This window comes from Eretmochelys imbricata, chromosome 3, assembly GCF_965152235.1.
Source record: "Eretmochelys imbricata isolate rEreImb1 chromosome 3, rEreImb1.hap1, whole genome shotgun sequence".
Classification (NCBI taxonomy): domain Eukaryota; kingdom Metazoa; phylum Chordata; order Testudines; family Cheloniidae; genus Eretmochelys; species Eretmochelys imbricata.
In genome coordinates this window covers 91,391,779-91,676,258 of record NC_135574.1, presented here as the reverse complement: position 1 = coordinate 91,676,258, position 284,480 = coordinate 91,391,779, and the positions used below count along the sequence as shown (strand labels likewise).

At 42.0% G+C, this 284,480-nt stretch overlaps 1 protein-coding gene across 7 annotated transcripts; it reads left to right on the top strand.

Moving 5' to 3' along the window:
• The first annotated feature begins 104,365 nt into the window (after nucleotides 1–104,365).
• FAM184A (family with sequence similarity 184 member A) lies at nucleotides 104,366–274,666 on the top strand. 7 transcript variants are annotated; one of them, XR_013345622.1, is made up of 19 exons: nucleotides 104,368–104,938; nucleotides 162,223–163,077; nucleotides 174,850–174,985; nucleotides 183,650–183,831; nucleotides 184,877–185,074; nucleotides 191,912–192,034; nucleotides 201,277–201,438; nucleotides 203,585–203,706; nucleotides 203,907–204,057; nucleotides 233,992–234,204; nucleotides 236,510–236,663; nucleotides 243,118–243,245; nucleotides 244,557–244,741; nucleotides 245,209–245,355; nucleotides 258,049–258,166; nucleotides 262,330–262,434; nucleotides 270,743–270,942; nucleotides 271,887–271,980; nucleotides 272,667–274,666. XR_013345622.1 is itself a non-coding variant. In XM_077813001.1 (18 exons), exons 1-18 carry the CDS (start codon nucleotides 104,771–104,773, stop codon nucleotides 272,734–272,736), a joined length of 3,417 nt encoding a protein of 1,138 aa, XP_077669127.1. In that variant the 5' UTR covers nucleotides 104,368–104,770; the 3' UTR covers nucleotides 272,737–274,666. The 7 variants fall into 7 exon arrangements, 3 of the variants coding, with proteins under 3 accessions (XP_077669130.1, XP_077669127.1, XP_077669129.1); XR_013345624.1 differs by lacking the exons at nucleotides 271,887–271,980; nucleotides 272,667–274,666 and adding an exon at nucleotides 258,965–259,043 and having other exon boundaries at nucleotides 104,366–104,938; nucleotides 258,054–258,166; nucleotides 270,743–270,773; XR_013345623.1 differs by lacking the exons at nucleotides 271,887–271,980; nucleotides 272,667–274,666 and adding an exon at nucleotides 258,965–259,043 and having other exon boundaries at nucleotides 104,367–104,938; nucleotides 270,743–270,773.
• Nucleotides 274,667–284,480: the final 9,814 nt, after the last annotated feature.

Sequence of the window (284,480 nt, the reverse complement as noted above, 5' to 3'; positions counted from 1 at the left end):
AGCTACTGAGATTGTAACTGAATGCTCTTTTTCCAGGCTCATTGAGGTCAGGGTACATTTCGTGAGCCCAGGCAGGAGCAGGTATGCAGGGGTCCCACAAAATAACAGTCGGCACAGACACATCATACAGAAAACCCTCATTTCTGGGGAATAATGTTCCTTCTTCCCCCTTCAAGTATAATCCTGATCTCCTCAGCGTCCTGGTGTCATGAACCGTTCCAGTGTTTCCAATGTTTGTGTTCATGAATCTGCCTTTGTGGACCACTAAGCTTTTGAGAACAAGTGAATAGTACCCTTTTCCATTCATGTATTCACTTGCCCCTGGTGGTGGGGAAAGTACTGGAATGAGGGTGCCATTGACAGTCCCTGCACAGTTCAAAAGCCCTGTCTTCTGAAATTGTTTCCAGTGGCAACCACCAGGGGATAGATCAGAGTGTTAATTGCCTCACAAACCTGCACAACCATGACCCCAACAGTGGACTTTCCAATCCCAGTTTGCAATTGACCTATAGCTGTTTGGTGTAGCCAGCTTCTACAAGGCAAGAGCAACTCCCTTCTGGACCAGTATGGCTTACCCAGATCAAGTGTTCTGGTTCTGAAGCTTTGGTGCACACTCCTCCCACAGCTCCATGAAGGTCTGTTTTTCCTTTTGGATGTTCTGAAGCCCTTGCTGGCCATCCCAGGTTTCCAAAATGATGTGATCCCACCCTACCATACCAGAGAATCAGCCCATTGTCCCATCTCTTCCACCCATTTGTCCAGGCATAACAGGGGAATGGTGATGTGATCACTGTAATCAGCAAATGTGTGAAGGCTGGAGACAGTACCAATGACACACTGCAAAGCAGTTCATAGAGTGACGCACAGAATCGTGGGTTACTGCTCTGAGAAGGTAGCATTAATGTTGTGTAACAGTGGCTGCAGTATGGATGCAGGTATGTGCATGTACCCTGTGTTATACCCATGTCCAGCACAACGCATGTGGACACTCAGCATAGGATGGGGAGCATGCATGAGCGTGTTGTGACAGGTTGGATCACAAAACCCCCTTTGGGACTACCACCTGATGTGCTGGGACTACCTCTGAGCCCGTTTTCCCTGCCAGCTTGGGACTTCAGTCCCCTGTCTGGTTGTGCCAGACACACTAGCCTGCTACAAACACAGACCCAGGTCTGAACCACGTCCCCCACAAGCTGCAGGCTTAACTGAAAACAGCTTAAGAAGTGCTCCTGTCTCCAACACTCAGGTACCGAGCTCCCAATGGGCTCCAAACCCCAAATAAATCCATTTTACCCTGTATAAAACATTTACAGGGTAAACTCATAAATTGTCTGCCCTCTATAGCACTGATAGAGAGAGATGCACAGCTGTTTGCTCCCCCACCCCACCCCCCAGGTTTTAATACATACTCTGGGTTAATTAATAAGTAAAAAGTTATTTTATTAAATACAAAAAGTAGGGTTTAAGTGGTTCCAAGTAATAACAGACAGAACAAAGTGAACTACCAAGCAAAATAAAATAGAACACGCAAGTCTAAGCCTACTACAGTAAGAAAACTGAATACAGACAAAATCTCACCCTCAGAGACGTTTCAATAAGCTTCTATTACACACTGGACGTCTTCCTAGTCTGGGCATAATCCTTTCCCCTGGTACAGCCCTTGTTCCAGCTCAGGTGGTAGCTAGGGGATTTATTATGACTGCAGCCCCCTTTGTTCTGTTCCACCCCCTTATATATCTTGCACAAGGCAGGAATCCTTTGTCCCTCTCTGGGTTTACACCCCTCCTTCTAAATGGAAAAGCACCCAGTTAAAGATGAATTCCAGTTCAGGTGACATGATCACATGTCACTGTAAGACTTCATTACCCACTTGCCAGCACACATGTATGCAGGAAGACTTACAAGCAAACAGAGCCACCTACAGTCAATTGTCCTGGTTAATGGGAGCCATCAAAATTCCAAACCACCATTAATGGCCCACACTTTGCATAATTACAATAGGCCCTCAGAGTTATAGTTCATATTTCTAGTTTTAGATACAAGAATGATACATTCATACAAATAGGATGAAGACACTCAGTAGATTATAAGCTTTGTAATGATACCTTACAGGAGACCTTTTGCATGAAGCGCATTCCAGTTACATTATATTCACACTCATTAGCATATTTTCATAAAATCATATAGAGTACAACATCACACATGTACAATCCAATACTTGAGTATGCAGACCAGCATAGACATAACCTAAATCTAAACATGTTTTGTAAGTCGAGGCGTGTCAAGGTTCCTTCCCCACTCTGAACGCTAGGGTACAGATGTGGGGACCTGCATGAAAAACCTCCTAAGCTTATCTTTACCAGCTTAGGTCAAAACTTCACCAAGGTACAAAATATTCCACCCTTTGTCCTTGGATTGGCCGCTACCGCCACCAAACAAATACTGGTTACTGGGGAAGAGCTATTTGGAAACGTCTTTCCCCCCAAAATACTTCCCAAAACCTTGCACCCCACTTCCTGGACAAGGTTTGGTAAAAAGCCTCACCAATTTGCCTAGGTGACTACAGACCCAGACCCTTGGATCTTAAGAACAATGAACAATCCTCCCAACACTTGCACACCCCCCTTTCCTGGGGAATGTTGGATAAAAAGCCTCACCAAATTGCATAGGTGACCACAGACCCAAACCCTTGGATTTGAGAACAATGAAAAAGCATTCAGTTTTCTTACAAGAAGACTTTTAATAGAGATAGAAGTAAAGAAATCCCCCCTGTAACATCAGGATGGTAGATACCTTACAGGGTGATTAGATTCAAAACATAGAGAACCCCTCTAGGCAAAACCTTAAGTTATAAAAAGATAGACAGAAATAGTTATTCTATTCAGCACAATTCTTTTCTCAGCCATTTAAAGAAATCATAATCTAACGCATACCTAGCTAGATTACTTACTAAAAGTTCTAAGACTCCATTCCTGGTCTATCCCCGGCAAAGCAGCATATAGACAGACACACAGACCCTTTGTTTCTCTCCCTCCTCCCAGCTTTTGAAAGTATCTTGTCTCCTCATTGGTCATTTTGGTCAGGTGCCAGCGAGGTTACCTTTAGCTTCTTAACCCTTTACAGGTGAGAGGAGCTTTCCCCTGGCCAGGAGGGATTTCAAAGGGGTTTACCCTTCCCTTTATATTTATGACAAGGCGGTATAGAACAGCCCATGATGTAAAATGCTTGATAGATTTAGTACCCTGCCTACCGTGATCAATGTGCATTTCAGTAACTCCCATTTTCAAATGGATGTTTACAGAAACATATCAAACTGGTGTTTACAGACATTACACACTCTCTTCCCTAAATGATGTTTGTAACATGATGAACTGATTAATAATACAAAAGCAGCATGCCACATCAACCTCTTCGGAGTAATGTAGAGGAGTATTTTAAAGAGGCATGAGCATATTCTAATGCTCGCAGTTTCCAGCAGTGATCGGTAAGTAACCCATTAAGGAAAGGCAGCCTGCACAGCAACTGTACCCACAGAATCAACAATCCCACCAAAGTGAAAAGTGAAACAGAATCATCATTATACTAATTAGTAATAATAAAAAACAATTAAACTTTGCCGGTTTGATGAATGCAACAGACTTCAGCAGCACCAGTTTAGACCATAACACCCTGACAGCGCCAAGAAGACTGATTGTAAAGACCTTTTATTAACTGAACTGCCAATAAGATAAATCAGTCTTGTTTCATGTCCTACTTATAAGAGCATAAAAGAGCTGGAAGATAACTGGTTAGGCAGAAGACGGACGTTTCTGATATAAAATCCCTTCACATCATTAAATAAAAATAGTTACTGCACTATGGAAACAGGATTTTTCTGATCATCCCGAAGAATTATTATGCTGCTTCACCCACAACCTTCCAAAGTGAGGACTACCCATTTACCCCGCCGCTAACCGAGCTGAATGCTCCTTTTTCCTTTAGCCTCTGGTTAAAGAGGTTGACTTGCTTACATGTTTTCAAGGAACCCTAAGAAATCCTTGCACATTGATTATGTGATCCACTTTATCTTCGGCCCTTCTCTCTCCCCCCTCTGCCCCACCTCCAGAACAAACACACACACACTTTTGAGTTCATTTTGCATCTCTCCTTCACACTGGAGAACAAACTGCCTGCAGAACAGATTTACACAAAAGCTTGTACCTGCCTTCTTACATATCCTCCCATTTCCCATACCCACCTCCAAACCTCAGGCAAGTCGTCCTAGTGACTCAGGCAGTCTCTGCTGTCGCAGAAGAGAGGGAGTTTTTGGACAGCAGCACCCGGCCATTTCAGACTGTGATTCTGAGATTTTGTTCAACTGAGACAATGGAACAGCCCTGACAGAGCCATTAGCTTAGAGCAGAGGTTCTTGAACTGTGGTCCATGGGCACCATTCAAGTGGTCACAGATAGCTCCTTCTAAGGTGCATGCCTAGGCAGCCGCACACGAGAGAATGAAGAGCCACCCACCTGATTAGTGGAGTCACAGAGGGGGGAGTAGGAGGTAGGTGGGAGGGGGCAGTGGGGTGAGAAGAGGGGGTGGGGGGAATTTGGGATGTGCAGGGCTGCGGCAGCCAGAGAAAGAGGAGCCTTTCCCCAGCTCCAGGGCTGCAGCGGCCAGAGGGAGACCTCCCCTCCTTCCCAGCCCCAGCTTGGGCTGCCGTGGTGGGGGAGAGAGGGCACACCCATTGCGTTAGAAAGGTAAGACTATGGATATTAAAATATGAGTTGTGTGCTTTTATTTGTAGAACAGAAAAAAGTTGTTTATTATTAAGGGGTTTTTTTTATATAGCGCTTTTATCCAAAGCGCTTTACAATAGTTAGCTAACGGTACAAACGACATTTGGAAAGATCATTAAGTGGTCAACCGAGACCCTCAGCAATTTTTTAGTGGTCTGCGGAAAAAAAAGTTTGAGACCCACTGGTCTAGAGCATTTCAAATGCTCCACTGACAATGGGGGAAAGGCACAATTTCCTATTGGGGTATGTCTACACGGCCTATTTGTTTTGGCGGCATGCAGTGTATGTACCTGCATAGCGCCCCCAGCATGGGTATAAATAGCAGTGCAGCTGGTGAGGCATGGCTTAGTCGAGCAGTGTGTGGGGTAGCTGTCGCCTTACAGTAACGCACACACTCTCCTCCCTACGTATTTGGGAATGTTAAGGGGATGGAAAACCGTGAGCGTTTGGGGCATATTTCATTTTGTAGCTTTGTGAATACATCAGTCCAGTTTATCATCCAAAGTATTACATTATAGGATCCCATCAGTAACATTAGTCTGGTAATGCCCCACCGTGTAGACCTTGATCTGTGTATCAGTTGTATTTTTAAACCCCTGGGATGTTTTCCTGTGTTTGGGATTTGGCATTTTAATCTTTTTTTTACTCTCTGACTTGGGCAGAGTTGAAGACTGAAATGTACCCATGGAACAAACACTATGTTGGATCTGGGAGCCAGAGCTAACCAGAAGATTCTGATTCAGTCATTAAAATAACACTTTATAGTCTATGGTGCTTTTCATCTGGAGATCAAAGCAATTTACAAAGGTGGCCAAGTATGAGTCCCATTTTTACAGATGAGGGACACTACAGGATCAAGGGGAAATGATTTGCTCAAGGTCACACAGCGAGCCCATGGCATCGTTGGCACAGAGCCCAGATCACTTGACTCCATCCTGTGCTCCAGTTACTAGACAATGTTGTTTTCTTATTGTAAAAGCTCCTACGTTTTTAAAGTTTTTTCATAAATGACATGAGCCTAAGTGATTTCTATTGATTTCCTGTCACATTAAGTGGGAGACTAGTAGACACACCATTTCTAAACATGTTATTAGTGTAAGGATTTGATATTTATACTTACATTTTATCTATAATGTAAAGAAATATATGTTGCTTACATCAGGGTCCAATGATAATTTCCTTTGTATTCATGCATGTCAGCTATGAAAATACATAAAACTTGAAGCTGTGACATAAGCTCTCAAGTTCCAGGAAGTGGTGTTGAGGATGACGCTGTCATTTACCGAGATGGGGGCAAATGATGAAAATGTAGGGACTGGGGCTGATATTTCTTAAATAAGTAGAATTTGGGATATTTTCAATTGTATGGGAGCTTTTCAGGGGAATTCAGGTGTAGTGGCAGCCCTGGGTACAGGTACTTCCCGCAGCACAGTACATGCAGGACAAGAGTCACGCTCTATCTACTCTCTGTTCCCTTTCTCCTACATGCACAGCAACTTGCTAGGAGACTCAGCACTCTCCTGAGCTGCCAAAACTCACAAGTTTTTTGAGCTACACAGAGCTCTTCTTCAGGTAAGTGCTGGGATGGTTATCATAAGGGTCCTTTTGATAGTTGTTTTAGGTTTCCTGCATGACCTGTAGGTAGGGTTCCTACTTTTTTTTTCTTCCATTTTGTGGTGGCATGTGATGATTTTTCGTTTGAGATGGTACCTTCTGGAGTATGTAAGGTGCAGGGGATGGTTCTTCAGGTTTTCTGAGGTCTTTCTGCAGAGCTGTTCAGCATATTTGGAGTTGTATGTAGTGGCCAGAGGGTTATAGAGAAGTCTTCGGAGGATGTTTTGTTTGTTGCATACATTCAGGAAGTACGTGTCACATTTAGTCTTGCTTCTTTCTTCAGATTGTAAAGTTTCCATTTTAAATGACAAAATTCTATATCTTCCGTCGTCGTTTGCAGTGTTGTATATTTTATTGAACCAATTTCTGTTGGTGGAAGGTACGAGCTTTTGAGCTACGCAGAACTCTTCTTCGGGTCCTGAAATTGGGCCAATACAAGATATTAGCTCACCTACCTTGTCTCTCTCATGTCCTGGGACCCACATGGCTACGGAAACACTGCAAACAGTGGAAGATATGGAGTCTTTTTAAATCTAGTCCAGTGCATCAAGATGGATCAGCCAGGAGATGGGGAAGGGATGATTCAGACTGATATATTGAGGTGGTGAACTGAGTTCATAGCCCAGATATATGTTGTTTAAATCTTTTACTATGTTTGTAGAACATACATACAAATCACACAGCAGTTTGGACAGTGTCTGTCAGAGAAACTAACATCTGTTGGTTTGGACACAGCTGCTTTCTGGAGATCTGTAACTTGTGGACTCTGCTGATGCTTTCTCTGTTTGATGGTCATCCCTGACCAAAGACAAGTTGGAACTATGGCAATAATGTGACTGACTGTAAACTTGGAGGGAGTCTCTTGAATCTGTGTCCACAAAGCCTTATTAGTATTTATATTGCAGTAGTGCCCAAGATGTGTTAAGTGCTTTCCAGATACAAAGGAAGACACAGGTACTGCCTTGAAGAGCTCACAGTTTAAAAAGACAACAACAACAAAACTGGGAATTTTAAAAATAATCAAATAAAACTCTTTGATTTATGTTCAGTAGATTGTTTCCCTGGCATATGCACCCTCTCAGAGTTCAACTTTTTCCTGGCCATTCAGAAACTATGACCATGTTTTCATAATAATATTATCTTGTAATAGCCCAAATCAACAAGCACTGTTTGAGGAGCGTATAAAGCAGGTGAATCAGTAATAACTACTTTGCCCGCGCTAAACAGAAACATCACAGGCTTTATTTTATTTATTTATTTACTAATGCTCAATGGACTTTGATTCTCCATGTTTATAACCTTCTGTGACCCGAAATAATGATGAAGGACATTGTCCCTTTCAGCTGCTGACTAGAAAGCCTGGGTTTAATAGAGAACCTGCCGCAGCCCAGATGCTTTTCAAAAGCATATCACTCAGAGGTCCCCCAGGGGATGAGACAAGTACTGTACAGCCCTACTCAACCAGCTGGGCCATGAAGTGGCTTTTATTTCCCTGTGTGATGGAGCAGCAAAGGCATTGGGAGGACAGATGCTGAAGGACTAGAATGGACAAAGGGGTGGAGGGAAGGGGTTTCATAAAAAATAATTGAATTACTTCTAAATTAAACAAAATAGAAGAACAGATGTGAAGGGAGTTGAAGCTCCTCCTTGGATTGTATCCCCTAAATTTTCCTGTACTCCCATTCAGTTTGAATGTCACCTTACTTATTCATATTATCAAAACCACACTAATTAAGAAACAAAATACTCCAGGCATTTTATTGCTGGCAATTATTTGCATAACGTGTATGTTATTGGGGGGAGGGGAAAGGGGAGGAACTTGTGACTTCAACCACCAAAGAGGTGACTAAAAGCTGAGGAAACTACAGTTTGGATTTCTATAGTATCTTGAATAACTGCTGCACTTCTATAGCACTTTCCATTGCAGGATCTCAAAGAATGCTCCAAACACCAAGAAATGTATCCATATGAGCAAACTTCAATATGAAGAAAGGTAAATGTTGTTATCCCCACCTCGCAGATAGGGAAACTGAAAAACAGAGAGAGATCAAGTGACTTGCCCATGGTCATGCAGCAAGTGATGTCAGAGCTAGGAAGAGCACTGAGCTCTGCTAACTTCCAGTTCTGTCCTTTAACAACAAGATGATGATTGTTGCTGTGGAATACGAATGCAAGGCGGGTTGAAGCTCAAAAGGAGGTTGTGCCTGGAGAGGTTGTATAGTCAAGTGCCTCAGGCACTAGGCTGGGACTCAGGAGATCTGGGGGCAGATCCTCAGGTGGTATAAATTGTCACAATTCCATTGACTTATATCAGCTGACGATCTGCCTCAGGGTTTTATTCCCTGTTTTGCTACTGACAGCCTGGGCAAGTGACTCTCAGAGCCTCTGTTTGCCCATTTGTGAAATGAAGGGCAAATACTATATTTGCCTGTCTTGTCTAATTAGATTGCAAGCTTTTGGGGGCATGAACTCTCTCTGACTATGGCCTGGTTTACACTAGGAAATTAGGTCAGTATAACTATGTTGCTCAAAGGTGTGAAAAATCCACACCCGTGAGCGACGCAGTTAAACCTATCTAGTCCCCCGAAGTAGAAAGTGCTAGAGCCATGGGAGAATTCTCCTGTCAGCCTAGTTACAACCTCTCAGGGAGGTGGAGTACCTACACCAACAGGAGAAGCTCTCCCATCGGCTTAAGTAGTGCCTTCACTGAAGCGCTATAGCGGCACAGCTGCGACATTTTAAGTGTAGACAAGCCCTTGGTGTTTGTGCTGCACAGTGCCTGGTACAATGGGCCGCTAATCTTGCCTGAGACATCTAGTGTTACCATAATACCAATTTTTAAAAAGGTTCAGCATTTGGATGCTTATCTGAGTGTTTGGGTTGGACAAGTCACTCCCACCTTCTTCATACAATCCCCTTGCCTCCAGGCTCTCCACGTACATACATTGTCATCTAGGCTGGGGGACAATAGCCGGAATTTCTGGCAAGGCCTGTTGTGGCCCCTGCTCTCACTTTAGAATTGACTTCAGTGTTGAGGAAGGTCACAAGAGAAATGTTTAAAAATTGCTAAGAGGTGTGTTAGTCAGGACATCTTCATCATCCATGTGCATTTACTAATGAGACAGCTCTATTAATGTGGCAAACCTATTCCTTAACCATTTTCCTGCTAACAGGAAGACCCTTCTACCTCTGGAGCTTTGCCTACACGCTGCTGTCAGCCAGACATTTCCTGTCAAGCAGGGGTGACAACGCTGGCCTAACCCCTGCTCCTACAAGAATACACACAGGAATGATGAATACTGCACAGAGAGGAAAGTTGGGCTCTTACTGTAATGCTTTTCATGAAGTGAACTCTCCACTCACTAATAAATGTTAACATGACAGGAAATCAAGATGCTCAACCTTTTCCTAAATATTATTTGCTTAACACAGATCAGCCTGCATTTTAATCAGTAGCTCCACAGACAGTGTCTGATTCTACATGTATTTTAGATGGGGTACTAAAGAGAAAAATCTGCATTTATAAACTCAGCCACACATTTTAAATACTTTGCCCCATTTGCAGTATTCATTGTTCTAATAAAACTTGCCTTTCAGTTGGGACTGGAGGTGGTGTAATATTGCTATCTCCCCTTGCCTGTCTTATCTATTTAGAGTGTAAGCTCTTTAGGTGAGGGACTAACTTTTATTGTGTGCATATAGTGTACCTAGCCCCAAACATGGCCAAGGCTTGTAAAAGCTATTGCAACATAATTAATATAAAGAACAATTACTGTCTCTATTTTTTCTCTTGTGGGAGAGAACTATTTTATTGGTCTGTCCCAAAGACTAATAGAACCAATAAGGTTTCAGAGAGTTGCTAGGAAAAATGCTGTTCATCCAACAGACCATTACTGATGATATGGTAGGACACTGCTATTATTTTGTCTTTGATACAATGGTTCCTAAAAGCCTGCTCCCCTTGACTCATTCTCACAAGTATTCCGTTTTCCTTCCTTCTTTTTAAATCAATTTTTTATTGAAACCTGATTTAAAAGCTGCACAAGTATACACAGAATGATGCCGTACAGACAGCAGTATAATTACAGAGGAAGCCTGGTCTTGTGGCTAAGGCACTGGATTGGAACACAGGAAATCTGAATGTAATTGGTTATAAAAGAGCATGATATTCCAGGGATGAAGAACCTCTGTCAAAGCAGTTTTTGCAGCAGTTGGAGGAAATATTATTCTAATTACCTGGGAGGGGTAAATCTCAAATGCTATTTTAAGTTGTGTCACTAGACACAAAAAGGAATTAGAACAATTCAGCATGTATAACCTAACCTTGTTACAGTCTTTATTAGGAAAAAATTATTTGCAGGTCTCTTCTCTACCTTTCTGAGAATCCTTATATCTGGCTGAGCAGTGTTCAGTGCAGATCCCACTTCTGCTATAGATGCTGTGTTGGCCCCTGGAACAAATTAGAGCCACCCTCAGGACTGCTGTGACTTTCATGAGATGGTAATGGTCCCCAACAGGGCAGTATGCCTCCTGAGGATTGCCAGAGCACAGCACCAATCTGACCAAACCTCTGCCATTCTTCTACATCACCTAGTGATTTCCACCTGTGGAGAAATCTCAGCTTTCAAGTTAGGATAGCATTATTGCCCCTTTAAGCCACCAGGTTGGTGAAAGGGGCTGTGTCAGAAGCCCGTCTTGCCCCGTGTTCCTTCCATTCATAGGAGGTTTTTCAGAGTTTTTCAGAATTTTATATATTCTTGATATAAACCCTTTCGCAGGACTTTTCACCAAAAACAGTATTTTCAATCTCCTTTGGTGACCTGCAAATTTATTCAGAGCTTGATTTATATGTGGCATAATATTCCATCTGCAGATATTGGAAAACTGGACATATTTCTCCTTGACACATTTTTTTTTGTGGAGCTCTGAATATGCTGTTAATAAAGAGTTGTGATAAGATAGATGGCCACTGCTATGTAAAATTCTGAAAAGGCAGTGAGCACAACTGTTTGAGTTTATAGCATTGCTGTCAGTGGGGATGCAGGCAGACTTCTCTTGTGATATTTCAGGATCTTGTCCCAAGTATAGAGTGTAACCCTCCTGAAAAAGTGTGCCTGTAATTTTCATGGGTCAGGTTTTGACTTGTCCATTACATTTTTACAACTAGGAAAAGTTTAAATCCATCTGTTTAAGACTGATCCACTGCCCCTCAAAGGGCTTTTTTACCAGTTAGACTAGGCCCAGAAAGCTGTCAAAGCTGTCAACCAAAAGTGGACAATACTAATAACACTCTTTATGGCAGAGAGAATGCAACACCTCTCCTGTTGTTTAAAGAATTAGCATAGACCATCAGCTGCCTTTGAATCCGCTGACCACAAGGTTTTGTTGACATGCCTGAAGGTCCTAGCATAGATAGAGCTCCTTTGTCTCTTAAAAGATCCAGAAGGTAGTACTGGGAGATTGCTCTTCTGCCCTTAGTGGGTTTTTCCTGCAAGGTAATACAGAGTTCTGTTTCATTATAGGTTCTGTATGTGAGTATGTCAGCGGCTATAAAAAGTGGTGTGGGCTGTGTTACCTTGCAGATAACATCCAGTTCTATGTCTCTATCTCATTGGACCTGCACATTACAAAGATTATGCCAGTTGTACAGGGAGGGAAACTGAAGGCACAGAAATTCTATTCTCTGTAGGTTCTCATTCTGTGTTTATCAACATACTATTTGAGCACCTGCCAGTACATTAAGCATCTGTTACATGTTTGTTTTCTCATCCTTTTTCCATGGGGAGAAATGCATAAGGTGGAACGTTTTATTTTGGAATTTTCTGTAAGGCACTTGGCCAAGGTCATAGAGTAAGACCTCTGCCACACTTTTTCCACACAGTGAGACCTGAAATACCAGAGATTTTTTTCCTATACTTAAAACTGGTGATAGCTTTGGTATCTCATATATCACTTATGGTAGCTACATACATGCTCATCATTATTATAAAAATATGTAATAATTACATAAGATGTAATGTATTAAAGACCCAGGACTGTCTTCTAGGATACAACGTTCACCTGTGTATAAGTGGAGTACCTATGCAGCTAATTGGTTAATATGGCTTTGGTGTCACTAAATATGTCACAAAGTAAAGAGATTAAAAAGCAATTACGGGGTGGGGGGGGGGGAATCACCAAAATTATACTAGCAAAGGGTAGTTATTTTTCACCCTTTTGTGAAACAGAACCAAAAATATCTACATTTAACTAGAATCAATTGTAGGTAAAATGTACACCAAACACAACGCTACTGAAGTCTGTAGTGTTTGCTAAGCTAGTGAAAAGACTAATAACTCTATACTTCCACCCTCTGGTCACTCTAAGGTCTGCAAAGCCTCAGCAATTAATATTTCTGAAGAGTGACATTTGCCTTTTCCTCGCTCTTGAATGTCTTTTAGGATTGAAATCTGTGCGGTACAAACAACTAATGAGATCCATGTTTTCATACTTAATAGCAAGTGGCTTCTTCTCTTCAAGAGTTCACTAACCCTTGCTGAGTCTTCCTGTGTAGAAGTTACTTTGTTACTTTTAACATGGATATTTGGGAAGCTGTTATGTAAGAGGCAACGCTCATCCAGGGAACCATTCCCATTGAAATAAGCTTGTGTAATTCTTGGTGCATATAAAGTCCAGCAAGCTTCTGCACAAGAAAACTTCAAGCTGTCTCATCAAAAATAGCCAGATTTCAGTTTTTAAATATAACCCTTCTGCCAGGTGGAATCGGCAGCAACAAGGCCATGCTCAATATCTAGGAGTTCCTCTTAATAATACAAAACATAACCAGCTCGAGCCCTTACCCAGTAATCTAAAAAAAAATTAACCACCACCCTTGGGTGCCTCTAAGAGGCAATACTTCCCCACTCTCAAGAATTGAGTCGGTATAACAAAAGAGAACTTTTATTAAAAGGGAAAAAGCATTAGTCTGGGAAAACACTACAACCACATTCAAAAGCTTGCCACCATAAAGAAACCTGACACCACAGTGCATTGGGCAGTGTCCTTTACCTCAGTTTCCCACCTTTCAGGTAGAAAGTCCAATGAATGAATGTCCCTTTAACACATCACTCCCCTCTCCCTCCACTGCACCCCATTCACTGTTGGCTGTCCTTCATTAGCGAGGACCCAGAGTTCAGATGTCTGTTCACAGGGGTTTGCCCCCCCCCCCGAAAGGGAGAGGGGGTGTCCAGCAAGGTCTCTGTGGTCACTGGGCACCTCTGCAACTGGCGGGTTTGCTGCTGCCTCTGGTGCTTTTCTCTCCGGCCACTGGTCATTTGCTGTGACTGATTTTCTCTGCTGCCACTGGTCACTATGATGACATTATTGGATGCTCACTGTCACTTCTGTAGTCCCCTGTTCTAAGGTTCCACCACTTAACGCAGGTCTTTAGTGATTTCAGCTCTTAGGACTTCACCGAGTAGCAGGAAACCTCACTGCCGGTACAGTCTATGCATTGTCTTTCATTTCACTGCTGTCCCTACACCAGGTCTAATGGATAGCCTCTAGACCTGCTTAACATTGACTGAGCTCTAGTAAAAAGAAAAGGAGTACTTGTGGCACCTTAGAGACTAACCAATTTATTTGAGCATAAGCTTTCGTGAGCTACAGCTCACTTCATCGGAGTAATCACTGAACAGAAACAATGACTCTCACTTGAGTCTAAGCAGCTCTGTCTTTAAACCCTGTAGAGGGGAAGGTTAAATGTATACCAGCACAACTTTACTGAAGTCTGCAGTGTTTGCTAAGCTAGTGAAAAGACTAATAACTCTATACTTCCACCCTCTGGTCACTCTAAGGTCTGCAAAGCCTCAACAATTAATATTTCTGAAGAGTGACATTAACCTTTTCCTTGCTCTTGAATGTCTTTTAGGATTGAAATCTGTGCGATACAAACAACTAATGAGATCCATGTTTTCATACTTAATAGCAAGTGGCTTCTTCTCTTCAAGAGTTCACTAACCCTTGCTGAGTCTTCCTGTGTAGACTCTTCAGGACTCTTCAGGTGGAGTTCTGACCCCTAAGTAGGAACACCTGTCCCCACCTTCATCTCCACTGGGATTTGGCATCTCTACACCCTGCTTAGCGAGTGAGGTTAAGTTTAGGGTGACACCCTCAATTATGACAGGCTAATTACAGTTCTGCTGCCCTTTACTTATACAATAAGGATAGCATTTCATTACCCCTGTAGATTCATAGATACTAAGATCAGAAAGGACCATTATGATCATCTAGTCCGACCTCCTGCACAATGCAGGCCACAGAATCTCACCCAGCCACTCCTGTGAAAAACCTCTCACCTATGTCTGAGCTATTGAAGTCCTCAAATCGTGGTTTAAAGACTTCAAGGAGCAAAGAATCCTCCAGCAAGTGACCCGTGCCCCATGCTACAGAGGAAGGCGAAAAACCTCCAGGGCCTCTTCCAATCTGCCCTGGAGGAATATTCTTTCCTGACCCCAAATATGGCGATCAGCTAAACCCTGAGCATATGGGCAAGATTCACCAGCTACATACTACATAAAATTCTTTCCCGGGTAACTCAGATCCCACCCCATCTAACATCCCATCATAGGCCATTAGGCCTATTTACCATGAATATTTAAAGATCAATTAATTACCAAAATCATGTTATCCCATCATACCATCTCCTCCATAAACTTATCGAGTTTAATCTTAATCTTTAGGGTGACACCCTCAATCATGACAGGCTAATTACAGTTTTGCTGCCCTTTACTTATACAATAAGGATAGCATTTCATTACCCCTGTACTCAGTACTAAAGTGATTTGTAACCCAACATCAGCCCAAAGTGATCATTTTGGCAAAGGAGCTCCATCAGGCTGTGCACCTAGGCACTGTGGGAGTGTCTCTACAAACATGGTCTGTCCTGAAGTCTTTTCCTCCAGCTCCTCACTAGATGTCAGGGGGAGAGCTCATTTAGCCCCAGTTTACATACACTAAAGAAACTTACACAGATCTGGACAATTTTAGCATTGGCCATTGCTTTGAAATCATAGGTTTTCAAAGCAATGGCCAATGGCATTGGGCTTGGGCTCTTTTGCCACCATATGGGACTCAAATGAGCACTTAATCTAGCAGGAGAGCCAAAAAATATCAGAGTTTAGGGCCATATGCTCCTGGCATCTGAAAAGGCAGAGAAGAAATATCACAGCAATCCAGTGGAAAGTGTGTCTTGGGGAAAAGGCAGTTACCTGGTATCTTGAGCCCCTTCACCCACTCTGCATGTGGCTCTCGTCCCTTCAGCCAAAGGCCAGGGAGTTGAACAGTCACTTTGTTCAGCATGCTCCCCTCTCAAGAAGGCAAAAGTTAGGACACAATAGTCAGCATAAATTATTACTGCTCCAAGCATGGTAACTTATATACACCCTGGTTAGGCCATAGAGTGGCAGAGACAACAGCCATGCTGCTGGTAGGATAGGGGACCTGGATGGAGCACAAACAACCTGAGATTTGTAGGAAAATGTTCTTGGGTCTCCTAATCTCAGACCTCCATGAGAACTGCCTGCATTGTCCTTTGACTGCTTCCTCTGCTGTGGCTTTTTCTCTGGCAGGAGAGCATAAGGCAGAATGCTGAGTTGGAAATAAGAATCAATCTTTGTCAGTAACATCTTCCCTTCCATGTGATTTTCCATGGGAAAGGGATAATCTGGACTTTAATCTGCTAAAATGAGTTAGAGTCCAGAATAAGAGCTGAGTATTTCTCAAGAGATTTCCAAGCATTAAAAATATTCCTCTGTATAGCAGTGAACTTATTTTGAAAGGATTTTACACTGGGCTAGCCAATGTAACAGAGTGTCTTGTTAAACCTAGTGCTGGGAACACTGGAAATACCTAGATCCAAATCTATAAACTACAAAGAAAAATTAAATGTTTAGGGTAAGATAATCTATTTTAAGGCATTTGGATGCTTTTAGAAGCTAGCCTTGCACCATCTGCCCCTCCCTTTGGGTGCTACTAATTCTGTTCATTTTTAGCTTGGCTCCCACACAGCACTTATTTTGCCTTATGATGTTTGTAAGTCTTAAGTGCCCTTTTGCACTCATTAAGCTCTCAGCAGAAAATCACTGTAAGTATAAAATGAGTTAGAGTGCCAAAGGGTTTGGCAAGGAAAGAAAGTATAGTGTGAGTGCAAGGAAAACAGGAGGACATGTGTCAGCCCTTTCTTCAGAGGGCAGAGGGAGTATTAATAAATGGGCCAGGGGTCACTGCACAATGCTAATGCAAAACGGCCTTGCCAACTGGTAGGCTCTTGTGGGGGGGTACGAGGGGGAGAAACACTGTTTGTGGGGGGTGAAACACTGTTGTCTTAATTTATAAGGGTCACTTATGCTGGTGCTCGTGCCTTTATTTTTCACAATCCAGGGCCACAGTGGAGCAATGGACGGCTGCACACACATGCACAAAACAGGGAAGGGTGAAGAAGGGGAAAGGCACAGCAGCTATGCAGACATTTTTGAAAGGCAGGGGAAAAACAGCACAGAATATAACAAGAAAAATGACACCGTTTGGAAAACTTGATGCTATGGCCCTCCGAGAAGCTTTGCACAGAACACAGGCTCTGCACAAAGTGAGCATTAGCATGGACTCCTTTTGGCCTGGAGGATCTCTTGAGGATAAATATCTTCAGTTTCCCATGCCCCAAAGTCAGATTTTTTCTCTATTGGCATAACCCCCTTCTGCCCTCGTGAAAGGCTGGACATGCTGACGGATGGGCTGCACACACTGACCCTCAATTAGGAACATTAATGTTGCTTTTCTCCTGCTACTACTCACCAGCCCCTTCACAATAATTCTACACAATGCAACTGCCCCAGCAGACACATCCAGGCTCCCCTTTGGCCCCCCAAACTCTCCCCATCCTTTGTTTTCCTCTTTACAAATGTGTTCATTTTATAAATGAAAATGGAAAATAGACCAGTAATATTGAATATGTTAGTAACGCCTCTCCCTCTGCCTTAACCTCAGTTTCTTCCCTCGTTGCTTTCTCTTACAATACAAGCATATTCTGCTCTTCACTGTCCTCTGAAAGCTCTCCCTGTAGCCCACTAAGTCCTCCAATACAACCTCATGTCTCTTCTGCCCTTCGCCTCTGAACTCGGTGAATGTGTTGTGTACAATCACTGCCTCAGCTTTCTCTCCAATTCAACATTCAGTCCCCTCCAGTCCAGCTTTCAGCCTCTCCACTTTGCTGAAACTCCTCTTGCTAAAGTCTTGAATGGCATCTTCCTGCTTGACTCTGAGACTCTGCTCTAGCCTCATTTTCTTTCATCTTGTGCTTTAGCTTTTGACAGTTATCACATCTTTGTCCTCCAAATCCGGTCCTCCTTTGGCTTTCATGACTCCTATCCTCTTTTAGCCCTTTGACATGTCTGGTTGTTCCTTCAGTGTATCATTGGTGGGTTCTTTACTCTGCCCACTTTCCTTGGGGTTCCCGCAAAGCTCCATCCTTGGCCCCCTTCTTTTTTCCTCTGTCACTATACCCTTTCCTTCGGTGATCTTATCTGTTCACCAAACTCCGCTACCACCTGACTAGTAAATCTATTTATCCATTCCTGACATGTAATCATCCATCCAGTCCTACATCTCACACTTCCTCTTGGATGTCCCACCAACAGTTTCAACTCAGCATGGATAAAACTGAGCTCCTGAATTTATCTCCGAGGCCTTGTCCACATCCTCCTTTCTATTTGGCTATTGACCCCACCATTGTTCTCCCTGACACTTAAGCCCAAATATCATCTTTGACTCCGCCCTCTCCTACAAATCTAGACTGTGTCCAAATTCAGTTGCTTCTTCCTCCATAATGCTGCTAATTTTTTCTTTCCCTACGCCCATCTCTAGCCTCCAAGAGATCCACATGCCATCAGCCAAGCTCTTTTCAGCCATACACAATGCAGTTGTGAAGACCATTTTCCTGGCCTAAGATTGAGACCCTGTCTCACCCCTTTGAAGTTCTTCACTGGCTCCTTCTTTTCTACCACATTAAACTCAACCTCAAGACCCATCAAACTTCACCCTTCACTACTTATCTGCTCTTGTCTCTGATTGCATCATTCCCTCCTTTACTCCAGTGACAACACCCCTGAATGCCAATTTGTCCATTTCTCCCGCCAACTAATGTTGTCTAGGTTGCTGAAAGTCAGCGATAGCTAATATTCAGTTACAAATTAAAAAACTCCTCACAATTCGGTATAATCAAGTTGTACTATTTCTAATCCATTTCATTTTATTGCTGTTAGCCTTGTCCTCCTTCCCCATCTATTTCTTGTTGCAGCCACTTTTTGTGTCTTGTTGAAATTAAATTACATGCACTTCAGGGCAGGTGTAGTGTCTTTCTTTGTGTTTGTGTAGTGCCTCACATGACAGGAAGACCAAGTAAGACAGACGATCCTTCTGGGTGATTCTATACCAAGAAGAATGGAAAGAATGCTTTGCAAGGGACACGTGGACACCGGGATGGTTAAAGACTGGATACATTCTGAAGTTGGTGGATAAGGATCCACTGGTGATGATGCATGTCGGCACTAATGATACTGCGTCATAAGATATCTCATAGATAAGGCCCTAATTGAATCGCTGGATGACTGTCAAATAATTGTGGCTGAGTTGCAGACAAGACATGGAAAATCATGGAAAAGTAATAATGAGCTTTTATTAATTGAGGTAATTTGGAAAAGGCAGAGAAGACCTATTTGTTTAAGAAAAATTTGCTGGAATAATACAACATATATTATGTTATGCCTGCTAACTTTTTTGACAACCAGACATTTTTTGCAACTATATTACAGGTTTCAGAGTAACAGCCGTGTTAGTCTGTATTCGCAAAAAGAAAAGGAGTACTTGTGGCACCTTAGAGACTAACCAATTTATTTGAGCATAAGCTTTCGTGAGCTACAGTATCATCGGATGCATGAAGTGAGCTGTAGCTCACGAAAGCTTATGCTCAAATAAATTGGTTAGTCTCTAAGGTGCCACAACTATATTACAGTCATTAATGCATGGGGCTCACAGTGGGAGCCCCGGCCACCAGCTGCCGGGAACTGACAGCAGGAGCCCCAGCTGACAGCCAGGGCTCCTGTTTCAACCCCAGGCAGATGGTAGCCAGGGCTCTCACTATCAGCCCTAAGTGGCTGACAAAATTGCGGTGGAAGCCTAATATTGCGAGCTCTGCAATTTCCACAATATCACAAATTAAGTAGGGCCTTACTCATAGATTATTAATTACTTCAGGGAGTTTGCAAAGGTGCAGAAGGAAAAGAATGTCTAAGTGAGCTTCTCAGAGATCTTTCCTGTCCCACAAGTGAAGGAATATGGAAGATTCTGGAAGTGAACTGCTGGCTAGGTAAGTGATGTAAGGTAGAGGGATTTTGGTTTCGTGGCACATTGCTCCATCTTCTGTGGGGAGAGGGGGCTGCATAGTTTGAATGGCTTCCACCTCAGGGGGAGGAGAACTAACCTTTTCAGGGGCAGGCAGGCTGGACTACTCATGAGGGTATTAAACAAATAACGTGAAATGTAAAAAGAGGGAATAAATGATCACTCATTTAGCACAAAATCATGATGTTGAGAACAAAATTAATCAAGAAACTAAAAGATGGTAAGAGAAGTAATTCATTAATTGCCTATACACCAGTGTTAGGAGTCGGAGTAACAAACAAAAGGAAATTAAATTCCTCACTTATTACCATAAATTCAATCTGGTTGGTATTACTGAAACCAGGTGGCATGAATCATCTGACTTGAATGTTAAAATCAATGGTTATAACTTCTTTAGGAAGAATTGAGTGGGCAAAAGGCATGGGAGAGTGGCATTTTATGTAAAAAATGACATTATCTGTTTCTGACTCACTGACAATTTGGAAGCAAATGATCTTGAATGCTCATGAATCAATGTCTTAATAGAGAAAGCACAAGATGGGATAATATTTGGTGTCTGCTGCACACCACCAAATCACATTAGGGAACAGGATGACTGGCTCCTTAAGCACCTATCTATAATGTGTAGGGGAAAAAACAGCATGATCATAGGGCACTTTAGTCTGAGTGATGTATGCTGGAGATCCCATGCTGCCAGTACTAAAACACCTTTGGAATTTCTAACCATAACAGATGAAAATTTCCTAACTCAAAAAGTGTTGCACCCAACATGAGGAAACTCTATATTAGACCACACCTTGACAGAAAGAGAGAAATTCATTACAGAACTAAAAATAAGTGGTAGCTTAGGTACAAGTTGTGACCCAGGGCGCCTAGGGTAGCCCTCACTGGAAATGCAAAGGTCAGGGCAGGCTGCAAAAGGGAGAGCAGACACCCACCAGTCTTAGGTGTAACACTGAAGTTAAACTCCCCAACCAGTCACAAACTGTGCTTCTAATCCCTACACTGCTTATCAAGAAGCAAAAACAGAAAATCACACAGCCCCCTTATTGTATTCCAGTTCTCTGGCTCCCACTCAGCACCTAAGTCCAGTACAGAGAGAAGTTATTTTAAAACTCTGCTCACATATACAAAATGTTCTTCTGACCCCAAAAGGTCAGCCACCTTACCAGGTCAATATGAGTTTGGATCTTACCCAAAATACCAAGCTGCCAGCCAATCCTTTAGTATCTAAAACTAAAGGTTTATTATAAGGAAAAAAGAAAGAACAAGAAGAGAATTGTTAAATGGTAAAGCAGTTATATACATACAAAGACTTCAAAGTCCGTATCCCAGGTTCTTAACAGTATTGGTGAGTTTGCTGGCTTGAAAGTCCCTCTGAAATACATCCATGGTTTGGATGGGTCATTCAATCCTTTGTTCAGAGCTTCAGTTTGTAGCAAAGTTCCTCCAGAGGTAAGAAGCAGGATGGAAGACAAGATGGAGATGATGCAGCTGCCCTTTATAGCCCCTTTGCCATGCGTCTGGTACTTCCTTTGTTTCAAACATAAATTTCCCAGCACATGACACTGAAAGGCCTTAGAGTTCTCTCCATAGGCATGCTGACTCATAGTCCTTGGCTTCTTCCAATGGGTTCACCGTGCAGCTGATGTCCCTTGATGGGCCATCAAGCAGGCCTAGTGCTGATGCCATTCTCTCTGGGGGTGTCACCCAGAAACACAGCACAGGTTTGGAAATACAGATATACCCTATTATATCCATAACTCATAATACAAAGGTGATACAAACATAAAAACAAGAGTATGATACTTTGCAAATCATAACATTTTCACTGACACCTTACAAGGTTCATCAGGAATTGCAAATTCCTTGCAATTTTACAATAATGGTATCAATGATAACATAAAGTGTCCAACATAATCCATACAGTGTCACACAAGTGATCATGTTGACTTGATCACATTTGTTATGGGCACAGAATAAAGTCCAAACCAATACTGTATATACTTGGTGTTTTAAAAGGGCAATTTGATAAAGCTGAAAACAATTATTTACCAAATCTGTTAGAAGAAAGCAATTAATCAGAAAAATTTAAACGATAATTGGAAATTGTTTAAGAACATCCTATTTTTGACCAAAAAGCCACAGCCTTGAGAAAGAAGATTGCATCAGCTAAAAAAACAACCTGGCTTAAAGAAAAGTAATCTAATTAATGCCAATAAACCTGGGTTTATAAAACTGGATCCTGTCAAATTAAGTTGATATCTTTTTTGGATAAGTTTATAAGTTTGGTTGATAAAGCTAATAGTGTTGACTTAATATATTTGGACTTCTGTAAAATATTTGACTTGGTACTGCATGACATTTTGATTTAAAAAAAATAGAATGATACAAAACGAACTTGGCACACATTACATGGATTAAAAACCAGCTACTTGATAGGTCTCAAAATGTAATTGTAAAACCATAATTGAGCAGGTGTGTTTTTAGGGTGGTCCCTGCAGTTCTTGGTCCCATGCTATTTAACATTTTTATTAAGGACTTTGAAGAAAACATAAAATCATCATTAATAAAGCTTGCAGATGACATTAAAATTGGAGGAGTGACAAATAATGAAGAGGACAAGACACTTACACAGAGCAACCTGAATTGATCAGTAAACTGAGCACAAGCAAACAGTATGTGTTTAAATACAGCCAAAGGTAAAGCCATACATCTAGGAACAAAGACTGCAGTCTACACTTATAGGATGGGGGACTACCCTGGGAAGCAGTGACACTGAAAAAGACAGAGATTATGGTGGATAATAAGCTGAATATGAGCTCTCAGTGCAAGACTGTGGCCAAAAGGGCTAATCTAAGATTTGGATGTATAAACAGGGGACTCTCCAGTATGAGTAGGGAGGTTATTTTATATCCATATTTGGTACTCGTCCAATCATTATTGGAATCCTGTTGTCTACAATTCATGAAAGATGTTTGTAAATTGGAGGGGGTTCAGAGAAGAGCCACAAGGATAATAAAAGGATTAAAAAAAACAAGCTTTAAGATCATCTGATGAGAAAAACTAGATAAAAGCTAGGGGGTATTTAATGGGGCATCTGCCCAACACTGGCCAATGAGGGGTTAATAGAGCCTTAGGGAGCTGTGCAGGAGGCAACCAATTAGAGAGAGGCTGCAAGGAGCAGCCAATCAGGGCTGGGCTGGCCCATATAAGAAGAGTTGCAGAGCAGCCTCCGTCACTCCCTGGAGCTCAAGGAGGGAGGAGGACTGGTTGCCTTGCAGGTTGAAGGCAGCAAGCACCCTGGCCAGAGCAGTGCTGCAGGAAGTAACCCAGGGAGCTAAAGGAAGCTCCTGGTGGGCTGTGGGGATTTGCAGGCTGAGGCCCTGAGGCAAGGTCAAAGAGGGTAGTGGGTCCGTGGGGAAGTGGCACAGGGAAATCTACTAAGGAGTTGGAGGGGGCACCGCAAGCAGCGGTCTTCTACAGGGTCCCTGGTCTGGGACCCAGAGTAGTAGGCAAGTCTGGGTTCCCTCCATCCCCACACACCACTGAGGAAGTAGGTGGATCGAGGGACTGTAATATTGTCCCCTGAAAAGAGGGAGTACAGAATGCAGCACAGCCAGAGGGCTGTGTCTGCCGCAGTCAGATGGATTTGCGAATACAGACTAACACGGCTGTTACTCTGAAACCAGTCCTTGGAGTGACATGGGTCCTGGAGCAGAAGTGACAGTGTTGAGACATCACCAGAAGTAGGTGCACTGGTGAGCAGACCTAATCCCCAGGACAGCCAGCAGGAGGTGCTGCAGTGATGAGTCACACCCCATCACAGGGTATTATTATTTTTGTTATTATTATAGTATTAAAGGAGCTCAGTCTATTTAGCTTAACAAAGAGAAGGTTAAGGGGTGACTCCATCATAGCTTAAGTACGAACATGGGGATCAAATATTTGATAATGTGCTCTTCTGGCCATCAGAGAAAGGTGTCACAAGATCCAATGGCTGGAAGTTGATGCTAGACAAATTCAGACTGGAAATAATGTGCAAATTTTTAACTGTGAGGGTAATTTGAACAATTTATCAAAGGTTATGATGTATTCTCCATCACTGGCAATTTTAAAATCAAGAATGGATGTTTTTCTAAAAGATCTGCTCAGTTCAAATTGGAATTAATTCAGGTAAATCCAATGCCCAGTGTTCTACAGGAGGTGAGACTAGATGATCACAGTGGTCCCTCCTAGTACAATAATCTAGGAATCAAATCTATGAACCGAGCCCCTGATCCTGATTGCAATCCTTTGGTGTTACTTATGAGTGGTGCGTATAAGAGGATGGGGAGACTAAGCTGCCCCGCTCCCGCAAAAGGTCATCCAAGCAGAGGGGAAATGCTGCAGATGTAGTGTGGGTCACCCCTCCAGAGGTGTGCTGGCCTGCAACTGCTGTTGGAGTGCTGGAAGGGAAGCTCCATAGAAGTGGGGGAGGCCACCAGCACCATGACTGTGGCCCCTTCCATGCTGTGCCATGGCCATGCTCTGCCTCTTCCCTTTAGGCCTGGCCCTTGAGGCCTTGCCCTCGCTCCCCCTCTTCCCATGAGGCCTCCCCACACCTGCCTGTGCTCCACCCTGCCCTACTCAACCTTTTCCCCTGAGGCCCTGCCCTCATTCCACCTCGTCCCCTGAGGCCCCACCGCTTGCCTGGGGCAGGAAAAAGTGATGGGGCCGTGGCCCTGTGATGGCAACCCCTGTTCCAGGAAGAGGGTGGAGAGGAGCAAGCAGCAGGCGGGGGGGGCCCTCAGGGGAGGGGGTGGAGCAGAGTGAGTGGCGGGGGGGTCCTCAGAAGAAGAGGCAGACGGGAGCATGAGGTGGGAGGGCGGGACCTCAGCAGGGGGCAGAGGGGAGTGGGTGGGAGGGGCCTTCTGGGAAAGGGGCCCTCGAGGGGAGTGGGCAGGAGAGGCCAGTGGCCCCCCCTCCACACCCCTAGGGAGCTTCCAGCACTCGCATGTGAGCCTCATGGGCCACTATGGCATTACTGCAATACTAATAAGAGTAATAAAGAATGCCTTTCAGATTCATTGCTTAGGAAGCTTATTATAGATTATCAACTTCTCATACATGATATAAATGACTTTTTGCTGTTAAGTGAATTTATTTTTCCTGCTCAGGTGCATAAACTGCTCTCTCATTTCACATGCCAGTGCACAAGTAGTACTGCACTCATTATTCATGGACTCAGGCCCTAGATGCCAATTAGATTAATGTTCTCACTACACCACAAATTTCAGTTTTGAATGACTGGAAAGGAGGAAAGTGCCTCTGATTTCCAAAAAGTTTTCTTGTAGGGGATAAGTCTTTCCTGAAGGATACAGTAATTATGAACAGTTTAAACGCACGCTTGCAGCACTGTGGTAGGTAGCAGCAGCAGTCATTACCTTCTGTTCCACCACCCACAACCTTCTTTGGGCACAGACCATGAGAAGTCCTGCCTCAAGGGGTCTGACAGGCAGCAGCCTCATGGCACCTGATTGGCTCCTCACTCTATGGGTATGTCTACACTACGAAATTAGGTCGAATTTATAGAATTCGGTTTTTAGAAATCGGTTTTATATATTTGAGTGTGTGCGTCCCCACAGAAAATGCTCTAACTGCATTAACTCGGCGGAGTGCTTCCACAGTACTGAGGCTAGAGTCGACTTCCGGAGCGTTGCACTGTGGGTAGCTATCCCGCAGTCTCCGCTGCCCATTGGAATTCTGGGTTGAGATCCCAATGCCTGATGGGGCTAAAACATTGTTGTAGGTGGTTCTGGGTACATATCGTCAGGCCCCCGTTCCCGCCCTCCCTCTGTTTGCCCCTGCTTTCACGATCGTTTCGCGCCTTTTTTCCTGAGTTACCTGTGCAGACGCCATACCACTGCAAGCATGGAGCCCACTCAGCTCACTGTCACCGTATGTCTCTTGGGTGCTGGTAGACGCAGTACTGCATTGCTATACAGCAGCAGCAACCCATTGCCTTGTGGCAGCAGACGGTGCAATAGGACTGGTAGCCATCCTTGTCATGTCCGAGGTGCTCCTGGTCGCCTGTGTGAGGTCGATCAGGAGCGCCTGGGCAGACATGGGCGCAGGGACTAAATTTGGAGTGACTTGATCAAGTCATTCTCTTTAGTCCTGCAGTCAGTCCTATTGAACCATCTTATGGTGAGCAGGCAGGTGATACGGATTGCTAGCAGTCCTACTGCATCATCTTCTGCCGGGCAGGCAAGAGATGAGGATGGCTAGCAGTCCTATTGTACCATCTTCTGCCGAGCAGCCATGAGATGTGGATGGCATGCAGTCCTTCTGCACCGTCTGCTGCCAGCCAAAGATGTAAAAGGTAGATGGAGTGGATCAAAACAAGAAATAGACCAGATTTGTTTTGTACTCATTTGCAAACCCCCCCACTCCCCCCATCTAGGGGACTCATTCCTCTAGGTCAGACTGCAGTCACTCACAGAGAAGGTGCAGCGAGGTAAATGTAGCCATGTATCAATCAGAGGCCAGACTAACCTCCTTGTTCCAATAAGAGCAATAACTTAGGTGCACCATTTCTTATTGGAACCCTCCGTGAAGTCCTGCCTGAAATACTCCTTGATGTAAAGCCACCTCCTTTGTTGATTTTAGCTCCCTGTAAGCCGTGTTGTCAGTCGCCCCTCCCTGTGTCAGAGCAACGGCAAACAATCGTGCATCTGAGTTGAGAGTGCTGTCCAGAGCAGTCACAATGGAGCACTCTGGGATAGCTCCCGGAGGCCAATACCAGCGAATTATGTCCACAGTACCCCACATTCGACCAGGCAAGGCCGATTTAAGCACTAATCCACTTGTCAGGGGTGGAGTAAGGAAATCAATTTTAAGAGCCCTTTAAGTCGAAATAAAGGGCTTCATCGTGTGGACAGGTGCAGGTTTACATCGATGTAACGCTGCTAAATTTGATCTAAAGTCCTAGTGTAGACCAGGGCTATATAAACCTAAGGGGCATTCCAGGAAGTGTCGAAGCAATAGTGTGGATTTCCTATAGCTGCTATGACCACTCCTGCTCTTGATTTGGATTTTGCCTCCTGACCTGGAGCCTGACACCTGACCTGGAATCTCACCCTTGGTGTTAAACTAGCTAGTAACCTAACTATGAGCTCCTCTACAACTCCCAGTCTCCGGTTTGACCCTGCTCTGACCTTGGTCCTGACTGCCCTTGTTAGGATTCTTTGTGTATATAAATGCAGGATTGTGGGCATTGGAGACTGAAAAGACCTCTATTGGGTTGTCTTCTCCATGCCCCTGTAACAATACAGGACTGTTCCCCAGATTCTTAAAGGCTCAGTCTAGATTATGGATCACTTTCCTCAATGTGGAAGGCAGAATTATCCATTGGATTCTCTTCTTTTCTTCACCCTCTCCCCCATGGTTAACATTACATTTAAAGTTGTATATACAACCAATGATAGATGAGACTGTATCAAAAGCTTTGCTAAAGTCAAGATATAGCATGTCCACCACTTTCCCCATATTCACAGAGCCAGTTATCATAGAAGTTGTAAGAATGCTTGATAGAGATCTTGTAGGTGTTTGTCTCTGTCTGAGGGGTTGGAGCAAATGTGGTTGTATCATAGAGCTTGGCTGTAGACAATGGATCGTGTGGTGTGGTCTGGATGAAAGCTGGAGACATGTAGGTAAGTATAGTGGTCAGTAGGTTTCCAGTATAGGGTGGTGTTTGTGACTATCTCTTATTAGCACCGTAGTGTCCAGGAAGCGGATCTCTTGTGTGGACTGGTCCAGGCTGAGGTTGATGGTGGGATGGAAATTGTTGAAATCATGGTGGAATTCCTCAAGGGCTTCTTTTCCATGGGTCCAAATGATGAAGGTGTCATCAATATAGCGCAAGCGTTCTTACAACTACAACAGCCACCTGCTGAAGTGAAAAAACAGATTGACAGAGCCAGAAGAGTACCCAGAAGTCACCTACTACAGGACAGGCCCAACAAAGAAAATAACAGAACGCCACTAGCCATCACCTTCAGCCCCCAACTAAAACCTCTCCAATGCATCATCAAGGATCTACAACCTATCCTGAAGGACAACTCATCACTCTCACAGATCTTGGGAGACAGGCCAGTCCTTGCTTACAGACAGCCCCCCAGCCTGAAGCAAATACTCACCAGCAACCACACAACAAGAACACTAACCCAGGAACCTACCCTTGCAACAAAGCCCGTTGCCAACTGTGCCCACATATCTATTCGGGGGACACCATCTTAGGACCTAATCACATCAGCCACACTATCAGAGGCTCGTTCACCTGCACATCTACCAATGTGATATGTGCCAGCAATGCCCCTCTGCCATGTACATTGGCCAAACTGGACAGTATCTACGTAAAAGAATAAATGGACACAAATCAGATGTCAAGAATTATAACATTCAAAAACCAGTCGGAGAACACTTCAATCTCTTTGGTCACTCGATTACAGACCTAAAAGTGGCAATTCTTCAACAAAAAGACTTCAAAAACAGACTCCAACGAGAGACTGCTGAATTGGAATTAATTTGCAAACTGGATACAATTAACTTAGGCTTGAATAGAGACTGGGAGTGGATGTGTCATTACACAAAGTAAAACTATTTCTCCTTGTTTATTTTCCCTCCTACTGTCCTTGTAAACTGCTGGAAATGGCCCACCTTGATTATCACTACAAAAGGTCCCCCCCTACCCACCCCCGCTCTCCTGCTGGTAATAGCTCACCTTTCCTGATCACTCTCCTTACAGTCTGTATGGTAACACCCATTGTTTCATGATCTCTATGTATATAAATCTCCCCACTATATTTTCTACTGTATGCATCTGTCAAGGTTCCTTCCCCACTCTGAACTCTAGGGTACAGATGTGGGGACATGCATGAAAACCGCCTAAGCTTACTTTTACCAGCTTAGGTTAAAACTTCCCCAAGGTACAAATTATTTTACCCTTTGCCCTTGGATTTCCACTGCCACCACCAAACTTTATCTGGGTTCCTGAAAAAATGGAGTTTGGACATGTCTTTCCCCCCAAAATCCTCCCAACCCTTACACCCCACTTCCTGGGGAAGGTTTGGTAAAAATCCTCTCCAATTTGCATAGGTGACCACAGACCCAAACCCTTGGATCTTAGAACAATGAAAAAGCATTCAGTTTCCTTACAAGAAGACTTTTAATAGAAGTAAAGGAATCACCTCTGTAAAATCAGGATGGTATATACCTTACAGGGTAATTAGATTCAAACATAGAGAATCCCTCTAGGCAAAACCTTAAGTTACAAAAAAGACACACAGACAGGAATAGTCATTCTATTCAGCACAGCTATTTTCTCAGCCATTTAAAGAAATCATAATCTAATACATACCTAGCTAGATTACTTACTAAGTTCTAAGACTTCATTCCTGTTCTGTCCCCGGCAAAAGCATCACACAGACAGACACAGACCCTTTGTTTTTCTCCCTCCTCCCAGCTTTTGAAAGTATCTTGTCTCCTCATTGGTCATTTTGGTCAGGTGCCAGCGAGGTTACCTTTAGCTTCTTAACCCTTTACAGGTGAGGATTTTTCCTCTGGCCAGGAGGGATTTTAAAGGGGTTTACCCTTCCCTTTATATTTATGAGCTGTATCTCACGAAAGCTTATGCTCTAATAAATTTGTTAGTCTAAGGTGCCACAAGTACTCCTTTTCTTTTTACATTGTTTCCAGCACTCCTATTATATAATGGAATCCCCTTAAGTACAAGCAGGCTGATTGCCATGACAAGTTTATGGACAGTAAATCCTGCAATCACTATTTAGCAATAATGCCAATTAAGCATCCAGGCTTATTTAACATGAAGTGACATTGCTGTTAGGCTAGAAGTCTCCCTATGTCTCAAAGCCACTCTCATTTCTTTTGCCATTGTTTAGCGGGATCTGCTAGCACCTATAGTTATTCTAGGTACACTTTAATTTCTCCTAGCAGTCATTAGTACCTGACAGCCTGGCAGAGGAGGCAGCAGCCTGACAGCTCTCTGTCAATACTAAGCATTGCCTAATGCACCCAATATTGGAGGCAATTTTATGGAGAAGCCTGACATAATTTTCAATTTGCTGTCTACTGAATCAATTGCAACTTAGTAATCAGACAACAGCAGTAGAATGCAGTGCAGAGTGCATAAATGGGGTGGTGGTTTTGTGCTGTGAATCTGAATCCGAGAAAAGTAACAATTTTTTTTCCTTAAAGCTATGGAAACACAGAAGAGGTGGAAGCCAGTTTTAGTTTAATTTACACCTGCTGATGCTCTTGAAATGCTTAGCCTCTGATGAAACTGGCAGGGAACTAGCGTGGGGCAAGGTTGCAGCAATACTATTGTGACATTGAAAGGCATGACTGAGATTATGCACTTATATAAGCACCGAAAGTCAATATAGAACTGTGGGGTCTGTAGCTATGGAACTGAAAGGAGAAGTCGTACTGAGTTCTTGTTACTGCACTTCAGAGATGAGATAAGAGAAGCTCCGGCTACAGAGGCTGTTGAGGCAGCTTCCATTTTAAGTTTGCATTCAGATGAAGAATGTTACACAATAAGTCAGTATCCTCTTTGTAATGGAGGCTGCATGTTTGGTCTTTTTGTTTACCTTACTCTTAATTATATCCTCTAGATGGAGAAACACACATACTTTTAAATGGGAAAACGTGACAGAGGCATGAAAGGGACAAACTGGGTAAGAACTGCCCTTTTGAACTTAATATTGATTACCCCATTATTCCTAAAATGTGCATTTCTCTAACGATGGTCTCCTTAGAGAGAAGAATTCAAACTCTTCCAGAGGAAGCCCAGATCTGTTAAGGAAATAGCTTTCCCTTTTTACTCAGGACTCAACCAAACCAACTTTCCACTGAAGTGGAAATGACATAGCAAAAAATAAAATTCAATAGGCTGTGCCTTGGCCATATACTCCCAACAAGGTTTAATGGAGCCTCAGCTCCCTGGCAGGTTGCAAATACGCAGAAGAAAGAGAAGCAACAGTCACTGACTGGTTCATAGTAGTGTCTCAATGCCCTGTTGTGCTTTGTATAAATATTGGAAGGGCCAGTCCCTGTCCCAAGGAATTTATAATCTAAATAATCAAGACAGACAGGAAATATTAGTAGCCTGGGAACTGAGGGATAAAGGCCCAAGTTCAGAAAGCTACACACATTTTTAAGCACCTTGCTGAATTATGGGCTATGACCCAGATCCTCAAAGTACTTAGGTGCCTAACTTCTACTGAAATCCTTGCATTTCCTTGAAATCAACAGAAATGAGGTACCTAACCTGGTCTAAGGCAGCGGTTCTCAAACTGTGGGTCAGGGACCCCATTTAATGGGGTCACCAGAGCTGAAGCCAAAGCCTGAGGGCTTCAGCCCTGGCAGAAGGGCTCAGGTTACAGGCCCTCTACCTGGGGCTGAAGCCCTTGGGCTTTGGCTTTGGCCCCCTGTCCAGGATGTTTGGGCTCAGGCTTTGCCCCTGCCCCATCTAAAGCAACAAGGCTCAGGCGGGCTCAGGCCTCGGTCCCCCCTCCTGGGGTTGTGTAATTTTGTTGTCAGTAGTGGGCTGCAGTAGAATGAAGTTTGAGAATCCCTGTTCTAAGGTCACATATGAAAGCTATGGCAGAGTTTGGAACTGAACCCAAAATTCCTGAGTCCTTAGGCTTGTGCCTTAACCACAAGATGATCCTTCCTTCCTCTGATCTCCTTAAGCTAGTGAAATAGCGAATGTTTCAGGAGAGTAAGTGGGAAAGGGGGCAAAAAAAATCTATATATTATTGTGTAATTTCACAATCAATGAACATCAACAGATTTGTGAAATACTGCAGTTATTCATGTCTTATGGTCCCAGTGAACTATTTTGCAAAAGGAAACTAGATTTCACACACCTTTTGGACAGGTGTACCATTTTTTTAGAGGCAATTCACATGTACAGGCAATTAATAAAATTTACCCTGCAAGCTGTTGATGACAGCGTAGGTAATGATCTTATACGCGACAGGCAACTTTCTTCCCAGGCAGATACATTACAGGTGCAAGTATGCTTATTCTGACAGGGAATTTAGATTATTGCCGCTAAAAAATGGTACACCTGTCCAAACGTATCTGAAATCTAGTTTCCTCTACACTACAGTAGAGGAAACTGTGCACTGCATTACAATGCATAGTACATGAAAAGATGACATCACCAGCAGGAAATGATTCGTGTAGAGAAATTTTATTCTGGATTTATGATGTCTAAAATGTTGCTCTACAAATTGACCATTTTTGATCCTGGCAACTGGATTAACACAGTGGATCTGAGACCACAGCCAAAGTTGGCCACCTATTGTATTTTCATTGGTCTACGAGATCTGTCTTGACAGTAGATATAAAATACTTTATTGTACCCCGATTAAAATATTTCACATGGGCAGATAGGACTAAACAATGCTTTTCAATTATCTTTTTTTCCTGTTCCAACTCAAACTTACGTTAGGTTTTCTTACCTGTTTGTAAAAATACATTTTTCTCAGGCAACTTTCCTTAAGGCCTTTCAATATACATATCAATCAAAGGCAATTCCCATGGTAACAGTTCAACATTTTCAGGTAACAGTACCAGTTAACTAGATTAAGACATTGGCTGTACCAGGCAGTACCCACTGCTTCTCATTTAGGATATATCTGTCTGAACTGCAATCAGTGGGTGCGATTGCATTGTCAGTCAACATACACAAGCGAACTTTAATCTAGCTGGGGTCCCAGAGCATCATGGTCAACTCAATCTCTAGTCTAGTGTTCTCTGACTTTGGCCCCTCTTTACTTGGTTTCTTATATCTTTTCATATTATTTATTCCTTAGCTTTCCTCCAGTCAGTGCTGTTTAATACTACACATACCCAGTTATACATTTATCCAAGCTTTCATAAAGTGTTTCATTCTCCATTCTATGTTATAAATCATTAACATTACATCAACATCAAACTAACACATAACACTTATTTTTACTATCAGCAATTCTTCATCTTTGAATATCATAATTCAATACATATGTATCATCCTAAATTACTTATTAAGATAACTTTTAATTTTGTATTTGCATAGGAAAGTTATGGGGAACAATGTGACCTTAATGTCAGCTTTTTCTCATCTCTTCCAAACACAGGTTTTCAGCCGACTTCTTGTTCAAAGACCATCATCATGCTTGTATATCATTAAAATGCCTTGTTAGTAATTTTGACTGTTGCATTTTGAGGTGCTTTATTCAGTTTAAGGCCTGGGTATCTTTAATTGTTCCCCAACGGGGGAAGTTAAAATGTATTCATCTATACTAATAGGTCAGTACGTACACGTGTATTTTAAATAGCTCTGCAAGGTTTATTTGCACTTTAAAACAGTAATTCAGTTTGTTTACTACTTTGCTAGACCAAAATCAGAACCTCTAATGGTATACTAATGTGCACAGATACTAAAGAGACATTCACACTGCAAGTTAAGGGCCTTCGTCTTGAAGTTCTATAGTCCTAGTGTCCTTGTCTGCTGAGATCTCTTTAGGGAAATAAAATAGGCTTTAAAAGTCTGTGATGCCTCATGGAAATGTCTCCACAGCAACGAACTGTGATGTCACAAAGTGATTGTCTTCACTTGAAGACAGACTTGTTCCAGCTTTTCTAACTCCATAAGACCCCCCCCCCCCAGTTCCCCCCCAATCCTGTTTTAATGCAATCCACCTCACTGATAAAAATATTTTTAAAAGATCAGGAAATATAAGAAATGTCAGCATCACCTGTCTCTGGTTTTCTGTGCTTTGCACATTTGTCATTCCTTCAAAATCCTTTGCAGTACCACTTTCTGCTCTTCAATTCCCACCTCACTGTTAAGAAGGAAAGAAAGTGAGGCAGGATCTCTTCTGCTTCCCCCTTCAGGAAATCTGTCTTTTTGTCTGTGCTGAATGGGAAATAATGAGACCCACCTGGTCTGGATGACTGGACTAAGTCAGCATAGTCACTCTCCTTCTCCACAGCTGTTGATCCTTTGTCCAGCTGAAGGAGTCGCCAACAAGAGGAAAGCATCTACAGGATTTTACTGAGGCAAAAAGTGAGGCAAAACACTGCTTTTCATAAAACCAACTGGGATGGCAGGACAGGCTCCGAAAACTGGGATACCCACAAGTACTGAAAAATACGTTCGGTGAAAGGATCAACAGAGCTTGTCAGCTGCACAGACTTACTCATGAGGCAACCTCCCAATCCAGATAAACCTCATCACCTCATTTGGTTCCCTGTATCTTATTCTCCATATCATGAGGACAGTGTTACATGGGTGGGCATGTAGAATGGATTTATTTGTGAAACATACTTTAGACTGCTATGTGGGCTGTTCCTTCCTCTAACTTTCTCCCACTCTTTTATCTGCAGACTAGTTCCCATACAACTATGCCCCCTCCTATTTCCCCCAGATTAGAATTTAGAGCCACCCCCATTTAGTTTCCTGTATGCTGCTTCCACATCAATGCCAGGAGCTTATGAACTCTGCAGCAGCAACATGGAAAATATTTTAATAATGCAATAATTCTACCAACAGGTACTCTAAATCTAGCTAAAGGCATTAATTCTTACCAAGATTAATGGATGAGAATACATTTGGAGTTTCTAGATGAGGTTGTTTAAAAGTTAATGAGCCAAAATATTTAGGCAAATATTCAAGAAATGAGCTCATCTCATTCATTTTTAATCGTCCTATTTCCAAATACCATGCCTGATTGTCTCAACTTGCCCTCCCACCCCCTGCAAAAAAAAAAAAAAAACTGTCATAAGATTATACCTGTGAAATTCCAGAAGGACTGGTTGAATTTTGATGAAGTTTAGGGCAGTCAAAATGAAGAGACAGGCAAAATGGCGGAAGACAAGCTTCTGCCTTAACTAATGATGCATTAGTCTTGTCATAAAACAAAGGTTATGAAAACATGGTCTTCTGTAGCCACTTGGTCATTCCCTCATTCTTGCAGCAGGCCCTATCTGCATAGTGTCAGCTGGTTGCAGTCACTTACCCATCAATCTGTCTGCCAGATTTCTGGAAAGGTCAAGTATGATGAGGGATGTCTCTAGTGCTCTTTCAAAACACTTCATTCCCACACAGAAAGGGGGATAGCTCTCTCATGTGACAGACTAATTAATTCAGTCTTTTCAGCTGTGCTGAACTGTGACATTTAAAATGTATTCTGAAAAGAAAAGAATAATAATTTCATCCTTTTAAACACATTACCACTTCCCCTACCAAAATCATGTATTACACTGCTCTAGTCAGATGACACTTCAAATTTCAATGTCATGTTAGCATTTGATACATATTTGTATTCTGTGTTTGCTTCGCTGAAAGATGGTCCCAGTGCTAGTGAGAAAAGAGCCTATATACACTTTTATTTTATTTTAAAAAGCATTACAACAATGGCCACAAACATTCCAGCAACACTATTGTAAGCTAGTATGTTTTGGACAATTACTATAGCATTTCTTGCAAGTTAGGAATTTTAAAGCTTTTTTAAGCTGGGAATGTAGCCTGCATGTCAAGACTTAAAGACTGGATCCCAAGAAAGCCAGGCAGAGGGATCCACCTGATGTGAGAGATCTCTGTTCTTGGAGTCCTTCAAGGAGCAGGTAAGAGCGCTGCAGCAGGAGGTGGCTTGTCACCAGGGCCAGTGCAAGGATATTTTGCGGTCTAGGTGAAACTTCCACCTTGCGCCCCCCCCCCCCCTTCTATCCCCCCCAACAATCTCTGAAAACTAGTAAACTTAGCATTATAAACAGTCTGTCAGAATGGGTAACGGCTGTTCTAATGTTTCTTTTTTAACTTTAAGGCGTTTCAGTTGTTTGCCATTGCCTCTGATGGTGTCCCATTCAAAGTCGTACTATTGTGCAAAGCTAAACAACTGAGACTTGCATTGCATCACCAGCCAGGTTAGGCAGGGTGCTAAATCCCCCTTACCCCAGAGGGCCATTATCCCCTGGTGACTAATTTCTACTCCAAGTCTGTAAAGCAGACTTTTAAGGTAAATACATTATTCCTTCAATATTACCCATGCACATATCTCACAAAGATTCTCACTTTTGACAAGTTACCAGCCTTCTGTAGATCCCTTCCACATTCCTCTTCATGGGTAAGTGCCCTGTAAGACACAGGTGGGGTGCAGTGAGTTTGTCAGGCCTGTGATGACAGCTGTTTCTGAAGATCAGGGGGCCCTTTGCCAAGGTGTGCTGGTGTCACAGTGAGCTTGGGGTGGCTGACAGTATGGGGCAGGGCACTGAGGCTGGTGGGGCAGGTAACACTCACTGGGCTGGGGGGCAGGCGGTGCCAGGATGGGGCAGGAGCAGGTACCTGTCAGTCTCCAAGGCTCGGGCCGCGCCAGGGTCAGCAGCCTCTTCGTCTCCCCTGCTTGTCCAGGGGCCATACCTCCTCTCAGGCTCCCCGGCCACTGCCGCCCGGGAGGACATGGGTGGGGGGGGCCACTGCGGAGGAGACACAAGGGGCCAGGCTCAGCTGGGACCCCACACCTGCCGGCCAAGAGCAGCAGGAGCCAGGCGCCGCATGGGGGAGAGCCGGGTAGCACGAGCCCAGGGTGTCTATGCTCCCCATCTGCTCCTGCTGCTGCGGAGGATGCCGCCACTCTGGGCTTGGGCCACCCCGCTCCCCCCAGGCAGCGCCCAGTTCCTGCTGCTCTCAGCTGGAGGTGTGGGGCCCCAGCTGAGCCCGATCCCTTGCCTCTCCTCCGCAGTGGCGCCCCCCACCCACGTCTTCCCAGGTGGCCATGGCGGCAGCGGCCGGGGAGCCTAAGAGGAGAAGTGACCCCTGGGTAAGCGGGGGAGGCTCCGAGGTGAAGAGGTTGCTGGCCCTGGAGCGGCCCGAATGCTGGAGACTGACAGGTACCTGCCCCTAAGCAATGGTGTAAAAAAATTGGGGGGCACCGTTTTTTGGAGCCCCTAAATCTTGGCACCCTAGGTGGGCACCTAGTTCGCCTAGTGGTTGCACCGGCCCTGCTTGTCACTGTAGCAACTTGGAGCATGAGGACACCATAGACAGGATGCACATGGAGACATCTGGAATGGGGGATGCTAGCCAACTAGAGAAGAGTACAGAAGCGTCAGAGGAGGAAGGAAAACTGGCTGCGCTATGGGGAGAAGACTAGGGGCTGGCTACCTCAGGCAGTAGACAGTGCTCCGCCCCCACCCAGGTCCCCTATCCATCACAGTCAAGAACCGGTATGCAGTACTGGCAACATGAGAAGAGGAGCAGACCGCAATGGCTGAGGAAGAGAAGCCACTTTCACCCAAGGATGGGAAGCCATTGGGCACCATACCCAGTAGGTGGAGGCATAGGGTGGTGGGGATCAGGAGTTCCCTTCTAAGGGGGATGGAGACATCCATCCACCAACCTGACACAGTGTCCTGAGAGATGTGCTGCCTGATTTGACCCCACATCCAAGACATTATGGAAACACTGCTGAGGGTCATTCCCCCTACTCTGTGCTGACCTTACCCTATTCTGATCATCTTCATGGTCACTAATGACACTGCCAGGTATGACCTTGAGCAGATCAGCAGTGGGAGGAGATTAGTAGGGCTCTGTCATAAATATAAAGGGAAGGGTAAACCCCTTTAAAATCCCTCCTGGCCAGAGGAAAAATCTTCTCACCTGTAAAGGGTTAAGAAGCTAGGATGACCTTGCTGGCATCTGACCAAAGTGACTAATGAGGAGACAAGATACTTTCAAGAGCTGGGGGGAGGGAAAAACAAAAGGGTCTGTCTGTGTGATGCTTTTGCCGGAGACAGAACAGGAATGGAGTCTTAGAACTTAGTAAGTAATCTAGCTAGATATGCGTTAGACTATGATTTCTTTAAATGGCTGAGAAATTAAGCTGTGCTGAATAGAATGGATATTCCTGTCTGTGTGCCTTTTTGTAACTTAAGGTTTTGCCTAGAGGGATTCTCTATGTTTTGAATCTAATTACCCTGTAAGGTATTTACCATCCTGATTTTACAGAGGTGATTCTTTTTATTGTTACTTCTTTTTTACTGTTATTTCTATTAATTCTTCTTTTCAAGAACTGAATGCTTTTTTCATTGTTCTTAAGATCCAAGGGTTTGGGTCTGTGGTCCCCTATGCAAATTGGTGAGGATTTTTATCAAACCTTCCCCAGGAAGTGGGGTGCAAGGGTTGGGAGGATTTGGGGGGGGAAGTTGTTTCCAAACAATGCTTTCCTAATAAAAATAAACCCTGATAAACGTTTGGTGATGGCAGTGGAAGTCCAAGGGCAAGGGTAAAATAACTTGTACGTTGGGGAAGTTTTAACCTAAGCTGGTAAAAGTAAGCTTAGGAGGTTTTCATGCAGGTCCCCACATCTGTACCCTGGAGTTCAGAGTGGGGAAGGAACCTTGACATGGTGGCAGAGCAGTGGGATTAACTTGAAATCATTTTGAGATCAATTTGAGATTTTTTTTTTGAACCAGAAAAACAGATTTTAAAAGGAATTTTTTTTTAAATCCTTTGGGCTGCTAGAAAGAAGGTCTCCAACTGGAAACAGCTGGAAGTTTTTTTTGCTTTGCTTTTGGGCCAGAGCAGAGACAAAAGGGAATTATCTTTTGTGAACTGCAGTTATCTCTACCTAAAGGCAGAGTAGTTAACCTCCTGCAGAGAAATTCACAAGTCTTCACAGACCTGAAGTTTTTTTTTTTTTACCTAAAAGTAACTAGAGGAGTTTTCTGCCTATTTGCCTGGAGACAAAGGTGTTAGGGTTTGGGGGGGAGAGGGGTTTGAATTTTTTTTATTGTTGTTGGGGGTTTTGGTGGGGTTTTTTTTTTTTTGGATTTTTCTGTAGGATGACAATCACTATCAGAAAAATATAGGTATCCTATTACAGCACAGCAAAATTTACAAGCCAAGTTTTGTTTGTTTTATTTCTAACCCTCAAGTGTAAAGTTAGTTAAAAACAGAGAGGTAAAGACGACAGACACCAAGGCACTACACAAATTGGAGTTAGCCAAACTGGAGGCAGTGAAAGAAGCCAAAAAAGCCCTAGAAGCTGCTCACAGGAGAGAAATGGAGGCAAAGGACAAAGAAAGGGAGGCAGCGAAAGAGGCAGAACACCACCAAGCGGCTGCTCACAGGAGAGCTATGGAGGCAAAGGAAAAAGAACTGGAGGCAAGGGCCAAAGAACTGGAGGAGAAGGAAAAAGAGGAAGCATGAACTGGAGATGGAGAAGGCAAGGGCTCAGCAGAATATACCAACAAATCCTAGCAATCCTTTTCCAGGTACCACTTCCCATCCCAGAAAGTTCCCCACCTACAAGGCAGGTGATGATACCGAGGCCGCCTTAGAAAACTTCAAAAGGGCCTGCCTTGGGTACAGCATCTCTACAGACCAATACATGGTAGAGCTGAGGCCGCAGCTCAGTGGACCCTTCGCTGATCTGGCGGCTGAAATGCCTAAAGAACACATGAACAAGTATGAACTGTTTAAATCCAAGGCGAGAGTCAGAATGGGGATAACACCCGAGCAGTCTCATCGGCGGTTCAGAGCCCTAAGGTGGAAACCAGACGTGTCATTTACCCGACATGCCTACCACATTGTGAAATATTGGGATGCCTGGATATCAGGAGCAAGTGTTAAATCTCCAACAGATTTGCCCTTCCTAATGCAAATGGAACAGTTCTTAGAGGGTGTCCCTGAGGAAATAGAAAGATACATCCTAGATGGGAAGCCCAAAACTGTAACCGAGGCGGGGGAGATTGGAGTCAAATGGGTGGAGGTGGCAGAGAGAAAAAAAAATTGGTCGCAGTTGGAGCAGACATCAGAAGGGACAACCTCAGACCACACCCTATTACCGGAGGCCACCCAAGGCCCCACCTACCCCCCAAGGAACCCTCCAGCCACCTTATCGTCCTGCCACACCGTTCTCCAGCAACCCACCTCGCCCCAGTGACCCGTCAGCTGGACGATGTTTTAAATGTAACGAGCCGGGGCATGTAAAGGCCAACTGCCCCAAGAACCCCAACAGATTACAGTTCATCACACTGGAATCACCCCAGAGGTCCTCAAGCCCAGATACCTCCCAGATACCCTTGGAGCGGAGGGAAAATGTGAGTGTGGGTGGAAAGAAGGTCACCGCGTGGAGGGACACCGGAGCACAAGTGTCAGCTATCCATGCTTCCTTAGTGGACCCCAATTTAATCAACCCAGAGATCCAAGTGACTATTCAACCCTTCAAGTCCAACTCTTTCAATTTGCCGACAACCAAGTTGCCTGTCTAGTACAAGGGCTGGTCAGGAACGTGGACTTTTGCAGTCTATGATGATTATCCCATCCCCATGCTGTTGGGGGAAGACTTGGCCAATCATGTGAAGCTAGCCAAGAGGGTGGGAATGGTCACCTGCAGCCAGGATAAACAAGCCATGACGCCTAGCTCTGTTCCGGAAACTTCTACCAGGACCCGGTCAGAGGTGATGGACCCGGACCCCAGACCAATGTCTGCAACAGCAGTAGTGGATCGAGTCCCAGAGACCCGGATGGAACCAGTCCCAGAATTGGAACTGGCGGAACAACCAGCACCAGACCCATTGCCAGCACTGAATCCAGTACTTGCAACCACAACACCAGAGGGCCCCACCGAACCTGAACCAACAGCAGCCCATAACCCTACACAAGAGGCTCAGCTGGAGCCTGAACCCCAACATAGTGCCCCAGCGGAGAGCAGTTCACAGTCAATGGAAACAGCCCCATCCCCTACATCGCTTCCAGAGGGACCAAGCATAGGTCCACAATCCAATGAAGAACTGATGTCTCCAGCATCAAGGGAACAGTTCCAGACCGAACAGGAAGCAGATGAAAGCCTTCAGAGAGCTTGGACGGCAGCATGGAGCAATCCACCGCCCCTCAGCTCTTCTAATCAATCTAGGTTAGTTGTGGAAAGAGGACTTTTATACAAGGAAACTCTTTCTGGTGGACACCAGGAAGACTGGCATCCTCAGAGACAGTTGGTAGTTCCAACTAAGTACTGGGTCAAGCTCTTGAGCTGAGCCCACAGTCATCCTAGTGGCCATGCTGGGGTGAACAGAACCAAAGACCATTTGGGGGGTCATTCCACTGGGAGGGAATGGGCAAGGATGTTTCTACCTATGTCCGGTCTTGTGAAGTATGCCAAAGAGTGGGAAAACCCCAAGACCAGGTCAAAGCCCCTCTCCAGCCACTCCCCATCATTGAAGTTCCATTTCAGTGAGTAGCTGTGGATATTCTGGGTCCTTCTCCGAAAAAGACACCCAGAGGAAAGCAGTATATACTGACTTTCATGGATTTTGCCACCCGATGGCCGGAAGCAGTACCTCTAAGCAACACCAGGGCTAAAAGTGTGTGCCAGGCACTAGCAGACATTTTTGCTAGGGTAGGTTGGCCCTCTGACATCCTCGCAGATGCAGGGACTAATTTCCTGGCAGGAACTATGGAAAACCTTTGGGAAGCTAATGGGGTAAATCACTTGGTTGCCACTCCTTACCACCATCAAACAAATGGCATGGTGGAGAAGTTTAATGGAACTTTGGGGGCCATGATACATAAATTAGTAAATGAGCACTCCAATGATTGGGACCCAGTGTTGCAGCAGTTGCTCTTTGCCTACAGAGCTGTACCACATCCCAGTTTAGGGTTTTCACCATCTGAACTTGTATATGGCCGCGAGGTTAAGAGGCCATTACAGTTGGTGAAGCAGCAATGGGAGGGATTTTCACCTTCTCCAGGAACTAACATTCTGGACTTGGTAACCAACCTACAAAACACCCTCCGAACCTCTTTAGCCTTTACTAAAGAAAACCTAAAGGATGCTCAAAAAAAGCAAAAAGCCTGCTATGATAAACATGCCAGAGAGCGTTCCTTCAAAGTAGGAGACCAGGTCATGGCCTTAAAGGCACTCCAGGCCCATTAAATGGAAGCATCATGGGAAGGGCCATTCCCGGTCCAGGAGCGCCTGGGAACTGTTAATGATCTCATAGCATTCCCCACCTCCAACCGAAAGCCTAAGGTGTACCATATTAATTCTCTAAAGCCCTTTTATTCCAGAGAATTAAAGGTTTGTCAGTTTACAGCCCAGGGAGGAGACGACGCTGAGTGGCCTGAAGGTGTCTACTACGAAGGGAAAAGTGCTGGTGGTGTAGAAGAGGTGAACCTCTCCATGACCCTTGGGCATATGCAGCGACAGCAGATGAAGGAGCTGTGCACTAGCTACGCGCCGACGTTCTCAGCCACCCCAGGACTAACTGAACGGGCATACCACTCCATTGACACAGGTAATGCTCACCCAATTAAAGTGCAACCTTACCGGGTGTCTCCTCAAGCTAAAACTGCTATAGAATGGGAGATCCAGGATATGTTACAGATGGGTGTAATCCACCCCTTTGGAAGTGCATGGGCATCTCCAGTGGTTCTAGTTCCCAAACCAGATGGGGAGATACGTTTTTGCGTGGACTACCGTAAGCTAAATGCTGTAACTCGCCCAGACAACTATCCAATGCCACGAACAGATGAACCACTAGAGAAACTGGGACGGGCCCAGTTAATCTCTACCTTGGACTTAACCAAGGGGTACTGGAAGGTACCGCTAGATGAATCTGCCAAGGAAAGGTCACGACACATGTCGGGCTGTATGAATTTAATGTACTCCCTTTTGGGCTGCAAAATGCACCCACCACCTTCCAAAGACTTGTAGATGGTCTCCTAGCGGGATTAGGTGACTATGCAGTCACCTACCTTGACGATGTGGCCATATTTTCAGATTCCTGGGCAGAACACCTGGAACATCTACAAAGTCTTCGAGCGCATAAGGGAGGCAGGACTAACTGTTAAGGCTAAGAAGTGTCAAATAGGCCTAATCAGAGTGACTTACCTTGGACACCAGGTGGGTCAAGGAACTATCAACCCCCTACAGGCCAAAGTGGATGCTATCCAAAAGTGGCCTGTCCCAAGGTCAAAGAAACAGGTTCAATCCTTCTTAGGCGTGACCGGTTATTACAGGCGATTTGTACCACAATACAGCCAAATTGCTGCCCCACTGACAGACCTAACCAAAAAGAAACAGCCAAATGCTGTTCAGTGGTCCGAAGAGTGTCAGAAGGCCTTTAACCAGCTTAAAGCGACACTCATGTCTGACCCTGTACTAAAGGCCCCAGACTTTGACAAACCGTTCCTAGTAACCACAGATGCGTCCGAGCGTGGTGTGGGAGCAGTTTTAATGCAGGAAGGACCGGATCAAGAATTCCACCCTGTAGTGTTTCTCAGCAAAAAACTGTCTGAGAGGGAAAGCAACTGGTCAGTCAGTGAAAAAGAATGTTATGCCATTGCCTACGCTCTGGAAAAGCTATGCCCATATGTTTGTGGACGGCATTTCCACCTGCAAACCGACCATGCTGTGCTACAGTGGCTTCATACCGCCACGGGAAATAACAAAAAACTTATTCAGTGGAGTTTAGCTCTCCAAGATTTTGATTTCGACATCCAACACATCTCAGGAGCTTCTAACAAAGTGGCTGATGCACTCTCCCGTGAAAGTTTCCCAAAATCAACTGGTTAAAATTGTCCTTGAGATGTGGAAAATATTGTTAGTCTTTATGTACTTGGTAGTATATTTAGAGGTGCATGTGTCTTATTAACCCTGTTTTCCCTGAAGCTCCAGGAAGAAATCCCAGCCAGCGTTTCACCCTAGCTGAGATTTGGGGGGCGTGTCATAAATATAAAGGGAAGGGTAAACCCCTTTAAAATCCCTCCTGGCCAGAGGAAAAATCCTCTCACCTGTAAAGGGTTAAGAAGCTAGGATGACCTCGCTGGCACCTGACAAACTCAGAGAACTGGTAGGTTAGGTCCCATAAGAAGAAAATCTAGAGGAAAAAGATGTCCAGGAGAGCTGTTTCTCAAGGAAAGAAAATTAAAGAAACAACTGCAAAATATCATGATGTAAAGGGACAGATGGGAGGAATAGAAAGTGGCCAATATGACTCTATCAGGAGTCCTTTAATGACCTGAAAATCAAAAAGGAATCCCACAAATAGTGGAAACCTGGGTAAATAGCTAAAGATGAATAGCACAAGCATGGAGGGACAAAATCAGAAAGACTAGGGGACAAAATAAGTTAAACCTAGCCAGGGACGTGAAACGCAATGTGAAGAGTTTCTTTAAATACATTAGGAGCAAGTAAAAGACAAAGGGAAGTATAGGCCCATTGATTTGTGGGGAAGGAGATGACATCAAGCAGGCAAAGGTTTTTAATGTCTATTTTGCGTCAGGCTTCATTAGAAAGGGTAGTTGTGACCAAGGGTGTGTCTTCTCCAGCAACGTTAAAGCGCTGTTGCAGCAGCGCCTTAACGTGGCTGTCCTCGTGGCACCAGCACCGGGAGAGAGCTCTCCTGGCACTGTAAAAAAACCACCCCCATGAGGGGAGTAGCTACCAGTGCTGGGCACATGGCTACCAGAAGTGGTACTCTGTCTACGCTGCCACTTTACAGCCACTGAAACATGCAATGCTCAGGGGGGTGTTTTTTCACACTCCTGAGTGAGAAAGTTGCAGCGCTGTAAAGTGGCAGTGTAGACCAGACAAAAGTGCTTAACACAAAATGGAAAGGACCACAAGCCATAATAGGGAAAGAACAGGTTAAAGAATATTTAGATAAGTTAGATGTATTTAACTGACAAAATTAACACTAAGCTTCCTTAAGGAACTAGCTGAAAGTCTCAGAACCATTAGTAATTATCTCCAAAAACTCATGGAGGATTGGTGAGGTCCCTGAAGACTGGAGAAAGGCCAATGTACTTATCTTTAAAAAGGGGAATAAAGAAGATCTGGGGAATTATAAACCAATCAACCTAACTTTGACACCTGGAAAGATACTGGGACAAATTATTACTTTCACTTTGTAAGCACATAGAGGTTAATAGAGTAATAAGTAATAGACACAATGGATTTGTCAAGAACAAATCATGTAAAACAAACCTAATTTCCTTCTCTGACAGATTTATTGGCCTAATGGATAAGGGGATCCAGTAGTCATGATACATCCAGGTGCTCTTGATTTTTTTGGACACCGTACCACATAGCATTCTCATAAGCAAACTAGGGACATGTGGTCTAGACAATATTACTAAAAGGTAAATTTTTGCATAACTTTTAGTATGTATCACTCTTTTGCTGTCAAACTGGGAGGACATATCTAGTGGGAGTTCACAGGGGTCTTTCCTGGACCGGGTACTATTTAACATTTTCATTAATGGCTTGAGTAACAGACTGGAGAGTATGCTTATAAAATCTGCAGATGACACCAAACTGGGCATGGTTGCAAACACTTTGTAGGACAGGATTCAAATTTAAAAGGACCTTGATAAAGTGGAAAATTGGTCTAAAATCAACAAGATGAAATTCAATAATGACAAGTGCAAGGTATAACACCTAAGAAGCAAAAATCAAATGCACAAATACAAAATGGGGAATAACTGGCTGGGGATCTGGGGGGTTATAGTGGATCACCTATTATTTATGAATCAACAATGTGAGTGATGCCTGTATGAAAAAAGGCTAATATCATTCTGGGGGTTATTAACAGAAGTGTCATATGTAAGACATGGGAGGTAATTGTCCTGCTCTACTTTGCACTGTTGAGGCCTTAGCTGGAGTATTCGGTCCAGCTTTGAGTGCCTCACCTTAAGAAAGATGTGGACAAATTGGGAACAGTCCAGAGGAGAGCAACAAAAATGATAAAAGTTTGAGAGAACCTGACCAATGAGGAAATGTTTAAAAAGGGCATGTTAAGTCTTGAGAAAAGAATACTGGAGGAGAATCTGAGACTAGTCTTCAAATATGTTGAGGGCTGTCATAAAGAGGACAATGATCAATTGTTCTCCATTTCCCCTGAAGGAAAAAGTAATTGGCTCAATCGGCCTGCAGCAAGGGACATTTAGATTAGATATTAGGAAAAACTTTCAAACTATAAGGATAATTATGTACTGGAATATACTCCCAAGGGAAGTTATGGAGTGCCTGTCATTGGAATTTTTAAGAACAGGATGGACAAATGCATATCAAGGATGGTCTGGGTATACGTGGTCCTAGCTCAACGCAGGAAGTTGGACTACAGAATCTCTCGATGTCCCTTCCAGCCCTACATTTTTATGATTCTGTGACTGCAGAAGTGGAGGTCAGCTGCCTGTCCCTTTTAACCCTACTATTTATTTATTTCAGTTTCTACCAGTGTATGTTTTCAAGGCTATCTTCACAGGGGAAAAGGGCTAAAAATTACATTTAAAAAATAAGAAAACTGAGATATTCCTTCATGGAACCTGAAAGTCATCTCAACAATCAAGTCAATGAGTGTTGTAGAGCATATTGTAGAGAAAGGTATGGTCAAACATAGAGAAACTCTCAACATATAAAATACCCAGAATTAAGTGCAGATTCTTTGCTTACTGAAACCATGCTTAAACACAGACTAAATGATTGGGTCCATTAAAGAAGGCAGCTTACCAGGATTTCAGGTTTTACAGTAACATGCTCAAAAGAGATTTGATTTTCAGCTTTGGCTGAAAGAGTCAAGGCATGTTTTGGTTTTACTTTCTCATTTAGATTCAGGAAAACACACCCCAGGCCTTAATAGCTCATTAGCAGGCTGGTACGCTTATAGAGGTGTGGACTGCACAGAGGGGACTGGACTGTTAAGTGATTTTTCTACTTCAGATTCCATCTGCCCCTCAGATGAAGGGATCTCTGCAGACAGCCCTATCTGCCTCCTGACAAAAACAACCACCAGAGTAATTCTTTATCTGAAGATTAATCCAGATTAATGGCAACAGATGCCTTTCCCTGAGGCTGAATGAGGATATACCTTTCACCCATTCACTATGTGACTTCTCATGTCAGGAGGCCATGACAGCTGTAGGGGCTGTGGAAAGATCATGGCTCCAAATCGTTCTGTTGATAAAACACATTTCTTTTTTCAGTGAGTCAGAACATCAAACATCCTTGAGGGAATTCACAATCTTTAATATTAATGACCTTTCTTAATCTCCTTGGAGAGTCTGGGCACATCTGAGAATAGAGGTGATTTGCTGCAGCTTCTCAGCTAACTGCTCTGTAATTCACAGTCCTGTTTTGAAAGATAGTAAAATCTAATTTTCCCTTCGATATAAGGCGCATTGGCCTTACCATCCAGCATGAGATTGTGCTCCAGGTCCTGGAGAGAAGTGCCACATCCATTGGGATGCCCTCTTGCAACAGCTGGTTTGTGAGGCAGCACCTCTAAGTCGTCACCCATGTAACAGGTTCTTGGGTTGGCTGCCAGGGCACAGGGCAGTTGTTGTTAGCACTCAGTACAGAAGAGGGCCCCTTCCTGATCTGCGATGTCCTCCACCTGTCTGGATGGTTATAGGTGGAATGTAATAATGAATTTGCCATTTGTTTGGTTTGCATGTTGTGTTTTGGTTTCACAGGACATTGTGTTTACAGTTGGAGACTTCCATAGGTATCCTAAGGACTCTGAGGACTTTTGCAGTTTGTTGACACAGGTAACTTAAGGACTTACATGGTCTGTTTGTGTGGCACAATTTGCACAGGTTTTGTTTGTTTTATTGATATATTGTTTATTTCACATGATCACAACTTTGGGTAGTAGATCCTGGCAGCAGAGTTTGACTTTACTCTCATCAATTTTTAGGGGTGTAGACATTGGTTTGGTGATTGGTTCTCCCAAAAACTGTAAAAGTCAGATGGTTTGGGATAGCCATTTCCCTGTGAATTTGGCCTCAACACACCTTTCTAGGGAGAAAGGATTGGATTTGTGGGTAAGCCTACGCCGTTCTGAGTATTGCCAAACTGAGAAGCTCAAAAATCATGAGTCAGACCCCAAAAGATGTTTTTTAAAAGATTATATTATGGTTTTGGTCTGTCTCTTGGATTTTTGAACTCCCTGGTCATCCCGTGTGTGTGTGTATATGGATAACTCTCCCACATTTATTGAATAAAGTGATTTTGGCCCTCTTCCAGGGTTCTTGCTGGCTGCCTGATGGTGCAAAGCTTTAAGCTTCAATCCAAACCCCAAAATTCTAATTCATAGAATCACAGAATATGAGGGTTGGAAGGGGGTCAGGAGGTCATCTACTCCAACCCCCTGCTCAAAGCAGGACCAATCCCCAACTAAATCATCCCAGCCAGGGCTTTGTCAAGCTTGACCTTAAAAACTTCTAAGGAAGGAGATTCCACCACCTCCCTGGGTAACCCATTCCAGTGTTTCACCACGATCCTAGTGAAAAAGTGATTCCTAATATCCAACCTAAACCTCCCCACCTGCAACTTGATACCATTACTCCTTGTCCTGTCCTCTTCCACCACTGAGAATAGTCTAGATCCATCCATCCTCTTTGGAACCCCCTTTCAGGTAGTTGAAAGCAGCTGTCAAATCCCCCCTTCATTCTTCTCTTCCACAGACTAGATAATCCCAGTTCCCTCAGCCTCTCTTCACAAGTCATGTGATCCAGCCCCCTAATCATTTTTGTTGCCCTCCGCTGGACTCTTTCCAATTTTTCCACATCCTTCTTGTAATGTGGGGCCCAAAACTGGACACAGTACTCCAGATGAGGCCTCACCAATGCCGAATAGAGGGGAATGATCACGTCCCTCTATCTGCTGCCAATGCTCCTACTTATACAGCCCAAAATGCCTTTAGCCTTCTTGGCAACAAGGGCACAATTGTTGACTCATATCCAGCTTCTCGTCCACTGTAATCCCTAGGTCCTTTTCTGCAAAACTGCTGCTTAGCCAGTCAGTCCCCAGCCTGTAGCGGTGCATGGGATTCTTCCGTCCTAAGAGCAGGACTCTGCACTTGTCCTTGTTGAACCTCATCAGATTTCTTAGGTCCCTCTGTATCCTATTCCTACCCTCCAGCGTATCTACCATTCCTCCCAGTTTAGTGTCATCTGCAAACTTGCTGAGAGTGCAATCCACGCCATCCTCCAGATCATTAATGAAGATATTGAACAAAACCAGCTATAGGACCGACCCTTGGGGCACTCCGCTTGATACTGGCTGCCAACTAGACATGGAGCCATTGATCACCAGCCGTTGAGCCCGATGATCTAAGCAGCTTTCCATCCACCTTATATTCCACTGTGTGTTTCGCCCATCCCTCATTCCAGGAATTAATTATGCACCTCCCCAGCCTCTATATCAGTTCTGCCAACCCTAAATGCCCACAATCTGCCTATCCCCACCCTCCCCACCTGATCTTTCCTTCTCCTGCTATTAACGGGTTCTTCATTCCCTATCCCAGGCTTGAGGGACTGCAACAGGGTCCCCTCTCCCCATTTCAGGCTCTGGGGCAGCTCCAGGTGTTCTTCATACCTCTCCTCCTTCCCAGTCCTGGTGTTGCAAGGATGGACAGGGAGGGAGGAGGAGCAGACAGCAGAATGACCCATTGCTCATAGGAGGGAAAGGTGGAGCCACCCTGAGCTGCTGGGGTGCTCCCTCCTTTTCCCATCATCTGCCCTTCTCTGTGAATGGTGTCAGCTGCTCCCTCTCCCAATAAAAAGTCCTTTGGGTTCTTGAGGGGAGAGAGGAGAGCTGTGCATTCTTCCTGCAGCAGCTCTTGTTGTCTGCTCTTCCCCGGAAAGTGGAAGTAGGAAGGAGCAGTCAATCCGAGGGAGATTTCCCCAGGGTGGGGCTGAAATTCTCTTAAGGGCTGGAGCTATTTCCATCATCATGAGACTGGCTCCAGCCCTAGCCAAACTCCTGTGACTCACTAAGGAATTTTCAGAGTTGATACCACTGCATCCTATGAGGCCAGAGGGGTTCCCTGGAAGTAAGTTGTTCTGGGTTGCAGGCCACCATAGTCCTTAGGAGTAATGGAGGTTCAGATAGGGCCTAAGTTTTGAGCAGCTGCTAAATCCTGAGTCTGTGATGCTCAGGATTTAACTATCAAAAATGGGGAAGGCAGGTGACAGAGAGCATTGATAGCCTTCCCCTTTTCACTGTTGCCCTGAGAAGTTATCCTGTTAAGGAATTAATAAAGTTGCTGCCACTTGCCTCAAAATTCCAGATGTCAGTATCTGTTGGCCCCTGCCATTCACAGTACTCTTTGAGTGCTATAAACCCTTTGGATACACCTACGCTGTAATAAGACCCGTGGCACAGCCATGGCTGGTCCAGGTCAACTGACTCAGGCTGGAGGGCTAAATGTTGCAGTGTAGATGTTCGGGCTCAGGCTGGATCCAGGCTTTGAGACCCAGTGAATGGGGAGGGTCTCAGAGCCCAGGCTCCAGCCCGAGCTTGAACATTTATATTGCGATTTTTAGACCCGCAGCCCAAGTCCCACAAGTCTGAAGCTCTGAGACTCAGTGTTGCAGGTTTTTTATTGTAGTGGAGACATGAGCTGTGAGACCAAAGAAGAGGCTCTCATGCTCTGTTTTCCAAACATCCCAGTTTCCCAAGCAAAGGGATGAAACATTTGCCTGTTAGATTAAAGGATTCAAATACCCTATTCACTATTTATTGAAAGAAGGATATTGAGGGAAATAGTTTGTACTGAATGTCTTGACTATTAAAAATAGTCTACTCAAATTTCACAGTAAGTTTTTCGTGTAGTTTTACAGAAAGGGCTGTCTTGGTAGCAGAAATTCTTGTGTATTATTGAATGTACTTGTCATTAGTGATGGGATCACATAATAAACAATAACACTTTGCTTTTTTGCTTTTAAAGAACACTGAAGACTATTTCCCATTATGTAAACTTTTAGATTGCTTTGCTAAGCCTTCTTTGAAAAAGATGAGTTGATAAAATAAAATCACTCTTGTTTTATCTCTGCAACATCTGAATAAGTAACATTTTTCATTTGTCACAAATTATGACATTGCTTTTGTAACATTGCAAAAACAAGCTAGCAATTTACATAGTGATTAAACTAAAGTAAATTGGTACACTTCATGCTGGTAATTGTGATGTTGTTCTTTTATTACACTTGATACTTTAGGTACTCCTAATTGGGCAAAAGAGCATAAACAGTAATAAGAAGAAAACAAACTGTTATTGGAAGGAACATATATGTGGCTGGTATATTTCTAAATGAGTGAAGTGTGTAAGAAATATATTTTTAAAAAAGGGGGCCAGGTACTCCACTTTTGTAAATCAGCTGAAGACCAGGCCCTTAGTACTTTATACATTCAGTCAAGGCTTCCAGGGAAAAAATAGGGCCACAAAAAAGTTTGTTATATTAATAAGTCTTTAAATCCACAAATTAACTTGTGAATGTGTTGTGTTAGATGAGTTGATGCTCCCAGCCAACACTGAGAAATGGGTTTTAACTCCCCTTCTAGAGTTCAAAAGGGGCATTTTAAGATTATGAAAACAGATGTTTCTCTCCCGTGCAGACTGTCTTAAAGAGCTCATTATCATGACACTGGTAGAGAAATTAACATTAATTAACAGGAACTACTTAAAAAGGTGCAACAATGTTTGGCCACTAAAAGACCTTTATACCATTGTAATTTAATTAAATGTACTCGCATCCCTTACATTCTCTGTTTTATCTTTTTTTCCATGAAGGGGTTGCCTTATAGAACCTCATAACATATTAAGGTATTTTAATGCAAGACTGAAGTCTACATTTATTTCCAAGATTTTTGAATTCTGTGCACTATGAAGTCTGTCCTGCTGTATTGTCCTTCGCATATAGTGATAGGTTGAAAATAATAAAAAAGGTTAAGCTGTGATTGTGGTTGATCTGGTTTGAGTGTCCTATCTACCTCTTTCTGGTACTAAAGTGCCCGGAAGTTATTCAATATTGTAGGTGTAGTCTCATTACAATTATCTATGCGAGGATGATTATTGCAAAAATCTGTCATCCTTGCACAGACAGCTATTAATGTCTCCCAGTTGTATACTAGGATGCATTCAGATTGTATACTTCAATGGGAAAACCCCTGGGAGGGATCCTGAGGTGAAGAAAATGACATCACAGCCTCAGTGCCAGGAAATACTACATATGTGGCTGCCTCTGACTCCCAAACACACTCAAGATGAATAAGGTTCCACAGCGGGCTTATGAATAAATGATAATGCAGTAAAGGGCTATACTAGCTTTTAAGTGGATTCCCTGAAGAGCTTGGAGGGTGTGCCATTACATGCATTTCCCCATACAGATTCCTGTGGTCATAGGGACTCCTTTATGGATGCAGGGAGGGAGAAGGGCTATGCTGTAAGATGTCTGGTTCCACTTCCATGAAGGAAGGGAAGGGCTGTAGATAGGAGGTCCCCTCTATACATGGACCCTGTTGAAATGACCCCTGCTGAGACTGCAAACAAGGGTGCCAAATGGATGGTGGTTTTTGTTGTGTTGACACTTATCCACTAGAAACTGGATTCAAAGCGTCAACTCATTTCATATAGATGACTGAAAAGCCATCAAATGGTGATAATTTTGGCTAATGCATATTTGGGTTAGATGTGCAGCAGTATTTTAGGATTCAGAGTAACAGCTGTGTTAGTCTATATTTGCAAAAAGAAAAGGAGTACTTGTGGCACCTTAGAGACTAACAAATTTATTTGAGCATGAGCTTTCATGAGCTACAGCTCACTTCATCGGAGGAATGGAAGAAATTGTCTCTTGTCATGCGACCAATTTGGCCTCCTCATTCTATTAGAATGAGAACACAATATGTGAGACATAATAAGATGCCTTTGGATCAACTTGCTCAATAGCTTATTTGGAATTTTCAGATACTAGGTTGTAGTATTTTAATTGGTAATGTAAACCTGGGTTAACATGAGGTTTCAACTGCAGGTGGCAGCAAACCCCTAAAGATCAATTTATATTTTGAACAAAGCAAAAGCAAGGCTAGGTTTACCATATCAAGAATAAACAGAAATATATTAAAGCTATAGATCATGGGATGATTACATAGCAAATAGAAACACGTGGAACAGATTTGTTAAAAACTAAAAGGACATCTCATCCCAGATGTGTGATAAGCAATGACAGCTCCCTTTGAGAGGGTGGCAATCATTTGCAGGAATAGTCTCCGGCAAAGCAACATTGAGCACTGTATGTAAATTTTTCTCCTGTCATGCCCTTTAGCTGACTACTGCACAGCCAGCAGCAAAAAGAAGTCTGGTAAAGCAGGGCATTTATATGTCCTTGCCTGATACGTTAATACAAGAGCTGGCTGCTCCAAAACGTCAGAGCACTCTCGTTTAGGACGTTATTAACACAGCTAGCAGAAATAATGAAGGCAAGCAGAATCCCAGTTAAGGAAGTATACTTAACCTCTAAAAACTGTCAAAAGTAAAGGATGGTTTCATGAAAAATAATGGTGTGAAGATTAAAGGCAGCAAAGTGTGCTTTGGAAGATTATCCACATCTGTTTTAAACGGATGATGTGACAGGGTGCATAAAATCCTGGGATGAATCAGGTTAAAAACCTATTGCTGAATAAGAGAGGTGCTACAAGTGGCTACACCCATTGCCAGTATTGGCAGAAAACCTAGCCAAAAAGGCAAACAGGAATGTCTGGGACACAGCTATGGCAATTTCCTGCAATGTCTTTGGCAGATTTTACTGTATTAAGTTGAGGTATCATTGTGGGCCAGGGATTGTTTGTAATTCCATGGGTAGGGGGACTACAGCTCTCCAGGAACTAAGAATAATGGAGCATGATTAGGCAAACACACTCAGGTTGTAACACCTCCAGAGAGATATCACCACTTGGAGAGGCTCATATATATTGGTTCAAACTGGACTCTCCAGAGACCAATGGACTAAGAAAGGACTTTTGGTTAAATAGCTGAATTTAAACTGAGTCACACTCTTCATTCTGATCCAGCAAATGGACAGGACCTTCAGTCCAAGAGGTGTTGGAAAGACTTTAGCCTACTGAGGCCTCAGAAGATTGATAGGTGAGCACTGGTAAGCTTTCCTCAGGCATATAAAAACTTGTAGTGTTTTTTTCTTGTCGTAACTTATGACTGCTGGCAATTACAGCTATTCTTTGGAGAGAAAGCAAAGTTCAAACACTGGCCTATTTAGACCATCCAACTTGCTGGGGATATCACAGTGTAGAAAAGGAACTCTGCAGCCTAGAAAACCCACAGTCAGGAGGGACAGAGACATCATGTTGTGATGGCTGAGGAGCTGGGTGCCTAGAATGGGTGCTGTCAAGGTTCCTTTCCCACTCTGAACTCTAGGGTACAGATGTGGGGACCTGCATGAAAACCCCCTAAGCTTATTTTTACCAGCTTAGGTTAAAACTTCCCCAAGGTACAAACTATTTTACCTTTTGCCCTTGTACTTTATCGCTGCCACCACCAAGCGTCTAACAGATACATAACCGGGAAAGAGCCTGCTTGGAAACGTCTTTCCCCCCCAAATCCCCCTCAAACTCTACACCCCCTTTCCTGGGGAAGGCTTGATAAAAATCCTCACCAATTTGCATAGGTGAACACAGACCCAAGCCTTTGGATCTTAAGAACAATGAAAAAGCAATCAGGTTCTTAAAAGAAGAATTTTAATAGAAGAAAAAGTAAAAGAATCACCTCTGTAAAATCAGGATGGTAAATACCTTACAGGGTAATCAGATTCAAACATAGAGAATCCCTCTAGGCAAAACCTTAAGTTACATAAAGACACAAAAACAGGAATATCCATTCAATTTAGCACAGCTTATTTTCTCAGGCATTTAAACAAACAGAATCTAATGCATATCTAGCTAGATTACTTACTAAGTTCTAAGACTCCATTCCTGTTCTGTTCCCGGCAAAAGCATCACACAGACAGAGAGAGACTTTGTTTCTCCTTCCCTCCAGCTTTTGAAAGTATTTTGTCTCCTCATTGGTCATTTTGGTCAGGTGCCAGCGCGGTTATCCTAGCTTCTTAACCCTTTACAGGTGAAAGGGTTTTTCCTCCGGCCAGGAGGGATTTAAAGGAGTTTACCCTTCCCTTTATATTTATGACATGTGCCCTCAAGGGACCATAGAGGGAGAATAAGGGTGCAGCTACCCTGCACTGTGACAGCCTGCACTCATCTGAGCACACCACCTGAGTGGGTAAAATCATGCTTAAATGTGAGATTGTGAACTGGTAGTCTAAAAAAGAAGAGGTTTTAGAAGAGGTCTCCCTGAGACAGGATGAAAAATGGTGCTCTTCCAGATTGTGCCTTGATGAAACCTGATAGTATTTACTGGTGCTGGACTTTGGAGAAAGCATGTCTCACTTGATAAATGTCCAGTTCTTTATTCCTTTAGTATTCTGGCAGTATTTCCAATGGTAAAAATGTCAGCTCATAATTTATCACTGGTGCAAGAGACAGCAAGGGTGCTGGAACAATTTGTGTAGTAGGGGTGCTGAGAGCCATTGAACCACTCTGTAAACCCTGTATAGAATAGAACCCACTTCAAGCCACGGGGTGCTGCCACACCCCAAGCACTACTGGTTCTAGCACCTATGAGCGACAGTGGAAGATGTAGTATAGACCAAGATCAGAGAAGGTCAGATATTTTTAACCACCTGAGAAATTAACACAGTAGAAGACAGGGCTCAAGCATTTTTATCCCATGTCACCGAACTCACCACCCGTGGTAGCAAGTGTGGAAGATGTATTGCCAACTCTCACAATTTTATCATGGGTCTCACTATATTGGTGATTTTCTTAAAGCCCCAGCTGCTGGAATCAAGAGATCCCATAAGAATCTCAGCTTTCATTTTTTTTTAAAGGAAGTTTCTGGCCTTCATGGTTGCAGAGAAAAGCTTAAAAATGTGATGCACATGGACCTGAAAAGTTCAGAAACGAGAAGGTAAATAAAAAGAACTTGTAATTATTATTTTAAAACAGTGTCATGATTTTAAGGCAGTCTCGTGAGGTTTATAGGCCTGACTCATGATTTTTGAATGCTTGAGGTTGGCAATACTGGGTGCCTGAGACATAAATAGTTGGCAGGGGTCTGAGCCAGGAGTGATGAGCCAGGCAACCGACTTTAGACCCCAGGGTAGCCTGTAAAGAGCCGGGACAGCACAATTATGTGAACTGAGCCCAGACAGGCAGTGTTTGAGGGAAGGGAGCTGGTGGCAGGTGTGCTACAGAGTAAGTCCTCCAGGATGTGTAGCGACACTATGCTTCCTGTACACTCTTGATGCAGTTTTATCTTTACAGTCTGCTCATCAGCGAAATACTACATCATACCAAGAGTGGAAGACACAGGATGCTGGAAGACCCACTGAGAAAGGTAATGTGCAATGGCTACTGCAGGGCTTGTGCTACTGCACATAACTCCCCTACTAGTTATGAGAATCTGTATCATTTGGCGAATAGAAGAACCAACAGATTTCAGGTTTCAGAGTAATAGCTGTGTTAATCTGTATTCGCAAAAAGAAAAGGAGTACTTGTGGCACCTTAGAGACTAACCAATTTATTTGAGCTTAAGCTTTCGTGAGCTACAGCTCCGATGAAGTGAGCTGTAGCTCACGAAAGCTTATGCTCAAATAAATTGATTAGTCTCTAAGGTGCCACAAGTACTCCTTTTCTTCTTTCAACAGATTTCATTCACTCCTTAATAAGTGTAGAGAAAAAAGGAGGACTATGACTGTATGTGGACCCTAAGGGGCTGAACAAAAACGTAAAAAGAGAACACTTCCACCTGCCCACAAAAAGCGAACTATCTGTCTAAGAAAGCAGACACCAAATTCTTCAGCAAATTAGATGCATTGGTGGGATTTTGGTAGATCCACCTGGACACTGAAAGCTTCAAGATATGCACTTTCAACACACCATTTGGCACATTCAACTTCTTAAGACTGCTTTTCAGAACATGTTCAGCTCCAGAACTATACCACCATACAGTTAGCCAGATGCTAGAGAGTCCAGTAGGTGCGAAAGCATTCCTTGATGACATGGTAATTTGGAGCAGCACTGCCATTGAACATAAGAAACTACTGAGGAGAGTACTAGAAATTGCAAAAGCTAATAACCTTAAATTGAATAAGGCCAAATGTCAATTTCAAACAACAGAAATAATGTACTTGGGAGAGAGACTGACTTCTAAGGAAATCCTGCCTGATGAATCAAAGATCCAAGCAATACTGAATATGCAGAGACCTGAAGATAACTAGGAAATTCAAAGGCTGCGAGGCATGTAGAATTACATCCACAAATCCATACCTAATTACACAGCTCGCACAATTCACTTAAGACATCTCCTCCACAAGATCACAAAATGGGCATGGATGTCAGAGCATGAAAGAGAGCTCAATGATTTAAAGCACATTTGGACATCAGCTCCAGTTCAGCACATTTTTGATGCAATGAAAGAGATCAAATGCTTCACAGATGCCTCATCTTTGTATCTAAAGTTATGAATATTAACTATGTTCCATTATTTCAAATGTGTTTGCTCCTGGGGTAACACCCACAAGGTAATTTACATCCAGTCTGGCCAGCACATTGTGAATGAACTATTCAAGTTGATGGCCCATTAAAGAACACAATAGGCCACAGAAGAAGTTTGTCCTCGCCCGGTGAGCCTTTCTGTGGATGCCTTAGCTAGAATTTGGGTAATGGTTACTCCTGAGTCATCAAAGCATGCAAGAGCATGTGACTGGCTCATGTGACCCTGGACTCCAATTTGTGCCTATAATTTTCCACAAACTAAGATTGAAAGCATCCCCTCCACATGGGTGAAGATATAAAAGACTCTGGAAGCATCTCCATTTTGTCTTTCTTTCCTGCTCTGATTTCTGGACTATGGGCTTACACTACAAGGAGCATTCTAACCAATAGACTGAGGACTTCCAATCTTTTGGAAGTTACCAGAGTCTCAACCACCTCAATGCCCACCCCCTGAGTTCAGAGCCCCCCCCCATTCTGCTCTGCCCCACAGCTACGCCCCAAATCAGCTCTCCCCAAGCCTCACTTCTGCTTCTCCTGGGATTCTTCACCCCCTCTCCCAGATCCTGCAGGCTGAAGTGAGGCACTCTCTCCCTGTTTCAGGCTGTGGGGGACATCTCCAGTGGCTCCTCACCTGCTCTTCCCTTTTCCATGATGTGTGCTGCAGGGTGGGAGCAGGCAGAGCTGTCCTGTCTTCCATTGTTCACAGGAGAGGAGGAGCAGGCAGAGCTGCCCTGAGCAGCCGGGCTCTTTCGCAACCTCCTCCCCTCACCCTTCCTGTGAGAATGGTTTTGGGTTGCGATGGAGAGTAGGAGGGGGAGAAAGCTCTGTCTGCAGCAGCGCTGATTGGTTATTCTGCCTCAGGAGGTGGGCAAGTGGAGCAGGCATCAAAACAGAGGGCTCAAATTCACTAGAGACCTGGATCTTCTTGTGTTATTGTGCAAGCCCCATTGAAATTCATGTCACTTTTGGAAAAATTACAAGAGCTGGCAACACTGTGTTCTCCTTGCCATTCCCTTTCCCCTCAAATTCTAATTTTGCTACTTACTTTTCCCTGATAAAGTGTTTGTTCCCTTTTAAACGTGGTTGGTGTTTGAGCCTGTTTTATTCAAAATGAACTAGAAGTCATAGGGACTGTATATGAATTTATTCACTCAGCCACTGACTGGAGGCACCATGCACTGAGAATCCAGTTTAGCTCCAGCAACCAGTAAGTCCTAAGAGCTGATGCGTGCCATCAGACCCAGGAGCACAAAGAATCTAGGGCCCACAGGTTCTAAAGTGGGTTCTGGAGCACCTGAGGAGGGACAAATAGGGGCTGTACCACAGCAGGGGATCAGATATACCCCTAGCCGTGGCTACAGGCCTCAGGACAGATTTTCCATTGCCTCCGTGCACCTTGTGTAGTCATTTTACGCTGGTGCAAAATATGTGCAAAGTGGAGGTAAGTTATTCTGTGATAGTTTTACATCCATTTTGTTTTCACTATATCTTGGTGTAATGGCTGTATGTGGTGCAGGGCAATGAAGAATCTGGCACCTCTTCTTGTCTCTTATGGTTATCTGTGAACCAACAACTGGCCAAGATAATGACACATAATAGCTAACTCGGGGCTCAAATAAATGTACCATTAAGAGAAAAATTAGAGTGTTAAGACTGTCAAGTAGCCAGGCCTGGAAATGGAATGAGGCCATTGAATGCAAAGGTATTTATTTGCATGTCCAAGAACCTCAAATTAATTTGCAATGCATCACTTTGACATTCTGAACTTGGAAGTACTTGAAATCAACAATTCTGCCTTCAGGGTAGTTTTACAATTCCTATGAGACATTCCTCCTCCCATGGCATGAAGGAGCTAGAATTGTACATTCATTAATAATGATACATCTATTTGCAGCCTTGCAGGATCTTCTTACTTTGGCATATGTGTCTTCTTACAGAGGAAGGTGGAAGGTTAAGTGCGGACGGCTTTATATTACAGTCACAGGTGAGGAACTAGAAACTGAAACATGTACATGGGATATTTGATCTATTATTCTGCCAGCTATACCCACAGAAAACTTAGTCTTTCAAGGTCGTTGTATAATACTGCAGGTACAATTAGATATAGATGTCTAGTAGTGGGTTACTGAAAAGGATGAGTGAAAAATAATGAAAATCTGCTAGTCTTCATAGGAAATGCCTCCAGGAACTTAAGAATTGTACTCTGTAGCACATGTCTGCCTGCACCCATGATTGCAACAACAAAGCGAATTGTGAAGAACAACTTTTGTGTATCCCAACTGTGATCCCTGTTTTTGCGTCCCATGGTTGTTTAGTAACTTTGTGGTGCTCTGCTAAAAAGCCTAAATAGCTAGGGTCTGTGGATTTGTGGCTGAACTGTCCTATGACAAAAGTTCAGTTGGAATAGGTGGAAGGAAGCTGCCACTGCCAGTTGTATTTCCACAAACAAATGGCACTTACAGGAACAAGAGAAGCAAGTATTTAAGTGCTCCGACTTTTGTGCTAATTCCAATGAAAGCAGGAAAACAAACTGTTTTCAGGTGGGCTCATTTGGTAGACTATTGACAAAGTCTTGGTCATTGTGGCCACTAATGACTGCCAGTGTTTCCATTACATTTACAGCATGGTGGCTGGGGAGGGGAGGTTACAGGTTAGCAAGAGTCCCAGTTTTCTGTTATCAGTGGTGTGACAAATGGGAGGGAAAGAATACATCTATTTATACACTGCAGTAGTGAGTGTGTTGTGTTATTAGGTATCAGGAAGCAGGAGGTATCAACAGAACTTGCATGCTGCTGACTTCTCCTTGGTATCTTTGTATGTAGGAGTCCAGTCTCTAGTTACCCTGACATTGTACATCCCAGAAGCAACCTGCCCTGCACCCTGAATAATGTAAAGATTAGAACGGAGTGGAAAATATTTTTCCTGTTGCATGAAAATTTCATAATACTGAAAAATTGTCCTGTCCCAAATTGAGATGAAAGTAAAAATCTCAGGAAAAAAAATAATTTCAAGTCAATTGAAACTTTTCATTTTGATTTTGACCGTTTTATATTTTAAAATTTTTGGTGCAATCATTAGCTTAAATGTTCAAATAAAAACCATTTTGAACAGGAAAACTAGAATTTTTTGTTTTGAAAATGTCAGTACAAAGTATTTCAACCGTTTCTAAACTTTTTTTTTAATTCTTTTGAAGCCGAAAAATGTATCCAACCCTTTCCTACTAAAAGGTTTGGCTTGGACGAATTGGCATTATCTGAAGAAAAAAAGCTTGTATTCAAAAATTGTTGACCAGCTGCCTTAAAGATTACTTAAGGGGGGAAAGAGCTGGGACATAGCATTTGAAGTGGATTGGGGAGTGATGGAGTGCTCTGTCCCCCCCACACCTAGTAGTCCTTCTCATATAACCTATATCCACTCAATTTCTGTGCTAACATTGCAGAGATTCAAAAGCTCTCTTTACCCACAAGTGGAGTAAAGACATTGCTACTCAAATATTTGTATTTAGGCTCTATTGCTGTTCATTACTTCATATTTGTTTGTTGTCCACTGTGATTCCTTGATCAGTAAAGGGGGATTTCCTTTTTAATTTAAATTATTTGATTAAAATAATCTATTGCTGAGCATAGTATAAGTGAAGGTAACTCATAGACACACAGGTCCTAGCAGGCAGTGAAATAAATCTTTTCAAATTACTATGCATACACAATCCTCCCTGCTGTCATTCAGATATTTTTTTCTCTATTTGGACACCCGTGCCTAAGAGTCCTTGAAAGGAAAGGAAAGGGGTGATAGTTGCAATGCATCCCTTCATTCGTGTGGGAGGGCTGTATATGTCTGTGGTACTTTACATACCACAAATCTCAGAACTTCAGGAATGACAATTTTATGAATGTGTGTCCATTTTAGCTGAACTGTGGAGTAAAGAGCTATGATTCTGCCACAGAGTCATAGAGGTCATGGATTCCGTGACTGTCCAGGACCTCTCTGACTTCTGGGGTAGAGCTAGAGCAGTTGTCAGCCCTGGGGCTGTCTGTGGCCTCTGGAGCAGCACCTGGGGCTGGTTCAGTCCCTCTTGGGCTGGGGCAGCGGTAGTCAGCCCCTGCCATAGGAGCACTGGCAGGGCTGGAGCTGCTGCAAGCGCTGGCAGCGCTGTCTTTGTGTCCTGTCCCCACCAAGGTATTTTTAGTAAAAGTCAGCGGCAGGTCGCAGGGTTCCATGCATTTTTGTTTATTGTCCACGAACTGTCCCTTACTTTTACTAAAAATACCCGTGACAGAATCTTAACCTTAGCTATGACTAGGTTTGTTTCACTCATTGTGCAGCACAAGAAGACTGCTTTAAGACATGTTTTTAGTCATTTAGCTTATGCTTTCATCACTGCTCTGGACTCATCTGATGTCCTATTTTACAGTTTTCAAGATGCTGCTGGTTACGGATCTCAGGTTACCTCAGGCGACTGAGTACATATTCTACCTGTTGTCAAACCTTCATAGTGAGTGCTGATGAAAGTTCAGACATGATTTTTTTTTTTTACAGCCTATCGTGGTCACAAATCTTTTGTCTTTCCTCTTCTTCCCATGTTCTGTGCTATAGCAGCAATGACCTTTTCCATGCATGTCTAAATATTGCCTTCAAAGTGCTAGGGGCCAGAGCGCAGAGCAGTGTGGCTCCTTGGATGTAATACTCCTCCAGAGGGTATTCACTGGGTTGATGTGCTTAGCATTTTTAAAAATAACTTAAGAATGTATTTGGTTTAGCAAGGCTTTCTCTAAGCTGGGTTGGACCCCAACTGCACATACAAATATTCCCAGACAAAAACTAGGTTAAAATGGAGTTAAGATTGAGAGTACACACCAGTAATTTAGGGTAAACTACATTACATGGATGTTATTGTTATTCTAAAAGCAAGTATTAAAAACTCAGGAATTTCACACAACTTTAAATTTAAAGAAATCCAGTAAAATGTTGCATGTGGCCCAGAACCCTAAATTAATGACTGATGAGTCACATCACCCCTAGAAACGATAAAGAACTACATCTAACAGTCTGAGAAAAGCTAAAGTGTAAAAAAAAGAGAGAGAGAGAGAGAGAGAGGTGTTTCAGAATATGTGCAAATAAATCTGTAAAGGAAAACCAGATGTTTCTAAAACTAAATATTAACTAAAAAGACAACAGCATGTTTTCCCCAGGCATAATAGAATAGAAAGTTGTCAAATATTTCTGTATTTATAAGATACTTTACAATAATCTGTGATATAAATTATATATTTTTATTACATGTTGTTGTCGGAGAGCAAAATATTGGGGCTTTTAATATAAAGATAAACGGATTTGTTGGTAATCTTATATAAGTATTAAAAGGGCGGGCACAAACATAAAAGGTAAAGCAATAGAGAAGAACTGAGACATTATAGGATTTGAATCCCAGTAGGTATTCATACTGTTTTGGTAAAAGTTCTGTGCATCCCACCTGGCCCATCTTTCCTCACTTGTTAATCTAATTCAGAACATAAGTCACTCAATTCCTGTTAATTGTTTTATTTAGGTTCTGTAGAGGATGGATCTATGTTTTTAAAACTAAAGTGATGCTAAACCTAATTCTAATCACTATATGTATTCGTTAATTTAAACAAATCAGAAACCAGCAAAGCCTCCTTGTGGAGACGCAGCATATACCAGCAAAAGGAGGTGTTTTGCCAGTATAGTTAAACTGCATCCCCTAACAACATAAGCTCCACCAGCAAAAGGACTAGAGGAACGGGGAGAGGAGATGGGAGAGGAAATGAGGGAGGATTAGGGGATGTGGCTGTCAACCTCATATTCTCTCCTTCTGTATGTATGCCAGGATCTGGGGGAACCCTTCCCCTCTGAGAGGGCTTGAGCTCCTCTTCCTCTCACCACCATATGAATCAGGAGCTGAAAGGGTCCTGTCCTTCTGGGGGAGAATGGAGTCCTCCCTTTATACTGGGCTTCTGCCCCTCCCTCAGTGGCTTGCGGCAACTGGATGCTTTAGCTTGCGTATATCCATTGGCTAGATCAGCAGCTTTTTGCATAGCATCCAGGGGTTTATCTGAGATTGCTTGTCTGATTTCCTCAGAATGTGTGCTCAGGATCTGTTCCTGGGCAAAGAGATCAAACAACTGGTCAAAATTCTCTGTCCCTTGGCCCATTTTCTCATCAAATCATACAATTTATACACATATTCCATATGACTTGTCATTCATTCTAAGAATGAATTTTATTCTATAAACTTCAGAGGTATACACAATACATTTTATTCTATACACTTCAGGGGTAATTTGAAACCTTTGTAATACAGCTCTTTTATATTAAGGATATTTTAAAGCCTCTCCAATTGGCATTTCATTAAATACATGTAAAGCTTTACCAGAGAGTTTTGCAGTCATTATGGGGACTTCCTTGTCCTCTGAAACTTCATATAGCCTTTCAAAAGTGGTAAGGTATTCAATACAGTCTGCTTCTTTATATGCAGGGCACAATTTATCCCAGCTGTGGAGCAGGGCCCTTGGGTAGGATTGATTATTGCTTGGGGATTGTTCATCTGTAGTTCCCACATCTTGATTTCATATTGATGTTTCTTTTTGTTCTCTTTCCATTTTCAGGGACCGTGAGTCTCAAATCCTAGTCCACAAGCTCTTAAGAGGTAGGCAGTCCCAGCCTACCACCTGCTGCTGGAATAGCTGCTGAACTCTCGCAGAGGACTCCAGTCCTGGGATCTGCTTGTTGGAACCCTGGGGGTCCTCATTGGTCCCCAGCCTCTATTTAACTCAAGCACAGGAAGAGGAAGTTACCCATGATAATGGGATCTTCCTGCATGGCACTGCTTCCTCTATTATACCTGCTCCTACTGATGATTTCCTGGTTGGGTTGCCAACCCTCTAGGCTTGTCCTGGAGTCTCCAGGAATAAAAGATTAATCTTTAATTAAAGAGCATGCCATGTGATGAAATCTCCAGGAATTTGTCCAACCAAAGTTGGCAACCATAACTCCTGGTAACCTGATCCTGCTTGCCTCCTGACATCTGACTTTCAGTTTTCCCTCTCATCTGTCTTGGACTCTGACCTTCTGGTATCAGACCTGGCCTGACTCCTGTTCTGACCATGAGGTCAGACTGCCCATATACTATCTGTGATACCCATTCATGTTGGATATGAAAGGTTTCCAGCTGGAGTTTCTCTCTGTAGCTACATCTATTCTGGGCCCACTTTTAAGCTAGATGATCTGTTTCCTCCTGATGCTGTAGACCAAGGATTGGCAACCTTTGGCACATGGCCCATCAGGGAAATCCTCTGGCAAGCCGGGACAATTTGTTTACCTGCAGCATCCAGAGGTTTGGCCGATCACAGCTTGTAGGATTCATACAAGGTTCATGCGCTTGGCAACATTCAGGGCACACCCAGAGTGTTGTATAGGAGCTGTGCACACACAGCTCTTCTCAAGGGCATGAACCTTGGAATCTGGCCCAGATGACATGAACCGTGGGAAGCCTCCCAGGACTGGGCTCAAGGCCCGAGAGCAAGGAATGCAGTAGATAGAAACTGGTAAATAAGAATGTTAAACAAAGCCAGTGTATTCCTTTTATCTGTTGGAGAATGTAATGCGTGGGGGGAGAGAAAAAATAAAGGGGAAGGTGGAATGCTGACAGGCAGAAGTCGGTTGGCAGACCAGCTCGCTTGCTTGCTAAAAGCTCTGTGCTGTCTTGTATTTGAACCACAACAACAGCTCCCACTGGCCGCGGTTCGCCACCCCAGGCCAATGGGGGGCTGTGGGAAGCAGTGAAGGCCGAGGGATGTGCTGGCTGCCGCTTCCCACAGACTCCATTGGCCTGGAACGGCGAACCGCAGCCAGTGAATGCTGCGATTGGCCAAAGCAGCGGACACTGCAGGTAAACAAACCATCCTGGACCACCAGCAGATTTCCCTGACGGGCCGTGTGCCAAAGGTTGCTGATTCCTGCTGTAGACTCTGGGACCTCAGATGGGTCCTAATACACTGCCTGCCCTCCACGTGTTTTGCCATAATCCATGAGGCAGTTTTTTTTTACTCATTTCGCTTTTTGGCAGCATAAAATATGCAGCAATCTGAACACAATTAATCTGTTTTCCAGTGCATTTGTCATATGTTTCTTTGCTTCTTTTGCCCCGGCTTCTGTCTCTCACCCTAAATAAGCAAACAGAAAACAACAAACCTTTCTTTTGACTGTTTGCAGCCTTCATATGTAAGAATCACTTAAACTGTTACACCAGTGCTTAAAGTATAATCTCAGATAAAATGACAAGCTTTATATAAATCCTGCTTTGACTATACCACTGTCATATTTTGAGGTGCAATTCAGATTAGTGAGGGGTTGTGTTACTGAGTGCCCCATAACCTTGGGCTCCCCACAATGCTTTGCTGATGTAGCTCCCAACCTGCGCTGCTCACAACCAGGCTACCAGTCATACCATGAGTGTCTGTGTGCTAGATGGCCCTGGTTCAGTAGCTCTCACCTCAGCAGCCTGTCTACAGCCTCACTCTGACTTTTACCAGTCTGGGTTACTATTTGTAGGGTGACCCCAACAGACCCCCAGTCTTGGATTTTCCCAAAAACTCGTGTACTGCAATGTCCAGCCCTCTCCTGGACAGTTCAGAGATTGAGGTTCATTGCCTCTTTAAGGAGTCAATATTCAACAGTTTGTTACTTTATGTGGAGTTACCAAACAGTGCAGTTTAAACACAGCACTGGATTGATTTAGATTAAAAATAAAACAAGATTTTAAGTGAATTGAAGCATATGAGATAGGTAGAAATGGTTACCAGAAAATAAAAGTGAAAACATGCATCTAAAACTTAATCTAGCAAGTGCTGATTCAACGCTTTGTTTAAGATGGCCGTTCACACCCACAGTTTTCCAGCAGGACGGTGAGTGACCCTCTCCTCGGTCAGACTTCTCCCAGAGGCCCAAAGGTTCTGGTGCTTTTGTCTTGTTAGGTGGAAGAGAGAACTGAGGGTTTTCTGGTCCTTTCTTTTATAGTCCAGTGAGCCGCTGAAGTGGATTCTTCTGAAGGTTAACCCTCAAAGTAAAGTTTATCCAAACAGTGAGGAAGGTGGCATGGAATCTGGGGAAGGAGGTTCCATATTCTATCTTCTACCTCTTGTGTTTGGTAAAATGCAAATTATTCTGTTTCCTGCCATTCATTCTCTTGCTATCTTGAGGATCCTGTTTACTACTTATATGTAAATTGATATAAACTTGTATTCCTTTGTTTACGATAGACCTGTTTAACAAGAAGGCCTGTCTGGTTACATGTTCTAATAACATCATACAGGGGAATTTGTAACTTTGCATATAACATTGCTACATACATTTTACCATGATATTATTGACCAGTAAATCATTAGTTTTCAAATGATCCCTCACAAGGCATATTTCATACAAAGATTATTACAATAAGATATAGGATGTGAATACAGCAGTGCTTTTGGTCCCAGTGATCTACCCCTGTCTCTGAGTCTAGTAAACTATCTCTCTGTGAAGTCTCTTCCATTGTACTCTAGTATCTACTATCTTTGTTTGTTGGCAATCTTCTCTCAGCAGTGTCTCCATCCTTCTGGCTGCAACAGGTCTCCCCTCACTGGTAGCAGGGTTTTGGCCCTTTGTCCCATCAGTGCCTGTGCTAGAGTGTTTTGGCACTGCTGTGATGATCCCATGTGCCCCATATTGCTGTGTGCCAAAAATGCTAGCAAGGGGTCTGAATGAGAAGAAACACCTTGTGTAACAGTTGCTTAGCAGTTTTCACAGCTGATTCCACTTTACTATTGCTCTCTGGGTATGCTTGGGAAAAGGGATGGTGGTCAAACTCTCATTTGCATAAACATTCCTTGAAACTTCCATTGTTATGCTGTATATGTGAAAAAAGATTGATAACCAGTGTTTGCTTGTAGTCTTGCGAATTGTTCTGATATAGAAAAACACATGAGATTGACATGTAACAAAGTACATTTTTAAAAAATGCTATAGGAATAGTTTCCATAGGAAAGAGGTGGAAGCTCTATGGTTTTAATGGTTTGCAAGAAAACTGGACACAGAAATTACACAAACTGTACAGCACAATCTTCTGCATTTGCAAGGAATAATCTAGATTATATTAAAAGATCTCTGTCTCCATTTTCTATAATTTATCTAAACAAAAAAGCACCCCTTTATGTCCTTGCCCTACAGAATACATCTTTAAACATATGAACACATACCATTTCACAAATAATACAACACAATTATACTTTTTCTGTAATCTTAAATACATGTTTAGCATTTTGTATTTCATTTTTCTACACTTACACTAATTTCATTTTCTTAATGGTCCAATATATCTTAGGCTTTTTATCTAAATTCTATTGTTTCAAAGTATGTATTTAAATAAAGTTGTCAAAATCCATGTATGACAGGGTATATATCCCCCACAGTGGTGACAAAAAGATTAAAGTGGTGTAAGAGGCCAATTAACCTATCAGGCTGCTTTTGAAGGGTGTTGGGCCTAACTGGAGATCAAACCCAGCAAGGGAGGGGCTGGGTCTTCATAAAGGAAGGAGCAAAGGAGATGGCCAGAGAAGAGACCTGGATGAGAGGTAGCTTTCTCTTTGGGGCTGAGAGACGTCTGGGAGACTCACCTGTGAGCTGGAACCCTGACTGGACACAAGAGCTGAGCAGGGAGTGCAGTTTTCCTTAGGTGCAATTCAGGGTATGAGGTAGTGAACCATGAAACTAAGTTGCATATTTGCATATCTATATTTGAGAGCAAATTTTTGCTGGTATTCTTTCTCTATCCTTCCTCTCTAATATGTTGTGAGCTTTTGATGTAAATGACTTTCATGAACTCTGTCTTGTACAAAAAGTAGTACATAATACTGAAAGATGTTACATGTGTGTATCTAAGGTTTTGGAAGAAGTTGTATTATTTAAATAGTATGTTAATATGTGTCAAGGTTCCTTCCCCACTCTGAACTCTAGGGTACAAATGTGGGGACCTGCATGAAAGACCCCCTAAGCTTATTCTTACCAGCTTAAGTTAAAAACTTCCCCAAGGTACAAACTTTGCCTTGTTCTTGAACCGTATGCTGTCACCACCAAGTGTTTTAAACAAAGAACAGTGAAAGAGCCAACTTGGAAACGTCTTCCCCCAAAATATCCCCCCAAGCCCTACACCCTCTTTCCTGGGGAAGGTTTGATAAGAATCCTCACCAATTTGTACAGGTGAACACAGACCCAAACCCTTGGATCTTAAGAACAATGAAAAAGCAATCAGGTTCTTAAAAGAAGAATTTTAATTAAAGAAAAGGTAAAAGAATCACCTCTGTAAAATCAAGGATGGTAAATACCTTACAGGGTAATCAGATTCAAAACATAGAGAATCCCTCTAGGCAAAACCTTAAGTTACAAAAAGACACACAAACAGGAATATCCATTCCATCCAGCACAGCTTATTTTACCAGCCATTAAACAAAAGGAAATCTAACGCATTTCTAGCTAGATTACTTACTAACTTAACAGGAGTTATAAGGCTGCATTCCTGATCTGTTCCCAGCAAAAGCATCACACAGACAGACAAACCCTTTGTTCTCCCCCCGCCCCCCCCAGATTTGAAAGTATCTTGTCCCCTCACTGATCATTTTGGGTCAGGTGCCAGCGAGGTTATCATAGCTTCTTAACCCTTTACAGGTGAAAGGGTTTTGCCTCTGGCCAGGAGGGATTTTATAGCACTGTATACAGAAAGGTGGTTACCCTTCCCTTTATATTTATGACAATGTGAAATGATAATGTAGACTCTCAAAAAGGGTATGTATTTCCTGACTTCTGAGAACTTCACCATGCATCCTTAAATCTCTTAACTAAAAGGTTTTTCTTCTTAAATATCCCCCCTTTTTTTAAAGAAAAAGACTCAACAGAATTATTTCACTTAGTTTTTAGTCTCTAAAGAAAAAGATGTTTGGATCTAACCGCTGGTTTTGGTTTCCATTTAAAAATATTCTCCAGCCACCACTACTTGTTAGATTTGGAAATAACCCTAAACTATTTGGCAGCACTGGAACTTTGAAGAGGGGTAATATGGAAATGGAAGAGGTTACCTAGAGAGCATTTACACTAGATTTGGCTCAGAAACAGTGCTGAGTGCTGCTTTTCACTCCTTTTCTAGGGAGGAATGAAATGTTGGCTAGCTTGTGTCCCCAGGTTTTTGGATTGTATCTGGTGAAGTTGGCTGCAGCCATGGTGCTTGCTGGGGGTGTACAAAGGACTGACACTGCTGGTACTTAAGTGAGAAGCTTGTGTTTTTGTTCTTCTTTGAGTAATTGCACATGTGCATTCCACTCTAGGTGTGTGCACACCCTGAGTGCAGTCACCAGAAATGTTTCCCTCAGTGGTACCTGTCGGGGTGGCTCGAGGACCCTCTGGTGCTGTGTGCTCTTAGCGCCTCAGGTAGCATCCAATGTCCAACTCGTCCCTAGGCCTTCCTCCTACAGGGGCATTTCCAGTCAGTCACATCCCTGATAATACACCTTAAATGTCATCCCATCACAACAGCCCGAAATTGCATCAGACTTTAAGGGCACATGGCCTCATGCACTTACGTGGTACAACTTGCAAAACTGCACCTCAGGTCCCTCCAGACATGGCTGGCCTCAGTGTACTCACTAAGCCGCCACCATCTGGGCACTGTACTTACAGTACCTCCTCACATCCTCATCTCCTTCAATTGGTGGTTGGATACACGCACTGTCTGTGTGGTCATTCCTTTTATACTCCCTTAATTGACAATGACCCCTAGTCTCAGATGCATCAATGGGGAGCTTACCTGGGGCCCTTCAGAACTCAAGGACTTTAGTCTCAGGCAGAACTTTCACTTCACATCAGTGTCAGGGAACTGAGAGCAGTTTGCCTGGCCTGTCAAGCCTTCTTGCCCCACATTACAGGCAAGAACTTGTTTGTTCTCACAGACAACACTGCAGCCATGTTCTATCTCAACAGGCAAGAAGGAGTTCATTCTTCCCTCCTTTGTCAAGAAGCAATGCAGCTATGGGAGTTTTGCATAGCCTACTAGATCAACTTTGAGGCCTTTTACCTCCCAGGAGCACAATACGAGCTGACAGATCACCTCAGCAGCACAAGTGGTCCCTTCACCCGAATGTGGTGAGGAGCATTTTCCAGCAGTGAGGGACTCCCCAGATAGACCTATTTGCAATCCAGTAAAACAGAAAGTGACATCAGTTCTGCTCCCTGTGAGGCCACAGTCCAGAGTCTATCATGGATGCCTTTCTGCTACCGTGAATGGAACACCTTTACTACGCTTTCCCCCCTATTCCACTCATGCACAGAGTGCTGCTAAAGATCAAAGTGGACAGGGACCATTTTGTTCTAATAGCCCCAGCATGGCCCCATCAACACTGGTTTGTCACTCTGCTAGTAGGCCTCTCACTTGCAACTCCAATCTTGCTTTCATTACACTTGGACCTGATCTCTCAGGACCATGGTTGGCTGTTCCACCCAGACCTGAACTGTCTTCAGCTAACAGCCTGGAAGCTCCATGGCTAAATCCCAGATAGCAGGCTTTCTCGGAACAGGTTTGTCAGGTCCTACTAGGTAGTAGGAAGCCCTCTACAGGGCTACTTACCTTTCAAAGTGGAAGAGGTTTTCTGTCTGGGCATCCCAACACAGGGTCTCAACCACACAGTCATCCTTACAAAAAAATCTTGACTATCTGTTACACCTGAAGCAGTAAGGCTTAGCTATCTGCTCTATAAAGGTTCACCTTGTAGCAATCTCAGACTTCCACCCCGGGTGATAACCACCCCATGTCTTCAATGACATGTCTGTCCGATTGCTGAAGGGTCTAGAAAAAATATATCCTCAAGTAAGAGAGCCTCTTCCTCCCTAGGACCTGAACTTGGTCTTATCAAAGCTCATGGAACCTCCATTTGAACTATTGGCAACATGCTCCTTGTACCTCTCCTGGAAAGTGATTGTCTTAGTGGCCATCTCTTTGGTCAGAAGGGTCTCGGAGCTCCATGCCATCACATCAGAGCCTCCGTACACAGTCTTTCTTAAAGATAAGGTTCATTCATATAGTCACCCCAGTTTCCTCCTGACAGTAGTTTTGCAATTTCATAGCAATCAGGCAATCTTCCTTCCTGTCTTTTACCCAAAGCTGCATGAAAATAGGGAGGAACAGTGCCTTCTCTCATTGGACATTAGATGAGCTCTAGCTTTCTACATAGAAAGGACTAAATCATTCTGAAAGTCCACCCAACTGTTCATAGCAGTAGCTGACAGGATGAAGGGTCTCCCAATCTCTTCACAGACAATTTAATCCTGGATCACTTCTTGCATTTGTATTTATTACAGAGAAGCAGGTGTACCACCTCCAGCTATCCTGACTGCTCATTCCACAAGGTGCAAGCATCCTCAGCAGTATTCCTAGTCCAGATCTCTTTTCAGAGGTGTCCTGCAGCCAGTGTGTCCACAAATTCCGATCCCTCTATCTATTCAAGTGCTTTGGAGTCATCCAGAGTGGAATGCACATGTGCAATCAGCCAAAGAAGAAAAAATGGTTACTAGCTTCCATAACTGTTGTTCCTGAAGACGTGTTACACAGGTCATTCCATGACCTGCTCTCCTGCCCCTCAACAACAGAGTTTCCAGAAAAAGGAGCTGAGGGGATGCAGGGTTGACTGGGCACTTTATAGCAGTGCTATGAATGCACAGCACCAGAGTGCACTCAAGTCACCCCAACTATGCTCTGGATGCGCGCACACCTAGAGTAGAATGGACATGTGCAACACATCTCGAAGAACAAGAGTTACGGAAGGTTAGTAACCATTTATTTCTAATAGCATCAAGTCCTTTTCTAACCTTCTCATATTTGGTCCTCTCCCAACTACCCCTCCCCAAACATTCAAATTAAAACTGAGAGAAATAATGAAAATGTTGTTTAATCAGTATTTGAATTTCCTTTTTTAATTTTTTATTTTGTTAAAATAACTTGAGAGGTGAAAACATCTTTTCAATGTCCCATTACATAAAAATAATTTTTAGATAAAACAAAGGCAAACATAAAATAACTTTATAAATGGCATTTTACAATGACTTGGTAGTTGCACATCCCTCGTGGTATTTGACATCAGAGTGGAATATTAATATTTCCTTAGTATGGACTTGTATCATATGTTGAACAGAAAAAGTAAGATCAATTTTACTTCCTAAAGCCAGATTTTTCAATCTGTGAGTCAGCATATGTCTCATAGACCTGTTACCATAAAATTGCCTGCCTGCTGATTCTCCTTCTGTTGTTGGTAGATGACAAATATATCATGTGCCTGATGGGATGCAGGTCATAGTAATGCTAAAATAACGTGTGTGCGTATACAACTAAGATGTGCATGTGTGCATACATTAAATGCTACAACAGCCAAATACTCACACATAAACCTCATTATTAAAAGAGATGTCATCTTAACACAAATCACTTTAAAACTCTCTAAGATATTGGTAGCCAAAACAGTTACTTTTGTAAATCATTTGTGTTTGACAAAAAGAAAAGGAGGACTTGTGGCACCTTAGAGACTAACCAATTTATTTGAGCATGAGCTTTCGTGAGCTACAGCTCACTTCATCAGATGCATACCGTGGAAACTGCAGCAGACACTTCAATCTCTCTGGTCACGCAATCACAGACATGAAGGTCGCTATCTTAAAACAAAAAAACTTCAAATCCAGACTCCAGCAAAAAACTGCTGAATTGGAATTCATTTGCAAATTGGATACTATTAATTTAGGCTTAAATAGAGACTGGGAGTGGCTAAGTCATTATGCAAGGTAGCCTATTTCCCCTTGTTTTTTCCTACCCCACCCCCCCAGACGTTCTGGTTAAACTTGGATTTAAACTTGGAGAGTGGTCAGTTTGGATGAGCTATTGCCAGCAGGAGAGTGAGTTTGTGTGTGTGTGTGTGTCCCTGGGGAAAAAAGCGGGGGGGTGAGAGAGCCTGGATTTGTGCTGGACATGTCCCACCTTGATTACCATGCACATTGTAGGGAGAATGGTCACTTTGGATGGGCTTTTACCAGCAGGAGAGTGAGTTTGTGTGTGGGGGGGTGGAGGGTGAGAAAACCTGGATTTGTGCTGGAAATGGCCCAACTTGATGATCACTTTAGATAAGCTATTACCAGCAGGACAGTGGGGTGGGAGGAGGTATTGTTTCATGATCTCTGTGCGTATATAATGTCTGCTGCAATTTCCACGGTATGCATCCGATGAAGTGAGCTGTAGCTCACGAAAGCTCATGCTCAAATAAATTGGTTAGTCTCTAAGGTGCCACAACTACTCCTTTTCTTTTTGCGAATACAGACTAACACGCCTGTTACTCTGAAACTTGTGTTTGACAATTGCTGAACTGTGTGGCTGTTGGAGATGTACCAAAATATTTGCCATTATTGACTAATAAGAATAAAAACTACTGATTTCATAGCTTATTTGTGCAATAATTAAAGTAGTTAAATATTAGGATTGCAACGAAGGCTGTCAAGCAATTAAAACTATATATTGTGCAATTTAAAAAATTAATCGCGCGATTAATCTCACTGTTAAACCATAATAGAATACCATTTATTTAAAATATTTTGGATGTTTTCTACATTTTCAAATATATTAATTTCAATTACAACACAGAATACAAAGTGTACAATGCTCACTTTATATTTATTTTTGATTACAAGTATTTGCACTGTAAAAAACAAAAGAAATAATATTTTGCAATTCACCTAATACAAGTACTATAGTGCAATCCCTTTATCATGAAAGTTGAATTCACAAAAATGTAGAATTATGTATAAAAAAACCTGCATTCAAAAATAAAAAAATGTAAAATTTTAGAGCCTGCAACTCCATTAAGTCCTACTTCTTGTTCAGCCAATCTCTCAGACAAGTTTGTTTACATTTGCAGGAAATGCTGCTGCCCACTTCTTGTTTACAATGTCATCTGAAAGTGAGAACAGGTGTTCTCATGGAACTGTTGTAATCAACGTCCAAAGATATTTACGTGCCAGACATAGGCGCCAACTTCTCCTGGCGTCGGTGGGTGCTCGCATCCCCCCGCCCCTGGCCCCGCCTGACTCCACCCCTGCCCCACCCCCATTCCAACCCCTTCCCCAAAGTCCCTGCCCCAACTCCACCCCTTCCCTGTCCCTATTCGACTCCTTCCCCAAATCCCCGCCCCGGCCCCGCCTCTTCCCCACCTCCTCCCCTGAGCGTACTGCATTTCCGCTCCTCCCCCTTCCTCCCACAGCTTGTTATGCTACGAAACAGCTGTTTCATGGCTGTAAACACTGGGAGGAGAATCGGGGACAATGTCCTCAGGGGAGGAGGCGGAGGTGAGCTAGGGTGGGGGGCTTGGCTTTGGAGCACCAGCCCCGGAGCACCCACGGAGTCGGCGCCTATGGTGCCAGATGCTCTAAAGATTCATAAGACCCTTCATGCTTCAACCACCATTCCAGAGGACATGTGTCCATGCTGATGACGGGTTCTGCTGAATAACAATCCAAAGCAGTGCAGACTGATGCATGTTCATTTTCATTATCTGAGTCAGATGCCACCAGCAGAAGGTTGATTTTCTATTTTGGTGGTTTGGGTTCCGTAGTTTCCGCATTGGCATGTTGCTCTTTTAAGATTTCTGAAAGCATGCTCCATATCTCATCCCTCTCAGATTTTGGAAGCTACTTCAGATTCCTAACCCTGGGGCAAGTGCTGCAGCTATCTTTAGAAACCTCACAATGGTACCTTCTTTGCATTTTGTGAAATCTGCAATGAAAGTGTTCTTAAAATGAACAACATGTGCTGGGTCATCATCCGACACTGCTAGAACATGAAATATATGGCAGAATGTGGGTAAAATAGAGGAGAGGACATAAAATTCTCCCCCAAGGAGTTCAGTCACAAATTTAATTAACACATTTTTTTAACGAGCATCATCACCATGGAAGCATGTCCTCTGGAATGGTGGCCAAAGCATGAAGTGGCATGCGAATGTTTAGCATATTGGCATGTAAACACCTTGCAATGCCAGCTAAAAAGTGCCATGCAAATGCCTGTTCTGACTTTCTGGTGACGTAAATAAGAGGCAATAGTGAATCTCCTGTGTATCTCCTGTGAATCTAAACAAACTAGTTTGTTTTAGCAATTGGTTGAACAAGAAGTAGGACTGAGTAGACTTGTGGACTCTGAAGTTTTACATTGTTTTGTTATTGAGTGCAGTTATGTAAAAAAAATCTACATTTGTAAGTTACACTTTCACAATAAAGAGATTGCACTACAGTACTAATCTGAGGTGAATTGAAAAAATACTATTTCTTTTGTTTATCAGTTTTACAGTGTAAATATTTGTAATCAAAAATAATATACACTGATTTCAATTACAACACAGAATACAATATATTTGAAAATGAAGAAAAACATCCAACATATTTAATAAATTTCAATTGGTATTCTATTGTTTTTAACAGTGTGATTAAAACTGAGATTAATCACGATTAATTTTTTTGTGTTAATTGCGTGAGTTAACTGCAATTAATCAACAGCCTAATTGCAACTAAACAGTGATACAGATTTATTTTATTACTCAAGGCTGGAGTGAAATGTACTATAATGCAGCAGTTCTCAACTGGGGGTCCACGGACCCTTGTGGGTGCGTGAGCCCTTTCAGGGGGGCTGTGGAGCTCCGCCACTGACACCCGGTGCCCCAAATCCCAGCACTCCCCACCCCATGGCTTCCATGGGCAGAGTTGAGGGGGTACAAGGGTGTTGCCCTTCCAAACTGCAGTGCTTTACCCAGAGTCGGATAGTCCTGGGGGCAGTTCTACCCCTCCCACACACACCTCCTCCTCTCCCTTAGCCCCCCTCAGGCCCCACCCTCTGGTCAGATCCTAGGCAGGAAGATAGAGCCAGGCAGTGCGGTGCTGGTGGTGCCATGGAGTGGGTAGCTGTGGCATTCCCCCATCTGCGGATGGTGCCTAGGGTTGCATCTGTTTCTCAGCTCCCAGCCTCCTTTGACTGCTTACACAGCCAGCAGAGCCCTTGGGAAGTAGCTAACAGCACACAGCCCCAGACAGGTGGGTGGCCTGATGAGGTGAGTCAGGGGACGGAGGTGGCACTCCTTCCCTGGACCCCGCTGTGCAGAGCTGGCCCAAGCCCTGCCGGCCTTTGCCGACCCTCCCTCCCCCAAAGAAGTCAAACTATGCTGATGCCCCAGGGTCCCACCCCTGGCCCGGAGCCCCACTCCCCCCACCCCCAGCATTGGGCCCCGGAGTTTTTCTAGCATGTTGAGGGAGGCCTCAGAAAGAAAAAGGTGAGAACCCTTGTGTTAGGGGATGCTCCTACTGATTTGCGTGTGTATGTGTCTCAGCTTTGATAAATCTCCAGAATTCACACTGTATGACTCTGACATGGAGTAGGATTATTTCCTTTTTCCAGAACAGATACTCCTCTTTTCTCTCCCTCTGCACGTTTTAGGTGGACAGCAGGTTGAGAATCTTCTCCCTTTCATGAGCCATTGCTTTGTGGTGGGGCTTCTCTGGCTCATAAAGTTGCCTTCAGTATGCCCCAGATGGTATCAAATGGTTGGTGTTGTTAAGAACTCTTCCTGAGGGACAGTACAGATCCCCCTCCTTCCTGAAAATTATCAGGCTATGGATGTCAGTGTCTGCAGTTACTCCCTTGGAGGAGAGAGAAGGGATGCAGAAGCTGTAGGAAGGCATCCAGGGAAAGAGCAACAGGGTTTGAAGGAAAGTAGGCCACAGAGGCGAGAAATAAGGTCCCTGGACTGGAACCCACAGTTGTGAGAGGGCCTGGGTTCCCTAATCAGCCACTGGGAAGGCAGCACTGGACCTGGCCTTGGATGTGGAAGGCTGACTGGAACAGCAAGTGCGCCGCTGATCCAGTGGGATTTTAATACCCTGGAGGGGGAAAACACACAGTGACCTGGCTAGAGGGTCATGCCACAAAGACAGAGCACCCTGAATCATAGAGAGTGAGTGGCAGGGTGCACAGTGAGCACAGGGTTTTGTACCTGGAAAGAGCTAATCCCCAGAGCAGCAAGAAGGAGCTGGCCAACCAGTGAGGAGACCCTGTGACATCCTGGTGGTGAGATGCTTAAGCATACTCCATGAAGATGGAATCTTCTGAGATTTTAGCTGTTAAACTCTAGCAGGTGTCTTCTGAGCAGGTATAAACTGCAGGTTTTTTCCCCCAAGGTTTATAACTTGGCCAAATTTGGAGGGATTTTCATGGTGATGGCAAATGCACATCTGTGACGCAAACGACACACGTGAAATTTCATGTCCCTGTTCCAAAGCCTGGAGGCACTAGATCTTTCCAAGTAAAAGGTTGCCAGAACTGTCTTAACATTAAAAACTTATTTTCCCCTAGCTTTGTTCTCAAAGAGCTGAACTGCTTAGCCTGAAATTTTCCCAAAAAATTCAGCCTGAGACAGACACATGGCAAGGAAAATTTTTGTCCAAACAGTCTGATAAAATTTATAAGCAAACGAAAACAGGGTCTTATAACGGGAAGTGTCAGGCAGCCTTAATAATAGGCAATGCTACCAATCCCACCTATATTATACTAGGAATTAGTATGTTGTTTAGAAGCAAAGCACTAAAAATTTCAGCTCATGTATTTAATAGAAATGTGTTGCTCTTCTTCTTTTTCTATTCTTGGGAAACAGCAAAGAGTGAAGTGAGAAGTTTGAACTGTAAACCTGTAAGTGTGTGCAGAAATACACACATTAGAAATTAGAGGTTCTTAGTACTAATTAATAGACTAATCTGAATTTATTTTTAAATTCCTCACAGTGTTAACATTTAAGAGGGAGATTTTTAAAGGCACAAGTCACAGTTAGGAACCCAACTAATTTAGGTTTTTCAGTGTGAGTCGTGCACTTAACTGCCTTATGCCTTTGAAAATCTCCACTTATATTTCTTATTTGAAAATACTGAAGATGTTTAAAATTTAGTTTAGATGCACACCAAGGAAAAACACACAGTAATTTGTTTAAAATTTATTCATTTTGCGGCCTCTTTCTGCACCTAAGTGGAAGTTTGTCTTTATTTTTAATTACATGGTGTTGATCAATCTTACAAATGCTCTGAAAAGACAGAAATTCTTACTACTTAGGGCACCTGCACCTTAGTGCATAATGCAAGAGGCTGAGAGAAAATACTCCATTTTTTCCTTAAAGCTGAACTGTGAATTGTCATCGAATTTACCCTCCTTTAAAGGATACGTTTTGCAGCCTGAACATGTTCAGTGTCTAAGGTTTCTATAATTAATACTGAGCTACATTTTTACCAAATTGATTACAAATGGCATCAAGTAGAAGTTTTCATAATATTTTCCCACTTTTGTCTTGACTAATACAAATAAGGCAAATGAGAAGATTTGAGAGAACTGTTAAATGTTAGTATAACAATAATTAATTAATTGTGTGTCTTGAAGCTGTACAACTACAGCCTGGTCATTTTATCTCCAAGAATGCTGTCAGGGAATAGAATGCCTATTGTAAAATCTTCGGAGCAGGCACTGTTTTCCTATATGTGTTTACCAGGACCTTTCAGAACCCTTAATTGAAGGTACAGGATTGCTGAATATTTAACTTTACATTTTATCCAACAATTTCTCAAGATATCTGAGTTGAATATGTTTAGATTTCTAATCTAAACAGAGTTCTAATCTATTCGCTTTCATTGTCATTCAGGTGTCATTTCTTTGGAATCTATGACGCCACAAATCTACTAGTTCTCCAGTCTTCCAGGAGAAACATGGTAGCCAGGAAGTGAGTTTCTAATGGAATATCTATCTTTACAATGCTGTGTTCGTCTTTTCAAAGCTATGTCCTACCCATAATACCTTAATTGTTCTTGTAAATCTCTCAATTCATGCTCCGTGAAGGTCAGACAGGTATTGAGTAACTTTAATGGTTTTTAACTACACCAAAAAAATCACCACAGAAAGGCAATACATTATTTAATTGACTACTGATTAGGCATTTTAAATGTTCCTAGCAGTGAACATTAATCATTCAACAAATTCAAATTTAAAAAGATGCTCAAATATAGTTGAAATAAGTGTTGAAATATTCTGTGTGACTCTCAATCATGTATTCCACCATTACAAAGCTCTTAAAAATCCCTTACTATTAAGTCTACTCTAGCTTTTCTCCACACTTCATTAAATCGAATTATAATTTATTTCCCTTACTGTAACACCTTCTTAAAATACTAAAATGGCATAACTCCTAGAGAAGGTGTTACACAGAAGGCACTGTGCACAGAGTCTCTTATATGGTTGCAGTCTGTTTTCATTAACTGGAAGAAGAAAAGTGGCATAGCAATATTAAGAAAATTAGTTATAATGTTCTAATCTGGAAATCAATATGCAGCTGGGTGTGAGCACAGTTAGTAAAATTTTGAGTCTCAGCAGTCATGACAAATTATCTTCATCTGTTATAAGGTAAAGCTGTTTTTATCTTTACTCAATTTAGTAACTGCACCAGTTTTAGGAAAGCTTTATATGTAAAAGTACTAGAGATGCCCTTTCATTCTGAAAATGTCAAATGAAGTTCAACGGTATTAATTAAGTCACTCTTCTCCTTCTCTCCCCTCCCACAGCCCAGCGTCTTACTGTCATTTTAATGGATAAGATGCTACTGAGTTTTTAATATACCTTATTTAAAAGGAAGCCCCTCAATCTACAGAGTTTTCAAGATAGTCACTTTCAAAACTAATCAAGTAAAAATTGTTGCGAAAGCTTATTTATTTAGATTTGAATAATAAAATACAAAGTTTTAGGTACCCTGACAACTGAAAAAAATCCCAGCAGCGTTAAAAAATTTGAAAAGGAATTCTGCCAGCCTGCCACCTACAAAAAAAGCTCCTTTCCACACTTTCATCATTCTCAGAAACACACCAAAGTTGGGCTATTTCAGACCAACTTGGGAGTAAGTGAGTTCCAGAGTCCTGGTGCTTCAGAAAGAATGCCCAGCCAGCAGCTGCCTTTCTTTTATAATGTGGAAGACCCAGTGGGAACACTTCTCTGACTGCAGCTGTGGCGGTATGGCAGCAGCTTCAGTCTCCAAATGGTTTTAATGTGTAGTCCTATCGAGAGCACATTGCAATTGTCTAATTACAAGGCAACAAAAGTATGCATAACAATGGCAAAGTTAATATCGAAAAGAAAGATCTCAACCTGCTAGCCAACAACACCTTGATCTTGACCGAAACCTTACTTTGCTACCACAGAAGCAGACAGTCTGCCCCTAATCTGATCAGTCTTGTCCTCAAAATAACAAGAAATTCACCTCATCAGTGGTGGAGGAGAACAGTATTATAATGTCCCACCTGATCCATTAGGGATTTGGTCTGTTGTGGAACAAGACTTCCCACAGAGTTCTCTGGAACCTTTCTGGTTACATTAATCTCCCAGGGCAGACCACCTAAACAGATCCCTCCACCCCAACAGCAGAGATGAGCCCCAGCCTCAAAGTGCAAAGAGGTCCATGACATAGGTTTAAGATCCAATTTCCTAACCTCCAGTCCTAATACAACAACAAGATTAAACATGTAGCCAGCTGTATGAGTTGAGCCAGTAACTGTACAGGATAAGCCCATGATCATCAGTGGCCAGGAAATCCTGAGCCAAGTCAGAAGATGCATTATCCATATTGTTACCCATACATATAGGTTACATACAAACACCACCATTAACAGGAACTATGTGTATAGTATTAATATGGTATAATTGGGTATACAAACCCCACACTGGGCCTGAAGGGCTTAAAAGGCAATATTGGGCCCAGGTAGCCCCACCCCCCCGAGCTTGCTGAGCATGCTCTGACTGGAGGAGTAGATTAAAAGGAGCTCGGCAGCCCAGGCAAAGGGATGGTGGACAGGCTGCAGGAGAGAGGAATCCTCCACAAGGAAGCCAGACAGGAGGTTGAGCCTGAGGGGGGACTACAGAACAGGCCCACAGGTACCCAACAGCCATCACCCTCTTTGAGAACCAGCAGGTCCTACAGGGCCCTGCTCCTTTTGGCTCTTCTTGCTAAGTGATTGACTGTTTGGACTATAGGAGCCACAATCAAAACTGAAGCGATATATAGGTAGGAAGTAACCGAGGGCACCAGACTTGGACTCACTGCAGGGAGGACCCTGCTGGTGTTGTTTCCCGCAGGGACCTGGTGGAGAGGGAGGCCCTTGGTCTGCCTACTATCCCCTTAAGGCCTAAGCAATATTAGGTTGTTCTTTTCTAGGAGGACAAAGAGTTCCACTTTGTGAGTACACTAAGTGCAGTTCACATCTTCAGGGACGCATGATCCTAGAAGCAAACAGACTTTGCAAAAGGTTCCAAAAACCAATCACTCCTTATTTTAGCTAGCATAAGAAACACATAGATCATAGAATCATAGAATATCAGGGTCTCAGGAGGTCATCTAGTCCAACCCCCTGCTCAAAGCAGGACCGATCCCCAATTAAATCATCCCAGCCAGGGCTTTGTCAAGCCTGACCTTAAAAACTTCTAAGGAAGGAGATTCCACCACCTCACTAGGTAACGCATTCCAGTGTTTCACCACCCTCCTAGTGAAAAATTTTTTCCTAATATCCAACCTAAATCTCCCCCACTGCAACTTGAGACCATCACTCCTTGTTCTGTCATCTGCTACCACTGAGAACAGTCTAGAGCCATCCTCTTTGGAACCCCCTTTCAGGTAGTTGAAAGCAGCTATCAAATCCCCCCTTATTCTTCTCTTCCGTAGACTAAACATCCCCAGTTCCCTCAGCCTCTCTTCATAAGTCATGTGTTCCAGTCCCCTAATCATTGTTGTTGCCCTCCGCTGGACTCTTTCCAATTTTTCCACATCCTTCTTGTAGCGTGGGGCCCGAAACTGGACACAGTACTCCAGATGAGGCCTCACCAGTGTCGAACAGAGGGGAATGATCACGTCCCTCGATCTGCTGGCAATGCCCCTACTTATACATCCCAAAATGACATTGGCCTTCTTGGCAACAAAGGCACACTGTTGACTCATATCTAGCTTCTTGTCCACTGTAACCTCTAGGTCCTTTTCTGCCGAACTGCTGCCGAGCCATTCGGTCCCTAGTCTGTAGCAGTGCATGGGATTCTTCCATCCTAAGTGCAGGACTCTGCACTTGTCCTTGTTGAACCTAGTCAGATTTCTTTTGGCCCAATCCTCCAATTTGTCTAGGTCCCTCTGTATCCTATCCCTACCCTCCAGCGTATCTACCTCTCCTCCCAGTTTAGTGTCATCTGCAAACTTGCTGAGGGTACAATCTACACCATCCTCCAGATAATTTATGACGATATTGAACAAAACCGGCCCCAGGACCGACCCTTGGGGTACTCCACTTGATACCGGCTGCCAGCTAGACATGGAGCCATTGATTACTACCCATTGAGCCCGACAATCTAGTCAGCTTTCTATCTACCTTATAGTCCATTCATCCAGCCCATACTTCTTTAACTTGCTGGCAAGAATACTGTGGGAGACAGTGTCAAAAGCTTTGCTAAAGTCAAGGAACAACACGTCCACTGCTTTCCCTTCATCCACAGAGCCAGTTATCTCATCATAGATGGCAATTAGATTAGTCAGGCATGACTTGCCCTTGGTGAATCCATGCTGACTGTTCCTGATCACTTTCCTCTCCTCTAAGTGCTTCAGAATTGATTCCTTGAGGACCTGCTCCATGATTTTTCCAGGGACTGAGGTGAGGCTGACTGGCCTGTAGTTCCCAGGATCCTCCTTCTTCCCTCTTTTAAAGATGGGCACTACATTAGCCTTTTTCCAGTCGTCCAGGACTTCCCCAGATCGCCATGAGTTTTCAAAGATAATGGCCAATGGCTCTGCAATCACATCCACCAACTCCTTTAGCATTCTCGGATGCAACGCATCTGGCCCCATGGACTTGTGCACGTCCAGCTTTTCTAAATAGTCCCGAAACACTTCTTTCTCCACATAGGGCTGGTCACCTCCTCCCCATGCTGTGCTGCCCAGTGCAGCAGTCTGGGAGCTGACCTTGTTCGTGAAGACAGAGGCAAAAAAAGCATTGAGTACATTAGCTTTTTCCACATCCTCCGTCACTAGGTTGCCTCCCTCATTCAGTAAGGGGCCCACACTTTACTTGACTTTCTTCTTGTTGCCAACATACCTGAAGAAACCCTTCTTGTTACTCTTAACATCTCTTGCTAGCTGCAACTCCAGGTGTGATTTGGCCTTCCTGATTTCATTCCTGCATGCCCGAGCAATATTTTTATACTCATCCCTGGTCATTTGTCCAATCTTCCACTTCTTGTAAGCTTCTTTTTTGTATTTAAGATCAGCAAGGATTTCACTGTTAAGCCAAGCTGTTCGCCTGCCATATTTACTATTCTTTCTACACATCAGGATGGTTTGTCCCTGTAACCTCAATAAGGTTTCTTTAAAATACAGCCAGCTCTCCTGGACTCCTTTCCCCCTCATGTTATTCTCCCAGGGGCTCTTGTCCATCAGCTCCTTGAGGGAGTCAAAGTCTGCTTTTCTGAAGTCCAGGGTCCGTATTCTGCTGCTTTCCTTTCTTCCTTGTGTCAGGATCCTGAACTCGACCATCTCATGGTCACTGCCTCCAAGGTTCCCATCCACTTTTGCTTCCCCTACTAATTCTTCCCGGTTTGTGAGCAGCAGGTCAAGAAGAGCTCTGCCCCTAGTTGGTTCCTTCAGCACTTGCACCAGGAAATTGTCCCCTACATTTTCCAAAAACTTCCTGGATTGTTTGTGCACCGCTGTATTGCTCTCCCAGCAATATCAGGGTGATATCAGGGTGATGGAAGTCTCCCATGAGAACCAGGGCGTGTGATCCTGTAACTTCTGCGAGTTGCCGGAAGAAAGCCTCGTCCACCTCATAGATAAGACAAAACAATAAAACACATGAAGACATTTCCCTTCCTCAGTTTCCAGCCCTCTAAGGAGTCCAGAATTCCCCTTCCTTGCACATGGTTTTTCCTTCAAAACATGGAATCTCCCTCCCCCTCTTCTGTAGACAGTTTTCTTCTTCCTTTGTGGGTACTGCAGCTAAAAAGGACTCCTTTGCTATTAGAGTATGTTCCTTTCCCCTTCCCAAGCTTCCTTTGTCTCTGTGATTCCCTCTGAGTTCTCTCAGGCTTTGTGGTTTTTAAGACTTAGGCCATGTCTACACTACACAATTAAGACAACTTAAGGCAGCTTCCATCGACCTAATTGTGGAAGTGTACACACTTCAATGCTCCTCCCACCGACTTAACTCTCCACTGCTACACCGACATAATAAAACCACCTCAACGAGAGCCACAGCATTTAGGGTGAGATAGTTAGAGAGACAAATTGTCAGTGTAGACACTGTGTCAGTGTTAACACCTGACCTCTTTGTTCCCCTCTTTGAGGATTTTCTATTCTCCGAATCCCTGCCCCCACCTCCACCCTGACAGAGAGGTTGGAAAATACTGGCTTTATCTAGGCTGCAGTTACTCCTTTGTTTGATCCAGGTAAGATCTATTCAGGTCCTAACAGTCTTTAATGATCAGCAGATTCATGGACAGACATGTCCATGCCATTCCCCTGTCTCCTTACACAAGGAGTATGAGGCAGTATAGAGTAAATGACAGTCATAAGACATAAGGAAACAGTTCATAAAATCAAACTGGAATTCATATGTTGTTCATAGACAAATCATTACTTCTCTTCCTCCTTCAAAAAACAATGGAGTTGGGGTACTTCTCAAGTAGCAGAGGGGAGTTCTTACATCCCTCTCTGAGATTACTACTTACTGATTTCAAGCTTCATACATTCATTCCACAAACATTCCCAACAATAATACCAATGTAGTTTCATCAAAACATTATAAGTCAGTACCCATGTACATCATATGAATCTCATTCCTCGTTATGCCACAGGAGGGGCACATGGGGCAGAGTTCATGGGGGTTCCCATTATGCTCTTGTCACTCATATCAGTGGAGGTGTCCATAGTTGGTGATCTAGTACCAACAGAGAGAGCAGTGGTATGTGGGTAGCTGTCCCACTGTGCAAACTGCCACCTTCTCCCGCTCGGAGTTCTGGGAATGGATCACAGTGCCTCATGAGGGCAGGTTCTCGGCCCCAGGATACAGTTTTCTCCATCCCATAATTTCAAGGGCTTCCAACTACATTTCATGCCATTGTTCAACTGCCCCTGTAAACTTTGCACCTGTCATCTATGCCTGAAAGCATGGATCCTGCACTGCTCACAGTCTTGTGATAAGTGTTATGAACACAGCGTGACTGATCCTACAGCATTTCATGAGCTGCGAATCTGAACAGGAATCCATTGTACCTGCCCTGCTGTGTGCCATGGAAAGAAACAATTCAAGATTGATGTTGGCATTCATGGAGCAGTTACACACAGTGGACCGTCACTACTGGGATTGGGAAACAAGTACTGAGTGGTGAGATCGGATTGTGAAGCAGGTATGGGATACCAAGCAGTGGCTGAAGAACTTTCGTATGGGCAAAGCCACCTTTCTTGAACTCCGTACAGAGCTCGCCCCTGCCCTGCCACACGACAACACCTGAATGAGATGTGCCCTCATGGTGGAAAAGCCTGCGGCAATCACTGTGTGGAAGCTGGCAACTCCAGGAAATAGTGGATGGCTTTGTACCAATAGAATTCCCTAACTACGGCAGGGCGATAGATGGCACCATATCCCAGTTTTGGCCCCAGATCATCGTTCAATGAAGTACATCAACAGAAAGGGCTACTTCTCTATGGATTGCAGGTGCTGGTGGATCACTGGTGTCATTTCACTGACATCAGTGCGGAGTGGTCAGGGAAGGTGCATGGCGCACACATCTTCAGGAACAGTAGCCTGTATAGAAAGCTGCATGCAGGGACTTTCTTTCCAGACCAGAAGATTCCAAAAGGGCATGTGGAAATGCCCAGAGAGGCTGGGTCTCCCAAGATCAACCCTTTACGCCTGTGGCTCATGAAGCCATAAACCAGAAACCTTGACAGCAGCAAGGAGCTTTTCAACAAGAGATTCAGCAGGTGTTTGGCAGATTAAAGGGTCACTGGCACTGCCTTTTTGTCAGGTTAGATTCAGTGAGGAAAATATCCCCTTGGTCATAGCAATCTGCTATGCTCTGCATAACATTTGTGAAGCCAAGCGGGAAAAATTTCCCCAGCAATGGAGCATTGAGGTGGATCACCATTTTTTGAGCAACCAGACACCAGGGCTATTTGAGAGGCTCAACAGGGGGCATTCGAATCAGGGAGGCTTTGAAGCTGAATTTTGACAATGAGTCCCAGTAACGTGTCTTTCTGGTAATGAGTCAGGCATTGTTTACTTGCCACCTTAAATGACCTCTGTAATGATCCCTGCCTGAGCATTAACTGTAGCCTGCAAATGTGCTGACTGCCGCTGTGTGTGAATTTCTGCTGTAACCATCCTGTGTAGGTCACAAATAAAGAATCACTGTTTTTGTAAGACTAAATTTGTATTAAACAGCAATACTAGATTAACATTTCTTACAAGGGACATGACAGCGAGCAGCACTCTCTGAAGTGAAGATTTCACAACTGTGTGTAAGTCCAGCTGTTGTTATGGAAAATGTCCCTGGGGGTGGAGTGCAAGGGGGTACTGCAAGGGGCCAGGAATGTGAAAGGAATGTGTGTGGGGGAGTTTAGGGAGGGCAAGGAAGGCAGTTCTGTATGAGCTGGAGGGAGAGTCGAGCATGCGTGTGTTCCGCTTGCAGCACAATCAGGGACCTGAGCATCTCTGATTGGTCCTCCATGAGCTTTCCATCCACGTCTGCCCCGACTCCTCTCCTGGCTATCCATTTCTAGTTTTTCATTTATTGTCTCTCTCTACGCTCTATGCTCACTATTGGCCTGATCTGACAATAGCAGCACTTTGTGAAACTTGTTCTCCTTACTCGCCTCCTTATCTGACCAAAGAGCTGGCCCTCAAGGGCGCATCTGCAGAAGCAAAAGAAACAACACACAGAATCAGTATTGTGTGTGCATTCAGAGTCTTGAATCATTAAAATTACACACACCTCTTTCTCACTTTCCCTTGGCAAACACGCAGCACAGCAATAGCACTAAACATGGTGAGTTCGGCCTGGGGGTGGGGGTGCTGCAAGAGGGGACAAAGGGTCTGGGTGGTTTCAGAAGGGGATCAGTACAACCCCCCAGGGACACTATTCTGAATAGTGGCACTGATTTCCAAAGGCGGAGGTGATTGAAGTTGAAATCATACTACTGAGGGTAACTGAAGATGCAAGCAGGACCAGCCTTAGGGCACGGTGATCTGGGCACCTGCCCAGGGCGCACCATGGCAAGGGGCTAGGGCTCCCTCTCACTACATGTGGGGTGCAACCTAGTGCGGCAGGAGTGTGCACCTCCCTACTCTAGAACGGAGGCCCCCTGTTCGCTGTCCCACCTGGTTTTCCAGCCCGGCTCCTAGTCCTGCCTCCGCACACTGCGAGCCGGTGGGCTCTTGTCCCCTCCACCCCCCTGAGTGAATGAGGGAGCCCAACTGAGGTGGGATGAGCTGTGCTGGATTTGGCTTATAATGGCAGGAAGCTGATAGTGGAGAGGGCTGTAGACTGCAGTTGCACCCTGGTAAATGGGAGGTTAGTTTGTGGCTATTGTGGTGTTTAGATGCTGCTTGTAATTATTAGAACTGGGAGCACTGGGTGTTGGGAGTCTGAAAGGACAGGAAACAGGAAGGGGGGGGAGAGTTTAGGAGGCAGAGTGAGAGCTACCGAGGCTGCAGCAGCAGCTTGGTAAAGAGGTTTCCACTTTAAAAATAAAGTCCTGTTGAAGTTTGTTAGTACCTTGCCTGTTTGCTACAGCAGCTATAAAGGCAAGTAACCTACAGTGACTTCCTAGGAGGAGGGAGTTTTCAGATGGCAAACCCAGAGATTGGGGGAGAGCCAGAAGGTAAGGAAAAGGCTCAGGGAAAGGCAGTCTGGTCCAGGATGGAACAGACCTTGGCTGCTGTCTAGAGGGTCCCTGAGCAGGAACCCAGAATAGAGAATGGGCCCAGGTTCCCCTACCAGTCACTGGGGAAATGGCACAGACAAGGCAGAGGAGAGAAGACTGCCTGGGACAGTCCCCCAAAAGACTTTGGTACCCTGAAAAAGGTAAACTCATATAGTGACCTGGTGGGAGGGCCAAGTTATGATGAAAGAACAACTGGAGTCGCAGAGAGACAGAGAGAATGGCAGTAGAGAATGCAGCTAGCAGCAGAAGGGGGCCCTGGACCTGGAAGGAGCTAATCCCCAGAATGGCCAGGAAGAGGAGTGATTGGACCCTGTGACAAGAAAACTGTTCTCCAGGTATTTTATATATTTGATGTGAAGCAGGGTGGACTTTTGTACTGAGTGAGAACATAAGGACAGAAAGAGAGGAACAATTATTCAAAACATACACAAATTTCTTCTGCTTTCCATGGTATTTTTCCTTTGCTTTTTGTGTTTTTGATATCACAGTGATGGGTATGGCTTAAAAACCTGAATATAAAACATGAACTTTTATTTTGGAAAAGGCCAAATGCAATCGGTGTTTAAACTATTCTATTGAAAAATTATACATTTTTGACAATTGTTTCCACAGATTATGCCTCCAGTGAGTCAGTTTGTGTACAAACATCTGCACATCTAGCTGTAAACATACAATGCTCCTTTTAATGTCAGACCTGCAGGTCACAGAAAATGTCTATATTAACTTGTATGTTTTTGAGACCCACATAGAAATCTCGGCACCAGGGATTAAGCTCAGCATCAGCAACTAGTTCTTAACTTTAAAATAGGGCACTGTGGGTTTATTCAGTAATGATGTTCTATCAGGTTTGTTAGGATCAGGGTATTAATGTATGAAGGACAGAAATGTTTAAGCTTTATGGTTATTTTTAAAAGTTTTACAGTGTGCTTATAAATAGTGGAGTGTAATTTTATGAAAATAGTAACACTTGCATACAAAACAAACAGCCACAGCATGTTATGAAAAGCTACCATTTAGTAAATAGAAGTGAAATAAATAGAAATTGTCTTCTCTTTAAGATTCAACATATCTTATTGGTATTTTACAAATAAATAGTTGCTTTTATTGAAACATTTAACAAAAATAAGAATTAAGGCACCCTTCTGTGAGCATACATGCCTGCACACAAATTGAAAATACATCTTGCTCTCAAGATGGCTGCTAGCTAACAAATTAAGCAGAGCAGAGAAGACCTGTAAATAGAAGCATGTCAAATTTCTCACAAAAATTTACCTTCAGAAAAAGCTGATATCTGATATCTAATCTATATTAGATATAGATATCGATATAGATATCTGATATCTAATCAGGGTTGTCAGAAGACACAATTACAAGACTCACGTACAAGACCTTTTGCCTCCAAAAATCAGAGATTAAGCTTTAGACCTATGACCTGCAAACAAGCTATGCTGTGATTGCAGACACCCTTCTCTTTATTCAAAACTATAATAAGATAAATAAGTGTCCAGCAGTATTTATGGAAGTGTTAATACAGATAAATCCAAAATGCTTCCACATCTTGCAACCCTCAACATAATGTTTCATTATTTTAAGAAACATGAACACCAATGATAGGGTACACACTTAGAAACACAAAGTTAAACATATATCCACTAGAACAATGTAACTCTGATGAATGTCCCCATCTCCTGTCATGCTGGTTTTATTTCAGAGAAAGCAAAACTAAAAATAATGATACCCTTTATACACACAGCCATGCGAACCATATACAGAAAAACATATGTACAATACACACACACATTCAAAACATATTAATACTGGTGGTTTTCAATTACTTTATAGGAAACATCCACATGCACACAGAGTAGCGTCGCACAAAATACATACACAGAAAACGTACAGATGTACAGACACTGAATACATAGCTAAAATATATGTATCACTGTGTTAGCATATTTACTCCACACAGGTGAACAAAGGGTTAAACGTGAGTCTGAGGGTACATCAATGCTGTAGTAAAAGAGCCTAGCTGTGACTGACCTGGGTCATCTAATTTGGGCTTATGGGGTTTGGGCTGCAAAGTTATAAAATTGAAGTGTTGATGTTTTGGGCTTGAGCTGGAGCCCAGACTTGAGATGGCATGAGGTTGGTGGGTCTCAAAGCCTAGGCTTCAACCTAAGCCTGGATGTCTACACTGCTATTTTTAGCCCCGCGAATCTGAGTCAGCTGACCCAGGCTCTAAGACCATGGGTTTTTTTTTGCAGTATACACATGCCCTGATAGCTCAGTTTGCCTTACCCTGCCGCACATGGTGTGTCAGGCTTGATTTATTATTAGATCCAGCTGGGGAGGAACAGGGTCTTCATAAAAGAAGGAGGTGAAAGCTGTAGAAGGCAGGCATCAAGGACAGGGATCCAAAACAGAGAAACCTAGGAGACAAGGACTTCCCCTCTCTCTAGGACAGGGGTGGGCAAACTTTTTTGCCTGAGGGCCACATCGGGGTTCCAAAACTGGATGGAGGGCCAGGTAGGGAAGGCTGTGCCTTCCCAAACCCTAACCCTACCCGCCCTGTCCCACTTCCCGCCCCCTGACTGCCCCACTCAGAACCTCCGACCCATCCAACCCCCCCCCCACTCCTTGTCCCCGACCACCCCCTCCTGGGACCCCCTGTCCCTAACCGCCCCTCTGGGACCCCACCCCCTATCCAACTCCCCCCGCTCCCTTACTGCCCCGACCCCTATCCACACTCCCCACCCCCTGACAGGCCCCCCTCTAAAGCCCCTTTCAGAGTGCAGCCCTGCGAACATGGACGGAGGACTCAGAAGGAGCAGGGGCAGTCACACAGCTGGAGAGAAGTGGCGGTTTCCCCTTCGAAGCGCCGCTTCTCTCCGGCTGGCTGTGCGGCTGCCCGGTGCTCCTCCTGAGTCCTCCGCCCGTGTACGCCTCACTCTCGCCACCTGCACCACCCACCTCCTTCCCTGTGGCTGTAGGTGAGCCTCCCTCCCTGCTCTCCCTTGGCCCTGCGGTGCAGCCCCCTCCCGTGCTGGCGGCATGGCGAGCTGAGGCTGCGGGAGAGGCAGAACAGTAGGGGAGGGGCCGGGGGCTAGCCTCCCCGGCCAGGAGCTCAAGGGCCTGGCAGGATGGTTCTGCAGGCCAGATGTGGCCCACAGGCCATAGTTTGCCCACATCTGCTCTGGGAAGTCAGACTGAAGAATGCCACAGGTATGGAATTAATCCCTGGAAAGGGGGAAAGGCACAGAGGCAGTCCTGAGGGACTGGCATTCCAACAAGGAAAGAAGATGCCATGTAGGCCTGAGACCTGATAAACCCCTCCGCCCCCCATATTAAACCAGCCTTGAATGAAATTTAGGGAGTTCACCACTAAAATTGGAGGGGGTGGGGAAGAATGTTCTGCTGCTGATAAAGCACCACCCCACCTCAGGAATGTTCCTAACAAGAGTTATAACCACCAAGGTTGTAAAGTAGAGACACACAGGCACTGGGAAAATAGGGGGGATACAAAAAGAGACTTAACAAATGGTAAGATAAGCTCTGACCAGTGTTTTTTATGCTGACCATTTGCATAAACAGAGAAGGTCACAACTAAGTTACAGTTTGGGCATGAAAGATAAAATGGGATAACGTGATAGATTTAGTAAATTTGAAGGAGGTAGCTAGTTTTACCTCTATAATGTAAATTAAAAACAATGCTTTTGGGGAACCATTTCCGGACTGCAGTTCAACATCAAGCTGCTGGAACTCTTACCCCTCTGCAAGACAGTGATGTGCAGAGGAACCCCCAGATGAATGAATCCTGACTGGTCATTGTGTGAAATTTGTCTGTATATTGGGAGTGGTGAGCATAAGAGACTTGCTTGGTATACGTATTCTGTGTATGTTGTTAATAAATAGATGTTTAGAGCACAACTGTGTAAGGCTCTTTCACTGGGAAAAGGTTCTGCCGTTCTGTAGAACCCTGAGCCACGAGGGAAAGGGTGGGTACTTAAATTGACTAGGTTTCTTCCTGAGTACCATGGGTAAGAATAGGTGCCTTACACCTTGAGTCTTCAGAAGGGAAAGGGTGGGGATGTCTAAATTGACTGGATCAAGTCTTGAGCCCTTGGTGGGGTTTAGGCGGGGTGCCCTAAATTGACCGGTTAACAACGGGGAGGATCTAGTGAGAAGCCAGATGCCCGGAAACCAGAGGAGAAGCTGGGTTAAGCACAGGCTGTAGGGAAGCAACTCAAGTGGCTCAGAGACAGGAAGTGGCAGAGGGAAACACCAATGCATTTGAAAAGGAGTGGACTTGGCTGCTTAATGCAAGGTCTCTGCGCTGAAACCCAGAATAAAGGGTGGGACTGAGTTCCCCTACCAGCCCCATGGAAGCAGGGACAAGCCCACCATCAGGATTATGGAGCTCAGGATGGAGTTGAAGATCAGCATCAAGGATGGGCTGAAGAATAGGCCAAGAGGGGGCAGAAGGAGCTCTTGTGTTAGGATGATTTGAGACTTTTAGTGGTACTTTTGTGATCCCAGGAGGGGTGAACATATATCAATACCTGTCTGGTTGGCTGAGGCAGAAGAAGGGAGACCACTGAAGTCCTGGAGTGATTTGGCTGAAAGTGCTAGAGGAGAGCGAGTCTGCTACACCATACCTAGCTATGAGAATGAGCTAATTGTTGCTAATATGTATGAATATGCCAGCCTATAGAGTAAACACACCCTGATATTATGTGGGTGAGGAAATAAAGTTTGAACATGGAAGGTTGGGCACAGACTCTATAACGGGGCAAACCACCATATATAGTGTTAGTTTTAGGTTGGCTTTTCTTAGGTCTTCCTTGGCTTCGTCTATCGCTTTCTAGCTCTCTAGTTTCTCCTAAGTTTTTCATCTTCCACTTAAGCCTTGAGGAATCTGGGCCATCAGACTCTTTTGACAAGCCAGAGGCTGGTCCTTTGTCTCTTACCACCAGGTTCTCAAGGAAGAGTCTGAGCATGTTAATCTAGGAAGTTCTTATAAAGATACTACCTGTACCTCTAGATCAATACTATTTCCTTTTAATTCTGGGTTTGGAACTTTGATTACTTTTCCATTTATGTTAATAAAAGTCATTAAGGCTGTATTTTATTATAGCATGAGTGTCCTTGTCATACATCCCGAGGGTCTTTGCAAGAAGACTCTGTGTAGCCTGATTCTGGGGCCAGGACACTATTATCTTCTGGTCAGATCAATTGGTGAGCCTATAACCTATATTATATAAACAATAATATTGATGCCTATTGCCTGATTTTAGGAGATTATTTGAAAACTCATAATCTGTTGAATATTAGCCTGTTGAAATGTGTGTGACAACACTGCATGTAAAATTGAGATTTTGCTATATGATTGTTACTGAAATATTGTAGTTTTGGGTAACTTCCACAAACCATTTACTCGGAGACAAAGACACACATGCCAGCAAAAAGAAAAGGAGTACTTGTGGCACCTTAGAGACTAACCAATTTATTTGAGCATAAGCTTTCGTGAGCTACAGCTCACTTCATCGGATGCTGTAGCTCACAAAAGCTTATGCTCAAATAAATTTGTTAGTCTCTAAGGTGCCACAAGTACTCCTTTTCTTTTTGCGAATACAGACTAACATGGCTGTTACTCTGAAACATGCCAGCAAGGTGCTAAAGAACCATTACCTGCTTAGCTGGCCATTTACCAGCAGGGGGGAAGGTATAAATAAGAAATTTACATTTCATCCCAGAGATGGTTTGAATCTCACATACATACAGGACTGTTTGTCTACACCCCGTCATTCGTGTGTGTGTGTGTGTGTGCCTAAAAGAGAGGAGGATATAAAAATAAGTGACTGACCTCCACGTCACCTCTTTCTTCCTCCCATCTCTCTGCCCACGGCGTCAACACATATCTGAAGAACACTGAACTGGGGAAGGGGTCCCTGGCTGAAAGAAAATCCAGCCTGTGAACTGTTACAGCTTATGGTGAGAGACATTTTGCTTTTAAGCTCATTTAGGTATTAGCTTGTGGTTTTATCTTTATTTCTTTTGTAACCAATTCTGATTTGTAGCCTATAGGGCTAGTTTGGTTGCTTGCCTCTGTATTTTTTCTTGTGGGTTTCTTATTTTCTTATGGGTTTGATTATTTGTTTTATTATAATAGGTTTATATTAAATTATTTTTGGCTGTAACACAAGGGACCTACAGGCCACATCCTGGATGTTGAGCTAAGGCAAAGTTAGTGTGTGTGTTTAGGACATTTCACCTAAATAGGTAGTGATGAGCTAAAGCATAAGGACCATATATGGTTGCAACATTTAACATAGATAAAGAATGTGTTGAAACAGGGTGGTATGGGGGCTACCTAAATTCACACTCTCTTTAAACTTAACAGGCACACCACAACTTGGCAAGAACTCAAATAACCAGTTAGGACAGAAATTACAAATGTAAGAATAATCTAATGTCATTAATATGTATGTATATGTCACCCATATGTACAAGCATACCAACCTGTGGAGTAAGTGTACCTCAACATTTCAATGGGTGAGGAAACCAAGTTTGGACATAGGAGTGTTCCAGCTCTATAAGATGGGTGACTCACCATGCCAAGTCTGTTCATTTTCAGTTGTATGTTTTAAATCAGTTAGTTAAGTAAAACTCTAAGTTAGGTTTCAGAGTAGCTGCTGTGTTAGTCTGTATCCGCAAAAAGAACAGGAGTACTTGTGGCACCTTGATGGCATTGTGTTCAGCATGGCTGAGATTATGGGGCAAGTGATGCTACTTTTCCACAATTTCAGCCCGTGCACGTCGACGGAAGCAATCTATGTAGAAGTCCAGTTTGTTGTTTCAACCTTCAGGAGGAGTCCACGCAGAATCCTTCTTTTTGTAGTGCTGGTAGGAAGGATTCTGTGGGTTAGTGTGTTGTTCAGAGGCTTGTTGGAAATATTCTTTGAGTCGGAGACGTCGAAAGTAGGATTCTAGGTCATCAACAACCTCAGGAACAACTCTGACATCATAATCAAAAAGGCTGAAAAAGGAGGTACTGTCGTCATCATGAATAAGTTGGACTATGAACAAGAGGCTGCTAGGCAGCTCTCTAACCCCACATTCTACAGGCCATTATCCTCTGATCCCACTGAGGATTACCAAAAGAAACTACACCATCTGCTCAAGAAACCCCCTGAAAAAGCACAGGAACAGATCTGTACAGACACATGCCTAGAACTCTGACCAGGGGTTTCTATCTGCTACCCAAGATCCATAAACCTGGAAATCCTGGACGCCCCATCATCTCAGGCATTGGCATCCTAACAGCAGGATTGTCTGGCTATGAGGACTCTCTCCTCAGGCCCTATGCTACCAGCACTCCCAGCTGTCTTCAAGACACCACTGACTTCCTGAGGAAACTACAATCCATCGGTGATCTTCCAGAAAACACCATCCTGGCCACTATGGATATAGAAGCCCTCTACACCAACATTCCACACAAAAATGGACTACAAGCTATCAGGAACAGTATCCCCAATAATGTCACAGCAAACCTGGTGGCTGAACTCTGTGACTTTGTCCTCACCCACAACTGTTTCACATTTCGGGACAATATATATCTTCAAGTCAGCAGCACTGCTATGGGTACCCGCATAGCCCCACAGTATGCAAACATTTTTATGGCTGACTTAGAACAACGCTTCCTCAGCTCTCGTCCCCTAATACCCCTACTCTACTTGTGCTACATTGATGACATCTTCATCATCTGAACCCATTGAAAAAAAGCCCTTGAGGAATTTCACAATGATTTCAACAATTTCCATCCCACCATCAACCTCAGCCTGGACCAATCCACACAAGCGGTCCATTTCCTGGACACTACTGTGCTAATAAGCGATGGTCACATAAACACCACCCTATACCAGAAACCTATTGACCGCTATGCTTACCTACATGCCTCCAGCTTCCATCCAGGACACACCACGCGATCCATTGTCTACAGCCAAGCTCTAAGATACAACAGCATTTGCTCCAATCCCTCAGGCAGAGACAAACACCTATGAGATCTCTAACAAGCATTCTTAAAACTAGAATACCCACCTGCTGAAGTGAAAAAACAGATTGACAGAGCCAAAAGGGTACCCAGAAGTCACCTCTACAGGACAGGTCCAACAAAGAAAATAACAGAACGCCACTAGCCGTCACCTTCAGCCCCCAACTAAAACCTCTCCAGCGCATCATCAAAGATCTACAACCTATTCTGAAAGAAGATCCCTCACTCTCACAGATCTTAGGAGCAGACCAGTCCTTGCTTACAGACAGCCCCCCAACCTGAAGCAAATACTCACCAGCCACCACACAACAAAAACACTAACCCAGGAACCTATCCTTGCAACAAAGCCCGATGTCAACTCTGTCCACATATCTATTCAAGTGACACCATCATAGGACCTAATCACATCAGCCACATGATCAGAGGCTCGTTCACCTGCACATCTACCAATGTGATATATGCCATCATGTGCCAGCAATGCCCCTCTGCCATGTACATTGGCCAAACTGGACAATCTCTACGCAAAAGAATAAATGGACACAAATCTGACATCAGGAATCATAACATACAAAAAACAGTAGGAGAACACTGCAACCTCTCTGGTCACTCAGTAACTGACTTAAAGGCGGCAATTTTGCAACAGAAAAGCTTCAAAAACAGACTCCAATGAGAAACTACTGAACTGGAATTAATTTGCAAACTAGATACCATTAACTTGGGCTTGAACAGAGACTGGGAGTGGCTGGGTCATTACACAAATTGAATCTATTTCCCCATATTAAGTATCCTCACACCTTCTTATCAGCTGTCTGAAATGGGCCATCTTGATTATCACTACAAATGTTTTTTTTCTCCTTTTCATCTTAATTAATTAGCTTCTTAGAGTTGGTATGGCAACTTCCACCTTTTCATGTTCTTTGTATGAATATATATATATCTTCTTAATATATGTTCCATACTATGCATCTGATGAAGTGGGCTGTAGCCCATGAAAGCTTCTGCTTAAATAAATTTGTTAGTCTCTAAGGTGCCACAAATACTCTAAGTTAGCTTTTTTTTAAGTCTTCTATAGCTCTTTAGCTTCCAAGCTCTGCACCTCCCACTCAAGAATTGAGGAACCTGGACCTGAATCTCTTGGCATGCTAGAGGCAAGACTGGTCCTTTGTCTCTTACCACCAGGTTATCAAGAAAGGATGTGAGTATATTAATCAAAAGCTTTGTTGTACATAACATCATGTATCTCTAGAACAATATTATTGCCTTTGACAGGTTTCAGAGTAACAGCCGTGTTAGTCTGTATTCGCAAAAAAAAAAGGAGTACTTGTGGCACCTTAGAGACTAACCAATTTATTTGAGCATGAGCTTTCGTGAGCTACAGCTCACTTCATCAGATGCATACCGTGGAAACTGCAGCAGACTTTATATATACACAGAGAATATGAAACAATACCTCCTCCCACCCCACTGTCCTGCTGGTAATAGCTTATCTAAAGTAATCTTCAGGTTAGGCCATTTCCAGCACAAATCCAGGTTTTCTCACCCTCCACCCCCCCACACAAATTCACTCTCCTGCTGGTGATAGCCCATCCAAAGTGACAACTCTTTACACAATGTGCATGATAATGAAGTTAGGCCATTTCCTGCACAAATCCAGGTTCTCTCACTCCCTCACCCCCCTCCAAAAACCCACCCCCATACACACACAAACTCACTCTCCTGCTGGTAATAGCTCATCCAAACTGACCACTCTCCAAGTTTAAATCCAAGTTAAACCAGAACATCGGGGGGGGGGGGGGGGTAGGAAAAAACAAGAGGAAATAGGCTACCTTGCATAATGACTTAGCCACTCCCAGTCTCTATTTAAGCCTAAATTAATAGTATCCAATTTGCAAATGAATTCCAATTCAGCAGTTTCTCGCTGGAGTCTGGATTTGAAGTTTTTTTGTTTTAAGATAGCGACCTTCATGTCTGTGATTGCGTGACCAGAGAGATTGAAGTGTTCTCCGACTGGTTTATGAATGTTATAATTCTTGACATCTGATTTGTGTCCATTTATTCTTTTACGTAGAGACTGTCCAGTTTGACCAATGTACATGGCAGAGGGGCAGAAGCAGCTGTTCTATCCCGGGGCCTCTCCTTCTGCCCCTCCACCCCCACGAACATGATACAGTTCTGTCTACTACCCAAGATCCATAAACCTGGAACTCCTGGGCGCCCCATCATTTCAGGCATTGGCACCCTGACAGCAGGATTGTCTGGCTATGTAGACTCCCTCCTCAGGCCCTACGCTACCAGCACTCCCAGCTACCTTCGAGACACCACTGACTTCCTGAGGAAACTTCAATCCATCGGTGATCTTCCTGATAACACCATCCTGGCCACTATGGATGTAGAAGCCCTCTACACCAACATTCCACACAAAGATGGACTACAAGCCGTCAGGAACACTATCCCCGATAATGTCACGGCAAACCTGGTGGCTGAACTTTGTGACTTTGTCCTTACCCATAACTATTTCACATTTGGGGACAATGTATACCTTCAGATCAGCAGCACTGCTATGGGTACCCGCATGGCCCCACAGTATGCCAACATTTTTATGGCTGATTTAGAACAACGCTTCCTCAGCTCTCGTCCCCTAAAGCCCCTACTCTACTTGCGCTATATTGATGACATCTTCATCATCTGGACCCATGGAAAAGAAGCCCTTGAGGAATTCCACCATGATTTCAACAATTTCCATCCCACCACCAACCTCAGCCTGGTCCAGTCCACACAAGAGATCCACTTCCTGGACACTACAGTGCTAATAAACAATGGTCACATAAACACCACCCTATACCGGAAACCTACTGACCGCTATTCCTACCTGCATGCCTCCAGCTTTCACCCTGACCACACCACGCGATCCATCGTCTACAGCCAAGCTCTGCGATACAACCGCATTTGCTCCAACCCCTCAGACAGAGACAAACACCTACAAGATCTCTGTCAAGCTTTCTTACAACTACAGTACCCACCTGCGGAAGTAAAGAAACAGATTGATAGAGCCAGAAGAGTTCCCAGAAGTTACCTACTACAGGACAGGCCTAACAAAGAAAATAACAGAACTCCACTAGCCGTCACCTTCAGCCCCCAACTAAAACCCCTCCAACGCATTATTAAGGATCTACAACCTATCCTAAAGGATGACCCAACACTCTCACAAATCTTGGGAGACAGGCCAGTCCTTGCCTACAGACAGCCCCGCAACCTGAAGCAAATACTCACCAACAACCACATGCCACACAACAGAACCACTAACCCAGGAACTTATCCTTGCAACAAAGCCCGTTGCCAATTGTGCCCACATATCTATTCAGGGGACACCATCACAGGGCCTAATAACATCAGCCACACTATCAGAGGCTCGTTCACCTGCACATCCACCAATGTGATTTATGCCATCATGTGCCAGCAATGCCCCTCTGCCATGTACATTGGTCAAACTGGACAGTCTCTACGTAAAAGAATAAATGGACACAAATCAGATGTCAAGAATTATAACATTCATAAACCAGTCGGAGAACACTTCAATCTCTCTGGTCACGCAATCACAGACATGAAGGTCGCTATCTTAAAACAAAAAAACTTCAAATCCAGACTCCAGCGAGAAACTGCTGAATTGGAATTCATTTGCAAATTGGATACTATTAATTTAGGCTTAAATAGAGACTGGGAGTGGCTAAGTCATTATGCAAGGTAGCCTATTTCCTCTTGTTTTTTCCTACCCCCCCCCCCCGATGTTCTGGTTTAACTTGGATTTAAACTTGGAAAGTGGTCAGTTTGGATGAGCTATTACCAGCAGGAGAGTGAGTTTGTGTGTGTATGGGGGTGGGTTTTTGGAGGGGGGTGAGGGAGTGAGAGAACCTGGATTTGTGCAGGAAATGGCCTAACTTCATTATCATGCACATTGTGTAAAGAGTTGTCACTTTGGATGGGCTATCACCAGCAGGAGAGTGAATTTGTGTGGGGGGGTGGAGGGTGAGAAAACCTGGATTTGTGCTGGAAATGGCCTAACCTGAAGATTACTTTAGATAAGCTATTACCAGCAGGACAGTGGGGTGGGAGGAGGTATTGTTTCATATTCTCTGTGTATATATAAAGTCTGCTGCAGTTTCCACGGTATGCATCTGATGAAGTGAGCTGTAGCTCACGAAAGCTCATGCTCAAATAAATTGGTTAGTCTCTAAGGTGCCACAAGTACTCCTTTTTTTATTATTGCCTTTGTAACTCCTGATTATTTTACCATTTGATTACTATTCCATTTATCTCAATAAAGGTCTTTAAGGCTACATTTGTCTCAGAGTGAGTGTCCTTGCCATACATCCTGAGGGTCCTTGCAAACTCTGTAGCCTGATTCTGGCACAAGAACCTTATCTTCTGATCATATTAATTGGCGAGCCTGTAACCCATATCTAAAATAATATTAACCTCCTAAAATCAGGCAACAGGCTTATGCCTTATCACTTGTAATTACTTAAAATCTATCTGTAGTTAATAAATTTGTTTTATCTAAAGCAGCGTGTTTAGATTCAAGTGTTTGGGAATCTATATTTGAGATGACAAGGCTGGTGCATAATCATTACCCAGCATTGGAATGACGGACTTACTATGGGCTTACACTATTCAGGAGAATATTGAGCAGTGCAAGATGCATATTTCTGGGGAACAAGGCGGGGCTAAGAATATGTGGGTGTTGCCCTGTATGTAATTCATGGAGGGCTGGGAGAGCATTCATGTATTCAGCTGGGAGTGAATATATGAGTTGAAGGCTCTGTGTGAACAAAACCTGGAGAGGTGGTAGTTCATCAGCAAATCAGTGTAAGAGGCATCCCAGGCTAGAGAACTAAGGAGACACCATTGTTCAACAGTCCAATTTGTATCCTGGGTAACGTCACACACATAGAGACAGACACAGATATGGCTCTGCACCCTGACTGGCAAAGCACCAGTCAGCTCAAGCCCAGCCCAGCAGGGGGAAGATAGAGATGCCAGGGAATCTGTGAGCCAGATCTCTGTACAGGGATGCCAGGGAATCTGTAACCCAGACTGAATCTGTGAGCTGGATCTCAGTACAGTTCCCTGTAATTTTACAAAAGTCAGTGAGATTGAGACGGGGGGTGGGGGGGAACACTGTAAAGGAGGAATCACAGTCTGGAGGCCAAATGGCTTCAGGAGGTGTACTGCATCACTGAACCAGAGACACTGTGTGAGCCTAACAGTTACAGTAATTGTCAAGTTTTCTTCTTTCTCATTTGAAGTTGTGTATGTGCTCAATAGTGTGGATGCTGTAACAATTTGTGATGTAGTACAACTATTTTATTTAATTGTCAATATAATACGCAGGGTGATCATACTTGAAAGCTGAAGATCTCCAATTGTCAGAAATCCCAATTCTTGTATTTATTTTGTATGTAAGGTATTATATCTCTGAATTTAGGCCCTGTTATAGTCTTCATTTTAAAGGAAAATATCTCTATTTGCTGATATTAGCCTAGTTAGGGTACAGTGTAACTGCTGTGCTGTAATGGTTTATCTTTGTAGTGTTATTTCTAAAAAGGAATTTGAAATTAACTGTTTGTGTGTGTAACTGTCTTATGGTAAAGACTGGTACTGGATTCCTAAGAAGAGAAAGAAAGTGAATCCTATTATTTCCACTTTTAGTATTTGGAAAGATTCCTTTTAAAAAATCCAGCTTTAGTCTTTTGCAAGGATAAGAATTCATGATCTGTGCAAATACTCAGAGTGAGGAACTGTGTAGCACAGAATTGGTAAGTAAATTGATTTAGTTCACAACAACACTTCCCTGCTTGTACTTGACAGTCCCCTGCTTACACATTCTTAGTGACAAGATCACACTGGAAGCTCATGTTCAGTTGGTTATTCATACCATGACTCCTTAATCCTTTTCAGAGTCACTGCTTTTCAGAATATGGTCTCCCATCTTGTAAATATGAGCTGTCTTCCTTGTTCCTAGACTTATGACCTTGCATTTGGCTCTTGCATGTAGTTCAGATGAACTAAGTTTAGCAAGCATGTCAGACTGCTAGAACTTGACTGTCATTATTTAGTACTCCACCAATTTTTATCATTTGTGAAGTTTACCAGCAATAATACTTACTTCCAGACAACACATGGAGAATGAGGGAGAGATTTGTATTTTGTATGAATATTATATGTACCTCAGTTTACCTGCTTGACATTGAGTGCTGACATACAGAGTTAAATGGGAGAACAAGTAGGAAACAAAACAATGACAGAGGTAAGACACCTCCAGAGAATATCAAAGGCCCTGAAGAGAACAAGGGGGCATCATCAGTTGGGAAATGCCTACCACCTGCCTGGTTAATAGGTTTATTTTCTCAAGGCTAGTGCCGAGGATCAAAGGGATGCTAAACTGTTTTTAAAACTCTTACTTGGAGCAAAGGAGGGGTGAACAAGTAGCAACTTCTTGGTGAGAGATGTTGGGGTGCAAGTTACTGTGAGAGAGAGCCTACTGCCCTCTTCCAGTTCACTCTCTTACCCCAGATATGGAGGCAGCTGGGTTAAGTTGAGCTTACCAAAACTTGCAACAAAAGGATAAAGTTTAGGTTAGACCAAATACCTACATACATTTGTCTTAACCTTTTTCTTTGTTTGCACTGTACTTTTGGATGAATAAACAATATACTTGTTTTGATTTAAAACTGCTTTGAGTCATTTTAATCAGCTCCTAGACACAGATTCTTGAAAAGTTTTCTTGCAGGAGCCAAATGCAGGTGGGCCTGTTATGTTTTAGATGGTGGGAAACAGAGTAACCCACTCATCAAGTGCCTGAGTGGTTAAACTATGAGTTTCCACGCTTGAGAGAGGTGAAGGAAGCCAGGCCTGTCACCTGAAGGGTGCATTTGAGAGAAATTGCAGTGGGGTCCAAAGTGTAACTTGTCCTGTAACTATAACATTGTTAAAAGGATTGAATAGGCCTGGCCTGAAAAAAGAGTATTCTGGACCATCACTATTATTTAAGATTTATGGATTAGCTCGTTTAATCACTTTCACAAGTGCCACATTGATTCTGTTCAGTGCTACTATTTTAATCAGAATGTTGTGCAATACTTAGACAAATACTGTACCACAACTAGGTCTGATGGCAGCACTGTTAATTTTTATGAGCTACCCTGTTAACATTTATCAAGCAGTAAGATGTTCTCTCCTCTAGCAATCAGTCTGCAACTGTAACAGGTCCAGGGCTCTTCCACAGGGAAAAAGGGCTGGAAAGTTATTTCTATCTGAAGGTTGAGAGCGTGGGGCCCGGTTCCTACCCGTGCGTGGTACGGCTTTCTCTAAAGACTCACAGAGGCGAGGCTCTGAGGCCAGCAAATGCTGGGGCAGTTGCAGAACTTTTGATCGTGCAGGGGCAGCACCGCGCAGAACTACGTGCGGCTGCGGGAGATGAAAAAGAACAAGGTGGGACTAGGAAGCGCGCCACCTGCTGCTGGAAGGGGAAGGGAGCAAGTGAGCGAAGAGGTCGAGGAAGGGGGCAGGAGGAGTGGACACGGCGCTTATGCACCTGCTGCTCGGGTACAGCGCGCAGCGCGCGCACCAGCAGCCAGGAAGACTCGGGGAACAGTGGAACAGCGCGCGCCCGCCTGCGGCCCAGCGCATATGCACCTGCTTGGCGGGAGATAGGAGGGGAGAGTTTTCCAGCTGCTACGCATGCGCGTGGCTCCGGTTGCTTCGCACCTGTGGAGGCTCAGACTGACAGGGCCGGGAGTGAGCAGCCGGAAGTGACGACATTGCTTAGCGTAAACAGTGCAGCCGGAGCCTGGTAACCGAGTGGCGGCCGCAGCAACAGTCGCCGGCTCCTCCGCGCTGGGCGAAGCGGCAGCTCTGCTTGGGCTGGGCGGGCCGCGGCGGCCGCCGGAGACCCACCCCCCCCGCGCTCCCGAGGGTAGCGTTTGTCAGGGGGGCCTTTCGGCCACCCCGGCACCGGGCGAGGGAAGCGGCTGCGTGGCCCGCTTGCTGCCGCGCCGCGAGCAGGAGGCGGCACCGGTCGCTGGTGCGCAGATTCTCCCCCGCCCGGGGGCCGCGTCCCCGCCGCCGCCCCGCGCACCTAGCGGAGGGGGCGGATGGTGTGAGGGAGGCGGGACCGGAGACACGGCCGCGGGGGGGGCTGAAGGAGCACGCTCCGCCAGTGACCCTGGCAGCGTGCGCGGTCAGTGCGCCGCGGCATCGCCCCCCCCCCCCCGGTCGCTTTCCTGGAAAGCGGAGCGGGAGGGGTAGCCGGGTCTCGCTGTGAAGATGGCGACCCCCGGGATGAGCTGGCAGCAGCATTACTACGGCAGCGGCGGCGGCTCCTCAGCCAGCGCTGGGAAATTCGTCGCGTCCAGTTCCCAGCCGGGGCTCAGCGTGGAGTACAGCCAAGATCTGCACCTCAAAATGAGCAAGAAAATAGCCCAGCTCACCAAGGTAAGCGTGTCCCCCCCTCCCAACTCTCCAACCGTGTCGTGTCTCCTGCTGCGAGCTGCTCTCCGGGTGAAAGGAGGAGGTCGCTGAGCGCTCTTTCGTCTCCTGCAAGCCCCATTCTTCCGCCTGAGAGGGGCAAAACTGGCTTCAAATTCCCATTTAGATGGAGATCTTCCAGTGATTAAAACCTGGTGGATTAGTCCCTTTTAAAAGCTGCATGTGGATTGGCTGCTTATTGCAGTGTTACCTCAGTTCCCCAGGATAGAATCCACAATGTGTTTTTCACCGAATAGATAATGGCATTTATGCAGGTTTTGACGTCTGTTGAAGGTGAAATCCTAAAGCAAAGGATGACAGCCAGAGAGACAAATAGTTTTAGTTTCAAAACATGACATGAAAAATGCGTTTGGAAAGCTATAAAGTGAGTCCATTAAACTGTGCTTGTGTACATAGTTTTTCCTGTATAACTGTCTGGGTTTAGGGAAATTGACACTGACTGACTGGATTTTATATTTATACTCTAAAATTTACAGGATTTAAAAAAACCCCTTCATTTGCATAGAAGTGAACAAGCCATTCTAGGTGATTTTTTTTCAAATAAACTTGGAACTAGTTTTGCTTTTTATTAAGAACTTATTTTTAATATCTGTTATTTTGAGTGTCCCTTGACAATGAATTAACTGTCTTAAGTAATGATTTTGGGGGGAAGAAGGGAAAATATCAGTTTTGTCTCACTGATTTAACAGCCTTCATGACGGGATCCTAAGCCCTGTAAGAGGATACTGTAGTATACATACATTTTGTTAAAAGCTGATATTTTAAAGGAACACTGTCAAGATTAGTAGACTGAAGGGTGACAGACTCTACTGTAGTTATGATTTGCATATTCAGAATAACTTTTTACAAATGCATGATTCAATTCTGTAATTTTCCTTGGTTTGAAAAAGAATCACAATTCATAAAATACACAGACAGCTTTGCATGAGGGAAATACACAATGTGTACTGGAGGGAAAGTAATTGGTAATGAGCCGTTTAAAGCTTCATATAGCTTATATTTAAACAAGAAGTTGAAAAACCCGTAAGTAATAAACATATTAGTATCTTTCAAATATCTGCTAAGCTGAAGGAAGAAAACGTTTCATCTCAGTTCAGCTCGTTTGCTGAACAGAAATAGAGAATTTTTTGCAGGAAGTTTATGGTGGTCATGCAGGCCATACCAAATTGTCTGTGTATATAGTTTTTGAATGAAATAAAGGCAAATTCTTACTAGAGTCAGTTAATGTAGACAGCATAGTATGCTACTTCTGTTGGAAAACGAATTATTTTGACGAGTCAGACTTTATTTCTTTGACCTCAGTTAGGGAAGGATCAGAGCCTTCCTTAGGAAGAAGAAAAGGAGGACTTGTGGCACCTTAGAGACTAACACATTTATTTGAGCATAAGCTTTCGTGAGCTACAGCTCACTTCATTGGATGCATTCAGCTGTAGCTCACGAAAGCTTATGCTCAAATAAATGTTAGTCTCTACGGTGCCACAAGTCCTCCTTTTCTTTTTGCAAATACAGACTAACATGGCTGCTACTCTGAAACCTTCCTTAGGAAGTTATTTTTCACTCTGAGTGAAATACAGTTCAACTAGTCAAATAACTGCTATAGTTAAGCTTATTTTCTACATATCTTACTTAAAACTTGAATTGTGGTTTAAAACTAAGATAATACAATTAGTTTTTATCTTTGGTCACCATGTATGAAGAGTGTTCAGGGGACACTTAATTTGGCTTACAACACTTTTAGGAATTTAAAAGTAGGTATGTGAGAATATTTGTACAGACTAATTCTCATATGTGTACAATTTTAGGTTTATTTCCTTTTCTTATTTCAGTAGTTTGCATAGCGTTTAATTGTTGTCATCAGAAGCATATTTTATTTCCATGTTAAAATAGATGCATGGCCTTTTGAGTTCCCTGTCATTGGACATATGCTAAATATTCTGAAGAAAGAAACAACATACTTGTGGCACCTTTAGAGACTAACAAATTTATCTGAGGATACAATTAACTTAGGCTTGAATAAAGACTGGGAGTGGATGGGTCATTACACAAAGTAAAACTATTTCCCCATGCTTACCCCCCCCCCCCACTGTTCCTCAGATGTTCTTGTAAACTATTGGAAATGGCCCACACTGATCATCACTGCAGAAGGTGTCTTCCCCCCCCCACCCCCCCTCCTGCTGGTAATAGCTCACCTTACCTGATCACTCTCCTTACAGTGTGTATGGTAACACCCATTGTTTCATGTTCTCTGTGTATATAAATCTCCCCGCTGTATTTTTCACTGAATGCGTCCGATGAAGTGAGCTGTAGCTCACCAAAGCTTATGCACAAATAAATTTGTTAGTCTCTAAGTACTCCTTTTCTTTTTGTGGATTCAGACTAACACGGCTGCTACCCTGAAACCTATATATTCTGAGGTACTCAAAGCATTGAAGTAGCTCTGCATTCAGGGATTTTGTGCATGTAAATATTCAGAAATATGGTGTATTCTAGTCTTCGCCCTAATGTCTTTCAGCACAGTAGTTTATCAAAACTAATACTTCAGTTTATTTTAAGGTTCATCTTGCTATAAGATGAACCCAATAATACATTACATTGGCACCTTAGAGACTAACACATTTATTTGAGCGTAAGCTTTCGTGAGCTACAGCTCACTTCGTGGTAGCAGGATCCACACAGCTAGGTAGTGTGTGGCAAGCTATTGTGCTATAGGTTTACACAGCATAAACCAACTTTCCACATAATCTCTGTATAGGCAAGCCTAACAGCCCTGGTCCTGCAAAGATTTGTGTGGGCACTTTTACAGGTCAGGTGTTCATATTTGTTTGCTGGCAATACTGTGAGGTTCTACTGGCTGCTTTTTTTTTCCTTTTTCTTTTCTTTTCTTTTTTTTTTTTTGTAATAGAAAGACTCTTGTTCCAGAGTGGAAGTTTTGCAGGGGAGTGAGTTCTAGATTAAAGGGGTAGCTGTGTTAGTCTGATTAATTCGGGCATAAGCTTTCGTGCGTAAATAAAGAAGAACAACAGTTCTTTAGATGCATGAAGTGACTAGAGTAGAGGAACTCACAGAAATTGACATGTCACTAGTCCTGTGTCACCGGAGTAAACCAGGAGGGCTCACTGCTGGTGTGATAATGTAACAGCTGTGATCAGTTTCTTAGGTAGCAAGGTCCCACACCTTTTAGGGCTGTAGGTCAAAAACACCTTAAACTCCATCCACAAGCTACTTGGAAACCAGTGCAAACTGTGGAACACTGATATTATTATTTGTAGTAGTATTTCAGCACTTTGGAGCTCCAGGTATTGACCAGGACCCCATTATGCTAGGTGCTGTACATCCACAGAACAGACTGTCCTTGCCCCAAAGAGCTTACAGTTTAAGTACTTTTTCCTTAAAGTAAACAGACATATTGAACTGTTGTACGGCTTGCATCTGAGAATATGCAGACATGTTTGTACGTGATTGATGAATTAAAGAAAGGTCCAAGTGACCTTAAAATTATAAGTTCAAGACAGAGCCATAAAATCATCTTAAATTGTAATCCAGGTGTTCAGGTGCTTTTTAGGGCTAGAACTGCTATGCATTCATCAGTACAGGATAACAGTAACTTGTGTTTTTTATTCAGCCTGTTCCAAGCAAACTAATACTTTCTTTTTTCTTTCTCCACAGCAAGCAGAGATTTCATGCTGCTTTGATATTTGGCACACAGTTGGTCAGATGTACATATGCAATCACATATAATCACAGATTATTTCTTGATGGCATGCTTTAATTTTGTTGTTAGATACTATTTTATCTTCTAAACTGGTACACAGATCTTTTGAAGTGCCTAGAAATAAGGAGCTTAAGCCAAATAGGAAAGACTAAAATTGCTTCAGCCACGATTTACCATAAATCTCCTGCATGTTGTTGGGCAAGGTTTTTTTTTGTTTTTAAAAAGAGTTGCATTTGTTACTACTGTCTGACCTATATTTTCCCCTTATGTACTTTCAATACTAAGTATTTCAGAATTTTCAAGATATTGGTATGCTAACTTAGAGAAAGCTAACATCTTCAAAAGTGCCTAAGTATAAGATTTTTTCAGGGGCAGAACTAGAACCTGGGTCTGCGGGATGACTCTCATCTCCATACTGCTGCCATGGTAGAGCCACATGCATTACCACATAGACCCTCTGGAGATGAGCATCACAGGTAGTACCACCTCAGAAGGTTGGATTGACAATTTCAGTCATGGCGCCTGATTGGTCCATGCACCTTACTTAAGCTCAGGAGGATTCCAGGATATGTCAGTGCAATGAGGTAGACATCTCCCCCCAGCCAACTGTACCATCATACCTGCATCTTGGCTTACTTTTGGACTTGTGACCCCAGCTCGCACCCGTGGCTTTAGTACTTGGAGTCTGACTTCTGCTTTGCCCCATGACTTGGGTACTTGAATTCTGACTACAGACCCTGGTTTAGCAGGTTGGATCCCACCCCCCTATTATTGGTACTAGGAGCCTGACTCCAGGTCTTAAACTCAGGCTACTGCTTTTGGTCTCCTGCCCCTTTTGACACCAGCCCTGATCACTAGGCATGACCACCCTAACTCTGGTCTTGACACTAAGCAGCTTAAAAAGTGCCTAAAAGTGACCTAGACCCTGAAGATGATGTTCTTAATGCAGTGTACTAGTATTTTATTCTTGTGTTTTTTTTCTTAGTCAGGATCAGGGCCCTCATAGGCCTTCTGTAGAGACATAGAAGGAAACAGTTCCTCCCTTGAGGAGTCTGCACTCTAAGAATTGAGTAGTTCTGATAAAGACTTCTGTTAGTAGATTACTGTTTCAGTTGCTTCTCTTTCTCTGGATTTTTTTTTTTTATTGCATCATCAGAGTCCTTCCTTTAAATGCATTAACACATGAAGCAGGAATCTCAATGATCTTGATCTTATGTTTATCTTATGAATTATGTGCATACCTGTGGATAAAATACTTTAATCCTTCACTATTATGGTTGGAGCTACAAATTGCATTCGGACAAAAACAAAATCCAAATCATTAGCATTGGCTGAGTCACAGGTAGTTTAGTTGGCTGAAACAAGTCGACGAGATAATTGGACGAAAACCATCTGTTTGTACTTCCATGGGGAGACTTTAGTACTGCAGATTTCCTGAAGTGGAAAATTTACAGGTTAATGGGTACCTACCCTGAGATCTGTATTATGTAAACAGAAGTAATTAGCACTGCTTCAGACAAGCTTGTTATTCAAAAATAAATAAAAAAGCATCTGAAGGCCAACTACCAGTTAAAATGGTATGAAAGTTGGTCAACTCTCCCTAAACATTTTAAATTTTCCTATTCTAGGCTTCTTTGTGCTTGGCCCAGTGACTGACGTGAAGTTAAAATATTAGCTAGCAACCAGATCTTCTCATGGAAGAACAGTAAACTCTCTCTTTTCCTAAACCGTTAGAATTCCTTTCTGCGTTTGTCATCAAGACTAAATATTGTCAAAACCTCTTTAGTAATCCTTTTTTCCTTCACTGCCCTGTTGGTGGAAAAAGGGTTAGGATTCAAGAGCTCAAAACTTGATAGTGGCACTAAAGTAGGCTCCTGGAACTTCTTTAATACAGGAAGCATTCCTTTTGGGATTTTTTTGTTGATGGAGCAGGGTTAGTGGAGAAAATTTAGATATTGATATCCTGATCATTCTGTCCTCAGACCAGTATTTAAATGGTTAGTTTTCTTTGACCTAATAAACTGTTAAAAACAACTTTAGTGCTGAAGTTAAGACGTGGGACGGGTTCAGTCACGGAGACCCCCTTGGGACTTTCACCTGACGTGGTGGAATTACATCTGAGCCCGTTTTCCCTGCCAGCCTGGGACTCCAGAACCTTGCCTTGTTGAGCCAGACACGCTAGCCTGTTGCAACACAGACCCAGGCCTGGTCCACGCCCCCAAAGCTGCAGACTTTAACTAAAAATTGCTCAGCAGGTTACTTACCTCCAGCACCCATTCACCCAGTGGGATCCAAACCCCAAATAAATCAGTTTTGTTTTGTATAAAGCTTATACAGGATAAACTCATAAATTGTCCGCCCTTTATAAGACTAATAGAGAGAGATGCACAGCTGTTTGCTCCCCCAGGTGTTAATCACTTACTCTGGGTTTATTAATAAACAAAAGTGATTTTATTAAGTCTAAAAAGTAGGATTTAAGTGGTTTCAAGTAATAGACAGAAGAAAGTAAGTCACCAAACAAAATAAAGCAAAAACAAGCAAATTTAAGCCTAATATATTTCAGAAACTGATTACAGGTAAAATCTCACCCTCAGAGATGTTCCAATAAGCTTCTCTCACAGACTAGACTTCTTCCTAGTCTGGGCCCATTCCTTTGCCCTGGTGCAGTTCTTGTTAGTTCCAGCAAACATCTTAGGTGGAAAGCAGGGGTGTTCTCATGACTGGCAGCCCCCTTTGTTCTCTTCCACCCCCTTTTATAGCTTTGGCACAAGGCAGGAATCTTTTGTCTCTTTGGGTCCCCACCCCTCTTTCAAAATGGAAAGGCACCAGGTTTAAGATGGATTCCAGTATCGGGTGACATGTTCACATGTCCTGTGAGACCCCAGCCTCCATTCTTCCAAGGCTGGCCTGCACAAACCCAGGAAGCAAAAAGAAAAGGAGTACTTGTGGCACCTTAAAATTTATTTGAGCATAAGCTTTCGTGAGCTACAGCTCATGAAGTGAGCTGTAGCTCACATAAATTGGTTAGTCTCTAAGGTGCCACAAGTACTCCTTTTCTTTTTGCGAATGCAGACTAACACTGCTGTTACTCTGAAACCCAGGAAGGTTTGCAAGTAAACAGACCATTTACAACCAATTGTCCTAGTCAATGGGAACCATCAAGCTTCCAGATCACTATTAATGGCCCACACTTTGCATAATTACAGTAGGACCTCAAAGTTATACTTCATATTCCTAGTTTGAGTTACAGGAATGATACATTCATACAAATAGGATGAAGACACTCAGATTATAAGCTTTATAATGATACCTTACAAGAGACCTTATGCGTAACGCATATTCCAGTTAGGTTATATTCACACTCGTAAGCGCATTTCCATAAAACATTATGGAGTGCAACGTCACAGCATGTTAATCTTTAAGGGTGTCTGGGATAAAGCTGGATTATAAATAGACAATAAGGAAAACCTGTGGGCTCATAAAGAGGTGATCTTAATATTTGTTTCAAATTAGTCAGTTCCCTTAAAGGAACATATGGGTAGAGATTTCTGTTGGTCACTCTTTTACATGTGGAATTCCTATTGAAGTTATTGATTCTTTGCTAAGACAGAATGGCAGGCTTTGGTCCAAACATTTCCATAGATATGGTGATATGTTTTTGCCTTTTACCAGTTGTTCGTTCCAGATAAATTCACTGAGCATAGGACGTTTGCATATAAAGCTTGACTGCCAATGGAACCCTTTCAAATCATGAGACTTGACTCTGAGTTTCTGATAGCTGTAACTTAAATTGTATGCTATATAAACAATGAGAGAACAGGGCGTTGCTAAAAGTGAGGTTAGTCTCTGCGGTGGCCTTTATGAAACGTACATTTCATATTCTAAGATTGAAGTTAGAAACTTAAGACTCTACCCAGAAGCAATCTGTAGTTTCTATGACCTTTCCTTTTGTACCTGTCCTTCTGAAAGGTCAAAAGACTGCCTGAATGAAATAATAAATTCTGATTTCTGTCTGTGATTCCAAGTGTGTCAAATACTTCTTCCCTACCCCTCAAGTTAATGCATTAAGCATTAAATATTTAATCTTTGGGAAAGCTTTTCTCTTAGCTGTTCAACAGCCATAAGCATGAGAAAGCTGCTTCATTATTACATGTCCCATGTTAATTCTGAAAATGCTGTTCTGTGACTCTAGATTTTATTTATTTATTTATTTTTTGTAATAAAGATACTACTGGACTTCTGCATAGTATAACACTTACCTGTAAACATTTCTGGAACTGCTGTACACACACTTGCTGTCCTGTAACTGTTCCAAAGAGATCATTAGGATGTACCCAGTTGCTGTAATATACGGTACATACACACACAAATGGCAGCAAGTCTCAGAGCCCTGGTCAAACTGACTCTAGCTTTCCCTGCAGGGCTAAAAAGAGATGTGTAAATGTTGGGACTTGGGCTGGAGCCCAAGCTGTGAAACTTAGCAAGGAGGGAGGGTCTCAGAGCCCAGTCGTAGTCCAAGCCTCAATGTCTACGCTGCTATTTTTAGCCCCACTGTGTGAGCCTGTGTCAGTTGACCCCAGGTCTGAAATTTGCTGTCTTTTTTTTGGTGTGTAGATGTACCCATAGTCTCTCTATTCCACTCCAGTGAGACTTCATATGGGTTACTGTGCCCAGGGCTGGACCTTCAGTCGTGGTTAGATATTGACAAACTGCAGGGAGCTCAAATATACAGAAAAATGCTAAGAGCCATAGGGGTGGAGTGAGTATCATTGCCCAGTAGATAGGTCTCCTGAATCCTAGAATCCAGTTTTGATTTCTGTTCTCAATTCTGCCACTGACGTGCTTGAATTTTGGCAACTCACTTCACTTTTGTATCTTTTTTTTTTCCTCCTCCTGCCCTTTTCCTGTCTTGTTTATTTAGATGGCAAGTTTTGGGGGCCAGGACTTACTCACCCTCTATTGTACAGTTCCTCTCTTGGGGCTCTAGGCATTAACAGTATTTGTAATCCATGTCATATCCTTCCTAATGAAACAGACAATCCACACAGAAGGCTAAACTGGGGAAGGGAATAGCTCTCCATTTACTACTCCCGTACAGGATGCTTTCTTGTGAGAGTAGATGCCTCATAGTCAAGCTACCATCCCCCACCTTGCCAGATCATACTTGAGACTTGCAAAGTAGCTTAGTTGTCTGTCAAACTATTATATATTACCAGTACTAATTCTATTCTACTTTGACTCTGTTTGCAGTAATAGCAAGTATTATTGTCTCATTCTCTTCCTTCAATCAAGGAACTAAGACCTATTGAAAGTCTGCTCATATAGGACTAAAAGAGAAACCTCTACTCCTTGAAATGGGGAGAAATGGGAAACCTCCAGATTAGTGTAGTCTGTTTGAAAAATATCTTATAGAATTCTCAAATTGCTGTATTGTTCAAATTACTATTTTTTTTTGTGAATTACTATCCCACTGTAGTTTGGCTTTTGTTAATAGAGTTAACATTTTTCTAAGAGTGTTTTAATTTTTAACTTTTTAAACAAACTTATGTCTGCACCTTAGTGTGCATTAAAAATAGCAGTTCAGCATTCCAATATAATCCTAGAATTGCAAGCGAGGGACAAAAATTTGGAGAGTAGGAATTCATAAGAGAACAGATTTGAACATCAATACCACATGGACAAGTCTTGAATAATAAAATGGGAGACTTTAAATGATTTGATACTATTGCAGAAAGGGCAGTGTTAGTATCCTTGTTTTCTTGAACACTAAATACAGAACATATTAGAGATTTCCCTGCAGTGTGTGGTGTTTTACATTTCTTTATCAGTATTTTCCAAAGCATGGGGCATGCCCTTCTGAGGGGTGTGAAGGACTAGCAAGGTGTGTCCATGCTCCACCTGCCTTCCCCTCTCACAAATGTTCTCCAGAGTCTCAGCTTTCCTTTTTTCAAGTTGATGTGTAGCTGTTATGGTTGTGAAGAAAACATTTAAAATTTGACCCTGGGTAACCAATTCACTAATGTTTAATCTGGGTTTGCAGAGAGCCTGAAATAATAATTCTGAAATGTGAACTACCCCATTCATTTAAGTGGAAGTTAACTCAGATACCAGTAATACTTTAAATGTTAGCTTAAACTGTTTCACTCATCAAAAAACATCACAAAGATCTTTTGAAGGTGAACACAATTCTGCACTGCATGGTTACTCATTTTTGGTTCCACACTTAGGAGGAGGAGGCAGCAGGTCCTGCCACCATCTTCTGAACACATGCAGTATTCCAGCCCAAAACTTCATAGCAGGGCCATTTAGCATGTTGATGTCTTAGTATTACTTGGATGGCAATATCTATTATGATGATTTAAAAAATAATATTGAAAAGTAATGTTATGTTTCACTTTTAGATAACTTGTTTAAACATTTGATACCTAAAATTGAATGCCATTTCCTAAACTACAACTAAATTTCACTTTATTGAACTTTATGTAACACACAGTGTTGAAAAAGGGCATGGTTTAATTTCTGGGGGTTCAACTTTCAAAAATTTTGGTTATTCTGCTCTATAATATATGTAATGACAATTTCATTGCAATATACTGAATAAATCATTCTATTTTCTTTCTACTGTGCATTAAAGCCTTTTTTAAAAATGAGAAATTTTGTGTTAAGAGATGTGCTTGGACTTTCTAAGGTAGGATATGCCATATCTATATCTTAGGCCTGGTCTACACAATAGGGTAAGTCGGCCTAAGTTAAGCAATTCCGCTACATGAATAACAGAGCTGGAGTCGATGTAGCTTAGGTCAACTTACTGTGGTGTCTACGCTGCACTGGGTCGACGGGAGAAATTCTCCCATCAACTTACCTTACACTTCTCGTTTCAGTGGAGTACTGGAGTTGACTTTGGGCTCTGGTGTAGACCTGATCTTAGTATCTTACCTTCTTGACAACCTTAACTATAGTTTCTCTTTATTTTAAATTTCCTTAATGATTTGGAGGGGGTCAGGGGGAGTGTGTGTGTGTAATGTATGTATATAAAAAGTAATGTAGGTAATGAAGACAATATATCTTACCTTGAACTTTTTTGAAGTAAGGTGTGTAATGGGCTGCTTGATTACAGCCTTAATTACAGAATTGCTGGTGAAGGTTCTAATGAAGTCCATGGTTTAGCCTCTGTCCTGCTTGAAACAAGTCACTAAAGGAACATCAAAAAACCTACTGGATAGAAAAATTAGTGACTTGGCACTAAGTAGCTAAAACAACATGACATTTCTAATGAGAGTCAAATAACTTTTCTGTTAGTGGCTGATGATTCACTTTGGGGACAGACCGATCAGTTGTTTAGGCTTTCTAAATGCCTTTCAGAGTAAAATACTGTCAGTTCTGAAGTCCTATTGGGGTAGATCCTGAGCTACTTCTACCTGCTTGCTGGAAGGACAGCATGGAGAAACATACGTTGTTGCTGTTCGTGATGTAGTGTATGTGTGGGTAGAGAGAATTGCAGCCTTTGGAGCTTTCATAAGATGTGCAATCAGAAGAATGTCAAATGTAGAAATTAATTATTGAAAAATATCTGTTTCAGACTTATAGCCAACCTTTGATTGCACTGCTGTGCTGGTTTAATCTAACGCTAACTGATGTGGATTTGCCTCTTTTAATTAACTAGTATTCAGAGAGAGGGAACCCATGTTTTAATATGCAACTTCAGAGGAATCTGTCAGTGTGGATTTAGTATGCCTTTTTGAACTGTAGAGACTGTCTTTTATTTAGTTCATGTGGGAGAACATACAAAGCAGAGGTGATGCATAATGCAAGGTGTTCAGTTTTGTCTATCAAACTGGCTGCTTAGTTTGGCAACTTTAAAATCCCTAGAGGCTCATCAAATTAAAAAGGGATCTGTTATGACAGCTGGATGTAGTAGCCAGAAAGTGGTCATAAGTCTTGAACGTCACATTGTGGGCACAATTTCACAGTACTGATTTATAAAACAGCTTTGTTTTACTTTGTCTACAGAAGTGGTGGTCATTAGTCTGGTACTCAAGTGTAGCACGATGCCACTGGACTGGCTGACAGCAGCAGGTATTTAACCAGGACCTCGGGATCTGTAAGCATTAGCTGCTTCTGCCTGAGCTAAAGAATCCATGTTCTGTAACTCAAAGGCTAAAGGACAGTGTTTCCCAAAGTGTGGTATGCGAAAGGATTTCAAGGGGTACGTGGCAAAAATTTTTATTTTACTTTATTATAGTTTTTTAGCAGCAGAAAACAATTCTCTAAAATTTAATACATAAGAATGGTGTACACTTGTACAGTAGAAATATACACACAAGTTTACATTGTAACTAATATAACAACGCGTCCAGTAACATCTAATAGTACAGCAGAGCTGACGCAAACCACGCGTGCATGTTACAGTGGCTCGGGCAATATACTTGCCTTTGTGGCATGTGCAGAAGTCATACTGACGGATAAAAGTGAATAACTACTCATAGTAATCTAAAGATCATAGCAAGTACAAACTTGGTGTGTATTAATATACAATATTTCTCTTGTTTTTGTTAAACCCATTTACAATGGGTTGCTGGCTAAAAGCGGGAAGTTTGAATACGAATGTTAGTGATGATTATGCCGAAAAATGAAGTGATATGGCTACATGCGACAATTGTGACAACAAAATTAGTGAACCATCTGTAAGTTTATTGAACGTATCAGCTGCAAAGAAAATGAAAAAAGCCCACAAATATGTTGAATATCTTAAACTGGGATTTTCGTGGACTGGAGATGAGGTGGAGCCTATTCCATTATGTGTGATTTGTTACGAGACTCTCACAAATGAAAGTATGAAATCATCCAACCTAAAATGCCATTTCGATAGCAAACATAAAGAATATGAGGGAAAACGTGTAGAATTGTTCGAAAATAGGCACAAAGATCTCCAAAAGTCCCAGAAAACAGTTCGTAATGTGATGGGAGGTGAAAATATGAAAGCTTTGGAAGCTTCATATAGTGTGGTGTACTTAATTGCGAAGTCCGGAGCTGCTGAAGTGATTGGCGAGACATTAGTAAAACCTGCAGCCAAAGTAACGGTGCAAGTGATGATTGGAGACAAGGCTAGCAAAGCTATAGATTGTGTCTCCCTCTCAAATAACACTGTTCATCGTAGAATCACAGATTTGGCCGAAAACGTAAAGCAGCAATTATTGTCAAGAGTACAAAAGAGTTGCTACTATGCACTGCAAGCAGATGAATTAACTGATGTGAATTTAGCTAATCTTTTGTTGTTTGTCAGATAAGAGCTGAATAATTAAGTCCACGATGATATTTTGTTCTGCCAACCTATGCCAACACATACAACTGGAGAAGCTATTTTTAAAGTTATTGATGACTTTATCAAAAACAATTACTTGGATTGGAGTCTTTGTGTTGGAATAAGCACAGATGGCACCCGAGCCATGACTGGTTTGAAGAAAGGAGTTGTTGCACATGTTCAGGTTGTTGCGCCAGAAGCAAAATTGACTCATTGTTGCATTCACAGGGAAGCATTCTCCACCCAGAAAATGCAGGCAGATCTAAAGCAAGTACTGGATGAAGCTGTGAAAATAATCAATTTTGTGAAAGGCCGCCCTCTGGACGCCCGGTTATTTTCTCAGGTTTGTGATGAGATGGGCAGTGATTACACACAACTCCTATTTCACGCTGAAGTGTGTTGGCTTTCGTATGTAAAAGTTCTGAATCGCCTGTTTGAGCTGCGAGGAGAACTGCAAGGGGTTTTTTTTTTTTAGATGAAACCTTTAACCTGCGAGACCGTATACACGACTGGAAATGGCTGTGCAAACTAGCATATATTGCAGATATCTTTGCTCTTTTAAACAACCTCAGTCTATCCTTGCAAGGGAAACTCATATCCATATTCCACGTTCAAGACAAAGTGAGCGCCATGGTTGCGAAATTGAAACTGTGGCATAAACGTCTTCGTCGTCATGACCTGGATTCCTTTCCATCTCTTTATAACTTAGTAATAAACTCGACTAATGAACTTGATAGTGATGTGTTGCAAACCATGAAGCAGCATTTGGAAAGCTTGCAGAAAGATCTTCGTAACTATTTCCCTGAACTGGATGGCACCTTTGAATGGATAAGGAACGCTTTAATCATCAATGTTCAAACTTTGCCAAATAACTTCTCTGCTTCAGAAGAACAGCCTTGGAGCTGGATTCAAGTAGCTCCCTGAAAACAAAATTTGAGCAAAATACACTGAAGTCATTTCGGTTGGGGGTTAGCTCTGAATATCCAGCTCTATCGGACAAAGCTGTCAAGTATCTTCTGCCCTTTCCCACCTCGTATTTGTGCGAGATCGGTTTATCTGCGCTGGTTGGCATCAAAACAAAAAAAAAAAAATGGTCTTATTGACATGGAGCCCATCTTCATCTTAAGATCACAAACATCGAGCCAGATATCCCTGCGATAGTGTTTGGTCAAAAGCAATGCCATCACTCGCACTGAATAATTTGTACTGAAAATTTTTCAATACTGAAATAGTGAAGAAAGCACTAATTTTAATACTTACTAACCTAACCTAACCAAACCAGCATATTTTAATTTCAGAATTATGTGAATTCACCATATATACATGCTGTTCTGCCAGATTGTTGATTCACTTCTATTATTTAAATTATTTCTAGTACTATTTCTATATGTAACTATTATTTCTATTAAATGTTTTGTTTCAACTGTATGTAATGTAATTTTGTATTTATTTCTAATAAACATTTAATCCAGAATGAAAGAAATTAGGAGTGTTATAAAAATGTGACCCCCCCCCCAAAAAAAAAAAATTATCTTCACCGGAGAAGGGGTACACCAGTAAGACAGATGTCTCAAAAGAGGTATACAACTGTTGTAAGTTTGGGAAACACTGCTATAGGAGATTGATAAACCTCAGTGCATGGACTGCCCCCAAGAGGGGGACAAGGTATTTGTGTGATTGTGGACTACATGATGTAGATCAGTGGTTCTCAAACTAGGGCTGCTGCTTGTTCAGGGAAAGCCCCGGGCGGGCCGGGCCGGTTTGTTTACCTGCCGCGTCCGCAGGTTCGGCTGATCGTAGCTTCCACTGGCTGCGGTTCGCTGCTCCAGTCCAATGGGGGCTGCGGGAAGCGGCGTGGGCCGAGGGATGTTCTGGCTGCCCTGGGGGGAAAAAAAAGAACAAAATTCTTTTTTTCCAGGCTTGATTAAGTCTAGTTAAGTTCCCTTTCCATGACCTCTATAAAGCATGTTCTGCTAGTCCCTATTGCTGCTTTCAATACAGACAGATAATTCTTGATCAAATGCCCACTTTTATTATCTGTGTGCTATAATAACCAACAGTTCACAAGGTAAATCCAAGAAGTAGTGGAATTCTCATCTTGCTTGCCAAATTTACACTCCCACCCTGAAACCTTGCTCCTCTTTATGTAGTGTTACCATCTCCGGCCTGGTCTGCGCTGCAAAGTTAGGTCAACCTAAATCAATTTGTGTTGTTGTAGTTTTGCATGTGTCTGCACCTAAATTTGACTCTCAGCAATGTAAGCATCCCATTTCATCGATGCAATAACACCAACTGCCTGAATGACCCAGCCGTTTTCGATTGACTTTCATTGACATAGTGTAAGTGTAGACAACCTGTGTTGACCCTAACAGTCCTCCAGCAGCTGTCCCACAATGCCCCTGTCTCCTCTACAGTAGTTCAAGTCACAGTTTTGAACTCCACTACCCAGGGATCAAACACTGGAAGCCTGCCCCCTTTAAAACCTGCAGCATGTTTTTGAAATGCTTTTTCATGATTATCCACCTTTGCAAGCATCTGACCACGCCGGTTTCTTGCACAGAGAGCTACTAGATGTGCTCCTGCCTGCAGAACGAAGGAAGTCATGGATTTCTGCTGGCTTTGGGGAGAAGAGGCAATATAAACTCAACTAAGGAGCAGCTGATGAAATACAGATATCTATGTGCAGATTGCACAGGGGGTGATAAAACTGGGGTACAACAGGAATGATCAGCAATGCCATAAGAAAGTAAAGGAACTTTGGCAGGCATATCAGAAGGCAAGGGAGGGCAACAAAAAATCTGGGGCCGCTCCCGCAGGCTTGCTGCTTCTACAACAAACTGCATGGCATAATTGGTGGGACCCCACCAGGACTCTGAGTGTGACTGTGGATACTTTTGTGAGAGCCTGGTGTAGAGTCCCATGCAGTTCACTGTTTTTGTGTTTGTGGGAGGGATTATGGGGAGCAGGAATGGGGATTGGGGGAGACTTGAACCATGTGGTGAGCCAGGAGCTATTTGAAACTTCACCAGAGTCAAGCCAGGCCTGCGAGCCAAGCGCAGATGAGCCGTCGTGATGAAGGTGAAGGGAGTTCAGGTAAGTGTATACATTATTCCTCATAAACATTTCTTATCTTTTTGTTGCCCAAAATCTTCTCTCTTTCTTTCCCTTTCCCCCACCTTTCTTTTCTATTTAAAAATAGCTCCCATCTCATGTGTTTAGAGAACAAAGCTATCAACTTTTGACGCCTCATTTTACAGGTAAAATATTACAAAAATTAAAAAATGTTGTGACTGTAAAGTTATGGCTATATCTGTTTTAATCAGTAGCCTCTGCCATGGTGATCTTGCGATGTGCACCCTCCATGCTTACTGAATGTATGGCCCTGATCAGGTGAAGAAGGAAGCACACCAGGGAAGATATGTTTGGCAATATTGTCCAGTTCTGTACAGCTGCCTCCTGTGAACATGAGGATTAGAGGGGCTGAATGACCAAGACCGGAGAGAGTGTTTGCTGCAGGGACAGAGACAAAGGGGCAGAGGTGCACCAAGAGAAGAGCAGAAGAGCAAAATCATAATGGCTTGATGCTCAGGCAACACACACAGTAGCTCAGTGTTCTGCAGTGTGCCCAAAGGCCCCAGATACAACAGCCTTTCCAATCCCTTTAAAACTCCATAGTCCTCCTCCATGTACCCTCCAACATAACAGGTGACAGCATAGCATGAACCTTTACCCTTACCTCTCCACATCAGGGGAGAACAACGAGAACCATGACTTCTTACTCTGACATGTGATAACCACAGAATCAGCCACTAATCAGTGTTTTGTAACCTGAATGAAACATTGTAATGTTTTTAATATGTAAATGTTTTTACGTGATTTTTACAGTGCTGCTCAAATCTTTTTATACATGTATTTTCATTTTAACTTTGTTCCCTGTTTGCAAGCAGAGGGGTTGTTTTTTTTAAACTCCAGAGTTTTAGTTTACACCAAGTATAAATGTCATGTTATAAAATTCTTAATGGGAGTCACCCACCCACCCATATTTAAGCTCTGTGCACAAGAAGGCACACCAATTCACAAAAGCATCATACAACACTATTATGGTTGATGGTTAAAGGTATCTTTAAGGCTTCCCTCAGCCATATAGCTCCACAGTTGGCTTTTGTAATAGCTCTTGTGTCTGGCTCTTCAAATTAAGCAGACACCCTTCCGGTAACCTTAGTGCTGTGCTCTCTGCGCTGGTTCCCTCCCCAATATAAGAATCTAAACTTGAGGTTCAGAGTCCTCTATGAGATTGGATCAAGCTACCTGACCAGTTGTCACTTCTTCCACACCTGTTAGCTTCCATGAAGTCTGCATTCTATGTGAAACTTGAAAATGCCGACTGAAGAACCTTGTGTTTAGGAGACTGGACTTTCATATGAGCTGGACCTGAACTGTAGAACTCATTTGTATAAAAGAGAACATCCACAAAACTCCCACTTTTACAACTAAATGTAAAAGTCATTTGTTTGACATAGTTTTCTTTTGAAAAAGTCTCAAAAGACAACATGTCTGCTTACATGGACAAGCAGATTGACACTCTAAAATACCAGGTTTCAGAGTGGTAGCCATGTTAGTCTCTAAAGTGCCACAAGGACTCTTCGTTGTTTTTGCTGATACAGACGAACAAATTTATTTGGGCATAAGCTTTCGTGGGCTAGAACCCACTTCATCAGATGCATGGAGTGAAAAATACAGGAGCAGGTATAAATACATGAAAAGATGTGAGTTGCATGACCAAGTGTGAGGTCAGCTTAACAAGACAATCAATTAACAGCAGGATACCAAGGGAGAAAAAATAACTTTTGAAGTGGTAATGAGTGGCCCATTTCAGACAGTTGACAAGACAGTTTGAGTAACAGTAGGGGGAAATTACCAAGGTTTCAACAATTTCCACCCCACCATCAACCTCAGCCTGGACCAGTCCACACAAGAGGTCCACTTCCTAGACACTACAGCACTAATAAGAGATGGTCACATAAGCACCACATTATACCGGAAACCTGCTTACCGCTATACTTTCATCCAGACCACATCACACGATCCATTGTCTACAGCCAAGCTCTACAATACAACCGTATTTGCTCCGATCCCTCAGACAGAGACAAACACCTACAGGATCTCTATCAATTGTTCTTAAAACTACAATAACCACCTGGTAAGCGAAGAAACAGATTGACAGAGCCAGAAGGGTACCCAAAAGTCACCTACTACAAGACAGGCCCAACAAAGAAAGTAACAGAACACCCCTAGCCATCACCTGCAGCCCCCAACTAAAACCTCTCCAGCTCATCATCAAGGATCACAGCCTATCCTGAAGGATGATCCCTCGCTCTCACAGACCCTGGGGAACAGGCCAGTCCTCGCTTACAGACAGTCTCCCAACCTGAAGCAAATACCAGCAACTACACCACACACAAAAACACCAAGCCAGGAACCAAACCCTGCAACAAACCCCAGAGTGCTAACTCTGTCCACATATTTATTCGAGGGACACCATCATAGGACCTAACCAAATCGGCCACACCATCAGAGGCTCATTCACCTGCACATCTTCCAATGTGATATATGCCAGCAATGCCCCTCTGCCATGTACATTGGCCAAATCAGACAGTCTCTATGCAAAAGAATAAATGGACATACATCTGACATCAGGAACCATAACGTTCAAAAACCAGTAGGAGAACACTTCAATCTCCTTGGTCACTCAATAATAGACCTAAAAGTGGCAATTCTTCAACAAAAAAATTTCAAGAACAGACTCCAACGTGAAACTGCAGAACTGGAATTAATTTGCAAACTGGACACCATCAGATTAGGCCTGAATAAAGACTGGGAGTGGTTGGGTCATTACAAAACCTAAACCTAATTTCCCCAATACTAATTTTCCCCTACTGTTACTCACCATTTTTTGTCAACTGTCCTCCGCAGTGGTAGCAACTGGCTCAATGGCCCTTCTGGACACTGGGCCTACCACCAAACCTGTCGGTGGCTTTGGAGGCTTGAGTCCTTCCATCATTGACTCCATCTGCAAGGGCAGGAGATGGGTATGCAGGTCGTCACTGAGACCACTGCGGGTCCCAGTACAGGGGCTGGTACCAAGGTGGGTGAGGGCCCGGGAACCAGCACCACCCTGGCACCTCACAAGTCATCTCAACACAGGGGGATCCCTAGAAACCAGAGGGGGAGGAAGACCCGTTGCCCCCACAGGCATCATCCTCATCCTCCCTGCATTAAGTGGTGGTGGACACTTCCACCACACTGCCTGCTATGGACAGCAGAGCACATCAGGAGCTGCTCAGAAGGATGGCTCAAAACCTAAACATGCAGGCGGAGGTGGTCTCAGGGGAGACAGACCCTATGGTGGACATTCTGGTCGCTGAAGGCCCTTCAAGGGTGGTTTTGCCCCTCATTAAAACTATCCAGAACACCACTAAGGTGCTGTGCCAAACACCTGTCTCTTTTTTTCCCCCATGGTGAAAGGGGTAGAGAGGAAATATTTTGTGCCGTCCAAGACGTACGAGCATTTGTTTACCACTCTCAGTCGGGTACTCTGGTGGTGAGGGTGGCCAACCAGAAAGAAAGACAGGGACAACTGGGGCTGACCCCTAAGTCCAGAGTGGTGAAGAAGCTGGATCTCTTTGGTGATTCTACCAGGGGGCTCCAGTTTTGCATTGCCAACTAGCAGACAGTCCTTAGCTGCTATAGCTACAATTCCTGGAACATGTTTAAGTTCCAGGAACTTTTACCGGAGGATTCCCGCTCCAAATTTGTGGCTGTCCTGGAGGAGGGCAAGGTAGTTGCGAGGACCTTCTTACAGGCCTCCCTGGACTTGACGACTTGGTCCATGACAACTGAGATGGAGCCATGAGACGCAGCTCATTGCTTCAAGTCTTCGGACTCCTGCACAAAGTCCAAAACACTATCCAGAACTTGCCTTTTGACTGTCCAGGGCTCTTTTCAGAGCAAAGACACTAGGCTCCACAGCCTGAAGGACTTACGGGCAACCCTTAAGTTCCTGGGGCTTCATACGCCAGCCTCCTAGAGAAAGCCCTTCAAGCCACAACCGACCCCTTGCTTCTATTCAACTCCTCCCAGGACTATAACAGGAAGTGGGGCAGGAGTAACAGGCGGAGGCCCCCCCAGTCCTCCTCTAGTCAGGGTCGGGGTGCAGCAAAGCAGCCCTTAGCCTCTAAACCAAACTTTTGAAGGTGCGCCCGGGGCAGCGCACCAGTTCAATTCCCAGTTCCTTCTCCTCCCTTTGTGAGTCGTCTATCCCACGTCTACTATGCCTGGGCTCAAATCACTTCAGACCAATGGGTCTTGAGCATGGTAGAATTGGGATATTCTCTCCAATTCTGTTCCCACCACCTTCCCCATCCCTCTTCAGGGACCTTTCTCACAAGCAACTTCTAGTGCAGGAGGTGCAAATGCTCCTACAACTCAGGGCGGTGGAGGAGGTCCCTCCAGAGTTATAGAGCAGTGGGTTCTAGTCCCGATATTTCCTAATCCTCAAGGCCCACAGTGGCCCCAAGCCTATTTTACACCTGTGAAACCTAAACACATTCATGAAGTTAAAGTTCCGCAAGGTCTCCCTAGCTTCCATTGTTCCCTCCCTGGATCCGGGGTACTGGTACGCTGCCCTCGACTTGAAGGACTCATACTTTCACATGTCCATAATTCCATCCCACAGATGGTTCCTCTGTTTCGTGGTCAGCAATGCACACTATCAGTTTACGATCCTTTTGGTGGCCCATTGGATGTTCACCAAGTGCATGGGGGTCATGGCAGCTTTCCTATGGAAGCAGCAAGTGCAAGTATTTCTGTGCCTAGACAACTGGCTAATCAGGGGCTGATCCTGGGCCCAAGTGGAGTACTACGTGAGCCTGGTGCAAATGATATTCCACAGGCTCAGCCTCATTCTGAACGTGGCAAAGTCAACCATAACCCCCACTCAAAGGACAGAATTAATTGGAGCTCTCCTAGACTCCAGTCAGGCCAGAGCATTCCTCCCGGAATCTCGCTTCCTTGCCATGAGCACCATCATAGAAGATCTCGGACGATTCCCCACTGCCTCAGTGTGGAATTGCCTGAAACTGCTCGGGCATATGGTTGATATGTGATATAGCATGCTAGGCTGCGGCTCCAACCCCTTCAGGCTTGGCTAGCCCAGGTGTACAGGCCGAATTGAGACCGCCTAGACAAACTGATCACACTCACTCCTTGAGTCCCTCCTGTGGTGGCTTCACCCGCATGCAGTATGTGCAGGAATACTCTTCTCCAGATATAAGCATTCGTTGTCCCTAGTCACAGATGTGTCTGGGATAAGGGGCGCACCCAGGAAGGCTCAGGACTCAAGGTCTTTGGTCCCAGGCAGAACTTTCGCTGCACATCAACGTCAGGAAGATGTGTGTGGTTTGCCTCACTTGCCAGACGTTTCAAACCCATCTACAGGGCAGATGTGTATCAGTATTGACTGACAATACCACAGTGATGTTCTGTATAAACAGAGTGGTGCTCGCTCTTTTCTCCCCTGCATTAGGAAGCCCTCAGGCTGTGGGACCTCTACATCGCCCACTCAATACACTTGGAGGCATCGGACCTTCCGGGCTCACAGAGCGAACTGGCCGATCACCTCAGCAGATCCTTTCACGGCCATGAGTGCTCTCCCCTGAATGTCACGATCAACATCTTCCAAAGGTGGATGCTTCCCCAGATAGACCTGTTCGTGACAGGGCGCTATGGGAAGTGTCAGCAATTCTGCTCCTTCCTGAATCACAGCCTGGGCTCACTTGGGGACGTCCTTCCCCTTCCTTGGAAGGGGCACTTGCTGTATGCATTCCCGCCTTTCCCGCCCCTCCTCAAGGTCCGAGAAGAGGAAGCACCAGTAATCTTGATAGCACCAGTGTGGCCACATCAGCGCTGATTCAGCACACTGCTAGACCTGTCGGTGGACACGTCTATAACTCTGCCCCTCATCCCAGACTTGATCATGCAGGACCACAGCCACCTCCAGCATTCCAGTTTGGAGTCTCTCTCCACCTCACGGCATGGAAACTCCATAGCTAAACATGCTCTGTACTTTATCTTTCTTGGAAGGTGGCGTTCCTAGTGGCTATAATTTCAGCCAGGAGGGTGTCTAAGCTCCTTTATACTGTCTTCAATAAAGAAACAGTGCAGTTGCAGCCAAACCTAGTTTTCCTTCTGAAGGTGGTTTTGCAGTTTCACATGAATTAGAACATTTTTCTTCCAGTGTTTTTCCCTAAGCTGCATGCCAGTAACCGAAAACACATGCTCCATTCCCTAGATGTCAGAGGAGCGTTAGCCTTTTACATTTAGCGGAGTAAGCCATTTCGAAAATTGACACAGCTCTTTGTTGGATTTCCGAGCAAACAAAAGGGCTCACGGTGTCGTCCCAAAGGATCTCTTCATGGATCATGGCTTGTATCAGGGCATGCTATGACCTAGCAAAGATACCGGCCCCAGCATTAACAGCACATTCCACAAGAGCACAAGCTTCATTGGCAGCGTTCCTGCCACAGGTTCCTATTCAAGACATCTGCAGGGCGGTGACATGATCGTCTAATCACACCTTTACGTCGCACTATGCCATAACACAGCATGCTAGAGATGTTGCCACGTTTTGCAGAGGCGCTACAGTCTGCGACTTGGTCTACTCCAACCCCTCCTCCTACGGATTACGTGAGAGTTATCTACTTGGAATGGACATGAGCAATCACTTGAAGAAAAACTGGTACCTACCTTTCATAACTATTCTTCGAGATGTGTTGCTCATGTCCATTCCAAGACCCACCCACCTCGCCTCTGTCAGAGTATCCGGCAAGAAGGAACTGAAGAGGCGGCAGGTTGGCAGGGCCCTATATACACAGCCATGAAGGTGTGACTCCAGGGGGCTCCACAGCTGAACCGACGGGTACTGCTAAGGGGAAAAACCTTCCAGCGACTGTGCATGTGGTGCACATACACCTGCTTAGAATGGGCATGAGCAACACATCCTGAAGAACAACAGTTTATGAAAGGAAGGTAACCAGTTTTTTTTCTTTTTGCTGTGGAAAAAGTAACGCAAAATGATACCACATTTCTTAACAGTTTTTATGAATTTTATTACCATACGGATTTAAAATGAGAGAGACTTACTTGAAGCTGGTGAATGCCCAAACGCACCAGGAACATTTTTAAACATAGTTGTTTAAATGGACCTGTTCCATTTTTTATGTCAACAAAAGAGCTCTTCTGCAAGATCATACCTTTTTAGCTTTACAAAACTTAAAGTATACATTGGTCAGTGGCATCAGAAGAACTTCTAGCAGATTTACCAAGTTGTAACAGCCACATTTAATGTAATGTTAACATTTCTGAGTAGTCAAACAGTTGCTGCAGCCAGTGTGTTCACTGTATTGTCATCATTCTTTGTGAAACAGTGTATTTGCTTTTTCTTATCCAGTTCATAAAAACTAAGGATAGTCATGTAGCGAGAGCTAGCTAGGGTTGCGCTGTTTTTATATTTAAAACTCTTCCCTCAGATACTGAAAACTTAGGAAATAAACTATTAAGGTCAACAACCACACTTTTGTTTCTCTCCCTACACCTATTTAAAACTTACCAACTCTTATGTCTTACTATAATTCTTCCACAATAACATTTTTCACACCAAAATGAATGAATAACCATTCAGCCTTATATATTATGCATATAAGAACATGTATAAAAAAAAGCTTTTCCCCCTAAGAAACCCGAAAAGATAATCACTGTAAAAGGGCATATTTTTAATGTGTTCTATGTATGTTGGATGCATCATGTATGTAACTCATTGTTCAGGGAATTCAAGCTTTTTCTGTTTTCAGGTCCTAAATAATCCCTCCACACACCCCCCCCCCCCCCAAATGATACAACTTGAGCATGTTCTGTAGACCATCTACTTTATCTGATATTTTTCATTGCTTTAGCCTTAATTAAAATAGCATTTTATGCATATTCTCATTTTTTGTTCTCCCATAAGCATGAATCAGCTTGTACTTATTTGCTATATACAGTTGTACAGTCCTTAGAACCCTAATTGTCACTAAAAATTTCCTAATATTTGCTGAGTTATTACTTAGAAGTTCTGACAGTTCTCTGCTACTTAATGGCATGAAACCAAAAGCAGACCTGAATGTCTCCTGGCTAGTGCAAGCTTTGCGGTAACCTAATGAGGTTTACATGTGTCTTCCTTAAAAAACGTGGGAAAAATGAAAGCAACCTACCACTAAAAGCAGTTCACCATCATGGACTACTTACCATTACATAGTTCCCCTTTGGTCAGTCAATTTTTTTAAATGGAAAGGCTAAAAAGGAGCAAATACCTTTTTTTCCAGGTCAGGGTGGAGGAGGCAATATCTGTTATTGGACCAACTTCTGATTGTGAAAGAGACAAGCTTTTGAGCTACACAGTTTTTCTTCAGGACCGGTAAAGGTACTCAGATTGTCACCAGCTAAATATCAGGTGGAACAGGTTATCAGTTTGGCAGACTTATTAAAAATAGCCTTTCAAAATAGGTACTAATAAAAAGTTTATGAAGTCTGGTGTCTAGTTTGTACCAGATGCCCTTTTTAGCTAACTTTTTGTGTCTCTCTTACCCTTAAAACATGAATTGTCACACTATGGCTGCATTTCTACAGATATAAGGAAGAGCTGAGTTACTGCTTTTTACCATTGCATGAAAAGAATAAAAGAAAAATAACTCTTTCCAGCTGGCTAAACTACAACTTTTTAGGAAGTGAGCATGCTGTAATCTGAGGCATGATGTTCTCTTCATGCACTGATTTCTTGCACAATTTGACTGAAAGCTAAAACTTCTAGCAAGACTATGTCTGGCTACCCAAACGCCTTCCCAATTGCTGATGTATCTCCTGCAGACTCCCTAAAATCCAATTCTTATGAACTTTGAGTCGGGATCAAAGGCCTCCAACAGACTCTAGGCTAAGATTTAGGCACATTTTTGTGGTATCTCCCACCTTGACCTCAGTCCCTATGCATGCAACATGACCCCATTGGAATCCATGGGTATTTCATCATGAAGGCGAGCCCTCTCCACTTCTGTCCAGTGGTGGGACCACCTGACCTGTTCCTTCTCTGGAAGGGTTACAATTGTTTAAGTGACTACACATCAAAGTGAGTATATTGGGGAGTTATCAGACAAAGAACATCTTCCCAGGAAGGAAAATACTATGCCAGCTGCCATCCTATCATAATCCCCAGCATATTAGTGGGACATCTATGTAATCTGAGCCAGATAACTACAAGAGTCTTCAAGACTTGGGCTGCATGAAGTAGCAGAATCTCTTAAAATACTGCTTGAGGTGTTGCAGGTAAGCGCTTGCAAGCTCTTGGATGTACACCATACATCTGTGCCTAGTCACCTAGTGCTACCTATCAATGAAGCCTTGTTAGAGTGGCTAAGGACACTGGCAAGCTCCAGTATCAGTGGCACCAACCTCTAAGAAGGCAGATAAGATGTAGCAGATACTATCGATTGGATTTGAATACACTTATAGCACCCTGTGCCAAATTCCCTTGTGGTAGTGATATCCCAGAAGCAAATAACAGCGAACGAAAATGACATCGTAGGCTAGAGAGCTGAAATGACTCTATTTTATTCAGCAGGAACAGCCAGTCCTTAACCCCATTGGAATTAAGGATTGCTAACTACCAAGCGCTGTTAACAAGAAGACTATTTAATCTGTCATAACATCTCAGATTTTGCTGACAATGTGCTTCAAGAATCTAAGGAGGTGTTCAAGTCTTTGATTCTACCAGAGCTCAGGCAACTGCAGCTTCCTTGAGGAGAATACCCATCTCTGAAACGTGCAGAGCAGCAGCTTGGGGTTCAGTCTCTATTTTGACATTTTATTCTCTAGTTTAAGCATTGAAATATGATACTTCTGTTGGTAGAGCTGTACTGCAGGCTTTGTGTAGGTAGATTAGGTGGCTGCTTGTGAGTCACCAAGAGTGGCATATATGCATGGATGATCAAAGAAGAAATGGTCACTTACCTTATGGAAACTGTGCTTCTTTGAGATGTTATCCATGACCTGCCCTCCTTCCCGATACTATGGAGTCCTTTTAACACCTGGATTTTGTATTCATGAAGAAACTGAGGGGTAGCTTTGCCCAGTCTGTCTGTCATGTGCTTGATACAAGCACAATGATATTGAGAGGATATGCACAACCCCAACAGACGTTGCTGGCAAAAAAAATTCTGATCTCAAGCACACCATGAGTGCCTAGTTCTTATATAGCAATTATCTTTAGATCTCAAAGGTCTTTACAAAGGAGGTAAGTATTATCCCCATTTTACAGATGGGGAAACAGACACCTGAGAGGGAAGTGACTTGTCCAAGGTTGTCCAGCAGGCCAGTCATAGAGCTGGGAATTGACCCCAGGTCTCCTGAATCCCAGTCCAGTGCTCTATGCAGTAGGCTATATTGCCTCAACATCATTACTGATGATCATTGCATCGACACCATTACTTTAAGGTAAGTAACAGTTAGTTCCTCTCTTCAGATCCTTAAAGCAGACTTTTTAGGTATCTTTTCTTCTGCTAATCATGTTGCTTTCCCTTTCCTAAATTATTGGCTTATGTTTGTCTGGTCTACTTTGAATCCTGTCTACACTGTAAAAGCAATCCATTGTTGATAATTAAGTTTACGATTCCGTCGCAGAGGTCACGGATTCTGTGACTTTTCAGGACCTCTGTGACTTCTGCAGGAGCAGAGCTGGAGCAGCTGTCAGCCCCAAGGCCACTGGAACAGCAGCCCCAGGCCTCAAGCTGCAGCCAGGGTTGGGTCAGCCTCCCTGGGGCTGAAGCAGCAGTGGTCAGCCCCTGCCCTAGGAGCAGCTGGCCAGAGGTCTGTCCGCTTGGCCACTGGAGCAGCTGGCCGGCAGTCGGTCCCTGGGCAGCACTCCGATTGTTAGTCTTGACACCTCCTCCCGCCTCCCCCCCCCCCCCAGTATTTTTAGTAAAAGTCCAGATTTTTGTTTGTTGCCCCCGACCTGCCCCTGACTTTTACTAAAAATATCTGGGACAGAATCTTAACCTTATTGATAATGGTTGTTAACAAACAGGTGCAGGTGAGTATAAGTTGGCTGCAAGTGTAAACAGGGACAAACTACGTTCCGCACCGTTTCAGAAATTGCCATATGGAGTTTGACTAACTTGTACGTCCTGCATTTCTGCTAATTGAGATACTCTCTGACTTGCATTTGGTATTGAACCCATGGATCAGGGAGTGATGGATCTATTCTTCCTTTAGCATGGGTACCCCAGGAATGGATTTATTTGCACTAACCTGAACAAGAAACTACAGGTCTTTTCTGCAGCAAGGTCCTCACCAAGTTCAAGAGAGAGAAAGTTTTAGTGAAAGTGCTATCCCCAACCTTTCTCAATAGTGTGTCTCATGCCTGCTGCAGATGGTGGTGGTGGATTCCAGGAAGCTTTGTCATGATTTTATGAATATCCCACAAGAAAAGGAGGCTTTTTAATTGGGGGTGAGGGTGTTTGGTAGTGCCAAGAGGACAAAGGGCTGTAGAGACAGTAGTCGACCTTTAAACTAGTTCATGGCAGGTAGAAATTGCTGCCAAATTAACGTATAGAATGTGTGTTTAACCAGACTCAGACAAGTTATGGTAATCCAGTAGTTGGGAGTCATGGGGCGCTTAAGGAATCCCTGGGTCCTGATATTGATACTTTACTGTTTAGGTAGTAATAAGTTGTCATAAATATAAAGGGAAGGGTAAACTCCTTTAAAATCCCTCCTGGCCAGAGGAAAAATCCTCTCACCTGTAAAGGGTTGTTAAGCTAAAGGTAACCTGGCACCTGACCAAAATGACCAATGAGGAGACAAGATACTTTCAAAAGCTGGGAGGAGGGAGAGAAACAAAGGGTCTGTGTGTCTGTCTATATGCTGCTTTTGCTGGGGATAGACCAGGAATGGAGTCTTAGAACTTTTAGTAAGTAATCTAGCTAGGTATGTGTTAGATTATGATTTCTTTAAATGGCTGAGAAAAGAATTGTGCTGAATAGAATGACTATTTCTGTCTGTGTGTCTTTTTTGTAACTTAAGGTTTTGCCTAGAGGGATTCTCTATGTTTTGAATCTAATTACCCTGTAAGGTATTTACCATCCTGATTTTACAGGGGTGATTCCTTTACTTCTATCTACTTCTATTTCTATTAAAAGTCTTCTTGTAAGAAAACTGAATGCTTTTTCATTGTTCTCAGATCCAAGGGTTTGGGTCTGTGGTCACCTATGCAAATTGGTGAGGATTTTTACCAAACCTTTTCCAGGAAGTGGGGTGCAAGGGTTGGGAGGATTTTGGGGGGAAAGACGTGTCCAAACTACGTTTCCCAATAAACCCAGTTAGAGTTTGGTGGTGGCAGTGGTTATTCCAAGGACAAAGGATAAAATTAATTTGTACCTTGGGGAAGTTTTAACCTAAGCTGGTAAAAGTAAGCTTAGGAGGTTTTCATGCATGTCCCCACATCTGTACCCTAGAGTTCAGAGTGGGGGAGGAACCTTGACATAAGTTCTTTCGGTAGGCTGCTTCTGAGAAATCAAAAGGACTTGGGTATAGCTATGGCTCGGAAGGCCTGCTGTTAGAAGTTCATATCACATCTTGTACTGTCAGAGGTAGAACACCTTAAACTGTGAATCTCGGATATATTTCAATACAAGATATATGTAAGGCACATGCATAAGCATTAATGCTTAATTTCCCTTTGCTACAGAGCCTGAACAGATAGCCCTAATTACAGTACCGTACATGAAACTTTTATATTGACTGTGTCTTGATAGCTTCATGTTTAGCTAGAGCTGCTTCTTTCTAACAGGAAGAATACACTGTCTTCTTTCCTTTACCGGTTGGTCTACACTATGCAGTTAGGTCGACATAAGGCAGCTTATGTTGACATAGTTATGTCAGTGTCTACATTACACCGTTCCTCCCGATGACGTAAGTGCCCAACTACAGCAACATAATAACTCCACCTCCACGAGAGGCGTAAGGTTTTTGTTGTAGTTAGGGTCTAAGTAGACACTGCATCCCTTACATCAGCTGTCATGTCAATTTCATGGTAGGAAATTTCAGGAGCTGTGAAATTGACAAGAAAGCCAGGCAGCTAGAGCCCAGCTGTCCCCCAGCCTCCTGGAGAGCTGGGCGGCTTCAGACCCCGCTCCCCACCGGGAGCCAGGCAGCCTTGTAAATTGTGCAGCTCAGTGAGCCATGAAGTTGACAAGGCTGCCCCAGGGCATAGCTTCAGAAGGATGGGCTCAGAGGTGGGTCGTTCACATGCCCATCACCCAAGTATTTCCTAGGAAATCCACTTCACATGTTTTGTTCCAAAAATTGTTTGAAGTTACTAATACTTCCAAGAGATTGCATTAGTAAGGGCACGCCTTCACTGGCCACGTTAAACCCTTTAACATGGCTTGTGTAGTCGCAGCACAGCGCTGGGAGATTAAAAATACACCTCCACAAGAGGTGTAGCTACCAGCGCTGGTGCACTGTCTATACTGGCACGTTACAGCGCTTAAACTTGCAGTGCTCGGGGGTGTTTTTTCAGAGATATTAAATTTAGGGTTTTGTCTATGATTTGGTAGGAAATTGACATAATTGTCGCAGTGTTAACATAGGTGGTCCTAATTTCAAATTGAATTTTTAAAAGGTGAGTTTTTAATAATAAATCTGTTTGATTTAAATTAAATGCATCTGAATAATCAAAGATCTCTTGCTCCTCAGCAGAACTTTAAAAATTGAGGGAGGGAAACAGACTGAATAACTTGTAAATGTCTTTCTACTGATCTGTGTCCCTTCCCCCATCATATTGACTATAAAAGGTATTTCCTCTCTCCCTTCTTTTTATTATTTGCGTTATTGTAGTGCCTAGGAACTTCATCATGGACCAGGAGCTCATTGAATTAAGTACTGTACAAACCCTGAACAAAAAGACAGACCTTGAAAAAGTGATGTTAATAATATGTGCCAGTGTAGTACTTCTAAGAGTGTTACAGATTCATATTAATATTAAGTAACAAAATTATGTTTTGATTCTTGCGGTTATTTCATTGGAGTGAAAGCAAGCCATGGTGAATGTTGTATAACTCCTGATATATGAATTTATACATAGAGCCTGCAATTTGAAATGTGTGTTTTACTTTACATGATAGAGACCTGTAGGTTATTGGAAATTTTCCCAGTGGACCACCACGTCCTGTCCTATTTTTTTTTTTGTCTACAAACGTAAAGCTCCGCCTGAGGTGAAACTCTGATTGGAGAGCAGTGTGATATGAGCAGAAGTGACTGAGCCACCTGAAGGCCCTCTTAAAAAAATAAAAAATCTTTTGAGATTATGGGAGCAACGCCATAAAAGAGCAAAAGCTTAGTGATCAGTCCTTAGTTTGAACTTTAATTGCATTCTTGATACCATGTGGGTAAATGTTTATGAGAAAGAAAGGATAAGGTTACTTACAGGGTAGTGTGGTGCCTCATAAAATATTTTAGCACTATTAAGAAGAGACTTATCTCTATTTAAAGGACCACAGACAGACTTTTTTTTTTCTTTTTTTTTTTTTTACTGTTTCCTTTAAGGAAGAAACATGGATATAGTAAAATTAACTTTTTTTTTCTGCTCATCATTTGGTTGCAGATCCCAAAATGGTAGTACAACAATACACCCTTAGAAATTATTAACAGTGTAAAAACATTTCCACAATTTTTTTTGTTTTCAGGATTTTTCCCAAAATTGTAAGGAACAATGGGACCAAGTCAAGAAACTATCTCAATGTGTACCTCAAATATGGGAGAAGTGTGGAAAACTTTAAAAAAAACTGTTTATAAAGGGACACTTCTCTTGTTTGTTTTGAATGTCTCATTTTTGCAAATTCCATTTTCTGAAAAATATCCTTTAAATAGTGTCCTGAATTTAAAAAAATGAAATCCTTGATTATTTTTAAGACATTATTCTCTTATAGTTATCACTCATGAGGAATGCACTGAATGCATCCGATGAAGTGAGCTGTAGCTCACGAAAGCTTATGCTCAAATAAATTTGTTAGTCTCTATGGTGGCACAAGTACTCCTTTTTCTTTTTACTCATGAGGAAGGGACTCGCAAGGACTGAGGCCAAACCCTTTCAAATAACCTCATATTCATAAAGGAGAAATTTGGCATCTTCTTCAAGTTTTCTCCCTATTTCCCTACAAACATAAATCTGAAAATGATACCTTTCAACCCTGGTAATTAATTGATTTTATATCTGCCACTCATCTCCGCATCTGCCATTAGGTTCTAGGCGATGCTTCAGGATATCGGTTTACCAAACATTTTAGGGTACAAGACAGTTTGTTTGGAATGTAACTAAAGAATAATCTTGCTTAAATCCTTAGGCCAGCCTGTGCATAGTGAGGTAATGATGGTGGATAGACTTTAGTTATGTTAGACCTGATTAAAAAAAATTAAGGATGGCTGTGCTTATTTAAAATTTTCAGATCTCCCTGAGGCAGGGACTAAGCCAACTATACTTGTTAGGCTGATCTATGAGTACACCTGCTATTTTTGTGGTAGCTACTTCAGTGGCAACTCCTTTCTTGTATACCTTTATGAGAGCTTCCAAGAGCACATAGGGTCCACACCTTATAGAGCCTGCTACCCCACCCTTCATGCCAGTGCACAAGGAGAAAAAGAGATGACAGGTTGTTGCTGCAGTGAGTGGGATTCCTGCTCCATGCCGATTTCTCCAAATAGTTCCTACCTGCTCAGCTTCATGCATGAGATTGAAAGTCAGGTACTGGGAAGGCCCATGCCATTCTCTCCACTGTCCCCCAAAACCAGTTTGGGAAGATTGTTAGAAGTTAGAAGACTTGTCAAATCATCTCAAGTATCGAAGTATCATTCTGCAATCCAGCCACCCAGCCTGTCACTAGAGAGGAACCACTCACCATCCCACAGCCATAAGCTGCAATATGCTCCCTCTTCCGCCACTGCTGCTAGTTGAGGCTGCAGGATACGTGCTTGCTGCCACTGCCACCACCGCTTCTACTAAGAAGAAAAGCTGCTAAATATGTTAATGACCTAGAACTCCATGAACTTCTGGGAAAGGGGAATCATGGGAGATAAAGATGGGTAGGAGCAAAAGACTGATGCTAGTGGCAATGGAAAAAATATTAAGATAGATGAATTTTGTAGGGGTAGGTTGGGGGATAGTCTATCAAGGGAGCATCACTTGTATCACTGGTTATAGTGGAAATTTTTTGATGGAGTCTTGCTGAAATTTTGGTAGCATTTCATTTTTTAAGGCTCAGCAAAAGGAGAGAGATTTACATAAAGCATAACTGATTACAAGTTAAACTGTACACAAATGCTGTCAAATCAACAAAATAAACTAAAAGGAGGGGGAAGGCAATTCCCACACTGATTTATTTTAGTCATAGTTAATCTTAGGTGTTACTTGGATGTACATATTCTGATGTATGATTTTTCAAGTTGACAGTATCACAGAAATGTTTTACTTTGATTTTACGGTAGACTAAATTAACAGGGGCAAAGATGCTGTTAGGGAATGAAATATTGAAAGGACAGAAAATAAAGCGTTTATCTTTTAGGACTTTTAGCAAAACATTAATCTCTCTTTCAATGTGTGGCAGGTTAATATTTGGTATAGCTTTGGTCTCTAGTATGATCTTTTCAAACAAAGTGTAATTATTTTTCTGGAATTGACGACAATAATTTAATTTAATTTTTATAGAACATGCACTTTCCTGCACTGTCAGAGAAATTTAAAAATAGTGCTCACCCAGTACGATAAGATAACCTTTTGTTACCTGTCACTAGCTGTTTGAAATCTTTAAAAAGTTGCTGTGGAGTTAAACTTGGAGGTGGGAGTAGAAGGATAGAAGAGAAAAAATGTGACTGCAGTTTTTTCAGACTTTGAGTGGTAGGGGATATAGTGAAGTTACAAGTGGTGACCGATTAAGTATTTGAAATACTTTTGAGGGACAAATTAAAAAATGTTGAGATTTACTGCCTCAAGCAGTTTCAGTTGAGTCACTCTGATGTTTAATCAGATTTATTTTATAATCTAGTACAGATTACTACAAGAATATCACCATTAAGAAATATGTGTCTGATTCTTAAGAACAGCAGATCATTTATAGTACAGATGTGATTATGTCAGTAGTGATCTAGCTTAATAAGTAATTCCAATAGTGCTGTAAATGTCTGGCTGATTTTCTTTTGAATTAAGAAAATGTAGGCAGAAAGATGAAGATTTGTTCCACTAGCAACTTTACAAAGTTAAAGGAAAATTCCACCTTAAGAATAATCAGAATGATCTTGAGTTACAGCAAACAAGTGGCTTTAAAAAACAAAACAAAAAACCTTCATATCCCCACCCCACCCTCCAAAGTAGAATTTAATGCCTGGAAGTAGACATACTTGTTACATGGAGCACACTGGCCTACCTCTTTTCCCCTCCATGCTTCTGGCTGTAACTTCACAAATTAAAAGAAAAGGAGTACTAGTGGCACCTTAGAGACTAACAGATTTATTTGAGCATAAGCTTTCGTAAGCTACAGCTCACTTCATCGGAAGCATTCAGACTTACACGGCTGCTACTCTGAAACCTGTTCACAAGTTAAGAATCCACAACTCCAGCTTTCCACACAGACAGAAAACATCGTGGGAACCTATTACCTTTCTAGCAATAAAAGATCTTGTGTGTGTGTGTGATTACATATCTATATATGAAATAAAAATATGCTATTTTAAACTGAGACTTGCTAGTCATGATTTTTAGCTTTGTCTGGTAGCATTTAGCAGTGTATTAAGCTGAAATGCACAAAGGCACTTTTAGGGTGCAGTAAGTGTCCACATGGGGAATTTGTGAAAAGTAGATAGTATGCCATTAATTCACACCTTAGCTTGCTGACACTAACTTCCTGAGTAGACAAGCCCTAGGAAGCAATCTGAAAAATGTGGTGACACCTCTTCTGGTCAGTATTTACTACTACTGCAGAAATTCCAGTTTAATCAACTGTGATCGTTGTCTCCAATGTGTAAATATCATTCCAGATCATGTATTTAAGAAGTTGGGGGAGGAGGAAAATATCATAGGCTGCAAGTACCTAAAGCAGTTCGGTATGGGATTTACCTTTATTGACTTGTTCGTAATGCTGTCTGATGATCGAGCATGATTTTTTAAAAAATCATCTACTCTGTCCCCCAGTGAACAATACAGCCTGGGAAACTTTTAAGAAACATGTTTTATCAGGACAGTAATATGAATTTAGGAGAGTTGATCAATATTAAAGAATGTTTATAGTTTGACTTCTTTGCTGGAATTGTGAGTGCTACGAAGTACTTTAAAAAATTTATGTTCATGCTCAGGTGGACTTTAAGAACATTTGAATATAAGTTGTATAGGTAAATATAAATTTAAATAAAGTTTGAAGTTCACGTCTACAACATCCACATGGAGGAGTTACGGTGAAACAGTCTGGTGTGTGCTACAGTTCACATCCTCATCGTTCAAACTGCAAGGCAGAGTAGACATGTCCATGGTTGTGTTATAATGTGTTTAAAACATTATACATCTGTTCAGCGATCTAAAGATAATTGGTCAAATTGTCTAACCCCCTCTACCTTTTTTCTGTGCCTCAAACATATCTGTAAATGTTTGTGAGGCTTTGTTGACTAAACAGCCATTTGTGTGAGCTTCATTTTTCGTCCAACATTCCCATCAGCTGTTAGTTTTTAGATTGTTGTTCCCATTTTAGAGATTTGGTGATTCAGAGGGTGATATTTTTTCAGGAGATGGTTTTCTGTCATACAGAATGGATAAAACTTGATGACAAAAAAAATCAAAACAGATTTTTAAGTTTTAAACTGGTTTTTATTTATTTTTGTTCTTAAGAATAAACCGATATAAATTTGAAATTAACAACTATATTTTAAGGCCTAAATTTCCTGTAATCTATTAAAATAAATTTAAATAAAAAAATTAAGCAGGACATGTTTGCTGAAGTTTTAAAGAAAGTCAAACCACTGAGCTGGTGACTAAGCACCTGAAACTGGAGTTTCAGGGAGAATGTTTCTTCATTTTAGTTTATTAAGCTATTATAGTTCAGTTCAATGACTAATTCATTCTGAGTTGAGAAACCAATTGGGAGTTGAGTTGATAAAGCAGCAAGGCTTGTTTTCCTCTTCCAATCTGAGAATTAAAAACGAGGTGTGAGAGGATGAGATCTACTTGTTATAAAATCTTGAAGGACTTGGAGACCAGAAGTGATCACTTCAATCAGTAACTACAAATAATATTTCCTTTGTTTAATAACTAAGTTAGTTTTAAATGCAAAACATGTTTTGATAAACTTTCCAGCACATTTAAGGTAGTCATCTGTAACTAATGAAAAAATAATTGCTGTTTTTGCACATTTTAAATTGAATTCCAGTTTCTATCCTGACAAATCTTGACACAAATCACCAATAAAAAATGCATCATTCACTATTTTCTAATATAAAAAGGTAAAAATTGAGAATTTGAATAAATGTATGTTATATACATTTATTTAAGCAATTATATATAATGTATCTTCCTAGTTTACAAAAAGAATTACCAAATTTTGTGTAAAAGCTATATTTAGTTAAAACATGTTTATTCTCAGTGGTTACCAGTCACTAAGACTTGACTTTACTGTTTAGTTATTTTACTAAAGAACAAATTCAAAACAGAATTAAAATAAATCATTTAAATCAAGGTTTCCTGCCTGCTGATTTTAAATCATGACTAAAATTGGTGATTTAAATCACTTTGAATTTAATCTATCTATGCTGCTGTTATATGATTGTTAGATTCCGTTTTTTGTCATTTGCTGTCTTGAAGTTGCAGATAAACAATTAAAAGATAAATTTTAGTTCTGGTGATCATTCCCTGACTTCACTTATTCAGGTTTATTATTATTTATTATTATTATTATTATTAACATCAGTAAACTTTGTACTTTTTTGTATCTAGCATTCCTCTGGGAATTATTGTATGCTCCCTTAAATTGTTTTTGCTGGCTGTATTTGGACCCAAGCAATTTACAGAACTCTGTCGAAAGTACTATACTGTACTTTACAGTACTATATTTTTAATTACAGGGGGTAATTACAGGGGGTCGTCAGGCTTGATGTCGATCCAGGAGACGGAGGTGACAGAGAGCGAGTCGTAAACAAAGTGGTTGGCTCTGGTTCAGCTCGAGAAGTTGATTCCATAGGCTCATCTGCTGCTGGTTGTTTTTCCTTGAAAAACATGGTGATTGGCAACCGTCGCTGTTGTCTCTTGAGCTGCTCAAACATTTCTTGATACAGTCTCAAATAGTCTGTAATACTACGTGTGACTTTTGAGGCTTCGTTCCATAGAAGGATTGTATTCAGAAATTAAATCATTCAAGTGTTTCGCTGCTTGGAACACTTCAGCAAATTTATGAAAATTCCAACTTGCTGGCTCTTCCTGGTCGTTGTCTTCATCTTCTGTAGATGATTTTATCAGTTCCTCTAACTCATTTGTTAGTCAGTGTTTCTCCATGGCTCTCAGTTAATTCTTCAATTTCTTCCTCAAGGATGTCGATGAAGCCATCACCACCCACTTGCCTGTCCACCTGAACAATGCGTTTCACTTCTTTGTCAATGGTCGGGAAACCCTTAAAATCATTCACACATTCTTTCCATAGGTTTCGCCAACATGCATTGACTGTTTCAGGCTTGATTGCATCCATTGCCTGCTTAATATAAGTGATGCAATTGGCAAAGTTGAAGGACTTCCAACACTCCATCACGTTAAGATTGGGATCAGCATCCATAGCGCTACGTATCCGTGAGAACATAAGCCTCATGTACGTGGCCTTGAAACAGTGAATCATGCCTTGGTCGAGAGGATGGAGGTGGTATTGGGGAGGAGAAAAACGATTTCAACGTCATTATGCGCAAACTGGAGTCCTGCAGGGTAGCCAGGAGCATTGTCTATGATCAGCAATACTTAAAAGTCAAGTCCTTTCTCTTCGAGGTACCGCTTGACCTCCGGAATGAAACACTTGTGGAACCAATCCAGAAATAATGCTGCTGTCACCCAAGCCTTTTTATTTGATTGCCAGAACACAGGCAGGAGATTTTTGTTCTTGGGGCACGGGGATTTGCAGCCCTGTAGAGCAAGCTCGGCTTTATTAAATGACCAGCTCCATTGTCCGAAAACAACACAGTCACACCGTCTTTAGCTGCTTTGAAACCAGGGGCTTGTCTTTCTGATTTTGAAATCTAAGTGCGGTTGGGCATTTTTTTCCAAAAGAGCCCAGTCTTGTCAGCATTAAAAACTTGTTCAGGAAGATAGCCCTTTTCTTTAATTTATTTTATTTTTCTATGATTTTCTTTAATTGTTTGGGGTAGGCTTTTGCTGCCTCTTCTTTGGCAGATGCAGCTTCACCAGTAGTCTGCACGTTTTTGGGGTTGAAGCTGTTCCTAAAACTGTTAAGCCAGCCTTGGCTGGCTTTGAATTCCTTCTCATCAGATGGCTGTCCCTCTTCTGCGGGAGGTTTGAACAGCACATAGAGGCTAAGAGCCTTTTCTCTCAATGTGTTGCCATCGATAGGCCATAAGTTTAATGTCTTTTCAGTCTTCACAAAAGTCTTATCACACTCCTGGCTCATCTTATCACGCTCCTGGCTCGTCACCTTAGCAGTTATTGAAGCACTTGATGCCACGGCTTGACGAATTTCTCCCTCTCAAATCTTGATGGCATGGATGCTAGATTCGTTGCGGCCATATTTACGCACCATGTTGGAGACCGACATACCGTCTCTCAAAGTCCAACACAGCCAGTTTTTCCTCCAGCGTTGGAACAGATCACTGTTTCTTTGGCTGAGCACCAGATGAAGTAGTTGGCTTGCGTTTAGGGGCTATGTTGTACAAAAAATACGTATCTTTAAACACTAGAATCACACTCAGCGTGGCGAGATGCTCACACTATGAGAGGCATGAAGGAACTGAGAGTGACTAAGGAAACAGCAGATTCACGTCTCCCATCTCACGCTCACTCCGGGGCATACGCTCATTGAGTGGAATGGTGGGCAGAGTCGCCTGCTCTATTTACAGGTATCTTGTTGTTTTTCTTTTTCTTTTTTTTGTCGAGCACGTATAATTGAATTCGCGTAAGTTAAATGCACGTATGATGTGACTCACCTGTAGCTGCAAAGGGCTGATTGGGGAGAGCAGCAGACAACAAAAACTCTGGCTTTAACATTTTTCAGAAAGGTGTGTTGAACTGTAGATAGAAGCAGAAGATTGATAGTGTCCCTGGCTTGAATGAATTCTAATGAATTCCTTTGATAACATTGCCTTGTAAATATTTCATGTTAAATAGAAAAAGTGAATCCATTGCTAGCAGTGTTTTTATTTTAGGTTTGTTTTTATAATGTAACCAAGAACAATAATTCAGTATCTCCTTTCTCACTGGAGCGTTAAAAAAAAAAAAAGGGGGGGGGGAGGGGGGAGAAGAGAGAAAGCAGTCTTTTAGGCAGAGGACATAGTGTGCTGCATAAAGACCAAAGTGAAGAGTATAGGAAATTCTGTAATTTTTTCAAAATGAGGTTTCAAATTAAATTTGTGTTCTCACCCTGATGACATAATGGAGACTAAAACTCTAGAGTACTGTCTTTTCATATTGCTAACAAGAGAGTTTTAAGAACATTCACAGTATAAAGGTCCAAATTTTACAGAACAGCATCTGTGTGCATACAGTGCAGCATGTAGGCAGATTCTTCTCTGCATGCACATAATGAGAGTTATTTTCAGAGAACTAAGAGCATACTTAGGCAAGCTGAAAATTTCTTCAGGTAAGAATTGTGGGCATGTACAGATTTTGACTGCACACACACACTAATTTTTAAAGGGGGCTTTTAGATTCAGTTATACACTTTCCTCCTCCCTTTTGAAAATTCTAAATGCACCTATCTGCTGGTTACAACACTCTGTGTGTGTGTGTGTGTGTGTGTGTGTGTGCGCGCACGCGCATAAATTTGTTTCTAAAAGACTCTTGAAAATTTTACCCAAAATGTATCATCATGTCTTGTAATAGTGCATGAATAACAAAATGTAAAGTTATGAAACATACTCTGTGTTACAGCATAATTGGCTCTGCACTCCAAATGCACTAAGATTGGATTTATAAGAACTAAACCAGTAATCACTGACAATTTTTCTACAAGTTTCTTATTGGCAAATAACTAGTGAAGTGTTTATTTTCCAGTACTGCTATTTTTGGGTGATCGAGGGGGGAGAGGGTGGTGGCGGTGCAGGGGAATTTTACAGATATCTATGAAACCGTTTTGCATTATAGATTTAGAACTTTTTGGTTGGTATTAATAATTTATTATTAATTTCTTCTGGCAGGTCAAGAATTAAGGTGAGTAAATACACAGTATCTTGCAGTGATTGGTCAGATAAGTGGTGTTACATTATTAGAAACTAGAACAATGCCCAGGGTAGTTAAAAAAAGCTCTTGACTGCAGTAGGAGATGAACTGAGTCTTTCAGTACAGTATAAAAAACGAATTCAAAGCATGTCGGTTTTACTTAGCTTGGAGACTTTTTCTTGCCACTGTCAAAATATTCTAGATTTAGTTAACTCTACCCTGAAGGCAGATCTGGCAGTACCATCAGTTTTGCTTTGGGTTACAGAGTTGGAGGTCATAGGTTTAAGATTATATTCTTCCAACAGTACCAGAGACTGTTCCACTTTCAGGGCTTATCTGTAATAGGCACTTTTGTACCACTATAGCCATAGCCAGTGTCTTTTACACAGGTTCAACCCATCTAGACTGTGGGTTTACACCAATGTAGCTGCATTGGTGTAGCTACACAAATGCAAAAATCCCTAATGGAGACATCTCTTTGAAGGTAAAGTGCCCGCTTTACCAAGGAAGGTATATCTTAATCTCTGTTTATAACAGTATTTCTTGACATGGAAAGCTCTGATCAGGGCTTAAATTCAGAGATTATTTCCGAGAGCCTCCCATGACTGCTCCCCAATATGCTATAAAAACTCCAGGGCCCAGTTGGGGCGGAGCCGGTTCGGGGCTCCGGGCTTCAGCCGTTGGGCTGGGAGCTGGGGTGAGCTCAGGGCTTCTGTCCTGTGGCAGGGTGGTAGGGTTAGGGGCTTCTGCCCTGCGGGGCAGCAGAGCTCCAGGCTTCAGCTGCAGGGAGGGTGAGTTCAGAGCTTTAGCCCCGCAGTGGGGGCACTGGGGGTTGGGGCTTTAGCCCTATGGGGGGTGGGAGCACTGAGGCTTGGGGATTTAGCCCCGTGGGTTTGAAAATATTTACCGGAGGTCTGATTCAGACAGCTCTGGCTTAATTTTGGCCCTGAGTATAATGCATATCTACAAGTACCTTCTTAGGCACTAAGTTAACTAAAATATTGTTAGGTTTCAGAGTAACAGCCGTGTTAGTCTGTATCCGCAAAAAGAAAAGGAGTTCTTGTGGCACCTTAGAGACTAACAAATTTATTTGAGCATAAGCTTTCGTGAGCTACAGCTCACTTCATCGGATGCATGCAGTGGAAAATACAGTGGGGAGATTTTATATACACAGAAAACATGAAATAGTGGGTGTTACCATACACGCTGTAACGAGAGTGATCAGGTAAAGTGAGCTATTACCTGCAGGAGAGGAAAAAAAACCTTTTGTAGTGATGATCAAGATGGGCCATTTCCAGCAGTTGACAAGAAAATGTGAGGAAGTGTAGGGGGGAAAAATAAACATGGGGAAATAATTTTACTTTGTGTAATGACACATCCACTCCCCGTCTTTATTCAAGCCTAATTTAATGGTGTCCAGTTTGCAAATAATATTGTGTAGAGATGTAGGGAAGGATTTTTTTTTAAAAAAAGTTACTGATTTTCATTCTAACAGAAAACTTACTTAAAGAAGGGGTTGAGGTGTAACTTTTCATTTCAGATACAGCAGTTGGCCACAGAGTAACACTAGTTTACTCCACAACTGCTAGTTGAAGAGTACTTTCATCAGTAGATTTGCACTTAAAAATGTTAATCTTTTTAATTTATCAATTTTTTTTTAAAGGAGAAAGCCTTTAGTTCAGTTTGTTTTACAACTGTATGCCTGGCTTGATGTAAGTAGACATGGATGAGGCCTCATTTCTTGGGAGATGGTATTAGGGAGATAAATGGATCAGCAGGCTGGAAACAAAATGTCAGTGCTAACTAAAATAGGTAAATAGACCAGTAAGCTAAGAGACAGAATGTCTCTACTAGCTAAATTAAGGGGGGAACACCCAGGGAATCATTTACAATGGACAAGTTAACAATGGGCAAAACGAGACTGAAATGTAAGATGAGGTTAAGAATAAGTCATTCATGGATAGTGTGTGGACAGAGCATGCTGTACAGGAATTGAGTCCTACAAAGTAACCAAAGACAATCCCCAAACCTGTAATGCAATGTTTAGTAGATCTAGTGTAATGTGTAAATGTATTGTGACAGGGTCGGGCCAGATGGCTATAGGAGAGTGATAGAAGACAGATATATTAGCCCCAGGTTAAGTAGGTCCCTTTTCCCTTGGTAAGGTAACAGGGAAGGTTCCAGAACAATCAGGAACCTTCTGGAAACAACTAAGACAGACAGGCTGATTAGAACACCTGCAGCTAATCAAGATGCTGCTAGAATCAATTCAGGCAGGCTAATCAGGGCACCTGGTTTTAAAAAGGAGCTCACTTCAGTTTGTGGTGCACGGGTAAGGAGCTGGGAGCAAGAGGTGCTAGGAGCTGAGAGTGAGAATGCATACCGTTGGAGGACTGAGGAGTACAAGCATTATCAGACAGCAGGAGGAAGGTCCTATGGTGAGGATAAAGAAGGTGTTGGGAGGAGGCCATGGGGAAGTAGCCAAGGGAGTTGTAGCTGTCGCACAGCTGTTCCAGGAGGCACTCTAGACAGCTGCATTCCACAAGGCCCTGGGCTGGAACCCGGAGTAGAGGGCGGGCCTGGGTTCCCCCCAAACCTCCCAACTCCTGGTCAGACACAGGAGTCGTCGACCTGGACTGTGGGTTCATGAAAATGGCCAAACTGAGGGCTGCTGTTAATCTCCAAGGCGAGCAAATCCGCCAATAAGCGCAAGACCCACAAAGGTAGAGGAGGAACTTTGTCACAGTATATAAAGGAAGAAGTTTTTTATGTAACTTTGGATGCGTGGTATGCCCTATACCCACCCCCTACATTTGAGTCTGATCAACTTAGCATAGCTTTGCTGTATGTCAAATAAAGATACTTGAGTGATGAAATCTGGAGTCAAACTAAGTTATTGAAAAAACGTGTGGAAAGACATCTGAGGGAATCTCAACAACAGTTACTAGTGAAAACATATGGGAATGGGCAAGGGTTTTCTGTATGAAGTATAACCCTTGGAGAGAGAATGTTTTTCTCTAGTGTCCCCATGCGTGCTTCACTTCAGGTCCATATTTGCCCCTTGCACCTTTCGTCAGATACTTTCTTTAGAAATGTCTGTTCAGCCCACGTGCACGGCAAATAGTCTCGTGCCCCTCACCGAGGCTATATCAGGCTGTGTGAATGAACTGCCCTCAGGTCCTTGTCAGCCATCTCAGCCTGACATTGTGTCTGCACTGTGCTGCTTGCTGAGTTCATTCTATTTAGTTTAGTTAGTAACTGGCTATTGAAAAATGTTTCATTTTCTCTAGGGAAATCCTCCCTGTGAGGAGCATGCCAGGTTCATCAGGGTTTAAACATTGCCTCATTTTTAGAGAAGCTATCCTGGTTAGTGATAGACATTCTAAGTGCATTCACTGCCCAGGAGAGTCCCATGTCCTGCAGGACATGGAACTTCTTTTTATCCCTCAAATCCAAGGCACAGAAGAACTGTGAAATCAAGCTGTGACTGTTAAGGATGGAGCACTTCCTTTGCCCTGCTTCGGAGCCAGGTCACTTCCCCTGTACATCAGTCCCTGGGGGGGTCTGTAGTGCCCTTTCAACCTCAGCACATTACTCCCCTGGAAAGGGGAAAGCCTCAGAAACCTTATCTGAAGATCCTAAAAGGAGGAGCTCTAATTTCCTTTTAAAGGCACAAATCTCAAAAAGATCTCACTTGCTGACCATGTCAACAACCTCAGAGACTTTGTTTTTGAGGCTTGGTACCATAGCAGCAAAGGGCTCCTCAGGTATCAGCAAAGCAAGAAAATAGCTCAGCTCCAAGAGCAAATATAGGACTGAGAAGGCTCTGGTATCATCCAGCAGAGATGGTCAGTGCAAACAGAATATCGGTACAGTTTGTCTTAACTCCTCTCCCATTCCCCTTTATTGAGCTCTTCAGTACCATGTAACACAGGCTCCATCTACATCAGCACTGCCTGTGAAGTGCTCAGAACCATTGGTACTGTCCTGCAGGGACAAGAATACTGGTCTGTCAGTATCACAGCCTCATTCAGTGCCACAAGTCCACTTGGTGTTACAAGACAAGGTATCCAAAGGACGCATCAGTGACTGAACCAGAGTCTCCATTGCTGGTAGGTACCAAGCATCTCTTGATATTGAGAATCGCAGTCATTGGACTCTTATTCATTCCCAGTACCATCACCTCCCTTTTCAGTTGCAGCTGCCCCATTAGAGGAATAAAAGGATGATGATGGAGACCTTCGTTCAGTATCACTGATCCCCGTTCCAGGCTCTCCTATAAACTCATATAGAAACCCCCTTTCTTGAAGAGACTGGAAAGATGTCTAGGGACCTCATCACTTCTGCTGGGGGCAACTCTGGATGCCACCCCCTTCCCCTTATGTTCTTCAATGGCATATTGGAATCCTATATTGCAGCTTATTGCTGGCAGTTCTCTGGGCCCCCGACCCTCTCCCATCGGGATAATAGGGAGACTCAGGCTTCTCTTCCCCAGCAACAGGAGGAAATCTTCAAGGATCAAGAGACTAGGGCAGATAAAGAAGCTACCTCTCAGACTACCATCACGTCATCTTCACCAGATGAGGCAGTAATGTCGTCTTCTCCAGCTGTGGCTGGCTGGCTGATTTTTTTTTGGCAGTTTTAAGACCTCATTAAACAGATGGCAGACTCTCTACAGATACCTCGTGAGGAGGTCAAAGAATCCCAGTACAAGCTGTTGGATATTTTTCACACTGCAACACCATCCAGAGTTTCACCTCCTATCACTGAGCCTCTGCTGGAACCTGTGAAAACTATTTGGCAAACCCCAGCTACAGTAACATCCATGTGTAAGAGAGATGATATTATGTTCTGACTAAGGACTCTGAGTTCCTATTTTCTCACTCTCCATCCTACTCTCTGATGCAGTAAACAAACAAGACAAACACTGTTATAAGTCCATCCTTATGATAGAGACCAGAAGTTCCTGGACCTTCTTGGGAGAAAATCTTACTCATCGGTAAGTCCCTACAATTCCGCATTATGAATTACCAGGCACTGATGGCCAAATACAACTTTACAAATTATGCAAAATTCAACTCCTTTATTCAATATCTTCCTCCAGACCAAAGGGAACAATTTTAGGCTACCAATGCTGAGGGGCAGTTACTGGCTAGGACATTTCTTCAGGAATTGGACATTGATGCTCCAGATACCACAGCCCATTCCATCTCCACAGCAGCGGCGATGAACTAGGCCCCCTGGCTACAGTTATCTGGTTTTCCCGGAGAAGTTCAGAATACAGTATAGGATCTCCTGTTTGATGAGCTGAAATTGTTCACAGAGAATACCTATGAGTTGCTGAATACTCTTAAAGACTCCAGGGCCACATTGCATTCGTTAGGCATCTGTACTCCTGCTAACAGGAGAAAAGTCAGTAGATTACAAATAGCTCAAGATCCTCCCAGATGCAATTCTCTGGTTTTCAGAGACCGATGCAACCTCCTAGAAAGAGACACGTACCAGAGAAAAAGATCCTCTAACCCACCTGATACAAGTTTAGAGCAGGCTTCATCTTTGAAACATTAGTTCTGATGGGATGGTGGACGATTCAGACCCTCCCCTCTCTTTATCTTGTTAGCTACAATGATTTGCCCACCTCCCCCCATTTGGGGACTGACTCTTCCGTTTCCGTATCTCCTCCGACAAATGGGTGCTAGAAATGATATCATTGGGCTACCCCATCCATTCTACCTATCTCCTTCTCCTCGTTCCCCTTCTCTGTCCTCTTCAGGCACCCTTCTCCTAAGTTCCTACTAAGACAGAAGATAAACCCCCTTTTTTGTTTAGGATCACTAGAGCCAGTCCCTGCTCAGCAATGAGGAAGGGGCTTCTACTTGAGGCACTTTCTTGTGCCAAAGAAAAATGGAGGGTGGAGACCAAACTTAGATCCAAGACTCATAAACAAACTTATGAGATCTCAAATGTTCAGGATGGTGACTCTGGCAGCTATAATTCCTTCTGTGGATTCAGGGGATTGGTTTTTGGCCCTCAACCATCAAGATGCATATTTCCATGTAGCAATATGCCCATCCCACAAAAGATTCCTGCATTTTCTCAAAGGCCAGGATCATTTTCAGTATCTGGTACCTCCCTTTTGGTCTCTCTTTGGCTCCAAAAGAGTTTTGAAAAGTTCTGTCGGAGCTGGTTGCCTGCCTGCATTGTCAGTTGATCATAGTATTCCTCTACCTCAACGATTGGTTGCTCAAGGGTCAGTTGTACAAAGAAGTGTTATCTGCCACATGAAAGGTACTTTCTCTCTTCTTGGGCTTGGGTCTTCAACTGAACACTGGAAAATCCACACTAACTCCAGTTCGGAACATATAATTTATAGGGGCATCCCTGAATTCCTTGGCATCCAGAGCCTTCCTTTCCATGAACAGATTTACGATACTATCCGTTCTTCTTGGATTGCTCGCTCATGTCCATTCAAATGTAGGTATGTGTGTGCTGCATGCACCATTGCTGGAAAGTTTTTCCCTCGGTGGTATCCATCAGTTCAGCTCTGGTGCCCCCTGAAGTGGTGCGTTCATGGCACAATATATAGTAACCTGCCACCCCGCCACCCTCTGTTTCTTCTTGCCATCAACTCTGACAAAAGGGTAGGAGGGTGGGTTCTCGAATGGACATGAAAAACACATCTTGAAGAACAAGAGTTATGGAAAGGTTTATAACAGTGTCTGAGTTTTTGGTTTTTAGTGTCCAACAGAGTTATGAATTTAAGTTCTAAGGCTCATCTTTTGAATATGATGATCATGTTAAAGAGGACAAGTACTGAGAGATCAGATATGGAGTGATTGCTTGTGAAATGTGTTTGTGCACAGGTGATAGGGTTTTCATGTCTTTTATCATTTTTCTGTAGGAGTTCATTCGAGTGTGTTGCTTTTGTCTGGCTTTCCTCACATGGATGTTGCTGTATTATAAAAATCAGAGATGTGTAGGACTGGAAGGGACCTCTGAAGGTCATCTAGTCCAGTCTCCTGCACTTCAAGGCAGAACTAAGTAATAACTAGACCATTCCTGACTGGTGTTTGTCTAACCTGTTCATAAAAACGTCCAGTGCCGAGTACTGTTCCCTCTAACCTGTGCGCGTGTGCGCACGCACACAGATCCTAAACCCCGTGCACACGGCAAAACACCGTGTGCACAAAAATTTGCATAGAAGCACAACAACTTGCACAGAAGAAAATTTTGCGCACACAGCCTGTCAAAAATTAGAGGGAACATTTGTGCCGAGGATTCCACAGCCTCCTTAGGCAGTTTGTTCGAGTGCTTAATTACCTTGACAGTTAAGAAATTTTTCCTAATGTCCAACCTAAGCCTCCCTTGCTGCAATTTAAGCCCATTGCTTCTTGTCTTGTCCTCAAAAGTTAAGGAGAACAATTTTTGACCCTTCTCCTTGTAACAACCTTTTATGTGCTTGAAAACTGTTATCATGTCCTACACCCCTCTCCCCCACCAGTCTTCTCTTCTGTAGACTGAAACCTAATTTATTCAGTCTTTCCTCATGGATCATGCTTTCTAGACCTGTAAATGTTTGTATTGCTCCTCTCTGGACTATCCCCAGTTTGTCCACATCTTTCCTGAAATGTGGCACCCAGAATTGGACACAATAGGCCTTACCAGCGGGGAGTAGAGTGGGAAAAATTTTCTCATGTCTCATTTATAGCACTCCTGCTAATATATCCCAGAATGATGATCGCTTTTTTTGCAACAGTGTTATACTGTTGACTCCTATTTAGCTTGTGATCAACTGTAACCCTCAGATCCCTTTCCACAGTACTTCTTCCTAGGCAGTCATTTTCCATTTTGTATATGTACAATTGATTGTTCCTGCCTAAGTGGAGTACTTTGCATTTGTCTTACCGAATTTCATCCTGTTTACTTCAGACCATTTCTCCAGTTTGTCCAGATCATTTTGAATTTTAATCCTACCCTCCAAAGCACTTGCAACCCCCCTCCCCACCAGCGTGATATTGTCCACAAACTTTATAAGTGTACTCCCCATGTCATTATTTAAATAATGTATGAAGATATTGAAAGAACTGGACCCAGGACCGATTGCTGTAGGACCACTCGGTATGCCCTTCTAGTTTGACTGTGAACCACTGATAAGTACTCTCTGGTAATGGTTTTCCAACCAGTTATGCACCATGCTTATAGTAGCTCCATCTAGGTTGTATTTTCCTAGTTTGTTTATGAGAAGTTCATGTGGGACAGTATCAAAATCCTAAGTAAAGTCAAGATATACCACATCTACCGCTTCCCCCCCCATCTACAAGGCTTGTTACCCTGTCAAAGAGAGCTATTAGGTTGGTTTGATATTATTTGTTCATGACAAATCTATGTTGATTGATTGTTACTTATCACCTTATCTTCTAGGTGTTTGCAAATTGATTATTTGATTATTTGCGCCATTATCTTTCCAGGTGCTGAAGTTAAGATGATTGGTCTGTAACTCCCTGGAATGTTCTTATTTCCCTTTTTATAGTTTAGTACTATTTTTGCCCTCTTCCAGTCCTCTGGAATCTCTCCTGTCTTCTATGAGTTTTCGAAGATAATTGCTCAGATATCTCCTCAGTCAGCTCTTGCAAGCTGCAGACTCTTCTTACATTGTGTGTGCTGCAACTTATCAGCACACTCGATCTGCAGCAAACAGTGTAGCAAGGTGGTAGGGGCAAGTGCCATCTCCCTCACCACATAGGCAGGAGAAGGTCATCAGAGGCAACCTGAACTTGAGAGAGTCTGGTTGTTTGTTTTCTGACCTGATCTGAATCTGACCCTGGTAATCTGGCCCTGTCAAATTACAGGGTTTTATTTAGAGGGGTAGAGAGAAGGTTGTGGTGGTGTTACTTTCAGGAGGAGGGGGGAAGGAGTTGCAACAGTTACCTTAATTTTGTATTTCCTGTTTTTCAGTGGTTTAAGGTTGTCCACTCTCCGCATTCTGGAAGGGCACAAGGCATCGTCCTTAACTCTGGATTAACAGTTTTTGAGCAATTAATATCCACTCAGAATGCTACTACAATGATCAGTTTCCTGGTTTTTCACTTAAACCATATCACTCCCCTCTGGATTGGTCTGCTAGCTCCATATTCTTTATTGCATCAAATGCCAACTACTTTTCTTGACTTTTAAGGCCCTTCTAGGCCTATCCCCACCCTACCTATCACTTTTTAAATCATATTGAAATGTCAAGCCGTGCCTTAGTTCGGCAAGTGATGCCAGTCTCCTGACAATCTTTAAAATTTTCCAACAAGCACCTTGATGCTTTCTTCCATGCCACCTCTTATATGTGGGAAGAGATCCCTGTAAATATCTGCAAGACTTCCTTCAGATTCATTGTCTTCCATCAAATTCCTCTTTAAAACTCCCCTTTGGCAGGATGCCTACAGAAAACTCTACAGTGATTAGGCAGCTGGTTTGATGCAATATTTAAAGTCATTGAACTGACTACTAGATGTCTAAGAATGAATGAAACTCTCTTGTAGGATTTTGAATAAATATATTCTTGCTCTGTCTCAGATCTGGTAAGGTCTGAATTTGAGTCATTCACTTGTTCCTGGGGTTCAGAAGTTTAATTTAAGTGGATACATAATTCCAAACAGTACTACAATAAGCACTAGAGAATAAAGAACAGAAAATAGTTATTAATATATAGTAGGAGAGTGTTGGAGAACTTAATGTGAGCTTGCATGTTGTACAAAAAATGGTAGTTGTGAGTTGCTATCTTTAGAGTGAACATGCCTGTAGAAGTCTGATTCTGACTTAGTCACTGATCTGATCCTTTCTTTCCTCTTCCCTATTCTTTCCTCTGTCAGTTCTCCATCCTCACAGCTGGCTGAATCATCCCTGAAGGGCCAGAATTGAATTGGGAAATATGTCAGTAGAAATGGCACTGCCTGTCCTTTGGTTCACACTTGCTGGTGGTTCCAGCACTATATCCACTATCTATACCATATATACATTTTGATTAATTTTTAAAAAATCTTTGAGCGCACACACACAGTACTTGAAACTTATTTTTTGTTATCATTCTAAAGCCCTGGTATCCAGGTTAAATATTTTAAAGGTATAGAACAGCCAATATATTAGCTTAGGGTGGGCAAACTACGGCCCACGGGCTGGATCTGGCCTGTCAGGGCTTTGGATCCTGCCCATGGGATTGCCACCCCTGTGGCACCACAGGCCCCGCGCTGCTCTCGAAAGCAGATGGCACCATGTCCCTGCGGCCCCTCGGGGAGGGGGACAGAGGGCTCCATGCACTGCCCTCGCCTGTGGGCACCTCCCCTCGCAACTCCCATTGCCTGGGAATAGTCCAGGTAAGCAGTGCCAGGCTGGATCCCCTCTTGCACGCCGCACCCCAACTCCCTGCTCTGAGCCCCCTGCCGCACTCTACCTGTACTCCAAACCCCAGCCACACCCCATGCCCCTCCTGCACCCCAACCCCCTTCCATGAGCCTTCCTCCTGCACTTTTCCCTGCACCCCAACCCCCTTCCATGAGCCTCCTCGTACACCCTGCACCCCTCCTCTGCCCCAAACGCTTTCCCTGAGCCCCTTCCTGCACACCGCACTCCCTCCCGCACCCCTACTCCCTGCCCCAGCCCTACATTCATGGCCCTGCATGCAATTTCTCCATCCAGATGTGGCCCTTGGGCCAAAAAGTTTACCCATCCCTATATTAGCTAATATACGTGGGAAGTAGTGACTTTAAAAATAAATGTCTATTCTGTTTTAAAAGAAAAAAAGAACAAATCTATTAAGCATAACTAGCCTGCAACAGTTAAAACAAAATTAAATAAGATTTTTAGGTTTTTCGATTTAAAAGAAAGAATACCCAAAATGTTGTTCACTCTGTGTAGTAGAAAATGGGACAGGATTTAGGAAGAAATGAATTCAAATATGGAGGTATGGATGAAGTCGAAGAGGATTTTTGAAGATGAGAATGAAAAACTTGAACTGAATGCTTAAAAACAAATAGATATAAGACAGAGGGAAGAGATATATTCACGAAAGCTTATGCTCAAATAAATTTGTTAGTCTTTAAGGTGCCACAAGTCCTCCTTTTCTATTCACAGAGTAGTGGGAGAAGAATGTTATTCTTTCGAACAGCCTGAAGGTGGGAGTCAAAGGACAGGGAGAAGCTGATACAATTAAGTTATAGTAGTAGAGGTGGGAAATTACAAGAAGGAATTTTAGTAGTGGTGATTGAGAGAAAACCACTAGTTTCAGAGATTCAAAAGGTGCTGGGTGGGGGGACAGCAGGATTTAGCAAGGGCTGATCTTCCCAAAGGGCATGAAGCTACCTTTCTCAGTGCTACCTAGAGGAACTGGGCCCATTTGCAAGGAAAGTGCATGCTACACCTTTTTCAAGGATGGCAAGGTGGCTGCGTTCTGTGGATCTCTCACAGCTCACCGAAGCATTACTAACTTCAAGTATTACAGAATCATGAATCTGAATCTGAAAAAAATCATGAGATTAGCTTAAAATCATGAGGTGTTATATAACAATAAAGGTTGGGTTATTTGCCTTCTGGGCCTTGGCCATTTAGAATCAAATCCTGACCCTATCGAAGTCAGTGGGAGTTTTGCTATTGACTTCAGCGGGTCCAGGATTTCTCCCACATTTTCAAGCTTTTCACCACAACTATGAGAGCTAAAAGCTTGCTATTTTTCAAATGAAAGCTAAAAGTCTTGCATAATCATATGAATTCAGGAGCTGGGGCTTTAGGAAAAACACCAAATAGTTTGAGACTCTTCATAAAATCATGAGAGTTGGCAACACTGCAGCCCCTGATGGTGGGATCTATGATAATAGTACTGCCTGTGCTTTTTTCTGGATCTATTAGATTTGTAACATGTTAATGTAATATTTTTAGTTTAATTTTTTGCTGTTTGTTTTAAAATACACTAAACTAAGTTAATCGCTTCTTACGAACTATAAATAGCATCATGGCTTGAAGGGTTAATATAAATAAAAATAATAATGTTATTATAATATAATATAAATAAAAATAATAACAATAACATAATAAAAATGTAACAAACTGAACTCTAGTGAGAAATTTAGTAATTCAAGGGAATAACTTAAATGACCTGCTCTTCGTCAAAGCATCTTTTTAAAAAATCTTCTATAATTTTATAATATGGGAAAAACAGTGACTCACTGATGTATGTCGTACTGTGATTTACAGACAACATTTTAGAAAGTAACTGGTGTCGACAATAGCTTTAAAAAATTGTTATGAAACCATGCTAACATTTACCTCGGGATGTTCCAAACCTCACTAGACTAATTAATACCTCATCACAACCTTCCCCAACCTACCCAACGGAAATACTGTTTTTGGTTTAGCTGAAATTTTTTTCCTATACATTTTTTAAATCTGTGTGTAAGGTTTGGATACCAGCAGAGAAATTTAGCTCTCTACTGCAGAACAGTCTTCAGACTAAAGGGAAATGATCAACAAATTCCCAAGTATATAGTGTATTAAGTAGTTAAGCCTAGGGGGCATGAGAGTATGGATTATTGTTGCCAAGTCTGTATCCATCAGGGTTCATTGAAGCCTCTTGACTAGCCAGTTTTCCTGGCCACTGTGTTTCTGGAATATTCAATAACAGAAAGGTTAAATGATATAGAGCGGGGGTAGGGAGATGGGGTCTTGAAGGGCACCACAGATGAGAGCTCTGGAGTCTGAACTTTTTTTTATAGTGGGTTGAGAGAGAGAATCTGAGAGAGTTCACAATTTCCCTCCACCTGTGGCAAATCTTTAAGACCTGATAACAAAACCTCATAATTAACCATGTTGAATGCTGTTGAGAGATCCAGCAATACGAATGGTGACGCCACCAATTCTAGAACATCATCCACTAGTGCAGTGGTTCTCAATCTATTTACCATTGTGGGCCACATCCAATATTACCTGGCCCTGAGGATGTCACATGGGCCGCAGCTGTGTGCTGATTGGGCCACAGGTTGAAAACCATTGTGCTAGTGTGACTAGTGTCATTTCTGTGGCACATCAGTATAAAAAATCCGGGTAATGATGAGACCAGGATACTGGCAGAGGTCGGGTATAGCTGGAGGTTTTTTTTCTCTAGTTTTGTAATTACCTTGCCCAAGCTCCCATTATTGAGCACTGGGAAGTAGTTAATAAAGTCAGTTGCATGAAGCAATTAACTGGTTGGACTACAACGTGTTTTAGAGAGAATAAGTTGCCTTTTTCAAAGGAGTCATTGATTATGTATATTAATAGCTGGCCCAGGTGCTCATTCACAAGGCAGAAAAGGGAGGCATCAGATACGCATGCGGTGGTTTGGACTTGCCTCAGGGACTTCCTGATGAGTCAAATGGTCAAGCTGAGAATGGTGGTGGTCTGATGGTGGTGTTGTTAGTTGGCTCTGGTGGTTGTGCTGTACAGAAAGCATCTCTGATTCTGGGGATCTTTTCTGCAAAGTACATTGAAGTTAATTGCAGCAGGAAATACTGGAGATAAGAATGGACCGGAGGCACTCCAAGTTAAGACATTTATTATTTTAGTTGTCATCTGTGAGATTTTATATGAAGAAGTTTGTTAGAAACAAAGTAGACACAGTAATGCATAACTTAACGTCGTCTCGGTTAACGTTTTGTTGTTACGTCACTGATCTATTAGAGAACAAGCTCATTTAAAGTTTTGCAATATTTGCTTATAACATTGTTTTTTGGCCATGAGGGCTTCAAACTAGGGTGGGCCAGCAGCCCCCCTGTTAGCTCCCCTCCACCACCAACCCCAGTGCCTCCTGCCTGCCAGCGGCCCCACAGATCAGCAACTCCCCCCTCCGTCCCTGTGCCTCCCACCCACAGCAATCAGCTGTTTCGCGGTGTTCAGGAGGCTGGGGGGGGAGAAGGAGAGGGGAGTGAGGACGCGGCACACTAGAGGGGAGCAGGTGGAGCGGGGCAGGAAGTGGTGGGGTAGGGGTGGGGCCTTGGGGGAAGGAGTGGAGTGGGGGCAGGCCTGGGGCAGAGCCGGGGGTTGAGCACCCCCGGAGCACATTGGAAAGAACAGCAAGAGGAGCAGCCGGATGATCCACCCTCTTTCACCCTCTGACTCCACCACCTCAACCAAGCTTCACAATCATCATTGCTGAGTACAGTATTAAATGGTTTTGTTTAAAATTGTTTAAAACGTACACTGTATATAATATAATAAGCTCACTTTGAAAGCTTATGCTCAAATAAATGGTTAGTCTCTAAGGTGCCACAAGTACTCCTTTTCTTTTTGCAAATACAGACTAACACGGCTGTTATTCTGAACCCTATGTATATAATGTCTTTTGTCTGGTGGAAAAAAAATCCCTGGAACCTAATCCCCCCCATTTACGTCAATTTTTATGGGGAAATTGGATTCTCTTAACATCATTTCACTTAAAGTTGCATTTTTCAAGAACATAACTATTATGTTAAGTGAGGAGTTACTGTACATATATAATGAGTGTGAAAAGAAGTGTCTTATTATTTTAGGCATTGTGTCTGAGTGGAGATCCAGTCAATTATTGCTCACGATAGTGGGGAGTACTGTTCTGCAACTGAGATAGTGTTATGGTAATAAAGTGCATGTTACTGAAATATAGATATGAAATTCTCCATGAAAGGATTACGTTATTATTTATTTGCATTCCAGTAGTACCTAGAAGTACTAACCAAGACTGCAAGTCACTGACTGGCACAATAAGAGTCTCTGCTCCCAAGAACTTGCATACAATCTGAATAGACAAGACAGACATGGGGCACCAATTAAAAATAGGGAAACCAGCTTGCTGAATGTGGGGCAGGCCCTTGCGGATTAGTGATTCCTTAATAACAGCAGATACAAAAGTATTTTATTAGTATGTGTGTTTGGGGGCAGAAATTAAGATATTCGAGACAGTCAGGAAACAGCTTGTATGCTGAGAGATGGTTAGAAATAGACGCTTTCAGCTTAAAGTGCTAAGGTTCTAAAGGTTGAATTACCTACATATAGCTTTGCTGTCATATTTATCATTTTATTCAAGATGAACAGGACCTGTATACATATTGTATCTAAAATAGACTAGAAGGAAGTACTGTGAATCTATGTCACTAATTTCTCACCCAATACAGGAGTTACCTGCTGTAAACCCCCAAACCCTACATACTGCTTGCACACAACAATATTAATAGTGTAATATGAAAAAGCATATAGATCTTGAAAGTATTGTCTCTTCTTTTTAAATTCATTAATAAAGCATGTGCTCCATTCCACTTGACGTTGTTTTTTCCCCCTTCTGTTTTGAATGGAACTGAAACGACATGGATGTTTACATCTTGATAGTGAAGTGGTGCTGTCAGGGTTCCCTCCCCACTCTGAACTCTAGGGTACAGATGTGGGGACCCGCATGAAAGACCCCCTAAGCTTATATTCTACCCGCTTAGGTTAAAAACTTCCCCAAGGCACAAATTCCTTTCCTTGTCCTTTGGATGGTATTGCTGCACCACCAAGTGATTTACACAAAATTTCAGGAAAGGGTCACTTGGAGTCCCTATTCCCCCAAAATATCCTCCCAAACCCTTTCAACCCCTTTCCTGGGGAAGCTTGAGAATAATATAGCAACCAATTGGTTAGCAATGTGAGCACAGACCAAACCCTTTGTTTTTTAGGACACTGAAAATCAATCAGGTTCTTAAAAAAAGAATTTTATTGATAAAGAAAAAGTAAAATAATCACACCTGCAAAATCAGGATGGAAGGTAACTTTACAGGGTAATAAAAAGATTTAAAACACAGAGGACTGCCTCTGGACTCAGCTTCACAGTTACAAAAACTGGAATAAAACTATTAGCATAGGGAAAATTCGCAAGCTAAAGTAAAAGATAATCTGACGCATTTCCTTGCCTTATTTACAATTTTTGTAATCTTAGATGAATCATTTCAGGTATGTTTTCAGGAGATGTTGTCTTTGCCTGGACTCTCGTTCTGTCTGGAAAGGGAACAAACAAAGAGCACAAACAAACTTTCAAATCTGGAGGAGGGAGGTTATCTTCTTTCCTTATTGGTCCTTTTGGTCAGGTGCCAACCAGGTTATTTGAGCTTCTTCACCTCTTACAGGTAAAGATTCAGTACAGCTGTCCAGGAGGGATTTTATGCTACCCATATCTGTATGTTTATGACAGGTGCATTTTTGAGTTATTTTTTAAATAAAGTAAATAAAGCCTCTAGATTTTTAGAATTCAAAGGACTTTTCCCTATATTACAGAGGTCCAAACCGTGAACCTATTTCTGCACATGTAGAACTGGCTAGAGCTTTGTGATTCGGGTGGGTTCCACAACTGCAGATGGTTGCTTCAATCTAGGGGGGAAGGCCCCCCTGTTCTTTGACTGGAACTGCTCTGAGCCCGCTTAGACCCTCCCTAACCTAGAAGCAGAATATGGACTGTCCCTCACTATTATCTTGCAAGTGTTACTTGGGCTGCTGTAGGTTCTTTCTGCGCGCGCGCACACAGAGATAGAGAGAGAGAAGGACAGGCTTTATTTGCATGAGTCCCTTGCCTCTTCCTAGGCCTCTGGACTCCACTTTCACTTGGTTCATTTTTGAGGACTTCCAATATAACTCTTACTTGGAAAGAAAGAGTTTGTGTTGTGGATCTGTGTCCTTTCTTGCCTCTTCTCTTCGTGTCTCTTGACTCTTCGAACCATGCTTCTGAAATGTCCCTTACACAGCTACATTATGAGGGGTTAGGTGTAAATGCTTATTTAATATTTAATGCAGGTTGTTTCAAAACTGTGTAGTTGATTTGTAACTATTAACACTATTACTAGAGCTGGTAAAAAAAAAATTCCATTAGCACTTTTCTGTCAAAATACTGATTCAACAGAATTGAAATGCTCCATAGGAATGTATCAATTCTGTCAAAACTTTTGATGGAAACTAGGAAGACTGGCCTGCCTGGTTTTCTGTCAGCCTGCCTGTCTCCCTAGGTGGCATACCGCCTGTCTGGTTTGCCAGCTGGGCAGCCAACAAACTCTCAAACCTGTGCTGCCAGGGAGCTGGCAAGTCTGGAGAGCCCAGCAGCACACCCACCAAGCAGCTCACCTGCCTGCCAAGCAGCAGCATTTGGTGTGTCCTAAATGAAATATTTTGGAATTTCAGTCCTGTGAAAAATTTGGATTTTTCAACTTGATAAAGAACAATTTGTTTTTCAAAATCTTGACATTTTACAAGGGATAGAAATTCCATTCCCCAATCAGCTCTACTGTTTACATGATATACATTATTCTGTAGCAGAAAAATTCTTATCCAAATTACAAATCTTTTATATTAATATTTGAGTGTTCTTGGGTATATCCAGTATTCGTTGTCTTCTGCAGTACTTGCATATGACAATGCCAAGTGAATATTTGCTAGCAGAATCACAGTACAAGAAGCACAGCAATGCTGTTTAGGTCAAATGTATAAAACTTCTGTAATATCTGGTACAAAAGGTCTATGAAGTCTCATTCCTAAAAATGTATGGTGCTCTATTTGTGTCATGAATGTGTGTGACTATTTGTGACAGCGTGTCAAAATGCTTAGAGATTATTCAGACTTATTGCTAAATCAAAAAAATATACCTTTAATAAAATTCTGTTTTAAACTTGCAGGTAATATATGCTTTAAACACTAAGAATGATGAACACGAAGCTGCTATTCAAGCCCTCAAGGATGCTCATGAAGAAGAAATCCAACAAATTCTTGCAGAAACAAGAGAGAAGCTCTTACAGTATAAGAGTAAAGTTGCTGAAGAAATGGATCTTAAGAGAAAGATTCAGGTTTTGGAAGAGTCATTGGAAGATCATAAAAAGATGAAACATCAAGCTTTGACAGAATTTGAAGCTTACAAGGACAGAGTTGAAGATATGCAGCTTTGTGCAGAAGCCCAGCATGTCCAGCGTGTAGTAACTATGTCAAGAGAAGTAGAAGAGATTAGAAAGAAGTTTGAGGAGAGGTTACGAAGCTTTGTACAATTGCAAGTACAGTTTGAGAAAGACAAACGCTCAGCTCTGGAAGACTTGAGAGCAGCACACAGATTGGAGATTCAAGAACTTCTGAAAACTCAGCAGAATCAGAATGCTACTTTAAGTAAGGGGCAAGAGAAGCTAGAGGAGTTGCACAGGTTGGAACTGGAAGATTTAAACAGCAAAGTTGAAGAGCTAAGACTGGAGAGGAAAAAACTCATTGAGGAGTATGAAGGCAAACTCAGCAAAGCTCAATCCTTTTATGAACATGAACTTGATGCTTTGAAAAGATCTCAGCTCTTTACAGCTGAAAGCCTGCATGCCAGCAAAGAGAAGGAAGTGGAGCTAAGAAGAGAGTTTCAAAGCCAAGAAGCTGTTTTACGGAAGAACCTTGGGAAACTGAAGACTGAATTGCAGATGGTACAGGATGAAGTGGGTAGTCTGCGAGAAAAATGCCAAAAGCTTCAGGTAGCACTCAGTACAGCAGAAAACACTGTTCAGGTGAGACAGACAGCACATCATTCTTTTAAGTTCCAATGTGTTTAATAGAAATTAAACTAACCTAAAATATATACAGCAGTGGCAAATCATTAGCACATATGTAGGGCCCTACCAAATTCACGGTCCACTTTGGTCAATTTCACGGTCATAGGATTTTTAAAATAATAAATTTCATAATTTCAGATATTTAAATGTGAAATTTCACGGTGTAGTAATTGTTGGGGTCCTGATCCAAAAAGGAGTTGGGGAGGGGAGTGTAGCAAGGTTATTGTAGGGGGGGTTGCCATCAGAGCTGTGTGTCCGGAGAGCGGCAGCTGTTGGCTGGACACCCAGCTCTGAAGGTATCAGCACCTTCAGCAGCAGTGCAGAAGTAAGGATGGCATGGTATGGTATTGCCACCCTAACTTCTGTGCTGCTGCCTTCAGAGCTGGACCCTTGGTCAGCAGCCACCACTCTCTGGCTGCCCAGCTCTGAAGGCAGCAGTGCAGAAGTAAGAGTGGCATGGTATTGCTACCCTTATTTCTCTACTGCTGGCAGGGCTCTGCCTTCAGAGCTGGGTGTCCTATCAGCAGCCATTGCTCTCCAGGTGCCAAGCTCTGAAGGCAGCACAGAAGTAAGGGTGGCAATACTGCGACACCGCCCCCTCCCCCCGCCAATAATCTTGCAACCTCCCCCTACAACTCCCTTTTGGGTCAGGAGTTGTAGGGGGAGGTTGAGAAATGCTGGTCTTCTCTGTAAAATCTGTATAGAATAGGGTAAAAGCACACACAAGATCAGATTGCACAGTCCGTGACGCGTTTTTCATGGCCGTGAATTTGTTAGGTCCCTACACATATGTTAGCTTTGAAAGTTAAGCTTTTGTCACCAGTACTTGGCTGGCTGTCCACCTTTCAGCTATTTTACTGATGTTCTACTCCCTGGTATTATGGTATAGGAATTGAAGTGCAGAAAGTTCCATTGCAGATTAGAGAGCACACAGTCAAATGAGCACTGAGCAGTGGCTCTCCCTCAGAGCTCACCATATTAGAACCCAACTTCACCTTTTGTTTTTAAAAGGGTGGGTGACTGGCTCCAGGGCCAGGGAGGAATGAGGTGGTCAGTAGCTGGTAAAACTGAGGTCTGATTCTGGTATACTGGTATCATTGCTAGAAAAGTTTGGGAAACACTGATTTAGAGTGTATGGTGTGTTGCAAACACTTACACATATGAGTAACCTCACACAAGTGACTAAATATTCTATATTGATGTATAGTTGGACTATGAAGAAAATATTCCCATTTTGCTACATTATATTTGTTACTGCGGTTGTTGTTTGTGCCAGCTGTTATCTAGTATTTAATTTAAAATATGTTCAACAAATACATAATTTTGTACAAAGAAAATGGGAAAGGACACTCTCTGTGGTGTGACGATGAGACCTATTAATCAACTTTTCCTATGTATACTTCTTGGACACGTACAAGAGGCATTCACAAGTAATGTCTCAAATACTGTACACATTTTCAGAGTTGTCCTAATGCTGTTTTCGAAAGCTGCTCTAAAGTAAGATATGAAGCCTCAGAAGCATAAAGCAGGCTTTTGGGGACCAGAGGGTTGAAAGATTTCCTTCTATGATGGAAGGAGGCATAGAGTTTTGTAGATTGGGACTAGAAGAAATGATTCTATGGGACTCTATATGCCCTTTGGTAGCTTTATTGGGGACTTCTCCCTTCAAGTGTGATAGTCTTGTAGAAGAGATCAGTCAGCTTATATTTGCATTCATCACAGCACTCAACCCCCAAAGCCAGGTGTATCCATTCTGCACTGAAGCCCACATGGAAAATATGAAGGATCTTAGGGTAAATGTGAGAACATCAAAGGTGTGAGCTAGCCTAGGTGAAATCTGAAAGGAGACCTAAACTTTTATGGTCTGGTTCAAGAGGAGGTCTCTCCAGGTCCACTTGCAGGGTGCAAGACACACAGAATGAATAGAGATTCTGGAGGCAACTGCTGTGAGCTCATAAACCTGATGAAAAGCCAGATCTGCCATTTTATCAGTGGGCTCCTAGGGGGATAAAACAGAATGGAAGAATGGCTTTTGAGATGCAGATGGTGGTGGGGCACATTTGTGTCCACTCCATGGATAGATAATATTCTGTTGGGGTAATCAAAGAGACTGGGTTCTGCTTTGCCATCAGATCTGAGTTAGTGGATCTCCTTCCAGACATGACAGCCCACTTGCTAAGCTTCTCCCAAATATTACAGGTGCTGGCTCCCTAGGACTCTGCCCTACTTTTTCCCCATTGAGACCCCCTGATCTCTGCATAAGACTTGGATGCAGAGTGAAGAATTGTCTTTTAGTTTTCTTCTGCCTAGGATTCATGGCTGATACAGAGTTTGGAGTCTCAGTTTTTTCCGTCTTCTCCTTTCTCCTTTTTTTTATTTAAAAGGCCTAAGAGAAAAGAAGCATGGGGAATTAGAAGGTAGTGAAGAGGAGGCAAAGCAGAAGGACTAAGACAAGAATTCCATGCTTTCAAGGCAAAGAAGGCAAAGGAATTAGAGAGAGGGGGTTATATTGTGATTTTTATAAAGGGCAGTTCTAACTCTGCCTTTGGCCTCATAGCATAAACTCTCCCTGATTCTCCCATGCCTCCTATCTCACAAGAGGAGCAAAGGGAGCATATGGAAATCCTATTTATTGTGGATAGATCTGGCTGTACCACCTATCATTAAGGTTGCCTGATATTTCCCATTAGAACACCCTATTTTCAGTTGTTTATACCTGTGCTAAATTTCGGGCTGAAATTTTCCATGATAGGTGTGTGCCTCAGTCTGATTCTTTTGGGGGAATTTTAGCTAAAGCCATTCAGCTGTTTCCAAAAATGAGGTTAGGTGAAAATACCTAATTTTCCATGTCATAAAATAATTCTAACAGCTATTTTGTTTAGATGGTCTAATGACTTGAAATTTGGCAGAGAGGATTCCTTTGTGTCAGGTATATGCCTTTGATCGCATGTGAAAATCTGCTCAAAGTTGGCCAAGTTATAAGCCTTTGAAAAATCTCAGTTTGCATGTGCTAAATAGAGACTTGTTAGAACTTCACAGCTAAAATCTCTTTAGATTCTTTGTGCACTGAGCATGCGTCAGCTCCATATGATGAGGCACATGAGGAGGAGGGCCTGGGAGTTAGGGAGTATTGACAGGAGAGATTATTGGAGGGTGGGGTTGGGAGGAAAGGGGAGAGATTGTGTGGGGACCCAGGAGGGGAGTACTGGGACTGGCTGGGCAAGGAGATTGGGGACAAAGAGCTGGAAGGGGAAACTGGAGTTGGCAGGTCAAGGTGACTAGAGTGAGGTGGAAAACTAGAATTTGGATGGGAACCCCTGAGGGAGAGTCTTGGACTTGCTGGGCAAGGAGGCTGTGACTCGGATGAGAAGCCTGAATGGAGACTGGGACAGGGACAGGTTCCCAGGGCAGAAGGGGTCAAATTTAGGGGAATTGGGCATAAGGATCTGTGATCACAAGCACACACTCGCCTCTAATGCCTGAAATGGAACCAAAGAATCGTGAATCTCACTAATCTTCTGATGTCAGCAAATATCTGTGAAGCCCACTGAGAAAGTGTGTCTCATTCCCCTCTGTGAAGTTGTCTGCTGTCCCAGAATCACCAGTGTCTTCTGTGGTGGAATTCTTTAGGGCTCACCTGGAACACGGAGGTGGACCTAGACCTTAAGGTGCAGGAAATGTTAACCATGCCTGGGGGATGCCTCAGTGAGAAGTTAGTGCGTTACCTCAGGGTTTGTGCAGTTCAACCCCTTCTACAGGGCCTTGGCATGGTAGTTTCAAAAATTGCATCATGCTGAGGCTCAGATTGGGCAGTAGGAAAGAGCAGGGCCAGATCCCCCACAGTAGAAACACAGCCTATGGCAATGACGGTGCTCTTTTTCCTCAGGTGGGCAATATCCAGCTGGATGGGTTCAGGGTACAGGTTGTACACGGGTATTGAGGGGCGCTGGCCAGCTGGTGATACAGACCCCTTCTTTTCCTCATGTCATTCATGCAACTTGTTGTTGTGTATGACTAGGTCAATGAAGGCATCTAGTTTGGTTGGGGCACCCATACGGGCTAGTTCATCCTTAACCTTCTTGTGTTGCCCCCACCAGAACTGGTAGAGGTGGACCGCTTCATTCCATTCAGTGTTGGAAACTAGACGTCAAAAGTGGGCGGCACTGGAAGAGGCCAGTCCTTGCCCCTGCTGGAGTTTGCACAGGGTCGTCTCTACCAAGTGGGCGCAGTGGAGATTGTCAAATATGGCAGAGAATGCTTGGAGAAAGGCATCCCAGTTCAACAGCATTGGATTTGATCATTCAAGTAGGGGTGAGGCCCACTCCAATGCATCTCCTGTCAGGAGACTAATAATGAGTTCTACTTTTGCTTGATCAGTGGGATAGGACTGGGGGCAGAGCAGAAATAGCAGGTGGCATTGGTTAACAGCCCTCCTGAATTTTTGCTGTCCCCATTAAAACATTCTGGGAGGAGAACTTTGGGGATTGGGTCCTGGCTGCAGTGTGTGCCCTTAGTGCAGCATTCTTTGCTGGGCCGCCAGCTCTCATAGCATCTGGTTGTGTGTGGCGTGCTATGCCAGTTTGGCCCGTAGTGCCGGATTTTCCTCATGGAGGTGGGTGGATTGCCTTCACAGAGCTTTTTCCTCTGTTGTGAGCTGTGGTAATTGGGCTCGAAGTGCAGGCAGATCCTCCTGGGAGTGGTCAGCCCATTCAGGCATCTCCAGTACTCTCTGGGACAGGCTGGACAGGGAGTGGCTCGCTGTCTCCATGTTCCCCCGAGGTAGGTATTCACCATAGACTAGGGTGGTTCAGGAAAACTGTTAGGAGCTCAACAAGGGCACTCAGGGCCAAGGGTCAGAGCAGGTGCAAACCTGAGGCTGGGAGTAGTAGAAGAGTTCGTAGTCAGGTCCAGGTCGGGGTCGATACTAAGGGTCTGAGTCCAAGTCAGGAGACGAAGTCCAGTTAAGGTCAAGCCAGGAATTTAAGAGCAAGGAGCCGGAGTGTCATGGCAGCTACAGAAGATCCATGCTGTTGTCTGGACACTTCCTGAAATGCCCCTTGGGCTTATATAAGGCAGGGAGCCAACCAGGAGCCATGGAACTGCTGTCTGTCAAACCCTTGAGGTGGAACTTCCAATGGTCTGTATCCACAGCAGGTCATAGGAAGAGCTCAGATCACTGATATTGAGAAGTACTGAAAGATACTTTCCACCAGTACTGATTCACCTCCCAGAGTCTACATACCCTCCTTTCACATTTTAGACGGTGACTTGCTGTCTGGTACTGATGCTGTCTACTCTTTGAGGTACTGAACAATGTTTTCAGCCTGTACCAATTCTCTGTTGCTGCCTCACCAGCCTCCCTTTCTAACATTAGTACCAATGCAAATAGAGGTCTCTTGCCAGGGCCTGGTATTGACCCAACCACTGGTACCAGCACCACTTGCCCCCTCAGGGATACAAGGGATGATACCTCATCAGACTCTGCGGTGTCTCTAAAAGGTTCCTCTTCCTTCCAAGCTCCCTCTTTCAAGGCTCACACTAAAAGAGAAGCTCCTAGAAGGAAGCACACCTGGCTATCCTGGCAAGGACAACCTTCAAGTCCTGTCCCCTTTCCCTTATGTCCCACCACAACGGGCTTATTGGAACCCATGAGCTCTATATGGTGATCTTTATAACAGGGTACCATCTCAAAAGAGGACTCGTCAGGAGCATCAGCCATACCCGCAGGCCCTGCTCCACAGGTACATCTCTCAGAGCAGAAGTCAGTAGGAAAGGAAGAAATGATGCCCTCCCACAAGACCACCTTCTCACCAGATGAGGGTGTCATGGCTTCCCCACGACCTTACCCTGATAAGGCTTTCAAGACTATATTAAAAGGTTAGAGGGCATGTTACAAATTCCATTGGAGGAGATACAGTTAGCCTAACATTCCTTGTTGGTTATCCTTCATACACCTCCTTGGGGCATGGGTATTTTTAGTAAAAGTCATGGACAGGTTACGGGCAATAAACAAAAATTCACGGTCCCGTGACCTGTCCATAACTAAATCTTGAGGGGCTCTAGGGATGCCGCTGGTGCTTGGGCAGGGCACATCAGAGCACCCACTGGTGCTGGGGGGGAGCTCCGGGGCATCCGCCGCTGCTCTGGGGCACCCACTGGTGCTGGGCCAAGGGGGACTCCAGGGTGCCTGTTGGTACTGGGGAGGGATGGTCCAGGGTGCCTGCTGGTACTCGTGGCGGGGACTTTGGGGGCACCCGCTGGTGCTCGTCGGTGGGCCTGGTACCGCTGCTCAGGGGGCAGCCTGGGACCGCTGTCGCTGTTGCTGCTCACCACAGGAGTAACAATCTATCAGTTCCAATCTTGGTTCCGATGTGTAAACCAAAAGACAGGCATTTACCATCATTACCTTCAACACTGAGATCAAACTCTGCACCCATATCCTGTAGGGATCCAACATCCATGGTGACCAAGGACATATCGGATCTGACGGCCCCAACCACCAATTCACCTGGGGAGGTCTGAGATCTGTGTCTCCCCGGAGAAAGTTTTTGCACTCCCTTATCCTCAACCTTCTCTTCTCTCGAGTTAAACCTTATTTAAAAACCTCATTATGCTGGAGGAAGATATCACCCTTGAGGACATGCAGCCACTTAGATCCCTGAACCTGAGTACCCATCCATCGGTACCAATGGTTCCACCTGTTGATTGAAAACCAAATTTCTCATCACATGAGTTGGAGGCCCCAGATGAGCCTTTATCCCCACATAGACTTTCCAAGTGTCACTGGTTCCTAGTGCCATGGAGTCTGCCCCAACCAGTTGACACTTCGTATGACATTTCTGGGGCCCCCGGGACCATGTATGAACCTTATCTATCCTCTCCAAGCCGACACCAAATGACTCTATTTGAAAGTGGAGTTGCGTGCAACAGTTCCAGCAGCTATTTTATTGTCTTCCCCAGATAAGGCAGTTATCCCATCTTCACCATCTCCACTGATCGTCACAGGCAAAATCAGGAGTTCTTTACAAGGGGTGGTGTCCGAGCTCCAGATCCAGCTCAAAGTGGTTCAAGATTTTCAGCAAAAACTCCTGGACTTTTGGGTCCAGTCAGGTGGCCCTCCTGGTCAATGAGGCCATGATGGAGACAGCCAGGGAGTGGTGCACAGTCCTACCTCCTGCACTCCCACCCCAAAAAAGGCTGAGACGCACTCACTATTTCGTTCCACGTAAAAGAGCGGAGTTTTTTGTTCTCTGACCCATCACCCAGCTCCCTGGTGGTACAAATAGCCACTGAGAGATCCGGGCTGCAACACCCCAAGATCTTTGTACAAGCATGCTAAACACCTCGTCATCCTAGGGAGGAAAGTTTTCTTCCTGACAAGCCTCAAATTTATAATTGCCATCTGCCAGGCCCTGTTAGAAAAATACATTTTACTTTTCCTCAATTATGTGAAATTGTTGGACTTCAAAGATAAACTCCCTCAGGAGGATAAAGTCCAATTCTGGAACTCAGTTGATGAGGGTAAATTGGTAGCCACAACGTCACTTAAGACTGCAGTAGATGCTGCTGATACTGCTTCCAGAGGGGTGGCAACTGTAGTTGTTATGAGGAGTGGATCTTTAGTTGCTGTCCTCAGGTTTCTCTAGAGAGGTCCCAAAGTACCACTGAATATTTGCCCTTTAATGCAGCTAACTTGTTTAATGAAAAGACTCTCTGGGCATCTATATTCTCGCCCCAAAGAGGAAGCATCACATGCAGGGGTACAGAACAAGACCAACCCCAACCCCTCAACCATTTTATCATCAGTGCTGTCTCTCAGGAACCACAATGCCAATGATCGAGTTACATGGCTTCCTCAACATCTACTGCCTTCCCCTCCTCCCAATCCAGAGCTGAAGAGTTTCTTTTGATGGGACTTTCAATCAAATACTGATTGATTTGCCTCAGTATTCTGCCCACCCAAGTTTTTGGTGGCCACCTCACCCGCAATTAGGAGGGCAATAACAATGGACAAGTGTATGCTGGAACTTGTTCACTCCTGCTATCCACTCAAGTTTCTGTCACTTCCTACCCACACCCGCCTTCCCTGCCTCTTCTCAGGAAACAATCTCAAGAGAAAATCCTATGTCAGGAGTTGGACTCTCTTCTCCAGCAAGGAGCGATAGAACAAGTTCCATCTCAACATCAAGGGAACGGATTTTACTTTGCATATTTCCTAGTCCCCAAAAAGAATGGAGGATGGAGACCAATTCTTGATCTATGCCAAGTAAATGTATTCCTCTTAAAATTACAATTCTGCATAGTCAAATTGGCATCAGTAATTCCTTCTCTGGAAGAGGGCACATGTTTCACAGCTGTTGACATAAGACATTTACTTTCACATAGACGTTCACCTATCCCACAGAGGGATAGCCAGGGCTGCGCCATTGACTCGGGCCAATAGGCCACGGTGCCCTCGTAGCAAGGGTCACGCCAGTGACTCTGGCCAATAGGTTTTGCTGCCTGGATAGCAAGGGCCGTGCCCGTGTCTCTGGCCTATAGGCCATACAGCCCCAAGACCAGAGGCAACCCTAAACTCAGCTGTGGGGGCTATAATGTGCCCTCCCCCACCCCAAAAGGCTGAGGGGTGTACCAGCCCCATGACACTTCCACTCATCCAGTCCCAACATATCCAAGTAATGTCAGACGATATAATGTCTATGTAAACAAATGGGGGGAACAAGATCCTTTCTCCTGTGTGTAGAGACAGTCAACTTCTGAAAATGGTGTAAAAGAAACCACATAACCCTCTCAGCAGTGTACCTACTATGTGCGCAGAACTCCCTAACAGACAGAATCTGTAGACCTTTTTGCACAGACCATGAGTGGGAGATTCACGATTCCATCCTGAATGAGGTCTTCACGCAGTTGGGAATGCTGTCTTGGACCTCTTTGCCTTGCAAGCAAAGCCCAAATTCCCCCTCCACAGCTCCAGAGCAGCCCTAGGCCAAGGCTTGAAGAATGGTGCCCTTCTACCCTGAACGGACCGTCTCAGGTATGCCTTCTTGTCCATCTCACTAAGACCACAAGTGCTGTGAAAGATTTGTCATGACAAGGCTCAAGTTATCCTCATTGCACCCAGCTGTCCAAGATAGTTCTGATTCTTGGACCTCTGGAGGATTTGAACCTCTCCGACTATCAATGTCTGATCATTTCTGGATCTTCTCGTGCAACACAACAATGTAACTAGGCACCCCAATGCAGGACCTCTACAACTCAAGGCCTGATATTTGGATAGGCATTGAATGTAGAATGCTCTTGTTCACTAGTGGTCCAATCCATTCTCATTCAAAGTAGGAAGGATTCTATTAGGAGATGTTGTTCGGCCAAATGGAAACATTTCTCCTCTTTGGAAATCACGTGCTATTTTGACAAAGTAGCTAGAATTTCCTGTTACTTTAGATTACCGACTCACCCTGAAGACGTTGGGCTTCTCGATAAGTTCCCTATGGATCCACCTCATGGCAATCAGCACTTTTCATCCTCCAGGGAAACTTCTAATACCACAATGGGATCTCAGTCTCATCCTCTCACTTCTCACCAGACCTCCCTTTGAAGTGATAGGCACCTGTTTTAAGTTCCCATCTCTTGATGAAGGTTGTCTTCCTAAGTGCTGTTACATCAGCCAGAAGGATGAGTGAGCTGGGAACACTCATGGCAGATCCATCATATACCATTTTTCAGAAAGAGAGACTCTTTCTTTGTATCCACCTGAAATTGATCCCTAAAGTAATTTCAGACTTTTACATAAATCAAACCATCCAGTATTTTTTTTCAAAACCTTGTGCTTCTGATAAGGAGAGAAGATTTCACTCCCTAGATGCCCAACAGGCACTGGCATTCTATCTACAGAGAATTAAAGCAATTACAAAGACACCGCGGAGGGGTTGAGAGCCCATTCCACCAGAGCGCAAGCAGCCTCTGTGGCATCTCTGTACGATGTACTCTTAATAGATATATGTAGGGTGGCTATGTATAGTTCCATGTACATCTTTACAAAATGTTATGCCTTGGTCCATACTGACGTCCCTACACCTGTATCTGTAAAAAAAAAAAAAAAAAAAAAAGTATTATGGACATCCATACCATCTGCATCCTTGTACCCATCTCCCGACTGACTACAGCTTATTAATTTCTCACATGTTGAATACACATAGTGACCATCACTTGAAGAAGAAATGGAGGTTACTTACCAGGAACTGGAGGTTCTTTGGGATGTGTGGTCCTTTTCTGTATTCTGCTACCGGCCCTCTGTCCCCTCAGCTATGGATCATGCCTGGGTTCATGGTAGAAGGAGGAACTGGAGAAACATCAGTCCTCACTGCCCACTATATCCTCAGTTCAGAGCATGAGAACAACTGCAAATATGAGGACAAACAGACACTGCTTACTAAAAATCTCTAAGCTCAAGTGCATGATATGCATGCATACTCACGTGTGGAATACAGGTAGAGACACCATATTCCAAAGAACTTCCAGTCACAGGTGAGTAACCTCCATTTAAGTAACTTGAGTTCTTCAAGATCTGTGTCCCTAAGGGTGCTCCAATACCTTCCCTCCTTCCCTTCTGCGTTGGAGTGTTTTGCTGGACTTTCATGGTTGAGAAGGAACTGGACTGGCAGTAGGTCGGCCCCTCTCTATATACCATCGTACCACAGCACAAGAATGTTTAGGGTGCAGGCATGGACCTGTGGATGCAGCTGACAAAAATCTCTGATCACAGGCATGCACACATGCTGATGTGGAGCACCCATAATGGGTCACATCTCGGAGAACTCAAGTTACTGTGTAAGGTAAGTAGCCTCTCCATATTGGACCATGCATTTAAAGACTGTATCATAATGCTTATGTACGAGTGGGCTGGATTAAGTTTGCACAGGCTCATGAATTCTGGCATTTCCTAACTTCTGAGTGCCTAATTTTGCGACCTTATTAATGTTTTAACAAAGGTTTTTTATATTTATTATGATTATTGTATGAAATATTTATATATATCCAATAGTTACCTGGTATTGGTAAAATGAATATATTTGAACAGTGTAGAGTTTCATCTTGCCTTGTGCTATATGGCTATGTAATGAAAGATCCTCTCATAATTCATATGCAGAAGGGTATAAAGTTATGGTTGTGATGGAAACCATAATTTGTTTCTGATTTCCAGTTTCTATTTTAAGATTACATTAACGTTGATTTTTATTATTTCCACTGAAAATCTCTTTAGACAAATGTATATGTGGATTTCCTTCCCTCTTCCCCTTAATTTATTTTGGAAATCATTTTTCATGACTGTCAGCTAGTGCGGCTTCAGCCTTGAAAAGGGGAAAATATACATTTTGTATGGATAGTATGTAATGGCTGATTAAATCACACTGATCTTATCTGATTGTGGATCCAAATGTGGATTACAGAGGCAATAATAAAAAACTGTAATCATCCTAACAATATGATTATATATAGGTTTGTTAAATTTGATACAGAGATCAAGTACACTTTATAGAAATAGCAGGCTTGCTTCATAACACTCAATGTTAGTATGTGTCATTTTATGTATAAGATCTTGTTTTGTATATGAATAATAAGCCTTATAAGCTGAAATGTCATCTGTATTTATACTTTAAATTCGTGCTTGTTAAATTTAACAGCATTATTATGTAGTGTTAATGAATATTATGTTGTATGTTTCCTTAGGTGCTTCAAAAACAGCTAGATGATGTCAAGGAGGAGGAGATATCATTGTTAAGCAAACACAAGGAGGTGGAAAGTGAGCTAGCAGCTGCTAGGGAACACTTACAGCAGCAGGCCACAGATCTTGTACTCAAAGCCAGTATGTATGTCCATAACTGTGTGTGTAAATGAGCCTCAAATATTAATTCAGGATGATACTATTATTTTTTCTATTTTTAAAATTGTGCAGCTCTAGAGTGTCCATGAAGAGTTTTGCATTGTCCCTAAAAAGTTCTGAAAGGCTTTTTTCTTGTTTTAAAAAAAATTAATGTTACTTGTATTGTATTTAGATTTATATTTGCTTTACAAGCTGTCATACTATTTTTAAATGCATTTTGAAAGTATTTGACTTTTATTAAGTTGCCTAATTCTTGATAAAGGCAGTTTTTGATTAAAATGTCAGATCATTCTACCTTTTAGGAAAGTGTATTCTGGATTTGTTTGACAATAAAGACAAAAAGTCCCAAGTAGAGGTTCTTCAAGGCTAGGTACAAGCATGGGAGGTATGTTTATACCTGTCACAGTTTCAGGGTAACTTCACCTATTTTTCCCCCACACACCCTCTCACCTCATGATCCACTCCAGGTGTGCCCAGTCAGGTCTCAGGTGTCCAACCATCACTTGTCTCTGGTGGGGACCACTGCCCCACTCATTTCCTCTCCAGGGGTTTTAAGGCTGCACACCACCCTGCCTTACTCTGCAATATCCCCAGCAAGCCAGTCTGCCTAACCACTGGTGCCTGTGCCTTGCTTTCTCTGAAGTTTAAGAACAGAGTATTGCCAGCAATTACAAGTTACCACACAGCTCTTTCTAAGCAAGCTCATTTATTCTTAAGGTAAAACCATCACAGGGAAAACATACTAAAAACATAATTTAAATACACACTAAACATATGGGGAGGCACCCACCAGTCTTATAGGGCTCTAATAGCCCAAAGTCTTTCCAACCTTTCCACAAGGTTTGGGCCCCCCCTTGGACAGAATATCCTTACTCTTTGCTGGATTAGAAAGAAGGCCTTGAGTCAGTTTAAACCCAGTCTTTTTATGTCAAAAGCCCTTTCTGTGTCTGTAGGTCTCTGAAAAACCCAGTTTGAGTCAGTATATACATACCTCCCCTGGGGGTGGTATCTCTCTGTTTACAACCTAAGTGATTCACCTTACTTACCCCCTACTAGTTTTGGTTCCTGGAGGGAGCTATGGTGACCCTTCCCCCCTGGAGTTGCATACAATTCCTGGCCCACAGTGATACATAAACATAATATGGCATGGTCCTCAAAGATACTGCATTGGGTTGCAATATTTGTCACAATATCATTAGTGAAAACGATTGTGGAATTGTGAGAGTGGCCAGATGCAAACCCTGTTCTGCCTATAGTCATGTCTAGGTTATTTGGGCTCTCTTTTTTTGATCTTGCTGAAAGCTGATTGGCGAGGAAATCTTAACTTCCAGCAGTGGTCATTGTCACCTTTGAGGACCTATATAGCAGAACTGGAAGCTGGGTATTCAACTTAAAATCTTGAGGAGAGCTGTTCCATAGGATTGTCTGGCTTTCATCTTTCTCTGTGATGCCAATATTGAGTTGGCCTCCCTCTCCTGCTATCTCCTGACCCACAATCTGATCAGTAGATTGGCTTTGAAGCTGAGAACCAGAGTTTGAATCCAAGAAGTGTCTCATTGACACTCTCATTAAAGGAAAAGAGATTCTTTTAGGTAACACTCTTGAACAGGCACTCTAAGATCTCAAGAACTAAAATAACACTGTATCATTGTTTGGGAAGCCTAGTTCATGCTATGCTTTCTCCTACTGTCACAAAGATTACTACTCTTTCAAAGGTCCTCTTAAAAATATCTCCTTTCCTCTCTAAAATATAGAGCTATTGTGGCCCTAGAGCATCCTGAAACCGGCAAAAGCTGGTATATGCTACCAAATATATCAAATAAAGCTTTTGATGCCAGATGTACGAGTACATGACAGATGTGGGTGACGACATCTGAGTGATGGGCTTCTCCATTTTTGTTACCTCTGAGGAACATCATGAATGACCAGTGGGTATTGCCTCTTATTTCTTCAGAGCAGAAGTTACTAAACACTTTCATAGCCTGAGCTGTCTTCAGGCTGTTCTAATCTGCTCCAGCTGGCAATACTTCTAGCTGAGGATAGCAGGAGCACAACATCTTGTTGCCATTCTTCTTCCCCATCTCGTCCCCAAACTCCTTGTGTCCAGGGCTGTGCTGGCTCTGTGCCCGCTGGGCTTTCTCATGGGCTGGCAGAATCCTTTGCATTGCAGTACTGATGCAAAGGGACCAGAATGGGACAAATTATCTGCTTCAGAGTTCTGAGAAGGTGAAATAGTGCTGTGAACAGAGCTGGGTGCCAAAATTCTAAACTACCAAGTGATCTGAGTCAAAGGGCAATGTAGGAGCAGTCCATTAACTCCACATTCAGAAAACACTTCAAAGAACTTTAATTTTCTTTTAGGAAACAAAATGTCCTTAATGAATTTTAAGGACATGTATCAGTGTTATTGCTCTGTATATTTAATATCTTCATATAGCATCTGAAGGGTTGATCATTGCTGTGGATTTAATTAACTCAGTAACATATTTAACTGTATATTTGAATACATTCAAACTCCAAAGGGTGTAGTGGGCATTCTTCTTTGAATGGCTTCTGCACATTCTTACTTATGGTTGTGTCAACAGTGTAGCTCTGACGGTGGATAAGTCTGCCTGAGCGCACTCTTACACCTCTTGCCCTTCCTCCACTGTTCCTGGACATTGAGGGTGAGGCTGTAAAAAGGGGCGTGGTGTTCCAGCCACCTCAGTTTCTTCCAACATCCCTTACAGATGTACCAGGAACTTCGTCAGGTCAGTCTGATATGGAATCATCGACTTTTCAGTCTCAGTGCCTTAGCTAGGTCTCAGTTAGTATAAGATTTAGCTTTTAAATTTTAATTTCTTTTTAGTCAGTTGTAGTGCTCCAACAGAGGTGTGCACAACTGATGGCAGATCCAAAAGGAAAAAAGCCAGGATTTACGAGGTGTGCCTCTGGCCCTGTTTACAGCATCAGACACCCATGTTTAGTGTCTGGCTTGTTTGGGGGAAGGTCTTGCTTCATCTTGCTGTGCCATTTGTACCACTTTCACCCCAAGAGCTCACAAGGAATGAAAAAAAACAGTTCCAAGTCTGTAGGATTCGTGAGTACTGATAGGCCTACTTCATCCCCAGCTCCTTTGGGGACTTAAAAGCAGCATAAGATCCTGTCCAAGGCATTTTGCTACCGGAGTCAAATCTAAAATCATGTTACCAAGGAATCCACCGTCGTCAGATTTGATGGTGCAACAAAGCAGGGTCCCTGCTGGTGTCAGCCTCTGTTAGCAGAGCCACACCTCAGGAATGCAGTCCTTCGGATCTGTCATCTCCAGTCCCTAGCCAGGAGGCGACAGACCTTGCAGGTATCTGTCTGTCTGCTGGCAGAGTCTGTCTGCACACTGGAACCCCTTGGCTCTCATGGCCTCCGTTCCAAGACCACCTTTGGAACACAGGCCAAAACCAAAGGCTCATGGTGATTATGAATCCCAAAGCATCATACCCCAATTTCATGAGGGTGGCGGTTCCAAAAAATATTACTGGAGACACCTCAGACTCCTCAGCACCATCCACTTTCACTATTACAATAGTGGTCCAAGTACATAAACCAGACCTGCAGTCAAAACCATACTCTGATCCAAAGGCCTCCCCTGTTTAGGGATCCTTTTTTGGGGGGGGGAAGATAAGGGAATTAAAAGAAGAATTGAAGACTCTGATACCCTTACTCCCTCGTCTTCACTCAGAAAGAAAAGAAACACCCCCGCTCAGTTACAGATTTCCCCTCAGATTTGGCTCCCTCCACTCTCATACACACACACACACATACTCTCTCTCTCTCTCTCTCTCCAGGTTCCCCAGGGAACTGACCTTCACTATTTTCTATACTGTACTTACCAAGGCCAGTACTGTCTCTAGTTTGAGCTACATCAGATCCACATTTGGATCCACAATCAGATAATGATTAAGGCTAAGATAGACCTGTTAATTTGCCACCTCCTCTCCTTCCTGGGAGGGTGGATCACATACACTAGAAAACATTATACTGACATCATATACAGATCATTTAGACAAAGGGAACACCTTTACACTACATGGTATTATGATAGTCTGACACTGAATACTAAAAATAATGTTATATACCTCCCTTGGTTAGATGACTTTACTACTCTTCAACTTCCTTACTGGCATTTTGGATCCAACTCATCCAGCTCTGTCTACATTGCCACTTTAGAGAGACCCTTCTCTCATGTTAGTCCCTGACATGTTAGAATACGAAACAGGAGGTTCCACTGAATTCCAGGATGCCAGCATGGAACCAGACAATCAGATATCTCCTGATGATAATATTTGTGTGTGTGTTGAGGTGTGGGAGGGAATCTCCTCATCTTCATCAGAAGATGCTATTCGTTTCCATGAAATGCTAGAAAGAATAGGTACAATACTGAAGATATAATCTTTCACAGTGGAGGAAACCTTTCATCCTGTATTCAATACTTTGGGATCTCCTTCCAACAATAAAATCACTCTCCTATGTTGGAAGGTTTATTGCAGCTGGTCAAGAGAATATAATCACATCCTGAAATGGGTCAAGCTATGTTTTTAAAAAGTGTTGGACAAGTGTTATCAACTATCATATGAAGGGTTTTCACTCTTCCACACACATCCAGCTCTTAATTCACTGGTTGTTGCCGTAGCTGTCCAAAGAACAAAAGGAGGATAGGTACATACAATCCTGTCAGACAGAAAAGGGAAATAGCTTAACAACTTAGTCAGAAAGGTCTTCTCATCTGTTTCACTTGGCATTAGGTTTTCTAATTATCAAGTTAGAATGTCCATCTTCTCTCCAAGGTGGTACTTGTTCCTGGCCAATTTTGCCAGATCCCTTCCTAAAGACCAGAAGAAGCTGGCAAAGCCATGAAAATCACTCTCCCGTGTTGGAAGGTTTATTGCAGGTGTCCTCATTTGACTTCTGTGATGCAGCAGCTTGAGCAGCGGCTTCAGCAATAGCATTAAGGTGATATTCATGACTGAGATCATCTGGCCTTGCATGAGAGATGAGAACATGTGTGGAAGACCTTCCATTGTGGGAGATGGTCTGTTTGTTCAAGAATGGATGAAATCCTAGAAAAGCTGAAGCGTACTAAGTTCAACAACTAGTATAGAGGGGTCTATCAGCCATTCAGAAGACATTTTGATGTTCCTGCCTTTAGATATCATAAACCCAGAATATTCGTCTTCCACATTATCCTACTTCACGCAGAGATGGCAGTACAAGCAATCATCCTCTTAGCAATGGCTACAGAGGAGGAAAATTGTAAAATTTCATACAAAGGGCAAATCAACAGTTTCCTTGTCTTTCACGCTAGGGCTTAGACCTCATGTTTGCTGAGACACCCAAGAGCATCAGATCAACCTTGATCCATCCATGTTCCTCTCTTCTATTTGGAAAAGAAGACTTTCCCCACTCCTTCAACATCGGGCATGCCTTCACAACAGACAGCTGGATCCTGAAATTATACAGAAAATTTATTCTATTCAGTTCAACACAATACATCCCCCCCCAGTCCTCTTGTCCCTTCTCTCTTCAAGGACCTTTTCATGAGAGTCTGTTAGGAGCAGAAATCCAGTCTCTAATGTAAGCAAGGAGCCATGCAGAAGAATTCAAGGGAATTCCATGGAAAGGGTTTCTTGGCCAGATACTTTCCGATCCCAAAGAAAGATGGAAACCTTCTGCCTGTTTTAGATCTGTGAAAATTCAATCAATTAATTAGGGAGTTCAAATTCTTTGTGTTAACCCTGGCATCAGTTATGTCCTCCTTATCCACCCAAGATTGGCTTGAATCTTTCGGTTTTTAAGAAGTGTATTTTAGAATTATCAGACCTTCACATTACAAATACCTTCATTTCATCATACGAGAGGACCGCTTCCACTACAGAATCCTCCTTTTCCCCTGCTCAGGTGCATGTGAGTAGTCACAAAGTGTCTGTCTGCAGCAGCAGCACATCTAAGGTGACAGGGCATCCACATTTATTTCTATGTAGATGATTGGTTCATCAGTGGGGAGGACCTTTCAACAGTTATGGTACAGACATGATCCCTCTTCAAAAACTGAGGCTCAGAATAAGCTGAAAAAAATCACAACACCTGTGTAGTCATTCCAGTTTATTGGGGAATTCTGGATTCTTGAAAAGCCATAGTCTTCCATCCAGAAGGAAGATTTATGAAAATCTTGATGGCAACAAAGACTCCACAAGAAGCCCTGTCAGTGAAGTATCCACCTCAAGATGAGAACTGGCTAGCAAAGAATTATCTTCCAAATTTGGACAGCATGTTCTCCAAACTGACCATTCGGAAGGAGGTACTGTCATCCTTCAGTTGGTCAATTCAGCATCATAGTGTTTTGGAAGGAGTAACATTCAGCCCCCCAGCTTTGTTGACTATGATTGCCTCAAACATTTCATATTTGGGATGGGGAGCTCCCTTGTACAACCTAACTGTCCATAGACATCCGAACCACTGGAAAAGGACTCTGCAAGTGCTAAAATTAAGAGCATTCCATTTGGATTTCAAATCCTTTCTCCTCATCTGCAAGGCAAAGTCATCCATGTATCAACAGACACAGCAGCCGTGTTCTGTGTGAGCAAACAAGGGGCCCACTCCAGGCAACTGTGCAGAGAAACAGTGGCACTGTGCGACTGATGCATCCAGCACCATATCTACCGTATAGCCCTACATCTCATGGGCAAAGTCAACAGGATTGCAGACCAGTTGAGCAGAGACAGGCGTGAACAGTACAAATGGTCACAAAATCTTAGTAGTAGATGAGAGATTCTGTCTTTGGAGCTATCCAGACATATACTTATTTGCAAGCAGATGCAATTCATAATGCCCAAGGTTTTGTTCAAGAACTGGAGTAGAAATCCAATCCATATCAGATGCATTTCTGCTTGACTGGGAAATAGGTCTCCTTTATACCCTTTCCCCCATTTATTCTCTCTCAAAGAGTCATAAGAAAAATAAGACAGAAAAAGCAAGAATAACCTCTATTGCCGCAGCACAGGTGAGACAACCAGCGTTTCCAGATCTTCTTCTTCTTCTTCTTCTGTTCAGAGGGAACTATCGGTCTCTTCCACTAACCACAGATCTACTGACCCGGCAGAACAGATGTATTTACCAGCTGGACCCCAGTCTCTGCACTTGACAGCATGGACCATAGGATTGTGACAGACCTAGAAAAGTCCCACTCTCTTGAACTTTCTCGTGTCCTGATAAATTCCAGAAAACAGTCAACTCTCAGATGCTATGTTTTCAGATGCAAAATATTTTTAATCTGGCCCAATACTAACAACATGGTTTCAGAAACATCATCTGAGTACTCCGTACCAGAATACCTACTTCTTTTAAAGTGATTAGAACTCTTTCTATATCATTCTTGAAAGTCCACTTAGCACACATTTCTGCACACCATGCATTTATTGATAATAAGACTAAATTCACACATGACAGAGTCAAGAGGTTCACGAAAGGAACAGTAAACATTTTCCTCCAGTAAAGAGCTAACTCTGACTTGGGATCTTAACCTAGTACCTACTCAGTTCATGAAACTGCCTTTGAGCCAATGGGGTCACTTAGTTCTCCTTTCAATCAAAACAGCCTTCATTACAGCAAGCTTACAATTCTAGCAGATGCGCAAGTTACAGATCCTCATGGCTGACCCACCATTCACTGTATTTCACAGGGAAAAAATCCTCCATCTGCATCCTAAATTCCTTCCCAAAGTTGTAATAGATTTTAACCTGACTCAGATCAATAACTTAGCAGTATTCTTTTTTAGACCTCATTCTCATTCAGATGAGGCAAAGCTTCATGCCTTAATTGCCAAGAAGTCACCAAAAGTTTTTATTTCATTTAGGGATGCTAATAATAAAGAAAACATAATTGCATCTCAACATTTGTCTAAATGGATTAGGTTTTGTACAGAGGAAAGCTGTTTTGTATAGTGGAAAGCTACAAAAAAGCTCTGCGCCTCTTCCAAAGGAAAATATGGTTTCCATGGCATGCCTCAAGCTTATCCCGATTTTAGAAACATGAAGAGCTACAACCTGGAGCTCTATTCACACTTTCACAAAGCACTACTCACTAGATCTAGCATTCTGGTCAGATGTTCAGTTTGGTAATGCAGTACTACAATCATTATTCAATTAGGACCGTGCATCTCAACTTACAGAGATTGTGGTACTGCTTATCTAACTATCCCATGAGTGGGAATGTGCTGAGGCCATTTGAAAAAGAAATGAAAGTTATTCACCAATCACCAGAATTATTTGAGATGGACTCGGCACATACATACTTTCCTCTTCCTCCTCACTTTCTTCTTCGGAGTGCTAATTTAAACTTTGAACCTTGAAGAGGCAGTGGAAGGAACTAAGGCAACAAGATTATCATGCCCCCTTTTTATACCCTTGCCCTCCAAACATTTAGGAACAGTGAGGAAGGGAAAGGAGGTGGGATGACAGCACTCCAATGGGAACTGCTGCAAGAAGTTTCCACTGTCAGAGCTGCATCACTGGACATCACTTGGGTGGGAATGTGCAGAGTCCATTTGTAGGAATTTGGGTTACAGGTGAATAATCTTCATATCTGAGATTTTAAATGGTTGTTTTCTTTTTGTAGGTCACATAGGAATTCTTCAAGCTACACAGATGACACAGGAAGTTACAATAAGAGATTTGGAATCAGAAAAATCTAGATTAAAAGAGAAACTATCTCAGCTGGAAGAGGAAAGAAATCTATTGCAGAGCAAAACACAAAGTCTGGATGAAAGACAAAGGCAGCAGATTCTGGCACTGGAAAAGGTAAAACAACAAAACTAGTTCTTTTTATTTTAGAACAACAAAATAGAAGCCTTACAATTCTAACTGGAAATATTAATGAATTCTGAAATATCCTAACTCTTTTAAAAGACTGGAGTGACTAACTGACTGGAGCAGTGATAGCACATTACACTGCCCTGTGAGGCACATATGGTACTGCCAACTTTTAAAGTTACTAATGTAGATCATGTGCATTGCAGAGTTGAAGGTGATAGTTTCAGCTGAGATAAAGACAGAGAGGAGGCAGGTGCAATGTTATCCAAACTGATTTCTGGCATCTGTTGTGCTGCTTGATTCTTGAAGCAGATTGCCAGTAATCTTCCTATGTGTCTCATCTCCCATTGTGCCTCCGTGAGGTGGGAATGGGATTGAGGTCAAGGAAAAATTGAAAATCAGTAAGCCTTGAGAATGTACATGACATGGCAAATATAGCAAACTAAAACTTGAGCTAATGTATAATGGTTCTTTAATTGTTTCTTTCTGTTCCCACCAGTTAAGATCATGATGATGATATAGGTTACATATAAAGTAATGGAGTAGAGAAACGCATACTGGTTTAAACTGTTATGTTGTTTGAAGAACCTTCCTTCTGACTTTTGTCCTGAGAGGGCATCATAATAATGAATTTCCTCCTTGCCTCACTGCACACCAGCACTGGTTCAAAACTAAAATAAGAAAGAAGGGCTAGTTTCCAAAACCATGTTTGTAGCTCAGAGAATAAAGAATTGGAAATTGCCTGTAGATCTGAAATTTGTCTGCTGTTCCTTTACAAGATAAAATAGAGCAAAAAAAGAGACAATAGATTTTAACTTCTTATACCTAGTCTATAATTAAATACCTTTTTGAGTATAGTTTAAAGATCTGGTTTAAGGGTATTTATTCTGTGCTACATATATATGAAGTATAATTGTTTTCAAGTATTTGTGTAAAACTTCTAGTTTTTCCTTTTTTTTCTTTTTCTCCTTACTGAAATAGACAAACACTTAAGAATAGGTGATTTGGAATTTTTTTTGTCTGGCTTTTACAGAAGGTAAATGAAGCAAGGGAAACACAACGAGAGTATTATGAGAAAGAGCTGATAAAGCTGCAAACCAGATTGGAAGGGGAAGCTGCACAGTTAAATGAGGCTCATTCTAAGACCTTGGAAGAATTGGCATGGAAACATCACACTGCGATTGAGGCTGCACACAGCAATGCTACCAAGGAAAAGAAAAAGCTGCAGCTGGTAAGTTAGGAAGAAAACAAACCAAGTTCCAAGTAAGAAAGGGTGTTTAGCCAAACTATGATAAAATGGTGTATGCATGTGTATAGCATGTATTAATTCCCTTATTTCATTTTTAATCCCTAATTCTCCTAAGAGAGCTTGACTCTGGTACATCTGCATTTATAAAGAATAACAAAGGGAATTATAGTGCTTTGGGGTCCTTTTATATACAACCATGCACACTGCAATTCCTAAATGAAATATGGACAAGTTGAGGGTGATATAGCAGTCCTAGTTGCATTAGCTGACTTGCTTATTGATTTAAATACACGTATACAGCAAAGCCATAGTTGCACCTTTTATGGTTAGGAAAAATAGTATATTAAAGATTACTCTACTCTTCAAACTTTTGTGGAAAAGTGAACGTACTTTTGACAAGATGCAGGAGCAATCTGTGTTGCCCATTGAACACATAGTTAATTTCAGGATAGCTTCCCCATGTCCTTGCACAGGTGCTTGGGGAAAGAACTATGGGCCTAATCCATAAATCAGTGAAGTCACTGAGTCTTTCCATATCCTCAGTGAGATGAGGATCTAGCTGTTTAGTAGGAGCTGCAAGGCACACAGTGGAAGGAAAATGCCTTTGGTAGAGCTCCAGATCTAGAGTTGTAGGACTGGGTTGAACTTCAAGGTAAAGAGTTTTTGCTGCTGCATTATTGCTTTGTTAAAATATATTTCTTTGTTATGAACACTAACACTTAAGGAGAATAATTTCTCACTGAAACTGTTTTCCTTTTGTATTGAGTATTTCCAATATTTTTCAATGCCTACCTGTTCTGTATTGTCTATGGATTTGGCCAATTAAAATATTTGTAGGCCTTATAGGTGGATTATTATTGTAGATTTTCTCAACTGTGCTTTGCTCCCGTCTACTTTCAGTGTTTTATTGTACTTGTTTTGTTTGTTTTTTGGTCTTATAAATTATTTTAGTTTTGATTTTGGAAGGTGTGCAGAATACACGGTGGTTCTTAAAATATTTTCACCAAGTCATTATATTGGCATAGAAAAGACCTTTATTTGTTAGCATGCAGTTGTTGACGGGGGACGGTGGATTTGACTCCCTGGGAATAGAGAAATGTTAATGAGCTATGGAGCCTTTAAGCTGTAGGTTGCCAGTGGGAATCCAACAAAGATAGGTTGTTGCTGAAAGTTGTAGACCTCTAATGGTTGTTTAGTGGCCGTTGTGAAATGAGAGAGACAGGGTAGCTGAGGCAATATCTTTTATTGGACCAGCTTCTGTTGGTGGAAGGTACAAGCTTTCAAGCTTCACGGAGCTCTTCTTCTGGTCTGGGGAAGGTAACCACAGTGTCTACACAAAATGCAAGTTGGGACAGATTGTTAAGCATAAGGAGTTGACACATGCTGTAGGAGACCATTTAAAATGAAGTGGGCAACTAGGGGTTAAAAATTGTTGTAATGAGTCATAAAAATAGTCTCTCTGAGTCCATGGTTTTCAGTGTCTAGCAGAGTTATGAATTTAAGTTTCTAGGCTTGCCTTTTGAAGGTGTTGAGCAGGTTTCCTTTGAGGATGAGGAAGGAGAGGTCAGCTATGGAGTGATTGCTTTGTGAAAAGTGTACAACACGGGTCGGCAACCTTTCAGAAGTGGTGCGCTGAATCTTCATTTATTCCCTCTAATTTAAGGTTTTGCATGCCAGTAATACATTTTAACGTTTTTTAGACGGTCTCTCTCTATAAGTCTATATATTATGTAACTAAACTATTGTCGTATGTAAAGTAAACAAGATTTCAAAATGTTTAAGAAGCTTCATTTAAAATTAAATTAAAATGCTGATCTTACACCGCCGGCCCACTCAGCCCGCTGCCAGCCTGGGGTTCCATTCACCTCAGCCGGCAGCAGGCTGAGCGGGGTCTGCGGCCAGGACCCCAGCTGGCAAGGATCTGGCAGCCAGAACCCCAGACTGGCAGTGGGCTGAGCAGCTCAGCCTGCTGCCACTCAGCCCAGTGTCGGTCTGGGGTTCAGTCCGCCGGCTCCTGCCAGCCAGGGTCCCGGCTGCCAGCCCCTCTCAGCCCGCTGCCAGTCTGGGATCCCGGCCCTGCCCACATAGAGTGGGTACCTACCTTCTCCCTCATTCTAGCCCATTCTCTTCCTCTCTCTCTGCCCTGAGCTGAGGGTGGGAGTGCACTGAGTACAGGGCTGGGGGTGAAGGAGCAGACTGGGGGTTAGGGTGCAGGGTCTGGCCAGGAGCTAGAATGAGGGAGGGGGGGCTCAGGGTTGGGGCAGGAGGTTTGCGTGTGGAGTGCTTACCTGGGCAGCTCCCATTTGGTGCAGGTGGGAATGTGGGGGGGGTGAGGGTGCAGGAACTCCCGTTTGGTGCTCAGGGTGGGGGTGGGAATGTGGGGGGTGCAGGAGTCAGGGCAGGGGGCTGGGGGCATGTGTGGGGGTGCTGGAGTCAGGGCTGGGGTTGGGGGGGGTGTAGGAGTCAGGGCAGAGGGCTGGGGGTGTGGGCTGGGGTCATGGGGGTGCTCCCAGCCCTCTGCCCAGAGCGGTTCACGGCAGGGGGCTGGAGGGGATATGCCCCAATTCCACCCCCAGTCCCCAAGGCCCCGTCCCCACTTTTTCTCCGCCTCCTCCCCGGAGCAGTGAGTGCGCTGCGGCTCCGCTTCTCCCCGTCCCGTGCCAGGGCCATCAGCTGATCGGCGGCAGGGAGAGGAGGCGGGGCAGGAACGCAGCACGCAGGGGGAAGAGGCGGGGGAGGGAGGAGCTTGCCTGCCCTGCAGCAGCAGCCAGCAGGACCAAGCTTCTTCACCCCTGCCCCCCCTGGGGGGGGCAGGGGTGAAGAGCAGGCCGGGGCAGGCAGGATTTTTAATGGCACGCTGCTGCCTGCTAGGGTCCCGGCCTGGGTTTGGCAGCAGGCTGAGCGGGGCCGGTGGCTGGGACCCAGCAGGCAGCAGCATGCCATTAAAAATCGGCTCACGTGCCGTCGGTTGCCAACCCCTGGTGTACACCCATGGATGATATGGTGTTTTTGTCTTTTATTGTTTTCTGTGTGAATTCATTTGAGAGCATGATGATTGCCTGGTTTCACCCACACAGTTACCGTTCGGGCGTTGGTTCAACAGAGACACTGGTTTTATGGCTCATTACAACAATTTGTAACACCCTATTACGTGCAAACCCTTAATTGCCCACTTCATTTTAAGTGCTCTCCTATAGCATGTGTAAACTACTTATGCTTACCAGTCTGACCCAACTTTATATTTAGCTTAGATGCTCTGATTACCTTACCCACACCTGAAGAAGAACTCTATGAAGCTCAAAAGCTTGTACTTTCCATCAACAGAAGTTGGTCCATTCCCCACTTACTTTGTCTCTCTCATGAGACCAATTTGGCTATAACAATGCTACAAACAACTTTGGAATATGAGTTATTGGTCCTGTGTCCGTGTCACAAAAGTCCACCCTCATTGTGGGCTGACTTATTAGGGAACCTTTGCAGAGGATAGGGACTGAGTCAGCATAGAGACTGAACTACTGCCTAGTAAATACTACCTGTCTCAAGTCTAACATGAGACAGGAAGTCTTTGCTGGCAGCTTTGCAAAGATATACTCTGCTGTGGCAAGGATAGAGGAAGGAAGACCCTGAGCATACTTTTGTAAAGAAAGTAGGAAGATAGTGAAAGGAAGTAAAAGACAAGAGGAGGAGGGAAAAGGAGTGACAGTAGGGTGAGGGGTGAAATATATATTGAAAGGTTTATTTTTTTCATTGTAAATTGTATCTTTTAGTATGTTATAGGCAGAGCTGGTAGCACCTGTATTTAATATCACTTGGCACCATTTTCAGTTGCTAATAATGTTGCCAAACTTCAGTCATTAAAGGTGAAGTTTTCCATGCTGGCTGTCTACCTCAGGCTGAATTTTATTTTATTTTTTGTAAGTATCAGCAAAAAAAAGAAACCAATTCTGAGAATCAGATTGGGAAAAATGTATTGTTGCCCATATGAAAAAAAGTTAACTGTTTTCTTGAAAAGCTCTAGTGTCTTTGTGCTTGGGAAGAAGGTCTGGAAAATTGTCAGAGATGTTGCCCTAGTATCAGGGATCTGCCTTTTGTTATTCCAGTGAAAAGATGTCAAATTTAGACAAATTATCATATATATAAGCCTTTGAAAAATCACAATTGGCACATGTTCAGTAGAGGCTGGCTAGGATTTTGCATCTAAATTCTTTGGATACTGTCTGCACTGAGCATGCTCCATCTCAGGGATTCTGGACTCTTTGCAATGACTGCTGCTAGCTTCTATGACCAATGTGATGCTGGGCATCAGAACGGAGAGTGGAAAGACAGTCTCTCCGGTGCTCTCAATACCACTTCCCCTGCTCCTCCCTTCCCCCCCAGTAGTTTGGAACAAAAAAATCTGAATTAGCTGCACAGGGGACAAGAACTGAGCTAGAATGATGGAGTAGGCTTGGGACAAGGAGCTGGGGGAATTGGGAGACGGGGACTGAAACTAGCTGGGAAAAGAGTCTGGGAGGCGAGGAGGGGATAGAGACTGGGATTGAGAGCCCAGATGGGAGGAAAGATTGGGACTTGGAGAGGACATCTCAAATTGGGCATGCAAAATTCGTGGACACTTCTGACTTTAATGTTACTGTGTCTTAGTTCCCCATCTATAAAATGAGACTAATGTCTCCCCATCGCCTCACTGGGGTGCTGTGAAAATATATAAATTAATTTTTGTGAACCTCTGAGATACTATAATGATGAGCACTATAGAAAAGACCATAAGGAAATTAATAGTTCAAAACTTCAGAGCAGGGTTTGAATAGTGTGACTAAATAAAACCTGGGGCTACTCATTGAACAATAAGGATAAACAAAATATTGAATAGCTGCTTATTCAGTCTCCACCATCTATCATATACATAAGGCCCTACCAAATTCACAGCCCATTTTGGTCAATTTCATGGTCATAGAATTTTTAAAATAGTAAATTTCATTATTTCAGATATTTAAATCTGAAATGTTACAGTAAGTATAGATTTCCTGACCCAAAAGGAGGTTGAGGGGGAGGGTGTCACAAGGTTATTGTACGGGGGAGTGTCATGGTTTTGCCACCCTTACTTCTGCACTGCTGCTGGCAGCAGCACTGCCTTCAGAGCTTGACTGATGGAGAGCAATGGCTGCGAACTGGGAGCTCAGCCCTGAAGACAGCGCCACTACCAGCAGCTAACACTCTCTGGCCACCCAGTACTGAAGACACTGCAGAAGTAAGGGTGGCAATACTGTGACCCCCCGCCAACAGTAACCTTCTGACCCTTCCCCCCACAACTCCCTTTTGGGTCAGCCCCCATTTTGAGGAAACGTTGGTCTCCCCTGTGAAATCTGTATAGTGCAGGGTAAAAGTACACACACAAACAGATTTCATGGACGAGACCAGATTTCATGCTCCGTGATGTTTTTCATGGCCACAAATTTGGTAGGACCCTACCTATGCACTAAATGAGGCAGAGATCCTGTGGAGAAAATAGTATGTGATTATGTAATTTAAAGGTTTACAATACATATTCACAAGGAGGCCAAATTAAGGTTACATGGAAAACTTAATTCTGTTATTTCTAACTTGTGAGTGACTTGACTTTGCAACTTTAATGTTATTGTAATGTAATTTTTGGACCGAGCAGATTTAAAATATGTTGCACTGAGATTTGAGCTAGGACTCTTTAATCCTTCAAAATGTTTTGTTTTTGTTTTGGGGTTTTGTTTTTTGGTTTTTTTTACTTTGAAGGCTTTCAGCATGTTTGTGACTTGAAGTTTATTAAAAGCCCATTTTGCTGCTGTTACATTTTTGTATGTTAAAATAATTTTGTAACATTGCATTATTATATGCTGGAATAATGTTCCATTTTGTCACATTCGTGTCCAAAATATTAATAAAAAGCTAGTCTTAAAAATAACTAGTTTTTTTTAAAGAATAACAATTCTGGCACAAACATATATGGCATAGGTTTATGAAACAGTGATGTAAGTCACAGATTGACAGATGCAGAAAGGCACACATGCAATTTATTATTTATTAATATTTCATTTTCTAATATTTATGGTGTTGTTCAAGCTGGGGCCTCTTATTAAAATCAGGGCCTAAGTGCTGTATAAACCTGGATATAGATGCAGTCCCTGCCCCTCAAAAATTGTAATCTAAAAATGTAAGCTAAGTATCAGGGGGAGGGGTGAAAGGTAGACCGTCAAATACATACATTTTCATTACATGAATATCATTTTAGATATGTGGGTATGTGTGCTGTTTTTTTTTAGTTTTATAATGACAAAAATTATTTACTTTCCCCAACTGCAGCTCAGCTGCCTGTCTGACCCCTCAGCATAGACTTTAAGGTTTTACTGCTTCCTCTTCTGCATTTTATATAGAAATTAAATACTATGTTATCAAATTTAAAACTCATGTTTGACGCAATTTAAGGTCCCTGAGTTGGTGGAGCCCATGTATATGGGAGACTGAGAGTCTACATTTTTGAATGCTAAATTTACTGCAAAGTAATGATGGTATTATAAAAGGAAGTTTTACATACTATTCTTTTTATCTTATCAACAAGGGATGTGGACTAGAAAGTACACAAAAAAGCCATGATCTCCAGAATAACAGGCAAAACTTACCCTGATTATAATTCCTTTGAGATAAGAGAGTTCTTTTAGGAGTTAAAAGCTGTCGTATTTCTGGAGGAAAACAAACTCTGGTTTTCTTTTTAATATGGTACACCTTTGACATGTAATGACTACTAAGAATGAATGTAATTTTTCTGTTTTGTTCTTCTGTTTTTTTAAGGAGTTGGAGCAGAAATTTGAAAAGGAGAAACTACATCTGGAAGGGGATAAGAATCAGCTTAGACAGCAGCTGGAAAATATGAGGGAAGAACTGACTACAAAGCTGACTTCAGCCAATCAGGAGGTAAGAATTTTCTTAGTCAAATTAGCTCACTGTCATATGCATTAGCCCACATTTAATCAGTAATGATAGCTTATTCATCTGATTTTGTGAATTAGATATTGGACTGAGCCCATGCTGTTGGGCCTTTTTCAGCTCATTGTCTGTTTTAACATGAGTATTCCCAAAATCTAATTCACTTGACCACTGTCAAAGTATGATTTTTTTTTTCCTTTTACAATATATTTTCTTACAAATTAGTGTAGCAAAAGGAAAGGAAACTAAGGTACAAAACGATCATGTAAACAGCTCCATTTATCTCTACTCTGCTCATGTGCAAATCAAGTACTTACTAAATTTCCATGCACAAAATACTTCAAGAGGTAATTAAAGAGAAAAGGCCAATCTTTTTGGTAACCCAATTTTTTTATAACTTGTTTGCTGTAAAGTGTGGCTAATTTCACAGCATGCAGATGCTTTTTAAAGTTTCCTGGGAAGGAAGAATTCTACTCTTATTTCCAATAATAAAATTATCCATTATGATACAATATATAGTCATGTATTCCAGACTACCTAATGATAGTTTTAGTTTGTATTTAAAATGTGACAAATTGGTGGTTTCCGTCAATTTCTTAGTAAGTGTCTGCCTTACAGTTTACATCCAACCAAGTCTTGGCAGAGAAACTCCCAGAGACGGTTCTTTCAGGTCAGACATATTATATTGTTCCATCAGTATATGGAATTTTTTGCCCTGTGTCAGCAAAATACTTAAGTACATTCTTAAGTCCCATTGACCTCACTGTTCAATGGGATTTATGTGCTTTGCTGAATAGGGATGGACTTAACATATGTGCGCCAGGGCTTTGCTGAATTAGGAATTTGCACCGTTATTTCTCATGTTGTATCGATTCTGTGGACCAGAGAAGATGCCTCTCTAATTCTAACCGTGTGCAACATCAAAAAACACTAAATTCACTGTTTGTTTTTTAAAAACAGAACTGATTACTTTTGGATGACAGTACAGGATGCAGAATTATAAATTTGTATATTAAACATGTATATTTAGCTATATCTTTCTCCCTACATCTGGTACATCTTCAGCCCCTTTTGAACCTCCCATCTTCAAAGTTCATCAATGTTGCTGTTTAATCAGTCATAAATGTCACTACTGAACAATGCTTATCATTGCCGGACACTCCTCGGCTCTGGCACTACTGAACAGTTATGGGAATGAGTATCTTTGCCAGTAGTTCAAGCCTTTTGAGATTGGGAATGGAAGCTCGATCTCTCTCTTGCCAGTTTGAAGGAGTACCAGAATGCCACTGACCTGGCTGCTTTAATTTTATCTCAGTGTAAAAATTATTTTCAAGTTGCTAACATGATCACTTGTGGTATTTGTTTATTTTGCCACTTCAGTAGAAAGCCTCCTTATCTCCCTTTTGTCCTCCTACGGCGGCACTTTCATGCTATCATTCCAATTTGGTTTTCTTATTGCTGTTTTAACGATTGTCTCTAGTAACATAAGCTAAAACCTTCTATATTAAATTTAATTCTTACATTTTTGCTAATGTGTTCATATCCAGGTGGCAACTAAGTAGAGTGGAAAGAGCTGAAATTTTTATTTAGTGAGACTTCACCTTCATTATCCAGCTGCTACCGAACAGGGAATATAATTCACATTTCAAAACCGATTATCATTCTTTATTCAGAAATCATAAATCCAATCCACTAGAGTAGCTAGTGTACTTTATTCTAGGTTTTCCTTTTTTGTCTTAACTTAGTAAGTACAAGACACTGGTGCTCTGCTTACAACAATAATTTACTTCTAGACTTTCATAGGCAAAACTGGGAAAGGGTTTGTAAGAGGTACAATACCGCATTTATTTTCTGTAATTAGTACAACACTGAATATTCACTGATGCAGAAGAATCTTTCTTGTGAAATGCCAGTTCCATCCTTTTATTGTGTCTCTAACATTCCTGTTCATATGTTTACATTTTTTAATAATATTTTGGCTCTTTACATAAAAGGAGGTATATATTTATTACCCTTTCTCTTCATAATGCCATCTGTCTGTTAGTCAGGGCCAAAGATGATAACTCGCTCATGACCCTAGGAAGTTCATAAAGACAGGCAATGTGGGTGAAGTAATATCTTCTTTTGGACCAATTTCTGTTGGTGAAAAAGACAAGCTTTCAAGCTTACAGAGAGATCTTCTTCAGGTCTGGGCTCTGTGCAAGAAGAGCTCTGTGTAAAATCATAAGCTTGTCTCTTTCACCAACTGAAGTTGATCCAATAAAAGATATTACCTCACCTACCTTGTCGCTCCATTGTTCTAGGACCCATATGGCTACAACAACACTGCAAACATAGAGATCACATGCAGTCCCAGGTTATTGAAGTGTTACAGTTTCATCATATATCTGTGTGCTACAGAGTGTGAAAACTTGTTGATATGTTAAAGAAGTGTTGAAATGTGAAGGTGGTAAGCAGCAACATATACATTTACAGCAGGAACAGCCGGCCTACCAGATTATGAAATTGGTATAGAATCAAGTAATACAGTATCTTGAAAAAGCTTATTATAAGAGAGTTCCATAATTTCAAAACACCATCATTTGTAACACACAATTCATTGATAAGCAATTATCTTTTGGTAGCTTTGAATAACTTAGGACCTACTGGGGGGGGAAAAAGAGACCAACATGTGACTACTTCTATATTTAGTATCGTAGAAGTGCCAAATAATTAACTTTTGTGTCACCATTTCAATTATAAACAAGTATTGTCAGGGGTTTCTGAGAAAGTAGTAAAAAGTTGTTTCAGACTGAAACTTTAAAAACCAGGTATGCAATATATCGGAAGCAAATGTATCATTATACTTTAAATTTTTTGTATTTAATGTTTCGTGGGAAACAGTTAAGAAAACAGAGTTGGTCTTACTGTTTTTGAGCAGCCCTGCAAAATAGTAGTGTGCCATTCATCTCTCTGCAAAATATAAACAATTTATTTCCTCCACGGTAACACCATTATACCCAGGGCAGAACTATGGATTTTGGATAAGGTTATGGAACATTTCTTTGAAATACACCCTGAACTTAGCTGACTCTTTTTACTCTGTGTGTGTGTGTGTGTGTGTGTGTGTGTGTGTGTGTGAGAGAGAGAGAGAGAGAGAGAGAGAGAGAGAGATGGTAGTAGAAAGCGGGCATCTTTAAGTTCTGTCCTGTACTTTCCTGTTGCAGAAGTGGAGCCCAGATGATTGTTCCTTCAGCATTAGCTATTGGCTTAATTCAGTTCGTATTGGTTTAATGTTTCAAAGATATCTTTGCAATGAAAATGGAAACTTTTTTTTTAATTCAAGTTTGAGATTCACATGTATCACCAAATCAGAGGGCCCATTGTCACAGGCTATGTGAGGCTGAAACACTAGTGCTCTACACAAAATCAGAAATACCTTGCATCTATCGATTAGATAATTTGTTAAAATAGGACAGAAATAAAACAAGAAATATACTTGTTTTTGGAAGTTTTCAGAAATTGCTTGCTGTTTTCTAACATGATCTTTGCCATTTTTTGCTGCTAGTCACAACTGATCCTCTTTGTCTCTTTTATTTCATAATATTTATAAAGAGACCAAGTTATTGACAATTAAAAATAAGCTACTGTGTATAAAAAGTAATATATGTTAGAAAAGGAGAGAGAGAATGAGAGAAGAGAAACAGCTCTTTTGGTTCTGCCTCTTATATAATAAAGTATATTATATGTACCATTTTTGTTTTCATGTTTTATTTCTTTAGCTTGAGCTCCATCAGTATTAACTGAAGACATTTCTCCATAGCTTTTGACAGACAAGTAGCTTTACCGACGAAAATAAGGCCTTCTGGTACCTCCTGTTTCTGCTCTTTACTCATCTCAGCACTTGTCTTTCTCTTTCTGCTTTTTTTTGTCTGCCTCAAAGAATCAGATATGTATAGAGCACTTACGTTCTTCAGTTTTTTATTCATCTTCCTTTTTTCTCAATTTAATTTTCTTAGCTGCATCTCTAATGACTGAAATAAAGAAGGTAATGGAAAAGAAAGCAGTTAAGCAGAAAAACCCTTGCCTTATAGTTTGAGCTTATCCTTGGCCACCTTGGAAACACTTTTTACTTCCTGCCTCAAGGCCCTGTGTAGCCCTCAAGGACCTGGGCAGATAACCGACTCCTTACCCAGAATCTGAGGCAAAGTGAATATTACTACAAGGAGGTACCAGTGGAAAAGCCTGATACATTTTTTTTTTTAACCGATGGTCCAGGGCAGATGAGAGACTAATGCAGTTTTCCTGTTATATTGGGCTTTTAAAAAGTCCTGTCCCACCAAGAGAGAGAACAGTTAGTGTTCTTCAACTGTAGATCTCAAAGTGTTGTACAAAGGTGGATATGTATCATTATTTCCATTTTATATTTGGAGAAACTAAGGCACAGAGAGGTGAAGTTACTTGCTGTGTGACACTGAACAAGTCAGTGCAACTTTCTGTGCCTCAGTCTCTCCATCTGTAAACTAGGGGTAATGATACATTTGTGTAATTGGTTCACCAACTTTGATAGTAGTGCTGCTATAGACTCTCTGTCTTTGCCTGTCAGTGCCTAGAGAGTTGATTCTAGAAGAAACCTATAGTTGGGAACATAAGGGACAGAAAGTAGTTTCTCATCAGTGACATCCTAATCAGGGATCCCTGAATGTTTGCTTTTTTCTGAAAGGGCTAAGAGAATTTTCACAAACTATAAATATTGAGTCCTTGTGGCACCTTAGAGACTAACCAATTTATTTGAGCATGAGCTTTCGTGAGCTACAGCTCACGCTCACGAAAGCTCATGCTCAAATAAATTGGTTAGTCTCTAAGGTGCCACAAGGACTCCTTTTCTTTTTGCGAATACAGACTAACACGGCTGTTACTCTGAAACCTATAAATATTGACTGGACTCGAGCAACAGCACTAAACTTTTTCCATGGTGCTAATATAGTTCCTGAGTTTGTGCTTTGTTGCTTGAATTGCAACCAGAGGGCAGTGCTGAAACTACAGTAAACAAAGCTTAATTATTCAGACTGAAATTTCTCTAGGATACCAAGGTTGATGCTATGCCTCTTGCAAGGACCACGGATGTTCAGGGCTTCAGTTTTACATTTTTGACGTTGCACTCCATATGATTTTATGAAAATATGCTAATGAGTGTGAATATAATGTAACTGGAATATGCTTCATGCAAAAGGTCTCTTGCAAGGTATCATTACAAAGTTTATAATCTACTGAGTGTCTTCATCCTATTTGTATGAATGTATCATTCTTCTATCTAGGAAACTAGGAATATAAAATATAACTCTGAGGTCCTATTGTTGTTATACAAAGTGTGGACCATTAGTGGTGGTTTAGAATCTTGATGGCTCCCATCAATTAGGACAATTGACTGTAGATGGCTCTGTTTACTTGCAAGTCTTCTTGTGAGTTAGGCCAGGAAGAATGAAGGCTTGGGGTCTCACAGGAAATGTGACCGTGTCATCTGGAACTGGAATCCATCTTAAACCTGGTGTTTTTCCATTTAGAAGGAGGGGTGGGGACCCAAAGAGACAAAAGATTCCCGCCTTGTGCCAAAGGTATATAAGGGGGTGGAACAGATCAAAGGGGATTCCAGTCATGAGAAATCCCCTAGCTACCATCTGAGCTGGAACAGGGACTGTATCAGGGAGGAGGATTGGGCCCAGACTAGAAAGAAGTCTAGTCTGTGAAAGAAGCTTATTGGAACATCTCTGAGGGTTTCTTAATGTATTAGGCTTAGACTTGTGTTTTTTTGTTTTATTTTGCTTGGTAATTTACTTCGTTCTGTCAGTTATTACTTGGAACCACTTAAATCCTACTTTTTATATTTAATGCAATCACTTTTTACTTATTAATTAACCCAGAGCAAGTAATTAATACCTGGGGGAGCAAACAGCTGTGCGTATCTCTCTATCAGTGTTATAGAGGGCAAACAATTTGAGTTTACCTGTATAAGCGTCGAGTAAAACGTATTTATTTGAGGGTTGGATCCCATTGGGAACTGGGTATCTGGGAGCTAGAGACAGGAGCACTTTCTGAGCTGTTTTCTGTTAAGTCTGCAGCTTTTGTGGGACGTGGTTCAGACCTGGGTCTGTGTTTGCAGCAGGCTAGCGTGTCTGGCTCAACAAGACAGGGTACTGAAGTTCCAAGCTGCCAGGGAAAATGGGCTCAGAAGTAGTCTCCGCACATCAGGTGGCAGTCCCAAGGTGGTTTCTGTGACCCAACCTGTCACAACATTATTGTCAAAAGATGACAGGCACTTTCAGTAATATCTTTATCACCATGCTTGATCATTGGTTTGTTGTTGCCTCAGAGGAAAAATTGCCTCCTAATGAAACAAAAGTACCATCTCCTGCAACATCTAGGTTTCCTTGGAGATTTCTATCCAGTTTTGAATTAGATAAAACTCTGTTTAGCTTATACATTACATATACTCATCATTCTGATTTTGATTAACACTTTTTTCCAGCTAACTAATTCAGTAGTGTTTTCATTATTCCTGAGACAAGGTGGGTGAGGAAATCTCTTTTACTGGACCAACTTCTGTTGGTGAGAGAGACAACCTTTCAAGCCACACAGAGCACTTGTACAGGTATGAGAGAGAAACTCCCAGCATCACAGAAAAATGCAAGGTGGAACAGATTGTTTAGCATAAGTAGTTAGCATGTGTTGTAATCAACCATTCAAGGTAGAGTGGCCTATTAAGATTTCTGCTGTCATGGGACAAAAAGAGGGAGTTAGTTGGTTATAGATTGTTGTAATAAGCCATAAATATAGTGCTTATGTTCAGTCCATGATTTTTAGTGTCTGACAAAGTAATGAATATAAGCCCCCAAGCTCATCTTTTGAAAGTTTTGTGCAGGATTCCTTTGAGGATGAGGACTGATAGGTCACTTTGTGAAAAGTGTTCACTCACAGGTGAATCGGGTGTTTTTGTCTCTTTATCATTTTCCTGTGTGAGTTCATTTGAGATCATAGTGATTGACTAGTTTCTCTCACACAGTTGTTGGGGCATTTAGAGGTATACCACAGGTTGTGATAGGCATATGTAAGATCCATGGAAGGATCTTTGGGGCAGGGGATTTTTGATTGACATGGCTACAACTACACATCATTATTCCTGGTATTCTTGGACTTGGCCTGTTTTTAGTTTTTCTTCTGTTTCAATTTTTAATTTTTTTATAAAAATAATAACTAAGGAAACCAAGAGACTAAGAAGCAAAGAAAGACCCAGAACAGGAGGAGCTGAGGTGCCTTCTTTTCATTGGTTCTGCTGCCTGTGTATCAAAATTTATGAGAAAAATCTAGATAGGATATGAAAGTCCAGAAAACAAATTAGTAATAACTGATCTTTTCCTCCCTAATGTGGAGGAAAATATCAACAACAGATGGTAATATTAGTATTTGTAAATAACTGTAGAAACATGTTAAAAAAATCTTAATTTTCTGCCCCAAATATTGAAACCAAGTTTACTCATATTTGTAAAATAAATACTTGCGGACTACTATGTCGCATTGCTCAGGGTTAACGATTGCATACTTCGTACTGTATACTTGAAGTGGAGGAATTCTTAAGGTCACCATTAGATCCTTTTTAATTGCTTGACTTCTAACGATTTGAAGTTTTTCAAATGAAGAATTTAATGTAACGTTCTAGTAGTGTGTTAGAGGCTTTTTTGTATTAAAATGTGTCCTGATTAATGGTTAAAATAGGTCAATGAAGGGGGTGGAATTCCCGGTGTCTGTTGCTTGGTCAGGGGCTTTTCTGAACAATTCACTTACTCTCATCACTTTTATTCCTTTGGCTGCTCCTTTTGCTGTAGTGTAAGTTCCTCTTGGTGATTCTCCTGTTCCCCAACCTTCCACTCAGCTTCTGCTCAGACTCTGGGGCAAGAACCAAGTTTCACCCTTTCCCTCTGTCTTGTTGCTAGTCTTTTGACAGGGGATGAAAGTCCCCTTGGCATTTCACCTGTTCCCTGCTGCACTCGGTCATGATTGTTGCTGCTTCTGCGGGGGCTCTCCTGAGTACTTCACCTGCTAATCCTTTCCCCCACCCTCCTTGTTGCACCTACCCCTGGGGCCAACATGCCCCGTGTTGTACTCTCACTCTGCTGTCTAAAGCTGCCAGGTCCCAGGGGTCCCCTTGGTGTCATGCTTTCCATTCAGTCTTTTTTTGCCTTAAATTCGTTAATACAACAGCACTGAACTATGACACCATGCTGACAAAAAGGGAGACCAGGCTCAAGAGGAGTAGAACAGCACCTGCTATGCTTTCATAGTGAGAAGGAGGACTGGGAGTCTAGCAACAGCGAAACGCGGGAGGAGAAGGAAGGACTGAGCTAGCAGCCGAGAACAAGACCACATTTGGTCAAAATGAGAGTTGGGGACAGGCAGGACCTGATTGCAGGTGCAGAGTGGCCCGGGAAGTACCAAAGTCCAACCTATTTTTCACGTGTTCTTACCTCAATTCTTCACTATGTATCCCTAGCTCAGTCCCTAAATTCCACACCCCATTTCAGAGCACCGCTACTTCTTCTGCTCTTACTGCTTGCCTGGGTGCCACCCTGGCAGTCTACCCCCCAAAACAGTCTAACACGAGCCCCTCCTATTTGTATTCTGTAAAATTTTTCACAAAATGTTTCAAAGTGCAGGTTTGGATACCTTTTCCTTTAAAGGTGTTCAGTTGTTAATCTTACAAATATTGTAAATTTAAATATATAGGAGGAATTCTGCCTGTCAGGACATGAAAGTAGTCGTATTAAAGAGAAAATAGGTTGCATGGACAAAAATTGATTTACAAGGAAGAGAATAGTATTCACTAAAGTAAAACTCTTTGTATACACAGGGATCAAAAACCCGTGCCTGGCCCTGGCTTGTGGGGCTCTGACTCCACGGTTAAAAATCACTGTGTAGGTGCTCAGGCCCATGCTGAAGCCCAAGCTCTGAGACCCTGCAAGGGAGGAGGATCCCAGATCCTGATCTCCAGCCTGAACCCAAATGTCTGCATGGCGATTTTTTTAGCCCTGCAGCCTGAGCCCTGCCAGCCTGAGTCAGCTGACCTGGGCCAGCTTTTGCCATACGGTGGGTCTTTTATCCCTGTGTAGACGTATCCTTAGAGTGAAAGATATGAGGCTGATTTTGTTTAGTTCCCACTAGTAATGATTATGAAAATATTGTATCTCTTTATATTGTAGGTGTGTCGTCTACAAGACCAAGTAAGAAAAAGTGAACAGGGCCTTGGTGCTGCAGAAGGACACATCTCCAATCTTCAAGAAACCCAGGAAATACTCCAAAAAGAACTAGAGTTATCCAAAGCAAGGCTGAGAGAAACCACGGAATCATTGTATAATATTGAGGTAACCACATGATGGGAAAGCAAATGATTTAAAACACAATTACAGTGTTTACTGACTGTTTTTTAAACATCAAGACCTGGTTTAATGCAGTGGTTCTCAAAGCTGGTCCGCCGCTTGTTCAGGGAAAGCCCCTGGCATGCCGGACCAGTTTGTTTATCTGCCACGTCCGCAGGTTCGGCCGATCGTGGCTCCCACTGCCCACGGTTCGCCACTCCAGGCCAATGGACATGCTGGCCGTCCTTCCCACAGCCCCCATTGGCCTGAAGCGGCAAACTGCTGCCAGTGGGAGCTGCAATCGGCCGAACCTGCGGACACGGCAGGTAAACAAAGCGGCAGACCGGCTTTGAGAACCACTGTTTTAATGGGTATATTAAACAAGTGGCTTCATATAGCCCTATTAAAAAAAAATGCTGATATCCTTTTTTTTTTTTTTTTCATTTCAAGCTTAGAACATAAAAATTAGATATGAATATTTTAAGAGGTCATTTCTATTATTAACTGAGTGTTGCGACAAATACATCTTTCTCTAGCTAATTGAAATTGTACTGTAAACAACTCTGAGTAGCTTTATTAGAGCTAGAATTTTGTGTTTTACTCTTGTTGGTTTTCATTTCATGTGCGCTCAAACCATGAAATAACAAACATTTAATTGACATGTCCTTTTTTAAAATTTTCTTTTTAAAAGTGGAAGATATCCCTAAAAGACTGAGTAAGAAAGCTTCAGAAAGCAAATGCACAGAGGTCCACAATTACTGTAAAGTGAAAAAAGGTGTTAAGGATATTCTTCTCTTGAAACTAAATTCAACAAAAAACAGTAGTACTGTTCGGTGAACCTCTGACTTAGTCTGCTATATAAACATATAATTTATTTTTTGTTTTGTGAACTAAATTTGCTGTAGGATTTGCATCTTAAATTATGTGTGTGCTTATGTATGTGAAAATACTCTTTGTCCCCTCAGTTAATTTCCTTTTAAAAACCTACTGAAGCCTTACAGAAATGTAGGCTATTTAGAGACCAATTTGCTTATTGTGTACTGTCATATTTTCTTTCCATTTACGGTTCTTGAAAAGGAAAACAGCATTTTCAGTATTTATTTGTTTTTGTTGTTTTTTCCCTATCTGAAATCATAATTCTCTATTTGTGATGTCATACGTGGTTGCTATGGAAAATATCCTTTACATAGTAAATCTTTTAGGTAAATGCTTAAACGTGAATAATCCCATCCCCTATCTGGCAGAATAATAGTCTTTGCCAAGGTCCAATGTAAAAGATTGCTAGTTTAAGCCTAGCATCTTTTTTTGTCCCAATCTGTAACATTCAGATAACCACTGTGCATTCAGAAAGAATAAGCATCTGAAATTTAAGTGTTCACATTTAAGAAATGGTTAATACTAGCAATTGTCTCAGCAAGTTTTAGAATGTGTTGATAAGAGCAGGGCGAATACTGCAAAAAGTGTCCCACGAATATTCATTTAAAAAAAACTCTGATACTCTCCACATGCCTCATATGTTGGCTTTTCATAAATAAAGCAAACACTGCTGGCAGGAATGTTTATTGTAACTATGAAGTTTAAGCAAATATTACAAAATATTACAAAATGTTCAAATGAATTTTGAATTCCTGATTACAAGTGTCCACCACAAAAACCTGATTCTTATAATTATGCCTGGCCAGGTAAGGAACAGAAAAACATACCATGTGAACTTTGTATCTGATCAAAACAGCTCAAATGTTGAATTTCAAGTGCTGAATACTTCCAGCCAACCATTTGCATATGATACATACAAACAAACATTACTTGCATAAATGATTTCTTGAAAAATTTCAAATAAGTAATAAATTAAAGAAAATATTTTGTCAGAAATATGACAGAAGTATAATTCAGGGAGCTCAAATATTTGTGGAGCTGAAAATAACAATGAAAACAGTCTTCATTAGGAGTCAGATTTTTGAATTATTTTATTAATTATTTTATACTTTAATCATGTTATAATAAGGCACCTATAAACAAGTGTTTAATGACCAAAAATGTCAATGCTAGTCCTATACACTGGCAGGAATTTTATTTTGATTCAGAGAAAGATTTCTGTTCAAAATACCTTTTTGCAGCTGCTGAGTCTCCATTATAAAGTTTGTATTTTCAGGGGGAACTAGAACAGGAGAGACAGCAGCATGAAGCAAAGATTTCTGCTATGAGGGAAGAGGAGAAGATGAAAGTTGACAGAATGGCTCGTGACCTAGAAATAAAATGGACAGAAAATCTTCGGCAAGTGTTTTTTCTTTGTTTTAAATAGGAAAGAAAAGCATGCATTAAATGAAACAAGTCATTATTAATGCAATGTACAGGTACAGCAAATATTTTTGTAATTATATAAGCATTTCAAATTCACTTCTCAATAATACTTGTTAATTTTTATTTTTATGAAAGGCTAGATCATGTTTTAGTTATATTACTTTTTCTTTCAGACAGGAATGTAGTAAACTTCGTGAAGAGTTGAGGCTTCAGCATGAAGAGGATAAAAAGGCCGCCATGACTCAGCTCTTGCAACTGAAAGAACGTGAAAAAAATGCTGCCAGGGATGGCTGGCAAAAGAAGGTAGAAGATCTTTTAGACCAGGTAACTAGAACGGCTAGTTAAGTATCAAAGGAAAGTTATAATTTGGATTTAGGCTGCTGATGGTTTATTACTGACTAATTGTATGAAAGCAGTGTAAAACTTGTCTCTAGGCTTAATTTGGATGATAACTCATTAGAGATTACTCAGTAATAACAATACTGATTTAATGTGAAAACCTTTCTTACTCATTAAAATGATGAGAAAGAGTATACTCTTTTTTTCCTTGTGGTACTGAACATGAGGAAACTGTTTTCATTTCTTTGGTATTCTTATCCACGCTCTGTGGATTTATGCCTCTCTACCTATTAATATTTCTTGTTGTAGGTATTTATGTATGTTTATATTGCTTAGTTAGTTTTGTAATTATTTGGAGGTATCATACATGTTTACATTGATGGTACAGTAGAAAACATGTAAAAAGTCAAAATTTGCCAATTACCAGTATCACCACACATTTACTACACCTATCTCCTGCCCTAAATATGGGGGAAACTATCGTAATCTCAGATACTACTGTGTGGTAATTTTTGATAAATGCTGGCTTTTTAATTGCAGCTACTGTGTGTATTCATGCTAATATTTACTATAATAAAGTGCTTTCCCCTTGTTAAATCATTCACACAAATTCTTTGTTTTATACTTTTTTTGCTATGCCAGTAGTGAAGTAGCATTGAGTTGATTGACTACTTGGATGAAAAAGACAGATAAGAGAAGGCCAAACATAATTTTAGTGACAGAAAGGAATAGCTTTTTGGAAATGATTTAGTAAACACATGTTATTTTTGTGTCTGTATGGTGACTGCTTCAGCTATGGCTTCAACTTTGAGAGCTCAAAAACTTAAGTGTGCAGCTTTGTGCGCACAATTAATTATGGGTGCATATGTTAGTATTTCCCCATCTAATTACCTGATTTTATACACTGTGGGAAATTTGTTTGTCAGTGCTATAATTTGTGCCCATAAAAGTGGAGGCTTCTGAAAATCTTGACCTAAATTGTCTTTTACAGCTTGGATGTTATCAAGGACTTTTGCTTGTCTCATTTTTTAGAGTTCATTCTCATTTTGAGTAGTATTATTTTTGAAGACTCATTTACTCCCATTTTTTCAGCTTGTAAGTGGCACATTCTCAATTACATTCCCAAAAGCAGCTCAATTTAAAAAGTGGTACATCAGCCAAAACATGCTAAACTTTGTGTTTTTTTCTTAATTTGTGTTAAAAATACTTTAATTATATTTAAGATACTTAACAAAATGTGTTGTAATTAGGGTTATCAATTAAATCGCAGTTAATTCACGCAATTAAAAATAATCGCAATTAAAAAATTAGTCGCGATTAATCGCAGTTTTAATCACACTTTTAAACGATAGAATGCCAATTGAAATTTATTAAATGTTTCTGGATATTTTTCTACATTTTCAAATATATTGATTTCAGTTACAACACAGAATACAAAGTGTGCAGTGCTCAATTTATATTACTTTTGATTACAAATATTTGCACTGTAAAAATGACAAACCAAAGAAATAGTATTTTTCAATTCCCCTAATACAAGTACTGTCATGCAATCTCTTTATGGTGAAAGTGCAACTTACAAATGTAGATTTTTTGTTTGTTGCATAACTGCACTCCATAACAAAACAATGTAAAACTTTAGTGCCTACAGTCCACTCAGTCCTACTTCTTGTTCAGCCAATCGCCAAGAGAAACAAGTTTGTTTGTATTTACAGGAGATAATGCTGCCCGCTTCTTACTTACAATGTCACCTGAAAGTGAGAACAAACGTTTGCATGGCACTTTTGTAGCCGGCATTGCAAGGTATTTACATGCCAGATATACTAAATATTCATCTGCCTCTTCATGCTTCGACCACCATAGAATCATAGACTAGTAGGGTTGGAAGAGACCTCAGGAGGTCATCTAGTCCAATCCCCTGCTCAAATCAGAACCAACACCAACTAAATCATCCCAGCCAAGGCTTTGTCAAGCCGAGCCTTAAAAACCTCTAAGGATGGAGATTCCACCACCTCCCTAGGCAACCCATTCCAATCATTGACCACCCTCCTAGTGAAATAGTGTTTCCTAATATCCAACCTAGACTTTCCCCACTGCAACTTGAGACCATTGCTTCTTGTTCTGTCATCTACCACCACTGAGAACAGCCTAGCTCCATTCTCTTTGGAACTCCCCTTCAGGTAGTTGAAGGCTGCTATCAAATCCCCCCTCACTCTTCTCTTATGCAGACTAAATAATCCCAGTTCCCTCAGCCTCTCTTTGTAAGTCATGTGTTCCAGACCCCTAATCATTTTTGTTGCCCTCTGCTGGACTCTCTCCAATTTGTCCACATCCCTTCTGCAGTGGGGGGACCAAAACTGGAGGCAATACTCCAGGTGTGGCCTCACCAGTGCCAAATAGAGGGGAATAATCACTTCCCTCGATCTGCTACTAATGCTCCTGCTAATACAGCCCAATATGCCGTTGGCCTTCTTGACAACAAGGGCACACTGTTGACTCTCATCCAGCTTCTCGTCCACTGTAATCCCCACGTCTTTTTCTGCAGAACTGCTGCTTAGCTAGTTGGTCCCCAGGCTGTAGCGGTGCATGGGATTCTTCCTTGTCCTTGTTGAACCTAGTCAGATTTCTTTTGGCCCAATCCTCCAAATTGTCTAGGTCACTCTGGACCCTATCCCTACCCTCCAGCATATCTACCTCTCCCTCCAGTTTAGTGTCATCTGCGAACTTGCTGAGGATGCAATTAATCCAATCATCCAGATCATTAATAAAGATGTTGAACAAAACTAGTCCCATTCCAGAGGACATGCTTCCATGCTGATGATGCTTGTTAAAAAAAAAAAAAAAAATGCAGTAATTAAATTTGTGACTGAACTCCTTGGAGGAGAATTGTATGTCTCCTGCTCCATGGTTTTACCTGCTTTCTGCCATATATTTTGTGTTATGGTAGTCTCAGATGACGACCCAGAACATGTTGTTTGATTTAAGAGCACTTTCACTGCAGATTTGACAAAACACAAAGAGGGTACCAATGTGAGATTTCTAAAGATAGCTACAGTGCTCAACCCAAGGTTTAAGAATCTAAAGTGCCTTCCAGAATCTGAGAGGGACGAGGTATGGAGCATGCTTTCAGAAGTCTTAAAAGAGCAGCACCCTGATGCAGAAACTACAGAACCCGAACCACCAAAAAAGAAAACCAGCCTTCTGCTGGTGGCATCTTACTCAGATGATGAAAATTAACAGGCGTCGGCTGCACTGCTTTGGATCATTATCGAACAAAACCTGTCATCAGCATGGACACGTCCTCTGGAATGGTGGTTGAAGCATGAAGGGACATATGAGTCTTTAGCACATGTGGCACATAAGTAGCTTGCGATGCCAGCTACAACAATGCCATGCAAACCCCTGTTCTCACTTTCAAGTGACATTGTAAACAAGAAGCGGGCAGTATTATCTCCTGCAAATGTAAACAAACTTGTTTGTCTGAACGATTGGCTGAAAAAGAAGTAGGACTGAGTGGACTTGTAGGCTCTAAAGTTTTACAATGTTTTATTTTTGAGTGCAGGTATTTTTGGTACATAATTCTACATTTATAAATTCAACTTTCATGATAAAGAGGTTACGCTATAGTATTTGTATTAGGTGAATTGAAAAATACTGTTTTGGTTTTTACAGGGCAAATATTTGTAATAAAAATAATATAAAGTGAGAACTGTACACTTTGTATTTTGTTGTAATTGAAATCAATATATTTGGAAAAGTAGAAAACATCCAAAAATATTTAAATAAATGGTTTCTATTATTGTTTAACAGTGCGATTAATCACAATTAATATTTTTATCGCTTGACAGCCCTAGTTAATCAAGCTTCCCTGTTTTTCCGGAGTGTAAAAATACCAGTTAGACTGTTGGAAATGAGCATGTGCTTTGGGATTTTTTTTTCTTTTTCTGAATAAAGGTTTTGGAACAGACAAATGCAGAAAAATAATGGTGAAAGGGGGAGAGGTTATTCTCAGGGTTCAGGGTAAGAGGAGAATTGTGGGCGTAGGAGGCAACTTATGTATGTAAAAAGCTTATTCTGTCTTTTACGTTCATTCACCTGTGCCAAGCCACACAAACTAAGAGTTACATCAGTGATTCTCAAACTTTTGTACTGGTGACTCCTTTCATATAGCAAGCCTCCACCTTATAAATTAAAAACAATAAATGCTGGATGCAAAGCAGAGTCTGAGGTGGGGGCTGACAGCTGGCGACCCCCCAAGTAATAACCTCAGGACTCATTGAGGCGTCCTGACCCCCAGTTTGAGAACCCCCTGAGTTACGCCATACCATGATGGTGTGTGGAGACAGACGACTAATTAGAAGCTAAAGCAATGCAAAAGACATTTTCCATTTTTCTTCACTTGTTACTTTTTCAGAAACAGATCCTCAGTTGGGATTCTTGTATGCTATTAACTATATTCTAGTAAAGTCTGACCTTGCTGGGGGATTTTATGGACTGTGATCTTGTCTGGTGGGTTTAGTTCTTTTTCAGGTTTTTTTACTTCTGGTTCTTGACAGCTTTGCTTTAGTTTCCTGCGGCCATACTCTCACCTTGAAATGGATTAAGTATTTTCATCTTGTTTCTCTGTGATTGGCAAAGGGGTGTTGCTGTAGCTCTGTGTGTAGTTTTTTTTTCTGATTCTGTCAGTCTTCTTTCCGTAGTTCTAGTAATCACCTACTTCTGGCAGTTTTAGGTGAGTACAGTATGTAAAGCTTATCTAATAATGAGAAGGAAGATCTCTTCATACAAGTGCTGTGTGTGTGGAGTGATATTGTAGACCACTTTAATAAGTTGTTTGTATTTTTAGAATGAAGTTGGACCTAACCTTATGTTAAATGACCTTAAGAGGTCAGTCCATGTCTAAAAAATGGGCAAATGTTGAGGTAACTACATATTTTAGGCTTTTGGTAGCTAATTTTATTATAGTGTGATTGGAGGTACCCGGTTGTATTTGATTGGTTTTATTTCTAAAATTGCGTAAACATTTGGAATGTGGTGTTTATAATTGTTTTTAATGAGAGGCGGGCTTTGGTTTCTGGCCTTCAAGAAAAATGTTTTTTGTTTGAGCAAAGATTTGGGTCACAGCCATTTTGCTTCTTCCTACTTCAATTGTGTACTGCAATTCCCTGCTTGGAAATAATAAGGCTGTTTTTATAGATGTTAAGGGACTGATTGTCATTACCATTTACCACTCGGGAGTGTAAATGGGTTTTTAAGGAGGATGTAAAGTCCCTTCACACTGCTAGAATGGTGTGAAGGAGCTTTAGTGTACATGAGAATTAGGCTCAGTAGTCTCCATACTGAACTTTGATTTTTGGATGAACCCATTGAGCTGTTTTCAATCTCAAAGCCTGAAAATCAAAGTTCAGGATGTATACCTTAACTTTGGTAATAGCAATCCTATCCCTTCAATATTTTCTGTCATCTGTAGACCCGAAGGAGATGTATTTCCACATCTGTGTCTGGATATCTGTACTTTGCAACTAGTTATACTTTCATTACCACAAGACTTATGTCTAGTACAGGGCCCTTTCTTTTGATCTATTGACCTTGCTGAGGGTTATTACCATGGTTTTAGTGGTTTTGGTTGTGGCCTTTTGAGAACAGAGAATCTACGGACAACTCACTAATTAGTTCACCCTCGGGATCCAGGATACAGGCAAAGTGAATAGCTTTCCTACAGAAAAAAGGATTTGTGATAAACAAAGAAAAGTGTCCTGATCTCTGCTCAAAGGGTATAACATCTGAGGGTTATACTCAACTCAACCAAAGACAGTATCTTAATCTCGGAAGAGAGATAGAGGAAGATTGCAGGTATGATATATCTGCTAGCACCAACATGCTAGTATCATGACTGGAAAACCTACAATGGGTCCACTTTGACACTTCAGCTATTATTGCAGTAATTAATAATAATAATAATTAAAATAGTAGTAGTAGTAATAGAAGCTCCAACCAAGATCGGAGCGCCATTGTGCTAGGCACTTACAGACAAGTAGTAAGAGACAGTCCTTGCCACAAATATTTAAATATACCAGACAGACACATCATAGAGAGAAGAAGTGACTTTCTTAAGGTCTTCCAGCAGGTTAGTGGTCGAGCAAGGAATGGAATCTGTATTTTCTGAATCTCAGTCCAGTATCTTATCTAATGGCCCACACAGCCTCTCAAACTTGCAGACACTAGAGAGATTCTATCTCTTCCAAACTAAACATCCGAGTGAGTGTTCCAGACTCTGTAATTCGATCCCTACAGACTCAAATGGACTATCCTATGTCAGAACCAGAAAGGATCCTTGTCATAACTAATGCCAGTCTGCACAGGTCGGGAGCACATTTGAAATCCCAAATGCCACAGTATGTTTGGTTCCAGGCAGGAATAAAGAAGAAGCAATGATCCAGCTCACCTCATTGCATTTCTAAATGACAGTACACTACAAGCATTGTTCAAATCTTTACCAACAAGAACACACAATGACGTACCTGAATTAAAAGGTGGGAACAAGGACCATTGCTCATCACAGGAAGGCACACACACTGTTAATCTTCCAGAAAATCATGTCTGGTGTGCTCATGCTCTTCACATCAAAGAAAAGGCAAACATTGCATACTGATTCAATAGGGAAGATACATACCCTAGGAAATGGAGCCTGCATGCACAGGCATGCAAGATAACTCAAAGATTCAAAATAGTTTCAGTGCATTATTTTGCCTTAAGAGCCAAGAGAAAAAAATGAGTTCAGTTTTTGTAAGACCAAAAGTATACAGAAGTAGGGGGCAATATATGCTCTAAGTGGCCCCAGGTTTTTTGTACACCTATATGCTCATTTCACTCCTAGAAAAAAAAAGAAAATAGCATCGAGGAATACTATGGGCTCCCATCTGGCTATGGAAGCTATGGTTTCAGACCTCACTTAGACGTGGATTTTGGTTCTACTGTCACTTCCACAAATTCTCAACCTTCTAAATCAGGAACCAGTTACCCATCTGATTCCTCATTTCTTATGTTTAACGCTCTGAAAACATAGTAAATAATTAAGCTTTTTAACATCTTTAGTGATAGTTAAAGACACCCTGCTTTTGTCTCATAAGAAATCCATTAATGCAGCCTATGGGGCAATTTGGACAAAACTTACATTTTGACTTTATGAATGATGCATCAGATTCTCCTCTACCAATATAAAACCTCTTCTTGAAGTTCTACAGGATGGGCTATGAATACTACTCATGGCCAGCCCTCAGTTGACATGGTGAGGCATATGAGAGGTAGTCTATGGTAACACGGGGTTTGCCAACATAGGGCTTTATAGGTGGTAACTAGAACCTTGAATCTGATCGAGAAGTGAATTGGTAGCCCTTTCAGGAATATATAATACTGCAAGGAATTCCAGGAGGACCTAATAAATTTGATTGATTGTTCAATGTGATAACGTAGGAGAGTCATTGTAGAAAAAGATATGGAAGAACACATTGGAAAGTTTTTAAATTAAACTGCTTGTATTTACTGGTGGGTTCTGAACTATCTGTAACCTTGGGAGAAAGATTTAAGCATTGTTTTAGACAGCTCTGTGAAGAAGTCTACTCAGTACACAACAGTCAAAGTGAATGAAAAGTTTGGCTCTTTTAAAAAGGGGATAGAGGATAATACTCATTTACACAAGCAATGCTAAAGAATTCTATGGTATTATCAATTGTAATCCTTCACAGCATAAAGTTATTGCCATCAGAGTCTTTTATTTTATATTATGTATACAGTATATCTCAGACAAGACTAAAATATTTTCCTTGTGAGAATGTGCTGTACAACTGACCAAGCCGTGTAAAAGTTTGACAATTCCTAAAGCATCAAATATAGGTTACTATCAGGTACGGGTTTTGGACTAGATGGATGAGTGGTCTATTCCTTGATGAGGAGTCTTTTGTTCTTATCTCTGCTGTCTGGAATGGTATATGGTGAACATAGCAGAATGAAGATGTCTGTCTTGTTCGTTCTGCAAGGTACACCTATACCAATCCAGGTGAGTTTTCCCCATAAAAATACTCAGAGAATTCAGGAGCCATAAGTTTCTTTGGTTTTTAAAACTAGTTCTCACTTTTTTTCTTATTTTACTACTGGAGAGGTTTGTTCAACTAAGGAAGCAGGAAAAAGCTCTTGGTTTTCCTTTTAGAATATCAGTGTGTTCTCTGCTTTCTGTTTTTGTATTGCATAAACCTATAGTTTGGGGAGAACTTAAATGTATGGGTAAGGTCCTCCTTTGATTTCTCCCATTTTATTGTGATACCTGTTAATATTTCATCACATGAGGATCCATTATTTTATTGCCAGTGAGCAAAATGGGTGTTTATGCTTTTCGTGTACACCAGTCAGCTCGTACTGACTCTTCTGCCTTCACTATTTATCAAACAGATGTGCCAGTGAGATGACAGAAATGTTTGTGCCAGCTTGGTTTTGTTTTCTCTTGAAGTCCCATACTGTTCTGCTGCCAAACATTTGTGTTGTGACATTTACCTTTTGTAACTTAGACTTTTAGCCTCCCCATAACATAAAGGATACAAGAAATATTAAAAGAAATATAGTAGGAATGGATAAAATATACCACATATGATACAGTTTGATAAACTCATAGACTTTAAAGTCAGAAGGGATCATTGTGATCATCTAGTCTGACCTCGTTCACATTGCAGGCCACAGAACCTCACCCATCCACCCCTGAAATAGACCCCTAAGCTCTGGCTGAAATAATGAAGTCTTCAAATCATGGTTTAAAGACTTCAGATTGGAGAATTCACCATTTACACTAGTTCAAACTGCAGGTGACCTGTGCTCCATGCTGCAGAGTAGAGGTGGGCAAACTACGGCCCGCGGGACCATCCTGCCTGGCCTTTGAGCTCCCAGCCGGGGAGGCTAGCCCCAAACTCCTCCCCTGCTGTCCTCCCTCCTCCGCAGCCTCACCTTGCTGCCAGCGCTCTGGCCCGCCACTCCTGCCGGGCAGCGCGGCGGCGTGGCTGGCTCTGGCCGAGTGGCAGGGCTGCGAGCTCCTGCTGCTCTGAGTGGCATGGTAAGGGAGTGGGGGTGTCTGGATAAGGGGCCAGAGGTCCCAGGGAGCAGTTGGATGGGGCAGAGGTTCTGGGGGGGTGTTGGTCAGGGGAGGGTGAATGGGGGGGTTGGGTAGGCGTAGGAGTCCTGGGGGGCCTGTCAGGGGACAGGGAGGGGGAGGAGGTTGGATGGGGCGGAGGTTCTGGGGGAGGGCATCTGGGGGATGGGGAACAGGGTGGTTGGATAGGTGTGTGAGTCCCGGGGTCCCTGTCAGGGGGCAGGGGTATGGACAGGGGTCAGGGCAGTCAGGGGACAGTGTGGGTTGGATAGGGGGTGGGGTCCCGGGGGGGCGATCATGGGCAGGGTGTCCCGGGAGGGGGTAGTCAGGGGACAAGGATCAGGGGGGCTTTGATGGGTCGGGGATTCTGAGGGGGGCACTCAGGGGTGCGGGAAATGGGAGAGGGCTGAGGGGGATGGGGGCCAGGCTGTTTGGGGAGGCAACAGCCTTCCCTACCTGGCCCTCCATACAGTTTCGCAACTGCGATGTGGCCCTCAGGCCAAAAAGTTTGCACACCCGTGCTGCAGAGGAAGGTGGAAAAATCCCCAGGGTCTCTGTCAATCTGACCTGGGGGAAAATTCCTTTCCTACCCCAAATATGGTGATCAGTTAGGTCTTGCCCACATACTCAGGGTCTATCAGGCAGATACTTAGAAAAGAATTATCTGTCGTAACTCAGAGCCCTCCCCATTTAGTGTTTCATTTCCGGCTATTGGAGATTTTTGCTACTGGCAGTTGCCGATGGGCTACATGCCATTGTAGGCAGTCCCATCATACCATCCGCTCCATAAACTTATCAAGTTTAATCTTAAAGCCAGTTAGGTTTTTTGCCTCCACTGTTCCCCTTTTTTGCCCCCACTGCTCCGCCTAGAAGACTGTTCCAGAACTTCACTCCTCTGACGGTTAGAATCCTTTGCCTTATTTCAAGCCTAACTTGTTGATGGCCAGTTTATATCCATTTGTTCTTGTGTCCACATTGGTGCATAACTTAAATAACTCCTCTCCCTCCCTGGTATTTATCTCTCAGATGTATTTATAGAGAGCAATCACATATCTCCTCTCAGCCTTCTTTCGGTTAGGCTAAACAAGCCAAGCTCTTTGACTCTTCTCTCATAAGGTAGGTTTTCCATTCCTCCGATCATCCTAATAGCCCTTCTCTGCACCTGTTCCAGTTTGAATTCATCTTTCTTGAACATGGGAGACCACAATTGCACACAGTATTCCAGATGAGGTCTCACCAGTGCCTTGTATAACAGTACTAACACTTTCCTGTCTCTACTGGAAATACCTCTGCTGATGCGTCCTAGGACTGCATTAACCTTTTTCATGGCTGCATCACATTGATGGCTCATAGTCATCTTGCAATCAGCCAATATGCCCAGGTCTTTCTCCTTCTCTGTCACTTCCAACTGATACATCCTCATCTTATAGCAAAAATTCTTGTTGCTAATCCCTAAATACATGACCTTGCACTTTGCGCTATTAAATTTCATCCCATGTCTGTTACTCCAGTTTACAAGGTATCATCTTGTATGATATTCCGGTCCTCCTCCGTATTGGCTATACCTCCCAACTTTGTGTCATCTGCAGTGTTTATTAGCACACCCACTTTTTGTGCCAATTTCAGTAATAAAAATGTTAAATAAGATTGGTCCCAAGACAGATCTCTGAGGAACTCCATCAGTAACCTCCCTCTAGCCTGACAATTCACCATTCAGTATGCCCCATTGTAGTCTCCCATTTAACCAGTTCCTTATCCACCTTTCAATTCTCTCATTAATCCCCATCTTCTCCAGTTTAACTAACAAAGCCCTGGCTGGGATGATTTAATTGGGGATTGGTCCTGCTTTTGAGCAGGGGTAGGACTAGATGACCTCCTGAGGTCCCTTCCAACCCTGATATTCTATGATAATAATTGTATCAAATGCGTTACTGAAATCCAGATAGATTAGATGGTCTGCATTTCCTTTGTCTAAAAAATCAATTTCCTTCTCAAAGAAGGAGAGCAGGTTGGTCTAGCATGATCTACCTTTTGTAAAACCATGTTGTATTTTATCCCAATTACTGTTTACCTCTATGTCCTTTACTTTCTCTTCCAAAATTTGTTCCAAGACTTTGCATAGAATTGAAGTCAAACTAATAGGCCTGTAGTTTTCTGGTTCACTTTTCCCCACTTTCTTAAAAATGGGTACTATATTAGCAATTCTCCAGTCATAGGGTATGACCCCCGAGTTTACAGATTCGTTGAAAATTCTTGCTATTGGGCTTGCAATTTCATGTGCCAATTCTTTTAATCTTCTTGGATGGGGATTATCCGGGCCCCCCGATTTAGTCCCATTAAGCTGTTCGAGTTTGACTTCCACCTCGTATGTGGTAATTTCTACCTCCATATCCTCATTGCCATTAGCCACCCTGCCACTACCCCACAGCACTTCATTAGCCTCATTTAAAACCAAGGCAAGGTTTTTGAGCCATCCCTAGATAATCTTTAATGTCCACCCCATCCTCAGTTTCAGTAGTCCCACTTCTTATAAATTTTTTTCTTATTTATATGGCTATAGAACCTTTTACTATTGGTTTTAATTCCCTTTGCAAGGTCCAATAAAACGTGGGTTGGGTGTCCTGCAAATGAAAATGTTGAAGAACTACTATGGTAGCCCACTTGAAAAGCACCGTCTTCCCATTAGAAATCATTCCAAAGGAATTACACTGATTTTCATCTCCATAAAACGTAGAGCTCTGAGTTATCTGGTCAGATATTTTTTCTCTTTTTTTAGAAGAGTGAGAGGTTTAAAACCATTATAGCTCCAGTAATCAAGACTATTTATGGTTTAGGACCCCCATGGGTGTTCATCTGGCAGTGGGTCAACACTTCTCACAAAGCAAACACTCCATATCTGACCTGTCAGTCCTCATCCTGAAAGGAAACCTGTACAACACCGTCAAAAGACAAGCCTGGGAGCTTAAATTCATAACTTTGCTAGATATTAAAAATCATTGAATCAATTAAGACACTGGATTTATGGCTCATTATAATCTATAATAATCCGACCCGCTAACCCTCCTTTGTCCTACGACTGCAGAGGTGCTAACTGCCCACCTCACCTTGAATAGTCTCTTGCAACGTCTGTTAACTCCTTATGCTTTGGAATGCATGGGCATTCTAAGTCCAGGATTTGTGTTGAGGGAGGAAGCAGAGACCAGGGAGAGCTGGGGCAGAAGTGAGTGAGTCGGGGTGGAGCCGGGGGTGACACATACCCTGCATTCCCTCACCATACCCTGCATTTATTCCATAGAGAGACACCCCTGACATCAGGTCCTGGGAGTCCCAGAGATAACTGTAGTCAGGGCGGAGACCCTAGTAACATGATCCCAATGGACCGAGGCTGCTAAGAGGCCCACCACGAACCTGGAATCCCGCAGATCCTGTGGGATCCTTTGAGATTTCTGTTTAGGCCCTGTGACCTATTACATATTGGACAAACCCTGCTCCCTCAACAGAATAATGTGGGGGGACCTTTGCAGCTATTTCCTCGTTCAAAGCGTTACCATAGGTTTGCCCCCTCCCACGGGAGAGGATGATTTGGCCCATCCTGGTAACTGCATACTTGAAATTCCTATTTCAGTTTAGGACTGGATGATTTCGGAATGCATTCTCATTGAATCACAGGTGCAATGAGAAGATTCACAAAGATATTGTGTAGTAGTGCTTTAGCGAGGAATATGTCTATGTAATTACTTGAATAGCTGGATACTGAAAATTCTATTTAAACTAGCAGTCAGTATGGAATGCCCTCTTGCACTTACATTTTGTCATAAATCAAGGGGTAGAGCCTCAGCTAGCGTAAATTGTCATGGCTCCATTGGAATCATGTTACCATTTGCTCTTCTGGTTCTCCCAAGGACTTTAATGGAGCTATGACAATTTACACCACCTGAGAATATGCCCCAATGTTCCTTTACCTTCCCCTATCCCTCAAACTCATACTTGTTATGGTAGCTTTCTGATAAAGAAAGAGTTGTCTTGTTGTAGGCCTGGTTGTCTAAGAATGGAAAAGTCCTCTATGTTTAGTAATTGTCCTTTTTTGTTCATTTGCTTATTTACCAGTTTACGAGAGCACTCATTTGCAGTACATCTCTTCTCGTTGTTAATGTGAATTAGACGTTCCTCTGTAACTGACAGAGTGAATCAAAAGGGAACTATAGATTTCCAGAAATAATTTGAGTGAAACACTGTCATGCAGTATAAGAACATACAGGAGTCAAGAGGCTGGCTTTGAAGCTTGTCTCTCAATTTGAAATATTTGAAATAATTAAAGTTGGCAGAGAATTGTTTATAAGATATGAGAGCATTTCTCCTGAATGAAAACCTTAGCTAGGCAAAAATTGGCCAGATTTGAAGTAAATTCTTCCTTGGTGTTAGAAATGTAAATAATATAGGTTCTGCTTAATAGCAATCCTGATACTCGCAACTTCCAGTTAATTAATGGCAACATATTGCAAGGAACCAATCCCATGCCATTAATATAATTGTTAATGGGATTCAGCTATTAGAACTGACATGCTGCTTTTTAACAACTTTTTTTTGGAAGAAAGGCGCCACCTGCAGGCAGGTTAGCAAGTCTGAAGCCAGGGAGAAGAAAGTGATGATACTTGCCTTCTCTGGCTGCAGCTCCACAAACCTACTTATGATCATTACTCAGCCTGTCCCAGCACTTCCTTCTGGGGATGCAGCATGGCAAACCTACCTGTACATAGGGACCATACAGGAGATAAGGGGCTTTAGGCAGGGGGTTGATGGGGAGGCTGTGGTCAAAGCAGTAGCAGGGAAAAAGCATTTTTCCTTCAGCCTGGAGGCAGGAGCTGCATGGTGCCTCTCCCTGTGCTCTGCATCCTGCCAGGGGACTGCACACAGGAAGTGCTGGGACTTGCTGAACCCCAACCCCCCGAGAGCACCAGAAAAGATACTGTGCAGTTCTGTGGACCCCAGTGCCACCATTATCCATAAAATACCTGTCATCCGGGCAGCTGCCCCCAACCCACAGGTAGATTTGCAGGGCTGCAGCCAGGGAAAGCATGTCCCAGCTCTTCCTTCCCTGGCTGCTACCTTGCAAGCCTACCTCCCACTTATTAGCAACTGCCAGAAAATAGCAACTTTGGAGTGGCAACAAGGAGTTACTAAAAGCAGAATCTACTGTATAGTATTTTCATACTTTTTAATCAATAAAAAATTCCATTCCTTAATGTGTTTGTTCATCTCAGACAACGTACAGTCAAGCGTAGCAGCAGGTATCAAGTTAGAGGAAACATCAAATTTCATTTACTAGTTTCATATGTCATCTTAAGCCTTTTCCATTATATTTGAAAAAGATAATCCAGATCCTACTTATTGCTTCATATTGGCATTTCCCTCCCAGACCTTGTTACATCTCTGACATCCCTAGTTAGGCTATGTCTACGCTAGCACTTTTGTTGGTAAAACTTGTGTTGCTCAGAGGTGTGGAAAAAACCGCTGACCGACATAAGTTGCACCAACAGAAGCGCCGGTGTGTACAGTACTATGTCAGTGCTCTTTGGGGGTGGTTTAATTATGCCAACGGGAGAACTGTCACTCGTAGTCACAGAGGTGTAGCTATGCTGCTGTAAGGTCTCTAGTGTAGACATAGCCTCGGTCTATCCAACTTCCCAGTCATGAGAAGGTAGTAACCACGAAGTTCCAACAATGTGCAACATCAGCTAACATCCTTTATGCATCATAGTCAGAGTTCAAATCGGGGACAATAGAGAGACAGCACTCAAAGACTGATCTCCTTTTGACCATGAGCAAAGGCAAGATCTCCATGCTCGTGCTGCTGAACCATTATACAGCTTTTCAGTCACTAGACCATAAGATCCCGCTAACCTGCCTACGTGACATCGGGTAGGAGATGACACCACATTCTACAGTTGTTCCAGTTGTTTCTCTCTAGCGGAGCTCAGAATGGTGATGGGTAACTATTAGTCCTCTCAAAAGGCCCTCACCTGCAGGCCCCCCTGGGAAATCTTATATTATCCCCGAAAGACTCCCCCTTTCTCTTCAACAGCTACATGAGACCACTGGGAGAGACAGTGAGACTCTATGGGCTCAGCTCCCAGTAATATCCCAACAACAATCTACTATATATCTCTTTCACCACTGATGAAACCACTACCATGATTTAGATGTCAGAATGCCTGTGAAAAAATCAGCCCTTGGATGAACAGCAGCTAGCTGAGGCTGAGCTCCAGTAGGCTAAAGTGATACTGGTCAGAAAAGTGAAATGCTCTGAATAACTAGCCAAGATGCTATTCTCCCCCATCCCCCGTTCCTTGAAGACATATACAGCCTCTATTTGTTGTGCAATACTCTGAGGGCCTGTTTGATTCCTCCCTAAAATTGGATTATTAGGTGGACTAATTGTCTGAAATTGCCTTCTTTTCCCTGTAGTCTGTGAGGATACTTTGTCCCTTCCTTCTGGTCAAAGACCTGGCCAGTGTTTGATCCATGCGATTGTCACCTGCAGGCCACATTACTGTAATTCATTATATCTGAAGCTGAATGTGAAGACAAGGCACAGGCTCCAGCTGGTACAAAATGCATCTGCCCAACTTGTCCATGGTCCAAGAGGGAGCTAGATTTTATTCTAGCTTTCATATGATCAAAGGAATTGTTAACTAAATTCTGATAACTGAATATTGTAGGTGATGCATGAGCCAGAAAGAATACAGTTTGAGCTTCTGGAACTGGTAGTTTTAAAACAAAAACAATAACAGCGTTGTTTACTTGTAAACTGAGTAGTTGTGCCCTGGAAGTCATATATGGACAATAAACATGAATTTCACTTCAAAATGTATTTCATATTTGCCATCACATACACAATGTAGAAGTGAATTGCTTACACACCAGTTTTTCTCTCCTCTTGGTAATAAATTGTTAGGAACATAGGAATTGCCATACTGAATCAGGCCTGTGGTCCATCTAGTCCATACGTCTCCAACAGAGGCCAGCACCAAGAGCTTCAGAGAAAGTATGCAAGAAACCCATAGGCAGATATGGGCTAATCTGCTACCCATTAAAGTTTTTGTCCTAACTCTTAAAAGTTAAGGATTGGTTTATGCTCCGAAGCATGAAGTTTTATATTTCTTCCAAAATTTCTTTTAGCATTTGCTATTGCAACTCTGAATATTCTCTTAGCTACTGCATATTTTCGTTGGATAAATATCCAGTCCCTCTTTGAATCTTGCAAAATTCTTAGCCTCAGCAAGATCCTGTGGCAATGAGTTCCACAGTCTAGTTATCAATTTGTAGAATTATCGATTCCCCACCTCCCTTCAATTTCATGGAATTTCCCCTTGTTTTTCTACTATGAGACAGGGAGAAAAGATCTTGATCTACCCTCTCTAGAGGCTTGCTGTATAGACGAGCCTGAGACCTTTCATGATTTTTGTATACTTTTATCATGTCCCCTCTTAATCATCTCATTTTTAAGGTAAACAATCCTAATCTTTTTCTATTGCTTCATGTGATCTTTTCCATGACCCTTCTCATTCTTGTTGTCTTTCTCTGAACTTCCTCTAATTCTGCCATATCCATTTCGGGTGCACACAGTATTCCACATGAGGGTGACCCATGTAATGACATCATAATATTTTCTGTATTATTCTCCAACCGTTCATTATGCACCCTACCATTTGTTTGCTTTTTTGACAGCAGCTGCACATTGATCTTGATTGAGCTGTTCAGTGAAACCCAGATATTTTTTTCCCTGAATTGATCCTCTTAATTTAGAATCCAGTAAGGCAGTGGTTCCCAAACTTATTCCGCCGCTTGTGCAGGGAGAGCCCCTGGCGGGCCGGGCCGGTTTGTTTACCTGCCGTGTCCGCAGGTTCGGCCGATCGCGGCTCCGGAGCAGCGACCCGCGGCCACTGGGAGCCGCGATAGGCCGAACCTGCGGACACGGCAGGTAAACAAACTGGCCCGGCCCGCCAAGGGCTTTCTCTGCATAAGCGGCGGAACAAGTTTGGGAACAACTGCAGTAAGGTATATCAGTAGTTCAAATTTTTCCTTCCAATGTGCTCTGCTTTGCATTTAACATTGAATCTTATCTCCCGTTGTGTTGCCCATTCACCTAGCTTGGTTAGGTGTCTCTGAAGTTTCTCAGTCTTCTCAAAACTTCACTAACGTAAATAATTATCATCTGCAAATTTTTGCACAATTTTTATCTGTTAGAGCGGGCTGGAAGAAGACAATGCCATTTCTCAAAACATTTTGAGGTTTTGAAATGAAAATACAAGAGAGCAAGAGAGAGCACACGCAGAAAATGCACTCTTTCTGTAATTTGAGGGATAAGGCTACCTGATTCAGAGTAGGGACTTGAACTTGGGTCTCCCAAATACCAGGCCAGTACCAAAACCACAAGGCTAGAAAGAAAGAGTCTCTCTCATGCCCTCACACTTGCTCTCCCTCTGGTCAGAGTCCATCCTAGACCCAAGAATCCTTCCTGACATAATTGCTGCTGAAACTGGTGTTTTTGTGAAACATTTTGGTTTCAACAAAATGAAATTTTTCGATGGAAAAATGTTTCGTCAAAAATATTTTGACCAGCTCTAATAAATATAGTAAACAATATTCGTATTGTGTTTTTTGTCGTCTTTTCTCTTTCCAATATAGGGTTCATGCTATGTTATATTGTTTTAGCTTCTGTCACTTTTCAACTTCCACAAAGGAGAGATTGTAGCATAAATATTCGTAGATTTTAAGTCTAGAAAGGACCATTAGATTAATCTGGCATCCTGTATAACATAAGCCATAGAACTCACCAAGTTATCTCTGTAATGAGCCCAATAACTTGCGGTTAACTAAAGTCCTAAGGCATCCAGTCTTGATTTGAAGACATAAGAGATGGAGAATCCATCGCTTCCCGTGTTCACTTGGTCCAATAGTTAATCACTCTCATTTGTTAAAGCATTTGTACTTTATTTCTAAATTGAGTTTGTCTGGCTTTAACTTTCTGTAGTTGGTTCTTGTTATCCCTTTTTCTGGTAGGTTAAAGAGCCCTTTAAGTAACTGGTTCTTTCTCCCAATGTAGGTACTTATACACCAGGGATGGGCAAACTTTTTGGCCCTAGGGCCATATCAGGGTTGCGCAACTATATGGAGGGCCAGGTAGGGAAGCCTGGTCCCCGCCCTCATCTGCTCCCTCCCACTTCCCGCCCCCTGACTTCCCCCCCTCAGAACCCCAGACCCATCCAACCCCCCTGCTCCTTGATTCCTGACTATGCCTTCCCAGGACCCCCTGCCCCTAATGGCCCCCCAGAACCCCACTCCCTGTCCAACCTTCCCTACTCCCTGTCCACTGACTGCCCCACCCCCTATCCACACCCCCGTCCCCTGACAGGCCCCCGGGGCCTCCCATGTCTATCCAACCCCCCTGCTCCCTGTCCCCTGACAGACCACCCCCGAGCCTCCGCCAGTTTGACCAGTGTTTGACCAGTGTCCAGATGCTCCCCCTGGCTTGAGGTCTCTAGAACTCACTCTAACTCCTCCTTCTGAGATCTGAGACCTCATGGTCCAACTGCCTCCCCTCTCAGATTCCCCCATAATTTATGTACACCCCTTCCCAGAACTCCACCTTGTGAGCTCTCAAAGTTCACAAGTTAACTTTTCAGTGGCACACGATAGTGAAAGCAAACAGGCACGCAGACGTCCTTTGCACAGAAGTCTAAAACACCGTTACCCTTTACTTGAGAAAAAGCACAGGAGAATATAGATCATTTAGAAAACATCAAACACTGTGAATCCAATGCACTTCACTCTAGTTCACACTTCCTTTGGGAATCCTTGGGAGACCCTGTGTGTTCAGGTAGGCAGGGTTCCCCCATGCTTCATCCAGTTCCTACAGAAGACAGGTTGAGCTGGTGAAAATGGTTTAAGACCCCCGAGTAGAGCAGCTCATGCTGTCTTATAAAGATCCAGTCCCTCTGTCAGGTGACTTTTTTGCCAGACCATCTCCCCCTAACAAACCGGTTCTCTTGGGTGGGAGCCAGCCTATCCTCTAAGATGTTTGTATATGATTGGAGGACCATCCCCAAGTTAATAACCCTCTTTTGTCAGCCCTGTATCACTACTCCTTGGAATTTCAGTACAACATGGAGGTAAAAGGACAGCAGAGAAGGCACAGGACTGCTCATTCTAAATGGAGTTTACAGCTTGTTAAAGTACATATAGAGAGTTCATAATCTCATGCAGAATTCCTAATTTGTACAGACAGATCCCCCAAATCGTCACAGTAGGACTTTGCATTTGGCTGTTTTAAAATGCATTTTGTTTGTATGGGCTCAGTTTACCAAGCAATGCAGATAGCTCTGTATGACAGCTCTGTTGTCATTGTTCACCACTTTGCCAATATTTGTGTCACCCTCTAATTTTCTCAGCAGTGAGTTTATATTTACTTATGGATCATTGCAAAAATGTTGAATAATGATGGGCCGAGAACCAATCCCTGCAGAATCCCACATGAACCCCCTAGTTAATGATTTTTCCCCATTAACTAATTTTTAGATCTGTCACCTACCCTGTCCTTAATACATTTAACTGTGCTTTATTGATACTGCATAGTACCACATGATATTCTAATTAAAAGATTACCACTAAGTCAGATGCCTTGTAAAAGTCTTTTACACCTATGCACTTATATTTATCAACCAAGCTTGTAACCTCCTCAAAGAATGAAATCAGGTTTGTTTGCCAAGACCTATTTTCGATAAAACCATATTGACAGGCATTACTTATGTTCTAATTTAATTCTTTATTGATGGAAAAGCTGACATGAGCTTCAGTTATTTTACCAAGGATTGATATCGGGCTAACCAACCTGTAAGTACCTGCTTTTAAATACTGGCATTACATTAACACACTTCCAGTCTTTTGGGATTTCCCCAGTATTCCAAGTTTTATTAAAAATCAGTGGACCAGAGATCTCCTCCATCATGTCTATTAGGACTCGTAGGGCTTTTCTTTTCACTACCGGGGTAAGTCAATGTAAGTTACGCTACTCTAGCAACGTGAATAATGTAGCTGGAGTCAACATAGCTTAGGTCAAATTATCACAGTGTCTTCACTGGTACTTGCATGCCGCCCCTTAAGCTTTTAGTCATGGGACAGAACCCAGCATGATGCCAAATAAGAAATTTTACCTGGAATTTCTTTCCCATTTCTTAGGACATGGCTAGTTTATCACAGAAATATATTGTTAATTATTCATATTACAGTAATGCTTAGAGGCCTCAAACAAAATTAGGGCCTGACTGTAGGGACTGTGTGGACACATAATAAGACACAGTCCTTGCCCCTAAGAGTTTACAGTCTTAAATAGACAAGACAGACAAAAGATAGGGGAGGAGGCCCAGAAAGCTGAAGTGATTTGCCCACAGTTGTACAGCAGAGCTAAGGATAGAACTTAGATCTCCTAAGCCCTAGTCTGGTGCCCTATTCACTCAACCATGCTGCCTCTCACTGTTGCTAGAAATAGTAGTTTGCTGTTCAGAGATTTGTTTCCTGCTATTTGAATATCTTTTTTTTTTCTTTTTGTAGATTTAGGCTGTGGAAAGATATTTTTCCTCTTTTTTTTATGTTCTAGTATTGTCCAAAATTTCTGTAATGAAGACATCCAGGCAATCAAGGTGGTCCAAAAAAATCTGTCATTGAAAAACCCATCTGTTTGAATGACATAAGTGACAAAGGGGGAGATAATCTATCATTCTGGTTTGGAGTCTGAATCAGACACTGTTTCCAGTTATGAAGATACGGCTCATTCATTTTTTGATTATCATATTGAGCATATATATTACCTCATATATATGATCAAGTAATATTGATATAATACATCTACATATCTACAGTATATGTTTCTGTATGTCTGCAGTTTTTCATTAATAATTGATGTAAGATGGTGGTACTGTAAGTAATTTTGCCCTGGACTGTTATCTGAAAACCAGCCTCTTTTGTAAGGATTCTTAATCCTTAAATTTCAGAAAACAAAAAATTCCACTGTGCTTTAAAAAAAGTATGACTTTATTAAAGACTAAATGTGTTCTCAGTATTAAAACAGATAAGACAGTGAAATTTGCTCTTGATATTATAAGGCTACTAACTAAAAAAATGCCTACAGTTGAACACTGACTGCAATGTTCAAAGTGTAATTCTGACTGATGATAAATGCAAAACGTCAGTATGTACGTGATAGCCTTTTCTGAAGTACATTAGCTAAAGCTGAGAGCAGATAAATGCATCAATTTGGTAAATGCAAAACTTGTTCAGTTACATAAGAGAGAAACATTATATTACACTGAAAGGGATACTGATATCCTGAATATTTGAAATATGAGATAGGAAATGAAACAGTTTTTCACCTCATGAGTATGCTACCTTGTGTTCTGTGTTCACTGATTTTGCAGTAAGTCATTGCAAAATTTTTGGTCTGTCTAATTTTTTTTCCAAACAGTTTTCAACTTATTTTTCCCTGGTCAAATTATAATTAATGTTCTGTGTTTTACTCTCCCTTCTTTATCCCTTTTTCTTTTACTTAGTTGATTTCTGAATGTTTCCCTTTATTCCTGTGATCTTTTCTTCATAGCGGCACTGTCTCGGTGAAGCTTTGCATAAATCTATCAGCAATGTAAGTGAGCTACACTTACAACTTGTACACAAGGGCATGCTTGCACTTCTAAACTTGCATACTTTACAATGTTGCTTTAAACTGTGAAGTAAAATACATGATGATATTAGAGACAAGGATATGTATGCATCTGGTTAATAAAAGCTTCTGTGCTGCATCCATTCATCTGTATAAGTGCTCATATCATCTGACATCAAACGCTACATAATATCTGCAGCATTTTTTATTATGTTAAAGCAATCTTGCAGGCAATATATTTGCACATTGTGAAGCTTTCTACAAAGCATGAAATTAATAATGCTATATTATAGTTTGCTGCTTGTAATACAAATCTTAATTGCAGTTTGATTACTAAATTTTCTTCTACTATTTATAATATCTGTCAACTTTTTTAATCTCTTGAAAGACCTAGTTGACAAGATTGCAAGTTCAAAGTACTCTGTATATCTTTGTGTTCAAGGAGTTATCTGTGTCTTGTCTTGCATCCTCAGTGTAGGGAAAAACCAAATGGGAAGCTAGGAGACTTTGTTACTGTAAAGATGTGCAAAGAGGGAGACTCTTACTTTCATAAATGTGCTTTTAGCATATATAAATACATGGTGAATCATTCAAAATATTTTTTAAATGTATGTATGTATGTATGCTTAAAACCCCTTTAATGAAATATGCTATTGTTTCTTTTGATATTTGTGGCAATTTAAACAAAATAAGAAAACTTCACATATACTGTATAGAAAACCTATATTTTTACTAGTTTCCCACATGTGAATTGTTTGTTGTTATGTAGAAAGAAGAAAAGAATGGATATTTCAGAATTATCAGACTAATTCACAGCAGTGGAACAATTGCTGTCACCAGAGGGTGGTATTGTAAATTACAATAATTTACATCTATAATGTCGATACGTATGTGAACAGGTTTTGATAGTGACTGATCGAGCAGTCCTTTATTAATAATACCTATAGTTAAAGCCATACGTTTTGCAAAAATGTGGTGTTTTGTATAATAGATAATACTATTATATTTCACCAGAGGTAAATACTTTTCAAAGCTTTACAGAATCATGTGTTTTGCAGAAAGTGCACATTTAACTGAACTCCATAGGTTGGGATCACAATTTATAATATCACCAATGTAGTACAAGGTAGGAAGTTGCTCAGGAAAGAGCTTGCAGACTTCAGCAGTGCATGGATATCCTAGAACCTGAAGATAAGTAGAGTATTATAGGCAGAGCTGGTAGCTAAGCCTATAATTAAGGTTGCCTAATACTTTCCATAATATAAAACCCTGTTTTCAGCTGTTTATCATTTTGCCAAACTTTAACTAATTAGGCTGAAATTTTTGATACCAGCTGTCTGCCTGAGGTTAAATTTTTTTATTTTCAAAATGAGCTAAAACGCGTCAGCCATTTCCAAGAATGAGATCAGGGGAACATGCATTGTTTTGTCCATGGTAAAAACAAATAAAATTAAATTAAAAAATTTTAAAAAATGCTGCACCCTGTTAATTGGGAAGCTCTAGTGCTTCCATGCTTTGGAGTAGGAACTTGAAATTCAGCAGGGGTGTCACGCTGGTGTCAGAGATGGGCTTTTTGCCATCTCCACAAGTATTTGCCCAAATGTGGCCAAGATGAACAACTCTGAAAATCTCCTTTCAAACACACTCAGTAGAAACTTGTTAGAGTCTGGCAGCTAAATTTGCTGAAGCTTCCATCTTCACTGCATGGACTGAGCATGATTTCCTGACAGTAGTTCCTCCCCGCAGCTGGAGACTGCTGTGGCACTGGGCACCAGAACTAAGAACAGGGAGACTTTCTCTCTTTTGCTGTCAGTGCTCCTGCTGCTGACCAGAGGAGGAGAAGGAAAAAACAGTATGACTGGAATGCAGGGAGTTAAGAGTAGAGGGAGGGGCAGAGGGAAAACAGCGTAAGAGCTGTTAGGGGAGCTGTGGATAAGAACAGAAGGGAAGGGGGCAGGGGCCAGGGGGTGAATTATTGTGGTAGGGAAGCAGAGGGGAAGGGGAAGTTAGACCCAAGAGTGGTGGGCAAGAGCAGAAGGGTAGAACAGTAGGTAGGGCGGAGGGGACTAGATAGGTGCAGAGCAGGAGCAGGAACTGAGGAGTAGGTGTGGCATGAATAGACATAGAGAGGAGAAGGAGAACAGGGGCCAAGGGTGGGTGTGGAGTGGACAGGAGCTGAGATAGAGGGTGGATAGGAATGGGGGGAAGGATAGGAAGGCAGCAGCTAGGGTGGGGTGGGGTGGATATGAGTGAGGGGGAGGGCAGGAGCCAGGTTTGGGGTACATAGTGGATGAAAAGAGCAGAAGGAGGAGACAATAGCCAGTGTTGGAGAAGAGCGGAGTGGAGGGGGAGGCGACAGGAGCCAGGGTGGGGTGGATAGGAGCAGAGTGGGAAGGGGATGAGACAATAACTGGGGTTGGGGTGGATAGAAATGGGGGCTAGGGAACAAGAGAGGTGGCAGAGGGGGGACTGGGCAAAAGGGTTTATAATCACTGAAGCACAGTCTCCTCTAGAACCTCAAACTTAACCCAGAATTCTCAAGTCTCAGCATTCCTCTACTGTCAGCAAATATCTGTGAAACCCACGGGCAAAATGTGTCTCATTACCCCCTTGTGCTTTGTTAAAATAAAGGATAACAGTTTACTACTGCTACCAGTTATTCTATAGCTAAAGTGGTAGACATCTGTGCTGTGCATCTAAAGATTTCAATCCTACTTATGACTTGTGTATGGGTCAGTATGGTTCCACATGATGGAATTTGTTTTTTCCAGTTTGCTTTTTTCCCCTGTCAGAATCTAGGGAATTGCATCTAAAACCCTATATTAGAAGAGTTAGAAGTCAAGCGTTCAAAAGTTAGGAAATGCGTGTGCAACCTTAATTTGGCCACTTTGTATGTATACATTATGATACAGTCTTTAATTACATGATAACATACTACTTCCACAGAACCCCTGCCTGCCTCATTCCACGCACAGGATGAATCATACTCTGAAGACGAGTTAGGGTTGTGTAGTGGATGAGGCTGTTGTCAGTAGGACCCCTGCCTCATTTGTTGCAGAAGTTGAGTAGTGAATGCTGGGTAGAATTGCAGGAAGAGAAAGAATGGTCTCATGGTTAAGGCAGCTGAATGCTGCTTTGGAGAATTGTTTCTTCACCTACCTCTGCCACAGAGTTCCTATGTGATGCTTGAAATGTCACTTAATCCAAACTTCCTCTCTGAGTAGTATCCTTACGGGTGCTCCACTGTAGGTGCACTAGCGCCCCCTGTGCCTTTGATCAGAGATTTCTCATAGCAGTTTCCATTCAGCCCTCACATGCCTGTTAGTCAGTCTTGTGCCCCATGCCGTTGCACAGCACTGCCTGGGCAAACCACGCTCAGTTCCTTCTTAACTGCCTTGGCCTGGGATGGAGCTCTGGCAGTTATCCCATTCAGATTTCCTCAGCTGTATTCTCTTCTTATTAACAATGAGTCACAGTGTTAGTTTTAGTTCCAAAGTTAGTAAATAGTACTAATATAGTTTCTTTTCTTTAAGAGAGAAAATAATTTTTATTGTATTTGGATAGGTACTGGTTAGTTGTTACTGGTAGGTTACATCCGGTTCTCCTGGCTTCAAACATCTGTCATGTTGGGAGGTGATCCTGGTTAGCGATGGGCATTCCCACTGCTCCGTTGCCTCAGAGAATTGCAAAAGTGCAACTTTTGTCTGGCACTGAAACCAAGATCCAGAAAAAAACAGAAATAAAGCTTTGTCTCCTCATGGTGGAGAGCTCTGTATTTGGCTTGTCCATACTTTTCTCTGAACTGGACTTGACTCTGAAGCCCCCTCTGCCTTAGAGGGAACTGCTTGTTAGTCACCAAGAATGAAGCATCAGTAGGGACACAGTGCAGTAACTGTGGTTCTTTGAGATGTGTATCCTTCCCTTTGAAGTTCTCTGCTTTGGAGCTTCACCGTAGAGAAGGAACTGACGGCAGTTTGCTCACACAGTGCTATGTAGCAATGCCACAGGGTCAGAGACTGACTAACACACATGTGCAAGCCAAATGTACACTGCTGTGAGAAATCTCAAGTCAAAGGCACAGGGGATGCTAGCACACTTAGAGTGCAGCACCCATCGGGGGACACATCTCGAAGAACCACAATAATTGCACAGGGTGAGTAATCATTTCTTTTCACAGGTGACCACTAATTGTGTGTTCCTTCTTTTCTGAGTGCCCAACTTAAGCTCTTGGGATAGACTACTCACAACTGCAAGTGAAGTCAATGGGAACTGTACTTTGAACATATAAAGTGCTATATAATAAGGACTCTGAGAAAATTGTGTTTTCATACACTGAGGTGAAATTGTGGAATTAGCCAAGCCCCACAATTTTTCCCACAAGAGGGATGCTGAAGTGGGCATCCGTGTGTGCCATTCTTGTGTTTGGTGCATCTTTTGGGTCCCCGTCTCCCCCCAAACTGCTGCTCCAACAGCGGGGTAGCCAATGGGCATGCATTGTCCCTCAGGACCTCTCCCCCATTGGCTACACTTGTCCCCCGAGGCACCATCCTTGCTGCATATTAACAAGCCCAGGACAGGAGAGTGGAATGGTTGCATGGAGATGGTTTCCAAATTGCTCAGTAAAAAGAAGCTGCTGCTCTCTGGTCCTGTCCACTCCCCCGACACTGGTCTGACCCATGCTCACCTGCGCACTACCCCAGGGAGCAGCTGAGCTCCAGCTGACCCACCTGCCAGACTCAGCTACCCCCTTTGCGACCTCAGGGAACAGATACTGGGCAGAGGGGGATACCTGGACACAGGTAAAGGAGGGCGGGCGGGGGGGAGCTGGGAAGATGAGACAGGTGGAGGGGGAGCAGCTGAATGGGAGGGGCTAAGTTGAGAGCCTGTGGGTGGGAAGGAGGTTTGCAGGGCCAGAGTTGGAACCAGGGACTGGGGTGGCAGGATAAGTGGAGGAGGGAGCTGGGTGTGAGGGACTGGGAAGGACAACAGTTTGAGGGGGGGTATGTCTACGAACGTCAGAGTGCAAGACGAGCATATGGATGCTCGCTTCTGCCTTCCCGCTGCTGGAAAAATGGCTGTAGTTCTGGAGGGATCAGCAGCCAGTTTTCTGAGAGGCACAATAGCCAGCACCGCAGCTTAGAACAGAAGCACCGGCAACCTCAGTAGAGAGGCAAAAATACGTGTTCCAAGTGGCATTGGCATGCTGGCTACTGTGCCTTGCATAAAACTGACTGCTGAGTGCCCCCTGAACTGCTGTAATTTTCCAGCAGTGAGGAGGTGGAAGTGGGCATCTGTGCACCCTGGTTTCCTGCTGTTGGAAAAATTGCAGCTGTTTTTGTGGGAACTTGGCATCTGGTTTTATGCAAAGGAATGCAACAGTGATCTTTCACAGACTGCATTCTGTGTGTATCCTAGGAATATCACTGCTTTACCCATGATGCTGCTGTGATTTTTTTTTTTTTCTTTTCAAATCTTCAGTTTTCTCAGGGTCCTCTATATAATGCTAAGTATTCTGAAAAATCTGGTCCTAGGAATCTCATATTGGGCACCCAAAACTAGTGGACGCTTTTTACCTTAATTTCTCTGTGCCTTGGTTCCTCATCTGTACAATGGGGATAGTAATATCACCTTGCCTCCCAGGAGTGTTGGGAAAATAACTTCATAAATATGTGTGAAGCACTGAGGAACTGTAGTGATGTGTGTCATAGAAAAGACCAAGGGGAAATTAATTTTTTTTTATTCAGAGCAGGGTTTGAATAGTGTATAGTGACGAAGGCATGAGGTTGCACACTGAGCAATAAGAGTGAAACAAAATATTGAACAGCTGCTCATTCAGTGAGCACTGTCCATCCTGTTCACAGAAGGCGGCTGGGGTCCTGTGGAAAAAATAGTATGTGATTATGTAATTTAAAGACTGTATCATAATGCATACTCACGGAGGGCTGAATTAATGTTGTACAGGCAACCTTAATTCAGGTATTCTCTAACTTTTAATTCCTTCAACCTTAATGTTCTTTTAACAAAGGTTTTATATAGGTGTACGTTTTATATTTAGGCCAATAGGAACTGTTAGGGTTCTCAAAACTTTGAAAATTGGGCAATTTAGGTGTCTAAATTTAGGTTTCTATTTTTTAAAATCTTGTTCTAAATCAAAAGGAGATAGCAAAGGAAGATCGAGAGAAAAGAAAGTTAAAAAGAACGCTGATACCTACTTAGAACTCAGAATGGAACAAGTAATTTATATTTTACCTACTACTTTGCATTGCACATATAATACCTTGCTTCTTAAAATTATGGTAAAGGAAATGAAAATGATCCATTTTGCATTGCTTTGCTGATGTACACTGTTTAAAACATATTTTTCATGCTAATTATATGCTCTGACATTAAGAAATTCTGCTAATTCATTTACTTCATACAGGAAGTAAAGTAAATAAAAATTAGTGTACACAAGAGTTTTTCATGTATAGTTTAGATTACAAAATTTAGTATGATCTTTCAGCTATAGCTAAATCTCCTTTAAAATGTTACTGTCAAAGCATATTTAACAGGATAGTGTGTGTTTGTATGTATGTATATATATATAATCAATGAATTTTAAAGACAACCAGTCACGGTCATTTCACTCAAATTTAATTTGCTTGTTTTATTTAAGTGCTAATTTTACTTTAAATGTAGCTTCTTTCCTTACAAATCTGCTTTAGTTTTGTACTTGTGATAGAATAATTTCAGCAATAATATAAATGTTGCGAATTTCACACATTTATCCTTCGCATGCTACTCTTAATTTTATTTTATGCTGTAACCTTTAATTCATTGCAGAATAGCACAGAGTATATTGCTGTGACTTTATCATTTATTTCATAATTAATCTTGGCATGTGCACAATTAAATGACACTATCAGTTTTTTCATCAGTTTTATATAATACCCTCTGAGGCTAAGAAATATTTTTTTCTATACTAATTTAAATACTTTGCCATTTGGCAATTGTATTTTTTCCTCCTGTGTGATCAATGGAGCAAAATTCATTTTTTGTAACAAACTTTCAGTTTATTCTTGTTCCCCAAGCTGGCAGGTGCTCAGGGTGCCTTGTCAGCAACCATTCCGTCCAATTAAGGAGTTGTGTTGTTTGGATCCAAATGGAATCCCGTCAGTCCAGTCTCCTTTGTCTGGTAGGATGATGGCTAAGCCATTGGACATTAAGATTGGGGTATAAATTTACAGTTGAGATAAAGGATCATGGAGCTCCCTCATGGTCTACAGGAAATCCTATTATACTCAGATATGTCTGTTTGTTCACTAACATCATTTTTCTGGAAACTTGTTGACCTAAACAAATATACATTTGTTAGTTTAATTGCTGTGGTGTTAGTTAAGAGACAGCAGAAGAACCACAAAACATTCTAATTTTATAGAACAAAAGAAGTGAGATAGTTTAACTTAGTTGTGGTGGAGGTGCTACATTTTTAAAAACTGACAATTGCCTATAGTTTAGGACCATAGAAATTAGAGATGGAAAAGATTTACTTTTCTAGGTCTTCTAATCCATTTTTTTTTTTTGCCAGTCAGGATTTTTCCTACATAACTTTGACGAACATCTCCACAGAATTTAGTAATTTTAATATTTCCAGTGTTGGACCTCAGACCTTGATAGTGTCATTTTAATGTTTTCTTTGTTAAAGATCTGGAAGAGCATTTTTACAACACGTAATTATTAAACATCAAATACCTTATAACTAGTGGTGTTTTAAGGATGTATCTTAAAGTGAGAGCCCTCACAAAATCTTTTTATTCTAATTCTTGTACTTCTGAGGTAAACTGTATAACAGAATTCACTAGTTATAAGTTACTGTTTCTCTCTTGTGTTTTATGTTCTGGATAGTTCCATGATATTTGGTTAAAAGCAGTAGATACGTTATCTGAATTTCAGATTAAGAAATGTGATGTTGTTCAGAAGTATGTTCTAGAAATTTCGTATCTAAAGTTCATATCAAATATTTACTTCTTGAAAGCATTTTTTCCTGATTTGGCATTTGTATTTATGATTTACTGATGATTGCTATTCTGTGGATTAGATCTCCTTGCTGAAACAGAACCTGGAGATGCAGCTTTCCCAGTCTCAGAGCTCCTTGCAACAGCTACAGACCCAGTTTAGTCAGGAGCGACAAAGGCTTACCCAGGAACTGGAGGAACTGGAAGAAGAACATCAGCAAAGGCATGAATCCCTGAAGGAAGCACATATCCTTGCATTTCAAAACATGGAACAAACAAAAGAACAAGAACAAAAGGCATGTTCATCTGGATATTTCAGACAAGTGTATAGGGCACACCACAGAAACATGATTAAACCAATATACAAAATACTGAGAGAATCAGTAAAGAAAACTCTGCATTATTTCTTATTTCTCTTTTCAAGAGATGTAACTTACATTAGTAATATGGTTATTACAGTTAAATATTATGCAGGCAAATTGAATAACATCCTTTATAATATAGACATTACCTATTAGAAGGTTAGCACCCTGCTCTGTCTTCTGGCATCATGTTAGTATTTTTAATCATTATCAACATCAGCTACATATTTTTGTTCAACAATCTGATTCTGAGGGTTTTTTAAAAAGTTCCTACTGCACTATAGTTCATGTTGTTGTATGTAATAACTTTCTTTGTACTTTCCAGTACATCCAGTATAGCTCTTTTTTTAATTTCTTACTTTATATTTCTGAAGTGTGGTCACCCCATCTCAAAAAAGGTGTATTGGAGTTGGAAAAGGTTCAGAAAAGAGCAACAAAAATGATTAGGGGTATAGAGTGGCTTCTGTATGAGGAGCAATTAATAAGACCGGGACTTTTCAGCTTGGAAAAGAGACGACCAAGGGGGGATATGATAGAGGTCTATAAAATCATGACTGGTGTAGAGAAAGTAAATAAGAAAGTTTTGTTTACTCCTTCTCATAACACGAGAATGAGGGGTTACCAAATGAAATTAATAGGCAGCAGGTTTAAAACAAACAAAAGGAAGTATTTTTTCACAAAATGCACAGTCAACCTGTGGAACTCCTTGCCAGAAGATGTTGTGAACACTTTAATAGGGTTCAAAGAAAAACTCGATAAGTTCATGGAGGATAGGTCCATCAATGGGGATTAGCCAGGATGGGCAGGGATGATGTCCCTAGCTTCTGTTTGCCAGTAGCTGAGAATGGGCAACACGGGATGGATCACTTGATGATTACCTTTTCTGTTCATTCCCTCTGGGGCATCTGGCATTGGCCACTGTCGGAAGACAGGATACTGGGCTAGATGGACCTTTGGTCTGACCCAGTATGGCCGTTCTTTTGAAAAAACTTCTCACACCACTTCTCAGAATCTGCTAGAATCCTTTTGAAATTTTTCTTCACACTTGTGTACATCATATGCTTCCTTATTTTGTCTACTGTCTAAGGCCCTGAACCTGCAGTGTTTGTGCATGGGCATACCACTGTTGCTGCTTAGAACCCCATTTATTTTGTTGGGGCTCCATCTGAGATGAGGAGTCCTCTCATGAGCAATGTACAGTAAGATCAGGGCTGAACGTTGTAACATTACTTCTAGTACAAATACTTTTAAGCCTATTCTGACACCTTTGCTCAAATTGAGTACAGTAGAACCTCAGAGTTATGAACACCAGACTTATGAACTGACCAGTCAACCACACACTTCATTTGGAACCAGAAGTACACAATCAGACAGCAGCAGAGACCGGGAAAAAAAAAAAAAAAAGCAAGTACAGTACAGTGTTAAATATAAACTACGAAAATAAAAGGGAAAGCAGCATTTTTCTTCCGCATAGTAAAGTTTCAAAGCTGTATTTAGTCAATGTTCAGTTGTAAACTTTTGAAAGAACCACCATAACGTTTTGTTCAGAGTTACGAACAACCTCCATTCCCAAGCTGATCGTAACTCTGAGGTTGTATAGTAGTACTGAACTTTACATGTAGTGCTGTTCATTTCAGTGGGATAATCTGTACAGCAGAGTGCTGCCTAATTTGAGAGAGGATGGCAGAATCTAGACATTTGTGATTTTAAAAAGAATTTTCAGAACTGAAAATATGCATCTGTGTTCTCAACCTGGGAATGATTTTTTTCATAGTATTTAAAAGGTGATAAAGCATTTTTCTTTTACCGCTGTAAGCTCATTGTCATGCTCAGAAATGATTTTTTGGTTTGATACTTCATTTTGTTCACACCTGGATCAAAACCACCAGAACAATAAATAACTTTAGAAATTTAAACTTTGGGTGTACATGGTAGTTGTAGCCTGCCCTTGGTCCATGAACAAATTGGGAGTAGGTTATGGTCCTTACTCTTTATACTCAAAAGTACTCGAAAGACTCCTCTATGGCACTTTAATTTGGAGAAGTAGAATAAAGAATACATTTTTAATGATGGCTTGAGCATGTCAGTGGCTTTTTTAAATGATAAATGGAGGTATTTTTAATAATACATGCATTTTTTGTCATTTTAAAGAGAATCCCTCCTGTTAGTTCATCGTTAAATATTTTATGCATTGTTTAAGTCTGTGTAAAAAAAGTTCTTCTCCTTTTGGATTTCATAGGAACTAGAAGAGCATTTACAACAAAAACATTCTGAAGAACTTCAGACACTGAAAGAAGCACACAAACAAGCTATGGAAGGTTTCAAATTGGAAATGGAACAGGAACTTCAGACTCTTCGATTTGAGCTGGAAGATGAAGGGAAAGCTATGCTAGGTATCGTATTTTCAAGCTAGTGTAAATTGTATCAGAAGATAAGATTGCCATTTGCATAATTAATATAATTGTAGACATAATAAAGCACTTTCCACAAACTTCATAGCACTATAAGTAAAAAATAGTATAAAACTAAGGATGACATTATGAATAAAGAAGGTAAATAATTTAAATAAATATAAAGTTGTAGAATGGGATTTTCAAAAGCACTCAGCATTGGCCTAACTGTTTATACTGAAATCGACAGGAGTTTGATTTGAATGAGAGCAGATAGATCAGCTGAGCCTTTGGAAAATCCCAGTATTAAGTGTTCTAGAATGATATGTCAGCAACCATAATTTCATGATGGAGAAAGTTTCAGAAAGTACCAATGAAATAGAACAACTAGAACAGTTTCAGCATATACATGTAACAATGGTAAAAATGAAGACACTAAGGATCCATCTGTACTGCAAAAACATTTTAGTCAGGTGACTCAATAAGTACTAGTTGCTAATTACTATGTATATTACTAATCTGTAGTGTATTACAAATCAATCTATGATTTGTAGAATAGACAGACCCTTAACTAGAAAGGTCCATAGTTTTAGCCTGGTTAAGGAATGTGGTTACTAAAAATCAGCTTGTACATGACTGGGTTCCTTGACTTTTTATTTTTGGCATATAGATGAGTATCATTTATTTATTTTTGAGCCCCTATGAATGTGCTAGGCACTGCACAAAACAGAAGATGATCTCGTCATTTCCTCAAAGAGTGCGCAATCTAAATTCAATACAACAGAACAAGTGAGGATCATAGACTGATGAGAAGGTGAGAGGAAGGACAACGGGTGACAATCAAGCAATTTACTCCATAACATGCACACACACTTGATAGTTCTGAGTTGTTTGTTTGTTTTTTTAATTTAAGGAACCTTTTCCCCCCTCACTCTTTCAACTGGTGAGATGGCAGGAATTAGCTTTTAGAAGGAATTTGAATGAGGCAAGTTAGGTGGCTTGCTGAATAGACTTGTGGGAAAGAACTGGACACTTAAGGTGCTGAGGAAGAAGACAGATGCCTGTGAGATGAGGTGATTAAGGGAGTACGGAAGCTGGTGTCGCTGGTGGAGCAGAGGGGATGGGGAAAATGCAAAAAGTGGCTAGATTGTACAGGTGGGCAAAGGTTGTATGATGGTAGGACCTTGAAGGCAAAGACAAGAAGATTGAAATGAAATGCTGTGCAGTGAAGACCCAGTGAGTGATTCAAAGAGGAGAGAGGATATATTCAGAGCAAGAGGGGATTCAGAAGAGAAGGAAGACGGGGGAGTTATTTTTGGCAGTGATATTTTGGCTTGACTGGAGGGTGAGGGGCAGGTGACAAGGGTAATATGAAAAAAAAACATGAAGAGGAGACTTCAGGAGTCACAGCAGGAGGTAACAAATACAGAGAAATGATTTGCCCATTCGGACAAAAAGGAAAAGGCAGATTTTAGAAATATTATGAAGGGAAAACCAACTGCATAGGAGTGAGAAGAAGAGGGAGGATTCAAAAATTATCTCTCAGTTTAAGGGCCTAGGTAACAGGGAACATTGTGGTGTTGTCAGCTGCAGCAAAGAATGGGGGAAATAGGCCTTAAAAAACAAATCAAAAATAGATTTCAAATTTTGATTATGTACATAGTTGCAAGATGTCATTTTGATATAAGATGACATTTCTCTGGTAGTTTCTGGTTAGGTCACACTTTATCCATGTCACATAATGAATAAGCAAAAACACACTGTACATGCAGAAATGCTTGGCAATTAGGTACCAGCAACATGTCTCACCTGAGCTCACTACTTACATTCTGCCTTGTGTGCTACCATTTTCGTTCCTTCTTTTAGTAGTGCTTACTTCCTGTTCCCTTAATTGGAATGTTTCCTTACTAGTTCAGCATCTTTTCCAGTTAGTTTAGCTTAACCTTTCTACCTGAAAAATCAAAGAAAACAATCGTCTAGCTACTGAACTTTTGATGAGGCAGTGCATCTCAGCAGTACTGGGTCTTCCTGTCCATCTTGCTTACACTTCTCTGAGTCATTGTTTGGATCAGTCATAGACCAGAGTTAATCATGCTTCCCAGCTGGTGAAGAGCCTGTGCTCAGAGATCTCCCATCCAAATAGAGCTGCTTGTTATCTTTTTTCTGGCAGATCTCTCTTTTCAAACTGTTTTTTTTTGTGAATTTGGGGCTTTTTGTTTTTGTTCCTGTTGCTGACTTGCCCTTTGTGGTGGCATAATCCCAGCTTTCTACACCCTGTGATCCTCATTATGTCAAAACTAATAACCCATTGCAGTGAAAAGAAAGGGTCCAATATTAAATCTTTTCAGCACATTATCAAAGTCATGACTGACTCTAGTCTTCTCACACAGACAAATCTCCTGTAGGCTTAGTTAATGTTGGCTCCACAACACTAGCCAGAATCTCCTTTCTGATCCTGGAAGGCAGAGTATCAGGGATAATGCCAATTTCAACTTCTTGGACAAGGACTATCTGAAGTAAGAGCCTCCAGACACCTTTCACGAAAGGACCTATCTGCTTGTTGCAGGAATCTGACAAAACGTCTCACATTATCCCCACCCCTTCCCTCAGCCCTAACAAAAAGTAGAGAGGATTTGCTCTTCATTGCTGAAGAGGGGAATCTGGACAATGCCATTCTTCAGTTGCACCCTTCTTTTATGGTTCTACTGAGCAGTACCTGGGCAGTCCCAGACTCCTGTTTTGCCCACTCTGCTACAAGTAGAGACAATCTGCATGCACACAAAGCAAAACTGTTGTCTTCTCCACTGAAAGTGAACTCAGCAATGGTCTGTTGCTCCAACCAGTCCAGTAACTGGGTATTTTTGTGAACCAATCCAGGAGTTTCCTCGTAATCCTGCACAGTCTCATGCACCTTGGAATGCTCTCCCAGATCCACAAAGGGATAGTATTCATCTTAAAAAAAGGTCTGTCTACATTAGAGCTGGAAGTTGTAAATTCCAGCTCAAGGAGACATCTTTGCGCTAGCTCCAATCAAGCTAGCAGGCTAAAAATAGAAGTGTAGCTACTTTAGCCTGAGCAGCATGAGGAACTAGCTACCCTGAGCACAGTCCTGTCTGAGATGCTAGATGTGTACTTGGGTTGGCTAGCCTAGCCTATCCCACCACTTGCATCAGTGCATCCCCACTTCTATTTTTAGTGCACTTGCTCGATCAGAACTAGTATGGGTATATCTCCTTGAGCTGAGTTAATACGTTCCACCTTTAGTATGGACATACTTTAAAAGTATTGCAAAACAGAGACCTGCAGTCAGGGAGTTTGTGATGCAGTTAGCTGCAGCACATCACTAATTAGTAGGCTCTCTCAATTCTTTTAAGGTACCCTTGAAAAATTGACTTGACCTAGAGTTTAAACTCACCTCGGAGCTATAAACCTTACTTTGAATCTGTGAATGTTAAATTTCTAGTTTTGGCTGCTGTTGTTTAAACTGGATAGGTCAGTGAATTGTTTTTTTCTCATCAGCCCTTTTAGAAGAGGGATGTTGGTAAATTGGAGAGAATTCAGAGAAGAGCCACAAGCATGATTAAAGGATTGGAAAACATGCCTTATAGTGACAGACTGAAGGAGCTCAGTCTGCTTTCCTTAGTAAAGAGAAGGGTAAGGGATGGTGTGATCACAATCTGTAAGTACCCTACAGAAATGTGGTAGTGCAGCAAGTTGATAATAGGTTCTTCAGTCTATCAGACAAAGGTATAACAAGATCCATTGACTAGAAGTTGAAGCTAGACAAATTCAGACTGTCAATAAGGCATACAATTTTAACAGGTAGGGTAGTTAATTATTGGAACAATTTACCAAGGTCATGGAGAACTCTCTATCACTGGCAATTTTTAAATCAATTTTGGATGTTTTTCTAAAATATACATCCTAGTTCGAACAGGAATTACTTGGGGAAGTTCTTTGGCCTGTGTTATACAAGGGATCGAACTAGATGATCTCAGTGGTTCTTTCTGTCTTTAGAATCTATGAATCTGTACTGTCATCTAAAAACACACTTGTTTTTATGTATTGCACCTTCTTTCATGTAAAATCAGATTTTCTGTCCTTTTTTTGGCCCTCTTTTTTAACAAGATAGAGAATCAGCAATATTGCTGCATATCAAAAGAACAATAAAATATTATCTTAACAGAATCCAAGAATTTGAATTAGATGAATGTCGGTTTTTCTGATTTGAGGGCTCCAAAAAGAGATTTAAAGTTTCCAGAATACTCTGGCCTCCATGGATTAAGCTCTAATGCAGGGGGTGAACCCCAGATGATAGGGATTAAATATAATCTGATTAGATCAACTGCCACTTAGGGTATGTCTTCATTGCAGAGTTAACCTAAACTTTAACTCTTAGCCCCAAACCCTCTATCTTCCACACACACACACACACACACACACACACACACACAACTTTTACCTGGTTTGGTGGTACGTTACCAGCGTGGGTATTCAGACTTGTGGATAGACAGCTCAACTCAGGCTAACGCAAATCTGTCTACCCATGCTGGGAATCATACTTTCCATTTGCAGTGTAGATTTACCTTAAGGGCCTAATCCAAAGCCCACTGAAGCAAATGGAAAGATTCCCATTTACTTCAGTGGGCATTGGATGAAGATCTAAATGGCAAAAATGTGAACAGCAAAAGATCAAATGAATCTCATATTTCCTGACAAATGGCAGTTTATATAGGCTAGAGGAAAGTTGATACCAACAAGGATGCTATTATAGTAATCAAGCAGAAAAAGCGCCAAAGCATGCACTAGAGCTTGTTGGGTCAACTATTAACCACAGCGTCTCAAAATGCTTAATAAATGAAGTTGACACACGTCTTAGCAGTAAAATCAACTTCAGACTGAATGACAAATCTGAGTTGAAAATTACATCCAAATTCCATACAGTGGAGGCTAGGGTGGTACAAAATTAGTTTACTTCAAAATAGAAGGACTCACAAATGGAAAGACAAGTGACATGGCTGAAAAATAGGATTTCACCCTTACCCAAGATTAATAAGAGTTTAGCATACATCCAGTTAGAGCTGTCACTCAGGATACCTCAACACTGCAGCTGCCTGCCAGCGTGCTTCCCAGCTCAGGTAGACAGACATGCACTAACTCTGCTCCAGCCAGGGTGCTGAAAATGCAGTGTACCCAGCTTGGGTTTCTGCCCAAATACAAACCTAGGATTTGTGTACTGTATCTCAGTGATCTTCAGCAAGTCCAGTTCCTAACTGGACTGACCAGTTTTAATCCTGCATTGCCAGTTGCAATGTACCAGGCAGCGGGTTTCACTTAAATTACAAGCAGAAAAAAAAACTGCCATATTGTGACTGGCAACCGTTGCTGCATGTATGTATGGCAGTGCGCGCCTGTGGCCGTTTCCACTACAGTGCCCAAGTCAGAAGGCCTCTGGGACCGCTGCTAATGTGGCACCCGGATCCCACTCTGCATACAAGGCCCTCAGTACGCCCAGTCGGCAGCTCCCGCTCCTCTGAATGCCAGAAAGCAGGACAGACCCAAGACTCATGAGCAGTGAGGTTAAGCAGCAGAGGCCCGGGGGCATTGGTTCCTGAGAGCTTGGGAGGAGACAGTAGGGGAGCTGCCTGGGCTGGGAGGGAGTGGGTATAGGGGCTTATGGGCCAGGGGAACAAGGTTGATGGGAGAGGATAACCTAGGAGGGGAAGGGAGAGTATCTGGGAGGAGAGGAGGAGGGTTAGGCTTGTGGGGGGAGCAGTTGCTGTTTTTTCTGTATCTCAGAGGTGACAAATTTATTTGGGCCCCTACCAGCTTCCATCTGGGGTCAGCCACACCAGCTGTTGCAGAAGTCACAGAGAGGCATGGCATTCTGCTTGCCCACTCAAGAGGATGAAGGACTTATTTTTCAATGTGCAATTAAAATGTCATTAACTGGAGTGTGTTTTTCCATTATCAGTCATGGTAAAAAGGAGACAAGTAGGTTTTGTGCCGAGGCTGGTAAACATCCAGGGCAATTTTGCAAGTGGTAAAACATAGTTTATCACTTAGGTAAGCAGACATGACTCTGAATGTGCACAGGGAGCAGATGTGATGTGTAAGATCCCATTTTTACATAAGTATTTTTCAGATTAGAACACGCTTTAAGAACAAGCATACTGAGTCAGCAATACAATTTCCTGCAGCACGTGGGTTTTCTAGTATTGAACAAGTCTGACTTTGCTTAAGATAGAAGATAGATGATGTGCAAGTTCAAGGTGTAGGGTTCCAAACCTAAAATCAGCTTGATATGTTCAACATAGATTTTATGTTAATTTATACAAGTAATTTTCTGTCTCTGTTTATTAGGTGAGCAGTAATATTTTATCAGAGTTGGATTATTATGTTAATTAACAATAATGTTTACAAAATAAACATTTTTCCTTTTAATCATTGTAACTAGCCTCTTTGCGCTCAGAGCTAAATCATCAACATGCAGCAGCAATTGACCAACTAAGGCACAACCATCAACAAGAATTGGTAGCTGCTAAAATGGAACTTGAAAGAAGTATAGAACTCAGCAGACGACAGGTAAATAGGCATTAATGGTAACTGGATTTAAAATTGCATATTTAGAATTTGTTTTGTGTTAACTGGAGAGCATAACTGTACTATAAATGCATATTGAGGACTTTAATCTTTAAAAGGCAGTCAAAGCTGAAGACAGTGCTCCTTCATCAGTTTGTCTAATCTGCTACCTCTTTCCCTTCTTCCTTCGCCCATCAACAAACCTAACTGGGAGTCTTAAACTAGCCCCCAATTCAAGTCTATAAACTAAATTTCAGATTCAAAATTGTCCAGCCATTTTGAGGGCACAGTGACTGGACTCAGAGGTGGAAAGTGTTATTTCCCATTAAAGTTAGTCTGCTAGACTTTGTCTTTTAGCAAGACTTCAAGGCTAAAACACTGTTTTTTTGTGGAGCCACTGTTCCTCTAGGAGCCTAAATCCAACATTTAGGTGCCATGGAAAACTTCAAAATTCCCACTAAGTTAGCACCTAACTCCATAGCACCCAAAGTCCCTAGAAGCCTACGTTAGTGGCCATGTGCACAGCCACCTCACTCTAGGTGCCTGGGCACCTATCTCGTTCCTAAACTCTAGCAGGTTCTTCAAACTAGGCAATGCCCTTCCGCTCTTGCTTGTGGAGCCTGATCCTGTTGGTGTTCTCAGAGTACACTGAAACCCATACAAAATTGCCAGAGGAGGTGGTAGAGATAGTGATGCTATGCTCGTTATAACTTTAGCGCAGTGATTAGGGTAGTCACCCAGAATGTGGGAGTCCCAGATTGAATTCACCCCTCTTCCTGATGTAAATAAGGGTTTAAATTTGAATCTTCCACCTGCCATGCCAGTGCCCTAGCCACAGAGCAAGGGGGTATTCTGGGACAAGTCTCTCTGTCTCTCCTGTTGAATCTGTTCCATTGTGTATAAATAATTAAATATGAAATGAAGCAGAGTGAATGGACCAGAGTCTCCCACATCCCAGGTGAATGCCTTAACTGTTGGGATACAGTGTCATTTTCACTCTCTCTCTCTCTGGCCCACCTTCTTCTTCTCCTCTGCCAGTTTTTGTGAAAAATAGCTTAGGTACCTAAGTCCAGGAGAAGGTCCACAGCTGTGAATCCTGAGTGGAGAAAGACACCTCCCTTTGGCCTGGAGTTAGGCACCTAAGTCCTTCTGAGGGGTGGAACTTAAGCCATGCACTCTCCTGTTAAATTGTAAATAAAAAAATCTAAAACAAAAGGAAAAGTAAGCTATGTTGTTATCTTCCAGAGACAAGTATTTTGCATCTGAAACAGGAGTATATTAAAGTATACTTTGTTCTTTATATTTGTTTATCAGGAGAAGGAATTTTTGTGCCGAGTATCAGATCTACAGGATGAACTCAAACATCGCGACCATCATATATCTGAATTGGACAAGGAGGTTCTGACTCTGCATGAAAATATAAGTGCCCTAACCAAGGAACTAGAGTTTAAGGGAAAAGAGGTTCTCAGAATACGCAGTGAATCCAACCAGCAGCTAAGGTATGAATTTTTCTACTATAAACTAAAATATTTTCCCATTTGTTAATCTCAACTGCTAATGTTTGTCAGAGATACTTGACCCTTTGTGGGTTGTTAGTTTAGATATTTAGTCATGTGGTAATGTACATCATTTAGCCTCTGCCAGGAGATAATATAAGTAGATATTATTCGGTTCAGCTGTAATTTTAATAACCTATTTTGGCTAACTTTAAAATCCTCTTAAGTGTTTTTTAAAACTCATTATGCTTATTTAATTAAAAAAAAAGCATTAAAGGAGATGACTTTTCAATGAAATAAGCTTGAAGCATAGAGAAAAGTGAGTAGTACGATTTGATGATTCAGTAATTGCTGACAGTGGTGTTTGGTGTTGTACAAAAAGCCGTTTCAAACCTGGCAGAAAATCATGATGAACAAAGAAGACTGATGTTAGAATAACTATTTTTTTAACCAAAAAATAAATTAAACAGGATACATGAGCAAGATTTAAGCAAGAAACATGAGAAAGAGCTGGATGTCATGACAGCAGACTACATCAGAGAGAAACAAAGCATGCTCGCAGATTTTAATAAGACCCAAGAACTACTCAAGGAAATTAATTCAGCTTTACAAGTTTCGTAAGTTTTATTACATTAAAAAATCATATGTGGCTGAGTTTTGAGTGAAAAGTGATTCATTAAGGTATCCAATAAGTTATCAAGTATCATTTGAGAGAGAAACATATGCAAAAACCATCCCCAAATATGGGGCCTAATCCTCAATTCCTTATACACTCAAAATTCCCACAGACTTCAGTGGGAGTTTTGTGAGTGTAATCAGACCCAAAGATACAGGGTAGAAAAGACAGCATTACATTGGTATAGTGCTTAATAAATTGGAGGGAACATGTTGTTTAAAAGTTGATATTGTTGCTGTACATTACTGTACATAAGTGAGAAAATAAAATAGCTTAAGTAAAGCTATAAATACCATAGATCATGTACACTGCCAAAATATTGACTGTTGTAAAAGATGAGGAGGGTAAGACATTGTTCAATAATTATGTTTAGCTTTTATTAAAATCCAATAAAGATTTCCACATGAACAAGAAGATTTCTGTTTGACCTTGTAAAAATGGGTGAAAACTTTTTCACTACAGAAAGCTCATACATTTTTCTAATAACTTAGGCCAGGCAGGGAGTCATTTCTCTGAGCAACACAGAATATCTCTTTACAAGAGTTAAAACAGCACATACATATCTCTTTTAATATATATCGAGGCCATCCTACTCATATATACAAAGGAGAGGAGAAAAAACAGGAGAGCCTGCACTCCCTAATTATGGATGAGATGTTTGTGTTGTGCCTCTCAGGGTCTGTCTATATATACAATAGTACTCTCAGTAAATAGGCATTATTTCATATCTCAGCCAGAACATACTTTTAAGTATGCAGAAGACTTGAAGACTATTAATTAAAGATATTAATTAAAACATATCCTATTATATTTTTCACGGAAGCAGAAATTTATTTGGGAACTATTTTCTTTCCAAATGTGATCCTCAGTATCAACACATACCTTCTCAATGAAGAGAACTCAAACTTCAGAAATATTTTTATTGCACTTGCAAAGAAAGGTTTTCATAATTGTGGATAATTAATTAATAATGAGCAACTGATGTCAGGGCGCAAAGGAGACCCACTAATAAATTTTAAAACCCGTTCCTTCATATGTAGCAAACTCCAGTTAAATTAAGATCAAACTCCCCATCACCGTTCTAAATTTATAGCAACAAATAGTATATTCCTTGTTTGTGAGTATTTATAATAGTGACAATTAAGAATCTTAAGCTGTCACCTAAATATTTCAAAATTAAATATATTTTGCTCATATATGTGTTCAGCATCTTTCAGGTTGGTATGGCTCAGTTGCATGTGTTTTACTATTCTTGAGGTTTATGAGCTAAACCAAACAGCAGATAATCTACTTTAGAAAGAAAAGTATAAAGGAGTGGAGAGGAATTTGGTACCACTGTGTGTCAGAGATTATGTTCTGGCAACATTAAAGAAGATAGAGTGAGTGAGTTCAGCTAGAAAAGACTGAGAAAGTTGATAGTCTTTAAAATAATAATACTTAGCTCTTCTATAACACCTTTCACCCATAGATTTCAAAGTGTTGTATAAAAGAAGTGAGCATGATTTATGTTCACTTTACAGAGCAGGAGACTGAGGCATGGGTCAAAGGTTCACACAGAAGGTGCTGGGAATAGAACCAAGGTATATATGTCTAAAGGGACAAATCCTGCAGAAAGGCAAAGATATTGCTAGAAAGTCAAACAACTTTGCCGGAGAAATTACAAGGGATGCAGTAGCATACCCATGCCTATCATCATATCCTTAGAACAATATATCTGAAGAAGGCACAGTAACATCAGGAAAGAAGATTAACCACCACTTCAGGATCACAGAAAGAATATTACAAAGATCATTAGATATAATAAATTAACAGGAATAAATAAGATTCATTTTAACATACTAAGGGAATTAAGTAAGAAACTGACATGGCTCTTATCAAGTCACTTTGAAATGTTGATTAGCATTAGGAGGGTACTTGACGACAGATGTTTTGATTATTCTTGAATAAGTTAATAGGAAACAGGAAAAACTAGACCAATAATAAAACTGAATTCAATTTTAGAAAATATTTTAGAGTCATTAATAAGGAATGAGCTGTGAGTTTCTTATCAAGAGAGCAGTCAGCACACGGATTTACAGGTTGAAAGTAAAACCTAGTTTCAGACTAACCTGATAGACTTTTTTCAAAGGGAGGGACAGAAAAAAAATCTGATCTATTTGTGTTGCAGCAAGACATTTGCAAAAGGATATTTGAACAAAAAAACAAGCACAATATGCTAAGCACAAGCTGGATAGAAAACATGCTCATGAAAATTGAATATGGACTGAGGTTATTCAGTCAACGTATTCATAAATTACTGGAAAAAGGGGTGAACAAATTTGTGACAAATTTGCAGATGATACAAAACTATGCAAGACAGTTAAGTGCAAAGCAGACTGTGAAGAGTTACAAAGGGATCTCACTAAACTGGGTGACTGGGCAACAAAATGGTAGATGAAAGTAATGTACACTGGAAAAAATAATCCCAATTTATTTATACCAAATGATGGGGTCTAAATTAGCTGTTACTACTCAGCAAAGAGATCTTGAAGTCATTGTGGATAGTTCTCTGCTGTGCTTAATGTGCAGTGGCAGTCAAAAAAGCTAACAGAATGTTAGAAACAATTAGGAAAGGGATAAATAATAAAGCAGAAAATATCATAATGCCAATATATAAATCCATGATACGTCCCCACTTTGATTACTACGTGCAGTTCTGGTTTCCCCATCTGAAAAAAGTTATATTGGAATTGGAAAAGGTGCAGAGAAGGCAATAAAAAGATCAGGGGTATGGAACAGCTTCCATATAATGAGAGATTAAGAGGAGTGGGTTTGTTCTTCTTAGAAAAAAAGACTATTAGGAAGGAATATGATAGAGGTCTATAAAATCATGGTGTGGAGAAGGTGAGTAGGGAAGTGTTATTTACCATAACACAAGAATTAGGGGTCACCAGATGAGATTAATAGGCAGCAGGTTTAAAAGGAAGTGCTTCTTCACACAACAGTCTGCCTGTGAAACTCAGTGCCAGGGAATGTTGTGAAGGTCAAAAGTATAACTGGGTTCAAGAAAGAATTAGATAAATTCATAGAGGATTGGTCCATCAAAGGCTATTAGACAAGATAATCAGGGATGCAATCCCATGCTCTAGGTCAGGGGTGGCCAACCTGTGGCTCCGGAGCCACATGTGGCTCTTCAGAAGTCAATATGCGCCTCCTGGTATAGGTACCAACTCTGGGGCTGGAGCTACAGACGCCAACTTTCCAATGTGCTGGGGAGTGCTCACTGCTCAACCCCTGGCTCTGCCACAGGCCCTGCTCCCACAGCACCCCTTCCTGCCCCCTCCCCTGAGCCTGCCATGCCCTTGCCCCCTCCCACCTCCCCAAGCCTCCTGCACGCCACAAAACAGCTGATCGGGAGGTGCGGGGAGGGAGAGGGAGGTGCCAATGGGAGGGGCTGCCAGTGGGTGGGAGGCACTGAGAGCTGATGTGGGGCTGCTGACCTATTACTGTGGCTTTTTGGCAATGTACATTGGTAAATTCTGGCTCCTTCTCCAGTTCAGGTTGGCCACCCCTGCTCTAGGTGTCCCTAAATTTCCAACTGCTAGAAACTGGGATTGGACAATGGGATGGATCACTTGAGATTGCCCTGTTCTGGTCATTCCCCCTGAAGCATCTGGCAGTGGCTACTGTCAGGAGACAGGATATTGAGCTAGGTGGACCACTGGTCTGACCCAGTATGGCTGTTCTTATGTTCAGGGAAGGTTTGCAAACTGAATAAATAATCGCAGCCCACATTCACTCAATTTCCATAAGTATGAGCTGAAGTTCTGAGGATCTGATCATTGTTGAGGGGTAGGAGAGGCTGAGGTGCAAACACAGACCTTTGTGGAAGAACAGTATCTGGGGACTGGACTGTGAGGGGACCGCTGTGGATGGCACCCAAATGGAGGGTTGAGTTAAAGCCAAGGGCTCCTGTAAATCCAGGTACCTGGGTTCTATTTACAAACTGAATCCTGCAAGTTTAGCACAGCATTAATTCAGAGCTATAGTGAATTAATGCTGTGCTAAACTTGAATGGAAACAAGTGGGGTATCCCCAAGCCTATTAATCCCCAAGCCTATTTCTGCTCAATAGCTATATAAATTATTGCTGTAAGGCAATAGAAAAAGCATGATCTCTAGAGCTGACCATAGGTGCAGAATTCTGGTCAATATTACTGACCATCCTCCCCCAAAGTTAGAGGGTGTTTGGATCCAGATTTTGTTTCAGGCTGCTCTCCACTGATAACTTCCTGGTGGTATCAAAATATGAAAACCTGGATATATATTTGAGAACACAGAATTGAAGGAAGATTTAAACTTATTTGAGAAATGGATTGATGTGCAGGCTGTTACAAGTGGAGTTTAATGTTCAAAAATTTAAAATCATGCATTGTGTACTTCAGAAGAAAATATAGGAGAATAAGTTACATCGAATGGTCCGAAGATAGAGTGATCTAGTGAGGAAAAGGATTTAGGAACTGTAATAATTTGAAAGTTGGGACACCATTTCTGGTAGCCACAACGAAAGGAAAAAGATTATTAGATGATATAAATGGGAATAAATTGTAAAGCAAAGGATGAGATTCAACTATATAAAGCTATGAATGGTGTGTGCAGTTTTGGTCACCAAAGGTTATCCATATTTTAGAAGATGTATGAAGGAAGACAACATGACTAATTTAGGGCAAGGAAGGAAAGTCGTATAAAGAATTCAATTAAGCCTATACAGTCTTAAAAAAATGAAATTGCGTTGGGGTTTGGGAATGGGCAGGGACCAGGGCTGTTGTGCCTCTATCTCTGCTGTTACTCCCACCCCTTCTCTGCATTTCCCCACCACCACCTGTGTGAATGCTGTTCACTGCCCTTGCCCCCACAACCTGTCTGAGAACCAAATGCCCCCCATGTCTCCAACATGTCTGAATATTGGACACCCCCATGTCCCTGCTGAGTAGCAGATAGCCCCTGAAACTGGGATAAGAGCCCCCTTTGACTTTCAGTACCCCCATCCCTGCCCTCCCATCAAAGCCAGGCGTGGAGCTGTGGAGGCAAATCGCAACTTCAAGGGATCCATGACACAAGCCATTGGGGTTGGTTCCAAATCATGGTGTACCTAAAGAGTGCAGGAAGAACTATAGGAAAACAACCATTAATAATGCACAGTAAGTACCAAGTCACCATTCAGCTGGGCTCTCCAACCACTACCTTAGCCTCAAGATAAAGAGGCAACTCTATCCTGTACCCCTCCTCCTTACTCAGGGTGGAAACAGTCCACGGATCTGCTAAGGGCAGGGTTTAACTCCAGAGTATACATTTTTCAAATCCTGCCACATTTGCACACACCTCATAAGGGTCTGTCATGACTGCAGTCCCTGTGTTCACATAAGAACAGGGAGTGCCCCTTCCAAAGAGGGTGGAAAAGATGTGTGGCCATGTAGGTTGAGCAAACCAAAGGGAAATGGGAGGGACCACCCTTTTAGGTACATGGCCCAAGTGTACACTAGGGAAGGATTAGGCAACCTCCTGAGGCAATGCAGCTCTGCTCCACTCTGAACGCAGAGACGAGGCTTAAAGGTATGGCATAGCCCTTAAATTGCTGTTTTCTGATCAAGATGGAAAAGGTAGGCCCATGGACCTTACCATCCAAATTTCTGGAGATAATCTTACCCCAGGATCGCAGCTGTTGCTAACTTAAACCCCGGTAGGCAGATTCCAAGCCAAAAAGTCTATTGGGAGGAGGTTGTGGAGACAAAAAGTTGCCACAACTTACCCTATTCTGGGAGCACTGTAGAGGGCTAGTATGGTCCCAAAAGTGGGCAACACTAGCCAGGAATAGGTTGTGGTGAGAGTAACCAGGGGACATGCTGATTCATGCACTTACTTTCAGCAGCTTCCTCCAGCAAGGATTATGTGGAGGCCTTGATGAGATTTTAAAATTGGCCCCATCTAACAGGTTTCCCCTTGAGAGGGTAGCAGTAAAAAAGCAACCTCACTTCTCTGAGGTGCAATCTCCTGTGAAGCATAGAGGTCCATGCTGACTCATAAACATGTAATTTTCACCTCCCTGCACCAGCTTTGATGAATCTGGCCTTGTATGTTTGAGATGCTGAAAATACATTATTACTGTATATCTATTTCATATTTGCCATTAAAAATAGAAATATCGGGCAAGATTTTTTGCTACAGCTGAGCTCTTCTTAGATGGACTGAGGTGGGAACCATTAGAGACCTAGTTATGGCTACCTAATCCTGAGCTGTTTGGCCCATATTCAAAGACCTGTAAGGGAGTTGCTCTGATTTACACCATTGGTATAAGGCCCCTATGCCAGTGGAGCATCCGGTGGAGTGCTCTGCGCCGGAACCCCACTCCCAGTTACTTCTCTCCCCTTACATTGTGGGGGCAGCTAGCAAAAGAGATAGCTATGCCAAAGGGGAAGCCTCCTACACAAGGATTTCTCCACTAGCTTTCTCCAGCTGCTTTAAGTTCACTTTGCACCGCTTAATGCAGTTCATAACAGACTTAGTGAACTGGAGAATCTGGCTCATGTAACTTGGAGGGGTAGTATTAATTAGCGTCTCTGATTGGATTGTTTTAATTACATGTACTTCTTTGATATACATAGAAAATGGCTCCCTGTGATGTCTGAAAATAGGGTGGCAGCTGTGCATAAGTGTGTATTATATTTTGGGGATTTGTCTACAATAGCTTATCCTAGCAAAAAATGTATACACAAAATTAAACCCACTGAGTGTATTTCCATTCTGCTGAATCGAAAGCTTTTTCTGCATCTGAAGATGTAATTGTGTTATCCAGATTTTCAGTATTTTGTTAAAATATATTTTGTAAACTCACAGAACTATATGGAGATTATTAGGGGGACATAAATAAAGCTTGGTTTGCAGGCACTAGTTTTTTAAATGCTCACTATAGTCTTGGCTGTCTCAACTTACGAGAATTTTATTATCTGAATTTGAAGGCAATGGATTTCTGATTACATATCTCAGAAAGAAGTGTTTCAGAAAGTACTAGCTTTCTGCAGACCAAACTATGGATGGCGTTTTGCACTGTGCAGCTGCCACATAGCTATGCATGGTGGCAGACCAAAGGCCAATAAACTGTTTGGTGTGGTGGGGGGAAACCCAGTGTATTATGGAGAGTTAGTTGTAAATGAAATTCCTTCCTCCCAGGTACTGCTACTCCCTGTTCTGGTGTCCTCAATCCCATTTCTTGACCCCAAGGTCATGCATTCATTCCATGTTGCTATATCTCCAGTCATCTGCTTGATTTAGTCATAAGGCCTTCACTTCCTTCATTGCTGGAGAAGCTTCACCAACTGGAAGAGATCTCTATGTCCCCATCATGATGACAGGTTTCAGAGTAACAGCCGTGTTAGTCTGTATTCGCAAAAAGAAAAGGAGTACTTGTGGCACCTTAGAGACTAACCAATTTATTTGAGCATAAGCTTTCGTGAGCTACGGCTCACTTCATCGGATGCATACTGTGGAAACTGCAGAAGACATTATATACACAGAGACCATGAAACAATACCTCCTCCCACCCCACTCTCCTGCTGGTAATAGCTTATCTAAAGTGATCACTCTCCTTACAATGTGTATGATAATCAAGGTGGGCCATTTCCAGCACAAATCCAGGTTTTCTCACTCCCCACCCCCATACACACACAAACTCACTCTCCTGATGGTAATAGCTCATCCAAACTGACCACTCTCCTTACAATGTGTATGATAATCAAGGTGGGCCATTTCCAGCATAAATCCAAGTTTAACCAGAACGTCGGGGGGGGAGGGTAGGAAAAAACAAGGGGAAATAGGCTACCTTGCATAATGACTTAACCACTCCCAGTCTCTATTTAAGCCTAATTAATAGTATCCAATTTGCAAATGAATTCCAATTCAGCAGTTTCTCGCTGGAGTCTGGATTTGAAGTTTTTTTGTTTTAAGATAGCGACCTTCATGTCTGTAATTGCGTGACCAGAGAGATTGAAGTGTTCTCTGACTGGTTTATGAATGTTATAATTCTTGACATCTGATTTGTGTCCATTTATTCTTTTACGTAGAGACTGTCCAGTTTGACCAATGTACATGGCAGAGGGGCATTGCTGGCACATGATGGCATATATCACATTGGTGGATGTGCAGGGGAACGAGCCTCTGATAGTGTGGCTGATGTTATTAGGCCCTGTGATGATGTCCCCTGAATAGATATGTGGGCACAGTTGGCTACGGGCTTTGTTGCAAGGATAGGTTCCTGGGTTAGTGGTTCTGTTGTCTGGTATGTGGTTGTTGGTGAGAATTTGCTTCAGGTTGGGGGGCTGTCTGTAGGCAAGGACTGGCCTGTCTCCCAAGATTTGTGAGAGCGTTGGGTCATCCTTCAGGATAGGTTGTAGATCCTTAATAATGCGTTGGAGGGGTTTTAGTTGGGGGCTGAAGGTGACGGCTAGTGGCGTTCTATTATTTTCTTTGTTAGGCCTGTCCTGTAGTAGGTGACTTCTGGGAACTCTTCTGGCTCTATCATTCTGTTTCTTCACTTCCGCAGGTGGGTATTGTAGTTGTAAGAATGCTTGATGGAGATCTTGTAGGTGTTTGTCTCTGTCTGAGGGGTTGGAGCAAATGCGGTTGTATCGCAGAGGTTGGCTGTAGACGATGGATCGTGTGGTGTGGTCAGGGTGAAAGCTGGAGGCATGTAGGTAGGAATAGCGGTCAGTAGGTTTCCGGTATAGGGTGGTGTTTATGTGACCATTGTTTATTAGCACTGCAGTGTCCAGGAAGTGGATCTCTTGTGTGGACTGGACCAGGCTGAGGTTGATGGTGGGATGGAAATTGTTGAAATCATGGTGGAATTCCTCAAGGGCTTCTTTTCCATGGGTCCAGATGATGAAGATGTCATCAATATAGCTCAAGTAGAGTAGGGGTGTTAGGGGACGAGAGCTGAGGAAGCGTTGTTCTAAATCAGCCATAAAAATGTTGGCATACTGTGGGGCCATGCGGGTACCCATAGCAGTGCCGCTGATCTGAAGGTATACATTGTCCCCAAATGTAAAATAGTTATGGGTAAGGACAAAGGCACAAAGTTCAGCCACCAGGTTAGCCATGACATTATCGGGGATAGTGTTCTTGACAGCTTGTAGTCCATCTTTGTGTGGAATGTTGGTGTAGAGTGCTCCTACATCCATAGTGGCCAGGATGGTGTTATCAAGAAGATCACCGATGGATTGTAGTTTCCTCAGGAAGTCGGTGGTGTCTCGAAGGTAGCTGGGAGTGCTGGTAGCGTAGGGCCTGAGGAGGGAGTCTACATAGCCAGACAATCCTGCTATCAGGGTGCCAATGCCTGAGATGATGGGGCGCCCAGGATTTCCAAGTTTATGGATCTTAGGTAGTAGATAGAATATCCCAGGTCGGGGTTCCAGGGGTGTGTCTGTGCGGATTTGATCTTGTGCTTTTTCAGGAAGTTTCTTGAGCAAATACTGTAGTTGCTTTTGGTAACTCTCAGTGGGAGTCTATCAAGCATTCTTACAACTACAATACCCAACTGCGGAAGTGAAGAAACAGAATGATAGAGCCAGAAGAGTTCCCAGAAGTCACCTACTACAGGACAGGCCTAACAAAGAAAATAATAGAACACCACTAGCCGTCACCTTCAGCCCCCAACTAAAACCCCTCCAACGCATTATTAAGGATCTACAACCTATCCTGAAGGATGACCCAACGCTCTCACAAATCTTGGGAGACAGGCCAGTCCTTACCTACAGACAGCCCCCCAACCTGAAGCAAATTCTCACCAACAACCACATACCAGACAACAGAACCACTAACCCAGGAACCTATCCTTGCAACAAAGCCCGTTGCCAACTGTGCCCACATATCTATTCAGGGGACACCATCACAGGGCCTAATAACATCAGTCACACTATCAGAGGCTCATTCACCTGCACATCCACCAATGTGATATATGCCATCATGTGCCAGCAATGCCCCTCCGCCATGTACATTGGTCAAACTGGATAGTCTCTACGTAAAAGAATAAATGGACACAAAACAGATGTCAAGAATTATAACATTCATAAACCAGTCGGAGAACACTTCAATCTCTCTGGTCACGCAATTACAGACATGAAGGTCGCTATCTTAAAACAAAAAAACTTCAAATCCAGACTCCAGCGAGAAACTGCTGAATTGGAATACATTTGCAAATTGGATACTATTAATTAGGCTTAAATAGAGACTGGGAGTGGCTAAGTCATTATGCAAGGTAGCCTATTTCCCCTTGTTTTTTCCTACCCTCCCCCCCCGACGTTCTGGTTAAACTTGGATTTATGCTGGAAATGGCCCACCTTGATTATCATACACATTGTAAGGAGAGTGGTCAGTTTGGATGAGCTATTACCATCAGGAGAGTGAGTTTGTGTGTGTATGGGGGTGGGGAGTGAGAGAACCTGGATTTGTGCTAGAAATGGCCCACCTTGATTTTCATACACATTGTAAGGAGAGTGGTCACTTTGGATAAGCTATTACCAGCAGCAGAGTGAGTTTGTGTGTGTGGTTTTTGGAAAAAAAAAAAAGGGGGGGGGGGGCAGGAGAACCTGTATTTGTGCTGGAAATGGCCCACCTAGATTATCATACACATTGTAAGGAGAGTGGTCAGTTTGGATGAGCTATTACCAGCAGGAGAGTGAGTTTGTGTGTTTGGGGGGGGTGGGGTGCGAAAACCTGGATTTGTGGTGGAAATGGCCCACCTTGATTATCATGCACATTGTAGGGAAAGTGGTCACTTTGGATGAACTATTACCAGCAGGAGAGTGAGTTTGTGTGTTTGGGGGGTGTGGGGTGCGAAAACCTGGATTTGTGCTAGAAATGGCCCAACTTGATTATCATACACATTGTAAGGAGAGTGGTCACTTTAGATAAGCTATTACCAGCAGGAGAGTGGGATGGGAGGAGGTATTGTTTCATGGTCTCTGTGTATATAATGTCTTCTGCAGTTTCCACAGTATGCATCTGATGAAGTGAGCTGTAGCTCACGAAAGCTTATGCTCAAATAAATTGGTTAGTCTCTAAGGTGCCACAAGTACTCCTTTTCTTTTTATGTCCCCATCATCAACAAAGGGTAAACCATAAGGAAGCTATCACCTGGAGTGATTACTTGTTTGAACCAGGTGACCCATTTAAACTTTTTTCTCCATCATTTAGTAAGGGATAAACAGTCTCATGCTAAGACATAGAAAGAGGCACAGAATATGCTCAGTTCATTAACTGACGTCATTCTCATGAACCTGAGACATAGGCAGTCATGTAAGGCCAAAGTCAAAATTACATAGCTGCTTCTGAAGGGAAAATACTCTTGAAATGAGAAGGGATCTGTCGTTTAGGAAGCCATGTGAAATTAAATTTGGACTGACTGAATACCTTAAATTGAAAGTTAAAAAAAAAATTTTTTTTTTTTTGGCTAAACTTGTTAAATTATATGTATTTGTGCTGAAACTCAAGGCAGTAACCTACATGAAAGCTGGATTTGGCAGATACATATGCAAGTAACTTTCTAGTGGGTAATATTTAGCATCATGAATTTGATGTCTGTTAGGAATTTCAGCATAATGTCTTAGTGACGAATAGTATTTTGTGGACTCTTTAAAACTCTTTAAAAAGTTTTTTCATCATATCTTCCTAAAAATTCAAGAATTCTTGTGCTTGTTCTCCTACAACTGTTCTCTAAATTGGCATGCTTATTTCAGTTCTCTCCTTTAATGCTTTCCCACTCTGTGCTTCAGGTTTCCTCATATTTTTCTCACTTAATCAACTTTCCTCTTTAAATGCTAATATCCAGATGTTTATCGTTTGTCTCTTACAGCTAGTTCCTTTTATTTCCATCTCTCATGGTGCTGAGTTGGTTTTGCGGAGAGGAATTAGTTACAGATTAGTCTTCACCATTCTCGGATATCTTTGCTCCACTGTCCTCCACATGCGCTGAGGAAGATGGTGCCAGCCTTGTCTCTTTCTTTTCTCGTTCTTCAGTACCACTTCCGTACACCTCTTTACAGTCTAGTGATCTATTAAATGAAACATTACATTTTTATTTATTTTTCTCATTCCTCAGAATAAATCTAGCTGAGCTGCATATTGCCAGCTTCACAAAATTCAAGTTTAGATAATATTAGATGCTAAAGTTTAGTCTCTGTATAGCACATAAGAACCAGTCTTATCTACAACATCCTGTGATTCCACTGCATATATTTTTGTTTGCTCAGAGGGCCTGATTTTCAGTCTAGCCTAAACCAGGCCTTTTATTTGGTGCCCAATGGTTGCATGCACAAAAAGGATGATGAGTTTTCAAAATCTTGCCCAAAATATTGGTTGTTATAGCAAAGATGGTAGTTTCATGTTGAAGTTCAGATTAACTATAAAACCTCTTTAACCACTAATTTTGGTTGATATTAAAATAAAATGTTAATGTATGAGAGGTAAAGCAAATTATTGTCTTACTGTTTTGTTTTTTACCCATTGAATACCTTATTGTACTTATTCATGGTATGATTCTATTTATTTGGAATTTAATTCTGGACTACATTAAGTTAAATGTGTTGTCTTCTTCTCCTATGAAGTTTAGAAGAAATGGAAGAGAAATACCAAAACAGGGAATCAAGACCAGAAGATTTACAGCTTATTTCAGAGTTGAAAGACCTGATTGCAGAGAGGGACCAACTCATAAAGAAACTGATTGTAAGACTTTTTGTGCTCTTTCTGGTATTAATATATTAACAGATCTAAATATTAGTCTAATTCCTTGAAAAAACTTGATTAAAATGGATTTAAGGCCTCAGTTCTGCTAACACTTATTCATATGCTTAACTTTATTGCAGTAGTCCCATTGACTTAACTGGAAATGCAGTAGTAAAGTTAAGCACATGCCTAAATGTTTGTAGGACCAAGCTTAATATTGTAAATATGTATCAACATGTACGTAAGTTGCAATTTTTTTTTCAAAATTACAATATTCTATTGAAAGTATAATATGCTCTAAAAGCGTAAGTGCCTGAAAGCCAGAAAATTCAAAGTTAAGGTTACATAAGTAGAATATAAAACATATGCATTGGAAAGTATGGGAATACAGAATTAAGGAATCCCAAATAACTTTACTTCCACCTTTGTATCTGTACCATCCTGTAGGTGCCCTCAGTGTAAGGTAGTTATATTCCCATGGCTAAATGGTATGTTGAAAAATGGACAGGAAATCTGGTGACTGAGTGTATCTTAAACCCTATATACATTGGTGTTTTGCCTACATCTGTGGACATCTCAAACCATATTGACCTTGGCTTTTGCAAAAGAGTATACAAATGCTAATCGTAAGTAATACTAGGATTAAGAAATCTGCAGGCTCAGGGAGCTCAGCCATTGAGGAAAATGAAACTTTAAAATCGTGTGAGAGTTTTCTATTAGGAAGAGGGGATGGGAGTTAAATATTGTAGGTCTTGGGGTATATATGAAGTGTAACAATAATATTTTTCACTTGTATAGTGCCTTCCATCTGAGGAACTCAATGTACATGCTTTATAAACAACAAGTAAATTAGCTTTACAACACCTCTGTAAAGCAGGTAAGTACTATTATCTCCATTGTACAGCTAAAGAAATTGAGACACGGTAATTGAGACAAGCTTAAAATCTAAGTCTCCCAACACTCAATTTTGTGCCTTACCCCCATTATTCTTCTCTCCAGAGGCAAAATGTTGGTGTTGCTGTTTTGTCAAGGGAAGGTGAACCGGAGAGTAGTCTCTGGTTGAGTAGGTAACATACGTACAGTATAATGAATAGGTGGTGCATACATTCATGAGCATGTTACAGTGTGATAGTAATATGTGGTTCCAATTGTCATATGTAAACAGACTGTCTCATGATTTTGAGTGGATGATTAGTAGGGATATGAGGGCAGACTTAAGGTTGTTTGGGGTACCATAACTATAATTCCATACTTTCCAATATTTTCAGTGGGGAGAACTAAGTGTAACTGAATTTCCTGGCTTTCAGATATGCGTGTTTCTTAAAACTACAACATTACATTGTTTCTTTCTCTGAAGTTATTCAGGGCTTAACAAACATTGTTTTGGAATTTCCTTTGGTGTTGTAAAAAGAAAAGGAGTACTAGTGGCACCTTAGAGACTAACCAATTTTTTTGAGCATAAGCTTTTGTGAGCTACAGCTCATCCGATGATGAAGTGAGCTGTAGCTCACGAAAGCTTATGCTCAAATAAATTGGTTAGTCTCTAAGGTGCCACTAGTACTCCTTTTCTTTTTGCGCATACAGACTAACATGGCTGCTACTCTGAAACCTTTGGTGTTGTCTTTTTCCTTCAAAGAATAGCTGAATGACACCACATTACATTTTTAGGTTGGACTGTCCTCACTAGCAGAGCCAAAGCTTCAAAGCAATGGCTAGTTCTAAGATTGCCACCTTTCAGCTAAACAGCTGATATAAATGCCACATCATTGGACTGGGGAAAGAGAGATGTGGGTGGCAGAAGGAGGAATGTGAAAATGTAAGGTGTCTGAGTATGCTGGGTGATGTAGCGAAAGGTATGGGTACCTTTGCTAATAAGACAGAGAATATTGGAAAGGGCAGGTGTGTTTCCCCTTCCCTCAATAACCTTTTATTGTAGAGCACTCGTTTCACTAGCTCAGGTATATTGAGACTTGTGCTCTACTTGTTCCTTTCACATCTACATGGTCTCTGCTGTTCTGCACACAGTAATAATGTGGTGGATGAGGAGAATTTCCGTTATATTTCTTTTTGAAAAATCTACAAACTAAATTGCCCGAAGCTCAGTTTTATCAACCTTGAAGATAGAGGAGTAAGCTAACCCTGTCCAGATTTGATCCTGTGACTCTAGGAAAATTAAATATTTCAGATCAGGTGTTTGAATCACTAAGACAAACCCTTCATCAGAGCATGAATATTCCATTATAACTTCTCACATTTTGTTTCTAAACCTGCTTGTCTTTCAGCAGAAAATACTACCAAACATCCACTCCCTTAATTCTTCCCATTCCATCCCAGTTTATGCATTCTTGAGTCTCCCACCCATTCCTGACTATGTAGAATGCATCCCACAGAAGCAAAGTGAATTTCCTGGTATACTCTGTAGTTTACTAGAGGAGGACTGGACTAGGAATCAGGAGTCTTAGGTTCTAAACCATCTTTTATAGTTGCTTGCTATGTGATGTTGGACAGGTCTGTTAAACTTTCTGAATCCTGTAAAACTGGTAATATATATACTCTAGGAATGTTGTGAGCTAAATAATAGGATTTTCCTGTCTGGCTGAGCTGCTTTTAGTGTGACTGTAAATGAGGTTGGTCTGGTCTTCAGCCTAATTGTGAGGTTCATCATCTGGCCAGCTGATGTGCTATATATACTGAACATGCACAATATTGTTAAGATGAGAATAAAATGTAGGAGTTTTTGGCTCCCAGTCTTGTAATGTGCTAAACCATGTGACCTCAGGAGAGTTAGAGATACCATCATCACTTTCTTCAAGAAAATATTTTTACTGTACCAATGAATTTAGAGGAAGAGGAGGACATAAATTGTCTTTATGGTGCTTACATTTTTTACACCAGACAGTTCTTTGCTGAACTTTACTAAGTCTGTCAGACTCTTGACAAATCTTACAAGATTTAGTGGATCTTAAGTCTGCAGCAGCATGATGGAATGTTTGACGCTCCTAATTCAGCAAAAATAGCTTAAAAAAATTAAAAAGCAGGGTTTTTTTAAATCGTAGAAGTTCAAGAACTTGAAGAAACCAATTTGAAGTTTTTATGTCAAGCTACCTCTAAGATATTTCATGACAAAATAGCATTAAATCCTAAATGTAAGCCATATCTAATTTTCCCAACTTCCATATCTCAGAAATGGCTTGTCCAATTTACCTCACTTTTGGCACCAAAAAGAAGAAAAAGTTCCTCTGGTCATAGACCACACAAACAAGATTTATGTCAGACAGGACCTAACACAGGATTTTAGGCAGGTGAGGATGGGGACAAATCAGCTTAATAAGGGGAAACTGGTTACAACCAGACAACTACTCTGAACCTTCACAGCTCAAAGTGCTTGTTGCTGAACTAGGAACATCAGAATATAGTCAGGCTGCTGTAGCCTTATTTGGGGAGTTGTAGACACTCAGCATATCATAGAATTGGGAGGGCCTCTCTTAGCAACTCCATAGGGATGTTGTGTGCATTAGTTAAAAGTTCATACAACATTTTGAAAATGTAAAGCATTTGAAATTAATGGCACTTGAGAAGGCTCACTTCTCAGCCTTTAGTCTTTTTACTACAGCTTCACTGATGGGGACATATTTGACTGAGGCCACACAAGAGGATAGTGACAGAAAAAAGATTGGTTTCAGAGTAGCAGACATGTTAGTCTGTATCCGCAAAAGGAACAGGAGTACTTGTGGCACCTTAGAGACTAACAAATTTATTAGAGCATAAGCTTTCGTGAGCTACAGCTCACTTCATCGGATGCATAGAATGGAACATACAGTAAGATGCTTATGCTCTAATAAATTTGTTAGTCTCTAAGGTGTCACAAGTACTCCAGAACAAAGATGAAGTATTGTGGGTCCCTGCCTATCCACAGTCCACTAAACTATGCTGTCTCTCAAGTGTAAAATGTACATAAGAGAAACCCGTTAATGTAAATTATTTAGTGTTTCTTTAATTGTATATAAGATCATACATAAATAAATTTTAAATAATGGATTGATTGGAATTGATAGAAATACAGGTTTGGAACTGAATGTGTTTGAAACAGTGTTATATACAGATCTTGCCATTAGCTAGTGGAAAATGCATAAAGAGAAGTATTTCTTGTTCTTCTTTATTAGGATGACAAAAAATTCTATCAACTGGAACTAGTCAACAGAGAGACTAACTTCAACAAAGTGTTTAATGCAAGCCCTAATGTCGGAATTATTAATCCACTGGTGAAGGTAGGCTTCACAGGCTCTATTGCTAAAATGGAAAAGAAATCTATGTTAATACATAGTGTAAAAAAAAAAAAGTATATAGAGACACGATAGTCTCTGTATTTTGTTAGATGTGTTAGTCTCTATATTTTGTTTGATGTGTTCAAAACACTGCATATAGTTTATTGCTTGCCTGTATTCTATTTATTATTATTTATTTGTATTATGGTAGTACTTAGGGATCCAAACTGAGATTGTGTTCCAGTTTGCTGGCTACTGTGAAAACATAGCATAAAAGATAGTCCCTGCCCTGAAAAGCTTAAAATCTAAATAGACAAGATAGACAACAGATAGAGGAGGAAGGATTATAACATACAAATAAAGTGAGCAGTGATGATCTGAAAATGTCATGTTAGTTCCATAGAGACACAAGGTGGGTGAGGTGGTAAATATTTTTTATTGGACCATCTTCTGTTGGTGAGAGAGACAAGCTTTCAAGCTTACACAGAGCTCTTCTTCAGGTCTAGGAAACATCAGAGTGTGGCAGCTAAATACAAGATGGAACAGATTGTTTAGCATAAGTAGTTAACCCATACTTCAGAGGACCATTCAAGGTGAAGTGGCTCGTTAACACCCCTCCAGTCATGAGGGGAGGAGAGAAAAGGGAGGAAAGGCAGCTGTGGGTGGTTGTTAGTGGGTTATACATTGTTGTAATAAGCCAAAACACTGCATTTATGGAGTTAAATCAGTCTCTTACCTTAACTAACCTTTTTAAGGTTTCACATCAGATCATATAAGAACATTTCCCTGTCTCTCTCCCATATGCTGTCTGTAGGTTCCCTGGTCCCTCATATTTTGCAGGGCCCAGCAGCTCTGTAAAGCTCTTTGGTGTGCAAAGTCCCCTGGTACTGCTACATTAAAATTGGTCTCATAGTAAACTCTGGAGTGCTCTGTGTGGGAAAACTCAAAATGTGAGAAATTTAAATAAAATGGAAGCCTGGGCCTAACAGACAATATCAGAACTGTGGACACCTAAACCAGATCCAGGGGCGGTTTCCACTTAAAGGCGCATGTAGAAATACAGACACTGCACCCCTGTTAGTTGGGCATGCAAATATCAGCATAGAAGGTGAAGCATGGCTTAGGTGAGTAGAGTAGAGTACCCTACCCTGGCTCTCTAAATAACAATCAGTGCCTCTCACATCTACACTGCCATTTTTAGCAGTGTAATGTCCCATTCCTGGAGTCTTTCCCCACTGCAAACTGGTCAGAGCTTTTTACTGTGACATGTAGCTTACAGGCACTCTATACACTGCCAGAAGATAAAGGGTTGGGAGAGTGGCTTCAAAAGTTTTGGAAGATTTTCTCAACCAGTTGTCTTAAACCTTTGAGGTTTAAATATGGATGTTAGCTGGTGTGGGTTTTTTTGTTTTCTTTTGGGATGTTGAGTTAGGTTTTTTTTGTTTGTTTGTTTTTGTCGCTTTGATTTATGAAGCACTTATACAAACTTCTGCAGCCTCAGATCTTCAGACTGATCACTCACAAATATTTGGACATACACTTCTATCATTTATACCTTTTCAGATCAGAGCCATAATCCATAAACGTGCCTTAAGAATTAAAAGATTTCTAGAACTTGGATTTTGTATAATTACCTAGCAATGTTTTAGATTTAAATTATTTTACATTATATTAGTTTTCTAGTTTAAATTAAATAGAAACTTTATTAAACCATTTTCTTCAGCTCATCAGGAATAATTGTGACCTTATCCAATTAAAAAAAAAAACACATACTGAGTTATGCTGATGGCATAGCAACAGTCTAGAGTGCTAGCACAGAAGATATCCATGGGTTCAGAAGCAACTTGGGAATTTATAATTAAGGGCCTGACCCAGTGTACATTGCAGTCAAAGGAAGGATGCCTACTGACTGGAGTAGAATTAGGATCAGGCCCTAAAAGTTGCAGAAGTGATTTGTGGGAATGTGAGCCATGGGGAAAATATTTGAGGAGATGCTTGTTTCCTCTTGGCCAGGCTAAACAGCAGGATTAAAACTTATTGAAACTGAACAATACTGTAAATTCTACTTTTACTGGAATAGAGATGATGGAATAAATAGTCAACAAAAAAGGAAAGTAAGACTGAGGGAGACAACCTAAAACGAAGGGGGGAAATAACAGCTAATATTGCATTAATAAAACATAACTGTGATCAGTCAGAATAACAACATGAAGATTCAAGCGTCATTAGTTTGTTTTTCTTTTTTCTCATGCATCTTTATTTTACTTATTCAAATGTTTCTCTTCATAATAACCAAATGATCAAGATCTGGGAAGTGCTGCATTCAGCATAGTTAAGATAACGTTGTGAAAGTAAAAGAACGAGGAGTACTTGGGGCACCTTAGAGACTAACAAATGTATTTGGGCATAAGCTTTTGTGGACTAAAACCCACTTCATCAGATACATGGAGTGGAAAATACAGGAGGAAGATAGATATACGGAGAACATGAAAAGATGGGGGTTGCCTTACCAACTCTGAGACAAATCAATTACAGTGGGCTATTGTCAGCAGGAGGAAAAATCACTTTTGTAGTGGTAATCAGGATGGCCCATTCAAACAGTTGACAAGAAGGTGTGAGTAACAATAGGGGGGAAAATTAGCATGGGGAAATAGTTTTTACTTTGTGTAATGACCCAGACCTGGCAATGGGGTTTGTTGCAAGGATAGGTTCCTAGGTTAGTGTTTTTGTTGTGTGGTGTGTGGTTGCTGGTGAGTATTTGCTTCAAGTTGGGGGGCTGTCTCCCAAGATCTGTGAGAGTAAGGGATCATCCTTCAGGATAGGTTGTAGTTCAGGGATCTCAAACTCAAATCACCATGAGGGCCACATGAGGACTAGTACGTTGGCCCAAGGGCTGCATCACTGACACCTTTTCATATAAAGATACAAAAGCCCCCCCACCCTGCCCTCAGCCCCGCCCCCACTCCACCCCTTTCATGAGGCCCTGCCTCTACCCTGCCTCTTCCGACCTCTTCCCTGCCCCCATTCCAACCCCTTCCCCAAATCCCCACCACTGCCCCACCTCTTCTCTGCCTCCTCCCCTGAGCGCATGGCTTCCCGCTCCTCCTCTCTCCCTACTGGAAAGTGCTAAGCATCACCAAACAGCTGTTTGACGGCAGGAAGCACCTGGAGGTAGGCAGAGGAACAGGGACGTGGTGCGCTGGGGCGGCAGCAGGTGATAGGAGCTTTGCGGCCACAGGAAATAACTCTGAGGGGATATGGGGGGGCCGGGAAGTTGCGGGCTGCGTGTTTGAGGCCCCTGTTGTAGATCCTTGATGCGCTGGAGAGGTTTTAGTTGGGGGCTGAAGGTGACGGCTAGTGGCGTTCTGTTATTTTCTTTGTTGGGACTGTCCTGTAATAGGTGACTTCTGGGTACTCTTCTGGCTCTGTCAATCTCTTTTGTCACTTCAGCAGGTGGGTATTTTAGTTTTAAGAATGCTTGATAGAGATCTTGTAGGTGTTTGTCTCTGAGGGATTGGAGCAAATGCGGTTGTATCTTAGAGCTTGGCTGTAGACAATGGATCGTGTGATGTGGTTGAGTTTTGACTGCATTTTAAATTTTAATTAAATAAATTAGTATTTAGTGGAAATCCCACATTCCCAGTACTGCTAGATATATTTTTCCCAGTTTTCTTGAAGCTACTCTACACTGAATATGAAAAAAAATTCTTTGATTTCCCCTCCTCAAAATCCAGTCTCCTTCCCCAACTCCAATATTTTTCTGTGGCAGTCTTTGTTTCATCAGCCTTCTATTACAAAGTGACTTGATTCAGTACTATTAATGAGGCCATGACACATTATTCAGCATTGACAGCAGTTATTTTTAACATGTGTATCCAACTATACAGCAGCTGTGCCAGTGTGAACCAGCGGAGTGTGCTGTCCATTTGCACCCGTAGACATTGCCATATGTTGGTGGGAATAGGGGCAGGAAAAAAGCTCAACGTATAAGGATGAAAAACCTGAGCATTTTCCATCAACTGTAGTGTAAGAGCTTCAGTGGGCAAAAAGCCGAAGAGTTCAGTGGGTGATGTCAGTGAGAGAGAACAGCAGTCCTTGGGTAGTTAAAGACCAACATCTCAATTAGTAATGACTTTGTCTCCCCTTGCCAAAATATTTTGTCCTTTCTTGTTCTGAGAGCACTGGATTTTGTTTGTTTGTTTTTCAAGTACATGTTACTAGAGAACAGTTTTAGAGGGAAAAGGAGACTCTTAGGTCAGGAATTGTAAGTAACTCTGGTCTTTGAACATTGAGTCATGATTAGGCAGAATCACTGCAGCACGATTGACAGCTTCTTAAATGTATGCCGCAGATCTCTGTAGTACTATATGGTCACGTTATTTGAGATTCTATGATGTTTTGAGTGAATTTAATGAAAGTGCTAAATGTTATTTTGTATCTTCAGAGTGCACTGTTTACAAAATTCTAGAAACCTAGTTTATTATATGTATTTTACAATAGAAACTATTTTATTTTTCCTGAGTGCTTGGATATAGAGAATATACTCAGGAAAATTTAAAGGTAGTACGTAAGAGAAAGCTGCCAGAAAAAAATGACCCATGAAGCACAAAGCTTTAATACAATATAATTTCTTTTATACCACTACTGGTAACAAGAAGGGTTTCTTCAGGTATGTTGGCAACAAGAAGAAAGCCAAGGAAAGTGTGGGCCCCTTACTGAATGAGGGAGGCAAGCTAGTGACAGAGGATGTGGAAAAAGCTAATGTACTCAATGCTTTTTTTGCCTCTGTTTTCACTAACAAGGTCAGCTCCCAGACTGCTACGCTGGGCATCACAAAATGGGGAAGAGATGGCCAGCCCTCTGTGGAGATAGAGGTGGTTAGGGACTATTTAGAAAAGCTGGACGTGCACAAGTCCATGGGGCCGGACGAGTTGCATCCGAGAGTGCTAAAGGAACTGGCGGCTGTGATTGCAGAGCCATTGGCCATTATCTTTGAAAACTCGTGGCGAACCGGGGAAGTCCCGGATGACTGGAAAAAGGCTAATGTAGTGCCAATCTTTAAAAAAGGGAAGAAGGAGGATCCTGGGAACTACAGGCCAGTCAGCCTCACCTCAGTCCCTGGAAAAATCATGGAGCAGGTCCTCAAGGAATCAATCTTGAAGTACTTGCATGAGAGGAAAGTGATCAGGAACAGCCAGCATGGATTCACCAAGGGAAGGTCATGCCTGACTAATCTAATCGCCTTTTATCATGAGATTACTGGTTCTGTGGATGAAGGGAAAGCAGTGGATGTATTGTTTCTTGACTTTAGCAAAGCTTTTGACACGGTCTCCCACAGTATTCTTGTCAGCAAGTTAAGGAAGTATGGGCTGGATGAATGCACTATAGGGTGGGTAGAAAGCTGGCTAGATTGTCGGGCTCAACGGGTAGTGATCAATGGCTCCATGTCTAGTTGGCAGCCGGTGTCAAGTGGAGTGCCCCAGGGGTCGGTCCTGGGGCCGGTTTTGTTCAATATCTTCATAAATGATCTGGAGGATGGTGTGGATTGCACTCTCAGCAAATTTGCGGACGATACTAAACTGGGAGGAGTGGTAGATACGCTGGAGGGGAGGGATAGGATACAGAAGGACCTAGACAAATTGGAGGATTGGGCCAAAAGAAATCTGATGAGGTTCAATAAGGATAAGTGCAGGGTCCTGCACTTAGGACGGAAGAATCCAATGCACCGCTACAGACTAGGGACCGAATGGCTAGGCAGCAGTTCTGCGGAAAAGGACCTAGGGGTGACAGTGGACGAGAAGCTGGATATGAGTCAGCAGTGTGCCCTTGTTGCCAAGAAGGCCAATGGCATTTTGGGATGTATAAGTAGGGGCATAGCGAGCAGATCGAGGGACGTGATCGTCCCCCTCTATTCGACATTGGTGAGGCCTCATCTGGAGTACTGTGTCCAGTTTTGGGCCCCACACTACAAGAAGGATGTGGATAAATTGGAGAGAGTCCAGCGAAGGGCAACAAAAATGATTAGGGGTCTAGAACACATGACTTATGAGGAGAGGCTGAGGGAGCTGGGATTGTTTAGCCTGCAGAAGAGAAGAATGAGGGGGGATTTGATAGCTGCTTTCAGCTACCTGAAAGGGGGTTCCAAAGAGGATGGCTCTAGACTGTTCTCAATGGTAGCAGATGACAGAACGAGGAGTAATGGTCTCAAGTTGCAGTGGGGGAGGTTTAGATTGGATATTAGGAAAAACTTTTTCACTAAGAGGGTGGTGAAACACTGGAATGCGTTGCCTAGGGAGGTGGTGGAATCTCCTTCCTTGGAAGTTTTTAAGGTCAGGCTTGACAAAGCCCTGGCTGGGATGATTTAACTGGGAATTGGTCCTGCTTCGAGCAGGGGGTTGGACTAGATGACCTTCAGGGGTCCCTTCCAACCCTGATATTCTATGATTCTATGATTCTATGGTATACTTTACAGACAAATCCCTGATACTTTCACTAATCTGTTTTATCACACGTAGTGTATGTGTGATAAAACAAAGTGGGACAGTCTTAATTTAATCCTTCTCAACGGAAGACCTTTCCCCCTAGTACTTAAAAAGGGACCTTACTGTTCCCTCTATCAAGACCCTGATTTATATTGACCTTTATTCAGGTGGGAGGGGGAGAGAAACACTGAGAGTAACTCCCTTTGGAACATATTGGCTCAGTGTGGTTGTTTCAGGCTGATCTATGGAGGTGTTGTCTCTGAACTTTGAATGTGCTACATTAGCAGCACTTGCCGCTACCAGCCAGGTAAGAGGCCAGAATTCAAACCTAGGTCTCTCATCTGGCAGTACTGGACACTATCAATAGGGCAATGTAGCCATCTACATTTCAACTCTTTTCTATACTTGAACTCATTGTTCCTGTTTCAAATGCAGTTCTACTCTTCAGAGTAGATGTTATAATTTTATGACAGAATTACAGATGAATTTGTCTCTTGGGGGCTCCATATAAAATGTTTACACATTTTACACAGTTTGCACAGTTTACAAGTAACAAGATTCTTTTCTAAGTGCTTTAGATGGGGTTGTATATGTATTTATGAATAGTATTTGTGAGAAAAAATGAACCCAGTTTCACTTTTAAATCAAGTGGAGTATATTTTTAATGAAAACCTTGTTACTGTGTAAATAGGAAGTACATGAGCCAGAAGTAATCAATAGATATTAAATATGGTATGCCTCACTAGACCATTTCTCTGTAAAAACTTTTGAGATTTAAACCTCCCATATATTTATAAGTTCTGAAAAATCAGTGAGTGGGAGATAAAGCTAGTACTGGCATGGCAAATAGTAGATAATCATTCATTTTACCTCGTAATAAATTACTGATACTAAAATATCAATATCAGAATACAGGTTTCAGAGTAGCAGCTGTGTTAGCCTGTATCCGCAAAAAGAAAAGGAGGACTTGTGGCACCTTAGAGACTTACACATTTATTTGAGCATAAGCTTTCGTGAGCTACAGCTCACTTCATCGGATGCATTAAGAATAACTCCTCTTTCTCTTTGAATCACTTGAAGTACTGTCAGTTGAAGTTGAAAGATACTTCAAACTGAAAAGTTGATTTAGTTGTGCCATCTAGTGGCTAGAAATATTCTACTTAGAGATAACAGGTTGTGCTTTTTTCTTTCTGGCAAGGAACTGAAATACAGTGTAGGATCAGTTATATCCTTCATAATAATGTAATACACCGATTGATTTGGGGGTCACTAGTGCTTTAATAAAAGAATGTACCTTAATTACAGATTTTCTAAGTTTCTGGTCGAAGACAAAAACTAATTGTTTACCAAACTATACTTAAATGGCAAAGTGAAACGTATTGAACAGATTTACCTTTCCCGCCAATGAATTTGCTGCATTGCATTTGACAACAGAACTATTTCACTAATCCAGAGAATGTGTTTAAGTAGAAATGAAGGATAGTAGACTGAAGTATAATTTTGTAGAGAACTAGCTACCTCCCCATCTCCGTCCAATAAAATATCTTGCTCTATACGTTCAATCCATGAGAATAATATACATATTGACTGCTGAGCTAGGCCTGAATTCCTTAGTAAATTTGCTTAAATATTTAATTTTCCTTTGAGAATTTATGCTATTCGGCATTGTTCAAGGAATACAATAAAGGTGCAATTATAGAAACCATTCCACTTCCCAAACTTGCTTCCCATCCAAAAAAAAAAAGCTATAAAGGAACCTTCTTATCTACCAATCTCCTCATCTGTCCTGGTGCAAGGAGCCTTCCTTACATTTTTTATTTTTAATGCAGCAAAAGAAGAAGAATGATAAATCAACAAACAGGTTTGTGAGTGTCCCCAATCTAAGTGCTCTGGAATCCAGCGGAGTGGGCAATGGACATCCTAACCGCCTGGATCCCATTCCTAATTCACCCATCCATGATATTGAGTTCAACAGCAGCAAACCACTTCCACAGCCAATACCACCCAAAGAGCCCAAGACGTTTTTGAGGTGAGCACTGCCTCACCAATCCTTTTTTTTTCTTAACTCATAGAAATTTTCCTATTTAGATGAAAATCCCACTTGTTTTATTAAAACTTTGAGTACAAATATTACTATGGAATTTTTACACTCTGTTTCTAACCTCTTTACAGTAATCCTTTTTATTGTAGAACCTGTTGAAATGTGAAATATTTTTTGACCTTTTTATAAGTCTTGAACCCTCAACTTTTAAAACCTTTTAATATTGCTTAATATGATTCATGTGCTTCCAATTGTTTACATTTTATGAACAATTGTTTTAAATGTTTGTGTGATTTACTAGTTGTCCTTTGGGAATTGTTTTTAACATACGGATTTTTTATTCATTATTGTGTGATGACTTCTATATGACACAATTGTTTTCTGTGGTACGTTGATTTTTTTTTGTCCTTTTCCTCATTTCTGTCAAATTGTTTCATAAACATTAGTTTAGTGCAGAAATGGGAAATATGTATGGTTGGGTGTTTTAATGCTGCCTTTCCAGTATAGAAGTTAGCATTAAAATCTCCAGGATTAGGTCTTTGAAAGGGATGGTAGAGTGAATTGCACTATTGATTTAACAAATGAATTAAGAGGGAAGACTCGGGGCTTTAGGTGTCTGGATCCTGAGTGCACTGCAGAAGTGGTATTCTCTATCTGTAGTTGGAATTGCTTGCTATCCTATTCCTACAACACACTTTATTTGCAAATCAAACCAATGGCATAAGTGTCAGTTGGACAAGCAGTTGTTTCCCTTCCCTTATGATTTACATGGGTAATGCCACAGTTCTGACAAGTGTTAAAAATAGAAGTGGGAAATGGTAGAATTAAAAATAAATAAGTAGTAACATTCTGTTTCAACAAAATATACTTTTGTTAAATACATTGTGTTGCTTATTTTTCCCTGTGCATGTGATATGCATGCTTCTGCTCAGACGTCAGTAATGTGCATGTGCATGAATTCATGGATTGTGATGCTGGAGTTTCCATTGCAAATTGTTTCGTGACTTGTATTACCCCAATAAAACGGTAGGATTGTTTTGTTCTTAATTTTTGTTGACCAAAGAACTTTGATCTAGCATTAAAATTACATACATTTTTCTTGCTAATTCAGTAGTATGATTAACATGTTTGAGGGGGGAAAAAACTTGTTTGTCATGCACCAATTTCCTTTTTCCTAGTATATAATTAATGTATTTTAAATTGTGTGCATGAAATGATACAAGTAATATTTCAGTTTGATTTATGTAAAATATTAAAATAGTATGTATTTTTGTTAGTTACTGACTAGTCTTTGTTAAGCACATGTCTTTAAGAATGTGATGCTTGCATCATACTTCTGAAAACTATCTTAACCAGAGGAAAAGGATACTAAAAGAGGACCCTCCAAAGTTCACCCCCCCAACAAAAAAATTTTATCCAAAAAAACAGTTAACTGTATGATTTTAATTAATATTATCTCCAAATATTTTTTCACCTTACGACGTGGCTTCTTAATTTGTCTGTGCTGCTGATGCTCTCCAATGGAGTGGATGATCACAGATATTGCAGAGGGACATTAAACTAGAGTATATGCTACAGAATGTGATATTTGATTTATGAAAAGATTTTTTGATCATTTATGTTCCGTATTGTATTCTCTGTGCTTTTTCCAGACGTTTTGCACTCTTTATTTTGGTTGTGGGTTAAAAATGTTTTTCTTTTTATGAATTTAGCCCTCCTCAGACTGAAGCTTCACCAGATCCACAACGCCAGGAATGGTTTGCCCGATACTTCACATTCTGAGAATTTTTTTTTTGTGGCATAGCGTGGTGTGGATTGTTTATAAGAGCATGCCTTTAAGTAACCCTATGTGAACAAGCTTTCCTGTACTATGTCAAACACTGTGAATGAGAAAGTATTTGTCTCTCTGATTTGAAAATGCACTGTATTTCATGTGGTATTTGTTGGAATCACTTGACATGATACTATATAATGTGCGTAATTATATCAATTATTTTTATTTAAAATGGAAGAGTCTTTAAACTTTGTATTTATTACGTAATAAATTTTGGTAGAACAAACATAAGGCTTTCCCCATTTTTCCTATAAATATATGTTTTCTTTGGTTGCAGTAAGGCTCCCCCTCCTTCCAAAGCAATGTACTGCATGGTTATAATATATCAAAATAATCTTTCAATGATAGATAAAATAAAATAAAAAATATCAGACTAGGGCAAGGTATGTTTAATCCATCCCAAATTTATTTTTATTTGTAGCACTTTAATAATTGTCCTCTTACTAACATTTAAAGTGATAAATACGAAATAAATCAGACATAGTTTAGCTGCTGGCCTTCAGAATTGAGTGACTTTGATAAGACCATAAAAAAAAATTCAGCATTTTCTTTTTTGCGAACTTCTTACTTACTGCTCATTAGACTGTGCACTCTAGAAATAACTACTACATTTGATGTTGAGTTTCACCAGAACCTGCCTTCACAAATTACCTGTTTATTTTACGAATATCTACGAAGACAAATGCTCTTCGGAACATTTGGGATACTACACTAAGTATCACTGTGTAAACCAAGAATCATTAAAGGAAATCTGCATTTTGGGACATCCTCCTTCAGGCAGAATACAGACTTTAAAAGTAACCCTAGACAAATTATACACACAATCGTATGCAAATCTTTCATTAAAGCTCAACCATATTCAATTATCTACATGAAGGAAGTTTCTTTTTTACCTTTTGACATGAATCCATGGACTACTCGGCTTTTTCAGGTAGTAAGCCTGATTCCCTAGTCTGTTACACTGGTGTGACACCAGTGTTACTTCATTGCCAGACAACTGCTATAACAGATTGGAGAGTCAGGCCTATTGGCTTTATTATTTATATTCTTTGATAATTCAAAGATTACCACAAAGTAATTAACACTGGTAGTCTCAGGGAGAAAAATATCTTTGTTTTATGAATGTATTTTAAATCTGAAACTCTCTTTAAAAACAGCAAAGGACTATTCTGATTTATTTAAATAAGCTTTTAATAGCACATACAAAAGCACATAGATCTTCATTATTTCCTCTGAAGCCCTGACTATATCCTATTTCCCTTTATATACAAACAAATATCCAGTAAAAGATACTCAGTAGTTATAATAATAATAAGTTTTATATGTAGTATATATATATATATATATATATATATAAATGAACAATTTGTATGTTTTCAAAAATTTCATTTAGAATATTTTATATCTTCTATAACTCAGCTTGAAAACTTTCACTGAAAGCCATGCTCTGGTGATCCTACCATAGTGTAAAGTAAACAGCAGATTCTGTGTAGTTGGTGGACTCAACTGTCGGTAAATGCAATTTTTAATTTTAGAAGAAAGCCATATTGGGCCAAAATGTTGGATTTCTTGGCTGTTACCTGAAATAAAACACACTAGCTCATTTTGCTATAACATTCTGAAGTGAGTGTTATATTTTTTCTTCTCTGCTTTGCCAGTGTTGTTAAAAGTACACTGCTTCTTTGCTAGCCCGGTACCTCATTGGTTAGAGTGTTAAGTTGCATAATCATACGTTTTTGCTTATGAAATTTATAGATATAAACTATAAATAAAACCAACGAAACTCCACTTCAGATTTTCCTGTTCATGCATTTTTTGCTCTCTTCAGTAAATGGTGTATTGGTAGCCTCTGCCTTTGGGCATCAGCTTTCCAGTGGTGAGAACAAACTCAAGAAACCGTCAGTTCGAGTCCTTTAAGATCAGCAGCTTTCAAACTGACAAACAAGTGTGTCCTGACAAAACCAGTCAATTCCCAAAGAACACAGGAAGACTGAAAAGTTTCTGCCAAATGGTATCCAGAATACTTGATGCAAACTTTATTCCACATTATTTTTACTGTCTTTCATGTTCGATTCACATAGGAACCTGCATTACCAGATTAGACCATTGTTCCATCTAGACTGGTGTCCTACTTCTTGTAGTTTGTGATGCTTTAGAGAGAGAATGAGAGAAAACTCCTTTATGCCACTGGTTAAGAGCCCAGTCCTGCAAACTCTTTCTCTCACATGTAGTCTTTCCTCACATAGCATTCTTACCTTCATATTAGTTCCATAGGAATACTCTTACAAGGGAGGATTTTCAGAATCAGGACCTATTTGTGCAGTACTGTTTATGGGACTGGGCAAATTCCTTCTTAGCTCCCATGAGTGACATTTTAGTATTTTGATGCATGAGATTAGCTTATCTGTATCATTGTAGCTTGTCCAAATATAAATGTTGTTAATGGTAATAAAATTGACTATCCCTTTTGTTGTTAAAATTCTATCAAGAAAGTTTGGGGTTGTTATGTATCAACATTAAATGTTCAAATAAATTAACAAGTAGCAAAGTACACAGGCAAACGCAAAGAGACACTTTAACACTATACGCTTGGTCAAAAGCATAGCAAAACTATGGTTTAGTCAATATTACACTTCTCCAGAGAGAGTGACATGATAAGGGAATGAAGTTCAGTGATGAACTACATTTGACATAATGGCAAAATGTAAAGAAATCCCATGAACAATCATGAGGTTGTCTTAAAATTCAGCCACAGGGTCGTATTCTCTTCTTCAAGCTGGACCCTTTTTTCACTCTTGTGGTACAAAAGAGCTAGAAAACTGGTGGATATCCCCAGTTGGCAGAAAACTGTTGTGTCTGACTCTTCTACCAGTCCCCTTGTAACCTACCAGCAGAGGGGACACGGAAGTGTGAGTCATGGCAGCTCTGGTCAGCACTGCCGACTGGGCTATTAAAAGTCCCGTCAGCGGTGTTGCCTGGCTAAGGCAAGCTAGTGCCTACCTATTCTGACACCGCACTGCACCCCGGAAGCGGGCAGCAGCAGGTCCGGCTCCTAGGTGAGGGGGCCACAGGGCTCTGTGTGCTGCCCCCGCCCTGAGCACCAGCTCCGCACTCCCATTGGCCAGAAACCACAGCCAATGCGAGGTGGAGGCAGTGCCTATGGGCAAGAACCGCGCAGAGCCGCTTGCATGCCTCTGCCTAGGAGCCGAACCTCCTGCTAGCCGCTTTCAGTGCGCAGCGCAGTCCGCGGTGCCATGACAGGCAGGAAGCCTGCCTTAGCACCTCCAATGCGCCACTAACCAGGAGCCGCCAGAGGTAACCACAGCCCCAACCCTGCACCCCAATCCTCTGCCCCAGCCCTGAACCCTCTCCTATTCCCCAAACCCGGCCCCACTCCAGACCCTGCACCCCCAGCCCAAAGCCTGCACCCCCTCCTGCACCCCAGCCCAGAGCACCCTCCAACACCCTGAACATGGCCCTACCCCACAGCCCTCACTCGCACACCCCAAATCCCTCATCCCCAGCTCCACTGGGCATGGGCACCAACAATTTTCTTCAAGTGGGTCACCAGAAAAAAAGTTTGAAAACCACTGTTCTATTCTCCCCCTGGGGGCCAGAGCCAGCTGGTGTACTTTTAAAATAACCCCAAGGTTATTCAAATTATGCTGGGCCCACAGCCGGGACAGAACAGGCCCTGGAATCAGCTGACTCCTTTCCCCTACATACTTTAAGCTACCCTAGCAGATATTGGACATAGCTGAGAATTTGGCCCACAGTTCAGTATTTGCTTTGGTGACTCTTAGCGGTAACAGATTCCACAAGTTGATTATATATGCTGTATAAAGAAATATTTTTGTGTTCTATATTTACTGATTTAACTTGTTCTTTTGTCCCTCATGTTCTGTTATTATGGGACAAATAGCTCAAACAGATCAGTTTTCACTATTTTTGTTATTTATATGATTATTTTCACATTCATTTACAAGTATAAATAAACCTTAATTTTGTAGAAATCTTGGGACACCCAAGACATAAGATCAGGAACATGTAAAAGATGGAGAAAGTATACAAAAGCATTTTTACATTCACTTTTTTTAAGATCAGTGTTTACTTGTTCATCAGTTAAATCCTATTTAACTCTGCTTTCCAAGGTAAACAATCCTAGTCTTAATTTCTCATTTTGTATAAACTTCTAGCCATCTTTGTTTCCATTCTTAATGGATTATATAATTTTCTTCATTGTTAGGTTGGAATTTTAAGTTAGACAGCTAGGCATTATGCCTTTTGTCACATACTGACCATTATTTCCTGCATTTTGAGGTTAGAGCAACAGCTGGGTGAAGTTTTTGAGAAAAATAGTTTATTCACTGAAAAATACAGTTTAAGGTCAACTGAAACTATTTGCAAATTTGATAGACATTTAATGAATAGTATCAGCCAAAAATAGTTTTTAGGGCTAGATTTGTTCTTAGCTGCCATTCATAGAGGAACTGCAGGCCCCGCCCAGCCCTTTATCACCCCCTGGCTAGAGCACTCACTTGGGATGTGGGAAACCTGGATTCAAGCCTCTCCTCCCCCATTCAGAGCAGGGAGTTGAACATGGGTCTCCCCAATCTATGGTTAGTACCCTAACCACTGGGTTATAGGCTATTCTGGGGTGAGTCTAAAACTTTCTTGTTGAATCTGTTCTACTTTGTATAAAATAATTAAATAGTGATTGGCCCAGAGAGAGATAATGATGCCATACCCTGCTGCTGGAGGGACTCCCATGGATTCCAGTCCCTGCTCCAATTAATATTTATTTATATAAAGTCGAACAGCTTCAACAGAGAATCTGAGACAACTGCACCCCAGAATATTGTATGCTCTAGTGGTTGGAGCACTTTCCTGGAATGTGGGAGAGCCAACTTCCAAGTAAAGCAGAGTAGAGATTTGAACCCAGTTCCCTGACATCCCAGGTGAGTGCTTTAACTATGGGGCTAGTGTATAATCAGCTTGTCTGCCTTCTCTAGTTTTATGAATGCTGATTCCAAATTTCTTTTGCTTTTAATGTAAAAATTAAAAAAAGAACAGCAGTAAAATAATGCCAGAAAACTAAATGTTTCATTGAGTTGATCCAAAACAATTTTTTTCTGATTTTTTCATTGAGAAAAATTGATTATCCACCCAGCTGCCAAGGGGCTGTTTTGATGGTTTACACTTGAAGACTGATGGAACCAAAGTCATCAAAGGAATTTTTGGTTCATCTAGCTGACCACTCTGGGATTTTGACTTACAGGGTATCTGCAAAGCTCATTTGTTCACCGAGGCAATTGAAGAGATTGGAGCTTGATGGGATAATTGTTGATGGGGGATGCAGGTTTGGTGAGGAAGTTTTGCTAGAGCTTTTTCTTAGGGTTGCTGTTGGTTTTGTTGTATTGTTATTTTTCAAAATGTCAAAAGTATCCAGAATAGTAGTTGGACACCTTCTTATCTGTTACTTAGCAATTTATTTATTATTATTTATAAGTGTAGGATCACCAAATCTGTGTTTCCTTACAGGAGCTGTTGATTTGTCCCCATTAAGTTATACTTACTTCAAGCATTATATTATTACTCTCTCCTTAATCAAACTCTCAATCAGTTTTCCTAGGATTTTGGTTAACTACTTTTTTGAAGTATGGCACTGCAGTAATTCCTGTTTTTATTTAAAGCAATTTGCAGGCAAAAGCTTTAAAACGGAGTTTAGGTTGAGAGGAAAGAAAAAACAACTCTCTCCTTCTCTGAAAGATAAAATCTTCACTGACTGGTGTTCTTTTCTCCAAGCCACCAAAAACAATTAGTTTGGAAATCAAAGCATCACTTTTAATTTAAAAAGGTTCATTGCAGGGTGATTTGCATAAGTGCACATGTAATTATATGCACAGATGTGCATTCAAGCCCATAACTAATTTGCCTTTCAATTTACAGTACTGTGATTGTGCATACACAAAGCCATTTGTACACTTTATGATAACTGCATGCACAAATTAGGCAACTGCACACATGCACATGTGCATGTACAACTAAGCAGGTGTATTTTTGAAAATCAGGTAACCAGCGTCACCCATGCTGCCTTATTTCTGTCTCTGTATCGCCATCCTTTCAATGTGAACTTAGGGACAATATAATGCTTAAACAGTACAAGGTTTTATATTACCAATAACTCCTGAAATTAAGAACATCTCTTTGCAGGCATCTTAACCTGAATTTTAGTTGTTATACGCTGTTACATCTGTATTATTTATGTATACAGAACTCAAACAGCAAATAAATACTTGACAAAGGCCCTTCTCCAGAGAGTTTTAAACCTAATTTTACAGGTGACAGAATAGAAGAGACCGTAAGAGGGACAACTTTACTGTAATGTCTTACACTCTAATCCTGCACTGAGCTCCACCCAGGTGCATGCCTGAGCTCACCTGGAGTACCAATTAGTCTCACAGAAAAGTTAATACTGGGCCTATCACCATGACAATTTGGGGTTATTTGCAGAATTGAACACAACATAGAAAGCTACTCACAACAAGAGGAAGCGTTAATACAATTAAAAACACTTCTGCTGGAAATATTTGTATCTATGCTGATAAGAAACAAACCTATCAACCAAAAGCTAAGGCAATAACAAATAGGTCTAGCATCGTTCCCTAAAGCTCACTAAAACCTGACTCTGTCCCAAAGGTGAAAGCTCATGGAGATCACTAGGTTGGATTGTCCTGACGAGGAATACAGAATTGGAATAGAGTGCTGATATTTAGGCTGTTTTAAGTGGATAGTACTACTGTTTGTATTAAGTATTTCCCCCTCCCCACTTTCTTCCTGCCCTTAACTATGCACGGTGAGAGTCTCATATACTAAGCAAAAATGAAGAGCAAGCCGTATTTATACCCTACTTGGGTGAGATTCCATTTTCCAATCTCAGTTGTAGGCAGATGGATTGAGCTGAGCTGATTGGAACCTTCCTTTTATGTTTGAGGGTGAGATTCATGCAGTGGGGGATTGGAAACTGCCCCGTAGATAGCCAAGGAGGCTGCATGGCTAGTATGGAAAAGGAGACCTCATGGAGGTCTATGGTGAGATATTTTGTTTACCTATTTCCATAGCATGTGGTTGGAATTCAACTGATTAGTATCTCCATCCTATTTAGGTCTTTAGAGACTATGTAAATTGGGTTGAGGAAATTACCAGTGAAGGTGAAAGTTGTATGTGATAGGAAACCAATGAAGTTGACTGGTAGGGATGGTGTGTGAAAGTTTCTTCAATAATCCCTTCTCTAGATCCCATGAATTGGTTCACCACTCTTAACTTGCAGGATGCTTACTACCATGTGTGTGTTCATCCTGCATACCGAAAGCATCTGCATTTTATCACCAGTTTAGAGTCCTACCATTTGGCTTGTGAACAATTCCAAGGATTTTTACCAAATGTTTTTTGGTGGTAGCAACTCATCTGAAGTGACAAGTGATATATACCCCTATTTCAAAAACTGAGTGATAGATGGCCACTCACTGCAGCAAGTCACAGATTACATTCAAACCGTTCTCCATCCATTCTCCTGGGTAGGCCTGAGGACTAGCCGAGACAAATTTACTCTTATCCCTATTCAATCAGTAAAGATTATGGAGCAATACTAGAATATTGGAATCCACATCAGCATACCATCCTCAAAGAAAGTTTGGCACAATGTGTCATCTCATTTCCAACCTTCATTCTCAGCCAAGAATTTCAGTGAGAATCTGCCACGCTTGCTATAACACACAGCTGCTTGTACTTAGATCCCCCCTCCCCTTCAGGTCTTTGCCCTCTTGAAATCTGTTTACCAACTGGTTAGACACAGCATGAACTTATCTATAGTGGTCCCTCCACAAGAGCTGAAATCTCTGTTTTGGAGGCCAAAAACTCAAAATGCCAGCTAACCTGTAGTGTTTCAATCATCCTACCCCTGCCAAAGACTCTTGTTACAGATTGTGCCAGCATGGTTGGGGTGCACATCTAGACAAACTTCAAACACAGAGACTGTGGTCCAGGACAGAGTCTCAGTTGGACATAATTGTACTAGAACTCAGAGCTGTTCACTTAGCCTGAAAGGCTTTTGTACCTTTCCTGCAAATCACAATCATCCAAGTCCTGGCAGACAGTATTACAGGAATGCATTACATAAACTGACTCGAAGAAGCAAAATCATCCCCCTTATGAGAGGAAACTATCTACCTGTTGGACTGGTGCATCATTCATCAGATCAACCTAACAGCCCTACACTTACTAGGCAGCCAAAAAAATTTAGTGGATAAGATCAACAGGAAGGGCTCCTCTACGCACAAATGGACTCTCAAAGATTTGGTTCCTTTTACAATGGGGGATCCCCACTATAGACTTCTTTCCTACCTATGTCAATGCAAAGTACTTTATATTTTCCTCCCAGGGAGGAGAGGGTCCAAACTCTCTGGCAGATGTATTCCTGATCCAGCAGGAAAGAGACCTCCTATATCCTTTTCCTCCATCCCAGAGGGGATATTTCCAGTGCTCTGAAGAAGATACAACAGCATATGGCTGAGATGGTGGTGATAGCTCTGGCCTGGGCTTATCAATTCTGGTACTCCAACTTGTTGCACCTGTCAAGCCAACTATCTCCTCTTCCACTTCAAAACCATCCAGTTATCATTTCACAGAACCAAGGTTTCGTGTTATATCTTGACCCAATTTTTCTACATCTGATAGAATAGAGGCTAGTTGACTAAATTCTGTTGATAGGACTGTCAGTGGTAGCACAGGACATTTTGATCCAGAGCAGAAAGGCTTCTACAGGATTGACATACAAAGCTACGTGGAAGTGTTTTTCATTGGGTTCCATTCAGACACCTTCAATCTTTGGAATCTTCTGCTCCTGTTAGCTTGGATTATTTGTCTTTGAAACACCCAGGTCTGTTGATTAGTTCTTTTAGAGAGCACTAATCTGCTATCTCTGCCTATCATCTGTCTTTTGAGAGTCAATCAGTTTTTTCCCATCCCACTGTATCAGTGTTTCTAGGAGCCTGTTTCATGTTGTTCCATGCAGTCAAGAACCTCTTTCCTTGCGGGAACTTGAATGTGGTGCTTCTATCATTGATGAAATCTCCTTTTGAACCCACATCATCATGTTCATTATACTACTTTTCTATTAACACAGCATTTTTGGTGGCTATTATTTTGGCTTATAGAGTGGATGTAATCCAGGCTTTGATGGCAGGCCTTATATACATTATATTCTAAAAGGACAAGGTTACTCAGACCACATCCAAAGTTTTTGTCAGAGGTTTTGGATTTTCTGATTAATCAGTTCATATACTTGCCTGTGTCTTTTCCTAAAGCTTATGAATCTCCTGAAGCAGTTATGCTTCATACACTCAATGTTTTCTTTTTACCTGTTTAGAACAAAAGCCGCTTCTTAAACCATTAAGGCTTTTTGTAATTTTTGGAGACAAACCTAAGGGGTTGGCTATTTCCTCAGAAAGACTCTGTGATGGTGTCTATCAGGCCTTTGCTGCCTGACAGACATCCTATACTATTCCTAAGGCCTGGTCTACACTGAGGGGGGGCGTGAGCTAAGTTGGTCTAAGTTACGCAACTTCAGCTATGAAAATAGCGTAGCTGAAGTCAACGTACTTAGAGCTACTTACTGCAGTGTCTTCACTGCGGTAGGTCAATTGCTGACACTCCCCCATTGACTCCACCTACACTTCTCGCTCCAGCGGAATACCAGAGTCGATGGGAGAGCACTTGGTGGTTGATTTATCACATCTTCACTAGACTCAATGAATCGACCCCCTCTGGATCAATCGCTCCGGAGGTAAGTGTAGACAGAAGCTGCAGCTATGAACGACTAGATACTTCACCATCAAGAAAGAATACTTTGTCATCAGTTGGGCTGTAGTGGTAATACATTATCTTTCAAGGGTTCCCTTTGACTTAATACTGGAGCATGCACCCCTTAAATGGAGTAATGAAGAACACTAATCCTCCCCTTATTCAAGGGTATATGATACTGCAAGCACATGGCTTTTGTGTATGACATTGACCAGATACACAGAAATAGAATACACACTTCTTTTTCCAGATGGTGGGATTATTGCAGAAGGGAGAGATCGGACCCTCAGCTCCATTCTCCAGGGGGAAGTGTGTGTTGTAATCTATCAGGCCGTCTCTGCCCCCTGTGAAGGTGTTAGTGCCCTGACACACCCCTGCTCAGCCCAGGTTGACAACAAGACATAATTGTTTAGAGCCCTAAAAGGGTCACGGGAACCAGGAGGCCAGTTAAGAAGGCTTGCCTGCTGCTTCTCAGGGCAGTGTGGGGGTGAGACTAGGACAGAGAATTCCTACACATTAAACAAACTACCTCCTTCCTCTTGGATTAGGAAGCACACTGCTACAGCTCAAACAACATCCACAGCATGCTTATGGGGAATCCCTATTTCAAAAATTTGTAGCGTAGCTACTTGGAATTCTATTGATACATTCCCCATTCATACTCCATTGTGGCAGCTTCTACAACAGATGTCCAGTTTGGCAGGGCTGTTCTGGGGTCATTATTTAGATAGGGGTCCTATCCTCCTTCTCCACTAGGGGGTGACTGCTAGCCATTCATTTGAATCCATGTGTACAAATGCTTGAATAAATATGGTTATTTACTTGGTCTGTCGAGCTGTTAAAAATTAATTGCAGTTAATCACGTGATTTTTTAAAAATCATGATTAATCGAGCAATTAATCACGATGTTCATAATAGAATATATTTATGTATTTTTGGATGTGTTCTACATTTTCAAATATATTGATTTCCATTGCAACACAGAATACAAAGTGTACAGTGCTCACTATATTTATTTTGATTGCAAATATTTGCACTGTAAAAAACAAAAAGAGAGTATTTTTCAATTCCCCTAATACAAGTACTGTAGTGCAATCTCTTTACCATGAAAATTGAACTTAAAAATGTAGAATTATGTACCAAAAATAACTGCATTCAAAAATAAAACAATATAAAACTTTAGAGCATATAAGTCCACTCAGTCCTACTTCTTGTTCAGCCAATCGCTCAGACAAACAAATTTGTTTAAATTTGCAAGAGATAATGCTGCCTGTTTCTTGTTCACAGTGTTACCTGAAGTATGCCCGTTCATGCTTCAAATACCATTCCAGAGGGCATGCATCCATGCTAATAACGGGTTCTGCTCAATAACAGTCCAAACCAGTGCGGACCGACACATGCGCATTTTCATCATCTGAGTCAGATGCCACCAGCAGAAGGTTGATTTTGTGTGTGTGTGTGTGGGGGGGGGGGTAGTTCAGGTTCTGGAGTTTTCGCATCGGAATGTTGCTCTTTTAAGACTTCTGACGGCATGCTCCACACCTCATCCCTCTCAGATTTTGGAAGGCACTTCAGATTCTTAAACCTTGAGTCAAGTGCCATAGCTATCTTTAGAAATCTCATATTGGTACCTTTGCATTTTGTCAAATCTGCAATGAAAGTGTTCTTAAAACACACAACATATGCTGGGTTGTCATCCGAGACTGCTATAACATGAAATATATGGTAAAATGCAGATAAAACAGAGCAGAAGATATACAATTCTCCCCCAAGGAGTTCATTTTCTCAAATTTAACTAATGCATTATTTTTTTAAGGAGCGTCAGCATGGA

Excerpts from the sequence above, each read along its gene's own strand:
- FAM184A (XM_077813001.1), top strand. The coding sequence starts at position 104,771 with ATGGCGACCCCCGGGATGAGCTGGCAGCAGCATTACTACGGCAGCGGC. Across the intron at positions 104,939-162,222 it reads AAATAGCCCAGCTCACCAAG|GTAATATATGCTTTAAACAC; the intron begins GTAAGCGTGTCC and ends TTAAACTTGCAG. Across the intron at positions 236,664-243,117 it reads TGAAGGGAAAGCTATGCTAG|CCTCTTTGCGCTCAGAGCTA; the intron begins GTATCGTATTTT and ends CATTGTAACTAG.